This window comes from Bubalus kerabau, chromosome 7 (genome assembly GCF_029407905.1).
Source record: "Bubalus kerabau isolate K-KA32 ecotype Philippines breed swamp buffalo chromosome 7, PCC_UOA_SB_1v2, whole genome shotgun sequence".
Lineage (NCBI taxonomy): Eukaryota > Metazoa > Chordata > Mammalia > Artiodactyla > Bovidae > Bubalus > Bubalus kerabau.
The window spans coordinates 50,131,094-50,395,426 of record NC_073630.1 but is presented as its reverse complement, the minus strand read 5'-3'; the positions used below and the strand labels follow the sequence as shown (position 1 = coordinate 50,395,426).

General features: G+C 39.0%; 1 protein-coding gene and 2 long non-coding RNA genes across 5 annotated transcripts; 2 read left to right on the top strand and 1 right to left on the bottom strand.

The window, feature by feature from the left end:
- Positions 1 to 27,954: 27,954 nt before the first annotated feature.
- LOC129657732 (uncharacterized) lies at positions 27,955 to 41,456 on the top strand. Of its 2 annotated transcripts, none has more exons than XR_008717043.1 (3): positions 27,955 to 28,650; positions 29,643 to 29,734; positions 40,482 to 41,456. It is a non-coding gene; the product is annotated as an uncharacterized LOC129657732 (long non-coding RNA). The 2 variants fall into 2 exon arrangements; XR_008717044.1 differs by lacking the exon at positions 27,955 to 28,650 and adding an exon at positions 28,687 to 29,271.
- Positions 41,457 to 95,851: 54,395 nt separating this feature from the next.
- On the bottom strand, positions 95,852 to 244,910 carry TBC1D19 (TBC1 domain family member 19). Its single transcript, XM_055588202.1, has 21 exons — positions 244,661 to 244,910; positions 217,424 to 217,496; positions 216,424 to 216,469; positions 207,136 to 207,211; positions 189,009 to 189,083; positions 187,892 to 187,955; positions 186,706 to 186,752; positions 182,724 to 182,834; positions 172,544 to 172,616; positions 168,969 to 169,007; positions 167,174 to 167,286; positions 158,422 to 158,496; positions 155,189 to 155,251; positions 140,689 to 140,773; positions 136,898 to 136,942; positions 114,126 to 114,158; positions 112,095 to 112,204; positions 109,939 to 110,030; positions 102,504 to 102,619; positions 97,477 to 97,547; positions 95,852 to 96,469 (listed from the first exon to the last, which is right to left on the bottom strand). Exons 1-21 carry the CDS (start codon positions 244,757 to 244,759, stop codon positions 96,395 to 96,397), a joined length of 1,581 nt encoding a protein of 526 aa, XP_055444177.1. The 5' UTR covers positions 244,760 to 244,910; the 3' UTR covers positions 95,852 to 96,394.
- On the top strand, positions 185,566 to 207,124 carry LOC129657731 (uncharacterized). Of its 2 annotated transcripts, XR_008717040.1 has the most exons (4): positions 185,566 to 186,021; positions 187,888 to 187,964; positions 201,507 to 201,643; positions 206,664 to 207,124. It is a non-coding gene; the product is annotated as an uncharacterized LOC129657731 (long non-coding RNA). The 2 variants fall into 2 exon arrangements; XR_008717042.1 differs by lacking the exons at positions 201,507 to 201,643; positions 206,664 to 207,124 and adding an exon at positions 191,711 to 192,015.
- Positions 244,911 to 264,333: the final 19,423 nt, after the last annotated feature.

The following is a 264,333-nucleotide window of genomic DNA, read 5'->3' as shown; positions in this document are numbered from 1 at the left end:
ACTAAACACCTTAATCTCAGTTTCCTCTTTTGTTAAAAAAAAAAAAAAAAAGTCATAATGCTAGTACCTAGACAGAGCTGTTGAGAGATAAAAATGGTTGTAAAGGTGCCTGGTGCATAATTAGCTGTTATTATCTAGGCCAGTGGTCCCCAACTTTTTTGGCACCAGAGACCTGTTTTGAGGAAGACAGTTTTTCCTCAAACCAGGGTGGGAGGATGGTTGGGGATGACTCAAGCACATTACATTCATTGTGCTCCTCCAAGAATCCAATGCCACTGTTGATCTAAAAGGAGGAGCAGTTCAGGCAGGAATGAGAGTGATGGGGTGCAGCTGTAAATGCAGATGAAGCTTGCTCACTTGCTGCTACTTACCTCCTATTGTGCAGCCTGGTTCCTAACAAGCCACGGACCTCTACCAGTCAGTGATCTAAGCCCTTACGGGTGATCTAAGCCCTTACGGGTGTTAAGGATAAGAACTTGTTTTCACTTGAATTGTGCAAAAGAGGAACATGGAAAGAAAGAACACAAGAAACATACATGAGAGCACATACCGCAAAAGTAAACACATAAAGATCTTTACAAGGCCTATGCCTGAGGAGATGTTCAATGGTGATATTTGAATCCTGGTTGTCTAGAAAACAGAACCTGAGGTAAGGGCTTGTATAACAATTCCTTAGGGAGTGCAACCCCAGGAAAGCAAGAGTGAAGGGAAAGGGGAAATGAGGCAGGCAAGGAGGTTAAAAAAAAAAAAGAGAAAGATAACCAAGGTGATGAACTGAGATGGCCACAAAGAGGTCTGGCTGCTCAGTCTCATGTGATTTCTCCGTGGCAGACCTGGGAAACTACACTGTTTTGGAACAGAGGAAGAGAGAACAATGGAGCTCCCTTTGGGCACAGGTTACTGCAGGAGCTGTGGACTACCCCATATTTCTGAATCATGCCTCCTGCCTCCCCAGGCAGGTCTAGGGAAGTGAGACTCTGAACAGCAGTGGCATTATCCATGCATGAGCTGAGCCTGCAAGTGAATGAGAGCCAAGAGCACTCCCCAGCTGTCCACCCACAGCCTGCAGCTTCCAGCAGTGCCTACCACCACTGTAGCAACAGAGAAGTTCCAGGAAAAAAGGCTGGGTTTTCAAGGTATTAAGTAAAACGTTACTAAGTCATGTCCAAAAGCAACATGAGGAACCTGAGCAAGCAGAGCATCAGAGTATCTTGGCCACTATCACCAAGGCAGCCACAGATTTCAAAAAGCCTCCTTCCAAGGAAGACTGAAACATCCCTTTTGCAACCTAGAAGAGTGCTGTATAATGGAGTCATATTACTGGATGGTAAAGCATAGCATCAAACAGAAAACTTTAGCCAAGCAAACTCAAGGAGGCACATAACCTGTATTAGACATAATAGTAATGGCAGAGACATAGGAGGACCAGGGCTTAAAAGGCAATATGAACTAACAGAAGCCCTTCATGATTCATGCATCAAACACTGAATTTATTTTTGGGGTTAGATGATAAATTAGGTGATAGAATCAAAGATGAATAAAATAATCCTTAGGTCCAGGACTGAAGGAGCTCACAGCCACATAGCAGCAATAAAAAATAGATATTTCATTCACTTATTCATGCTTTGTTAACTGTTTAATAATATCTGCCATCATTAAATGCTGGTTCTACAATATTGGGTGTGGCTAAAACGTCCAAGAAAACAATTTGTTTTTAACGTTCTTCCCCAAAAAAATTAATATCAAGTGAGTTTATGAATGATCTCATACTTTACATAATACAACTGCCAGGAACTGGAAAATTAGGCATTTGTCTGAATGTTTTAATGTTTACACAAAGGTGTTCCAGAACGTGTTTGCAATCAGGTGAGTGGAATGATAAAAGCAGAGTTTGGGAACAAGCCGCCTGACATGGAAAAGAATGAAAACAGCCTGAGACGTGGAGGTTCAGATTATGAAGGAACACGTTCTCATAGCATTATTGCAAATCCAGAAGGAAGAAGATGAGAGTTCAGTGTTATCTCTCTAAACAGGACAAATTAGTGCTGTTTGTCCAAAATTTATTGAGTCCTTGAAATATAAGAGGAAAAGAAAAACACACCTTGTGGGAATTATGTTCTAGCTGGGGAAGCTAACAATATGTGAGATAAATAAGGACATGTCTAGTGTTAGATGCTAATAAGTAATAAAGATGGGGAAAAAAAGTGACAGATTTTTGAGTGAAATCTCAAACAAGGTGAAATAACCACACAGATATCTGGGGAGAGAGGATCCTGAAGCAGGACAGTTTGAGGGAAAATGATACGTGTGGCTTGTTCCAGGAATAACAAGGACATAACTGTGGTAGAGTGGGCTTCCCAGGTGGCTCAGTGGCAAAGGATCCACCTGCTAATGCAGGAGACACAGGAGACACAAATGCAATCCCTGTATTGGGAAGATCCTCAGAAGAAAGTGGCAACCCACTCCAGAATTCTTGCCTGGGAAATCCCATGGACAGATGAGTCTGGCAGGCTACAGTCCATAGAATTGAAAAGAGTTGGACATGACTGAGCATGCATGCATGCACACACAAGTGTGGTAGAGTAGACATAGGAAGAGAATAGTAGAAGATGTAAGAGAAGTAATAGGAGCCAGAAAATGCAGGGTCTCTCTGGTCATAGTAAGAATTTTAGCTTTTCCCTGTGAATGAGTTCAGAAATGAGTGGAAGGTTTTGAATAGCATGATAAGATCCAACATACATTTTTATAGGATCACGCCAGTTGCTTCATGGCAAGAGCAGGAACAATAGTTTGGAGTCTCCTCCAACAAGCCAGACAAGATGTGGTGGTAGTTTGGGCCAGGACAGAGGCAGACGTGGTGGTAAAAATGGTGAAATTATTGGTACATTTTGAAAGTAGAATCAGCTGGCATTATTGAACCAACTGAAAAAAATGTGTGACAACAAAGTCAAAGTTATCTTTGACATTGACATTGACGCCGACATTTCTGCCTTAAGCAATGAGAAGAGTAGAGTTGTCATCAACCAAGATGGCGAAGACTATTTGAAGATCAGGTGGTGTGTGTTGGAAAAGATAAGGAGCTCAGTTTTGGACCAGTTCAATTTGAGATGCTACTAGGTATCTCAATAGAAACACCAAAGAGTAGTTGGATATACAAACCTGGAGTTCAGAGACCTACCTTTAGTGGTCATCAGCACATAGGTTGACTATAAAACCGTGAGATTATCCACACACACTTGACCAAAATACATCCATCCTGTCTTTTTTGTGTATGTGCATTAAACAGGTACAAATCAAAGAAAAATTACTTATTGCAGCAAGGAACTCATTTATAGACTGTACTGCCCTTAGAAGCTGTATGAAATAAGTACTAAATAACTGCAAAGACTTTGTTAAATTAATGGCCAAATGGTCCAAAGTGAGCTTATTAAAGAAAATTCAGCAGATGAGGTTTATATTCTTGCACCACTCACCCAAAGTTTGAAATGCCAAGGAGTATATTTCACAATAAAAGAAAAAGTCTTTGAAACTACTCTGATTGTCATTGAGAAAATAAATACATTTCTGTTTTGTTTACTTGGGCTACTATAACAAAGTACCACACTGGCTTAAAAAACAGAAATATGAGTTCTGGGAAACAATTCTCAGAGTTCTAGAAGTCCAAAACCAAGGCGTCAGTAGGGCTGGTTCATTTTGAGGACTGTGAGAGAAAGATCTGGCCAGTCCTCTCTCCTTGATTGTGGAGGGACATTTTCTCTACATGTCTCTTCATGTTGCCTTCTGTCCGTGCATGTCTATCTCCAAATATCCCCCTTTTATAAGGACACCAGTTATACTGGATTAGAGCCCATCCAGTAACCTCACTTTAACCTGATGACCTCTGTAAAGACTTATCTCCAAATAACATCACATTCTGAGGTACCGGGCGTTAGGACTTCACCATATGGACTAGGAGGAGGACACAGTTCAACCCAGAGCAGTGACTGTGAAAATAATATATCTAGGTTTTGATACTATCTTGAAGTTTAAATAAGTCCAGTATCTGACACAGTAACTGGCATATAGTAGGCTATCAAATATTGTCGGGTGACAGAAAATACAGTTTGGCAAACAATACTGACTTAAGTACGATCCGTTAAACACACACACACATCCGTACTATTAACATAGTCCAGGTTTCCTTGGTGGCTCAGTGGCAAAGAAACCTTCTGCCAATGCAGGAGACACAGGTTCAATCCCTGGGTTGGGAAGATCCCCTGGAGTAGGAAATGGCAACCCACTCCAGTGTTTTTGCCTGGAGAATCCCATGGACAGAGGAAACTGGCAGGCTGCAGTCACGAGGTCGCAAAGATTCAGACACGACTAAACAACAGACAACAATTAGCATAGTAACAGACATAAGCTGGCTTTAAAAATAATGAAAATGTCACTCTCCTTCAGATCCAACCAATAGTTGCAGCTATAAGTGTGTTGCTGCTGCTGCTAAGTCACTTCAGTTGTGTCCGACTCTGTGTAACCCCTGAGACGGCAGCCCACCAGGCTTCCCCGTCCCTGGGATTCTCCAGGCAAGAACACTGGAGTGGGTTGCCATTTCCTTCTCCAATGCATGAAAGTGAAAAGTGAAAGTGAAGTCACTCAGTCATGTTCAACTCTTAGCGATCCCATGGACTGCAGTCTACCAGGCTCCTCCGTCCATGGGATTTTCCAGGCAAGAGTCCTGGAGTGGGGTGCCACTGCCTTCTCTGATAAGTGTGTTAGGTTACTGTAAAACTTGGATAATGATTTAGAAGCCCACCCAACAACAAGAGAACTTTAATTTTTCTGTGCAGTCATTAAGCTCTTTCATTTGCAAAGGGCCTTAATTTTGTCACCATATTTGTATTCACTAATTACTAAGGACAGTCACTATGATCCTAGCTGATTATCAGAGGTTAAAAAGAGACTGCCTGCTACAAAGAAACTTCCTATCTAATGATGGAGACATGTGAATAAAGATTTATAGTAAAAAGTGATAACAGGGATAACAATGTAGTAATAGGTGTAAGAAGAGAATGCTGTATAACCACAGTCCAATTAGGGCACTAAAAAAATACAACAGAGGGACAATTGTCCTAAAAGAGACAACAATTGAGATGATTTTGAAGGTCAAGAAGCTGTTACCGTACCATCTAAGGGTAACATGATGAAAAGGAAGGAGAAGACATTCCAAACGGAAGTACTAGCAGCTAAGTAAAAACTTCCTTATAGAAGAGTAAATATGCACTTTTTAGAGAACCATTTCACTCAACATTAGCATGTAAATAACTGAATAATAGATCTTGACATCATGATGCCTCAGATCCATGATGCGCGTGTGCACACACACACACATGCATATTTTAATACTGAGCAACTTGGGAAGTTCTTAGAATACCACATTTTAAATGGAAAGATCTAAACCTAAAAGCTTATTTCTGCCTAATAAGCAATGAAAACCACAGTCGTGTACACCCACTGGGGCAGAAATGACTGGGAGAAGATCTTTAGAAAAGTTAATGGCTTATTGCAAGGTAAAAGAAGTAACAATGGCAATAAGACTTATGAGAATTTGATGAGCAGTGTTATTCCTTGGCTGCCAGGAAGCTCAAAGCGAAATGTGCTGTGAAATTTCAATAATCATATAGAAACTTAAACCTATATAACAGCTTGCTGTTTCCTCTCAGTTTTTATTCCTCTGTTCTATGAAAATTGTGATTTTATACATATACAGAGTGCCTGGAGCTCAGTGTATAGAATGCTTCTCTAGCTATATTCATTCTTTAATAATTTCATCTAGTCTCATAGCTTTAAATGCCATCATATTTTAATGAATCCCAAATTTCTCCAGCTCAAAGCTGTCTTGTGAATTCCAGACTCATACTGACATCTCCACTTGGATCTCTACTTAGCATCTCCAGTCCACATGTTCAAAACCCATGCTCCTGACATTCTCCCCAGTCCTGCTTCTGTCTAGTCCCTAGCTCAGTCAGTAACTGAGATCCTTCCTCATACTCCCACATCTAAGCACTCAGTAAATCCTGTTGACCCTGCCAATTTCTCATCACCTCTACAGTTACCACTCTGGTCCAAGCAATCATCACCTCTCGCCTGGATTATTGCAACCAACTCTTAACTGGCTTCCTTGCTTTGCCAATGCTCTCCTAAAGTCTATTCTTGACACATCTGCCAGAGATCATGTTATTTCTCTCCTTAAAACTCTCAAACAGACAATTTTCCTTGGAGTAAAGACAATAAATGAATGACAGGTCCCAGCGTGATTTGGCCCCAATTGCATCTCTGCCCTCATGTTCTTTTGCCTTCCTCCTGATTCAATCTGCATAAGCCTTTCAGTTCCCTCACTCCTTCTGGAACAAACTAAGCACAACATGCTTCAGGCTTTTGCATTTGCTTTTCCTTCTGCCTGGAATGTTCTTCTAACAAATGTCCTCAATGGCTGTTCCCTCATCTGTCTCCTTCAGCTCCTTGCATATATGTCCCATTCTTAGCCAGGCCTTCCAGGACCACTCAGTTTAAAATTGCAACCCTCACATCCACCCATGGGCACTTTTGAACTTCCTTGCCTGCATCAGTTCTCTATAGCCCTTAAATACTGTATATTGTATGTACTTAGAATATTGTCAGTCTCTCCCTTATAAGTTCCATGAGAGTAGGCATTTTATCTCCTGAGCCTAAAAAAGTGCCTGGTAGAGTAAATGTTCAAGTAATATTTAGTGAATATTAAATGATCTAATAACTGAACTTACAGATCTGGGCAAGAGTTTCTGCCAAAGATTTTAAAAAATGGGGAGAGGGTATCATTGTCATATGGGTCCAAGGGGCTAATTACTCAGAGAGCATGTACAGCATGAGAAGAACAAATGATTGAAATCAATCTTAGGAACAGGTAGGCAAAAGGTGCAGGGAAAGAGCCTGAAAACCAACAGCAAGAATGTGGAAAAACCAGGAAAACAGTGAGCAGCAAATTGTAGACATAGTTTCAGAAAGAGTGATTAGCAGCCAATGCAGCAGAAAGATAAGTAAGAGTGGCCATAAAAAGTGTCTGCAAAAATTGCTTAGATCATCTTACATCATATATCCAACTCCAGATGGATAAAATGTTGAATGAAAAAAATCAGTGAAGAAATATGCTCTTGATGGGAAAGACTTCTTTAAGCTTAAAATAAATTATATAATTTACAAATGTACTAAATGATTAATTTGACTACAATAAAATAAAAAATATTTTCAATATCAAAAAGAAGCCTAAACAAAATGAAAAGGCTAAAATAAACTGAGAAAATATGTATAGTAAATTTGACACTGGGGAAATATTTTTAAGTGTAAAAAACTGTTCCAGTTAGAAAAATCTTAAGATTCTAGTATATATAAATATATGGGTGAAAAACATGAACAGACATTTCACAAAAGTGGAAATATAAACAATTGAAAATGTTCTACTTGACCAACAAATGGAGAAATATCAATTAAAACAATGCTAAGACATTTTTCTTCTATTAATTAACAAAGTTTTAAAATATTATGGCAACTAAGCTGTGAAAAAAATTACTTATATACTGTCAATGGACCTAACCAGATATAATTTATTTTAGAATGAAAGTTAAAAAGAAAATGAGATATACACAATAGCCAAAAGGTAGAAGCAATCCAAGTGTCCATCAACAGATGAAGGAATAAACAAAATATGGTGTATATACACAATGAAATATTATTTAGCTTTAAAAAGGAAATTTGATACTGCTATATTGTGAATTACTTTGCCAACAAAGGTCCATCTAGTCAAGGCTCTGGTTTTTCCAGTGGTCATGTATGGATGTGAGAGTTGGACTATAAAGAAAGCTGAGCACAGAAGAATTGATGCTTTTGAACTGTGGTGTTGGAGAAAACTCTTGAGAGTCCCTTGGACTGCAAGGAGATCCAACCAGTCAATTCTAAAGGCAATCAGTCCTGGGTGTTCATTGGAAGGACTAATGTTGAAGCTGAAACTCCAATACTTTGGCCACCTGATGTGAAGAGCTGACTCATTGGAAAAGACTCTGATGCTGGGAGGGATTGGGGGCAGGAGGAGAAGGGGACAACAGAGGAGGAGATGGTTGGATGGCATCACCGACTCAATGGACATGGGTTTGGGTGGACTCCGGGAGTTGGTGATGGACAGGGAGGCCTGGCGTGCTGCAATTCATGGGGTCGCAAAGAGTCAGACACGACTGAGCGACTCAACTGAACTGAACTGATATTGTGAATGAATTTTGAAAACATTATGCTAAGTGAAACAAGCCAGACATAAAAGGACAAATATTATATGATTCCACATATATGAAGTACCTAGAATAGTCAAATTCACAGAGACAGAAGGCAGAATGGTGCTTACCAGTGTCTGAGGAGAAAAGAGTAGGAGGTTATCATTTCATGAGTAGTTTCAGTTTGGGATGATGAAAAGTTCTGGAAATGGTTAGTGATGATGGTTGTACAACACTGTGCATGTATCTAATACCACTGAATTGTACATTTAGAAGTAGTTAACATGATGTCTAACATATGCATTTTACCACAGAAAGCTCAACACATATATACCAGACCCTGATAGGAAATGGTGTGATATAGTAAGTGAAAAAAAGCAGAGTAAAACTTGTATATACAATTTGATTTGGACTATGCAAAAACAAAGATTCTTGTTATGTGAGATAATGAATTCCCCTATTGTTTAAGTCAATCTGAGTTGGGGCTTTTTATGACACCTGAAAGCATTCCAGCGGATCTTTACACCCACACAAGAACTTTACTCATCTAGAATTCCTCATGCTTTCCCAGAGCTTATTAAAGAGTGATGTGGAAAGTAAAAAAAGTAATGGTACCATTAATAAAAGTTACCTACAGGCAAGGAAGAAAACTGAAAAAAAAATCTAAACAAAGCACAAAAAAGTAAATGTAATATCATAAAAACACAGTTGGCTGTAGAGTTTAGGGCAGGATCAGACAGTTTTATAGACTTCATAATTTTTAAGCTATTCTTATAATAATGGATATTTGTAATAATGATCCTGAGTCATCCATAACGCTGCCTAATGTGTATAATATATTCTGTTTGAGAAGATGGTGCATTATATAACACAGTTTAGAAGGATTTTCATTAAAATGTTTAAAACAGTGAAACTTTTGGGGGTAAACTGAAATTAAATTCTTTTGGGAAACTCAGCTGGAACTTCTCATTTCCCCAATATTGTTAAAGAGAAAAGAAAATTTATTTTATTTGACAATTTAAAATTCTTGTGTTTATGTTGGAAATTGGGTTTTCCTAAAATCTGGAGTGTCTAATCATCACTTGAGATGGTGGGGAGGGCTTGTTAAAAAGGCACTGTTCTCAGTCCTTCCTCCAAAGATTCTAATTTAGCAAGTCTAGGATGGGACTTAAGTACTGGCATTTCTAACAGACACTTAAGATGATGTGGTCTGGACATCCTGAAGCAGTGGAATCAAGCTGTGAAGACTTAGCTTAGGAATTACTAGTGAGTTCTCCACTTTATCAGACCTCCAGCTCAGAACATATCAATGCTTGCTGCTATACACAAGAAGAGGTAGAAAACGTCACTTGTTAGATTGAAGGAAAGTACTATGGTTTTTCCAGTGGTCATATATGGATGTGAGAGTTGGACTGTGAAGAAAGCTGAGCGCAGAAGAATTGATGCTTTTGAACTGTGGTGTTGGAGAAGACTCTTGAGAGTCCCTTGGACTGCAAAAAGATCCAACCAGTCCATCCTAAAGGAGATCAGTCCTGGGTGTTCATTGGAAGGACTGATGTTGAAGCTGAAACTCCAATACTTTGGCCACTTGATGTGAAGTGTTGACTCATTGGAAAAGACCCTGATGCTGGGAAAGATTGAGGGCAGGAGAAGGGGACAACAGAGGATGAGATGGTTGGATGGCATCACCAACTCAATGGACATGGGTTTGGCTGGACTCCGGGAGTTGGTGATGGACAGGGAGGCCTGGCGTGCTGGAATTCATGTGGGGTCACAAAGAGTCAGACACGACTGGGCGACTGAACTGAACTGAACTGAACCTACCCAGAATAACTGGCTGCATTTTTTAAGGCAGTTGAGGATCACATTTGCACTGCCTTTAATTAAGGTTTTATAATTCTGGGTTCTGCTAACTGAAGTACAGTTGATGTACAATACTGTATAAGTTACAGGTGTACAATATATTGATTCACAGTTTTAAAGATTATATTCCACTTATAGTTACTATAAAATATTGGCTATATTTCCTGTGTTGTATAATATTTTTATAGCTTATTTTATACACCATAGTTTGTACTTCTTAACCCCCTACCCCTATATTGCCTTTCCCCACTTCCTTCTTCCTACTGGGAACTATAAGTTTGTTCTCCATATCTGTGAATCTATTTCTTTTTTGCTTTATTCTCTAGTTTGTGATTTTTTTGTTTTTGATTCCACGTATAAGTGACATCAGGCTTCCCAGGTTGCTCAGTGGTAAAGAATGTGCCTGCCAACGCAGGAGACACAAGAGATGTGGGTTAGATCCCTGGGTCAGGAAGATACACTGAAGAAGAAAATGGCCACCCACTCCAGTATTCTTTTTTTTTTTTTTAAGTTTTAAAATTTATTTTTACATTATTTATTTGTTCTTATAAAATGTCAGTAAATGGGTAGATACAGTAATCAATAAATACAAAAGACAAATGACAGGAAAAGCAGATGAAATTTCTAGTACCTCTTCCATACCTAGTGTTAATAGTTGTAATATTAATATGAAATATTAATAATTTTTATTAATAAAACTTCAGAAGTGAATCTAGAGGACTAGATGCAGGGAGGTAGAATATGCACCATAGTCCTATGTCTCTAACACGCTGTGCATCTCCTTTTTATTTTTTTTTTAATTTTATTTTATTATTAAACCTGAAACACTGTATTAGTTTTGCCAAACATCAAAACGAATCCGCCACAGGTATACATACGCTCCCCATCCTGAACCCCCCTCCCTCCTCCCTCCCCACACCATCCCTCTGGGTCATCCCAGTGCACCAGCCCCAAGCATCCAGTATCGTGCATCGAACCTGGACTGGCAACTCGTTTCATACATGATATTACACATGTTTCAATGCCATTCTCCCAAATCTTCCCACCCTCTCCCTCTCCAACAGAGTCCATAAGACTGTTCTATACATCAGTGTCTCTTTTGCTGTCTCATACACAGGGTTATTGTTACCATCTTTCTAAATTCCATATGTATGCGTTAGTATACTGTATTGGTGTTTTTCTTTCTGGCTTACTTCACTCTGTATAATAGGCTCCAGTTTCATCCACCTCATTAGAACTGATTCAAATGTGTTCTTTTTAATGGCTGAGTAGTATTCCATTGTATATATGTACCACAGCTTTCTTATCCATTCATCTGCTGATGGACATCTAGGTTGCTTCCATGTCCTGGCTATTATAAACAGTGCTGCGATGAACATTGGGGTACACGTGTCTCTTTCCCTTCTGGTTTCCTCAGTGTGTTTGCCCAGCAGTGGGATTGCTGGATCAAAAGGCAGTTCTATTTTCAGTTTTTTAAGGAATCTCCACACTGTTCTCCATAGTGGCTGTACTAGTTTGCATCCCCACCAACAGTGTAAGAGGGTTCCTTTTTCTCCACACCCTGTCCAGCATTTATTGCTTGTAGACTTTTGGATCGCAGCCATTCTGACTGGTGTGAAATGGTACCTCATAGTGGTTTTGCCTGGAAAGTTCCATGGACAGAGGAGCCCGGTGGGCTACAGTACATGGGATCGCAGAATCAGACATGAATGAGCAACTGAGCAGGCATGCACACATAAGTGATTTCATACAGTACTTGTCTTTCTCTGACTTATTTCACTTAGCATAACACCCTCCAAGTCCATGCATGTTGCTGCAAATGGCAAAATGTCCTACTTTTTATGGTTAAGTAGTATTCCATTGTGTGTGTGTGTGTGTGAATATATATATATATATATATATATATATATATACACACACACCACATATTCTTTAGCCATTTATCAGTTGATGGACACTGAAGTTGCTTCCTATCTGGACAATTGTAAATAATGCTGTTGTGAGAACTGAGCGGCATGTATCTTTTCAAGTTAGTGTTTTGTTTTTTTCAGATATATATATGTATCCAGGAGTGGAATTGCTGGGTCAAATGGTGCTTTTGTTTTTAGTGTTTTCAGAAACTGCCATACTGTTTTCCATAGTGGCTTTACCAATTTACATTCCCACCAGCAGTGTACGAGGGTTCCCTTTTCTCTGCACCCATGCCAACAATTGTTATTTCTGTTTTTTGTTTCTTTTTTTGAGGATAGCCATTCTGACAGGGTACAGATGTATGCAAAGTACATCACGAGAAATGCCAGGGTGGATAAATCACAAGCTGCAATCAACATTGCTGGGAGAAATATCAATGACCTCAGATATGTAGATAATACCACTCTAATGGCCTAAAGCAAAGAGGAACTAAAGAGCCTCTTGATGAGGGTGAAAAGTAGAGCAAGCTTAAAGCTCAACATGCAAAATACTAAAATCATGGCATCTGGTCCCATCACTTCATGGCAAATAGATGGGGAAGACGGTAGAAACAGTGACAGATTTTATTTTCTTGGGCTCCAAAATCACTGTGAATGGTGACTGCAGCCATGAAATTAAAAGGTACTTGCTCTTGGAAGAAAAGCTATGACCAACCTAGACAGCATATTAAAAAGCAGCAACATCATTTTGTCAACAAAGGTCCGTATAGTCAAAGCTATGGTTTTTCCAGTAGTCATGTATGGATGTGAGAGTTGGACCATAAAGAAGGCTTAGCACCAAAAAATTGATTCTTCCAAATTGTGATGCTGGAAAAACTCTTGAGAGTCCCTTGGCAAGGAGATCATACCAGTCAATCCTTAAGGAAGTAAACCCTGAATATGCATTGGAAGGACTGATGCTGAAGCTGAAGCTCCAATATTTTGGCCATCTGATGCAAAGAACTGACTCATCTTGGGGGACCCTGATGCTGGGAAGGGTTGAGGGCAGGAGGGGTGGGGACGTTAGAGGATGGCATGGTTGTATGGCATCTCTGACTTGGTGAACATGAGTTTGAATAAACTCTGGGAGTTGGTGATGGACAGGAAGGCCTGGTGTGCGGCGGTCCATGAGATCATAGATATACAACTTAGTGACTGAATACCAACATTCTGGTAGGTGTGAAATGATATCTCATCGTGGTTTTTATTTGCATTTCCCAGGCGATTAGTAATATTGATCATATGATTTTCTTTTTAACTTTAAAAAACTCTCACTCTGCTATTACTAAAGTTTAAAGTTTGAGTTAACAACAGACCTTGTCCCAGAGTTCTTAGTTAATGTTGATGAAAATGTAACAGATGTTAGCAATGGTCCATGGTGTCAGTACAACATTTTATCATTCTGTTTTCACTGGAATGCTTTTGCACTGTATCACTTTTCCCTAATTCCTTAATTCTAACATCTGGATTTGTAAAACACTCAGTAAGACTACATACTGAGTATAGAGAAAAGCCTTGATCAAATGTATGCTATGACTAAAATGTCTGGGGAGACATGAATTTACTTGTACATGGCATTGATATTTTTCCCTTGTGTGGACTTTAAATAAGCATGAAGCTTTAAGTGTCACGATAGCAATTATGAGATAAATATAAAATAGTCAAACTCTTAGAAACAGAGAGTAGAATGAAGTTTGCCAGAGAAACAGGGAGGTATTAGCCAAAGGGTATAAAGTTTCAGTTATACAGATGAATCAGTCCTAGAGACCTCCTGTACAGCATAATACCTAGGGTTAACAATATTATACTGCATACTTCAAATTTTGCTGAGAAGGTAGGTCTTATATCTAGTGTTCTCATCACATAGTAATAGCAGTAACAATAGTAATAAATACTTTTCAAGGTAAGGGATGTGTTAATGCACAGATCATGGTGATGGTTTTATGGATATATGCATTCGTGCTCAGTCGCTTTAGTCATGTCCAACTCTTTGTGAACCTATGGATGGTAGCCCGCCAGGCTCCTCTGTCCATGGGATTCTCCAGGCAAGAATACTGGAGTGGGTTGCCGTGCTGTTCTCCATCACAGATATATACTTATCTCCAAACACATCAAGTTGTATACGTTAATTATGTACAGCGTTCTCTATATTAAATTTTTTTAAATGTCATATTAACATGATATGCTTTCCAAAAAATTTAATACAGGAATTATTTCATTACTCATTAATTTTCATTATATAATGCCCATCATGTCACAGCAAATAGATGGGGAAACAATGGAAACAGTGAGAGACTTTATTTTCTTGGGCTCCAAAATCACTGCAGATGGTGACTACAGCCATGAAATTAAAAGACACTTGTTCCTTGGAAGAAAAGCTATGACAAACTTAGACAACATATTAAAAAGCAGAAACTATTACTTAACCAACAAAGGTCCATCTAGTCAAAGCTATGGTTTTTCCAGTGGTCATGTATGGATGAGAGAGTTGGACCATAAAGAAAACTGAACACTGAACAATTGATGCTTTTGAACTGTGGTGTTGGAGAAGACTCTTGAGAGTCCCTTGGACTGCAAGGAGATCAAATCAGTCAATCCTAAAGGAAATCAGTCCTGAATATCCATTGGAAGGACTGATGCTGAAGCTGAAACTCCAATACTTTGGCCACCTAATGCAAAGAACTGACTCACTAGAAATAACTCTGATGCTGGGAAAGATTGAAGGCAGGAGAAGGGTGGCGACAGAGGATGAGATGATTGGATGGCATCACTGACTTGCCCAACAGGAGTTTGAGCAAGCTCAGGGAGTCAGTGTTGGCCAGGGAAGCTTGGCATGCTGCAGTCCATGGGGTCCCAAAAAGTCGGACATGACTGAATGACTGGACTGAACTGAACTGAACTGAACTGAATGCTTTTGCAAGTAACAAATTTTTTTCCTGCTTTTTTGCTTTTTCTTCTTCATGACAAGTCTGTGTTTGGAATGCAGATATGGGGTCTGCCTCCATCTTCTGTCCACCGAGGCCCAGGTATTCCTAGAGAATAGCTTTATTCTGTAAAGATTCTGCTTTTTCTGGCACCCATAAATTCTGTCATATTTTTCCTGCACTATATAATCATTCACTGAGAGTGTCCAATATACTATGCCAGACATAAAAAGTATGTGTGTGTGTGTGTGTATATGTGTGTGCTCAGTTGTGTCCAACTCTTTCTGATCCCATGGACTATAGCCCACCAGGCTCCTTTGTCCATGGAATTTTCCAGGCAAGAATACTGGACTCGGTCACCATTTTCTACTCCAGGTGATCTTCCCAACCCAGTGATAGAATCTAAGGCTCTTGCATATCCTACATTGGCAGGTAGATTCTTTATCACTAGCACCACTTGGGAATTTAGAGGTAAATAAATATATTCTGTCTTTGGCTTGCTCCCACTCCAGTAAGGGAGACAGGTATATATGCACAAATAATCATAATACAGCATAATAAAAGTAAAAGCAAGCTATAGGATTACAGAAAAAGGAATGACTGATTCTTCCTGGATGGTTATGAAAAGGCTTCTTGGAGAAGGTGATATATGATCTGGATTTTGAACCAGAATTAAACAGATATTGTGGGCAGCATGTACCCTATGGAGGCACAGAGACATGAGAGGGAATGGAATGTTTGGTCGAACTGATAGAACTTGATGACCAATGGGATATTGGAAACTGAGAGAAATGAGAGAATTGAAAATGCTTCTAAGATTTTATTCATTCATTTAACAATTTTAGGACTTCCTTGGTGGTGCAGTGGATAAGAATCCACATGCCAATCCCTGGTCTGGGAAGATTCCACATGCTGCAGAGCAACTAAGCCCATGCATCACACCTACCAAGCCCTTTTGCCTAGACCCTATGCTCCACTACAAGAGAAGCCACCAGAATGGGAAGCCTGCACACCCCAACAAAGAGTAGACCCTGCTCGCCACAACTAGAGTCCGTGCCCATAGAAATGAAGACCCAGCCCAGCCGAAATAAATAAATACATCAAAAAATTTTTATTATCTCCTCTGTTATAAGAGAATGAGTAGATGATATTTCATTAACAGAAAAAGGAAATGTAAGGGGAGAAGCAGTTTAAGGGAGTGAGATCAGATGAGAATATGTTGAATTTGAGTTGCCCGCAAACCCTCCAGGTGCAGTGACCAACTGTGCCCTCAGAAATGTGGTCTGAGAGGAGGAGGGATGCCCAGGCTGAAGACACAGGGTGGGAGCCATCAGCAAATGAAGGCCTGGACAGGACCAGATTTACGATTTGTGGGGCCTGGTGAAAATGAAAACGTGGGCCTCCTTGTTCACAAGGCAGGGAAAGGGTGCCATTAAAGGTATTAAATAAACTTGTACTTAGACTCTTGAGAGTCCCTTGGACTGCAAGGAGATCCAACCAGTCCATTCTAAAGGAGATCAGTCCTGGGGGTTCTTTGGAAAGAATGATGCTAAAGCTGAAACTCCAGTTCTTTGGCCACCTCATGCGAAGAGTTGACTCATTGGAAAAAGACTCTGATGCTGGGAGGGATTGGGGAAGGAGGAAAAGGGGACGACAGAGGATGAGATGTCTGGATGGCATCACCGACTCTATGGAGGTGAGTTTGAGTGAACTCCAGGAGTTGGTGATGGACAGAGAGGCCTGGCATGCTGCGATTCATGGGGTCGCAAAGAGTCGGACACGACTGAGCGACTGAACTGAACTGAAAACACAAAGCATTTTCTTTTTTCCAGTCTCTTAGCATGTCATGGTGGTTTTTATTTGCTATTTAATGTTCTTCTAAATAAATAAAAATTTTAAATCATTGGCATGAATTTTACCATTCATCTTTATATTGTGAAACACCAGTTCTAAATGTAGATATCAGAATGTTTAGCTTACATGGAATCACTGAAATTATGCAATTTATATTTCTGGCTGGACCCTGGAGGGTGCCTCAAGCTGCTCAGAAAAAAATAAATACTAGCCAGATTCAGGAAAGTTAAGAAGAAAAGGTTCCCCCAGCACAGTGTGGGCCCTAAGGATCTGGAAGTACTTGAAGGGTAAGTTCAGTGCCTCAAAGGTCCTGGGGATTCCGCCTTGGTACTGGAAAGTTCTGTGTCATGGCTACCATATTCCCCCTTCCACCAGTGGACCCTCCCATCCCCCTGCTTAAAGGCCATACCTCAATAGGGAGCTGGGAAATCAAGTCAGGCATCTCCCATTTCCACAGACCAAGCCACGGCAGAGAGACAACCCCAAGGGTACCACGGCCTTTGTGTTAGGATATGCTGGGTATTTGAATTACAGATAGCGAGAGGTTGGCTGTGGCCAATCACCCACTGAAGGAGCTGCAGGGTTGTCAACCTGAGGTGGGCAGAGCCACCAGCCAGGCTGAACCTCCAAGATGCCACTGGTTGTGACCCCAACCCTCTTACACCTGTGCTCAGATCCCTGCCAGGACGGAAGGCAGTAGCAGTTTGGGGAAAAGTGGAGGAAGAGGAGAGCAGGCAGGACCCAGGGTGCAAGGGTAGGGAGCCGGGGGCCAGGAACCCCTCCTAGGGAGGCAGAGGAGGAGAGAAGGCACCTAAACTGAGATGCCAAGCCTTCAGCACAAGCTCCCGTTGTCCCATCATATTCACTCCCAAACCCAAATTCAAAAACGGCGTAAGATTCTCAGAGTAGTATGAAACCCCAAGTGGGGGACTCTTTGATCAGATCAGTCGCTCAGTCGTGTCCAACTCTTTGCGACCCCATGAATCGCAGCACGCCAGGCCTCCCTGTCCATCACCAACTCCCGGAGTTCACTCAGACTCACGTCCATCGAGTCAGTGATGCCATCCCGCCATCTCATCCTCTGTGGTCCCCTTCTCTTGCCCCCAATCCCTCCCAGCATCAGAGTCTTTTCCAATGAGTCAACTCTTCGCATGAGGTGGCCAAAGTACTGGAGTTTCAGCTTTAGCATCATTCCTTCCAAAGAAATCCCAGGGCTGATCTCCTTTAGAATGGACTGGTTGGATCTCCTTGCAGTCCAAGGGACTGTACCATTAATAATTACAAAGCTGTAGAGCCAGCCCTAGGCCTGTGGTATCACCCAAGAGGATGAGAAAATAGAAGAGAGCCAAGAAGGAAGACTGGGGAGCCCTGACATGAGAGAGTAGATGAAAATCAGACACAGAAACGAAAGCGGAAACAAGGAAGAGATAAACAAGGAGAGAGAGGCAAGCGCAGATGCCAGGAGCAGCGGAGGACCATCTCCGCGGAGGCTTCTCCCGGGAGGTCTACTGATATGGTTGCTTGTCCCACACTCATTTTAAAATTTTGAGCCAATATTTAGAAATGGGAAGCATTCATAACAAACAAGTTTTTCTTTAACAAATTTAGAGCTTTAACAACACCGTGATTACACTCCACCATAGCCAAAATCAATCAACGATGAGCTGAACCACCCTCCGGTGACTTACTGGGCTCTAACCTGTGCAGCCTTGCCAGGACCCATTTCCCCCGACCAATCACCGTAGGCGCTGAGATTAGAACCTCGGCTCCCACAGCCTGTCAAATGTGCAGAAAGGTCAGGTAGGAGGGGGCCTAAAAATGGGTCACTGGATTCGGCAAGTAGGAAGCCGCTAGTGACATCTGCATCAGGGCAGTCTGAATGGGGCCACGGGATGGGAGCCAGATGGCGGTGGGTTGTGAAGTGAATGGGAGGTGATGAAGTTGAGTCAGCAAGGCTAAGGACTCATTTTTCAAGCACTTTTTTTTTTTTTTTTTGGTCATAAAGGAGGGTGATAGAAAAGTGGTTTGAACCCACCCAGCTCTCTATATCCCTCCCTCCTCCTCCTTCCCACACACTCTCTATATCTAAATAAAGAAGGAAAGCAACATGACATGAAGCAAGATCTCTGTTTGAAATTTTACACTTGGGGGGAAAAAAAATCACTTCAAGACCATAAGTGGAAATTAACTGAGATTTCACTGCTCAATGTTAAAATGTCATCCTCAAAGATACCAATTTATTGCTTCATATTGGCAGTTAGAAAAAATAAAGTTAGGCCATTCGAGAGGAAGGCAGAGGTTGTTGTTTTGTTTTTTTTTTAAGTTACTTTAAAATATTTTATCCTATGGCAACATGGTATTGTATGGAAAAACCTGATTTTCTTTTTAATATGGCAGGACAACACAGAGTCTAACATTTAGGCACTGCTTTAAAAAATCTAGAAAACTATTTGATAGTCCTGTATTAGAAATTTAAAAAACAACAAGTAAACTACTCAAATCTTAAGCTGTTATGTAGCATAAGCAACATTCTCCCTTTCAATTGTTGAATAAACTAATCTTAAAATAAATGATGACATCTGTTTCCACCTACTGCACCATTGTTGGGATATTTTGCAGGCTTGTTTTTCTATACAGAATGAGTCTTACAGGCTGATATTTTACCATGAACTAGTTAGGTTTGTATTTAGTGGGTTCTACATTTTATGAAAGGTCTAACTTGGGCAAGTATACTTTACCCCCAAAGCAGAACTTAACCAGAATCATGAGGGTTGAATACCTCTGGCTCAGTGTTACTGGAGACGCTCTGATTTGTTAATGGACTTGTACGAGGTGATTTACGTCAAGTTTTGGAATCCTTGCAAAGTAATCAGATTTTAACCTTGGCTTCCGCTAGTCTCAAAATACAGGAAGCCTGTTCACTCCCTCTGTGGCCTCCTCTCACCAAGTATTTAGAGTGTATTCTTCAGAGTTCAGCCGGGTCTTGTACACAGGCAGCTTTCAGCACTTAAAAGTGTGTATTGATGAGATTTTTGTGACTTTAAGTGGATGTCAAGTACATGAGACAAGCTACACTTAATTCAAAAAACAAAGAAAGGGAGGGGAGAGCTGCATAATTCTTCTGTTTGTTTTTAATGAAGTTGTAGAAGGCAACGAGCCTTTATTTGATAAACTATTAGTTATCTCTAGGAAAAACCCCTAAGCATAATTTTAAGCGTCATTAATCTTCAGCTTTGAGCACCATTCTTTGATGCTAATAAATAGCTTTGGTGGTGGTGATTTAGTCGCTAAGTTGTGTCCGACTCTTCCGACCCCATGGAGCCTGCTAGGCTCCTCTATCCATGGGATTCTCCAGACAAGGATACTGGAGTGGGTTGCCATTTCCTTCTCCAGGGGATCTTCCCGACCTGAGTCTCCTGCATTGCATGCAGATTCTTTACCAACTGAGCTATGAGGGAAGCCCAATAAATAGCTTTGGCCTCCACAATAAGCTGATACTATCTACATGAAGTCCAAAGTTGAAAGTCAGCGAGCTGGCTTTGTATGCATAATTCCTACAGTGGACCCATCCTAGACTTGGATGAAGATGGTGTGGGGAGCTGTGGGCAAGGGGCTGAGGTGTGAGAGAGACTGGTTTTGTGGTAGACAGAGAAAATGGATGCAGAAGGGGTCAGGAGGATGGTAAATACACATTCTCACTGTCTTACTTCCTCATTATTCAACCACTCTCTCCATTAGAAGTGGGCTTTCCCAGTGGCTCAGTGAAAAAGAATCCACCTGAAATGCAGGAATCGCAGGAGATGTGGTTTTGACCCCTGGGTTGGGAAGATCCGCTGGAGCAGGGCATGGCAACCCACTCCAGTATTCTTGCCTGGAGAATCCCACGGACAGAGAAGCTGGTGGGCTACAGTCCATGGGGTTGCAGAGAGTGGGACATGACTGAATCGACTTAGCACACACACAGCCATTAGAAACCTAGATTCTGTCCCTGCTACATCACTTAAACTGATATGTGCAAATCCCAAGGATTTTTCTTCAACCTTTATGCTTTTTAACACTTTGCAGGAGATGACAGTCTTGGCAAGTCCCATTTTTCATCAAGCCGTCTTCTTTCTTAACTTGCGTGGCACAGGACTGCCTTGGTCCTCCTGCCATCTACATGCCAACTACTTCTCTACCTCGCTTCTCTCACATCCAACACTTCATTCTCCTACCCACCTGCCCACAGACATCCTTGTGTGGCTGGCTTCTCCACTCTCATCTTTAGTGATCTCATCCAGCATTAGGTTTTTGATTCTCTCTTCTGTGCAAATGACTATCGAGTTGTGTCATGTAAACCCAATCTCTTTGTCAAGCTGTACACTAAGATCAACAAGCAGTATAATGGAAAAGCAGGAAACTGGAATTGAAACCAAATGCGATCACAGGTGAAAACTCAAACTGGTTTACAGATGCCACTTGTCATTTTCTGCCTTCTACAGCTTCCCAGTCACTTTAATTCTGTCTTCTTGATTCACCTAATACCTCTACTTTTCTCTTAATTAAATAGGGGGAAATTGTGGTGCCATTTGGTTTTTCCTCTCTTGTTCACCTCATCCGACAAAGCCTCTCAGCCTCTGCTGCTGCTGCTGCTGCTAAGTTGCTTCAGTCGTGTCCGACTCTGTATGACCCTATAGACGGCAGCCCATCAGGCTCCACCGTCCCTGGGATTCTCCAGGCAAGAACACTGGAGTGGGTTGCCATTTCCTTCTCCAATGCATGAAAGTGAAAAGTGAAAGTGAAGTCACTCAGTCGTGTCCGACTCCTAGCTACCCCATGGACTGCAGCCTACCAGGCTCCTCCGTCCATGGGATTTTCTAGGCAAGAGTACTGGAGTGGGGTGCCATTGCCTTCTCCGTCTCAGCCTCTAAATACTATTTAATAATACTAATACTAATAGTATTTAGAGGATGCCAGTTTTTGAATCCTTCCCTTCTTTCCAACTCATCCCACCCACCACTAAGCAGAACAGTTGTCTCATGCCCGTCTCCAATCAGAGCACTTGACTCAAAGCCTTAGTGAATCTCCTTGTTCACCAAACCCAGTGCAGACGTTTCTACCAGTATCTGAGTTCTTCCACACCATAGGCTTTGTATGCCTCTGTGGCTTTTCTCCTTGCCATTCTCCCATTTAATCACTATACCTCAGCCAAAAGAAGTGAAAGTCGCTCAGTCATGTCCGACTCTTTGTGATTCTATAGACTGTACAGTCCATGGAATTCTCTAGGCCAGAATACTGGAGTGGGGAGCCGTTCCCTTCTCCAGGGGATCTTCCCAACCCAGGGATCAAACCCAGGTCTCCCGCATTGCAGGCGGATTCTTTATTGGCTGAGCCACCAGGGAAGCCCCAAAATACTGGAGTGGGTAGCCTATCCTTTCTCTAGCAGATCTTCCCAACCCAGGAATCAAACCGGTGTCTCCTGCATTACAGGTGGATTCTTTACCAGCTGAGCTATACATCAGCCAAACTGGACTATTTTGTGTTCTCCAAAAGTTCCTCCAAACTCTTTCAACTCTGGACTTTTGCTCATGCCAATCTCTCGCAACAGAATACCTTTCTGTCTTTACCTTTATTTTGATTTTTCGACAATATTGGTCTGGATCCAGGAAGGAGAATGGAAACTAGGTATTTCAAACACAAGGAATTTTAATACAGGGAATTGGTTGCAAAAATGCTGAAAGTGGTGGAAGAGCAAAAGGTGAGGTGGGAGAAGCTGAAGGAATGAAAGAGAAGCCACAACTAGGAACCCTTGGTCTAAACCCCTCAATCCACACCTGCTACTGTGCTGCTTGTCAGCTCCGGGTTTGCCAAAGGGGTGCTGCCTGGACCAATCTGGAACTGCTGAAATGACGCTGCCTTTGTCTGGGCTGCCACAGTCTGGACCCCCATCCCTGCAGTGACCCCAGCAACCACCTCACTCTCAGATCCAGAGGAGGACTCCTCTCTCTCCTGCCTTTGATTCCCTTCTGGGCCCTGCTCACAAGAGAGTCTAGGAAATATAATTTTCAGGCACTCAAACTTACCTCTCTCGAGCAGAATGGGGCTGTGAGACCATGGGCAGTAACTTGACAAGAGCCCTGTGCAAACTCCATGCATTTCCTAAAGGAGTTTTTAATTCCTACCTCCCTGCCCCTTCACCATCCCTAGCTAAAAGAAACACTCCCTCTTCTGAATCTTATCTGCATTGTATTTGTCTCTTTGACTCAATTTAAAGTTTATCTATTGAGAAACCACTTTGTGCCAGGCACCATGCTAGGTGCTGAAGATACAGCTATGAGTAGGACAGCCTGCACTTCGGTTCCCCTGAAGCTCCATGGAATGTAATGTCTCACTGGGGAGACACACCATTAAATCTGCACTTATCATACAATGTGGGCTTTCCTGATAACTCAGTTGTCAAAGAATCCGCATGCAATGCAGGAAACCCCGGTTTGATTCCTGGGTCGGGAAGATCCCCTGGAGAAGGGAAAGGCTACCTAGTCCAGTATTCTGGCCTAGAGAATTTCATGGACTGTACAGTCCATGGGGTCGCAAAGAATCGGGCTCGACTGAGCGACTTTCACTTTCACTATCATACAGTGTAGCTTGATGAGCACTAAGATAGGGAAAGTTCAAGTGTGGGAGCCCACACAAGAATGGGGTTTAAAGCAAACTGGGAGGGTCAGGAGGTCCTTCTAGAGGAAGCCAAAGTCTGAAGCCAAAGAGATAGGGGTCAGGGGAAAAGGCACTTGATAGAAAGAAACTCACGTACAAAGGTCCAGAGGTGAGAAAGGGTGCACTGCGAGCGAAAGAACCAGTGTGTGGGCAGAGTGGAGAATGGGAAAGAGGAGAATGGGGAAAGACGGGGCTGGAGGAGGCAACAAATGTCATTCTCGAGGAAGGCCTGGTAAGCTACATTCTAGAATCTGGATTTTATCTTAAAAGACAATGGGAAACCATTATGGTGGTATTCATTTTAGGAAGTTTGTGTGGAAATAACATGCCTGCAGAAGTTCCGTTATCCATGGCAGATTTTATGGCACAGGCCACCTTTACCAACTGCCCCGTCTAAGATGCTTTATAGACATTTGATTTCTAAAACACTCCTCTTTGCTTGAGATTAAAATCTCACTTTTCCTGCTACCCACTGGATGTTTCCATTTATCTGATATTCTGGAAAAGGCAAAAACAGAGACCCCATATATATGTAGGGACACAAATCAAGTCAGTGTTTGGGAGGGGCTGGGACTTCCCAGAGGGGTTGACTATGAAGGGCACAAGAGAATATTTTATGGTGATGGAAATCGTGTTTCCTGATTGTATGCGTTTGTCAAAACTCACAGAATTGTATTCTCAAGAGGGTGGTTTAACTGCTTGTAAATCATGCTTTAATAAGCTTAACTTAAAAAAATCTTTCCTTCCTACTGACTCTTGCACCTGAATTGCACCCCTAATTTCTCTCTTGTACCCCCTCCTACTTTGGCATGTGTGAAGTCTGGCTACTCATTTCAGCTTAAATCTGTTATTGGGCAGTGTATTGTAAAAATCGGGCTTCCCTGGTGGCTCAAACAGTAAAGAATCCACCTGTAACGTGGGAGACCTGGGTTCAATCCCTGGGTTGGGAAGGTCCCTGGAGAAGGGAATGGCAACCCACTCCAGTATTCTGGCTTAGAGAATTCCCAAGGACAGAGGAGCCTGTCAGGCTACAGTCCATGGGGTCGAAAAGAGTCGGACACGGCCGAGAGACTAAGCACAGCACAGCACTGTAAAATCATCACTTGTTTGTCTCTGTGTGTTTGCAACTGCTGTTTGCTCCTGCAGACAGTGGGCAGAGCTTACATACATTGGGGCTGTTTTTCCTGTAGGTCAGTTAGCACTCACTCGTTCTGAGGGAGTCTGTTTTCCAGAGAGTGATTTCAGTTTTGTTGAGCTCTGTGATGGTCTTTGGATTGACTCGTCTCTGATTCATTTGGTGCCCATTCCGGCCCTTTCCCTTAACCTCTTAGCGCATTTGTTCAAACCTCACAATCTGATACTGTGCAGATATGAAATGTTCTAACCAGATAGCATGCAAAACTAAATATTAAACAGGAAGATAAAATGACTCATTATTTCGAATGCAGAAAGTAAAAAGAGGTCCAGGGTTTCTGTCATCTTGCTTTAGAAAAGAAAGAAACTGCAGACTTTGGGAGCATCACAAGGATTTCTTTTCTCCCCTGTTGGACAAGCAGCAGCCTGAAGCCTGGCAGGCGCTGCCTGCTTGCATTTGTGATGCCAAAAGCCTGTGATTCTAAAGGATATCAGGTTTCTAGAAAAAATGGAAGTCTACCTGTGGAGGATCAGGGAGAGATTTCCCACCTGGAGTGAGGCCTGAGGGTAAAAGGGTTATTTTCCTGTCATCATTTGCCAAAAATACAATTTCCTTGAGGTGCATGGAGACAAATCATGGTTTAAAGAATCCAGTTTTATTTTTGTCTTATGCCCTGGAAAAATCAGGCATGTCTAAATCTTTTGGTCTTTTTAAGCTATGTCTTTTATTTATCTTATTTTTTAATTGAAGTGTAATTGATGTACCATGTTATATTGGTTTCAGGTGTCCAATGTGATGGTTCAATATTTTTATAGATTCTACTTTATTTAAAGTTTTAATAAAATATTAGCTATATTCTCTGAGCCATATAATATATCCTTGTAGCTTCTTTATTTTATGTGCAGTAATTTGTACCTTTTAATCCCCTGCCGCTATCTTGTTCCTCCCCTCTTCCCACTCCTCCCCGGTAACCAGTAGTTTGTTTTCTATATTTGGAAGTCCGTTTCTATTCTGTTATATTCATTCATTTGTTTTGTGTTTTAGATTCCACACATAAGTGATATCATGTACACCAACATGTATGACTTCTTTCACTTAGCAAAATAATTTCCAAGTCCTTCTGCATTGTTGCAAATGGCAAAATTTCATTCTTTTTTCTGATTGTGTGTGTATGTATGTATATCTTCTTTATCCATTAATCTCTTACAGCTCCTTTTAGTTTTTTGAAGAACTTCCATACTGTTTTGCACAGAGGTTGCACCAATTTACATTCCTACACAAACAGTGAATGAGGGTTCCCTTTTCTCCACATCCTCATCAACATTTGTTATCTGAGCTCTTTTTGATAACAGCCATGAGGCATGTCATAAGGCATGAGGTGATATCTCATTGTGGTTTTGATATGCATTTCTCTGATAGTTAATGATGTTCAGCATCTTTTCATGTGCCTGGACTTCCCATGTGGGCTAGTGGTAAAGCCAGTGCAGGAGACGCAAGAGATACTAGTTTGATCCCTGGATCAGAAAGATCCCCTGGATAAGGAAATGGCAATCCACTCCAGTATTCATGCTTGGGAAATCCCATGGACTTAGGAGCTTGGTGGGCTACAGTCCACAGGGTCGCAAAGAGTCAGACACAACTGAAGTGACTTAGCATGTACGCATGCGTGAATTGTTTATATATTTTGGATATTAACCCCTTATTGATCATATCATTTGCAAATATTTCCCCCTACTCAGTAGGTTGTCTTTTCGTTTTGTTGATGGTGGCATGTGGAGTGATGGATTTTAATTGTCTGATGTTTAATGTAATGCATGGCTTGCCTGACTTGCAGAATAACTTGTGAAATTACTTTCATTCCAATGCAACAATCAATATAATAATATAATCAGACATTTCATTTTTTGCAAAAGAGCTTGACATTGGTATATATCATAAACCTGGCAAATATGTAAGTCTTATCATTTTTATTCAATCGCATCTTTAAATCTTTAAGATAGGGATCAGCAAACTGCTGCTCTGGACCAGCTCTGGTCCACCACTTGTTTTTGTAAGTAAAGTTTTATTGAAACATCACCACTTCCATTTGTTCACATGTTGTCTATGGCTGCTTTCCACAAAGCAGCACAATTGAGTAGCACAAAGCAGCAGAGACCACAAGGCCCCCAAAAAAGAATTTACTCCTGACTCTTTACAGAAATTTGACCACCTCTGTTCTTAGAAATAACATTGTCCAGAGTCAGGTTCAGAATCCTCCTTAGTCCTATACTCAGGCCTTACTTTTGAAGTGAAGAATGAAAAGGTCACATCTGTGTTGTGATCAGCTCTCCCAAGAATGCAGATATTTTGTTTTGAATAAAGAATGAGAGCAAAGCTAATAAAATCATTGTTTGTTTTTCTAGAAAATATCTTAGGCAAAGTTTCCAGTTGGCCTTCTTTATGACATATAAAATTTATGATTGTCTTTTCATTTATGTGTTTTCCAGAACATTCAATAGTAAATAACTTAAAACATCTTACCAGAAAAAGCCATCATTCTTAAACTTTTGGGGGGTTACTGATACTTTTGGGAACCAGCAAAGACCTAAAGTGCCTCTCTTCGGGGCTAAAAATGGGCAAATGCATACAGACTCTGTGTTTAACCTCAAGAACTTACAGAGGTCTGAAGTCTACCTGTACAGTCCAGGTAAATTATTCCTTTACTGATCAATGAGTCTCAACAGGCAGAACTCCAGGCATAAGCCAGTTTGAGGAGGGGTATGTGAAGGCTCTTGGGCAGTCCCAACATTAATGGAAAATCACACCTCATAGGCAGTCATTTTGTTTTATAAAACTAAAACCTTAAAGTGTTTTTAAGCTGCAGATACTAGAATCTGAATGCTTGTACTATGTGATCTGAGGTACAAACAAAAACCTTTGTGAGCCCCTGAATTGCAGAAGCTGCAGTTTGGTGGTTAGGGAATCCCCAGTAACAGAAGGCAACTGCAGAAGTCAGAGGTGAAAACATCCCAGAAATATGCAAACACTGCACAGTTCTGAGAGTTGCACATGGGCCCCATGCTTAACTGCAAAGACCTATCTCTCTCTTATCTCTTTCAGTTTTGTCTACCCATTAGCATACCGGGGAAGTCAGGTTGGCAGAAACATCTAAGCAGACGTAGGATGTCACATACACTTAAAGAAATCAGAATAACTGGATGATAACCCACCAAGTTAAAGATGGGAGACGGAAACCCTCCCGTGAAGTCTCCACTGACATGAGACCCACACTGCTCAGGAGACCTGGTCAAACACAGGGTGTTCACCATTTGCATATAGGCTTTGTTTATTCACAGAGGGAACAGAGCAGGTGATTTGCAAGTACCTGTAAAGTTGAGTAACTAGTTATGTGATCTTCCCCATTGAATATGTGAAATTGAGTGCTCTTATGATAGGGTCTACTTCTTACAGAAATCTCTTTTCTGGATGGTGGACACCTGAGGTTGGGAAGCTGTAACTTCCTTGAGATGGAACGACCCACATCTTTGAGTCCCTATTTCCTGAGTCCAGCTCCCAGATGGTTCCTGTAGGGTTTTATGAGTGTGGTAGGGGTGCAGAAGGAGCCTGGTTGGCTGCCGTCTGTGGGGTCGCACAGAGTCGGACACAACTGAAGTGACGCAGCCCCAGCAGCAGCAGCAGCAGCAGCAGTAGCTATAGCCATCCATAGAGACCTATTATACTGTGTCAGGTTACATTGTTCGCTAGAGTAATTCCGGGAGAGTGAAACCTCACCAACTGGGTAGCTAGCTACGCTGTTAGTCCACAGGCATCTCAAAATGCTCAGGTTTTAGTCCCAATGAAGAAAAAAATCAACAAACAAGAAACACACCTGCAGCCAATAAACTTGCTCCTTGAGTGCTTGTTGATCATTGCTTAGCCTCGACACATTTTCTGGTAAACCATAATTGTTTCTACAGGTATGTGATCAGTTTATCCTTTTTTTCTGTGTGAAAGGGAAGAACTTGGGGTGCTCCCCATCTGCAAGTTGCAACATCCTTTCCCCTCTACCACTCCCTCTTTCCTTCCTCTCCCCCTCTCTCCTGAACTAAGAATTAAAGAAAGTGGGGGTTGACTTGAGCTCCAAGGTTGGAGGTTGCTGAGTTGCCTCAGGCAAATCCTTTAACCCTGTTGGATTTGTTTCTTCAGCTATAAAAAGAGAGCTTAGGAGGAGATGGTTTCTAAATTCCCTCCTATTATAGCTCGGAAATGTGATTTTGTGATTGTTTTGGAATACCTTGGGACAGTCAAAGAAATCTTTGACTCCCATAGTGGGAACAAAGTCTCTCAGAAAGAACATGGCCTGTGTATTATTTAAACAACTGAATCGCAGTAAGGTTTTTCCCATTAAGGCATTTGGTGCAGGCAAGCATTTTATAATAAACTTCCCATGAGCTCATTTAAAGCTCCATTAAAAAGCAAACTTTTTTTTTTTTTAAGTGAGCTCCTTCTAATTACCTGTTATTAGAGCTTCATGTTTGCTTCCAATCTTGAATTCTGGGCATCTCTGGACGCCCAGGCAAACGTTGCTCTCAAGAAAGGTAATTAGTTTGATAAACATTGTAGATACAATGACTAAAGTGTATTAACTAAATGGATTTGTTCTAATCTCCCTTCCTGAGCTCTTCCCACTCTCCTGCATCACAGTCTCTATCATTTAAAACAGTAATATAAAAGCTAATATTTACTCAGTGCCTGCTAATTGCCAAACACTGTTCTAAGGGCTAACACTAAATACAGCAGTTACAATATTCTAAGTATTTTACATTTGTTAATTTAGCAAACTCTCCCTACAATCCTATGACGTGACAGTTGCTCAGTTTTATCTGACTCGTTGTGTCCCCATGGCCTATACAGTCCATGGAATGCTCTAGACCAGAATACTGGAGTAGGTAACCTTTTCCTTCTCCAGGGGATCTTCCCAACCCATGGATGGAACCCAGGTCTCCGCATTGCAGGTGGATTCTTTGCCAGTTGAGCCACAAGGGAAGCCCATCCTATGAGGTACATACTTTTATTATTCATATTTAACAATAAGGAAATTGAAGCACAGAGAGCTTCAGTAACTTGTCACACAGCTAATAAGCGGCAAAAGCCGAATTTGAAGGTGGTAGGACTCCAGAGCTCAGACTCTTAACTACTTTAGCACAGTGTATTGTACTTGGGCATGCATGAATTTGGGAAGCAATGCTTTATAATAGAAGTTTTAAAAATGTCATTTCATCTAGTATTTTATCATCCAAGCAAAGGCTAATCTAGAGATAATTTGGAATGACAAAGTGGTTCCTATTAAATCATCTTTCAGTATAAAAGCAACAACTCCAAGATTGTATGAAACAGGCAAAGATGTTTCAGTACTTTCTTTTTGTTTCTAATCCTACTGTGAATTTCTGAAAAAACAAAACAAAACAAAAATCTACCAGAAAGAGTCTACTTTCAACCGAGCTAGGGTTCACAGGTCAGGTTCCTTCCATTTAAGGCAGTTGAAGCTACAGTCTTGGAGGCCGAAGTTTATTTCCCCAGGTGATGAACATTATGTCTCCCCCAGAAGTAATAAAATAATAGGTATCCTTTGTGTTTACACATATAGCCCATGGATCCTTTGCTGAGCTCATTTTAGAGAGCAGGAAACAGAGGCTCAGGGACTTGGTATCTCTCCTGGGACCACACACAAATGAGTAAGATGTTGGGGAGTTTCCATCTTACCCTTTAAACTCACAGTCAGCAAAGCTTCTGCCATACTAGTTCTTGGAGGAGCCGATGCAAAGTTCTTTGTTTTACAAATCTTCAGATGTGGATTTGTCAGATGGCCTCTGTCCATCTCAAAGCCCAGTGAAGTGGTCCCTTCCTCAAAACACATTTGCTTGGATGTAGGGCTGGATAGGTGTGTGCCAGCCTAATGTTTTTGACGCAGATGATGGGTTTAGTGAATAAGATGAGAGATCATTTAAATAGTAATACATTTAAAGCTGAGTATTTTAATCAAGTAAAATGGAAAATAAACTGTGTTCGATTTTTGTATTTATCATGTATTATGATGGAATTTGTGATGAGGAGTAAAAGAAAGGTTATGCAACAGTAAGCCCCATTGGTTCACCACAGTGATCATGGAAAGGTCAAGCCATCCTGGTTAAAGTTAAAAATTAGTTACCTTTCCCCATGATACGACTGAATAAGCACATTAACAGTTTATAAAAGAGGTTGTGAAACTTCCTAAGGGGGAAAAAATATTATGTAATCGGTTTTGCAGAGAGACTTGCCTGACCCCACCTCTCAGTAGGGGGTTGAACTGACTGGGAGGTTCATTCCTATTTCAAAACTATTATTATTTTTCTGGAAGAGCTTATCTTTTATTGCTAATAACACTTCACTCTCAACTATTCTGCTCTCTCCCCTCAATCTACGTCACCAATCACACCCTGAACCAATATAAACATCTACCCAACATTGGAGCACTAATCTTTATTAAGTAAAAGCAGTGCCGTCTTTTCTGACTACCAACACGGTTATAAACTGAAATGTTATAAGGCCAAGCTTTCCTGGACTTTGTGGTTAGAGGACTTGAATATCTAGCTGAACCCAATCTGACAAAATGCACACAGATGTCAATTACAACAATGATTCCCAAACATATATTGAAAAGCCACAAGAAGTCTGTTAAGAATTTAAAACATGGAAGTAGGGGAGAGGAAGGTGGGACAAACTGAGAAAGAAGTATTGACATATATACACTACCATGTGTAAAACAGACAGCTAGTGGGAATCTGCTATAAAGCACAGGGAGCTCAGCTTTGTGCTCTGTGATGATCTAGAAGGGCTGGATGGGGGCGTGGGAGGCAGGATCAACGGGGAGGGGATATGTGTATACATATAGTTGATTCAATTTGTTGTACAGCAGAAACTTTCACAACGTTGTAAAGCAATTATACTCCAATATTTAAAAGTTTAAATTTTTTTAAAAAATTAGAAAGAATGTAAAACATCGTTAATAGTGTTTTCCATTCTTATATTTTTCTCTACAAAATGTTCACTATAACCAAATGATATATATATATATATATATATATATATATATTCATTTCAGTTCAGTTCAGTCGCTCAGTCGTGTCCAACTCTTTGCAACCCCATGAATCACAGCATGCCAGGCCTCCCTGTCCGTCACCAACTCCCGGAGTTCACCCAAACTCCTGTGCATCGAGTCGGTGATGCCATCCAGCCATCTCATCCTCTGTCATTCCCTTCTCCTCCTGCCCCCAATTCCTCCCAGGATCAGGGTCTTTTCCAATGAGTCAACTCTTCACATGAAGTGGCCAAAGTATAGGAGTTTCAGCCTCAGCATCAGTCCTTCCAATGAACACCCAGGACTGATCTCCTTTAGGATGGACTGGTTGGATCTCCTTGCAGTCCAAAGGACTTGCAAGAGTCTTCTCCAGCACCACAGTTCAAAAGCATAATTTCTTTGGCGCTCAGCTTTTTTCACAGTCCAACTCTCACATCCATACATGACCACTGGAAAAACCATAGCCTTGACTAGATGGACCTTTGTTGGTAAAGTAATGTCTCTGCTTTTCAATATGCTATCTAGGTTGGTCATAACTTTCCTTCCAAGGAGTAAGCATCTTTTACTTTCATGGCTGCAGTCACCATCTGCAGTGATTTGGGAGCCCAAAAAAATAAAGTCTGACACTGTTTCCACTGTTTCCCCATCTATTTGCCATGAAGGGATGGGACCAGATGCCATGATCTTGCTTTTTGGAATGTTGAGCTTTAGACCAACCTCTTCACTCTCCTTTTTCACTTTCATCAAGAGGCTTTTGAGTTCCTCTTCACTTTCTGCCATAAGGGTGGTGTCATCTGCATATCTGAGGTTATTGATATTTCTCGCTACAATCTTGGTTCCAGCTTGTGCTTCTTCCAGCCCAGCGTTTCTCATGATGTACTCTGCATAGAAGTTAAACAAGCAGGGTGACAATATACAGCCTTGACGTACTCCTTTTCCTATTTGGAACCAGTCTGTTGTTCCATGTCCAGTTCTAACTGTTGCTTCCTGACCTGCATACAGGTTTCTGAAGAGGCAGGTCAGGTGGTCTGGTATTTCCATCTCTTTCAGAATTTTCCACAGTTTATAATGATCCACACAGTCAAAGGCTTTGGCATAGTCAATAAAGCAGAAATAGATGTTTTTCTGGAACTCTCTTGCTTTTTTGATGACCCAGCGGATGTTTGCAATTTTGACCTCTGATTCCTCTGCCTTTTCTAAAACCAGCTTGAACATCTGGAAGTTCACGGTTCACATATTGCTGAAGCCTGGCTTGGAGAATTTTGAGCATTACTTTACTAGCATGTGAGATGAGTGCAACTGTGCGGTAGTTTGAGCACTCTTTGGCATTGACTTTCTTTGGGATTGGTATGAAAACTGACCTTTTCCAGTCCTGTGGCCACTGCTGAGTTTTCCAAATTTGCTAGCATATTGAGTGCAGCACTTTCACAGCATCATATTTCAGGATTTGAAATAGCTCAACCGGAATTCCATCACCTCCACTCGCTTTGTTCATAGTGATGCTTTCTAAGGCCCACTTGACTTCACATTCCAGGATGTCTGGCTCTAGGTGAGTGATATATATTATATATTGCTGCTGCTAAGTCACTTCAGTCGTGTCCGACTCTGCACGACCCCATAGACGGCAGCCCACCAGGCTCCCCTGTCCCTGGGATTCTCCAGGCAAGAACATGGAGTGGATTGCCATTTCCTTCTCCAATGCATGAAAGTGAAAAGCGAAAGTGAAGTCGTTCAGTCGTGTCCGACTCCCAGAGACCCCATGGACTGCAGCCCACCAGGCTCCTCCATCCATGGGATTCTCCAGGCAAGAGTACTGGAGTGGGGTGCCATTGCCTTCTCCTATATTATATAGTACATATATATATATATATATATATATATGTATTAGGTATATGTATATATATGTATTACAGCTTTATATATATAGCTATATATTATATATATATTAGCTTTAAACAGTTTAAAAATTTCCTGCCTTTTGTGATACTTGGCATCATTAAATATGTATTAGGTTGCTGGGTAAAAATGCTCTAATGCTAGATTTAAGTGATAGGAAGACAGAATGTGAAGTTTTACCTGCAAGTGGAAATTAAATTACACTTTTATGTAATTTAAAAGTACTGCTTTTCAAATTAAAAAAAAATTTAAATGTGAACCACCTGTCCTCTATATTCTCCCAGAGGTAATGTAGATGAATTTTAGTCCCAGTTCCACATGTTAATAAAGAGATTTTGGCTAAGTTAGTTAACCCCTCTGCACCTTAGTTCATTTATAAAATGAATATAACAAAAGAAATTGATTCAGAAAGTTGATGAAGATAAAGTTGGATGGTTTTTCTTTTGTATCACAGTAAACATTCAATATAGTTTAGCTATAATTATATTTCAGTACTAATGGTTAATACTTATTGAGGGCTTAACTTGTTTCAGGAGGTTTTGTTACAAGTACTTTACTCACTTTACCTTAATGATATAATAATCCTAAGAAGTAGGTACTATCATTCTTAAGATATGGGAAATGAGGCACAGAGATTTGGAACAATGTTTCCAATGTCACACAACTGCTGTCATAGGGCTGGGATTTGAATCCAGAAAGTCTGGCTCCAAATTCCTTTTACACAAGTAGTGTGCCTAGACGATAGTGCTTCTCAAGTCATTGTACTTAACTCATGGCAGGTCAGTAATGCAGAAAATTGTCAGAAAAAAATTGAAGCCATGGGCAATGGGTATTTCCAACCAAAATGCATCCATTAGAGCCTGGAGGGTTTTTTGTTTTGTTTTCACCTCCAGAAAAATAACTAAAATAACTGAATAATGAGGTATTCCCTTATCTATCCAGTTCCTCCTGAAAAAAAAAGTAAAGGAATTCCAAATTTTGTGTTTCAAAGAGGCACGTCAAGAAAAATCAGTACATGGACTTATTTACAAAACAGAAACAGACTCACAGACTTAGAGAATGAATTAATTGCTGCCAAGGGGGAAGAGTAAAGAGGGGGTTGGGAGGGATACTTAGGGAGTTTCGGATTGACATGTACACACTGCTGTATTTAAAATGGGTTATCAACAAGGACCTACTGTACAGCACAGGGAACCCTGCTCAATATCATGTAACAATATAAACGGGAAAAAGAATTTGAAAAACAATAGATACATGTATATGTTTAACTAACTGAATCACTTTGCTATATACCTGAAACTAACACAACATTGTTAATCAACTATACTCCAATAGAAAATAAAAAGTTAAGGAAATATCAATGCAATTAGCCAGCCAACTATGAAGAATATGTTCATCTTGATAGTAATGAGGTAATAGTAACATGCAGTGTGTGCAATCATGGGGAGGAGCCGCAGAGGAACAGGGTTAAGTAACCTTCCGCAGGGCGATTTGATCAAGACCTTCACCAAGCATGCCCTCTACCCGGTAATTCCACTTCTAGGAGTTAATTCTGTACAACTGTGTCTATTTAAGCATTATATATAATAAAAACTTGGGAGCAACCTCATGAGAAATTTATTATGCATACGGCAGTGGAATTTTTTCTAAGGAAATGGACATGGATGTGTGCAAAGATTTACCAACATAGATGTTTATGTTAGTAAATAGTAAATAACAGGAAAAAGAAAGAGAAAGAAGGAAAAGAAGAAAGAAAATTACTTCAGTTGTTAAAAAGGAAGAATTAAAGAAATTATACTGCACCTGCATAATTTGGAAATTATATTATAGAATTCCATAAATATGCATATGAAAAAGACTCAAAGAGCATATATGAAGAGGTTAGCAGACATTACAGAGTTGTAGTATGAAAAGTGCTTTATTTTCTGTGCTTTTTCTTTTCTTTTCCAGATTTTCTGCATTAATCATGTATTACTTTTGTACTAGGGGAAAAGAAGAATATTATAATAAATAAAAATATTTTAGTGTGAAAAAAAATCATGTCTATATAATCAATATTCTAAATTTGAGTGACAGAAAACCCAGATCAAACTGTTGTTAACAAGAAAGAAGTTCTTGCTGAACATGCCTCAGGCATGGTTGGACTAGGCCCCAGACAATAAATGTTAGGACTTGGTCCTTCTCTTACCATCTCTTTATATCTTTTTCTTCTTTTCTTTCTATTGCTTCATTTTCGGGAATATTCTCTCCATGTAGTGGCACACATGTCCCCTCCTCCCTCGGCATACCCAACAATTGCCTTTTTAATAAGACCTGAAACTCCTGGATCTTATTTTCATTGGCCATCCAGGAATAGCGCACCCATCTGTGATCCTATCAAATAGCCCTGTGAGCTGGAATGCCATTTTATGCCTGGGTCACAGGTTCTCTACGGGAGCCAGGATGTGGGGTTAGCCAGGATGGCTGGAGTGAGAGTTTGGGAAACAAGAAACTATGGGGTTCCATGTGAAAAAAGAGGAGTGGAGTATGTTGGTGAGGTAAAAGTCGCAAATGCAAAGAAACAAAGACGCAGTCACCACAAAATTGCAGTTTCTTCAGAGGCTGGCTGGGCATGGCTAGGAGTAGCTTTAGCAGCCTTGAACCATTTAGATTTCTTGTGGTTGCAAGTGACAGAGAATTCAATTAGATGTGGCTTATTGTTTTACACAACTGAAAAATCCAGAGCTAGGGCTGGTTTCACTGAGGCTAAGCCACCCAAGGATCTGGCTCTTTCAGTCTCTCCAGTGGTGACAGTTTCAGCTCCAGATCCCACACCAAAGCCACCTGCAGCTCTGGGCTCTCTCCCCAGGATTGAAATTTCTCATCCTCACACCAACCACACCAGGTGTGATCCCGGGACAGAGAAACTCTTTTAATATTCTACATAAGTCCTGTGATTGTCATCTGTCTCCCTGGCCCATATGGGAGGAGTCTGAGAAGGACTGGTATTAATTCTTTAAATATTTGGTAGAATTCAGCAACAAAGCCATCTGCTCCTGGACTTTTCTTGTTGGAGGTTTTTGACTATTGATTCAAACTCTTTACTAGTAATCAATCTGTTCAGATATTCTCTTTATTCAGGATTCAGCTTTGGTAGGTTGTATAGGGCTTCCCAAGTGTCTCAGTGGTAAAGAATTTTCCTGCCAATGCAGGAGATGCAAGAGACGTGAGTTTAATCCCTGGGTCCAGAAGATCTCCTGGATCTTCCTGGAGTAGGAAATGGCAACCCACTCCAGTATTTTTGCCTGGATAATCTCATAGACAGATGAGCCTGGCAGGCTATAGTCCATGGGGTAGCAAAGAGCTGGACACGACTAAGTGACTAAGCCTGCATGCACCCGTGCTTTTAGAAATTTATTCATTTCTTCTCAGTTGTCCAGTTTGTTGACGTGTGATTATTCCCAGTGATCTCTTATAATCCTTTGCATTTCTGTGGTATTACTCTTAATGTCTCCTCTTTCACTTCTAATTTTGCTTATTGAGCCCTCCCTCTTTTATTCTGGGTAACTCCAGTTAAAGTTTTGTCTATTTTATTTACCTTCTCAACAAAACAGCTCTTACGTTCACTAATATAGCCTATTGTCATTTTTTTCTACTAACTTGGACTTAGTTTGTTCTCATTTTTTATAGTTCCTTGAGGTATAAACTTAGGCTGCTTTTTTGAACTTTCTCTTTTCTTAATATCAGTGTTTATCGCCATGAATCATTGACCTAAATTGAATCATGAACTCATCCCTGACCAACCCATATGGCTTGAGGAGTAGGATACATTGATTGGTTTCAGCCAGTTATAGTTCATTCCTGGAGCCAGGGCTGGGGTCAATCCCAACTAGACCACCAGTGAAGGTGGAATATGTGTATCCTCAAAGAATATCAACATGGAGAAAGGAAGACTCCATGCTGGAGGGGTGAGTAGCAAATGTCCACAAAAATTCTTTAGGAGTCTGATGTGTTTAAACACTGTGTAGTTTTCTAGAGAGTGTTTCTGAATAGGAAATATTTGTTAACTGTATCTATCATATTTTAACACATATATATGGAACCTAGAAAAATAGTACTGATGAGTCTATTTGCAGGGCAGGAATAGAGACGAAGACATAGAGACCAGACTTGTGGATACAGGAGGAAAGAGAGGGTGGGACTAATTGAGAGAGAAGATTGACATATACATATATACACTACCATGTGTAAAGTAGCTAGCTGGTGGGAAGGGGCTGTATATCACAGGGAGCTCAGCCTGGTTCTCTGTGATGTGGGATGGAGGTGTGCGATGGAGGGGTGGAAGGAAGACTCAAGAGAGAGGGGATACGTGTATATGTATAGCTGATTCATGTTGTTGTGCAGCAGAAACTAACACAACATAGTAAAGCAACTATGTGTGCATTTGTGTGAAAGTTGCTCAGTTGTGTTCAACTCTTTGTGAGCCCATGGACTGCCGGAATTCTCCAGGCCAGAATACTGGAGTGAGTAGCTGTTCCCTTTTCCAAGGGATCTTCCCAACTCAGGGATCGAACCAATGTCATCCTCATTGCAAGTGGATTTACTGTCTGAGCCACCAGGGAAGCCCCAAAGCAACTATCAGTCAGTTCAGTTCAGTTGCTCAGTCATGTCCGACTCTTTGCGACCCCATGAATCACACCATGCCAGGCCTCCCTGTCCATCACCAACTCCCCGAGTTTACTCAGACTCACGTCCATCGAGTCAGTGATGCCATCCAGCCATCTCATCCTCTGTCGTCCCCTTCTCCTCCCGCCCCCAATCCCTCCCAGCATCAGAGTCTTTTCCAATGAGTCAACTCTTCGCATGAGGTGGTCAAAGTACTGGAGTTTCAGCTTTAGCATCATTCCTTCCAAAGAAATCCCAGGGCTGATCTTCAGAATGGACGGGTTGGATCTCCTTGCAGTCCAAGGGATTCTCAAGAGTCTTCTCCAACACCACAGTTCAAAAGCATCAATTCTTCAGCTCTCAGCTTTCTTCACAGTCCAACTCTCACATCTACGCATGACCACTTGAAAAACCATAGCCTTGACTAGACGGACCTTTACTCCAATTTAAAAAAATAAATTGGAAAAACTGTATCTTGCTTGCAACTTTGTTGCAGAATACTGCTTACCTACGTGTCTAAGTGAAAAAGCATACATGGATCTCAAGTCTTCAACCATATCTCCATTTTAAACCTTTTAAACATACCTGCTGTTTACCAAGAGAGGTAAACTACCTTCCACAGCCACAGGCAGTCAGCCTCTCTCCTCTTGGGTTGTAATAACCTAAAAAACATTGTATTATTTTTTAATACATATTTTCATGAAGCTTTGTTTAGGGAAACATATGGGAGGATGAGATGTTTAGATAGTATCACAGGCTCAATGGTCCTCTGAGCAAAACTAAGATCATGGCATCTGGTCCCATTACTTCATGGCAAATAGATGGGGAAACAGTGGAAACAGTGGCAGGCTTTATTTTGGGAGGTTCCAAAATCACTCCAGTCGGTGACCGCAGCCATGAAATTAAAAGATGCTTGCTCCTTGGAAGAAAAGTTATGACCAACCTAGACAGCATGTTAAAAAGCAGAGACATTACTTTGCCGACAAAGGTCTGACTAGTCAAAGCTATGGTTTTTCCAGTAGTCATGTATGAATGTGAGAGTTGGACTATAAAGAAAGCTGAGCACAGAAGAATTGATGCTTTTGAACTGTGGTATTGGAGAAGACTCTTGAGAGTCCTTTGGACTGCAATGAGATCCAACCAGTCCATCCTAAAGGAAATCAGTCCTGAATATTCACTGGAAGGACTGATGCTGAAGCTGAAACTCCAATACTTTGGCCACCTATGCGAAGAACTGACTCATTGGAAAAGACCCTGATGCTGGGAAAGATTGAAGGCAGGAGGAGAAGGGGACGACAGACGATGAGATGGTTGGATGGCATCACTAACTGAATGGACATGAGTTGAGTAAACTCCGGGAGTTGGTGATGGACAGGGAGGCCTGGCATGCTGCAGTCCATGGGGTTGCAGAGTTGGACACGGCTGAGCGACTGAACTGAACTGAACAGACTCAATGGACATGAATGTGAGCAAACTTCAGGTGATAGTGAAGGACAGGGAAGCCTGGCATGCTGAAGTCCATGGGGTCACAAAGAGTCAGACAAGACTGAGCAACTGAACAACAACATGGGGTTTTGAAATGTCAGCATTTTGGGAGGAAAGTAGGAAGTATAAAGAGTATTGTGCTCCTGTCTCTTTTATTTATGGAGTAAGTTTAAAGTCATGCAGCATTAGCAAGAAAAACAAACAAAATGGTCCACGCTTACTTTAGATGACATCTGTCCCCTAGGACAGTCACTAGTTTTGGGTTTGAGAAGGTTTTCAGTGGATGGCACAGGCTAGGAATAAGATGTTTTCTTTTCAGCTCCAGAAGGAAGTTTGCATGGATCCTTTCAGAGTCAGGCTCTTCTGTGATAAATAAATGTGCCTCTGCCAGAGAAGGCAACAGGAAAACCTCAACCACTGACAGCTTAACACTGGGCAAAAAATTCACCCAGACTAATGTCATTGCAGATGAGGGACAGTTTTGAAAGTTACATGATTAAAAATGCCCTGCACAGACAACAGCCCAGCTTGGCAGATGATCTGACTAACAGATCTGTTGCCCCAGGTGGCAACTGCTGCAGAAAAATCCCCATCTTGTTTCACATGAGTCAACAGAATTCTGCAGAAGTGTCATAAAATGTAAGTGAAAATATTTTCCTTTGCCAGAGCCCAGGAGGTGATGGAGACAAGGGTCAGGAGGGAAGTGGTCTGCCTGGCCACCAGAGGTCTGCCACACATCAAGAATGGGTGCCCAGCTTGTGCATAACAGCAGTCTGGGAGGAAGACTCCTAGCCCAACCACAACGAGCTCAGCCACGGCCACTGGCTCTTCACCATGCTCACAGAACGTCTCCCACCAGCCAAGGACTCACATTATCAGGCAATAAAGCGACACTTCAATTTTCGCCATGACTATTTTACCTGTTGGATTTTCTAGGTCCAAGACCTGGGTGCAATGAGATTCCAGGAGTATGTAAACCTGGCTGAGTCCCCAGTGAAAATGATTATCTGTTCTCATATTATAAAACCTGAATCCAAGGCTTACATAAACGCCCACATAGTATAGCATTATCCCCATCTCATTAACTGTTGAATTGATTATTCAGGAAAATTTCATGACATTTGGAGACCATTTGAAGGTTAGACTTGACTTCACTTCTAAAGAATTCCTAAGTGCATAACTGCTGAAAGTCAGAGCCAATTGTAAATTTACAGTGTCACTCGCTGCCAAATGATTTCAGAAGCAAAATTATAATAGTTCTTTTTAAAAAATTTGACCCAAAATTATGTTTAATGTGGAAGGTAGGTATCTAAGTAGATTTTCTAAGATGTAAGAATTTTCTAAGATGTGGGATCTTTAAGAGAAAGGGTAGCTAGGACTTGAAGACCTTTCAAACAGTCTGAAGCTTCTGAGTATTTAGTCACATGCATGCTTAAGTCCAAAGGTCCTCTATTCCATGCACCACATCGGGACCAATACATTCCTACATCAAATTCAATACAAGGGGCAGGACATGCAGAAACCTGAGTAGAGTGATTCTTGTCCATTTAGCAATCAGTCAACAGACACTTATGTGTCTACTGTATTCCAGGAGATGTTCTGGGCACTCAGAATACAGCCTTGAAAACAAATAAATCCATTTACTGATGGAGCTTTCAGTCCAAAGGGGTCAAAGATTATCACCAAATAAGTTAAATGTATAATGGCAGTATGTTAGGTGGTTGTAAGTTCTAAGAAGAAAAGTCAAGCACAGAAAGTGTGCTGAAGGCTGCAGTTCTAGACAGACATAGTGGCAAGAGAAGGCTTCACTAAGAAGGGTTATTTGAGCAAAGAGCTGAGTTTTAAGAGGAAGAAAGTCAGGCAGATATGTCAGCCCAGGAGAAGCATTCTGGGCTGAGGGAAGGGCAAGCTCAGATGTCCAGAGGCAAGAAATGTTTGGGTAGCTTGAGGAAGAGCAGGAGGTCAGCAGAGTTACAGAGAAGTAATCAAGGTGGGGACTAGTATTTGGTTAGTTTAGAGAGGCATCTGAGTACCAGACTGGGAAGGGTCTCATGAGCCATTGTAAGGAGTTTCAACTTTACTCTGAGTGAGATGGGAAGCCACTGGAGGTAACAGTGTGGCACGATCTGATGTATATAGTATTAACAAGATGACCACAGCTGCAGTGTTGAGAACAGACTGAAAGTGACAAGAGCAGAAGCAGGGCAATCATGGGTATTGCTGTTGCTACTGCCAAATGTATGGCCATCACAGTCATTTAGATGAGATACATGGGCAGCTGCATCCATGTGTGTGTGATGGAAATGATGAGAAATGATAAGATGCTGGGTCCATTTAGACTTTATATCTTTCTTTCTTCTCTGTGTATGTGGTTCCCTTCTCTCTCCATCATTCCCCACTCTGTTCAGGAAGCAAATCAGAGCAGGAATGGGTGACCCAAAAGCTCCAGCACCCCTTCCAGGCACTCCCAATGGCAGAGATTCTGACCCAGCCATCTCGATCTTCAGGTGCCGTCTCTGGTTCCTAGAACGTCCGCGGGCCGCCATCTTGGGCGAGGAAACAGATGCCCAAGTTTAGAGCAAGTTGCAAACACTAAATTAAAAAATCCAGTTATTCTTTTTTCTAGGAACAGTTAGTCGCTGGGGATTTCTTTTGTCCTTGCTTCCAGCAGCTGCCCTGGGAGGTCACAACCTGCTTTTGTTGTGCATTGGCCTCCCTGGCATCCATTTCTTTGGAGATGCCACAGCTGTGGCTTCCAGAAGTTCAGATGTGTTTTCTAAATGTACATTAGCCCCTGGGCTTACCTTAAGCCTGGTATCTGGAAAGATTCACTTTTACAGGATAGTCTCACAGCACTCTGGTTCCCCTGGGATCTGAGTCTCCACTGCCAGTAATGGGCTGGTCTTGAGTTCTGTAGCTGTCAAGTGGTTGTGGGGTGTGGTCAGAGGACTGGGATCCAGGCAGGGGTGAGAAATAGATTTTAAAAGTATAAAAGTGATATATGCTTGTTTAAAAAATATTTACACAATACAAATTTTTAAGTAAAAAGTAAAAATGCCTACTCTCCAGGTGAAAATATTAGAAATAGTTTGACAGCTTTTCAGATTCTAGGTGCTTGTTGGAAATGCAGATTTCATGGGTGCCCTCCTGGGCTACCAGGAGCAGAGAGTGATATTAATACACATTTTACTAATATCAAGTTCACCAGGTGATTCTTATGAACGCTAAAGTTTGAGAAGTCTTTTGTCATTTCTATTAACACAAAATGTGTGTATATGCATTAATATATAGCTTTATACACACAGTACTCATGTATGGATGTGAGAGTTGGACTATAAATAAAGCTGAGTGCCGAAGAATTGATGCTTTTGAACTGTGGTGTTGGACAATACTCTTGAGAGTCCCTTGGACTGCAAGGAGATCAAACCAGTCCATCCTAAAGGAAATCAGTCCTGAATGTTCATAGGAAGAACTGGTGCTGAAGCTGAAGTTCCAATACTTTGGCCACCTGATGCGAAGAACTGACTCATTAGAAAAGACCCTGATGCTGGGAAAGATGGAAGGCAGAAGAAGGGGATGACAGAGGGTGAGATGGTTGGATGGCATCACTGATTTGATGGACATGAGTTTTAGCAACCTCCGGGAGTTGGTGATGGACAGGAAAGCCTAACACACTGCAGTCTATGGGGTCGCAAAAAGTCGAACATGACTGAGTGACTGGACTGAACTGAACACACACACACACATACACATTCAGATTAAACATATACCTGCATGCACAAAGGGATTCACATAACACAAACTGAATGTAATTCGACTAACTAATTTAACTCAATAACACTAAACGCCACTTTCTATTCCCCTGTAGGGATTGACTCGGTAGGTGTTTAACTGCCCACCCCCACCCCCACCCCGTCCAGCCCCGCCATTAGGCATTTGTGTTGTCTTCTGCTTTTATACCTGGTTTTCATCCCTTTTTGTAGCTTGTGTTCCATTAATTAAGTATTTAACTCTTTCATGATATTTTCCTTTCATTTGTAGAAAGGTTTCTGACAGTCACTCCTGAGGTTGTTCCGAAGACCGAGAGAGTGTACCTGAAGAAAAGTCGGAGGGAACTGTGACTTTCAGTTATCTTCCAACTCCGCTCTAACTTGCATCTAAAAGCATGGCACCTAAGACAGGCTTCTGGTGTGTTGGCGAGGGTGCTGCAGGGCTTCCCTTCCCCTGAAGTCAAGGTGGCTGCTATTCACCATGGCTCCTACATTGGGCCACTGTATTTTCTGCATGAGTGCTCAGTCCTGTCTGACTTATTTATTACTATGACACCAAAAACACATTTGAATCTATCTATCTAGGAGGACATTTCTTCAAATTGCGCCTGCCATATGGGAGACCGAGGTCCGATCCCTGGGTCAGGAAAATCCTCTGGAGAAGGGAATGGCAACCCACTCCAATATTCTTGCCTGGAGAATTCCATGGACAGACGAGCCTGGCAGGCTACAGTCTATGAGGTCACATAGAGTTGGACACAACTGAGCAACAAATGCTGTTTATTTTCTTTCAACTTTTTAATTTTGTTATAATTTTAGACATACAGAAGTGGCAAGAATAGTACAAAGGTTCTTCACTCACATCCCCCAAATGTTAACATTTACCACATTTATTTTATGTATGTACATACACACAGACACATACACATAGACACACCCAGACACACACACATACGCATTTTTGTTCTGAATCGTTTTGAGAGTTCACTGCAACTGGGGTGACCAAATCCTCCCAGTTTGACTGGGCCTTTAAGGATTTTAGTATTAAAAATCCTGTATCTGGGTAGGGAGGGGGGCTTCCCTGGTGGCTCAGTGGTAAAGAATTCGCCTCCCAGTGCAGGAGACATGGGTTCGATTCCTGGTGGGGAAAGATCCCACATGCCTCAGAGCAACTAAACCCATGTGACACAACTGTTAAGCCTGTGTTCTAGAGCCAGGGAACTGCAGCTACTGAGCCCACACTCCACAACTACTGAAGCCTGCACGCCCTAGAGCCTGTGCTCTGCAACAAGAAAAGGCACTGCAATGAGAAACCAGGGCACCGCAACTAGAGAGTAGCCCCTGCTCGCTAGAGAAAAGCCCACGAAGCAATGAAGACCCAGCATGCTGCTGCTGCTGCCAAGTCGCTTCAGTCGTGTCCGACTCTGTGCGACCCCATAGACGGCAGCCCACCAGGCCCCCATCCCTGGGATTCTCCAGGCAAGAACACTGGAGTGGGTTGCCATTTCCTTCTCCAGAAGACCCAGCATAGCCAAAAATAAATAAAATTAATTTTTAGAAAAAGGCTTATATCTGGGTGCTCCTTCAGTCCCAGGCAAACTGAGACAGCGTCCTTGTTGCAGCTGTGCTGCCCTTTTACTTGTAAACACTTAAGTGCGTATTTACTAAAATCAAGAACATAACCACTGCACAATTATCAAAATCTGGAAGTCAACTTCAATGCGAAATATTATTCAATCTGCAGAAAATTTTCAGATTTTGTCAGTCTTCCCAATAAGAGGGATTTTTTTAAGGATTTTATTTCTTAATAAAAAGAAAACCCTGGATTATATGTCACCTTCACTGGTCATGTTTCTTTTCTCTTCTTCAGTCTGAACCAATTCCTCAGTCTTTGTCATTCATGGCACCGATATTTTGGCAGGGGGTGGGGCTGAGGAGTGGTGAAGCAGTAACAGATAGCTTTATTGCTTTGCCAAGCAAAGGGAGACACAATACACACCAGGCTTCTGCCTCGAAAAATTATGTGTCTCCTGAAGCAATGCTATTTAGAAGGATACAGTCCAAGTATTATGCAGAATGCCCCTCCGTATGGGTTTCTTTGATGTTTTTACACAACTGGACTCAGATTATTTCTTTTTGGAAGGAATCATACAAAAGTGAGACATATGCTGTTGATTTACCCCATGACCAGGTATTTTAACTTTGATCACTTGATTGAGGAGGTTTTTGTCAGATTTCTCCTTGGTAAAATAACTATTTTCCCTTTTGTAATTAATAAGTATGTTGTGGGGAGATATTTAGAGACTATGTAAATATCTTGTTTCTCATTAAACTTTCCCACTTGTTTTAGTATCCACTGATGACTCGCCTGAATCAATTTTTTAATGAAGGGTTGTCCAAAGATTGGACTTTATTTTTGAAAATGTTTAACAGGGGAGAATCTACATTAGAAGTATATAGGTTTATGGAGGAGAGAGACACATTTCAGATAATTACAGTACAACATAGCAATTGCTCTGAAATAAAGCAAGGGACGGCAAGCTAAAAGATTCCAGGTCAAATCTAGCCCAACATCTACTTTTGTAAATAAAGTTTTATTGAAACACAGCTATGCCCATTTACTTGCCTATCATTTCTGACTACTTTAACACTATAATGGCAGAATTGAGAAGATGCAGTGGAGACCACATGGCCCACAAAACCTAACATATTCACTACCTGGCCCTGATAAAAAAAAAGTCCGCTAATCCTTGATAAAAGGGCCTATGGGGACAGCTCTGCTGAATTGGACTTCTGTTTAACTTACAATAGGCAATATTCATTCATTCTGTGGCCCTTGACGGGTATAGCAAGTCTAGGAAGTGGGGGTACATACATTCCTGCCCTGGAACCCAGGCTGTAGGACTTCCCCATTTGGGTTACCACATACACTACAGAGGTATCAGGCAATGTCTTACCAAAAGAGAGATTAATTCTGGTCTTTTGTTTGTTTGTTTGTTTTTGGTATATAACTATAAATTATCAAGAAGGAAAAGTTTACTAAGTCACAGAAATTAAATATAATTATAATTAGCATGATCAAAATGTCTGCATATCAAAGTGTTTCCAAGTCCTGTAAGAATGTCCTTTTTATTTCTAGTAAATTTGGTAAAAGGAAACTCAGGGATCAAAAGAATTTGAACAACCCTCAAAGCCGTTTTGACACTAGATTTGGTAAAGATAAATAATAAGGGTTGTGAAAGTGATTCAGTCATGTCCGATTCTTTGTGACCCCATGGACTGTATGTAGCCTGCCAGGTTCCTTTGTCCATGGAATTCTCCAGGCCAGAATACAGGAGTGGGTTGCCTTTCCCTTCTCCAGGGGATTTTCCAACCCAGGGATCGAACCCAGGTCTCCCACATTGCAGGCAGACTCTTGACCAGCTGAGCCACAAGGGAAGCCCAAGAATACTGGAGTGGGTAGCCTATTCCTTCTCCAGCAGACCTTTCCAAACCAGGAATCAAACCAGGGTCTCCTGCATGGCAGGCAGATTCTTTACCAACTAAGCTATGAGTGAAGCCCCATATAATAATAAGGGTTATTGGGAGGTTAAAAGTATCAACTGGTCATCTATATGTGAAGTCACTTTTATTTCCAGAATGTATCCTGTTCACTAAAGTTCCAGGCAGAATTAGGCAAAACTGAATGTGCTGCTCAGGCTATGTTTTGTGATAGGAAGAGGAAGTTCTGGCAAACCAATTAAGAACTCAAAGTAACTTAATCTTGTTGATTGTTCCCTTTTATGGGAACACCCATGTAGTGCTGGAATGACCAACTCCAGGAAAAGAGCAGATTTTTAGGCCGAGCCTATATGACTGAAGTACAGAATAAAATCTTTCTGATTAATTTTGGCCACACACAAAAAAATTGATCTAGATTTTTCTAAAGCCAAAGCACAAATTCTTACTGATATAAAAAAAAAAAAAATCCACAGGAGATTCTTGTCTGAAATAGTTTTGGATTAAGGTGGTAAAGAGAATTTCAGTGAGTGATAGGGTTCTTTTTAAAAAAATATTTATTTATTTATGACTGCACTGGGCCTTCCTTGCTGTGCGTGCTTTCTCCAGTTGCAGAGACTGGGGGCTACGCTCTGGGTGTGGTGCCTGGGCTCATTGCAGTGCGCTTCTCTTGGTGCAGAGCACGGGCTCTAGGGTGCGGTCTTAGTGCTCATGGCGCACGGGTTTAGTTGCCCGGTGGCATGTGGGATCTTTCCTGACCAGGGACTGAACCCATGTCCCTGCATTACAAGGCAGATTCTTAACTACTGGACCACCAGCGGAGCCCAATAGAGTTCTTACTAAAGATTATTACTTTATACTCTAGGGGACACATGTGACTTTAAAACAGATAAAGAAGTCCATCAAACAGGACAAAATATTGAAGATCATAAAAATGAAACCCAAATAATTACAAAACAGCAAAAGATGGACAAGAAAAAATAGATTTATCCTTGTAAGGCCAAAGCACAGAAGCTTCTGCCTGAGACACTCACTGAAGCTGGTTGATAAAAATTAAGTTTAGGCAGCGAAGAAAGTGCACAATTGGGAAGAGCGAGGGCAGGCTGGGAACTTTCCTGTTTCATCACCTCAGTCTCAGCACAGGGCACAGGTAGACTTTGCTTTAACAAAGCGTCATGAACTTAATGTCTGTGTTCCACTCCCCCAAATTCATAGGTTGAAACCCTAACCCTAGTGGGATGGTAGTAGGTGTTAGGGCCTTGGAAGGTACTTAGAGTTAGGTGAGATCATGAGGATGGGGCTCCAATGGTGGATTAATGCCTTTATGAAAAGAAGAGAAGATATGAGACCTCTCTCTCCATCAGCTGAGGATATAAGGAGTAAATGACTATCAGCAAACCAGGAAGTGTCCCCTCACTAGACGCTAAATCTTCCAGAGACTTGATCTTGGACATCCCAAGATGTTTGCTGCTTAAGCCACCCATGCTGTTTTTGTTGTAGCGGTCTGAACTGACACAAAGCAGACATTCTTATCCAGAAGATCTGAGAGATTAGGCTATTTGGAATAACTGCATATTCTAGTTTCCTAAGCATTCTTGAATTCTTAGCATTTCTGTAGAGTTTCCTGAACACTTACATACACTGATCTGTCTCAGGACCAAGGAACGCTCTTAAATAAGCATTATCAGCCCCTTTGAAGATAGGAAAACGAAGGAGCAGAAAAGTGAAGTGACTTGCCCAAAGTCAGTCAGTCCTGAAACTTGAGCCTCTTGATCCCAGATCAGTGTATTTTACAGGGCATTGCAGGGACTCTCTGATTTGTCAGTATATTGGTTGGGGTACAGCAAGAAACAGCGTTCACTCCAGATAGTTCAAATGGAGAGACTCTAATAAACGGGCTGCTTATGAGATGTGGGCAGGGTACAGAGAAAAAACACGGAGGTGGATGCATTCACCTTCTGCAAGAGTAGGGAGCAAATACTGTCTCTAAGAGCTGAAGGAAGGAGCAAGGGGGGTGGATTTTAGTGGCTGGAGCAGTGACTGTGAATTGGGCCACCCAGCAGGACCTGACTTGGGGAGGCAAGCAGGTAGTGCCTGTGATCGACACTGAAGTGGGAGGAAGTGGGGAGAAGATACTCCAACCTCCTTTTCCTTTGGTTCTCCAGCCAGCCCCTGACACTGGCCATCCAGAGGCCATCAGAAATGAGGCTGTTTGCCTGGCTGGCCACCTATGACAAAGAGCAGGGTGGGAAAGTATGGGTCCAGCGGGGGACAGGAAAGTGGCGGGAATTTGAAGGGAATGCCATTATTTCCACTTCACAGAGTTGAAATAAATGTCTAACACTAACATAAACATGAATACAATTTATATGGGTTCAGGATCGTAATCCCTTATTTGAAACCCTGTAGGCCCAATGCATTCTGGAATTGAGAGTATGAACTCTCATGAACTACATGTTATATAACGCCTCCAGCAGGGTTGAGGGCAGCTCCCTATAACAAAATACATTCATATGTCTGCAGCAAAAGTCATGAATATTTACTCTGAGACAAATAAATATAAATAATTTATCATTAGTTCAAGTCAAGTTTTGCTACCAAATGGTTTTTTTGAACTGTCCATAAGAAATTATTAACTAGTAGTTAAATTTTTCCTGGTGACTCAGTAGTAAAGAATCTGCTACCAATGCAGGAAATGTGGGTTCCATCCCTGAGTTGGGAAGGTCCCCTGGAGGTGGAAATAGCAACCCATTCCAGTACTCTTGCCTGGGAAATCCCATGGATAGAGGAGCCTGGGGGTCTACAGTCCATGGGGTTGCAAAAGAGTTGGACATAACTGAGCAACTGAACAAGTTAAATTTTCAGAAGTCATCCTAGGAGTTGTAGTATTTTATTGTCATTATTATGAATGTTGATTGTTTTTTTTTGTAGTCTTTCTTTTACTACATAGTTTTATATACATACACACACATATATACATATATAGTGTGTGGATTCTAGAAAATGGAAATTTACCTTATATAGGCTTTTTTTCAAATTATTAATCAAAAAATAGAAAAGAATGGCAATTCACTTTACAAGAGTCTCTGTCCTGGAAATGATTCATAGCAGGATTCCTTTAAATAGCAAGCATCCTGGTCATTACAGTTTGGCTTTGGGCAAAAAGTGGAGGGCACAGGGCTCTTCCTTAGTGGCCTTGAATTCTCTGTCAAGGAGGGACCCCCACAGTGAGGAGAGCAGCTTAACCCCCTGCAAGGCTGGTGCTCCCTAGAGTGCCCGGGTTAGCAGAGTGAGGAATCGTATCTTGGAATTCTTGGGGATCTTCAGTGGTGATTTTGCTGGCAGGCATTCCTGGTCTCCGAAGCTATGAAAACCACAATTCTCAGAACGACTAACAGGAAACCTCACCCACTAACAGAGGAAGCTGAGGAAGGAAGGAAAGATGGCAGAGCCCGGGGAGGGTCAGTATATGAAACAATAAGTAAAGTCACACGTTTGGAGACAGTGTCTACATGGTCAGAGGAAGCACCCCCATCTGCACGTTCCTCACTGCCCCCACAAAAGCTCTCCTGAGTGCTGGCCTGGGATCTCAGGCCATTCGTGCTCAGGGCTCCCTCTGGAATGACTCCTCGCCCTTCTCCTCATCATCTCCAGTTCCACTGCCTGTTTATCACCATCCTTGATGACTTTCAAAGCCAAAGTTCAACTCTTTTACAAGAAAGTCATCACTGCCTTGTCTCTACGCTGCTGCTGCTGCTGCTAAGTCACTTCAGTCGTGTCTGACTCTGTGCGACCCCATAGAAGGCAGCCCATCAGGCTCCCCTGTCCCTGCTGGCTGCCCACAAAGTGGTTTAGATTTTCCTCATGATCTCACCATATCATACCTTGTATTAGAGGATTTGTCTTATTCCCTTGCCAAAATTAAAAACTTTGTTCATTTACTACTTTTTTCTGTATTAATTCATCAAGCATTTTTCAAAACCTATTCTGTCTAGGTATGATGCTCGACTTTGGGATTTGAAGATACATAAGATGAGTTCCTGCATGCCAGAAATTACAGTCTAGTGGGAGAAGACAGACAATATGACGATAGAGTGGTCTGGGAGCACAAAAGAGGACAGGTCACCCAGCTTGTGGGAGGTGGTCAGGGAAGCCTGCAACCTCTCACTCAGCCTAGTGAGAGGGAGACTAATGAATGGTGGGGACGGGTGTTCCTGGCAGAGAGACTAATATGGCACAGGGCCAAAGGGTTGAGGATTGGAATATTTTCCAAGAACCACACATAATTGAGCATAGCTGGTATGTGGGAGTCAGGCGGAAGGATGTAGTGGGGAAAGGATTGGGGAAAGGTGAAGCTGGACAAGATCTTGATAAGATCTTGGAGGACCTTATCCATCTTGCTATGGAATTTAGACAGTTCAGTCCATAGAGCCATCACCCACACAATGATGTTGGGATCAGGATCTGATTACTTGGAGTCCTAGGTTGAGTCCTCACAGAAGCAGATTCTGAGACAAGGGTTCAAGGGCCAGCAGGTTCACTGGGAGATGATCCCAAGAGGGACTGTTAGGGGGTGGGCAAAGTGGGCAGGGAGAGGGATGGCGGCCAACACAGGGAGCACCAACCAGCAGTTACCGCCCTGAGCACTTCAGCTCAGACCCCTGGACAGCTGAAAAACGTGCTTCAGAGTTATTCCACTCCAGGGGCGAGGACGTCAGGGGACTGTTCTCTGTCATTGCTGGAGAGCGGCTCCCAGGGGCTTTGATTTCCGACACTGTGGCTCCAAGTGAGTGGGAGTCACAGCAGAGCCTGCAGCCTGAGAAGCTGGCAGGCAGAGCCGCGAGTTCGCAAAGCTGCTGCTGTCAGAACTTTAGTGATGGAGGGCTGGGCAGGGGAGCGAGGATCTGAGCCCTCTGGTTATTAAGATAGAATGATCTGGAGAAACAAGGCGAGTTTAGTAGTCAGGCAGGGAAGAGAAAGCGCACCCAAGGGGTAAAATGCAGAGAACTGGATGAAGGGATGATCGGGCAGAGGTGTGGGCCGGTCAGGCTGGTGTCCCTGGGCAGCCAGTGAGCCCTCGCGTACCCGAAGCGAGACCCCAGCCTACTCACCGTTCCGCGGACGACTCTGAGGCTCGTGGACACTGTTTTCAAAGGTCTGAATCCAGTAGCTCAGCAGTGCTCCCTGCATCGCTGCCCTCCCTTTCCTGGCTCACCTCCCCGCTCACTTAAAAGTCCTTAACCCTAGAGCATTCTTTGGAGAGAAGAAGGGAGAGCTGGAGCCCAGAGAAAGTGGTTGTCTGAGGTCAGTGTGGTCTTACCTATAAAGCTGCAACCCCGCCAAGGGACAGCTTGTTAGACTGGGAGCTGAAGGCAGGAGCTCCCTCGTCCCTTCACTTGCCCAGTCCACCAGCCAGAGAGCCAGGAAGCCCCAGCAACCTGGTGGGTCCCAAAGGAAGGGTCCCCGGGGCACAGAGCAGGGAGGGAACAGGGAGGGTGAGACAAACAGAGGATGTCCAGAACACCTGTCTCCTACCAGGAAGTAGTCCGTAACTTTCACTGTTCAGATTGATGTCTGTGCTGGTGGAAACCTCATCATTTCATGACACAGCTTATCCAACAATGCCTGATACTTGTGAGCTCCTTACAGCCGCTGTACTTTATGTTGAACTCAGACTTCTTTGTCTCAAAATAACTGGGCCAGCTGGGCAGAGCAGATATCAATACCCATTCCCTACTGAGCCAAGAGCCTAGATCTATTCTGCTTCAACGTCCAGGGTTCACTCCAGTACACTATGTCTTCCCAGAAAGTAAGGTTATTGGTGCTCAGCAGTGACTACATTCAGAGTGTTTACCAAACACTTTTATAATTGTTTAGTTGGTGTTTAGAATCAGTAACCAAACTTCCTGATCCTTGGTTCCTGGAGGTCGCTTTTAGCTTCCAATATCAGTTTAATGGGCTTCCCTGGTGGCTCAGCTATAAAGAATCTGCCTGCAATGCAGGAGACACAGAGACTCGGGTTTGATCCCTGGGTCTGGAAGCTCTCCTGGAGGAGGAAATGGAACCCACTCCAGTATTCTTGCTGGGAAATCCCATGGACAGAGAAGCCTGGCAGGCTATAGTCCATACAGTCCAAAAGAGTCAAACATGACTAAGTGACTAAACAACAGCAGCAATGATCAGTTTAATAATAATCTCAAATTAGATGTGAGCTAAGGTAGTTTTATGGATGGGATGTTTGCACACGCCCCCAAATTAATGTGTTGAAATTTTAACCCCTAAGGAGATGGTATGAGGAGGTGGGGCTTCTGGGAGGTGATTAGGTCATAAGCACAAGCCCTCAGGGATGGGATTAGTGCCCTTAAAAGTGTCTGAAGAGACTGGAGTTCTCCCTTCTGTCCTGTGAAAATATACCAGGAAGCAGGCTTATGCCAGACACCCAACCTGCCAGCACCTTGATCATGAACTTCCCAGTCTCCAGAACTGTGAGAAACAAATTTCTGCTATTATTAAGCCACCTGGTTTGTGGAATTCTGTTATAGAGGCCAAAATGGATTAAGACAATGTGTATATCATGTCTCCTAAACTGTGGAATTTCATGTAAAATCTACTTAGGCAGAGTGAGCTGACGGAACTATAAGCTGAGTGCCTACCATGGGCCAGGCAGCTTGGAAATGCCATCACTTTACAGGTGGAGAAACTAGGGCCCAGAGAGACTAAGTAACCTGCTCAAGGCTCCATATCTAGTGAGGGCAGAGCCAGGAATGAAATCTATGTCTCACTGACTCCAAATTTGATATTCTTTTATGCTTCAATACAGGTTTCTAGTGGATTATCGCTGAGAAAGTTGATACTAGCTATTTTTAGAAACAGCAAACAAGGTAAGGCCTCTGAGGAATCATTTTTGGGTCCCCAGTGATAGCATGATATGCTTCTTCCAAAGATGAGTCCTTCAGCCCTGCTATCAGCAGTGGCTCTGGGGCCAGACCACCGTCAGCACACCCTAGCTTGTCACTTGCCCTTTATTTACTGTATAACTTTGGATAAGCTTTTCAACATCTCCGTGCTCCAGTTTTTCCATCCCCGAAGCAGGGTTCATAATAGTCCTTACCCCTATGGGGTGTAATAACAGTTAAATAGAGTGCATGGTGCCTGGGTATGATTAACTGTTATTATTTTTTATTAATCTCCATTGTTCTATCAACTTGATATAGTCTATAACCACGTCTCACCCTGTGACCTGGCCTAGAGAATGTAGGAGTTGACCTTAAAAGGCCAAGAATCTATGATCCAGAGAGAGAGAAAAACCCACTGGGCTGTGTGCTCTTGTGTCCTGTGTGAATTGATGATGTCCCACCATGGATAGGAGAAGGAATGGACTTACCCTGCAAATCGCACGTTGAGGGGTGGGTGGTTCTCATCAGAAACGTATTTTGGTCTGTGGTTTGTGCCGAGCCATTTTTATCTTTGCCAAATGACCCCCTTGGGAAAATGAGGCAGCTCAGTTTATATAAATAGCCAGGATTCAAGAGAGGAAGTGAGAGGTTTCCCAGGAGAGAGCAGAGCAGTGTTTGTGGGACCCCAGAGTCAGGCTCAGTACCTGGCACTCAGGGGTACTCAATCAATGTCACTGAACCAATGGATGGGTTTTAACCACTTTTGGTGTGGAAGACCTTTCTCCCGCCTTGGACAGGCCCCTGTCCAAGGCGGGAGAAAGGTGGCTCAGTTTATGCTGGGCTAACCTTGACTGAAGCAAGGCAGTTACTGGTCTTCCCACTCCAAGTCGAAAGTGGGAGGGACCCTGGGTCCCCAGCTGTATATCCCCAAAGGACTGCCAACACCCTGCAGAGCTTCCTGGTAATGTCACAGGGAAAAGGAGAAGGGTAGCCTTTGCCTTCTCCTGGGAGTCAGTGTACCAGGGGAATCTGAACAGTGTGTCTTTGAATTATTCTCTCTCTCTCTCTGTCAGCAGTTACCAGCAGTCGTAATCATTTCCTGGGACTGCCATGCTGCTGCTGCTAAGTCGCCTCAGTCATGTCTGACTCTGTGTGACCCCTTAGATGGCAGCCCACCAGGCTCCCCCATCCCTGGGATTCTCCAGGCAAGAACACTGGAGTGGGTTGCCATTTCCTTCTCCACTGCAGGAAAGTGAAAAGTGAAAGTGAAGTCGCTGCCATAACAAAGTACAATTTTAGGTGGCTTAAAGCAACAGATATTACTCTCACAATTCTAGAAGACAGAAGTCTGAAATCCAGCAGGAATAATCCTTCCGTGCCTTGTCCTAGTTCTGACATTTGCCAGCAATCTCTGGTGTTCCTCGGCTTCAAGTTGCATCAGTCCGGCTTTCTCCCTCTGTGTCAGTGCCTGTATGCATCTTCACATGGCCTCTTAGGAGGACACCAGTCATTGGCTTTAGGGCCCGCCCTAATCCAGTATGATCTCACCTAGTTGCATCTGCAAAGACTGTTTCCAAATAAGGTCACTTTCTGAGGTTCTGCATGAGCATGAATATTGGGGTATATTATTCAACCCAGTAGAGATGTCTTTATGACAGACACTCTGTCAGTTGGCCCAAGTATTAAGATGAGTAAGACCTCCTCATAATTTTATAGTCTGCAGAAGAAGTTGGCACATAAATAAATTATTGTAATTTAGTGAGACAAATATAAGCTCACATCTTACATTTATTGAGCAGTTACTAAGTGCCTGGCACTATTTCAAACAATATATAGTTTCCACTGAGGAGTGAATAAGGAAAATGTAAGATATGTAATCGCTTATTTCTATAAAACATTATAGAAAACATTACAGGGAACTAATTTATTTATATAAAATATATTATACACGTATATAGTATTGTGTGTGTGCTCAATATTATTGAGCCATAAAAAAGAAGGGAATCCTGTCATTTGTGACAACATGAATGGAGCTTAAGAGCATTGTGCTAAGTGAAATCAGTGAGAGAAAGACAAATATCATATGATCTCACTTATATGTGGAATCTAAGAAATAGTACACATGAACTTACTTACAAGACAGAAACAGACTCACATAGAAAATAAACTTATGGTTACCAAAGGGCAAGTGGGGAGAGGGATCAATAGGGAGTATGAGATTAACATTCAGTTCAGTTCAGTCAACTCAGTCATGTCTGACTCTTTGCAACCCCGTGGAAGGCAGCATGCTAGACTTCTCTGTCCATCACCAACTCCTGGAGCTTGCTCAGACTCATGTCCATTGAGTCGGTGAAGCCATCCAACCATCTCATCCTCTGTTATCCCCTTCTCCTCCTGCCTTCAATCTTTTCCCAGCATCAGGGTGTTTTCCAATGAGTCATTTCTTTGCATCAGGTGGCCAAAGTATAGGAGCTTCAGCTTCAGCATCAGTCCTTCCAATGAATATTCAGGACTAATTTCCTTTAGGGTAGACTGTTTGGATTGCCTTGCAGTCCAAGGGACTCTCAAGAGTCTTGTCCAACACCACAGTTCAAAAGCATCAATTCTTTGGCACTCAGCTTTCTCTATAGTCCAACCCTCACATCCATACATGACTACCACAAAAACCATAGCTTTGACTAGATGGACTTCCCCTGTGGCTCAGCTGGTAAAGAATCCACCTGCAATGCGGGAGGCCTGGTTTGATCCCTGGGTTGAGAAGATCCCTTGGAGAAGGGAAAGGCTACCCACTCCTGTATTCTGGCCTGGAGAATTCCACGGACTATACAGTCCATGGGGTCACAGTCAGACATGACTGAGCAACTTTCACTTCACTAACAGATGTTCACTACTATATATAAAATAAATAAATGAAGATTTATCTATTATATAAAGCACAAGGAACTATATTCAATATCTTGTAATAAACTACAATAGAAATGAAATTGTAAAAGAATATAGATATATACCTATATATGTATAATTGAATCACTTTACTGCACACCTGAAACTAACACAATATTGTAAATCGACTATACATTAATAAAAATAAATAAATACAGAAAACAGGTTGATGGTCACCAGCAGTGGGAGATGGGAAAGTGGAGGAAATGAGTGAAAGTGGTCAAAAGGAATGAAAGGCTAGCTATAAAATAAATAGGTTATGTGTAGGGATGACTAGAGTTGACAATGTGTGTGTGTGCTTAGTCTTGACCAACTCAAACTGGAGTCTCCTGTGTCTCCTTGCTTTGGCAGGCAGATTCTTTACCCCTGAGCCACCAGGGAAGCCCATAGTTAATGGGTATGTGTGAGTGAAAGCTGAATTGAAATGAGGACCCCTGGGTTAAGAATCCTGCTGGCATCCACTGAAGGCCTGGGGCCACTTCTGTGTGAGGTCATGAGACCCTGGGCTCCAAACCCGGTTACCTATAGAGCATATTCAAAATACAGATCCCTGGGCCTTTTCTCCATCAAACCGAATCTTCTTATAAGGGGGGGCCAGGAACCTATAGTTTCCTATGCCTCGTGTAGAGTGAAGTAATAATAGCTTACTTTTATTAAGCACTTCCTCTGAACCAGCACTTTGCATTCCTGTTTTTTTTTCATCTCACAGGAGTTCTATGATATAGGTAGTTTCCTCTCCAGCTGTAACAGGTGCAGACAGCAGGGTTACGAGCTCCTCAGTAATTCTCCCAGAGTCTCATGGCAAGTCCAGTGAAGCATCTGTGGGCTGCGGAGCTGGGCCACATGACCTCTGACTGTACCTTGATTTCTTTAATCTCCTGAATCTTCACGCCCTCTTTCTTTCTACCATCGGGGTTTCTCTGTGGCCTGTGGTTGACTGCAGAACAGCAGTCTTCGGCCTCTTGTCTTGAGTCTATGTTAGAATGCTTTAACTGTCCACAGATCTCCTCTCTGAGTAAATATTTAAATCAGGTTTAAATTTTTCCTCTTCAACCTTTCTAAATAAAAATAAATCTTGCCCTCTGGACTGTGTCTACTGCTTCCCGTTTATTTAAGAGCGTTTATCACACACAGCGTGAGCACTAGTGAAGCGGATGGCTGAGCTCAAGGAAGGGGAGAGCGGCCCCCAAACCTGAGCTGACCTCTGCTGCAGCTGCTCAGGCCACGCCGGTCTCCGTTGTGCCTGGTCGTCATGGTGATTAGAGACAGCACCCCTCTTAGTGGACCAAGGTTGGGAGGTGGCTTTCCTGCTCTTTCATGATGCTCTACTTTAGCTGAGGTCTACCAGCTCCCCCAAGAGAAAGGCTGGGAAGCAGTCAGGTCACATGTAGATTTTCAAATGCCAGGGTAAAAACCCATGATCTGCTGTCAGAGATTAATAGTTATTAACTTTTTAATAATGCAGAAAAATGCAGCTAGCTACTTGCTTCCCATGCCCCCCATCCCAAGTTAGATCTATGGGTCCTCCCAGACAAGTCCACTGAAAGAGAAATTGAGCCTGCCTATTGAATTCCATCTGAATTCATTAGAATCCATTGAATTCCAGAAAATTTCACATTTCCTAACTTAATTCCCCCCACCCTTTATTTATAATGTAGTTGCATTTTACCAAGGGCATGCAGGCAGAAAAATTATTGTTCAGAAGGCCTTGCAAAATCAAAAATGAGAGAGACATTTCCATCTCCTTTCCCCAGCCATCCTCTCTTCACTGTTCTGCCAGAAACCCCTCCAGTTTGCCAAGAGCCACCCAGGAACAGATTTCCTGTCTAATCTGTTGCATCTGTTCACCCACTCCCACTCCCTGTTAATCCCTCCAAATGCACCGTTTGCCACAAATGGGCCGGAGACAACTGGGAGTGGGACTGTGGGGCTGATTCACATGGCTCTCCAGCCACAATCACATTTGTTCTGTTTCTTTCGGAAACTCAGAGAGGCAGCCACCTTCACCTCCACCCCTGCCAAGGGACACTGGATAACTGTCTTAAGTCACGGGGCCAGATCCAAACTCCCAGGCTGTAAAGCCAAGCTTTTGTCATTTATATGTTTATGTTCATCGATTTCATGCTAATGACTTGGTTATATTTATCTGGGAATGGTTCCGATTCAAGTCATGGGAAAGTCGGGAGACTTGGGTGGTATTTATGGTTCAGTATTTGCCTTGCTGTGGGGCCCTGGCTCAGGAAATAATCCTCTCTGAGCCTGCATTTCTCCACATTGAAAACGGAGAAACCTTCCATGCCACAGCTGTTGGTCAGGTGCACTGAAATCTGCTGGTACAAGATAAATCTTTATTTTAACAGATAATTCCTGTGATTTATTTTCTTCTTTATCCGCCCTTCTCCTTTTTAGTTGTACTGTAGCATCCCCAATGCATCTTTGGTACCCTAGGCAACCTGTATAGACAACTTAGGACATACTTGTTATTTACCGTCTGTTGGTTAGTGCAGTCGCTCAGTCGTGTCAGCCTCTGAGACCCTATGAACTGCAGCACTCCAGGCCTCCCTGTCCATCACCAACTCCCAGAGTTCACTCAGACTCACGTCCATCGAGTCAGTGATGCCATCCAGCCATTTCATCCTCCGTCGTCCCCTTTTCCTCCTGCCCCCAATCCCTCCCAGCATCAGAGTCTTTTCCAGTGAGTCAACTCTTCGCATGAGGTGGCCAAAGTACCGGAGTTTCAGCTTTAGCATCATCCCTTCCAAAGAACACCCAGGGCTGATCTTTAGAATGGACTGGTTGGATCTCCTTGCAGTCCAAGGGACTCTCAAGAGTCTCCTCCAACACCACAGTTCAAAAGCATCAATTCTTTGGTGCTCAGCTTTCTTCACAGTCCAACTCTCGCATCCATACAGGACCACAGGAAGAACCATAGCCTTGACTAGACGAACCTTTGTTGGCAAAGTAATGTCTCTGCTTTTGAATATGCTGTCTAGATTGGTCATAACTTTCCTTCCAAGGAGTAAGCGTCTTCTAATTTCATGGCTGCAGTCACCATCTGCAGTGATTTGGGAGCCCAAAAAAATAAAGTCTGACACTTTTTCCACTGTTTCCCCATCTACTTCCCATGAAGTGATGGGACCAGATGCCATGATCTTAGTTTTCTGAATGTTGAGCTTTAAGCCAACTTTTTCACTCTCCTCTTTCACTTTCATCAAGAGGCTTTTGAGTTCCTCTTCACTTTCTTCCATAAGGGTGGTGTCATCTGCATATCTGAGGTTATTGATATTTCTCCCGGCTATCTTGATTCCAGCTTGTGCTTCCTCCAGCCTAGTGTTTCTCATGATGTACTCTGCATATAAGTTAAATAAGCAGGGTGACAATATACAGCCTTGACGTACTCTTTTTCCTATTTGGAACCAGTCTGTTGTTTCATGTCCAGTTCTAACTGTTGCTTCCTGACCTGCATATAGGTTTCTCAAGAGGCAGGTCAGGTGGGCTGGTATTCCCATCTCTTGAAGAATTTTCCACAGTTTATTGTGAGCCACACAGTCAAAGGCTTTGGCATAGTCAATAAAGCAGAAATAGATGTTTTTCTGGAACTCTCTTGCTTTTTCAATGATCCAGCAGATGTTGGCAATTTGGTCTCTGATTCCTCTGCCTTTTCTAAAACCAGCTTGAACATCTGGAAGCTCACGGTTCACATATTGCTGAAGCCTGGCTTGGAGAATTTTGAGCATTACTTTACCAGTATGTGAGACGAGTGCAATTGTGCGGTAGCCTGAGCATTCTTTGGCATTGCCTTTCTTTGGGATTGGAATGACAACTGACCTTTTCCAGTCCTTTGGCTACTGCTGAGTTCTCCAAATTTGCTGGCATATTGAGTGCAGCACTTTCACAGCATCATCTTTCAGGAATTGAAAGAGCTCAACTGGAATTCCATCACCTCCACTAGCTTTGTTCATAGTGATGCTTTCTAAGGCCCACTTGACTTCACGTTCCAGGATGTCTGGCTCTAGGTGAGTGATCATACCATCGTGATTATCTTGGTCGTGAAGATCTTTTTTGTACAGTTCTTCTGTGTATTCTTGCAACCTCTTCTTAATATCTTCTGCTCCTTTTAGGTCCAAACCATTTCTGACCTTTATCGAGCCCATCTTTGCATGAAATATTCCCTTGGCATCTTTAATTTTCTTGAAGAGATCTCTAGTCTTTCCCATTCTGTTGTTTTCCTCTATTTCTTTGCATTGATTGCTGAGGAAGGCTTTCTTATCTCTTCTTGCTATTCTTTGGAACTCTGCATTCAGATGCTTATATCTTTCCTTTTCTCCTTTGCTTTTCACTTCTCTTCTTTTCACAGCTATTTGTAAGGCCTCCCCAGACAGCCATTTTGCTTTTTTGAATTTCTTTTCCATGGGGATGTGTCCTTCCAATTCATGTATTGAAGTCCCAACTTTGAGTGTGCTGGCATTAGGAGGTGGAGTCTGGGAGGTAATTAGGGCTAAATAAGGGTACTTACCAGGAACTGAATCTCTTGATCTCTTGCTCTTGGACTTCAGCCTTTAGGACTGTGAGAAGTCAATGTCTGATGATTAAGCCACCCAATCTATGGCATTTTGTTATAGCAGCCCTAGCTGACTGAGATATTATCCTTTCACTATTGTATCCATGTTCATATAATCATCTGTAAATATCCATGTACACTAACACAGGGGCACGTTTGTTTACCATTGTCTTATTATTTTTATATTTTTCTGTATCTTACCTTTAAAAAAAATCTTCAAAACCTAATGGGATGGGATCTCTTTTAATTCACCTGCTTTATCTTCAATTTATTATTTTTAATGGCCATATACAATTTCATGGAGTGACAGAACTATAATTTATTCAACTATTCCCATATGGATGATATTCACTTTGTTTCCAGTTTTTGGTTTATTTTTTTACCAGTGTTTACAATGCAGTCCACTTTTGTGTAAATACATCCTTAGGTTTGGAAGCTTTCATTCCTAAGAGATAGATTTCTGGGAGTAGGATTTCTGAGTCAAAGATGTATGTATTTTTAATCATTAACAGATGTTGTCATAATGTTTTCTAAAAAAACATTAATACATATTTCCAACCAGAAATGTACAAAAGGCTCCACAGCCCCTTTAGCAATATGGATTGTTGATCTCTAATTTTTCCACCTGACCCGTGTAAATTGATGTCTCTTTGTGATTTGATTCACAAAGAGATCTTTGTGTTCTCTTTGCTTGCATGCGAGTTTGAGCCTCTTTCCACATATTTGTTTGGCCACCTGAAATTGCTTTTTTGTGAATTTCCTATTCATATCCTTGGCTTAATTTTCTGTTGTGGTGTTCATCCCTGCTTTATTTATTTGTTTTGTATGAGTTCTTTGTATATTATAGCATTTACCCTCGGATCTCTGGGTTGCCAGCCCTCCCCTGCTCCCCAATTTAGTGTTTATCTGTTGACTTAGTTCATGGTGTCTTTTCCGAATGTTTCTCATTTTCATTTTATCTAATATATGTATAAGTCCTTTAAGGCTTCTGTGTTTCCAGTCTTGATTAAAAATCCTTCACCCACCCTAGGTTTTACTTGTGATGGTCTAGTATTATTTATCATATTTAATTTTTTACCTTTAGGTCTTTAATCCACCCATAATTTATTTTTGCATATGGGTAAAAGAGGGGTTCATTTTTATTTTCTTCTGGCTGGAGAGTCAGTTGTTTTAGCATCCTTATTTAACACCTAATCTTTCCCTGCTGGATTGAAAAATAACTTTTAAAAACAGCTGTTTGAGGTATAATTTACACACCATAAAATTCACCCATCATTAAGTCACTTTTAGTATATTTAGTGTGTTTATAGTGTTTGGCAACAATCACCACAATCTAGTTTTAGAATATTTCCATCACCTCAACATGTTTTCTATGCCTGTTTACCCTCCAGCCTAGGCAACCACAGGTCTGCTTTTTGTGTTTATAAATTTGCCTTTTTGATTTGTAAAATCTCACTTTCGTCCTACCTGAAACTGTAAATATATGGTTAAATCCATTCAGGACCCTGTTTTATTCCATTGATTCATTTGTCTATCCTTCAAGCCAGTAGAAATATGAGCAAAGGATATGAAGAGTTTTGAAAAGAAAACACAACAGTCTTTTAAAAGATGCTCAATTCAGTTCAGTTTAGCTGCTCAGTCGTGTCCGACTCTTTGCGACCCCATGAATTGCAGCACGCCAGGCCTCCCTGTCCATCACCAACTCCCGGAGTTCACTCAAACTCACCTCCATAGAGTCGGTGATGCCATCCAGCCATCTCATCCTCTGTCGTCCCCTCTTCCTCCTGCCCCCAATCCCTCCCAACATCAGTCTTTTCCAACGAGTCAACTCTTCGCATGAGGTGGCCAAATATTGGAGTTTCAGCTTTAGCATCAGTCCTTCCAAAGAACACCCAGGACTCATCTCCTTTAGAATGGACTGGTTGGATCTCCTTGCAGTCCAAGGGACTCTCAAGAGTCTTCTCCAACACCACAGTTCAAAGGCATCAATTCTTCGGCGCTCAGCTTTCTTCACAGTCCAACTCTCATATCTTACTCAATAAGAAAAAAATACATACTGTGGCAAGATACTGTTTTCTACCTCTTAAGCTGGCAATAATTCAAAAGCTTGCTAACCCTCTGTGCTGGTGATGCTATAGGCAAACATATTCTTACTCATTTCTGGTTAAGAGCGTAACCCCTTTGTAAGGCAACTTGGCAATATGTCAAATGCATATTCCCAGCAGTTGTACTTTTGGGAAGTTATTCTACAGATACATTTTCTTTAAGGAGAAAAGATGTGCATATACACACACACAGACACACTTTGCAACACTGTTTTTAGTAACAAAATATTAGAAACAACCTCAACTTTTAATAGTAGCTGCTACTGCTGCTGCTAAGTCGCTTCAGTAATGTCCGACTCTGTGCGACCCCATAGTCGGCAGCCCACCAGGCTCCCCTGTCCCTGGGATTCTCCAGGCAAGAACACTGGAGTGGGTTGCCATTTCCTTCTCCAATGCATGAAAGTGAAAAGTGAAAGTGAAGTCGCTTAGTCGTGTCCGACCATCAGCGACCCCATGGACTGCAGCCTACCAGGCTCCTCCACCCATGGGATTTTCCAGGCAAGAGTACTGGAGTGGGGTGCCATTGAGGAATAGTTAAATAATTACGGTATATTCATACAGTAGAACATGAAGCAGCTATATAGTAAAGAATGTGCATGCATGTTTAGTTGTGTTTGACTCTTTGCAACCCCATGGACTGTAGCCCGCATGGCTCTTCTGTCCATGAGGTTTTCCCAGCAAGTACACTGGAGTGGGTTATCATTTCCTCCTCCAGGAGATCTTCCTGACCCAGGGATCAAACCTGAGTCTCCTGCATTGGCAGGCAGATTCTGTAGTACTGAACCACCTGGGAAGCTCATATAGTAAAGAATAGAAAAGCTCTTTTGATACTACAAATACCTTGGAGTCTTAGTAAACAAAAAAATATGATTCAGAATGAATAATATGCAACTCTTTATGTAAAAAATGTGGAAAAAAACAAGATTCTGTATTTGCTTCTGCTTATACATATACAACCTGGAGAAGGGAATAGCTACCCACTGCAGTATTCTGGCCTGGAGAATTCTATGGATTGTATAGTCCATGGGGTCACAAGGAGTCGGACATGATTGAGAGACTTTCGCTATACATATACAAAGAAATTCTGGAAGGATATGATGGGGGGTGAGGTGGACCTGGGCAGGTATGGGACAAGGATGGGAAAAAATTTTTCACTGTATTATTTTCCCCTTAATTTTAATTTAAAATTTTGCCTATTCAAAATTTTCTCTTAGCTATTCTAAGGCACGTATCTTTCTGTACAAATTTTAAGATAATTTTAGCCAATTCTCATCTTCCCAACACTGCTGGCATTTCGATTGTAATCACATTAGATTTATATCTTAATTTTGGGAGACTGGATTTCTAAATTATGTTGTCTTCTCAGCCAAGACTATGAAATATTTTTCTATTTGTTAAGATTTTGGTTTACATATTTTGATTTATGGTTGTGTCTTCTTATCAGATTTATTTCTATAAAAGCTTTGACTTTATTGTGAATGAAACATTTTTCCCCATTTTGCTTTTCAAGTGTTTATTGCTTGAAGAGAGAATACATTTGTTCTTTTATTAATTCCTGTAATATTTTATAAGATTATCTTGGGTCTTCTAGATATATAACCATATCATCACCAGAGATCATTTAGACTTTTTCAACATTTACATCAGTTATTTCATATTCTCGTCTCAATGCACTTGTTAGAACCCCACGACATTGTTAAATAATAATGACGATGGTTTTACTTGCAAATTCCTAGTTTTCTTTGTTCTTAATTAATTTATTTTAATTGGAGGATAATTTCTTTACAATATTGTGATGATTTTGCCATACATCAACGTGAATTTGCCTCAGGTATACATGTGTCCCCCCCATGCTGAACCCCCCTCCCGCCTCCTTCCTCACCCCTTCCCTCCAGGTTGTCTCAGAGCACTGGCTTTGGGTGCCCTGTTGCATGCGTCGAACTTGCACTGGTCATCTATTTTACATATGGTAATACACATGTTTCAACGCTATTCTCTCAAATCACCCCACCCTTGCCTTCTCCCACTGAGTCCGAACGTCTGTTCTTTACGTCAGGTTTCTAGTTTTAATGGAAATAGTTTCAGCACTTCACATTTAGGTTAATATTAGGTTGACTCATTCACAGTTTTTGTTTTATAGGTCTAAAAGAGTTAAAAATTAGTTATTTCACATGATTCAATATAAATATTTACTCTTGATTTCCATACTTCTTTTACCTAGCTTTTTTTTAAAATGGCTGCTAAATTTTATCAAATGTGCTTTGGCACTCTTGGTAGGGTCCTATGATTTTTCTGTTTTAATATTGTGATAGCCTGTTGCATTGGTAACCCCAAAGAATGCCCTTCCCAATATTCCCACCCTTGTGTAGTTCTGGATGTGACTATAGCCAACTGGACATTAGCAAGCATGCTGCAATTAGAGCTTGATAAGCACTTGCACAATGGAATCAGTCCTCTTGAGAACTCCCCTGTAGAAGCCAGGCACTACGCTATAATAAAGCTGAGACTAAACTACTGCTTGGGGAGAAGGCAATGGCACCCCACCCCAGTGCTCTTGCCTGGAGAATCCCATGGACGGAGGAGCCTGGAGGGCTGCAGTCCATGGGGTTGCTAGGAGTCGGACATGACTGAACGACTTCACTTTCACTTTTCACTTTCCTGCATTGGAGAAGGAAATGGCAACCCACTCCAGTGTTCTTGCCTGGAGAATCCCAGGGACGGGGGAGCCTGTGGGCTGCCATCTGTGGGGTCACACAGAGTCAGACACAACTGACGTGACTTAGCAGCAGCAGCAGCAAACTACTGCGTGATGAGTGTCCATGCTCCAGGCCCAGCTTAACTCCCAAAGACAATCACATGAGGGCCTCAACAGCTCCATGGGAAACAGAACCACCCCTCTGAGCCCAAACTACAGAATCACAAGCAACACTACATTGTTATTATTTAAGCCACAGGTTTTGAGGTTATTTGTTAAGTATTAATAGATAATTGGGAAAATATAGTAATGAATTATCTGATAGATTTTCTGATACTAAACTAGCCTTGAATTATTGGAATAAAACCTCAAGTCACGAGGCTGCTTTTCTTCTGATTCCCTGCTGGATTACATTGACTGATTCATTTTCAAGTTTTGCATTTAAGTTTAATTGATTAATTTTATCTTTTAATACTAAATTAGAGAATTTTTTACCTTTTTCTATGACTTAGAACTATTTAAGTAACATTTAATTATCCATTTGAGTCAGTTCTAATGAGTGGATGAACCTAGAGCCTATTATACAGAGTGAAGTAAGTCAAAAGAGAAACACAAATATTATATATTAACACATATATATATAGACTCTAGAAAGATGGTACTGATGAACCCCTTTGCAGGGCAGCAGTGGAGGTGCAGACACAGAGAACAGACTTGTGGACACAGTGGGGAAAGGTGGGGGTGGGACAAATTGAGAGAGTAGCATGGAAGCATGTACATTACAATATGCAAAATAGATAGCCAGTCGGAGTTTGTCTATGACTCAGGGAGCTCAAACCAGTGCTCTTTGTCAACCTAGATGGGTGGAATGAAATGGGAAATGGGAGGGAGGTGACACATAAATACCAATAGCTAATTCATGTTGATGTATGGCAGAAACCAATACATATTGTAAAGCAATTATCCTCCAATTAAAAATAAATAAAATTTTTAAAGGTTTAAATTTAATTGTGATGCCATCTGATGCTAATGTCTGTTTCAATGGTGGTTTTAAAATCACCTTTTCTATCTCCTCCCTGGTAGATGGCTCAGATGGTAAAGCATTGCCTGCAATGCGGGAGACCCAGGTTTGATCCCTGGGTCAGAAAGATCCCCTGGAGAAGGAAATGGCAACCCACTCCAGTACTCTTGCCTGGAAAATTCCATGGACAGAGGAGCCTGGTAGACTACAGTCCATGGGGTTGCAAAGAGTCGGACACGATTGAGCGACTTCACTTTCACTTTCACATGGTAATTAACATTTGACTTTTCTAGTTATTTTATGATTAATTTTTATATTTTTTATTTTGCTTAAAAAATCATATATTTCCTTCATATTTTTCATTGTACATCCATTTTATGACTTTTAATCTCTTCTATACATATTCTGTACATATCCTTTATATTTTCAAATATATATTTTCTCTTTTTCATGCTTAATAAAGCTCATAAAGTCTGATTATTAGTCTTTGCAAGTAATTCAATTTGGAATTTATTTATCCTTTCATTATTTTGTTTGATTTCTTTTTCTATAATATTAGATTTTGTCTCATTAATTTCATCTTCTTAGTTCAGTTGGCTTATTTTCTTATTAAAAAAATTAATTTTAAGCTCCAAAGCATTAACAAAGTAGTTTGGAAAATGTGAAGAGCTAAGCAACAATACCTAACTAAATTAGGAATTTTCCCTTCAAAAATAAATTGAAATTAGTAGTGTAGAATGGACGTCAATATTTACTTTCGCTCCTATAGTATGCATCCTTGTTCGTTTTGGTGACAGACCGTCAGTTTTCTTTTGAGGACAGCATGTCCTTTATCCTTAGGCAATGAGATCTCACTGCCAAGCACAAGGATGGAAGCACATCGCTCAGATCTAAGCTCATCAGAGCTCTGTACCTACAATCATGTGATTGGTCCAGGAAGGTGCACAGGACACAAGATGAGCCAATTAAATATCTTCCCAGCGCTTGCTAGTACTGTTGGGAAAGAGAGAGCCTGTCTTCCTGAGATTTCAGGTGCCATGAAGCAAGAGAGTCTGGAGCCGCTGGTGACTGTCTTTGTTGCCACTAGAAAGGGCCTGAGAATGAAGTCAACACAGAGGAACACAGAGACAAAAGCAACGGATTCTTAATGGCACATGTCATGTCTGAGCTGATTCAGCTCCTTTGAACATTCTAGTTAGGATAAGCGAGTAAATTTACACTTTTGTCTAGTGAGTCTGAATTGGACTTCTGACACACACCACACGAGGACTCCTGATAGACACAGTTTGTGTCGCCACTGCATGTCTCTTGGTAGAAAGGGGTCAAGTTGCCACTGGCAGAGATACCCCATATACTCTAGGCTTTCTGGGTCGCATCCCTCACTCTTCCTGCCTCCCTCTTTCTTGGCTCACTCCCTAGGCCTCCTCAGTGTGTAACTTCTACGTTGTTTTGGTTCTCCAAGTCTTCTGGTTGTCTGTTAAATGCTGGTATTTTTTAAGGGTAACAGAAAATAAACCCTTTTATTTAAAAGCTGGCTATAAGTTTAAATGTTTTCACTCAGGAGAAAGGCAGAATGGCTTACTTTTTTGGGTCACAGAACTACCTCCTTAATGGACCCATTTGCCTGGAAAGTGTGTGTTGGTGTGGAGAGAGAGGGAGGCCAGGAAAGGAGCTGTGCTCAGGGGGGATAGAGGGCCTGGAAAGCCAGGCTAAACAGCCAGACTTTGGTCTGAATTCAGCTTATCGTAATGGAGTATGTATATCTTTTGAGTACTTGAGTACTTGCAGGGCAAAAGGACAGATACAGAATTTTTTTTTTGGAGGTTCAATTTTACTCAAAGATTTTGAGAGGGTAAGTTGTTGTAAATTAAAACATATTCTTCAGAATAAAAGGGAAAGTTGATGTGAATCTTTAAGACTTCAAAGAAGTTTAATGCTTATGGCAGGCTGCTTCAGCCAATGTACTCCCAATTTGCTGGTGTCATACAATTAGGATGCAATTTCTCCCATGCTCAGGAAAGCCCTCTCCTGATCCCATACACTCCTCCAGCTCTAGCCCCTTTAATTGACTTCCTTAATAGCCAAACTCATTCAAAATGCTGTGTCTAAATTCATTGTCTCTCCTTCTCCTAATCCTAGTCTCTCTTGAAACCACCTCACCAGTGATTTGCTCCCACTTCATCTTGCTTAGCAGCTTCTGTGTTGCTAAAATCCAGCGGTCAATTATCTGCCCTCAGCTCCCGTGACCACTGCAGAGGTGAATGTAGTTTACCGGCCTCTCCTCCTGGAAGTACTATCTACAGTTGGTTCTCAGGACCCCACATTCCTTTGCCATCTCCTTTGCTGGTTCTTTTCATTTCCCACATCACCTTGCATGGAAGCATCAGGGGGCAAGGGGTGGAGCATTCCAGGTCTCAGTCCTTTGATGCCTGCTATATTCGCAAGCTTTGGTATGGTGATCTTAGTCAGTCTTATAGCTTTAAATGGGCCTCCCTGGTAGCTCAGATGGCAAAGAATCCTTCTGCAATGCAGGTGACATGAGTTTGATCCCTGGGTTCAGAAGATCCCCTGGAGAAGGAAATGGCAATCTATTCCCATAGTCTTGCCTGGAAAATCCCATGGACAGAGGAACCTGGTGGGCTACAGTCCATGGGGCTGTAGAAGAGTTGGACACAACTTAGACACTAAACAACAAGAACAACTGCTTTACATACCATCTACATGCTTTGGACAATCTTCATGTCCAAATTGCAGTCTTCAGCTTGGACTTTTCCCCTGAATTCCAAGTGCTTACTTAACATCTCTACTTGCATCTAATATACATCTCATATTTAATGTACCCAGAAAGGAAATTCCTAATCTTCCCACAATAAACCTGTTCTTCTCCCATCTCATTAAATGACAACTCTATCTTTGACATTTTTAGGCTTCAAACAATGGATTGATTCCTCTTTTACACGCCACATCCAATCAATCAGAGAATTGTCTCACCTCTATGTTCAGACTACACCCAGAATTTCCACTGGTGCCACCCTGGTCTAAGCTGCATCGATCCATCGTCTCTTGTTCATGCTCCCTTAGGCTTCTTACTGATCTCCTGGTTTCTGCCTTTGCTCAGTTTAGGCTATTTTTCACCTAGCAACCAGAGCTATCATTTCACTGTTAAGTCAGACCATGTGATTTATTGCTCTGTTTGGAACCCTCCAATGGCTTTCCAGTTCACTCAGGCGAAAAGCCAAACTTCATCTGATGGGTTTCATATCTTCACTTGAGCTACCGTCTTCTTTCTCCTCACTCATTCCATGCCAGTCCTGAGGGATTCCTTGTTGCTCCTCAAACAAACCAGGCCTGCTCTAGGCTCAAATTTCTTCCTTTTGGAATGCTTTTCTTCAGCTCTGTAATACCTTGCTCCCTCATCTTCTCAGATCTTGGCTTAAACATCACTTTTCAGAGAGTCCTTCCCTGATCACCTTATTTAAAATAGCAGCCTGCTACTTCTATACCTTGTACCTACTATTATTCATCTCTAACTTTTTTCCTTCTGCTCGTCACCATGTAATGTACCATGATTTATTTTATTCATTTATCCTCTATCCTCCTGCACTCCAATGTAAGCTCCCTCAGGGCAGAGGGTTTTGTTTTTTGTTTTTGTTTTTTGCCTTTTTTCCCCCTACTGTTGTATCCCCTGGTTAATAGGAGGTACTTAAAAGTGTTATTAGAATGAATTGACCCAGTGACTGAAGAATGGGTGACAGAGTTTCTTCACTTCTACCACTATGGCTATATGGCTCTTCTTTAGAACAATTTGAGATTCTCTATAGGAGGCAGGAGCCATGTAGGGTTAGAGCAGGAGAGAGAAGTGACAGACGAGCATTGGGAGTAGTCTCAGGGAAAGTGTGATGGATGGATGTGAGGGTGGGCAGGGTGGCATAGGGAGGAAACTGGGGGCAGATTGGCCAGAAGAATGTCATTTTTATAATCAAGAACTAATGATGATTTTGGGGTTTAAGCCTTTGTGACTGGGGCAGAAAGACAGCACTGCAAGGGAAATACCAACATTTGGAAAGGGAGCTATTTCTGAGGTATGCTCAGTTATGATGCTCCTTCCTTCTTATTTCAATAAGCAAATGATTTTAATAATTGAGCGGAAAAGTAAAAATATTATTTTTTCATAAATACCATATTTGGTTGAAAAAAAACCTAATTGTCTCATCCATGCTATATCTCTTTGAGAAAAGCAGTAGTCTTTTGTATTTCTTCAAGAAACATATGAATGTACTAATAAATGCCTCACTGTATTTTTCTACAATGCCATCTTTTGCCCCCAAATGCAAACTCTACAGCTGTATAGTAAAAATATATTTTTAACATTATCTTGGCAATAATATGAAAAATAAGATTCTGGCCTAAATGAAATAAGGCAAATAGAGAAAGACAAATACTGTGTGATCTCATATATTGCATCTACCAAAAAAAAAAAAAGACCAAAAAGCCCCCAACCAAACTTACAGAAAAAGAATCAGATTTGTGGTTAGCAGAGGGTGAGGAGGGGGAAGAGGAATTGGCGGCACCAGTGATAAAGAACCTGCCTGCCAATGCAAGAGACATGAGAGATGCGAGTTAATTCCCTGGATCAAGAAAATCCCTTGGAGAAAGAAACGGCAACCCACGCCAGTATTCTTGCCTAGAGACTCCCATGGACAGAGGGGCCTGGCGGGCCACGGGCCACAGGATCACAAAGAGTCAGACATGACTGAAGCAACTTAGCATGCACACGTAGTCAGCAGGTACAAGCTTCCAGTTATAAAATAAACAAGTTCCAGGGATATAATGCTCAACATAATGACTATCATGTTCAATACCGAAATCAGATTGATTATATTCTTCGCAGCCAAAGATGGAAAAGATCTATACAGTAAGCAAAAACAAGACTGGGAGCTGACTGTGGCCCAGACCATGAACTCCTTATTGCTAAATTCAGACTTAAATTGAAGAAAGCAGGGAAAACCACTAGACCACTCAGGTATGACCTAAATCAAAGCCCTTACGATTATACAGTGGAAGTGACCAATAGATTCAAGATAGACAAGAGTGCCTGAAGAACTATGGTGGAGGTTCTTGACATTGTACAGGAGGCAGTGACCAAGATCATCCCCAAGAAAAAGAAATGCAAAAAGGCAAAATGGTTGTCTGAGGAGGCCTTTCAAATAGCTGAGAAAAGAAGAGAAGTGAAAAGCAAAGGAGAAAAGGACAGATATATCCATTTGAATGCAGAGTTCAAGAGAATAGCAAGGAGAGATAAGAAAGCCTTCCTTACCAATCAATGCAAAGAAATAGAGGAAAACAACAGAATGGGAAAGACTAGGGATCCCTTCAAGAAAATTAGAGACACCAAGGGAACATTTCATGCTATTATGAGCACAATAAAGGACAGAAATGGTATGGACCTAACAGAAGCAGATGATATTAAGAAAAGGTTGCAAGAATACACAGAAGAATTGTACAAAAAAGATCTTCACAACCCAGATAACCACAATGGTGTGATCACTCACCTAGAGCCAGACATCCTGGAATGTGAAGTCAAGTGGGCCTTAGGAAGCATCACTACGAACAAAGCTAGTGGAGGTGATGGAATTCCAGTTGAGCTATTCCAAATCCTGAAAGATGATGCTGTGAAAGTGCTGCACTCAATATACCAGCAAATTTGGAGAACTCAGCAGTGGCCACAGGACTGGAAACGGTCAGTTTTCATTCCAATCCCAAAGAAAGGCAATGCCAAAGAATGTTTAAACTGCCACATAATTGCACTCATCTCACACATTAGCAAAGTAATGCTCAAAATTCTCCAAGCCAGGCTTCAACAGTATGTAAACCATGAATTTACAGATGTTCAAGCTGGATTTAGAAAGGCAGGGGAACCAGAGATCAAATTGCCAACATCCATTGGATCATAGAAAAAGCAAGAGAGTTCCAGAAAAACATCTACTTTTGCTTTATTGACTATGCCAAAGCCTTTGACTGTGTGGCTCACAACAAACTGTGGAAAATTCTTCAAGAGATGGAAATACCAGACTACCTGACCTGCCTCTTGAGAAATCTGTATGCAGGTCAAGAAGCAACAGGTAGAACTGGACATGGAACAACATACTGGTTCCAAATCAGGAAAGGAGTACGTCAAGGCTTTGTATTGTCACCCTGCTTATTTAACTTATCTGAAGAGTATATCATGTGAAATGCCGGGCTGGATGAAGCACAAGCTGGAATCAAGATTGTCAGGAGAAATATCAATAACCTCAGATATGCAGATGACACCACCCTTATGGCAGAAAGTGAAGAAGAACTAAAGTCTTTTGATGAAACTGAAAGAGGAGAGTGAAAATGTTGGTTAAAAACTCAACATTCAGAAAACTAAGATCATGGCATCTGGTCCCATCATTTCATGGGAAATAGATGGGGAAACAGTGGAAACAGTGAGAGACTTTATTTTGGGGGGCTCCAAAATCACTGCAGATGGTGACCACAGCCATGAAATTAAAAGATGCTTGCTCCTTGGAAGGAAAGTTATGACCCACCTAGACAGCATATTAAAAAGCAGAGACATTACCAACAAAGGTCCGTCTAGTCAAAGCTATGGTTTTTCCAGTAGTCATGTATGGATGTGAGAGTTGGACTATAAAGAAAGCTGAGTGCCAAAGAATTGATACTTTTGAACTGTGATGTTGGAGAAGACTCTTGAGAGTCCCTTGGACTGCTAGGAAATCCAAACCAGTCCATCCTCAAGGAAATCAGTCCTGAATATTCACTGGAAGGACTGCTGCTGAAGCTGAAACTCCAATACTTTGGCCACATGATGCGAAGAACTGACCCATTTGAAAAGACCCTGATGCTGGGAAAGATTGAAGGCAGGAGGAGAAGGGAACAACAGAGGATGAGATGGTTGGATGGCATCACTGACTCAGTGGACAGGAGTTTGAGTAAACTGCACGAGTTGGCGATGGACAGGGAGGCTGGTGTGCTACAGTCCATGGGATAGCAAAGAGTCGGACACGACTGAGTGACTGAACTGAACTGATGATGACTATATTTAACACTGATATGTGGGATATTTAAAAACTATTTAAAAAATAGACCCCAGGAATTCTCCTCAAAAGGAAAAAAGTTTTTCTGTTTCTTTTTTTGTATCGCTATGAGATGATGGATGTTAACTAAACTTATTGTGGAGATCATTTTACAATATATGTCAGGCAAATCATTATGCTGTACACCTTAAATTTATACAGTGCTGTGTATCAGTTATAGCTCAGCAAAACTGGGGGAAGCCTCTGGGGAAAGACTCTTTGCAACTCTTAGATATAATTCTCTGGCTCTTTCCCTCACTCTCAATCTCTAATTATCTATCCATCCATCCATCCATTCATCCACCTATCATGATAATAGCAATCATATATGTAGCTTATTTATATATATTCCAGGCACTGTGTTGAGCTCTGCATACGTTACTTCATTTATTACAACCACCTTACGAGGTAGGCTAACTGCTGTAGAAACCCATTCTAAATTCTCAGCTTCTTAACACAGCAAAAGTTTGTTTTTCACACAAGTAATAGTTCATGCAGGTGTTTGGCAGGCAGCCTCTACTCAGTGACTCAGGGGCCCAGGCTCCTTCCTCTTAGGTACTTTCAGCTAGTGGATGGGATAAGAGAGAATGTGGAGTATCACCCAGGAAGTTTCCCTGGCCCAGGCCTGGAATCAGAGCACATCACTCCCCTTACAATCCATTCACTGAAGGGTTCAGTCCCACAGCAGGCCTGCCAGGAGGGAGACTGGGCTGGGAACAACAGTCTGGCTGTGTGTGAACAGCGGGCACTGATCTTTGCCAAAGGCGGGCACGAGTGTATTGTTTTACATAGGAGAAGACCACAGTCTAGAAGGTTAAAACGTTTCCCAAGATTATATCAGTAAATAGTGATGGAGCCAGGATTCAAAGCCCAGCTGTCAGTCCCCAGAGTATATGCTCTTTATCACTACAGCTATAACGATGCTCCATGGAGGTTAGGGCAGAGTGACAACCAGCTATCCACATAAATGAAAAAAAAAAGCAACAATGACTCCTAGATCCCCAGAGTGCTCCCATGTTTCTGCTTACTCTCAATCTGCTGTTTTCTCTGAGTGTACAGTCAAGAGTGCCAGAAACCCAGCAAGGATCCCATCCCCACCCGCCCTCCCCTCCCCTCCCCGCCAGGTGCTTCATAGTCAGGGAGCCAGCCTCAGCAACCCTCCTGTAACAAATGCTTGTCACCAAGAGCTGTCCTCATAATTAGAAGCCAGCCTGACAGGTGGGTGGCCTGTGGGGAGAGGGCTTCGCCGGAAGGAGGAGAGGCCACATTTACTGTCACATTAAGACTTTCAAAGTAGTCCTTCTTGATATGCATAGTTTCCATCCAGGGGGCCCTGTGCAGAACATCACAGGCTGTCATCTTATTTTTGGCTCTCTCATGGGGCCAGGGAGGCCCTGGAGAAAGGGCCCTGGAGACCTCGCTTCCACCCTTTTTTTCTGCTGCCCACTGGTGGAGTAACTTTAGGAAGTCACTCATTCATGCTCTCTAGGCAAAGTGAGGAGTTGAGATGTGATCAAGACTTCCAGGGGGGACTTAGAACCAAAAATATCTAGCTAAAACTAGGGGTCCCCTCCCCACAAAATGCACATAGTCATCTAACTCTGCAGGAGCTGACAGACTTCCTGAAGGGTGTCCCTGAACCGCTCGTTAAGATCGGCTGACTCTGGGCACCTTGTAGCTTGCTGAAAGCAGTGTAGGACTGTTCTCCTTTGACTCTGGCACCTCCTATGGAAGGGAACCTCCCTGGTACCTTCCAGACTCGGGTTGGCCCCCAGGAGGTCTGCGTGGCCCTGTCCAGCGCAGCCCCTCCCCACAAGCCCAGGCCTCTGGTTGCCTGGCAGCAGGCCCACAGATCTGCTGGCAGACTTGTGTAAGAGTGAGTCACCGCAGGAGCTCTTCTGATTCACAGGGTGCATTTATTTGACAAAGGAGGTGTAAAGGGCCTTGTTTCTCTTTGTGGCAGCTAATCTTTAAAAATCATTTGCTTCTTCACTGTCAGGGGAGGGTTTGTGTGGTAAGCAGCCTGTCAGCTGCTCCCCTGGAGATGGGGAGGCCAGCTGCCACAGTCCTGAAGCTGTGCTGGGCACAGGAAGTCCAGGGGCTACTGGTAAAAAGTAAGGGGAACTATAAATACTGTAAAAAACGAGAGCCTCCAAGTTCAAAGGCAGTCCGGATGTTGTCAAGGTTGGGCTGAGGAAGAAAGGGGGCCCGGAGAGAGCCTTTCTGCTTCCTCTGAATATCCGGTATTCCCTGCCAACCTCCAGGGAGAAGCCGGAACTCCTTAGCATGGCAAATCCTCTGAGCTTGGGTCTCAGAGCACCTTTGCTATCTCAGGAAACTATGGCTCTAGCTGGCTTCCTTTAGTGATGCTGAACCTGCTCCAGCTTTCCGAGGTACACGCTCTCATCATGCGGTTCTTCTGTCAGAGGGTCATTTTCCTCCTGTCAATCCATCTTAATCCCATCCTTTCACCAGGCCTGCCTTTATTCCTTGTCCACCTGGAAACATATCTAGATCATTATGAGTACAAATGTCACTTTTTATCGTGCTAAGTCACTTTAGTCGTGTCTGACTCTGTGAGACCCTATGGACTGCAGCCTGCCAGGCTTCTCTGTCCATGGGATTCTCCAGGCAAGAATACTGGAGTGGGTTGCCACACCCTCCTCCAGGGCATCTTCCAAACTCAGGGTTGGAACCTGCATCTGTTACGCCTAACCTGCATTGGCAGGTGGGTTGTTTTTTTTTACCACTAGCACCATCTGGGAAGCTCACTCTTTATTGAGTGACTACCATATACAAGCTGCTTTACAAACCTTATCACATTTGATTCTCTCAACAATCTTGCAAGATAGGATTATCATCTTATTTTATAGGTGAAATAATTTGAAGCAGTTAATTAAATCTCCTAAGGTCATGTCACCAGTAAATGACAGACCAGCCACTCGGGCCCAGTTGGCTTTAAAGCCACTGTTATGCTGTGAAACCCATGCCTGTAGGCAGGCACCCATCTGTCTGCCCGCCCGTCCACCCTCCCATCCACCCATTCAGCTGGCCATCTACCATCCTTCTATTCCTTCCCCCGAACACCTATGTGAAGTAAGGCAGTTCTCTGCCACCTCCAGTTTCTGTGACACTCAGTAACTGCACCCGACCCCCTCTTCAACAGCTCAGCGTGATACCCATTCTTTCCTAGTGTAGACATTACCTTTCTCACCGCATTGGAATCACGATGGATAGGGCTCAGGTGTCCTTCATAAAGACTACCACAGCACTGTGGACATTTTGAATACTTACTAACAACTGGATAATGATTGAATATTTACCCTACCCTTTTATGGGCAGGCTGTGACGATAAAAGCCATGTTTACAGATGATCAGGAGCCAGGAGGCCAAGTCTTCAAGTGACCAGGGCCAGGGAAGGCCATTCAAGAAAGGTCAACAGAGAAGAGTCCAGAGCAGGAGTCTTCTGAAACTCAAAGAACCCTAGTTTTATATTCTTTCAAAAATCTTTTGATAGGTATACCCTGCTGTCACAAAAATCCCACAGTGAGCATGGAACTTTAGCCTTGAGACTAATCACAGGAAAGAGTGCTCTGTTTCCTAAGCAATGATAATTCTTTTTCTTACCATCCTGCGTGCCCCTTTATATAACAGTGAAAGCTCTAATGACTGGAATACACATCCAAACTACTCTTCAATAGCATCCTAAAGTGGCATTTTTTAAAGCTCCTGGAGATCCTGGCCTTATGTAGCACAAGGAAGAGGAAACGAATAAAGCAGCTGTTGTCTAAACCCAACTCTGTTCCTGTTTACACAGACAGATGGACAACCATGACAGCCACTCATGCACATCCACACCGCACAGCTGTGTGTTGACTGAATGGTGCGGTTCCCACCTGCAGCCCTGCCCCCAGTCTTGGTGGACTTCTCTCTTGAGTCCTGATCACCCTTCATGCATCTTCTCATTGCATTGTATCATGGCCGCCTGTGTACTAGAATGTTCCCTCCTAGACTGTGAATGTCACCATGTCATCATCACCTTCACGGTGATATGAACATCTTTCACTGCAAACTGTGCAGCAGACATTGTGTTAACTGCTGTGTGTGCATTATTGGAATTATTGACGATTGCATGGAATCTTGGGGGGAGTTTCCTGGAGATGCCAACCACCAGAAGGCATGCTCCGGGAACATTTCTGCCACTGCTGGTGAACCATCCCTCTTAGGGAAAGTATGAGGAACATCCATCTCTCCAAACTAACCCAACTGATTCACCCTGCATCTGTTCTGCTATCTTTTATCTCCCTCATTGAGCTATTGTTTTGACATTGTATTGCCAGTCTTTACACTTTAGTTCAGAAAGCATACCCACTTTATTTCTCGGGCTGACAATTTCTTTCGCATTAAAGGGGGAAAAATAGGATTGGCTGATGTTTCCACCATATAGTTTCTTTTTTAAAAAGTGTTTTTTTAAATCTTGGAATAAGATATTCCAATTTGTTCTGCTCTTTCTGATCTGTTCAAAATGTTTTTCAGTGGACCGTCGATCTGAAACCAATTTTTTTCCCTCACAGATTTCAATGGAAGGTGTTTCTCTAATGCACGGCAAGTCATCTTCCCTGATCAGCATCTAGAATCCATCACTCCTCATGTCCTTAATTAAATCTTCAAGTTGGGGCTTACGTACTGAGATTCTTTATTCAAAAATACCAAGGGGAACATAAGCAGGCTTCATTTCTTGTTGTAACAATGCCAGTTTTCCATAATCTGACCTTCACTGAACACCAGTGGACCAGAACCTTTCTTCAAAGCAGTGTATATATTTTTATAACCTAGATGCACAAGATGACGACAGAGGATTATCTTCGGTCATTAAAGATGCTGGAACATTCTTTATTACAGATGGAAAAAATAGCCCTGCGGTCAGTTTTGATTCCTGTTTGAAGCTGACTTGAGCTGTCTTTTGTTGTCACAAGGTGTGGACTCCAACTGTAGGATTATAAGTACCTATGGTCTTTAGGCCCAATATTTAAAAGCAGATTAGATATGTGACTCACACATTCAATGTGTGATCATAAAAATGCAAATATACCCACAAGCAAGAAAACTATTTGTATTCTCTTCCCTGAGCAAGCTGTATTCATTTTCAAGGAAAATTTATTAATGTCTTGTTTTCAGGATACATGCTATGCTTTATTCCTTCATGATTTTTTTGTTGTTTCAATTTGCATTTTATTTTTAATTTTTAATTAATTTTCATTGAAGTATAGTTGTGTTAGTTTCAGCTGTACAGCACAGCGATTCAGTTTTACGTATATGTATATTCTTCTTCAGATTCTTAACCCATATAGGTTATTACAAAATATTGAGTATAGTTCTTCCCTGTGCTGTATAAGTAGGTTCTTGTTGTTCATCTATTTTATATATAGTAGTGTGTATATGTAGTGTATATTTTACACTACATATTTATTTTATATATAGTAGTGTGTATATGTAGTGTATATGTGTATATTTTATATATAGTAGTGTGTATATTTAAAAAATTTGTTTTATAAGAAAAAAGTCAGTGTTGTTTTTTAACCTACAGATCCTTCTGGAATATGGATAAATAAACTATCAGTTACATGGAAAACTGGCATTGCCACAAGATACCAGTGTCAAGAGGAATTTGACAGTAAAGCTTTTTGTCTCCGTTAACTGTGTAACACACAATGCTGAATTTAAGACAGAGATACAAAACTGTGCAAGTGATGGAGTCTAACTCCAGTTTTGAGGTTTATCTGATGCCAACCTGCAAGTCCCTCTCATCTTTTCCTGATTGGCCCCAGGCTGAGCAAATGGAGTAATCCAGCCCAGGTGCAACCTCCTTTGGCACCAGAGGGAAGTTCAAACCATGCGAGGCCCCAGTCTCTATGCAGGAACCCTCACCCAGAGCCACCTTTCAACCATACAAAAAGCCCCCAAGCCAGTCTCATTTCCCAGCTCTTTCAAGCCATTTTTGGACCTTACTGGAAGCCTGCCTTGCGTTCCCCAGGAAACCTCATATGTGAGTAATAAACCTTTTCATATCCTTCCGGTGTGTTTGTGGCATCATCAGCTTTGACGTTGAAGCAAATTTTGAGAGGCAGGAGTCCCTCTTCCCTGTAGGGTGATCACAACAATACAGGATGATCCTATGAAAAAGTTTTTCTATATGTCCACTTATTAATAATTACACTTGAAAGCAGAAACCCAAACCTTGGAGAAATATACTGAAACCTTAACAGTGATTAAGTGGTGATCTCTAAGCAGTAGGATATGGGTGATTTTCTTTCTCTTTGTCTGTGTCTTCTAAAATTCTTGCTATAAAGATATGTAAGTAAAAAATAATGTGGCATGCAATCAAGAGTCAAAAGTATGGTGCCTTAAGTAGGAGAAAAGAAAAATGCTCAAATCAAATGCACAAATTAACTTTGCCTGATCCTGAATTACATATACAAAAAGCCCAAATCAAGCCTTACATGATCTGGCCTTCTCTCTCTTAAAATGAAGAAGAAGAAGAAAAAAAAATGAAGCGTCATTGCATAAAATTAAATTTCACTTTTTAGGAAAATTTTAATCTAAGCTTTGAAACTATTTTCATGAAAGTCAGCATGAGGAAATTTATTTCTCAAAAAAAAAAAAAAAAAAAAAAGCCTTTCCTCAGGATTCAAAGGCTGAACTGAACTTTTAAACCTAGAATCATTAAAAATGTTAATTAAACAGTATTATTAGTACCCTGTATTAGTACCAAGTATTCTTGCCTGGAGAATCCCATGGACAGAGGAGCCTGGTGGGCTACAGTCCACGGGGTCGCAAAGAGTCGGACATGACTGAGCGACTTCACTCACTTCACATTAGTACCCTGTACTATCTTACAGACTTTTACTCTAAGGACAGTAGTAGGTCTTGTTCTGTAAATTTCCTATCAGACATATAGGAGTAGGAAAGAGAAACTGCTGTGTGTTCATGATCTCTTGTGGAAGAGGTGTTATTTCCTCCATCTTAAGAGCCAAGAGACCCATTTGCAAGGTCACATGACTAGGAAGTGGCAGAGCTCATATTCAGACCTTGACTGGAGTGAGTTACCATTTCCTTCTCCAGGGGATCTTTCCAACCCAGGGATTGAACTCAGGTCTCCCACATTACAGGCAGACGCTTTAACCTCTGAGCCACCAGGGAAGCCCTCAGACCTTGACAACTTGACCCAACTCCCTTACCTCTGGATGGTCCTAAAGCAGCCTGCTTTCAAGGGGCTGAACTAATGATGAACAGTGGTCTTCAACCTGAGGCTGCACCAGAGTCACCTTGTTAAGTCAGGGATTACTGGATGCCGCTGCCAGCGATTCAGACTCAGCGGGTCTGGGACAGTGCCTGGGAATGCACATTTCTCACAAATTCCTCCTTAGCGACCGCACTGAGAGACAGTAAGCGCAAGTAGAACCTTAATTCTGGGACTTTCCAATGAAGAGGGTTCAAGGCCTGGGTCTTAGAGCCCTTAAGGAGATCCAATAATTTATTGGCTACTTAGGGCTTCCCTTGTGGCTCATCTGGTAAAGAATCCACCTGCAATGCGGGAGACCTGGGTTCAATCCCTGGGTTGGGAAGATCCTCTGGAGAAGGGAAAGGCTACCCATTCCAGGATTCTGGCCTGGAGAATTCCATGGATTGTATAGACCATGCAGTTGCAAAGTGTGGGACACGACTGAGTTACTTTCACTCACTAAGGCTGTCAGAGGGTCCCAGTGGCCAGGCTGAAACTTCCAGTCCCATAGAGGCCAGTCTTCACACACTGGACTGTTTCTCCATGATAAGGACTTACAGCTTCCTCCTCTATTCTCTGTTGGTTAATTAGCTACCCCTCAGGTGAGGTTTCACTAAGCCAATTACTCACCTACCAGCCAGGAAATTTCTTTTGTTTCCACCCTCCAATGCCCTATATTTCAACAGTGCCCCTGAGGGGGTATTGTTAGGCTTGGGGAAATGACAAGAAGTTGTGGGAGACCAGAGGCCCATCTGAGAGGCTGGCTCCAACCCGCAGGATATGAGGTGGGTATCTGGCCACTTAGTAGCTAGGGCAAGAGCCTAGGGAAGGCTGCTGAACCCCCTCCTCTGGGGAATGAAGCACTCCATTGGCTATCCTTCAAGGAACAATAAAGATTAATTATGCTGTCAGCAGAGAGGAGAAACCTGCTCCTCCTTTGAGCTACATTAACTCTTTTAGGTCCCAGAGTGGTTTTCTTTCAACTCTTAGAAACTGGCAGGAAATTAAAGAGAGTCTCAAGAATCTGGGGGTGGGGGTAAATGTTGCTGCAGAGGGTAAACAGGTTGTGTTCTGACCACGAGTTTTACATGGAACGTGGTAAAATGCCTTGTAAGTAGGGCTTAGAAAAAATGTCAGTGAACAAGCCCCAAATAAAAACCCCGGGATAATCCCAGTTAGAAAGAAAGAATTGCCTGCTTGGCTGCCTTGGCCCTAGACATCCTGAGGTCTCAGTATCCCCCTTCCCTTCCCGCGGTTCTTCCTGTCAACCCCGGAGAAATATGAACTAGTTTGCTCTATGTATAGGTTAATTTGAGGGCCACTGGAATTTGCAGTAAGCGTCCTGTCATCTTAGAAACAGGGCCAGTTAAGGTTGACAGGGCCTTTCTCAGCTGCAGCTTGTCCAGAGGGAAGCCCTTCCTCAACCTTCACCTCACAGCCATCCCAGCCCTGACTGCTGGAGGCCAGGAGATTTGAGTCAAAACTGGGCCACAGCTGAACCCAACACAGGCCCGCCTCACCCTCAGCTAGTCCCTTCCAACCTGCTGATGACAGTGCTTGGATCTTGCCAAGGGAGAAAAATATGTAAATTATAAGCTGGAGAAAACGCGGCGCATGTTAAGTCCTGCCAACTACAGTCATCAGACCAAATCTTGCCTGCCGTGCATGGAGCTAGGATGAACCGCAGTCAAGTTCCGTCATGCTGAGTCTCTCAGGGACCCGTCCCTGTGGCCCTTGTTTTGGCTGGAGTTCCTTGGTGTTACGGCCTGAGCTTTTGCAGCTTTGAATTGGTCTAAGGCCTGAGTAAACACACAGCAGGGAGAACAACGCCTCAGGGGCTGTGGTAAGCCTACACAGAGGCGCCTAGGGTAAAGGGAAAGCATAGGCAGGGGAAGACAAGGCAGACAGCCCATGAAGGCATGGACAACCAGAAAGAAGCGCGTGCTTGCAAGAACTCTGCCCTGAAGCCCAAGGGCCACAGCCCGATGCTGGCTAGCCCACTCAGCCTGGCTAAGTACAGTGGCCCTGCCCAGCCCAGCACCAGGTGTGAAGCAAATTGGAAGACCATGGAAGAGCCTGCGGCACCCCACTCCCCTTCTCCCAGAGTTCCTTGTTTTATCTCACTCAGTGATCAGCAGGCCAAGGGGGTGCCTTAGATAAGCTTGCCTTGATTCTGTGCTATTTGCATTTATTGGTATTATTGAAAGAAACCCCAGGTAGTTTCATTTTGCTCCAGGAACTTCTCGGACCAGTAGCACTTGCCATTTGGGAACTTATTAGAAATACAGAATCTCAGAACCCCCCACCCCAGATCCTCTGAATCAGCATCGGTTGTTTAAGATGCTTCCAGGTGACTCCTAGGAGCATTAAGGGCTAAAAAGCTCTACCATAAGCACTGGTTTCTAAACTTGGCTTTACTCTGGGGGAGTTTTAAAATAATATATACTGATGTGTGGGCTCTATTCCAAGAGATTCTGACTTGTTAGGATTGTGGCCTGGTTATCGGGATTTTTTTTTTTTATCGGGATTTTTAAATGTGTACAAGGAGGCTTCCCAGGTGGCTCAAGCGGTAAAGAATCCGCCCACCAATGCAGGAGAGGCAGGAGACACATGTTTGATTCCCTGGGTTGGGAAGATTCCCCTGGAGTAGGAAATGGCAAATCGCTCCAGTGTTCTAGCTTGGAAAATCCCATGGACAGAGGATCCTGATGGACTGCAGTCCATGGGGTCGCAGAAGAGTCGGACATGACTGAGTGACTGGACATACCTAAGATGATTCTAACATGCAGTAAAATTTGAGAACCACTGAATAAAGTGCCCTCTGATTTTTTTCCTAGAGCAGTGTTTCTCAAATTTCAGTGGCTCGGGAATCACCAGGGCATCTTGTAAAAATTCAGATTCTCAGCCAGTAGTCCTGAAGCAAGGGAGATTCTGCTGTTCTAATGAGTTTCCAGGTGATGCCAATGCTGCTGGTCCAAGGACCTCACTTTGAGAAGGAAGGTTTTGAGACACATGAGCGTGACCATGGGAAAAAAAGTCAGTGAAACAAACAGAGAGAAAGGCCAATTGTGTAACATCTGGACCCAAGCAGCAGGGTAGTGTAAAAGAAAGAGCTCAGGATTGAACGCTGAGCAGGCCAGAGGTCTAGTTCTCTTTCTACAAGCTGTGGAAACTTGAAATTGCAAAACCTTTCTGATCATCAGTTTCGTTAACTGAAAAGTGGAGATAAGATGGCCTGTCTGGTAGAACTACGTAAAGATACCAGGTGACCTACTTCTCCAGGGTTTCCTGTAGAAGAAAACCAAAATAAGGAAACAGAACAAATACTAAACACTGTATTTCAAGAAAATTTTCTTGAAATTAAAAACTTTTTTTGAAATTAGGTGTTGAAAGAATATAGCATGAACTTCAGATGAACACAGAACAAGCAACACCTACATCCTGATTTGTTTGCCTATTTTTCTGTAAATAATTGACAGAGGAGTGCTAAAATCTCTGTGATTTTAAACTTGTCTCTTTTCTTGCACTTCTGTCAGTTTTGCTTCCTATTTGTAGAAACTGTTTTGTGTATATATGTTCAGGACTGTTGTATCTTCTTGATGAATTCACCTTTTATCATTATACTAATATTCTTTTTTTGCAAATATGCCTTCAAAATAATGTCAGTTAATTGAAAGGTCTTCATTTTTATTAATAAATAAAACAGTTGTCTTATTAAAAAATAATGTTTTGTCTTTTTTTTTTAATTTTATTTTTAAACTTTACATAATTGTATTAGTTTTGCCAAATATCAAAATGAATCCGCCACAGGTATACATGTGTTCCCCATCCTGAACCCTCCTCCCTCCTCCCTCCCCATACTATCCCTCTGGGTCGTCCCAGTGCACCAGCCCCAAGCATCCAGTATCGTGCATCGAACCTGGACTGGCAGCTCGTTTCATACATGATATTTTACATGTTTCAATGCCATTCTCCCAAATCTTCTCACCCTCTCCCTCTCCCACAGAGTCCATAAGACTGTTCTATACATCAGTGTCTCTTTTGCTGTCTCGTACACAGGGTTATTGTTACCATCTTTATAAATTCCATATATATGCGTTAGTATACTGTATTGGTGTTTGTCTTTCTGGCTTACTTCACTCTGTATAAAAAATCTAATCTGACAATCTCTGCCTTTCGATTGAAATGTTTACATTTGCCATTGCAGCCTTTTCTTGGCTGTGCTGAGTCTTAGTTATGGCATGTAGGATCTAGGACCTCACCAGGGATTGAACCCAGGCCCCTGTGCGTTGGGAGCACAGAGTCTTAGCCATTGGACCACCAGAGAAGTCCCTGAATTATTGACATTTAAATCTTACATTTTAATGTGATTATCGATTTGGCTGAATATTTTGCTATTTTCTCCCTCTGTGTTTTGTATCTTTTCTACTCCTTTTCCTGGCTTCTTTTGAACTGCATATTTTTATGATTACACTTTATCTCCTTTGGCTTATTAATTATAACTTGGTGATTTATTTTAGTGGTTGCTTTAGGATTTATTGTATACCTCTTTAATTTATCATAGTATCCCCTCCAGTGATATTCACACCACTCACGTGGAGAACCTTAAACTGTATGTCCACATTTCTACCCTACTTGATGTTGTGCTATTGTCATATATTTTACTTCCATCTAACCTTGTAATTTCTTATTATTCTTGCTTGATATGATTTTAAAAAACAGATAAAAGAATAAGTTTTATATTAACCTAAATAATTATTAGCCATGAAATTAAAAGACGCTTGCTCCTTGAGAGAAAAGTTATGACCAACCTAGACAGCATATTCAAAAGCCGAGACATTACTTTGCCAACAAAGGTCCGTCTAGTCAAGGCTATGGTTTTTCCTGTGGTCATGTATGGATGTGAGAGTTGGACTGTGAAGAAGGCTGAGTGCTGAAGAATTGATGCTTTTGAACTGCGGTGTTGGAGAAGACTCTTGAGAGTCCCTTGGACTGCAAGGAGATCCAACCAGTCCATTCTGAAGGAGATCAGCCCTGGGATTTCTTTGGAAGAAATGATGCTAAAGCTGAAACTCCAGTACTTTGGCCACCTCATGCGAAGAGTTGACTCATTGGAAAAGACTCTGATGCTGGGAGGGATTGGGGGCAGGAGGAGAAGGGGACGACAGAGGATGAGATGGCTGGATGGCATCACTGACTCGATGGACCTGAGTCTGGGTGAACTCTGGGAGCTGGTGATGGACAGGGAGGCCTGGCGTGCTGCGATTCATGGGGTCGCAAAGAGTGGGACACAACCGAGCAACTGAACTGAACTAATTATTATTTCTAGTGCTGTCCATTACTTTGGGTAGATCCAGGTTTCCTTCTAATGTCATTTTTCTTCTGCTTGATTCTATTTATAACAAAAGGATCCTTTTGTCTGAGTAATTAAAACAATCTCTCCCCAAGCCATGAATAAGTTGAAACATGAACAGACAAAAGCCCACAGAGGGAGAAGAGAACCCAATTCTCTGGATAGGGGAAAAGATAGCTCCATCACCAAAGTAGAGCAGTGCTAATACGGAGACAACCACAAGCACTGCTGTCTGAAGAAGCAGCTGCCTATAATTAGACCATACCAAGCTCAGGCTGCCTGAGGAAGCAGCCACCCCACCACAGAAAACAGTCTGGTACAGAGTATCACCACTGAGTGGATTCCGTTTGTTCTACTCTCCATCAAAATAGGAAGCTTTCCCATCATCACGTACTCACCTAAACTGTCTTTCCTTATTCTGACCTAATTCCCACCTATCCTTCATTCCTCTCCCTCTTCTGTCTCTAAAGTTCCCAATGTCCTGTGAAATCAAGGAGCTCTTGTAATTTTTAACCTCCTCTCTGAAGAATGTATTCACCTCCTAACAAAAAGCAGGCTGTTTCCTGGAGACATGGGTTCTATGCTGCCCTCTCAAATGGATTATTTCTTTTATCTCAGACCCAAAGTACTTCCGCACCAGCCTTACTCCTCAAAGCTAGTTGAGTTTTACTCCCCCTTCCTTCTTGCAACCCCCTTCTGCTCCTCTGAGGCTCACGCCACTCTTCTTCCTCCACGGTTGAGTCACTAATTAGTAGCCCTTAGGTCTTTCTTCCTCATTCTCAGTAAAATGAACTTGCAGTTCAGTTTTCTTTTTATCTCTACCCATGTCATCTTTGTCAATTTCAACATGCAGGCTGATTGATCCATCCAGTATCACAGACTCCTGGTTTCTTGACTTCCTATATATTCAATGATGTGTTCTTTTACTCCACCTCAGATATCTACCACACCTTAGGTTTTGGTATCAATTAAATTGGCACAATCTCCAAAATTTCAAATGTAAATATCTCATTTGGCCACAAAGATTACCCTTCCAAGCTACTTGCTGAAGTACCCTTTCTTCAAAAGTGCTTTTACTTTTTGTTGTCACTTTCAGTCCATTCACCTCTCTTTATCCATACTTACTGTTAACCTCTCCTAACCTCTCACTCCTTTCCTAGTTTATATTCCATGACTCATTGTTATAGTTTCTGCCTTGCAAACCTTGACTTCTTTGCCCTATTGAATGAAGTTTGGAGGTTCAGTAAGCAGCACCCTTCTTCCTGCCTGAGTTCTGAGTAGTTAGATAAAATCTAGGCAATAAAAGCAGATGAAGATGATGCATCATCTTTCTTAATGATAAAGTTAATCCCGGGGAACGTGACTTAGTTTTGCCACAAGGATAGGTTTTTCAAAACTGTGTCTTGGACCTGTCTGCCCAGCAATGAACTGAACAACTGCAGATACTCCCCTTACCCCACTTCCTCCCATACCACTGGATCCAGAGTTTCTAACGTTAGGGCACAGAGGAACAGTAAAGAAGATATGTTTGCTCTGGGCTGCTGACTCCCCAAAGAAAGGTGAGAGAAAGGGGTTGGCTTTATTTACATGGCCACTCATTGATTCCCAACCTCATCAATAATACAATTCACTCCTCTCCACAGGAAGAGGGAGTGAGGGGTGTTACACCAGTGAGCTCCCTCTACAGGGAAACGTACGTTAGGATTTGGCAATGCATATCCCTTGAAACCTCTATTACACTTGCCTTATAAAAGTCCAACTTTGGGGAGTCTTTTCCCTGTCATCGCCAGAGTGGTAGAAGGTAGTCTTCAAAATACTTTACAAATTTTATCTTATTTGAATATTATAAAAATCACAAGAGGAATTGGACAAGTAGAATCATAGATCTTATAGGTAAGAGAATTCAAGCAATTGTGGACTTATTGTCATAGGTAACAGTCAATATGATAACTCCAATTCATCTGAGAGGAGGTGGACTAGGTTCTGTTGTTGCTGTAATAAATTACCACACACTTAGAGGCTTAAAATAACACAAATTGATTACTGTTCTGAGAGTCAGAAGTCCTAAAATCAAGGTGTCAACAGGTCTGAGTTCTTTCTAGAGGCTCTAGGGGTGAATCTATTTCCTTGCCTTATGCAGCTACTAGAGACCACTTGCATTCCTTGACTCGTGGCCCCTTCCTCCATTCTCAAAACCAATAGCAAAGCATCTTCAAACCCTTCTCTGACTCTGAGACTCTTGCCTGCCTTCCTCTTTCTCTTATAAGGACCCTTATTACACTGAGTTCACCAGATAATCCAGGATAACAGCTCATCTCAAATTCCTTAAGTTACTCACACAAGCCAAGTGCCTTTTGTCATATAAGGTAGCAGATTCACAGGATTCAAGGACTGCCACATGAAAATCTTTGCAGGACCATTATTCTTCATAGGAGGGATAGCACCATTACTTCAAAAAAGAGGTGTTAGTATTCTAATTCCATAAGAAGCAGTCTCTTACCACATTTATTACTGAAAAAGCAAACATACAAATACATATAAACATTGAGCACTCAGAATAGTCTCATGTTCTGAGTAAGCATTTAATGTTTATTGAATAAATATATGCATATCATATATCTAAGAAAAAAGTTTTAGGGATAAAAAATAGTTGAAATAACATGAAATAATTACCTAATTAACATAACAAAGACATTAATACCTGGGGCCAATTGCTTAATAATTTGAAGAAGCCATTTGGATCATCAGCAACATAAAATTTGAACAAAATTATTTTAACTTTGTATGTCTTCCCACCTCATTCTGAATCTATTTCATTCCTTTCCATTATTTTATCCCTTAATTGGTCAAGCTAGTAAATTGACATAAATTGAAAATATTTGTTGCATTTATTTAAGAAAGAAGTATATTTAATATAAAATTAGATGAGCTGCAGCACTTCGGTGTTCTATTGCAGGTTCTAGTCAGTGAACAAAGGAAGAAAAATAAATAAAAACATAGATTTGAAAAAAATGTAAAAGCATCTTTATTTATAGATGACATTTTATATGTAGAAAAGCCTAGGGCAGCTACAAAAAGAGGTACTGGAAGTGGTAAGTTTAGCAAGATCTCAGGATACAAGGTCAATATTTAAAAAGCAATTCTATTTATATATATTAACAAACCATTGGAAATTGAAATTAAAAATGTCATTTACAATAGCATAAAAAAGTAAAATAATTTTAACAAAATATGTGCAAGAACTCTACATGGAGAACTACAAAATACTGAGTGAAAATAAACAAGACCTAAAGAAAATGAAGACACAGTCCACGTTCATGGATTGGTAGACTCAATATTGTTAAGATATCAACTGTCCCCAAACCTATCTATAGATTTAATGCTATCTCAATATTAAAAAAAAAATTCCAGCAGCCTTTTTTGGATACAAATGGAAAAGCTGATTCCAAGAGTTATTTAGAAATCCAAATAACTTAAAATAGCCAAAATAGTTTTGACATAGGTGAGCAAAATTAGAGAACTTATACTACTTGATTTCAAGATTTACTCTAAAGCTACAAATCAAGACAGTGTGGTGTTGGAGTAAGTATAGACATAAATCCATGGAACAGAGTAGAGAGTACCTAAATAAGCCCATAGATAATACAGTCAATTGATTTTATACAGAGGTATGGATGTAAAGGGATAGTTTCTTTAGCAAATGGTGCTGGAAAAAATTGTGTATCCGTATCCAAAATGTGACCCTCAACGTTTAATTTGTACCATACAGGAAAGTTAATTAAAAAAAAAAAAAAAAGAATCAAAGGCCTAAATGTAAGAGCTTAAAACTATAAAGTTTCTAGAAACAAGTACAGGAAAAAAAATTTTGTGACCTTGAGTTCTACAAAGATTTTGTAGATGGGAGACAAAAAATATGAACCATAAAAAAATGGATAAACTGATTCAACAAAATTAAAACTTGCTGTTTAAAAGATGGTTAAAATAAAAAGACAAGCCACAGTCTGAGAGAAAATTTTACATAACAGAAGTATAAACAGAATAAACAGTTCTTACAAGTTCAGGTAACTGATTAAAAACTGGCAAAAGATTTAGACACACTGCGAAAGAGTATTAAAAATGGCACATGAGCATAAAAAGGTGCTCAACATCCTAAGTAACTAGAGAAATACAAATTAAAGCCACCTATTAGAATGACTAACATGATCATAGCTCTTATACACTATCAGGAATGTAAAATGGTAGAACCATGTCAGGAAAAATTTGGAGGTTTCTTACAAAGTTCAACTTATGCTTACCTATGACTCAGCAGTTCTACTGCCAGATATTTACCCAAAAGAAATGAAGATATTCCATGTAAAGGCTTGCACACAAATGTTTTTAGAAGCTGTATCCATAATACACCAACACATGAGAACAACATGGATATCACTAACCATGATGGGTAAACAAATCGTATGAAATCCTATCAAGTCATAAGAAGGAATGGAAAGCTAATCAAATAACATGGATGAATCTCAGAAAATCATGTTAAGCAAAAGCTGTCAGACACAAACGAGTACATATGCATGATTCCATTTACATGAAACTTAGAAAAGCCCATCCTAACATTTAGGAACAGAGCAGATCAATGGTTGTTTGCAGTGAATGTGCATATGGAAGATTGAATGGGAAGGAGCATAAAGAGAATTGTTCCAGGTGATGGAAACGTTCTGTAACTTGACTGCAGTGGTGGGGATTTGAGTATATACATTTGTCAAGTTTTACAGAATTGTGTAATTAAAGTGCATACATTTTATTGTACAAAATTATATCTTAATAAAGTTGATTTAAATGAAAAAACTTGAGTGAGCCCAAGCGTTTACATTTTTTCTCTCAAAATATTCCTTTTTGGATTTCCACAAGCAACTCCACAAATCAACTTAGGAGGTAAAATAGCTGAGTGACACTGGAACAAGCCTCATCAGTAAAATGAGTGAATTAGGTTAGATGATTTCATTTGTTCATTCAATAAGCATTTACTAAAGCCCACTGTGGGCAAGCACTAGGCCAGGTTCTAGAGATATAAAGCTGAAAAAGAAACCCCTTAAGGAAACAGAATGAGTCTAGTGGAAAAGAAAGACAAGCTAACATATGATTAGTATATTGCTTATGCATAATTAAGATATGAGGAGAATTCATATGAGAAGCAGTCTTCTCTGATGATGCAAAACCTGAGTTGGGTTTTGAGGTACAAGTAAGAATTAGGTAGAGACAAGAAGGCATTCCAAGCAAAGAGTGCTGAGTGGGCAAAGATCCAGAGGTGAGAGAGACATAGCATGTGTTTAAGGTACTGCAGGTAGCTTAGTAGGTCTGGAACACAGAATTCATCCTTGTAAGGTCATGGAGTGTCTTGACTGAAAAAAAGTTCTAAAAGATTCCTCTAGTTTAACCAGCATGCAGGTAGGAGTCCTGTACCAAATAGTGATACTCACGTTGTAGAGGATCTCCTAAAAGGCAAAATAACTACACCGTCAGTTAGGATCCTTTTTGCGGCAAAGATAATCTTTTGGCTCATGTAACAAAACAGTCCAAGGGTGGACTGGTGGAGTGTGACCTGGGAATTAACAAGGTCAACAGAGCAGCTTCGCACTCTGCATTCTTAGGCCACAGCAGCTCCGGATCTTATATCGTCTTTTTTTCATACCCAGTTTCCCTGAAAGATTAAACCAAAGCCTCATAATCAAGTTTCACTAATTTTGCACAACCTTAGCCTCTGCACTAGATCCCTGTAGCCAGAGGGATGATACATAATGATGGTTTGGCCAGGGCCCAGAGGCCCTGGAAGCGGGAGTCAGCCACATCTGAAGTGCATGGAGGAATAGGTAGATCGCCAGATAAAAATTAGAGTCTTTGTAGAAGAAGGGAGACTATATGTCCTGAGGAGGAACTACCAGATTCCAACAATTTTTAGAACAAGGCAGGGGGTACAAACACATGGTCAGATTTCTTCTTTCATCGTCCATTCCTAGGACTAATCAATGAAAACTGACTTCAGAATAAAATGATGTGAGACAACATATATGCAAAAAACTATCACTACTCTAAAACACTGTATTACTAAATGAGAAGTTTTATGAGAACAAAGAGAAGGATGTAATTAATTCCAGTTTATAGGCTCAAGGGTATCTTCACAATAGAGTAGAGTTTTTTTAGTGGGGCCTTGAAAAATGGAGGTCCACTGGCAAAGATAAATTACATGGCCATAGCTGGTTGAGGAGCAGCATGTAATCTGGTGAGGATGAAGCACAGGATACGCAGTGTGAGAACACAGGAATGGAAAGATCAAGCTGTGGCAAATTCTCCCCACCCTGCTACAGAGCCTGAACTTTATCCTTTAGGCAGTAGGGTCTTGTTTAATTTTTAAGCATGTAAGTGACACAATCGAACCTGTATTTAGAGAGCTGTAGGAACAGATTAGATACTTCCTGAGACTAGGAAGAAGGAGATAAGTATAGGGGAATAAAGCTAAGTTGTGAAGTGGAAGGCTGAGGGAGTTCAAGCTTAGTGTTCTCTGTTTTCTCTGTGAAATAGGTAGAGAGAGGATGTGCTAAATGTAAGGGGGTACTATGCAATTAAGACACTCTGGAAATTTCAATTAGCCAGAAAGTTGTATTGCCAAAGCATTCTGACCAGAAAGGTTATTCAATAAACTCTTCCATAATATAAGGTCACACATACTACATTAATGGGCGAATTGAAATCAAGAAGAGCCAAATATAATCTATTAGGCTATTTCACCCCAAGTGAGAATGCCACAGGTTAAATAACAATGTAATTATCACTGGTCACTCAGATCCTGTGATCACTGGCAAGAGCCTACGTGAGGCAGTGTCAGAGGTTGGTAGGAGATGGCCTGGGAGAATTCTGGAGGGAGGAGGCAAAGAGATGTAGCAAGAGCAGTGCAGCGAGAGATGCAGTGGGCAAGGCTACCTGTCTTCCATGCAGTATTTTAACAAGCAGCAGCACATGGCTGAGAGCATATGTGTGACAGCCTATCAGGTTTGGCTTTTGGATTCAGATTTAGAACTACTGGCTAGAGCCACCCCTTCTAAATGAAAGGATCTGCTATGCCATGGTTCATTAAATTTTTTTTTTCCTTATAGAGATAAGGTCTCACACTATCAAATGAAGTCACACAAATGCTAATGAAGTTGGGCACTCTTCACATACTATTTTCTACAACTTGACCTTAAAATGTCATATGTAAAATCAATTATTGACAACCTCTTATATTTGTCCAGTGCTTTGTAGTATTATATAATAATAAAAAAATAACTTTCAAATATATTTTCTCACTTGGTTTTACTCAACCCTGTCAGGCAAACAGAGCAAATATAGAACTTCCGGTTGCCTGTCCTGTCTCCCATTTCCCACAGCCAAATTACAGATATAAGAGATTAAATTATCTAGGGATTTAAAGCTAGGACAAGAACTCTCCAGTCGAATGTTTCTCCTACTAGATTACTACATTGCTATGTTTAAAACAGTTTATGAATATTCTCCTAAAGAAACAAACCAAAGGTAGGTGTATCTGTACACATTTGACCTTAATCATTCAGAACTCTCTCCCTAACAGTCACAGGTGTGTGCTTGTCCTTGTGATGAAAGTGCATCTGTGTACACAGAATGGCAAAGCATATGACCATAACCGTACTGCCTTCAAAAGCAATAAAGTGGAGCTTGCTGCTGCTGCTGCTGCTAAGTCGCTTCAGTCGTGTCCGACTCTGTGCGACCCCATAGACGGCAGCCTACCAGGCTCCCCCATCCCTGGGATTCTCGAGGCAAGAACACTGGAGTGGGTTGCCATTTCCTTCTCCAATGCATGAAAGTGAAAAGTGAAAGTGAAGTCGCTCAGTCAGGGCCAACCCTCAGCGACCCCATGGACTGCAGCCTTCCAGGCTCCTGCATCCATGGGATTTTCCAGGCAAGAGTACTGGAGTGGGGTGCCATTGCCTTCTCCAAAAGTGGAGCTTATTAAGGATCAATTACTGAATAAATGGTTGTTTGCTTCTTCTAGTCATTATTTAGTCCTCAAAGGTCAACAAGTACCTGATGAATAAAAGCATTATATAGAATTTCAAGTTAATAACTAGTATTTATATAAAATTCCACCACACTTGTGGTGTTGTGCTGAACCTCATACATTCCTAAAATATACTCTCTAAATGAAAGACTTGGGAAATAGATTTTGATAAAACTTTATACAATACTAGGCATTTAGTAAGACTATCAATATTCAGAATTTTATTGAAATGATTAGAATTTTGAATTTGAGTATAAAATTGAAAGACATTGATTTTTGGACTTCTTCCCCCCACAATCTATCATTCCATATTACAGAAATGCTAGGTTTTTAAGAAGTAATATAAAATAAGACGCTCCACTTATAATAGGACCAAAATAAGATTGATGCCGTGCACAAGGTCTTCAGTCTCTACTTCTGGTCTCTCTAAGCTGCTCTGCCCTAGAAGTAAATCTTGTTAAACCAAGCTTCAGCCAAAGCGCACATGGTTTTGATTTTTCATTCCCTTCGTTGAGTTCTTGGGTGTCCCCTTTGGATACTTCCAAAGTAAGAGAATTTGGCAACACACCTCAGCAGTGTCAAGTCTTCTAACCAAGAGATGGAAAGCCGAGAAATTTGAAGGGATCATTCCATAATTTTCTTTTTTCAGAAAGTGATGACTAAAACACTGTCAGGTGCAAACAATTGTATCTGACCTTCTCCAGGAGAGACCTTTAAGGGAGAGATAAAATGGAGAGAGATCTAGAAGATCTCTGATGAGAGACAAGTTGTTAAAAACACCAAAGTACATTTTCATTCCTACTAAAAAGCATTATCTTTGTCAAGTCTTCTCACATCTTACCCCACCCCTGCTCTGAGTGAAGAGCAATTTATAAGACAAAATGACTCATTATCTAGAGATAAATTTACAAACTGACATAAGAGAATTATCCCAGAGGCTACATTACCTATTCAAGTTTATTACAATATCTTTAGTTCTTATTGCATATATAGTTACATGCCTTTTACAAGTCAGGATTATCTATATAGTAGGCTTGATTTAGCAGAAGTTATGTCTATTGCTTCTCTCTTGAAAACCAACAGCATGCAGTGCAATACATGGTGTGCAGACTTATTGTTTCAAAAAGTGAAAAACTACTTAGGTTTAACTGAGAAGGGAACATGATCTTTATTGGCTTTATGCAAAGTTTAATTTTGGTTTTATGCAGAGTTTGCATAGTTCATGATTACTTTCTAATGAAAAACTAGACGTATTGTCAGTGACCTTGCAGAAGATCAGGTGACAGTAGCAAACAGAAAAATCTGAAGAAGAGGCATAACTTTTAAAGTAGAAAGGTCAGCAAGAACTGCCTGAAATAAAAAACGAAAGGAATGATTAGTATTGGCATTCTGATCAGCAAAGTGAAGCCTCTGAAACAAACACAGAAAAACCATTACAATGCACTTCTGACATCAACACACTCTAAGTATTTCAGATTGGTCCCAAATCTGAAGCTACAAGCTTCCTTCTCTTTTCTGAACATCTTAATGTTAGAACGTGTGCAAAATGCTCAAACGTTCAGTAGAAAATAACCTGGACTTTAGCCTTGAGCCTTCTTCAAATATACAAGGTAGCATGAGTTTATAAGAGGTCTGACATTTCAACTTGCTTCTATAAATAAACATACATTATGAATCCTAGTCTTGTTATACTAGTGTAAGGAGTAACTGACTTTAGGATATCATTTTAAGAAGGAATTAATGTTTATTCAGTTGCAAGATGCATAAACATCCTCTTCCCTTTAAACAAAGAATGTAGGCAGCTATTTTAAGGATAAAATTGCATTTCTATGAGAGATAACAAATAGAGTAATAGTGTAAGTCACTACTTAATTGAACCATGTTTCAGATATAAGTTATACTATTGAAAAGAAACCAGCTTTAATAATTAACTCACTGCTAAAAATAACCAAAACCCATGCATCTTTACTGTATCAACCAAATGTATGCTCTTTAATTCTTTCAACTAGTGTGTCTTTGTTCTATGAACATAACACATGGATGTGAACAATTATAAGAAAATGCAACACAAGCCTCAATAGTTTCTATCAAAATTACTAGGTATCTTGTTTCCCATAAAAATTATAATGGTTTCTCATAATAACCTTGTTTATGACCCCTTCACAAGAACACTGCTTTCAACTAATTAAGGAATTCTGAATATTTAATATTACTTAGCTTAAAACTTATAGGCATTACTCAAGATAAAAAATTAGGCTCTGAGTAATGTGTGTCCTATGCATTGGAGACTGATGTACCCAAGCCTGGCAATCTCTCAGAAACTATTTCCATCCCGTCTCAGCGAAACTTATCCTTACTTCAGCTGCAGCCAGTGATGTCACCTCCATCAGGTTCACTGCTCGGAAAGCAAACACAGCAGCTGCCAGGACTGGAAAAGAATGAACACTATTTTAACTGCTGGCCTACTCGTCAACCTGACAAATCTGCTGGTATACCCAAAACCCACAGTGAGAACTCAGACCTAGTGCTTAACACAACTGCATTCAGTTACGGTCTGGTGAGGAATGGAAATTTTCTTCTCTGGAGATCAGTATCTGAAGGCATTTAATTTTCTTTGGAAAAAATGAAAATTTTAGTGGTTTTTAAAAAGCCATTTTATAAATTGTTTCTTTCGTACCTACAGCTTCAATTATAACAGTTTTTAAATGGTAGATATAATGGCTGCCTTATGAAGATTTATTTTGATGCAGGTGTTTCTTATTGATGCAATGGAAAGGCTTCTGAAAAGTTAGAAGACTGAATTTTTAAATGTATCAGATAATATTTCATATGTATCAAGGTAGTATCTATATAAAAATGTGGCAACAAGTATGTCTTTCCTTAAAAATGTTGTTATACTATTTTGTTATTTATTGACTTTCCTAGAGTGTCATAACTGGGTATGTCTGTTGGGTGGGGCTACTGTGGGGATTGATCCTGAGATTTACATTAATGTTGGTTATAGGAAAAGATAAGTTGAAACTTTGAAAAAAAAAAAAATAAACCAAACCATTATAGAATATCTTGAAGTTCAATAATATATACGGAGTAGAAAACATCTAGATTTTTGTTCCCATTAGTCATATGCATATGAAAGACAGTAATGCTGATATGCATTATGTCTTATTATATAATCTACCATAAAACCTTACGAAAGGGAATGAGTCATCATGAACAATGGAAGGACTCATGTAAGAGCTTCTGGCAACTCTGATAAGGAAACGGTACTGCCCAGAGGTCACTTGACTTCTCCTATTTTTTCCATCACCATAGTGGTCGTGCATTCCCTACCCAACAGGTCCTTGAAGTTTAGGAAATGAATGGTAAGGAATCTTTAAAATTATTTGGAAGACTGGTTCCTAAGTATATTGTATAGATAATGCAAATAATTGTTAAAAATACATTTCTAGTATGGAAATAATAATCATAAGAACAGTTAATTCTCATATCAACTCTTTGTTTATTACTATTGTTAGCCCCATTTTACTAATGTAGAAACTGAGGCACTGTGAGTTTGGATGACATATTCAGGATCATACAGGTAGAAAATAATAGAGAGAAAACTCAACTCTGGTTCCAGAGCCCAAGCATTTAACCACTGTGTGATGAAATTTTTGAGACTGAAGGTAAGCAGTAATGACTCATCCCTGACATGGAAATCAGTGTGCTTTCCTAACTGTCTTCTCTTCTGACCCTCACAATGGTTTTCCCTTGGGATAAACCATAATGGAGAAGAGAATAAAAAAGAATGTATATCCATGTATATATCCACATCACTTCATTGTACAGTAGAAATTAACACAACACTGTAAATCAACAATACTTCAATTTTAAAAAATAATGGTTTGCCAGAGAAGGACTGAGGATGGTGCATGGTGATCCATGCTCTGGTGGATCAGGTGGCTAGGTGGCTATTCCTGGGGAGTAGATGGTGGTAGGTGGCTGTTCCTGGGGAGTAGATGTCAGGATCCAGGTTTCTTAATTTCCCCAGGTAGAGGCAGAGTGACTGGGAAGCACAGGTAATTTTTGAGGGGACAATAGATTTTGGAAAGCTTGTCAAAAAAGCATTAGAACCAGTTAGGAAAATTCTGGAGGAAAAAAGATGGTTGTGGTAAAGTGAATAAATGTATTTAAAAAATTAAGTCAGCTGGAATTATTTAATATATAAAGACGGATATAAAAGATCTGGAACAAAGAATTTACCCTTTAATTGCGAATGGTGAAAATTTAAGTACTTTAAAGTCCTTGAGCTTCCATTTTTATAAAATATCCAAGAAAACCATTTCTGTGGACAAGCAACTTCTTTATAGTTCTCTAATATCTAGAGTCATATTTGACAATGGAGACATTTTATATGCTAAGGGATGTGGTTACTATTTCCTTTTTTGTGTGTAATTTAATAGAGTTGGTGAAAGCTTGACAGGATGGTCAAATTTTTTGCTGTAGCAGGAAACAGTTTCCCATGCTGGGAAATAGTTTTTCCAAAGGTAGATAAGAGGGAGAATAAAAGAGTAGTTACTAATTAGCTTCAGCATCCAAAATGCTTATGTGCTCATAACCTTTATTTATCTTGGTGTCACATCACAGAAGTTCCTTTCTGTCTACTTCATGTTTGGTTTGCCCAGCCCTTCCACAGAGCAGGCTTATTTGCCAAGGAGAAAAGCTCTATACTTCGGGATATTTTCAACTGAATTCATGCTTTATACGAAATATAGAAACTCAAATACTTACTTTTGGTCTTTTAAATTGTTCGCATGAATTTTAAGCAACTCTATCATGAACATTAAGATACCCATGCTTTAAACTGTTCTTCAAAAGGCCTGAATAAGTTCACAGTTTAAACCAGTAATATTTACTAAAATATTTATAAAGATTATATAAACTCACTTGAGCAAAAAAGTTGGTCCCAAAATATTCTTTTCTAATATACTCCGATGAAAAAAATGTATAAAATGATCAAAACTAACTTATATACATGTGTGCATGCATGCTCAGTCATGTCTGACTCTTTGCAACCCCATGGAGTGCAGCCCACCAGGCTCCACTGTCCATGGAATTTTCCCGGCATCTACATGCAATTATTTGCCTTATGTCTCTTTATTTGAATTCCAAGGAAGGAACTCCCATCAGTCTCATTTCTAGATGTTCTACAATTCTTCCCTGTTGGTTTTTTAAAAGACACTCTGAGAAAGTGAATGGATGCAACAGTGTGGATTGTCGTTCTACCTATGTATCAGTAACTTTTTAATGTATTAAGTATGCAGCAGAGTACCTGGCTTAGAGCAAATGCAGCATTCAACATTCATTTCTCTTTTACTTCAGTTTGCTGAGGGCATGATAAGTCACAGAAAGGGAGAATTTAAATTGGAAGAATTTGAGGTCTTATAGTTTAACATTTGTTTCATGATAGAAAATCTTGTAACCCTTCAGATGACAGTTAAAAAGCCCCTTCTACTTTTGGAAGGTCCTAATTATTAGAAAGTACTTTGTAATACTTAGCCCATTTCTTTAGCATGCTCTAATATCTTTTTGAAATGATACAAAAAGTTACATATTAATACAATGCTCTTCAAAATTTATGAACACCCAGAAGAATTACTTGGTGGAAAATCTTAGAATCCTGTCACCTGGGAAATGTTAGCAAAAAATAAGACTACTTAGCCTGGAAAATAGAAGACTTTGGGGAAAGAAGGGGGTGAGAGTAGAAAAAACATGATGATGATCCCGATGCAACAGTAGTACCTTTTAACAAGTTATATTATCCAGAAGTGAAACAGGCCACTTAGTAAGACAGGGATTACCCAACACTGAATGTTCAAACACAGCATAAGTAGTACCTGCCAGAAATATTTAAAAGAAGCTATACTTGATGGTCCGGAGAAGGCAATGACACCCCACTCCAGTACTCTTGCCTGGAAAATCCCATGGATGGAGGAGCCTGGTAGGCTGCAGTCCGTGGGGTTGCTAGAGTTGGACACGACTGAGCGACTTCACTTTCACTTTTCACTTTAATGCATTGGAGAAGGAAATGGCAACCCACTCCAGTGTTCTTGCCTGGAGAATCCCAGGGACAGGGGAGCCTGGTGGGCTGCTGTCTATGGGGTCGCACAGAGTCGGACACGACTGAAGCAACTTAGCAGCAGCAGCAGCATACTTGATGGTCTCTAGGATTCCTTCCATCTCTAGATGGTATGTATCACAGCCATTCAGCCAAAAGAGGTGATGACAGACCTTTTTTTTTCCTAACTCATATTTGTATTGGCTTTAAAAACAATTGAGATGGAAGGATACTGGGAGTTATTAAAAACTTTGGTAAATGATAACTCTGATTACACCAGGGGCAACAGTTATCTTCATGGCACTTTATTATTATGCTACCTTTCCTTTAAAAAATACCACCTAATTACTCTAGACCTCTCAGCACTCAAAAATATGTTAATATGGTACCTAGAGAATCTTTTCCAGGAATAGGGTCTTCAATTAAGCATTATTTCCAAATGGCCAGAGAGGTGACTTTACAATGCTATCACTGGGTAAAGAAATAAAGGCTCTCACAGCTTAAATAATTTGCTCAGTATCACACAACTGGAGAAGGGAACCAGCACTCTGGCAACTTTTCAGCTCTCCACCCATATGAAAACCCTGCAATATTTATTTGAATTCCCTGATAATCCTGGTGATAGAAACAACTGAATCTATTTTACATGCAGAGAAGCAAAATAATGTAAGAAATCTGTGCCATATGTGTTATCATACAGTTGCCCTCTGTGTATATCTGTTGTAAGAACTGCTTAATTATTAAATGGAGATGAATTTGTGACTTTCTGAAAAAATGTTGAATTTTTTTGACTTAAGAGAATAAGTAAAAGGGGGAACCTTTATGTATTACTCACAGACAGAGATTTCAATTATGCAGGTAGGCTCAGTCTTGGTTTGGCTTTTAGGTAGTAGCTGAGAAGGGGCACAGAACAGAACTACAAGATAATCAGAGGAGTCAGGAGAAGAACGGAAGTAGACCTACACTCCACTGCATAAACCTCATAGGTGCTGAGACTGAACAAATGCCCTGGCTGGACTAGAAACAGGTGAGGGGAAACTGACATTCCTGGAAGTAATGAAGACACACTAGGAATAGACTGGTGATAGGCAGTTCCTCAGGCGTATTTAGATTGCAGAACATCAGTCCTTGTCTTCTAAGGCAGATAAATCGACTAAATGTTCATGAATTAGAAATGACAGACAACTGCAGATTCCAATTCCAATTATAGATGGTAAATGTTAGAAAGAAAAGAAAGGCTTTACTATAGACACAGCATGTGTTTTATAAACAAGCACTTACTCTTACCAGCAAGAATTTCCAGAGAGTTGTATCCTAGGATTCTGTCCCACAAAAGCAAGAGTTGATCTGTAGCTAAGTATCCAGAGAAAGCTCGAACCATCCATTTAAATGATATGCGAAGTCTATAAACAAAGAAAAACAAGATATTTTATCAGTGGAATTTTTTCTCATCAGAAAGCAATTATCAGAAGATCTCAATGAGTTACAATTACAGTAACTCCTTTGTGGGTTTTAAAAATCACAGTCATTTAAAACTCAAGTACTCTACACATATACAATGGAATACTACTCAGCCTTAAAAAAAGAAATAAAACAATGGCATTTGCAGCAACATTATTAGAGATTACTATACTAAGTGAATTAAGTCAGAAAGAGAAAGACAAATACCATATGATATCACTTATATGTGGAATCTAAAATGTGAATCTTAAATGAACTTATATACAAAACAGAAACAGTCTCATAGATACAGAGAATAGACTTGTAGTTGCCAAGGCCAACAGGAGAAGGATGGATTGGCGTTCAGGATTAGCAGATGCAAACTGTTATATACTGAATGCATAAACAACGAGGTCTTGCTGTATAGCAAAGGGAACTGTATTCAATATCCTGTGATAGACCATAATGGGAGAGAATATGAAAAAGAATATATATATGTATAACTCAATCACTTTGCCATACAGTAGAAATTACCACAACATTGTAAATTAACTATACTTTAATAAAATAAATTTCAAAAAACTCAAGTACTCTATTAACAGCTGTAAAAATTTAGCTGAGAAACCCTGAGTTCTCAAATTAGTGGTCTCAAAAGTATTAAGAGAAAGAATTATATTCCAGAGCCCTACTTTATGTTGTAGTTCATTCTTTAGAAAACTCACTTCTACATTTTGTTTTTCAGGGTATGTACTAATTAGCTATCAATGAGGTGATCTTATAGTCTCAACAGTTCCAGGCAAGCCAAGATTATTTGAATTTTTATTCAAGATACTTAAATAAATACTTATAGCTGCATATTTTTCCAATTCAATAAATTATATTCCTAGATTTCACTCAAATGGCTACTAAGGATACAAAAAAGACAAGGAAAAATAGTTTTAAAGCTATTATAAGGGGTTTCCCAGGTGCTAGTGGTAAAGAACTCACTTGCCAATGCAGGAGACATAAGAGATATGGGTTTGATCCCTGGGTTGGGAAGATGCCCTGGAGAAGGAAATGGCAACCCAGTGCAGTATTCTTTCCTGGAGAATCCCATGGACAGAGAAGCCTGGTAGGCTACAGTCCATGGGGTTGCAAAGAGTCAGACATGACTGAAGCAACTTAGCAAAATAAAAATAAAATAGAAAAGCTATAAGGGAACTTAGAAATAGATTTCTGATTTCAACCCTTTAGTTTTAAAAAGGAGGTCATCAGAATTCTGAAAGATCAACAAGAAAATTCAATTAAATTCTATTTTGTGAAAAAAAAAAAAAAATCCTAAGAAGTATGAGACCCTACTGTTTCATAACGAGGTTATGTTACAATAATATTTTATCTCTAGGATCAGGAAACAAACCCGGCTTTGGTGCCTGAAGAGATAAAATACTCTCTCATATTTCTCTACTATCTATTAGCAATTAAATATCAGTTGACTGCCCCTGAGAGGTTTTAGCCAAATTCTTTGTTAAAACTGTCATAATATTATATAAATACCAGTACTTTTTCTTAAAAGAGAAATGGGATCCAGAGATTGCCTTTGTTGATGTCATATTCATTTTCCTAAGATTGAAAAAGGACCCCCAAGTTTCAGAAATTCCTCAATATTATATAACTATTGCTCTAATATAACAAAGTACATGTAGGCAGTAGTATTATAAGTCTTGGTTGGTTTTAGAATATTAGTTTATAGATGCCAAAAAAACTTTTGGCCAGTGAATGTTTTAAATTTTAAAAGTTCACTAATTCCCTGGCGTGCCAGTAGGACCCCATGCTTCCACTAAAGGGGACCTACGTTCGATCCCTGGTCTGAGAACTAAGATCCCACAGGCATGCAGTGTGCCCAAAACAAAACAATTTCACTTTTAAGTCTAAATTATTAACTTCAACTAGTTTCATTTTATGGATCTCTCATAGTGTCTTATTAGACCAACAGTACCACATACCATGCCTCCCCGCTCCCTAGTATATCTAGCACAGAATCAGTTTCTTAGAAATAGAGCTTATTGATGCATAATTTATATACAGTGGAATTTGCTTTTATTACTGTACAATTCTGAGTTTTGTTAAAACCAAATAGAAATTTTAAAACTAAAAAAATACAAAAACGATAACAACAACAAAGCAACCCTCACTGGATGAATCCAACAGCAAAATGGAAATAAACAAGGAGAGAGCCAGTGAGTTTAAGTATAAGTCAATAGGAAGTGTCCAATCTGAACTACAGAATTTAAAAAATTGAAAATAAAATGAAAAGAGCTTTAGAAACCTGTGGGATAAGAACAAAAGTTTTAATATTTGTGTTCCAGAAGAAAAGATGAATGTGAGTGGTACAGAAAAAAAAACTGAAGAAATAATGGTTGAGGGAGAATGGACACATGTCTGTGTATGGCTGAGTCCCTTCACCGTTCACTGGAAACCACCATGACACTGTTAACTGGATACACCCTAAGATGAAACAAAAAGTTTAAAGTTTGGGGGAAAAAAAGATGAAACCTAAAAAAAGAAATAATGCTTGAAAACTTCCTAAATTTGACAAAAGAAATAACCCTCAAATTTAAGATGTTCAACAAACCCTGAACAGGATAAACCCAAGAAATCCATGTCCAGATATATCATAAACTGTTGAGAAACAAAGACAAAGACCTTGATAGCAGTCAGAGAAAAACAATAATTGGTATTATTTCTCCCTGAAATGTTTGGTTGAATTTGTCTGTGAAGCCCTCCAGGCCTGGAGTTTATTTGAAAATAGAATGTGATAGATTAAAGATGTATATTGTAAATCCTATTGTAAATCCTGCATAAAGTATTTTTTAATTAAGGCATGTACATTTTTTTAGTGATAATGCTATGGGATTTCCCAGGCAAGAATACTGGAGTGTGTTGCCATTTCCTTCTCCAGGGGATATTCCTGACCCAGGGGTCAAACCCATATCTCCTGCACTGCAGGCGAATTCTTTACCTGCTGAGCCATCACCGAAGCCAAGGCACTGTCATAGCTTGAATGCTTGTGTCCCCACCCCTACCTCAAATTCATTGAAACTACCTTCAATGTGATAGTATTAGGAAAGAGATGTGGCCCTTGGAAGTTAATTAGGATTAGATGGCAGAAAGTGAAGAGGAATTAAACAACCTCTTGATGAAAGTGAAAGAGGAGAGTGAAAAAGTTGGCTTAAAGCTCAACATTCAGAAAACGAAGATCATGGCATCTGGTCCCATCACTTCATGGCAAATAGATGGGGAAACGGTGGAAACAGTGACTGACTTTATTTTTGGGGGCTCCAAAATCACTGCAGATGGTGATTGCAGCCATGAAATTAAAAGACACTCCTTGGAAGGAAAGTTATGACCAACCTAGATAGCATATTCAAAAGCAGAGACATTACTTTGCCAGCAAAGGTCTGTCTAGTCCAGGCTATGGTTTTTCCAGTAGTCATGCATGGATGTGAGAGTTGGACTGTGAAGAAAGCTGAGCGCCAAAGAATTGATGCTTTTGAACTGTGGTGTTGGGGAAGACTCTTGAGAGTCCCTTGGACTGCAAGGAGATCCAACCAGTCCATCCTAAAGGAGATCAGTCCTGGGTGTTCATTGGAAGGACTGATGCTGAAGCTGAAACTCCAATACTTTGGCCACCTCATGTGAAGAGTTGACTCACTGGGAAAGACCCTGATGTTGGGAGGGATTGGGGGCAGGAGGAGAAGGGGACGACTGAGGATGAGATGGCTGGATGGCATCACTGACTCAATGGACGTGAGTCTGGGTGAACTCCAGGAGTCGGTGATGGACAGGGAGGCCTGGCATGCTGCGATTCATGGGGTCGCAAAGAGTCGGACACGACTGAGCGACTCAACTGAACTGAACTGAAGATGACGTAGGTTCTCATGATTGGGATTAGTGACTTCATAAAGTCATGTGACAGCTTGTTTTTCCTCTCTGCGCTCCATCACATGAGGATACAATGAGAAGTCAGCAGTCTGCAACCTATAAGAAGGTCCTCTCTGGAACTCGACCATACTATCAACTTGATCTTACACTTCCAGTCTCCAGAACTGTGAGAAATAAATTTCTGTTGTTTATAAGCCATACAGTTTATAGTAATATGTTGTACCAGACTGAACTAAGACAGACATTATCAAAAAATATTTTTTAAAAGGTATAAATAATAACTCAATACTGGAGATAAAAATGGAATAAAAAATATTCAAAAGTAGGCAGGAAAAGAGGAAAAAAAAGAATAAAGAGCACATGGAACAAACAAAAAAGTCTATCAAAATAGTAAATGGTATCAACTGTTATTATTTTAACCCAATATCAATTACATTAAATATAAATGGAATAAACACACCAATTAAAGATAAACTGCCACAATGAAAGACCTGAATATACTTTTGATAAGAAAGCCACCTGAAAAGTAGAGACATTGATAATCAATATACTAAAAGTAGGACAGAAAATAATACACAATACAAATTCTAATAAAAAGAAAGCTGGAATGGCTATATCAGACATAGTTCAGTTGTGTCCAACTCTTTGCTACCCCATGGACTGTAGTCCATGGAATTCTCCAGGCCATAGTACTGGAGTGGGTAGCCTTTCCCTTCTCCAGGGGATCTTCCTAACCCAGGGATCGAATCCAGGTCTCCCGCATTGCAGGCAGATTCTTTACCAGGTGAGCCACAAGGGAAGCCCAAGAAGTAAAGACATCAGTACACTAAAGATAATTGATACACTAAAAGTAGAAGGACAGAAAAGAATACACTATATAAATTTTAATAAAAAGAAAGCGGGAATGGCTGTATCAGACATAGATTTATTACTAGGAAAAGACATTACATAATGATAAACAGATCAATTCTCCTAAAAACAGTGTCAAATACATGAAATAAATATATATATATAGCAATGTAGAAACAAAAAGACAAATTCCCAGTTATAATTGGAGACTCTAACACTTCTTTCTCAATAATCAATAGAAATAGTAGACATAAAATTAACAGTGAGAAGTCTCGAACATTATAAAAAAAACTTGACTTTATTAACACTTATAGACATTCTGCTCAATGCTAGCAGGAAATGAATTCTTTTCAAGTATACATTAAAGATTCATCAAGGTAGCTCATATTCTGGGTCATAAAACAAACTACAACATTTAAAAGAACTAAAATCTTAAGAAGCACATTATCTAATTGTAATAGAATTAAAATAGAAATCAATAACAGAAAGATATCACATTTTTTTCAAATATTTGGAAATTAAACAATGTACTTTTATATAAACTATGGTCAAACAGGAAGTCACAAGAGAAATTAAGAAACATTTTGATTGAATGAAAGTAGAAACATAAAATATCAAAATTTGTTGAGTGGAGGTAAAGCAGTGCTTTGAGGGAAATTTATAACATTACTATTGCTTATGTTAGGAAAGAAATATCTGAAATAAATTCTCTAAATTTCACCTTAAGCAAGCAGAAAGATGAGCAAAACAAAGCAAAAACAAGCACCCAGAAGGAAAAAACAAATAAAAGAGGATAGATCAATGAAACTGAAAACAGAAAAACAGAAAATCAATGAAACCAAAACTGATTTTCTCAAAGAATAAAATAAATAAGCCTCTGACCAGAATAATCAAGAAACGCAAGACACAAACATCAATCTCAGGAATGAGACAGGCAGTGTCACTCTGATTTTAAAGATAGTAAAAAGCTAATTAAGAAAATTATGGAATATTATGAATAATTTATGTCCATACATATAACTTAGATAAAATGCACAAAGTACTCAAGTAGAAGGAGATATCCTGAAACGTCCTATATCTAGTACAAAAATTAAATTCTAATTAAAACTTTCCAATAGCATTAGTTTTAATTCATGAAAGTCTTTTAATAATTGATTTCTAGCCTGACAACTGAATTTTTACACTTTCCTTTCATTAGAATTTTGATGTTTACCATAATTTATTGAAATAAATTTGTTCCTTTTAATGATTAAAGTATATGAATAGACTAGGAAAATATCAGGATTTTAGTTATAACAATTAACTAAATGTCTACAGAAAAGCATAAATATATACAAATATTCATTTCACAATAATAAAAAATGAGGTCAGTTTACCACAAGAAAAAAATACATGTGTAATATATTTCTGCCACAATTTTGTTTTATAATAATAATTATTAACAGAATTCTATTTATAAAAGAAAGATTGTTAGGTATTATCAATAAATGATATGAGGTACACAAAGAGGAAGACAATAACAAAACACTGATAAATCATTTGGAAATTTCTGTTGCCATGGACATTGTTAATTGAAAAAGAGAAAAGAGAACCAATAATAATGAGGTCCACAGGTACCCAACCTATTCACTGATAACTCGTACCTGGATATTTACCGATAACTCATACTGAGATAAATAAACAAAAATTCAAGCTTTTGGAAGGAAAAATCACAGTGTACAACCATTAGTAGATAACCGATTTAGTTTTCACTTAGTGAAAGATGGCAAACTTTAACTGATCTGGCTTTCAAAGTTGTCTTCTGATAAATCTGGCCTGAATTGACAATTTTAGTATTATCATATTTCTCAGGTAGTATTTGTTTCCACAGATTTTTACCTCAGTTTGGTCACCATCTTTCACTATGAACTGGAATTAGTTGTCTGGTGATTCTTGTACCAAGCACAAAAATCCAAGCAAATAAGAATTTATCAGGATTTTGGTAAGTCTTCCAAGAATTTTTGGCACAATGTTGAGTTATAATTTACTACTTGATAATTATTGTTTTGGAGAAGGAAATGGCAACCCACTCCAGTATTCTTGCCTGGAGAATCCCAGGGACAGAAAGGCCTGCACATACAGGCTGCTTCTGTCAATTTCTCAGACTTTAAGACTGAACTTTTTAACTTGCATACCATTAGGTCACTCCTTTACCCTATGTATTAGATTCTAAAAGTTTGCCAGCACCTCATTGTGTTAAACCAACTACTCTGTACCTCTTTCTCGGAGAAGGCAATGGCACCCCACTCCAGTACTCTTGCCTGGAAAATTCCATGGACAGAGGAGCCTGGTAGGCTGCAGTCCATGGGGTCGCACAGAGTCGGGCATGACTGAAGCGACTTAGCAGCAGCAGCAATTATTGTTTTATTGGGGAAAATGTTAATTTCTCTGAAAAAAATCACTGCATCTTTGATGATTAAAAAGAGCCTTCTGATATCAATCTATTCTTCAATTAGGAGAGAAAAATACTCACGGTTGAGCCCCAATTTCTCGCAGATGATAAAAGAGTTGGGGGAGATAAGTTTGCAGAAGAGTTTCAAACAGCAGACAGAGTGACACAATACCCTGGATACAATAAGTCACAAGAGAAATGCATAGCTTAGTATTTAAAAATGAACTCTGCCACCAAATTACTCCAACAGAAATGAGAAAAAGATGATCAGTATCAGTATTGTTTAAGAGCCAAAGACAGGAAATGCACCAATGATCTCTAAAACATTAAAAATAAGTTTATCCCTCTTTATGGATACTCACTCTTATAAATATGCTAAGGAGCCTCCTTTTTAACAATGAGGCTCCCTGCATAAGCTGGCATATAGTAATGTTCAGAATTCAAGAAAAACATCATTTTCTAGAAAGCCTGCTACTCTGTAAGTCATACATTATCACTTAGGCTCAGCAAAATTAGTTTTTTCTGGATGCAGTCCAATTTCCAGGTATTTCTCTAGCGCTGTAGCCACACCCTTAACTTTCTTCCTCCATATGTTCCTTTCTTTCAGCTGCCTCACCCATCAGGGAAAATATTTCCTGCTTTTTTTATTCTTTCATCGAAAACCATCCCCAGGGAAAGATTGACTGCTTGAAATTTCTGTCAGGAAGTCATCAAACAAGAATGTTTGATTACTGAGTATAAGGATGGTTTTTAAAAAACTGAAATCTACTTTTTTTAAAAGGGCATTGTAGAGTACAAAGCAGATGGGTTTTCAAGTGCATTAATTACTTGACAACTCTGAATAAAGTCTTTCTTGCAGTTTAGCATTCCTCAGGTTGTTCTTTGTAAGAAAGTTCTAATCCTCTTTTTGAGTTTCTAAAGAAGTAAGGCTGTCGTGGTTCTAAACAGTTCAGTCTGGCTCCAAGCCAGAAAAGAAGATGACCGCCTGTAAGTCTTTATTTCACTCAATAAAGAAAGGGCAGAGGCAGGGCTGTCCCAATCAGTCAGCTGGAAGAGGACAGCTTAGGGTCAGCATGGAGGCACAGAAGGAATAGCCAGAGTTTAAAAAAAAATTTTTTTAATTAAAAAAATTTTTTTAAAAGTCTGAAGTGTGAAAATAAAACATGAGAGTAAGAAATCTGATGCTAAGTATGACTTGTTAGAAAAGAGAATTATTAATATATTTTTGGTTATTCTAGATTAAACATTATTGCAATATAGACACTAAATCGTTATCTCAGAGAGAAGAGACTCATGATAATTTGGTAGCACTTCATTTGCTCATCTGTGACATCCTGGATTTCCGTTACTTGCCAGCTGTCATCAGCAACGTTTGAGAGCAACACTAGAGACAGAGGAAGGTGGACTAGGAATACACAGGATTAAAATGGGGAGGAAGTATGATGAACTGCTATTTAGTTTAGTAGCAGTGTGACAATCAGGAAATTTGGTAGCCCTGACACATTCCAATTTTAATGTTTCTTTGGGAGTGTCAATCAAGTTACTCACAAGCAGACCAAAGCAGGCCCCAAAACAGAAAAAGTATAACTGAAATAAATACTTGTTTTTACTCAGGTTAAGGGGGGTAGGAGTGGGGAGGGAAGATACGATAAAGGATCCGCCAAAATAAAACAGATACGATATTCAACTCCCAATATGCTTCTCCTTGAATTTCTTGTTAAGGCCAAGGAGCCATCTACTGAATAAACACAAACAAAATATCTAGTTTGATAAAGGATAATTAGTCAAACATGATATTGAAAAAGAAGGGACAAATAAATGTTTAATTTTCATTAACAAAGATGATGATGATGATCATAATGACAATAAAAACAACTGCCACCTATTTACTGAACACCTGCCACATGAGCCAAGTACTACCCAAGTGCTTCATACTCTTCTTTACAGCACCACAGAAACTCAGCATTAACCTCATTTCAGAGATGAGGAAACCAGTGTTCAAAAACGTAGGCATCTTTGTCAAAGAAAACAATACAGACATTGCTATGCTTATTCTTTCAACATATAAAAGATAATTTAAATGCAAGTGATAAAGGACTTTTTCTTGTCATTATTATTTAAGTATCAATTTATTCTTTCATTTTTTCCATAGGAAAGCGATGCTTGACAATTTGTTTTTCTTAAGGTAAAAAAGAACAAATCAGAGTCTGGTTTGATCCAATTTTTTATGAACTTACAGAAGGATGAGAAGAGATGGAATGAAGCCTGAAGAAAAAACGCACATACATCTCACGGAATATCTGATACAGTTTGGAAGGTTCATGGTATAGAAAACAAAGTGGTGCAACTGAAAGAACAAGAAAAATTAATTGATAATATTGCAGAACTACTATAATCGAAAAATAAGTTCACAAACATAAAGGATAAATATTTTATAGTAATAATATTCATTCAAGTTTAAAATCATATATATTCTTTTTTCATGTTGAAAGGGAATATATGCACATGTAAAAACTGTCATTAAAAATTTTTTTTAATGGAGTAAATTATAAAATCCCAACAGTAGAATAACACAATGGAACCATATAAGGGTTTTAAAAATTCAAAGTAACTTTTTAAAATTACATAAAATCTCTCTCTTTTTAAATTGAAATAATAACAAAGTGACATCCAGGCAACTCATTTTTACTTTGTCCCACAAAGGATCTTTCAAAATTTTTAATTTTTGACATCAGGTAAGTAAAATATAAGATGATTTATGGCTAGCTTTTAGAAAGTTGGTCTTCAACTGATGGAATTTGAAAATTAAAATTCTGATTAACAGGCTATTGGTCAACATTGGCATATCCCAATATGTTTCTAGATAGTTTTCATAGGCTTTAAGTAAAACAACTCTAAGAATTTATTTCTCTAATGAATTTTTTGTGTGTGTTTGTGATAACAATCTCTAATTAATTTGAATTAAATTTTCTTTTGCACTGTTTGTTGCAATTAAGCACAGGTGGGTCAGCTCAACCAGATAGCCCACAGGTGAATGTCAGAAAGTCAGATTTTAAAATCAGATGCCAACCTGACAATATGATTCTTTCATCTGTGAACAGGCAGGAGCCAATGATGTATTTTGTACTCTGAGAATTGTTAGAAAATTTAAACTTCCTGACATCATTAACTGTTCTCTAAATTGCTCAAGTACACCTTTTAAAAACTATTTACTTGAAAAATGCTTGCAGTTGGATTATAAAAATAAAAGGATTAAAGGGCTTACATTTTATTATTAAAGGTAAAAATTTATATTCTTAACCTTGCTAGGTTTTCTATTTTAAATTCCTCACATATTTATAAAAGAGAAATATGCTGGAACCTCACTATAACAACATGTATTATGTTATGAAATTTTGATGGCTCAAGAGAATAAAGCCAAGCGAAGCATAATGCAAAATTCCTAGACACTCTGAATCCTCTTCGTTGTATGCTGGTTTTAAAACTTTTATATTATGTCATTCACCATGATGGTATGATGCTGAACACCCGAGGGTTTTTTTTTTTGTTTTTTTTTTTTTTTACAAAGAAAAGTGTTAATTTACTGCTGATTCTTTTTACAAAGGTAAACTTTATATTTCTGTTTAGTCTAAAGGTTGGGGAGGAGGAATAGTTGGGACAAGAATCTTCCACAAGTTCATATGTAAAGCAGATAAATGAAAAATTAAATGGCATTAAGGGAGAGAGCGTTCTCCTTCTTGCTTATCTTTGTGACGCTTCCTGCATGCCTCATTCAAAGACCTGTGAGGCAGAAAAGTGCTCGGGGCGCTCAAAGCTGCACACGCGTTTGCCACGTGTGCTTCAGGCTGCCCGCACACTTCAGTGTGACTGCTCTGCATACCAGCCAGTCTGAAGAAATCATGAGCTCACTCGGTGTTGTCCTTCCCTTTGCATTTTTTCTGATCTAGTATTTTTCAAAAAGACTTACGGGAATTAGTTTAGGAATTTTTACAGCTATTAAAACTAAATATCGGTGTGTATTTCTAATTTCTAGTGAATTTCTAGTGAATGGTAAACCACAGAACCATTTTCATGGTATGTTTAACTTCACAAGCAATCATCATCTCAGCAAAATTTTACTTGGACATATAAACAAATACCAAACCCAGTGTTTAACAGTTCACAATAACATTGCTGAATGTGTGGGTTATGCAATATAAAGTGTGAGGTTCATGTTTAAATTTTCTAAAGTGTTAACAAAACAGTGAGTATTTTAAAGCCTAACTTACCATACATTGAAAAGCCATGAAAAGGGATTACACCTAAAAAAAAAAAAAGTATTTCATTTCTATTAGTATACCCACGGAATTATTTTTTAGGTAAACTTTAGGGGATTAAAACCAAAAATAGAGAGCTTTGCTATTTTTGCTTCAACTTTGTTCATGAATGTCAGAAAGACTTAGTGATGGTAACCAACGAAATGATGTGCTTTTTAATAGTTTTAGAGAAGCAATCAAGAGGTTTTCAATACATATCCGGTTAACTTTCTATTGATAGAGCTGAAAATTAAGACTATGAGTATATGTGTTACAAAAACAGAACAAGGCAGATCACAGAACCAAGTTTAAGAACTAACTAATGGTCTCAGAAAGTCAATAGATTAAGTCCTTCTTGAAACAACTTCAACCTGTATATTAAATTTGTTAAAAGATAAGTGAGCATTTCAAGGTACCTCTTGTATAGATATATTCCCTTTAAACTTACCAAAAGTTACATCATAGGATGTGATTTGGAAAAAACATTGGTAGGAATATGGTATAAATTCAGTGTAATCTTTGGCAAGAATTATACAAAAGAACACATCCATTTAAAAGAAATACTTGAAGCCTGACTTGGTGTGCTAAACATCTTGTCACATTCTAAGTGAAAAATTAGAACTTGGACAGCTTAAGTTCAAAACAGAAGTTCTGTAATATATACACCACCATATATCTAACACAGTACTAGATCAGGCTGCAAACACAGAAGAAAAATGAGTTTAATATTTTGAAAAATAGTACGGGAATGCTTTATTCATCTGACATTTTCAGGGGCAAAACCATGGTGTCGGCAGAGACTTCAGAGGTCATCTAGAGTAAGTCCTAACAAAAGATTGTTCAGTCTCAGTCTAAAACTCATTCAGCAATAGGGGACACATTAATTCCCATTGAAACCAGTTAAAATTTTGAACAGGTTTAATTTAGGGGGAGTTATTTCTCATACAGAGTCAAACTCTGGCTCCTAGTAATCCCCACTTACTACTCCTAGTTCTGACCACAAAGGTCAGAACTAGCCTAACTTATCTTCTATGGAAACTTTCAGAAACATTGGAGGACACTGACTGTTCTTTCCCCTACTCTCAACAGCATCACCACCAAACTGGGTTTTCTGTGTGTGTGTGTGTGTGTGTGTGTGTGTGTGTTTTCTTGTTGTTGTTCTGAAAGTTTATGAGTTCCTTTAACAGTTCCCCAGGTGAAGTGGTCCTGAATAGTTTCTCTTTTCTATTCTCCTCTGGACAAACTATAGTTCACCACAGTCAAAGTGAGGTGACGGAAGCCTTCAAGCCTTTTTCTTCCCTACACAGCCTGGAGCTAAAGCACAGCATACTTGTGCAGTTGTTTCTGACCTAAATAAAGGGCTATATTCTTATATCTATTACATTTCCTCTTTGGTGAACTATTCCAATTTGAGACAATCCTGGATCCTCGTCCTGTTATCTAATGTATTCCCTCTTCTTCCTGGGTGTGCATTGCTGGAAAGTTTGATAAATGCACTACCTATGTCCTAATCTAGAGCATCAAAAAATGCTGAACAAGATAGAGGACAGGACTTGTCACTAGAGACCTCCTTCCACGCTGACAGTAATCCACTGATCAACACCCTACTGAGGGACACTAAGGGCACAGACCAGGTGTCAAGACAGACTTGGTGGGGTTCATATAGTTCTGTCATTTAAGAACATTGTGTGCCTTGTTTCTTAACTCCCCTAATTCTCAATTTCCTCATCTTGTATATCAGAGATAATACTAGAACTACATACATGACTAAATGAGAGATAATGACTACAGTCATTTGGGCTTCCCAGGTGGCTCAGTGGGTAAAGAATCCACCTGCAATGCAGGAGATACAGGAGATGAGGTTTCGATCCCCAGGTCGGAAAGATCCCCTGGAGAAGCGCATGGCAACCCACTCCAGTATTTTTGTCTGGAGAATTCCCATGGACAGAGGAGCCTGGTGGACTACAGCCCATGGGGTCACAAAGTGTCGGACATGACTGAAGCGATTGACTACACATGCAAATACAACTATAGATTAGCCATTCATAAATAACGGCAATTATTGATATTATTATTCACAAATTAACTCATATTTCTATGATGATTCTAGAAGTAATTTTATCAAAAGAGAGTATGAGGAAAACAAAATATTATTCTGAACTAGTATGCCAGGCCAACCACCTTTAAAATTTTGTGCAGCATCACTCAAACTTCATAAGATATAATTCTCAGGATCTACCTTTTCCCATTTTCCCCTTGTCTTCCAGAACACAACACAGATTCATGTTGTTCAACTCTGTCTGAATCCCACCATGTTTATCATTTTCCTTATTGATCTCGATGTAATTAGCTTCCCTGTTCTCTCAGAACTGTCCTACTCTTCAAGCGCTTCACACCCAACTGCAGAATTCATTCCCCCCCACGCTGAGGCTGATGCCACTGAAATAAATTCCCTTGCTTGTCTGTTCTTTACCTCAAAGGTTTTGCACTCCTTTCATCTTTTTTCTCATTTCCTTTTAGGGAGGTCATTAGAGGGAGACATCTCCTCTCCCTTTTTCAGAGCTACCATCTTCACCTTTGTTCTTAATCCTGTTTCCTTCACTTTTTCTCACAGAAGTTAAGATCAGATCTGTGGCTTGTCTATGTGTGGTCTCTGGGCTAAGAATGGATTTTACATTTTTCAAAGATTATTTTAGAAAACAATAAAGAGTATTAAGAAGTACAGTTTGTGGCCAACAAAATTTTAAATATTTACTATTTGGCCTTTTACAGGACAAGTTTGCAAACCTCTGCTTTGGAATCCTGTCCCACCGATTTTCCTCCCCCCTCTTTTATGTTCATCATTTAATAAATACGTACTGAGTTTCTACTATGTGCCTGCCACTGCTCTGAGATCTGGAGCTTACTTTTTATCAAGGACAGGGAAGTCATGATGAAATAAGAGCACGTATATCAGACAGTGACAAAGCCATGAAGAGGAATAATGGAGGCAAGTGGGGGCGGAGAAGACAAGGCCGGGGGAGGGAGGCGGTCTTAAGAGGTACTGAAGCTCTGGAGGTGAGAGTCACCTGGGAAGGGGTGACCTGGAGGCCCTGGGCTTCACGTGGTGACTGCCATGAACCGGGATGTTTCCTGAGGTGGATGGCCCAAAGGCAGAGAGTGGTGGCATTGGCTCTCACTCCTACTAGTGGAAGAGCAGAGGAAAGGGGTGGCTAGGTCTTATGGAAGTACTCCTCTCTCCAGTGTCTATTTTCACTGCAACCTTTCAGCCAAAGACATTATAAATACCTTCACTAATAACAAGAAGAAGAGGAGAAAGAGGACTTGTCCATTTTTTTTCCTGGACCTTACATTCCTGTCAAACAAATGTTTAATCTCTCTCCTCTTGAAGTCAAGCTTAATTCTAAAAACATGATCTGAATTAACTTCACTTCCTCATTATGTATCCCCAATTCCTTATAATCTGGTTTCTACTCCTCTCACCCCAACTCCTGATTGCTAACGTCTCCTCTGTGTGTGTGTCCTGCCCCGCAGCAACTGAAAGTCCCTTCTCTAGATTGAGCCCACCAGACCCCGTGCAGATCAGGCTCCCTGTCTCAGAAGCTTCTCAGTTTTTGGTTTTGTTTTGTTGTCTTTTGGGCTAGCTCTCTCTTCTACACACTTCTTAAATATGGCTACTTTGCAAAACTCTGTCATACTTGTTTTCTCTTTCCTTCCACTAGCATTCTCCTTATTAACCCATAATTCAAACAGTAAAAGCCCAGTTTCCTGCGCCTCCTTCTGGCCTGTCTAGTTCTGTAAACAACTCCTTGTCTCCCTAGGCTTCAAGGAAAAAAGCTTTGCTTTCTAGTCCTCCCTCAGCCCTTATACCTAAATGTGACTGTGTTCCTTTCTTGTCCCTTTACGATAAAGAAGGCTTAACTCTTCAGGATTCGGCCACTGTCTAACACAGCTTCATTTTTCTTCCCTACAAGCACAATTCTAATCCTGCCAAACTGACTGCCACCCTTTCAGCTTCTGGACCTTAGGAAAAGGGCTGTAAATGCTCCTCTACACTTGCAGCCACGTCCCAGCCTCACACCTAGGAGATTTTAAACAATACTCCTTCTAGAAAGATCCCCCTGACAGACTCCTACTTTCCATCCCCTATCACTCATTAGTCAGAACTCTTGTGTCAGCTGATTTCCCTGACTGATTGAGGTACCGCTTCTCCTCTGTGCGCCTAGATAACCCTGCACAATTCTGGCTCCACTTCTACCTGTGTATACTTAGGTTGCTTATTTCTCCTTTTTCCTTATCCAGTACTGTTCTTAGACCAAGGCAGGGGGACTTGGGAATAAGAGGCCTGTTATGGCCCTCCTCTGACTATACCCCTCACCCAGAATCCATGTCCCTCCTTTCAGACCACAACTCCAAGACTGATATCCCCAACCCAAAGGCCCTTAGCCAGAGTCCAGGGTCTGCACAGCCTCTTCAGTGGAGCCACTCTTCTGATGGATGCTGTCCTCAGGATGGAGAGGTGGTCAAAGGGTGGTCATTTGTGGAGTATGTGAACAGAGCTTGGACCTGTCTGTCCAGGTATGGGGTAGAGCCATGGTAAGAAGTGGGTGAGAGATGCCACAGGCTAGGAACTTCTGAGGAGTCTTAAGCATTCTGAATTTGAAACTCACCTCCCAAATTGCTATAAAGGTATATTTTTCAAGACAAGAAAACCAAGTAGAATTTACTTAGCAGTTTATTAGCTTGACTTACATAGACTTATAGTAGGTTGGCTTCCAATTGTACTGGGCTTCCCTGTTAGCTCAGTTGGTAAAGAATCCACCTGCAATGCAGGAGACCCTGGTTCAGTTCTTGGGTTGGGAAGATCTGCTGGAGAAGGGATAGGCTACCCACTCCAGTATTCTTGGGCTTCCCTGTGGCTCAGCTGGTAAAGAATCTGCCTGCAATGCAGGAAACCTGGGTTCCATCCCTGGGTTGGGAAGATCCCCTGGAGAAGGGAAAGGCTACCCATTCCAGTATTCGTGCCTGCAGAATTCCATGGACTGTACAGCCCCATGGGTCGCAGTCAGACAAAACTGAGTGACTTTCACTTTCACTTTTCAATTGTACACATGGCCTGAACCCTCCAAGTTAGGAATAGACTTTCCTTTATCTGCAAAATGAGGACAATACCAGTGAGGCTATAAAGATTAAATAAGAGGATGTATGTTATATGCCTAGCACAACACTTGATGCAAAGTCAGAACTTAACAAATGATGTTTTTGTTTTCTTATACTTTATTATAATTACTTCTGTTTTTCTCTCTTCCAATGTAATAAATCACTTGAGTACAAAAACTATTCCTTATTTATCTCTATCCCCAGAGGCAAGCTTAATGCCCAAAATATAAAAGGTATTCATTCAGTGTTTGTGGAATGAATATATGAAGTCCTAGAGAATCTACCTCTACCGTTTTTCAACTGTTCACTTCCTTCCGACTGCCAGGACTGAGTTCAGGCTCTGATGAACTCTTACCTATAGTCTGTAAGAGCCTCCAAAGTGGTAACCCTTCCCCAAAACTCTCTGCCTTCCAATGAACTATTGTAATGGTTCAGGTTATCTTCTAAAATGTTGGTGAGACCATGAAAAAGACCTCTATATCCATCGAGGATTTTCCCCTGACCATTCATCCACACACCAACTATTTGCTGAGTTTCTACTCACCCAATTAACCAATGTTTAAAAACCTACTCTGTAGCCTCTGGAGAAATTAAACTGAATATAACATTTTTTCTATTTATGGAATTCACATTCTAGCCTTATAATATAGGCTAAGTGTCTACAGAGTGAAATTCAAAACCTTTGATCTAGTCTTAACCATTCATGATGGCAATCTGAGCTATATCTACCTCTCCTTTGTCATCTTGATTCTGTACGTACTGTGGTACAGCCATGCTAGATTACTCATCATCAGAACACATCATGCATTTTCATACTTTGATAGCTTTGAACTTTGTAATTCTGTACAATGAATTGCTTTAATGTCTATCAAAACCTTGCTAAGGATAAGTATAATCTCAGAAAAACATACCACAATCTCTTAATCCTAATTAAATGCTGATTCTTCTGCAAAAATTCTTATGGCACTTTGTTCATATTTCCATCACTATAATTTCACTGTATTTTGTGTTATAATTAACTGTTAACAGATTGTTGGAGAGGGCAGTAAATATGTTTTATTCACCTTTTATGCATTTTATGGTGCCACAAACATGGTTAATAATGAATATACTTTTGCTGAATGTTGCTGCTGCTGCTAAGTTGCTCAGTCGTGTCCGACTCTGTGCGACCCCATAGACGGCAGCCCACCAGGCTCCTCTGTCCCTGGGATTCTCCAGGCAAGAACACTGGATTGGGCTGCCATTTCCTTCTCCAATGCATGCATGCATGCTACGTCGCTTCAGTCGTGTCTGACTATGCAACCCCATGGACAGCAGCCCACCAGGCTCCTCTGTCCATGGGATTCTCCAGGCAAGAATATTGGAGTGGGTTGCCATTTCCTTCTCTCTTGCTGAATGAGTGAAGGGTAGATGAATAAGTAAATGATGAATAGAGAAGGGGCAGGAAATTTATTGGTCTCTAGTTGGGAGATGAGGATTTCATTGTGGGCTTATCAAACTAGCTGGATAACTTTAGGAAAGCCATCAAATCTCATGAGCTTCAGTAATTGGTTGTCCTTAAAAGGGACTAATTGGAAGGCCTGATGTCACTGAAAAGACTGATGCTGAAGCTGAAGCTCCAAAACTTAGGCCACCTGATGCAAAGAGCCACCTCACTGGAAAATACCCTGATGCTGGGAAAGACTGAGGGCAGGAGGAGAAGGGACGACAGAAGATGAGATGGTTGGCTGGCATCACTGACTCCATGGACATGAGTTTGAGCAAGCTTTGGGGATAGTGGAAGGACAGGGAAGCCTGCTGTGCTGCAGTCCACAGAGTCACAAAGAGTCAAACCAGACTTAGTGACTGAACAACAAAAAAAGGGACTAAGACGGTCTCCAAAATACCATCAAACTCTAGAATTAACAATTATGTCTAGGGCAAATATAGAAAAATTTGTGAGATCTGAGGAAAACTGAATATATGAGGATTGTGTCATGAGAATGGTAACATTCTTTACCAACTTAAAGGTCTTTTAAGGACTTCCCTATAGCTCAGATGGTAAAAAAAAAATCTGCCTGCAATACAGAAGACCCAGATTCAGTCCCTGGGTCAGGAAGATCCTCTGGAGAAGGGAATGGCAATCCATTCCAGTATTCTTGCCTGGAGAATCCCATGGACAGAGGAGACTGGTGGGCTATAATCTGTGGGGTCGAAAAGAGTCGGATACAACTAAGCGAGTAACACTACTACTACTACTATTACTACTGCTAGTCTTTTGCTTTCTAAAAACAAAAAATTGAAAACCAGATTAGATACATGTTGAAGGTCAATATTCTTAATGACACTACAGCCACCAGCTTTAGTTCAAGGGAACACTTGCTGCTGCTGCTGCTGCTAAGTCGCTTCAGTCGTGTCCGACTCTGTGTGACCCCATAGACAGCACCCCACCAGGCTCCCCCATCCCTGGGATTCTCCAGGCAAGAACACTGGAGTGGGTTGCCATTTCCTTCTCCAATGCATGAAAGTGAAAAGTGAACGTGAAGTTGCTCAGTCATGTCCGACTCAGCGATCCCATGGACTGCAGCCCATCAGGCTCCTCCATCCATGGGAACACTTAGGAGGGCCCAAAGATGAGTTTTCTTCTTTAATCTCTCCCTCTGTTTATATCTTTGGTTAAGTCTCTTTTTTCTCTTGTGAACACCCATCTTTTTCTATCTTCCCTAAATGCAGCTTTGTTTTATTTTCTTTACTGACTATAAACTTTTAACAAATAATTTTAAAAGTTCATCTTTGTCTAATCATGTTAACATGTGAAAGAAAAACTAAGCAAGCAAGATAAGTTCATCAATAGAGGCATATCTTGATACCTTACAGAAATAGAAATATGTATTATATCCTTCTAAAAACTAAATATCATACAGTATACTAACACATATATGTGGAATTTAGAAAGATGGTAACGATAACCTGTATGCAAGACAGCAAAAGAGACACAGATGTATAGAACAGTCTTTTGGACTCTGTGGGAGAAGACGAGGGTGGGATGATTTGAGAGAATAGCATTGAAACATGTATATTATCATATGTGAAACAGATTGCCAGTCCAGGTTCAATGCATGAGACAGGCTGCTCACTGGTGGTGAGCACCAGGCTGGTGCACTGGGATGACCCAGAGGGATGGGATAGGGAGGGAGGTGGGAGGGGGGCTCAGGATGGGGAACACATGTACACGCATGGCTGATTCATGTCAATGTATGGCAAAAACCACCACAATATTGTAAAGTAATTAGCCTCCAATTAAAATAAATATAAAAAAATAAAAACTAAATATCAAAGCCGGCTGCTATTATACAAAACCCCTATATTCTCATTAAAAAATACTTTTTACTTCCTTTGTTCAGTACTGCAGAAACATTTGAGCAAGCAAATTAAGGTAGAAAACAATGAACATGTTACTATCATTATTTTTGTCTTCTACAGATAATAATTAAAGATGTCCTAAGTGTAGGAACACCTTAATCAGGACAGAGCACTTTTCATTATGAAGCATAGAGTGAATAAATTAGTCAACTGCCAAACAGCAAAAAGGAATGCTGTTTAAGATGACTCATGATTAATCACACTTTTACCACATTTCTCCCAAGTTCTGAAATCTATAGCTGGTGTATAAACAGCTAGGTTATAAGATATTTGAGGCAAGGGCCACAATTCATACTGTGTATTATCTTTAGCATCCAGCATACTGTCTTCTACAAGTGAGATGCTCAATATATGCTGTTAATGATGGGAATTTAAGCAATTATAATCATATACTTATATATGATATAAAAGTATAAGATATATATATTATATATGATATTAAATATATATCACATACATATGAACACATATGTATACATATATACATATCATACATGTGTACATATGATAAATATCATATACATATGATATTAAATTATATCATATGATATACTATACGATATGGCTTATATATGATATTAAAGTATAAGATTCATTTATCAGATCAGATCAGTCACTCAGTGGTGTCCGACTCTTTGCGACCCCATGAATCGCAGCACGCCAGGCCTCCCTGTTCATCACAAATTCCCAGAGTTCACTCAGACTCACGTCCATTGAGTCAGTGATGCCATCCAACCATCTCATCCTCTGTCGTCCCCTTCTCCTCCTGCCCCCATAACCTCCCAGCATCAGAGTCTTTTCCAATGAGTCAACTCTTCGCATGAGGTGGCCAAAGTACTGGAGTTTCAGCTTTAGCATCATTCCTTCCAAAGAAATCCCAGGGCTGATCTCCTTCAGAATGGACTGGTTGGATCTCCTTGCAGTCCAAGGGACTCTCAAGAGTCTTCTCCAACACCACAGTTCAAAAGCATCAATTCTTCGGCACTCAGCCTTCTTCACAGTCCAACTCTCACATCCATACATGACCACAGGAAAAACCATAGCCTTAACTAGACGGACCTTTGTTGGCAAAGTAATGTCTCGGCTTTTGAATATGTTATCTAGGTTGGTCATAACTTTCCTTCCAAGGAGTAAGCATCTTTTAATTTCATGGCTGCAGTCACCATCTGTAGTGATTTTGGAGCCCAGAAAAATAAAGTCTGACACTGTTTCCCCATCTATTTCCCATGAAGTGATGGGACCGGATGCCATGATCTTCGTTTTCTGAATGTTGAGTTTTAAGCCAACTTTTTCATTCCCCACTTTCACTTTCATCAAGAGGCTTTTTAGTTCCTCTTCACTTTCTGCCATAAGGGACATGGACATCACCAGATGGTCAACACCGAAATCAGACTGATTATATCCTTTGCAGCCAAAGATGGAGAAGCTCTATACAGTCAGCAAAAACAGACCAGGAGCTGACTGTGGCTCAGACCATGAACTCCTTATTGCCAAATTTAGACTTAAATTGAAGAAAGTAGGGAAAACCACTAGACCATTCAGGTATGACCTAAATCAAATCCCTTATGATTATACACTGGAAGTGAAAAAGAGATTTAAGGGCCTAGATCTAATAGATAGAGTGCCTGATGAGCTATGGAATGAGGTTCGTGACATTGTACAGGAGACAGGGATCAAGACCATCCCCATGGAAAAGAAATGCAAAAAAGCAAAATGGCTGTCTGGGGAGGCCTTACAAATAGCTGTGAAAAGAAGAGAAGCGAAAAGCAAAGGAGAAAAGGAAAGATATAAACATCTGAATGCAGAGTTCCAAAGAATAGCAAGAAGAGATAAGAAAGCCTTCTTCAGCCATCAATGCAAAGAAATAGAGGAAAACAACAGAATGGGAAAGACTAGGGATCTCTTCAAGAAAATCAGAGATACCAAAGGAACATTTCATGCAAAGATGGGCTCGATAAAGGACAGAAATGGTATGGACCTAACAGAAGCAGAAGATATTAAGACGAGATGGCAAGAATACACAGAAGAACTGTACAAAAAAGATCTTCACGACCCAGATAATCACAATGGTGTGATCACTGACCTAGAGCCACACATCCTGGAACATGAAGTCAACTGGGCCTTAGAAAGCATCACTACGAACAAAGCTAGTGGAGGTGATGGAATTCCAGTTGAGCTATTCCAAATCCTGAAAGATGATGCTGTGAAAGTGCTGCACTCAATATGCCAGCAAATTTGGAAAACTCAGCAGTGGCCACAGGACTGGAAAAGGTCAGTTTTCATTCCAATCCCAAAGAAAGGCAATACAAAGAATGCTCAAACTACCGCACAATTGCACTCATCTCACACGCTGTAAAGTAATGCTTAAAATTCTCCAAGCCAGGCTTCAGCAATATGTGAACCGTGAACTTCCTGATGTTCAAGCTGGTTTTAGAAAAGGAAGAGGAACCAGAGATCAAATTGCCAACATCTGCTGCATCATGGAAAAAGCAAGAGAGTTCCAGAAAAACATCTATTTCTGCTTTATTGACTATGCCAAAGCCTTTGACTGTGTGGATCACAATAAACTGTGGAAAATTCTGAAAGAGATGGGAATACCAGACCACCTGACCTGCCTCTTGAGAAATCTGTACGCAGGTCAGGAAGCAACAGTTAGAACTGGACATGGAACAACAGACTGGTTCCAAATAGGAAAAGGAGTTCATCAAGGCTGTATATTGTCACCCTGTTTATTTAACTTATATGCAGAGTACATCATGAGCAACGCTGGACTGGAGGAAACACAAGCTGGAATCAAGATTGCTGGGAGAAATATCAATAACCTCAGATTCATTTATGAATAAGCAATTAATATATAATATAAGAGGCTCTCAATAACTCCATGTTGAAATTACAAATGGCCCACAAAGTCATACAGACATGAATTTGGGTCTTGTGTGTCTCCAGGAAAGTTACTAACACTCTGAGTCTCTATTTTCATTTTTAAAAGTGAGGTTAAATAATACTACCTTCACTGGGCTATATAATACTAAAGCACCAATGAGTTAATGTATTCAAAGCACATCACAGTATAGTATTTAGTATACAGCCAGTGCTCACTAATTATAGTATATTTTGTACTATAAAGGGAGAGTACCACACTTGGGCATCAGCTTAAACCTAAGAAAATCTTTCTTTCATCAGTATTAAATAGAGGTTCACTTCTGCTTAATTAAGATTAACCTGGGCTTAAGATTCCAGAAAAGTGTACATAGACTGCTCTGTTGAAAAAGGATAAAGTCAGATTCTGACACACAAAAGTAGGAGGCATAAGAAGCAATGAATTCATTAACACTCTAGGGCACATACCACCTAAAACATTTCTTTGATCTCAAAGCCTGTCATGTTCTTGGCCAGTTTTTCAAAATCCTTTCCTTTGCCTCTCACCACTTCAGTGTTTCAACGGTCAAGTTTCATCCACCTGGCCTTCATCCAAGAGTGCACTTCAAACCGGCATCGGGATGCTTGGGACACCATCTCTAATCTGGCCTCAGAGTTCTGCAAGTCTGCTATGAATGGTTATTTTAAGATCCTAGCCTACCTTTATCTAACTGAAGAAAGCCTAAATTATTAACTGCCTACTCCATTCAACAGAAATAACTTTATAAAGTAATGATTCAATGGGCCTTTGACATAGCCCAGAGTGGTAAACATGATCAACAAAAATAAATCTTGAACTGGATGAGATATAAATAGTAAATATGACTCAGAAAATACCCCAACTTATGAACATGCTTTGCACTTACTAAATATTTTCCCTTAATTTTCTCATTGTCTCTATTAATATTTAGCATTTACAGTTGTACCATAATACTAACATCCGATTCACTTTAACACCACTTCAGTTGAAAGCAAATTTTTACTCTCTTTCATTTGGGATTACTCAGTACAGCTTACTTAATTCATTTGCTGAAATAATCATTTCCTTTGTTTATTTTCATCCCACATGTAGCCTACAGGTCAGTAAGTGTAAGCACTAGGACACTGGTCAAATTGTTTTCTACTATTTCTGCTATCTTTCTGAATTGGAATTTCCGAGTATGATTTTGTTACTTTATTTTGGTAGTTAAAAGTTCCCCAAACATCAGAGCATAATCATATTTAAATATACCTCTAGAAATCATATTTTAAACAATCAGTTTTTCAGATAATGTCCAAAGTTACACATGAAATTCGGTTATGAGATGTTAATTTAGATAACAAAGTATATTGCTATTTATCAACCTGACAAGATTTAAACTGATATATTTTTCTTATTTCTTCCAAGAATCTTTCCTGAGAAGGCTCTGAGTTTTTGTTTCTGCCTGACTTCTGGGCTCTATGCAAGCAGGAAGTGAAAGCTAAGGAAGAGCTGTAAATGGCCTAAGCCTTGGCAGACTTTCTACATGGTTTAATCAGCAAAGACTGGGAAATTTTTTTTTGGTTTGAGAAGGAAATCTCTGTCAAATTTCTAACTGGTCACTAAGCTAACAGAACAGAGACTTCACAGGGCACTCAATACAAAAAAAGATAACCTTTACAAAAGCAGTTCAGAAAAGGCATAAACAACAGCCCACAACAGCAACAAGTTCTGGGAGGGGAGAAAGTCTGATTTTCAGAGTTAGCACATTAAGAGTCCCTTGGACTGCAAGGAGATCCAACCAGTCCATTCTGAAGGAGATCAGCCCTGGGATTTCTTTGGAAGGAATGATGCTGAAGCTGAAACTCCAGTACTTTGGCCACCTCATGCGAAGAGTTGACTCATTGGAAAAGACTCTGATGCTGGGAGGGATTGGGGGCAGGAGGAGAAAGAGACAAGAGAGGACGAGATGGCTGGATGGCATCACTGACTCGATGGATGTGAGTCTGAGTTAACTCCAGGAGTTGGTGATGGACAGGGAGGCCTGGCATGCTGCGATTCATGGGGTCGCAAAGAGTTGGGCACGACTGAGCGACTGAACTGAACTGAATAGTCAAGATATCCGGTTATCAACAACAAAAAAATTATTATGCATGCAAATAAATAAGGAAACATAATCCATTCACAGGGAAACAATAAATTAATAGAAACTGCCCCTAAAGAAGCCCAGACATTGGACTTACTAGATAAAACTTTAGATTGACTGTCTCCCTACCTGACCTGGCCCCTGGCCCGTTTACCTCTCCTGCCTCATCTTGTGCCAACTTCTGTTTTGCTCACTGTCATCAGTCACAGTGACCATCTGTTATTCTTTAGATCATCGAGTATGCTCCTCTCAGGCCTTTAAAAATGCTGTGCATTCCCCATGGGGTGTGCTCTCCTCCTTCTTCGCATGGCTCCTCTGCATATTCTGGGCTCTGTTCACATTCTACCTCCCCAGAGGCATTTCTCCTGACGCCCTTCTCTATAACAGCTGTGCCCTCCCCACCTCCCTACCTCCTATCAATTTCTGTTCCCTTTAATTGTTCACGTCATCACTCTGAAATTATTTTCAGTTGTTTACGTTAGCTACTTGTTCCCTTATGGCAGAAAGTGAAGAGGAACTAAAGAGCCTCTTGATGAAGGTTAAAGAGGAGAGTGAAAAACCTGGCTTAAAACTCAACATTCAAAAGACTAAGATCATGGCATCTGGTCCCTCACTTCATGGCAAATAGATGGGGTAACAGTGGAAACAGTGACAGACTTTATTTTCTTAGGCCCCAAAATCACTGCAGATGGTGACTGTAGCCATGAAATTAAAAAACACTTACTCCTTGGAAGAAAAGCTATGACCAACCTAGACAGCGTATTAAAAAGCAGAGACATTACTTTGCCAACAAAGGTCCGTCTAGTCAAGGCTATGGTTTTTCCAGTAGTGATGTTTGGATGTGAGAGTTGGACCATAAAAAGAAGGCTGAACACTGAAGAATTGATGCTTTTGAACTGTGGTGTTGGAGAAGACTCTTGAGAGTCCCTTGGATAGCAAAAAGACCAAACCAGTCAATCGTAAAGGAAATCAACCCTGAGTATTCTTTAGAGGGACTGATACTGAAGCTGAAGCTCCAATACTTTGTCCACCTGATGCAAAGAGCTGACTCACTGGAAAAGATAGAAGACAGGAGGAGAAGGAGATGACAGAGGACAAGATGGTTGGGTGGCATCACCAATTCAATGGACATGAGTTTGAGCAAGCTCTGAGAGACGGTGAAGGACAGGGACGCCTGGCGTGCTGCAGTCCAGGGGGTCACAAAGAGTCGGACACAACTGAGCGACCAAACAACAACAGCAACACTTGTGTACTTGTTTTTAGGATGTTTATAGGATGTCTCCCTCCCAATGTCAAGGTCCTTGGCAGCAGGTACTTTATCTCTGCCCTTTACTGTGGTTCACCCACCTAGGAGAGGGAGCCAGAACAGGGCCAAATAAGTATTCATTAAATGAATAGGGACAAGTTACACATGTTGAAATAAAAATAAAAACAATAAAAGCTTAAAAATTTCCCATGATGAGTCTCCTCCAGCTCAGAAATTTTTGCTCACTGGTTGTCTAATGAACCTACTAGAGAAAGTCTTTCCACTGTAATGTCCAGTGCCACAGGGGCCTGTTATTTATTTCCATCCTAGGAAAGGAGACCTCAGGAGGGGAAGTGATTGAGCAAACCTCTGCCCCCTTTAAGCACCTGCCAGGTCAGGGATGGAGGGTGTGTCTGTGAGCTGCAGGCAAAGCTCTCTGGGTGAGGCCCTGTGACCATGAAGGCCAGGCCACTTTTGATGGTGGTGGGGCAGAGGTATCCTTGAGAGTTCAAGGTAATCCTGTCTTTGGCAGAGGTTGAAAATAGGGCAGGTAATATAAAAATGTTGCTTAGTATTGCCTTAAGAGTAAACGGACAGTGACTGACTGCTCCCTGTCTCTTTTTATCTGAAATTTCAGACTCAATCCTCAGAGAAGAGTCCTCTCTGATTCTGGTAAGGCTCTAAAACAACCTGAGAAAAGAAGTGATCCTTAAGTATTAAGTTTATGAACAGCTGTGGGTTTACTTCATTAAGCTATTTTTTTTCCTGGATGAGACTGTTTCTAGGACCTATTACGTACACTTACCTTTTTAATCTCAGTTCCCTGGTGGCTCAGACGGTAAAAGAGTTGGCCTGCAATGCAGAAGAGCAGGTTCGATCCCTGATGCTGACCCTGACGCTGAGAAAGACCCTGATCCTGGGAAAGATTGAAGGCAGAAGGAGATGGGGATGACAGAGGATGAGATGGTCAGATGGCATCACTGACTCAATGGACATAAGTTTGAGCAAACTCCGGGGGATGGTGAAGGACAGGGAAGCCTGGCGTGCTGCAGGCCATGGGGTCGCAAAGACTTGGACACGACTGAGAGACTGAACAACAACAACCTTTTCAATGGGGCTTCCCTGGTGGCTCACATGGTGAAGGTAAAGAATCTGCCTGCATGCAGGAGTCCTGGGTTTGATGTCTGGGTCTCAAAGATCCTTTGGAGAAGGGAATGGCAATCCACTTCAGTATTCTTGCCTAGAGAATTCCATGGACAGAGGAGTCTGACTGGCTACAGACAGTCCTTGGGGTCACAAAGAGTAGGACACATGACTAACACACACACCTTTTCAATACATAAACCCCTTAATTTTCTAAAAGATACTCAATGAATTCAGTAACATTTTTCTGAGGTAGTGGGACATGGTGATTAAGAATATTGCTTCTAGTGGCTCAGTGGAGAAGAATCTGCCTGCCAATGCAGGAGAACAGGGTTCAATCCCTGGGCTTGGAAGATCCCACATGCTGCAGAGCAACTAAGCCAGTGCGCCACAGTTACTGAGCCCATGTGCTCTAACTGCTGAAACACCTAGAGTCTGTGCTCTGCAACAAGAGAAGCCATTGCAAAGAGAAGCCTACACCCTGCAACTTGAGAGTAGCCCCCACTTGCGGCAACTAGCAAAAAAAAGCCCACACAGCAATGAAGACCCAGCACAGCCAAAAATAAATAAATAAATAAAATTAAAAAAAGAATATTGCTTCTGAAGTCAAAGAGCTTGCATTCAAAGCTGGGCTTTGCCACTGGGCAAGTTAACACTGTGCCTCAGCTCCTCTATCTGTAAGTAGGGATAATACTAGTAGTTGCCTGAGAAGGTTCTTGTAACCGATTAAATGAATTAATACATATAATGTATGTAGCACACTCCCTACTACATTTCTGCATGGAAAATGTTAGCTGATACTGATGACTACTATTACTATTGTTGCTATAACAATATTTTTTTCTTGGTGCCTTAAGCTCATTATAAAAGTCTCAGATTACTATATGTGTTACAACCTAATGATACTTTTTTAAAGGGAAGAAGGCTATTGGCTTTTACATAAAATGGTCCCAGACTGATTTGCAGGTGTGCTTTTATATGCTGTTTTATAGCTTTTCTATTTTTCTTTGCGAGGTCTGTGATTTTCACTTCTACTGTTGTTTGTCATTCTCCAGTCTATATCAACTTCTTTTCATTCTTTTTTTTTACAGAGGTATGCTGCTGCTGCTGCTGCTGCTAAGTCGCTTCAGTCGTGTCCGACTCTTTGCGACCCCATAGACAGCAGCCCACCAGGCTCCCCTGTCCCTGGGATTCTCCAGGCAAGAACACTGGAGTGGGTTCAGTTCAGTTCAGTTCAGTTGCTCAGTCGTGTCCAACTCTTTGCAACCCCATGAATCACAGTACGCCAGGCCTCCCTGTCCATCACAAACTGCTGGAGTTCACTCAGACTCAAGTCCATCGAGTCAGTGATGCCATCCAGCCATCTCATCCTCTGTCATCCCCTTCTCCTCCTACCCCCAATCCCTCCCAGCATCAGTCTTCCAATGAGTCAGCTCTTCGCATGAGATGGCCAAAGTACTGGAATTTCAGCTTCAGCATCATTCCCTCCAAAGAAATTCCAGGGCAGATCTCCTTCAGAATGGACTGGTTGGATCTCCTTGCAGTCCAAGGGACTCGAAAGAGCCTTTTCCAACACCACAGTTCAAAAGCATCAATTCTTCGGTGCTCAGCCTTCTTCACAGTCCAACTCTCACATCCGTACATGACCACAGGAAAAACCATAGCCTTGACTAGATGGACCTTTGTTGGCAAAGTAATGTCTCTGCTTTTGAATATGCTATCTAGGTTGGTCATAACTTTCCTTCCAAGGAGTAAGTGTCTTTTAATTTCATGGCTGCAGTCACCATCTGCAGTGATTTTGGAGCCCAGAAAAATAAAGTCTGACACTGTTTCCCCATCTATTTGCCATGAAGTGATGGGACCAGATGCCATGATCTTCATTTTCTGAATGTTGAGCTTAAAGCCAACTTTTTCACTCTCCACTTTCACTTTCATCAAGAGGCTTTTGAGTTCCTCTTCACTTTCTGCCATAAGGGTGGTGTCATCTGCATATCTGAGGTTATTGATATTTCTTCTGGCAATCTTGATTCCAGCTTGTGTTTCTTCCAGTCCAGCGTTTCTCGTGATGTACTCTGCATAGAAGTTAAATAAGCAGGGTGACAATATACAGCCTTGACGTACTCCTTTACGTATTTGGAACCAGTCTGTTGTTCCATGTCCAGTTCTAACTGTTGCTTCCTGACTTGCACACAGATTTCTCAAGAGGCAGGTCAGGTGGTCTGGTATTCCCATCTCTTTCAGAATTTTCCACAGTTTATTGTGATCCACACAGTCAAAGGCTTTGGCATAGTCAATAAAGCAGAAATAGATGTTTTTCTGGAACTCTCTTGCTTTTTCCATGATGCAGCAGATGTTGGTAATTTGATCTCTGGTTCCTCTGCCTTTTCAAAAACCCATAAACCAAGTTTATTAGGCATGTGTGTCAAATAAAAGCTAATATATGCTAAACTAAGTTGGAAAAGCTCTTCTATGAATAGAGGAAAGGAACTTGATTCCATGGACATCTCATTTGGCCCTTCAGAGATAATTATTTTTTATTTCTCAATCCTTATATAACTATAAAATTAAGTTTCTGGGGAGACAGATGTAACAAAGGTTACACATACATGTTAAAAGTAAAAAGCCTCTAATTTGGCTTTTTAAATACTCATTTAAGTCCCATCACTTCATGGCAAATAGATGGGGAGACAGTGGAAACAGTGTCAGACTTTATTTTTCTGGGCTCCAAAATCACTGCAGATGGTGATTGCAGCCATGAAATTAAAAGATGCTTACTCCTTGGAAGGAAAGTTATGACCAACCTAGATAGCATATTCAAAAGCAGAGACATTACTTTGCCAACAAAGGTCCGTCTAGTCAAGGCTATGGTTTTTCCAGTAGTCATGTATGGATGTGAGAGTTGGACTGTGAAGAAAGCTGAGTGCTGAAGAATTGATGCTTTTGAACTCTGGTGTTGGAGAAGGCTCTTTCGAGTCCCTTGGACTGCAAGGAGATCTAACCAGTCCATTCTGAAGGAGATCAGCCCTGGGATTTCTTTGGAAGGAATGATGCTAAAGCTGAAACTCCAGTATGGCCACCTCATGCGAAAAGTTGACTCATTGGAAAAGACTCTGATGCTGGGAGGTTATGGGGGCAGGAGGAGAAGGCAACAACAGAGGATGAGATGGCTGGATGGCATCACCAACTTGATGGATGTGAGTTTGAGTGAACTCCAGGAGTTGGTGATGGACAGGGAGGCCTGGCGTGCTGCAATTCATGGGGCCACAAAGAGTCGGACACGACTGAGTGACTGAACTGAACTGAAAGTCCTACTACAATGAGATCCTGGAGGAACAAAAATGAATGCTATAGTCCTGAACCTCACAAGGCCTGCAATGTAGAGGGGGTGATAAAGCATATACAACCAATGCCAAGAAAATATAATATGAGATAGCAAAGATTTTCACAGTGGGTACTATGAGAGTCTAGAAGAAGGGCCCTTAACCTCACCTGGGGATCCAGGGAAAGGTTCCTGAAGAGGATCATGCCTGAGCTGAACCTGGAGGGCAGCCAGGTGAAGAAAGGCTGAGTGGGCTATTGCAATCACAGGACCAGGAGAGGTAATGAGGCAGGAAGCAGCATACTGCTTCTGTGAGAGTATGCTTGTGCAAAGAGTTACTAATTTGATATTCTGTGATTTTTAAAAAAGTAAAATAGGAAATTGTGAGAAATGAAGCTAGGAGTTAGACTGAATAGGGGCCAGAGTCAAGAGGGACCTTCTTATGCTTCCTGAGAGGTTTGGATATTGCTTGTAAAGAAATGCAGAGCCATTAAGAAACTTTAGGGAGAAAAATGACAAATTTCAGATTTTCCTTTTAGATATATAACTCAGACAGCACTGCAAAAAACAGAACAAGGCCAGAAAAGCCTGGAGGAAGGGAAACCAGTTAGGTGTCTCAGTTCTGTTCAGTTCAGTCACTCAGTCGTGTCCGACTCTTTGCAACCCCATGAACTGCAGCACACCAGGCCTCCCTGTCCATCACCAACTCCTGGAGTCCACCCAAACCCATGTCCATTGAGTCGGTGATGCCATCCAACCATCTCATCCTCTGTCATCCCCTTCTCCTCCTGCCCTCAATCTTTCCCAGCATCAGGGTCTTTTCCAATGACTCAGCTCTTCGCATCAGGTGGCCAAAGGACTGGAGTTTCAGCTTCAACATTAGTCCTTCCAATGAACACCCAGGACTGATCTCCTTTAGGATGGACTGGTTGGATCTCCTTGCAGTCCAAGGGACTCTCAAGAGCCTTCTCCAACACCACAGTTCAGCAATTCTTCGGCGCTCAGCTTTCCTTTGTAGTCCAACTCTCACATCCATACATGACCACTGGAAAAATCATAGCTTTGACTATACAGACCTTTGCTGACAAAGTAATGTCTCTGCTTTTTAATATGCTGTCTAGGCAAAGAGTCGGACACGACTGAGCAACTGAACTGAACTGAACTGAACTGAGGCTGGCCATAACTTTCCTTCCAAGGAGTAAGCGTCTTTTAATTTCATGGCTGCAGTCACCATCTGCAGTGATTTTGGAGCCCAAAAAATAAAGTCAGCCACTGTTTCCACTGTTTTCCCATCTATTTGCCATGAAGTGATGGGACCGGATGCCATGATTTTAGTTTTCTGAATGTTGAGCTTTAAGCCAACTTTTTCACTCTCCTCTTTCACTTTCATCAAGAGGCTCTTTAGTTCTTCTTCAGTTCCTGCCATAAGGGTGGTGTCATCTGCATATCTGAGGTTATCGATATTTCTCCTGGCAATATTGATTCCAGCTTGTGCTTCCTCTAGCCCAGCGTTTCTCACGATGTACTCTGCGTCTGTTGCTGCTGCTAAGTCGCTTCAGTCGTGTCCGAGTCCCATAGACGGCAGCCCACCAGGCTCCCCCGTCCCTGAGATTCTCAAGGCAAGAACACTGGAGTGGGTTGCCATTTACTTCTCCAATGCATGAAAGTGAAAAGTGAAAGTGAAGTTGCTCAGCCGTGTCCAACTCTTAGCAACCCCAAGGACTGTAGCCCACCAGGCTCCTCCATCCATGGGATTTTCAAGGCAAGAGTACTGGAGTGGGGTGCCATTGTCTTCTCCGAGTCTGTATCTGCGGGTGTCTAAAGGCTGAATGAGGGCAAGGTAATAGTTATGATGATGCCACGAGGGTCCCAGATGGGTTTTGAAGATAAAATTGGAATATCCTCATGATTTGTTGGAGGAAGAGGATCCAAGACTGAAAAGAATCATGATGACTACCAGATGTTAGGCCTTGAATGACTGGCAGGCACATTTAAGTGAGAGAGAAACAGTTCAGTATTTGGGTTTTTGTTGTTGTTGTTGTTCTGTTTTTTTAAATTTAATCTTGCTTTTTTTTTTCTTTTATAAATATGAAAGTTAATTCACTTCAGCTTAAGACATGTTAAGTTTGAGTTAAATAATGTAGAAGTCAGAACTGAATTAACAAATAGAAGAGCAATTAACAAACAGAAGCAAGAGAGCAGATAAGAAGTCCTAGGAAAATGTGTGAAAAGAAGAGCTGTACAGGGGAAAAAAAGAAGAGCAGCAGAACGAGGGTGGGGTGGGCCGCTGGAACTCCAGTGCTCAAGGAGGGGCAGAGGAGGGTGGCCTGGGACAGAAGTGAGAGGTACAAGGAGACAGCCTTGTGCTCTCTTGGCACTGTCTGTGAGTTTCGTGTGGGCTGGTCAATAAAGAAGCTAAGCCCAGCTTGTAAGTCGCATCTGTTGAGCACTTACTACACATCCAGCACTGTGCTTAGGAGATACAGTGTATCTCCTTTAATCTGTTACCCATGTGCTATAGATGACCAATCAAGTCTGGTGAAATGCATAACTTACCCAAGGTCATAGGGTGAGCTGCAAGAACTGGGATCTGAACCCAGGTCTACAGGATTACAAAGGCCATGGTCTTAACTCTGCTGGAGTAAAATAACTTTTTCAGGATGCCACTTTATATTATCATAATAAGGACTGCTATATAGTGCTTTTCCAAGGAGCATATCTTTAAAACTAAGAATTTCAAAAGGAGTCATTAATCATTTGATCACTTTAATCAAAATACACATTTTTGGAGTTACATTTCTTGAAATATTTTTTATTTCATAAATACTACACTCGTCAAGAGGCTTCCCTCCTAGTTCAGTTGGTAAAGAATCTGCCTGCAATGCAGGAGACCTGGGTTTGATTCCTGGGTGGGGAAGATGCTCTGGAGAAGGAAATGGCAACCCACTCCAGTATTCTTACCTGCAAAATCCCATAGACAGAGGAGCCTGGCGGGCTACAGTCCATGGGGTCCCAAGAGTCACACAGGACCTAGCGACTAAACCACCACCGCCACCACCACACTTGTCAAACCATGAGAACAACAAAGTGCAACCCACGGCAACCCACTCACTGGGGCACTGCTCCAATAAGGCCACGGGAAGGCACTGGACAGATGAGTTAGTGTCCTTCAGAGGAAAGCCACATGCCCTGCACTTAGCACCTGAGTCTTCTTAGCTTGCTCACAAATACTATTACTGGTCTCAAGGGGAATCAGAAAGGACATGCACAGCTCAGCACAAACCTACCACAAATATGGAAAACTTCATTAGAATAGTTATTCTACAGAAGGTTTATTTTAGATGATAAATTATTGTTCATTTAAAGATAGAGAATAATAAAGTCACATTCCTATTATAAAAGTTGTAATTTTCCTATTTCCCACTAGAGGAAGCAATAACATTACTCTTACCATTTGGTGGATAAAAGACAGCATATTCTTCTAGTCCTAGTTTTCCTGTAAGAGAAAAAACACACAGAGTTCCAATATTGTTAAATAAAATAGAAAAAACTTTAAAAATTAACTAACTTTGTGAATATACTAATAATTAGTGGAATTTTAAAAACTACTATAGTACAATCTCCTTTCATTTCATAAGAAATTAATTTGAAAATATGCCAGCCAATCTTCTGGTATCAGCAAATCCTTTCATCAATGAAGGTTAACAATGAAAATTTAAGTACAAGGCAAGTGATGCAAATAATTTAAAAAACAAATGTTTTCAAGCGCCTTAAGCACTTAAGAGCAGCATCTATTTGTAAGCACAGAATTGTTGTATTAATTATAAGTAATTCAATTTTTGTCATTAAAGTAAGTCTAAGCTTTGTAATACCTCATTAGTTTACCATTTTTATGGAATGGGAGAAGAGTTTAAATTAAATATCTATCACTGAACAGTGGTCATATTTTCTGAGTCCTTAAACAATTAATATGATCTAAAGTGTGAAAGTTGCTTAGTCATATCTAACTCTTTGTGACTCTATGGACCATAGCCCACCAGGTTCCTCTGTCCATGGGATTCTCTAGGCAAGAATACTGGAGTGGGTTGCTATTCCCCTCTCTAGGGGATCTTCCTGACCCAGGGATCAAATCTGGGTCTCCTGCACTGCAGGCAGATTCTTTAGTCTGAGTCACAGAATAAATATTTGAAGTCAACATTGTCTCAGAAAATTAAAGTATATTCACCACAACTAAATGTTTAAAGGAGTTTAAAAATTTTTCTCCTCAAAACATTTAAAGGTCTGAGGTTTTTCCCACCTTCCACTGAAGTGTGAAAAAGTAGGTAACGTTTATTTCGATGGTTTTTCCAACGCTGTTGAGTCTACTGAAAAGACATATGCATTTTTGCATTTGACTTTAAGGCAAGATTTTAATTAAAACAATTTTTGTATTTCTTGTTGGGAATTGTGGCAGAGAAAAAATGGAGAACTGGATGAGCAGTTTAGGTTAAGGTGGAGACAACAAGGATTGATCTTGTGAGTAAGAAGAAAATGAAATGATAGACAGATGGTAGGTTGACAGGTATCCAGAGGGATGGATGACAGAGAATACCTGCTGAGTACTCAATACTGGGCTAGGTGCCAAGAGGCAAGCAGAGCAGATGTAAAATATGGGCCTTGAACCACAGGGCTCATAGTCCAGACTACAACAGGGAACATTAAGATATGTTTGCTGAATTTTCTGGCACAGGCTTTACGTGTTTTAGAGGTTTAGAGGAGAGGGAACTTGATGAGAGATTAGTGGACTTGGTGAGTAAGAGATAATAGAGAATGTATAATTGGTCTCTGCCCCGGTTGCTGGCACAGAGCTCCTGAAATCCTTGATATTTCCTAGGTTTGATAAGAGCACTAGGAGCATCTCTTATGCTAGTATTTGTCTTTGATGCTGTCCCTGATACAAAGCTTCTGAAACCCTTGTCAATTCCTAAATGAAATTAGCATTCCAGGTTCGATGTACGATACTGGATGCTTGGGGCTGGTGCACTGGGACGACCCAGAGGGATGGTATGGGGAGGGAGGGGGGAGGAGGGTTCAGGATGGGGAACACATGTATACCTGTGGCGGATTCATTTTGATGTTTGGCAAAACTAATACAATTATGTAAAGTTTAAAAATAAAAAAAAAATAAAAAAAAATAAAAAGAATATCTTTTGTTCTATTCGGGTGACCTGAGTGGGCTCCTGAATGGGGGCTTGTCACCAGAAAGAGCAAGCCATGATTAGAAGCTTGGAATTTTCAGCCTCACCCCCCCATACTCTGGAAGGACTGGAAATGGTATTTAATAATTGATTATGCCTATGTGGGCTTCCCTGGTGGCTCAGACAGTAAAGAATCCACCTGCAATGCGGGAGACCTGGGTTTGATCCCTGGGTTGGGAATATCTCCTGAAGAAGGGAATGGATACCCACTCCAGTATTCTTGCCTGGAAAATTTCATGGACAGAGGAGCCTGGCAGGCTACAGTCCATCAGGTCGCAAAGAGTCAGACATGACTAACCGACTTTCAAAAAATGTGAGGAAGACTTAAACCCCAACAGTAGGGGGTTTGAAGAGCTTTCAGGTGGGCAAAGAGGTCAACACTGGGATGGTAACACACCCCAATTCCACATGGACAGAAACTCCTGTGCTCATGACCCTCCCAGAGCTAGCTCTATGTATCTCTTCATCTGGCTGGTCATCTGTATTCTTTATCATATCCTTTAACAAGCTGGTAAATACAAGTACATGTTTCCCTGAGCTCTGTGGGCCACCCTAGAAAATTAATCAAACCCAAAGAGGGGTTTGTTGGAACCTCCGACCTATAGCCAGTTGGTCAGAAGCACAGGCGACAACCTGTGCTTGTGACTGGTGTCTGAACAGTGTGTGTGTGTGTGTGTGTATGTGTGTGTGTGTGTGTGTATGTGTGTTTAGGGGGGGCAGTATTGTGGGACTGAGTCCCTAACCTATGGGATCTGACACCATCTCTAGGTAGACAGTATTAGAATTGAGTTAAACCATAGGATACCCAGGTGATGCCAAGACTTGCTTGTTATTGTGGGGCAAAACTCCCACATACATGTAAACAAAAGTGTCAGAAGTGAAGTGTTTTGTGTGAGTAGTAAACACACTACTGGGAAATACAGTAGGAAAGAACTGGGTTTTTCCCTACATAGAAGGAAATAATCTCAGTTTTTCTGATACTGTGAGATACAGACTAGTTCTTCAAGAACCTATGATTTTGGGGGTGAAGGAAAAGGAGTCCTTCCATGTGTAGGGAATATATAGAGATTTAGAATGAATATGTGGTAATGTGGAATAAACAGGGAGCCAAAGTTAGGTAGGTTAAGACAGGGCCTTAAAATTCTGGCTGAATTTAGAGGTGAGTCCATTAGATTAAGTTCTACAATCAGTTTTTCAGCAGATGATGTTAAAGAAATAAACAAGCAAACCAAATGTTTCTATCAATTCAGTGTAGAAGCAATGTATCTGAGAGAGCCCCCAAGTTTGGGGGGAGCCTGATCCTAGCCCTGGGAATGTGGGCCTGTCTTAGGGCAGGGGTTGTGGTAATCAGGCAGACAGTGAGACTTAGGAGATGCAGGCAAACAGCTTCCTTCTTTATGGGAACAGCAGAAAAACCATACACAATAGGTTCACAAGCTTTCAGTGCTGGGAGTTCACTACTTGATAAAAATGAGAAATCAGGGGGAAGTCTTTTAGCTGATCACTGGCTCAGCTGTCAGGTGCCAGCAGCATACTGAAACAGCATTATCTTGCAGGCAGCTAGGGATAAAGATAAGAAAGCACTAAATAGAAATCAGAATGCTAATTGCATATAAATTATATCAAACTTTTAAGTGTGGTGTAACATTGAGAGAAGTAATAAAGAAGGCAAAAAAAAAAAAGTAGAAAAAGCAAATTCAAATGATAAAGTCACAGTGAGAAGGGGGAATAAAAGTCAACATATATGACACAAGCTGCAACAGAGGATAGAGCGAATAGGAAAAATAAAGAAGGTAACTTTAAACGCTGTTTTGAGGATCCACTTTCCTGTGATTTGTGATAAGTTGCTTGGGAGTAAAAGGATGGTTACAATAACTTGAGAGACATCTTTTTAAATAATTTACAATAAAAATTTTTGAAAATATAATATATGTTATAAAATGAACAGTCTTGATATGATTATATAGGTGGTAAAAAATACTTCTTTTAATTAAGAAAAGTTTACCTCTTATGTATGATTTCGGTGGTGAAGCACTGTTGTATGCAAAATGACTCAATACAGATGTATCTCTGGAAAAACAAAGTAACACCTGGGTACAACATTGGAAAAAAACAAACAATTAAGCACTGTTTTATAACAGGTAATTCATTGCTATGTCTGCTTATGAGTACTGAGGTAGATAACTTCCTCAAGTTCAGTACAGTACCTGCCAATGGGAAGAGTGCCCTCTACTGGTACACCTATGGTAGTGTTAAGATAATCAAGTGTGATGCCCAAGTTCAACCAAAGGTTTCTCACTGTTAAATCACCTAAACCTTGAACAACAGGAGAAAATGCTAGCTGCTACCTACCAGTTGATTCTGTATTACCCAGTTGATTAGTGTATTTTCTATCTGGAAAAAAGAACCAACTGAGAGAAATTTAATAAGATAAAGAATGTAGAGGGGGACCCTTGGTAACTATAGTGGCATACAGCAGTTTGGAAAGTGCAGGAAACTGGAACCAGGCTCATTGCTGGGATGCGGCAGCTGGCAGTGGGCATGTCAGAGGTGGGGGGAAGGCAACTCAAAGTATCCAGAAGAGATTAGCAGCAGTAGAACAAGTGGCGGTCCAACATATGTTAGAAGCTGGCTGTCCTGACCACTCTACCTGGAGGTGAAAACAGGCAGGACAGACAGTCAAAATCAAAGATGTCCAGTAAGAGGATCTGAACTGTTGATTTCAGCTTGGAATTTTGGCACAGGGGACCAATCCCCAGGAAGAGGATTAGTGATAGGAAATCTGGGTCCTGGTATTGAAAGATGTGGGATTCAAAAAATGTCACTGAGAAAGGAATTCAGGAATAACAGTAATGGCAGAGAAACCCAGTTAACAGAATACAGGCACAAAGTACGGCTGGACCAGCAGCAGGAGAGAATGGAGAGAGGAACCATGGTTTCAAGGCACGAGGAAGGGGCCCAGCTTTAGAAACAGGACAGATATGGAGACTGGGCATCAGTCAGGCCCAAAGGCAAGATGCACACTGACCACTGCCACTAATTATTCTTATTTTAAAAGACTACATGAGCAATACATGTTTATGACAAAAATCAGAAAAAATTAGAAATACAATCAAAGAAAAAACACCTACAATCCCACCAATGTTAATATTTTAATGTATATTGTTTCAGATTGTTCTTATACATACACACATACATTTTCAAACAAAATAGGATAATGCACACTATCCTATACTCTATTTCAATATTATAAGTATTTTCTACCCATATTTTTAACATTGCAGAATATTCCACTGTGCAGATGAATAATATATAACCTTTTATTGTTGAACATTTAATTATTTCCACTTTTCCCCAGCTATAAACAATGCTGCAGTGGACTTCTTTATAGCTAAATATTTATGTACACCTTTATTTAAATTTCTAAAACTGGACTAGCTGTCTGGTCAAAGTGATGGGCATTTTAAATCTAAAACTCTTCACACACATAGCAAAACTGCCTTTCAGAAAGATTTTGCTTTTGTTTTTAACACGGACAGCAATAAGACAGTACACATTTTCTCTTACTGTCATCAAAATGGTTTATTATCATCTTATAGGTAAAAAAAAAAAATGGCACCATGCTTTAGTTACTAATGAGGTTGACCACTTTTCCATTTGCATTTCTTTCATTATTTTCCAGTTCATCATCTTAGTCCATTTTAAAATTGATGTTTTTTAAATTATTGATTTGTTTAAATTTTTACATATTAAGGACACTAACCTATGGTCAAATTATATGTTATAAATGGCTCTGCTCAATGATTTGTTAATTATCTTTGACACAGTTATTTTTAATTTTTATATGCTCAAATCTACCAATACTTTCATGCTTGGAAAGTCCCCTCCCTCATTTATAATAGTCTACTATACATATTCCCCTAAACTATGAAGTAAATGGTGTTTATCATCAAATATTTCTGGTTCTTTCCCTTTGAGAACATATGTCAGCTTATATTTTTTGTCCACTTTGGTGTTAGGTGTGCCCATGAGATTTGCTCTTTACTCAATGAAATAGCTATGTGTCATTTGAAAGTTTCCAAATGGAAGCTCTAAGAACCAGAGTGGTTAAGCAGGGTCCCTCTTTCCCTCTGCACAGAAACCATCAGTGTCCCAGACAGTGGTTATGCCATTAACCTGGGTGCTGGAGTGAGGATGACAGAACTATGTCCCCATCCTATCTGGGGTTAATATGACCACGAGCAAGAAATAAACCTCTGCTGTTTTAAGTTGCTGAGATTTTTGGATTTACATGTTGCCACAGTATCCCAGGTGGCTCAGTGGTAAAGAATCTGCCTGCCAGTGTAGGAGACTTGGGTTCGATCCCTGGGTTGGGAAGATTCCCTGGAGAAGGAAATGGCAACTCACTCCAGTATTCTTGCCCAGGAAATCCCATGTACAGAGGAGACTGGTGAGTTAACAGTCCTTTGGGTCACAAAGAACCGGTCATGACTTTGTGACTAACCAAACAACAACCAACAGTATAATCTAGTGCCTCCTGACAAAATCAGGCAATTTTGTTTAGCAATTTGATAAAATCATTTGGTAATAAAATCATTAGCTCATCTGAAATTTATTTTGAAGCTAAATTGCTGGAGTCCAAAGTATAGCCCCACCACTTACTAGATGTGTGATATCAGGCAAGTTACTGGACTTCTTAGAGTCTCAGTTTCCTCTGTGTCATACATATACAATATTAATATCTACTTCAAAGTCTACTGTAGGACTTAATCAATACACATAAAGTGCTTAAAGCAGTGCCTAACACATGGTGAGTATTATTACAATGTTAGCTGCAGTCATTACTACTACTCCTACTACTTTAAATTTTACTCCATATTCTATAGTTTTCCCCCAGGGAGTATATTTAATTTGGGGTTTGTTTTTATTTCTATAGCTTAAGACCACCATGTTTCTTCACTGTGAAATTTTGTTTATGCTCATTTCTGGAAAATTATCAGCCATTATCTTTTTGAAAGATGCCTCTCTAGTTCTCTAGTCACTCCTACCTGACTCCTACAGATCGAAGGCTGACCAACACTTATCCAACCTGCCACAACTCTTAATCAGTTTCACCCCTCTGTGCTCTCGCGCTTGGGATATGACAAAGGAAACAGACAGATAAACAAAAAACCTCCCTTAAGGAGCCTGATTGGGGCGGGGGGAGATAAATAGCAAACCTTGTAAAGAATTACATTATATAACAGATTGGTTGGTGAGTGCTACAGGAACAAAGTAAAGGAGGAATAAGGAAGGAGAATTGCCATTTTAAAGAGAACAATCAGGGTGAACTTCATTGAGAAGATAACATCTGATGGAAGACCTGAAAGAACTTGAGGACATTAACATTTAGATATCAGGGGGAAGAGCATGCCAGGCAGAAAAGCCAATAATCACAGCGGTGCTAAGGCAGAAGTGTGCCTGATGTGCTGGAGAAAACCAAGTGTGGCTGGAGCAGATGAGTGGAAAGAGATATGTGAGAGAGGAAAAGAGGCCAAATTATGCCAGGCATCGTCAGGATCTCCGCTTTTATTGGGAGTGAAGTGCAGCTCCACTGCAAAGTTTTCAGCAGAATAGTGAAATGATCTAACTTACTTTATAAGGATTCCTTCAGTCACTATGAAGAGAACTGGGCATGGTGGGTGCAGGGTGGGGTGGGGGTGGGGGACAGCAAGGGCAGAAGCAGGGAAGCCCTGCAGATTATGACAAGGACGGGGACTAAGATGGTGGCAGTCTGCAGTCGCCACTGGGACACGCGGTCCAGACCCTCTTTAGGAATGAAGGACTTATGTTGCCTGGCTCTTTACTTTACATTATATATGCCAAATGATTATTTCTCATATTTAAAAGAATAAATTATTTCAATATTTTATTTGGTAAACTGGTATTTAACTGAATTATAATTCTAATGGTTTTCAGTTAATTCCTATATTTGATAATAATTTTGTATCCTTTCTGGCATCTATAACTTTATTTTTCTTATTCAAGGAAAGGTACTCTTTTTCAGAGCCTCTGGAAGAAACACAGACAGCCCTGACAACACCTTGATTTTAGCCCACTAAAGCCCATTTCAAAAAATTTCCAATCTTCAGACAGAACTGTAGGAGAATATATTTGTTTTGTTTTAAGCCACTAAATTTATGTTAATTTGCTATAGCAGCACCAATCAGCTAATACAACTAATATAACTAATAAAATTATACAATTAATGTAACAATAAATAACTACTAATAAACTAATACAAATAAAATAAATAAATACAAATAAAATAAATAATGCAAAAGAAAGTATACTTACAAATATCCTTTTATCACTGCCTAGAGGGAAGACAGTTCCTAAAGAAACATTTGTATTAACTTTCTCTTTGAAACTGGTGGGAACTTAGTAATGTTAGGAGAAGCTCTGTGCTTAAATATATACCCCTCAAATCCCTATCGCCTTAGAGAAGACAAGATATCTGAAACTGCTCTTGAGAGAACATCAGTGACTGTAGTGTGACTCTGATGATAAGCCAGAGATGGGATGTTACACAGTATGTACTGACGTGCAACCCCAGCATGCAAGCAGAGCGTTGCCAACTCCTATCTTAACCTGAGCTGTTTTAACTTCTGAGATCCAATTTTGTATCTGTAATGAAGTTACAGTTCAACTGTAAATTTGCTAGAAATGTTGTGACTGTATGAAGATGACAGTTTCAATCAAATTAACTAGAAAATTCAACTTTGATTACTCCCAAATTAAGTAAAAATTGAACTTTATGTGGATGAGATTACATATGTAATGATTTACTTTATTTAGAAAAGTTGGGAGTGTAAGTATAAGCTGGATGTGTAAGTCTGAACTACAGTTTTATAGGAGAATTACACCTAACAGTTCTATATACAGCTGCAGAAGATTTACATGGACTAAAGCTTCCTTTAGTTTTTGAAAAGATACTTATAATGAATGTTTCTGAGAAATAAGTTATTTATGTAATAAAAAGCATATAAGAAATGATGTATGTCTGTTGGAAAAATCAGTTTAACTTACAATTATTGCACAATTTTAAAATTTGCGGTGTGTCTTGTATTTCTATCCAAACTAATCTGGAGAATTTTCAAATGATAAAATTTCAAGAATCACTTTTTGAAACCCTCTGCCCTGATTTAAATTTTCATAAACCAAAGAGCAATTAGGCTTACAAGGCTTTGAAATGGAACAGACCTAGCCTGGGTCCTGGTAGCTATCAGGTATAGTTTGAGCTCTGAGCCTCTGCTTCTTCATCTATGAAACAGAAATAAAGCGACCTGTTGTAAGAACTGTACTGTAAGTACATAAAGCATCTAGAGCAGTTCTTGGCACCTAATAAGCACTCTCTAAGTAAATGATCAAGATAGCGCTGATAATTTCACTTCCAATCAGAGAATACTGGGAGAAAAATAAACAAAGACTTCTGGTTTAGTTTCATGCTTGGCTAAGGACTCTCATCTTCTTATCACATTCTTACAGAGAAAAATACACTTTAAAAATCCTTCTCTGACCTGTCCCCTTGATTTCCAACCTTATACATTCTCTCTGTGTTTCTGATCTTAACTTCCATGCATGCTAAGTCACTTTAGTTGTGTCCAACTCTTTGCGACCCTATGGACCATAGTCCATCAGGCTCCTCTGTCCATGGGATTCTCCAGACAAGAATACTGGAGTGGACTGCCATGCCCTCCTCCAGGGGATCTTCCTGACCCAGGGATCAAACCCACATCTCTTGAGTCTCCTGCACTGGCAGGAGAGTTCTTTACCACTAATGCCATCTTGGAAGCCCAATACTTATAACCATCCAAAGCCTGCAAACTCAGTCATTCTTGATTCTTCCTTCTTGCTCAACCTGCATATTTAGCCAGTCATCAAAATCCTCCTGATTCTACCTTTGACAGTTTCTTCCTTCTCGCCTCTCTCCCTCCCTTCCTTCTTTCCTTCCCCTTCTCTTCATCCCTCCATCCTTCCCTCCCTCCATCCCTTCCTTCCTTCCCTCCTACAAGTATTTACTTGAACATCTACTATGTGGCAGGCATGGTTCTAAAGACTGAGAATACAACCATGAATGAAAAAAAATCCCAAATCCATGTCCTTACAGTGTTTATGCTTTTGTGAAGGGAGATAGAGGGGAAAAAAGTAAAATATATTGTATGTTATTTGGTGGTACGTACTACAGAGGAAAATAACACAGACAAGAGGGATAATGCATGCTCACATGTATATATTAGTAAAAGTTTGATGTGTATTTTAATTAGGAACTTAAAAGTGGTCAGGAAATGGGTCTAGAGTAATAATAAGAGTTTGGGTAGAACAACAGCTCCCTGGGACTAGGTACACAAGCCTGGAGTTGAAGGGAGAGGTCCAGAAAGACCAAAAAGACAAGACAAACATAAATTTGGGAGGTGTCAGTGTACAGCTGGTATGGGGGAAAAAAGAGGTTCGATGGCTTATCTTGGGGTACTCCAGGGTAAGACAGGAAAATAAAGAGAAACCAGCAAAGGTGAATGAGCGTGCCAGCTAGTAAGATAGAAGGAAACCTGAAAGCATGATATCCTAGAAGCCAAGTGAAGAGAGAGAATCCAAGAGAGGGAGTGACTGAGTGACCAAACAGATAAAGTAAGGTGACAACTGGGAAATGATCACTGGATTCAGAAACATGAAATAAGTTTAGTGGGATAGGTTGGCAGAGAAAAAGACTCATTAAGGAAGGTTCAAGAGAGAACAGGAGGATAAGACTTAGAAACAATATCTACAGATTTAAAAAAAAGAACTTTCACCAACTCAGGGAATAGGGGAATGGCGCAGTAGCTGGATGCGATGAAGAATCACGGAAGATTTTTGTTTCACTTTATTTCGCTTTTTTTTTTCAGATGAGAGAAATAATAGCACATTCGTATAGTGAGAGGAGTGATCCAATAGAGACAGGAAAACTGACGATGGAAAAACTAACAATTTCATTGCTTTTGAGTACCAAGGAGAAATGAATTTCAGTGTCCAAATGCAGAGATTGGTTTTGTAATAAATAAAAGCATGGATAATTTATCCATAATAAGAGAAAGGAAGCTGAGTATATTGATGCAGATGCAGGTATGAGGAATACAGGTGGTGGTGGGAGTATGTGTGTGTGTGTCTTTGGGGGGTTGTTCTCAGAGCTTTTATTTTTTTTAGAAACAGGACTCAGAGTCATTAGCTGAGACAGAAGAGGTGGAGATTTGAAGAGAGGGGAGGTATGAGAAGTCTTCTAGGAGAATGGATGAAAATTGGATTAGGGAAATGAAGTAGAAATGCCAAAGAAAAATAAGGACTTTCTCGAGGTTCTTGGTCATGAATTTAAATAAAACCAGTTATCATGGTTGCATGTTTTTCTCCAGCCACTTTCAAACGCACACTGTAGCCACAGAATCGGTGGGTAGCTGTACTTAACCAGGATTAAGGTTTTGCCAGGTAATTACTACTAGAAAGCAGGAGAAGGGCAAGGGAGTTGAACATGCATTCAAGATGAAGTGATTATAATGATAAGTCATGGTACTGACATGTCTCACATTTGTTCTCTCTGTTCACACAGGCCTCGTTCTACCTCAAGCGCTCGTTAAGGCTAGCCTGAACTGCCAGAGCTGTTCACCCCCACGCGAAGCTAATCTCTCCTCATTAATCACATGTGCATATGGCTCATGCTTTTTTTTGCTTTTCCCATTCTCCTAATTCTTTGTCTTTTAAGAACCAGACATTTCCTCAGAGGAAAAAAAATACCAAATGATTTCATTTATATGTGGAACCTTAAAAAAAAAAACCCACACACGGACAAACAAAACAGCAATAGATTCATAGATACACAGCCAGAGGGGAGAGAGGTGGGGGGCTGAACAAAATAGGTGAAGAGGATTAAGAGGAACAAGATTCCAGTTATAAAAGAAATAAGTCATGAGGATGTAATGTATAGCACAGGGAATACAGTCAACAATAACTGGAATAACTTTGTATAGTGACAGTTACTAGACTTAGTATGGTGATCAATTTGTAATGTATATAAATGTCGAGTCACTATATAGTATATCTAAAAATAATATATCAACCACACTTCTATGAAAAGTTAAAAAAATTTTAAGATAAAGGAAAAAGAAGCAGACATTTCTTATAACATTTCTATTCTAGAGCCACCAATAAGCTGAACTACTCCCAACCAATAAGCTGAACTACTCCCAGAATTTATTTCCCCTTTAATTGTATTTGCATGGAACATTGCATAAACCTCTATCAGAACATTTATCAAATTATAACTGTGTATTTGCCTTTCCCTCATTTTTCACTAAAATGTGAGCTTAATAAACGTTTTCTTATGCAGTGCCTGTATCAGAACAGACACTCAATAATTTGACATGAATACATGAATAAAGGATATCTGATTGCACCTGGGCCTTTCTTAAACTCCATTCAATGGCATTAAAATATTTGTAACTATGGCATATTCTAGCTTCCCTGGTGGCTCGGTGGTAAAGAATCCACCTGCCAATGCAGGAGACGCAGGTTTGATTCTTGGATCAGGAAGACCCCCTGGAGAAGGAGATGGCAACCTACTCCAGCATTCTTGCCTGGGAAATCCCACAGACAGAGGATCCTGGTGGCCTACAGTCCAGGGGGTTGCAAAAGAGCTAGACATGACAGCGACTAAACAGCAACAACAACAAAATGGCATATTCTAATATGTCAGTATTTCTACTAAGCATATGCTAGATAAGCCAAGCACATGATAGAGAATTTGTCAGAAAACAGAAAGAGTAATTCCTATGTCTTCTCTTTACTATTTAAAAGTTCTCCCCTATAAGTCCTTTATATACTTTGGACAATAAGTTAACTTTTATAGGTTGTCATGATATCATTAAGTACTCAACTCTGAAACTAAATTGTCAAACGACCCAATTTACTTACATGGAATAAAGGGTTGTTTTCTGTTTGAATGCATTTTAAAACTCTGACATAATTTTAAATTTTCAGCACAACTAAGTATTTTTAAGAATTTCACGCAAAATAAATGCTAAACTTTGGAATACTAAAAAATTGACTTATTACTCAAAATGTTATTTCTATAATGTTCAATGTTGTTGCTGAAAAAAATTCAGGTAACTAACATGAGTCACTCAGAAGACAGAAGAGTACCTGTGTATCCGTGTAACACAGGCCCAGATCTTCCTTCAGGAGGAACTACTGGAGACTTTCTCATCTATATATGGACACAGCAATGCCACATGCTGTCAAATTTTGTAGTCTAGTCACAAAATCCAAACCATGGGTTATGACACAGAGCATGCTAGAAAATTAAGTTCATTCCATTAACATCAACAATTTTCCTATTGAGTAGTTATATTGCTAGGCAGCTGTGCCAAAGGAAAGCCAATAATTAGCGATAAGAAAAGGCTTTCTTCTTTCTTATCTCATACATACATACACATTTGAGGGCATGTGCATACATGTATAGGGATACAAATTTTTTTCAGAAAAAAATCACAACTCAATTTCTGATAATATTGTTTTCAATGCAAAAAATTACATATACTTTTATTACTTAAAATGAACTTCTCTATGACAAGTCAAACTAATTATAAAATTAACTATAAACAAGTATGATCATGAAAAGTGTTTTCTTGGTAACTATCCATATGAGGAAAATTTTGTTCTGCAAAATTCCCAAAGACAGAACTTAGGTGTTACAATTATCCATATATTTATGCTGTAAGGACAAAGATCCACATTAAACCTTTACAAAGTACAGAGAATAGCAGAGGATATGAGATCTATGACTGAAAAAATTATAGGAAATCTAAAAATAATATAATTTGGACTAAAATATTGATAAAAATGGAAAATAAAGGTTAAAGTATACTCCTATAGTACTTACTGTCTGTGATATTGATTAATTTAATACCTAATGCTTTACACACATACTTTAAAACAATTTCAAAACATTTTTGCCTCTTTAACTACAATGTAAGCCCATCAAAGGTGGTATCATTATATATAAGGGTCAATAAATATTTACTGATGACCATTCTGCTTTTTCTCAGAGAATGCATCCATTGTTTATCAATAATTATGTTTGTCAGACTCTGTCACTTACAAGTTTCCCAAGTTTATGTGGTACACAAAGATGAATATGTCTTCAAGGGTAATTCTGGCACTATGTGGAGAAACTGTAACAACTCTAATTTAAAATGTTATCCTTAAAGACCCTGTTCATCAAATGAGGTAGGTTTTTTTGTCTGGCAAGTCCCTTTCACCACCACCAAAAAGCCTTTGTAGCTGTGAATTTAAATTGACAATCCTCTTCTCTCCAGCCACCAAAGGGGCAGAAATTGTGACATTTCCACTTTCTCTACCCACACACTGAAGTAGAATAGTCAACACACTACAAACTATATGACTATTGGCCTTTGGCTGATATTATAATTTATGTATTCATGTTCAAATAGCTATCATAGGGAGGACCAAAAACTTTCCTTTGTTTCATATTTTTAATATTGTGCAACATTAACTAATTTGTTTCATTTAGAAGTCAGTTGATAAAAAGATCCTTCACATCTAGAACTAAACTCTTAACTGAAGAAAAGCTACAGCCCTCTACAATGACAATAAATGTGTAATCACACAAAACACAAGGCCATGACCCTATGTATATGTCCTGCTGAGAAGCAGAGTAGGTCAGGAAAGGTATTTGTGAATAAGTGATATTCTAGTTGAAAGCTGAAGGAAAAATAGGAATTTAGTAGAGGAAGAGGGGAGGACAACAGTCTTTTACATCAAAGGAACTGCAGGTCTGATGACCCTGAGGTAGAAAAAAAGCACAATGAACATGAGGAGTAAAAGACCAGAGTGGCTGGAACGCGTAGCGCCACAGTGGTAGTGCAGAGGCGAACCGTGAGGCTACAGACGTGAACCAGCACACCCAGGGTCATCAGGCCTTGGGAAGGATTTTGGTGTTTGGGATTTAATCTCACAAGTAACACGATCTGATTGGTGTTTTTACAAGACCACTTTGAGCAATCAGGCAAGAAAAAGAAAAAAAAGGCATCCAAGTAGGGATGGGTGTCCCTGGTGGCTCAGCTGGTAAAGAATCTGCTTGCAATGTGGAGACCTGGGTTCGATCCCTGGGTTGGGAAGATCCCCTGGAGAAGGGAACGGCTACCCACTGCAGTATTCTGGCCTGGAGAATTCCAAGGACTGTATGGTCCATGGGCTTGCAAAGAGTTGCACATGACTGAGCAACTTTCACTTTCAAGTAGGAAAGAAAGAAATATTCTCTACTTACAGATGATATGCTCTTATATATAGAAAATCCTAAAGGCGCCAACCAAAATCTGCTAGAATTAATCAATGAATTCAGTAAAACTGCAGGATACAAAATCAATATACAGAAAACAGTTGTTTCTATACACTAAGAACAAAAAAGCTGAAAAAGAAATAATTTCATTCACTATAGCATAAAAAAGACCAATAAAATATGAAGGAATAAAGTTAACCAAGGAGGTAAAAGATCTGTACACTTAAAACTACAAGACTTTGATGAAAGAAGCAGAAGAAGACACAAATGGAACAATATCTTATGTTCATGGATCAGAAGTTGCACTGTTAAAATGCCATACTACCCAAAGCCATCTACAGATTCAATGCAATTCCTACTAAAATTGCAATGGGCATTTTTCACAGAAATAGGAAAACGATCCTAAAATTTCTATAGAGCCACAAAAGAAACTGGGTAGACAAAGCAATCTCAAGAAAGAATAACAAAGCATCATACTTCCTGATTTCAAGCTATGCTACAAAGTTATAGTAATCAAAGCAGTAAAGCACTTGCATAAAAGTAGACATAGGAACCAATGGAACAGAATTGAGAGCCCAGAAATAAACCACACATACACAGTTAACTAATATTTAACAAGGGAGCCAAGAATACTCAGTGGAGAAAAGATAGTATCTTCAATAAATAGGGTTGGGAAAACCGGATAACCACATGCAGAAAAATGAAATTAGACTTGTACCTTATACCACTCACAAAAATGAACTTGAAATGGACTTAAGACTTTAAACATAAGACCTAAATTTCTAGACATAAAATTCCTTGAAGAAATCATAGAAAAAAAGCTCCTTGACTTAGGCCTTCATGGTAATTTCCTTTTATGATAGTAAAACACAAGCTAAAAAGCAAAAATAAATAAGTGAAACTATATCAAACTAAAAACCATTATAAAGCAAAAGAAACTAAAACCAAAATGAAAACGCAACCTACAGGAAGGGAGAAAATACTGGCAAATTTTATGTCTGATATGAGGCTAATATCCAAAATTTTTAAGAATTCTACAATTCAATAGCAAAAAACAAACAACCCAATTAAAACGTGGGCAAAGGAAATTAATAGAAGTTTTCCAAAAAAGACATACAAATGGCCAACAGGTACATGAAAAGGTATGCGACATTACTAATCATCAGGGGAATGCAAATCAAAACCAGAATGTTATCACCTCACACCTGTTAAAATGGCTACCATAAAAAAAAAAAAGACAAGTGTTGGTGAGGGTACAGAGAAAAACGAACCCTAGTGCACTGCTGGTAGGAAGGCAAGTTGGTACACTACAGAAAACAAGTCACAGAGGCTACTCAAACCTGCTCTTGGCAGAGGGCTACCCTCTGAGTGGAGGCAGGAAGCCCCTGACTTCTGAAATTTTGCATCTATAACACAGAGCTGAGGAGAATGAGAAATACTGGTTACCTGAACCTTTTATGGGCTTCCCTGGTGGCTCAGATGATAAAGAATCCACCCGCAACGCAGCAGACCTGGGTTTGAACTCTGGGTTGGGAAGCTCCCCTGAAGGAGGGCATGGCAACGCACTCCAGTATTCTTGCCTGGAGAATCCCCATGGACAGAGAAGCCAGTATAGTCCATGGGGTTGCAGAGAATCAGACAGGACTGAGCGACTAAGCACAGCACAGAGCCTTCTATAGAGATACTGTAGTCTTTGACTAGAAATTATTCGAAAAAAGGAACCCCATCTTCCTAGCCACACTCAGTTGAACTGAAGCCTCCATCATGATGATCTGGGGCTATGAGGAAGGACAGAGTGCATCATGGCTCAAGTGCTACAGACTGATTTGAGACTTAGTCACTTTTCCTGAGTAAATGTTTTTATTTGCTGACTTGACGTCTAATCTTAAGACAGTTTCCAGATACTTTAAATGTTTTTGTTTTTGTTTTTAACTTTTTAAATAATTTTCACTGGTTTTGATTTTTCTAATAGGGATGGTTCTGTGGACCTCTTTATGCTACAATACCAAAAGCGATCATTTCTACTCAGTATTTCAGTTCAGAAACAAAAATTACTATATAAATGAAGCTTTAACTTTATTGTACATTCAAAATTTGACTGAGTACCAAAAAATAGGTATCAGGCTACATATTTGCTATATACGTAAATAAACTTTAAGGTTTTTATATTGTCCAAATTTTAATTAATAAAAATATGTTAAAGAATGGGATTTTAAGTCTTAACCTTTTTAAAATTTTAAAAATTAATGGCATATTTGAAATCATGGAAATTTCCTTAAAATTCTTTCCAAGGTTATCTCAAATTTTAATTTTATAAATAAATTTTATAAAATCTTTTGGACTTTAGTTCTTGGAATATACGATTAGGTCGCACAGAGTCAGACATGACTGAAGCGACTTAGCAGCAGCAGCAGCAGTAGTAAACCTTCTACAGAGATTCTTATTTAACTCTTTTCTTAAACAGATACACAACTACAACCACTATTACCATCAGAGACCTGCTAATTCTACATCTGGGACTGATTTACATTTAGTCAAGCAGAAACTGCCATGTGGAATCTAGACTTTTTTCCATGATACATATTGACATTCACTCAAAATCATATATCTATCTATGTGTGTGTGATCTTTAAAAAAAGAATATCATTTAAGCAATTCTACATAAATCACATATTTCCTAATTGTGATGTTTCTATTTTGTTTCTCTTTTATCAGATATGAGAAAGACCTAAAATCCAAACATCCACAGTATCACCATATGATGTGATTAAAGAGTAATCAAAACTCTTCAAGCTGATTTCAAAGCATCTATTTACTCAAGACCTTCAATAGAAAAGTATCATGTAAAAATGCTTTCTCTAAACATCTTGGGACAGCTGAAATATGAAGTAGACACTCAATTTATGAATCTGTGCCTATACCTCTCCTGGTTGGAACAGAGATGAAGCTCTTATCCTCCCACCTAGTCCCTTGTAAGAACAAAAGTCAACCTGATCCCAAATTTGGAAAATTTAATTTGATAAAAAAGAAATATGGTGTGGATTTTTGGAGGATTCAGTTAACAACAGAGATATTTTCTAAAGTAGCCTGGTTAGAGAATTTAAAACAAGAATATTATATATATTTTAATTTTTCAACTTACCTGATATAAATAATCTTCAAATACAAAATAATAATCATCATTGCTTGCTGTCAATTTCACATCCTATAATTAAAAGTAGAGAGCACTGAAAAGAACTTAAATGAGTATGTTTATAGTACTGACATAAATGTAACATACAGAAATACTACTAAAATGATTTTATTACTTCACATATGATTATAAACTTCTCAATTAGATTTTATCACTGGGTTTATCAGAAATAAGTTTATAAAGTTACTTGACTGATATATGTGACACATTACTTGACTTCAAATTGTTTATACTTTTTTGGGTTCCATTAGTAATTTCTTATTATTTATTTCAATTTTATCTCCTTTGAATCTAATATTTAGGTATCTTAAAATTAGAAAAGCATTTGCAATCACAACGTCCAAAAGCAGCCGTAAAAATCTGGCCTCAAATTACTGTTCAATCTGGTCCTCCATTGTTCAAGCCCACATTCATGCCATTCCATCAAAATACCAAAAATCTTTGATGTTTTTGTAATTATTCATTTGCAAGTCATCACTTGTTAGCAAACAAGACAAAGTTTATCTTCAATCTCACCAGCAAGAAAACATACATGGTAGAAATATTGGAGAATGAGAAATACTGGTTATACGCCCCAAAGAAATATTACAGAAATCTATGCAAAGAAATATCACAGAAATCTATGAAAATATTGCCCAACCTGCAAAATTCAATTGGGCTACTGATCAAAACAGCAATTAGAGGAGGATAAAACGACTTGTGGATGACTCTGGAGATAGTGAATATGTGCCGAACCTAGAAAAACTTAAAGACACAGATTAAGAGAAAAGAAAGGAGTCAAAGTCACAACACGGGCAGAAGTAGAGATCACACAATCTCAAGGAGGATGATGTTGCCTCTAAGGGGGCTTCATTCCTGGGGTTCAAAATTTTAGAGAAAATTTTTTCTTTTATGAAGAAAAGGTTGAGAAACACTGATATGAACTGTCAGATCACAGTAAGCAGTAGAAAATTGTAGATGGTGTGGATTCAAGACAAGTTTGTGAGAAAAAAATACAATCCAGAGAGAATCATTAGATATTTTAGCTTAGGGAGGGTTTGATGATGTTCTGTGCTTAAGCATTGCCTTATTTCCTTCATTTCTTTAACCGCTAAAATAATTCTACTTTATTTTCTATTAAATTAAAAATGAACCTTTGCCAAAGGGAGTTGTAATGAAACTTCAAATGATTATTTTTTTAATGCTTATTCCCTTAAGGGCTGACTTTAATAATATTTGGAGTTGCTCCAGTAAGATCAGCAGAGTTTAACTAACATAAGTAAACACTCATGCTGTGGACCGTCAGGACTGATTCTGCCAAAACTTACATTCAGCTGTTCAGACACAAGCTGTTTACCTCTTTCTCATGACAGATTTGCTTTACTGATTCTAACTGAAATTCATGTTGGCAGCAAAGGGAACTCTCATGCTAGCACTCTTGGATTTTTTGAACTTCTCTTGTGAGTCTTCTCTCATTTGAACAGAGAGGAGATTAAAGTCTTAAAGCCCAAAAGATCTCTTAGGCTGTTGCTAAAATAATCCCCCATGTACAGTCATTTGACCTCAAAGACAATAGCAGTACCTGTGATCCAAATCTATGTAAAAACTTCAAGAGTTTTTCAAAAGAGTCAAGACTTTTCATCAAAAGACTGCATCCTCTTAATTCCCCTCATCCTCCTCCCTGTAGAGCATAGTGGTTAAAGGTATGGGTTATGAAATCAGATTACCTAGATTCAAATCTTGGCTTTACTACTTAATATATGAATTTAAACGGATTTCTTTACTCTTTGTTTACCTTAGTTCCCTCATCTGTAAGACAGTAAAGTAATAGTATTGTTTAATACTTCCTACTTTGCTATAATACATGTATCAATATGTGGCTGGTGAGTAAGGAAATGATGTCAGTACAACATGAGAATTGTGTTGGTTCAAATGCAATTTTCCTTTAAAAAGAGAAGTCAGAACAGCAGAAGTAGAATTATATCCTTCAGCAGGAAAGGGCAAAGCCTTCTGCAGGCATGAGCCCTTTGCCTGTTTCCAAGAGAATGGAAATTTCAAGAGAATGGAAAATGAATGATTGCATGGGGTCCCTGTCTCCAGAGAGGCACACCCCCAGCCTTGCATATCTCTTAACTGCCGTACTGCCTCTTGTGCCCACCTGAACAGCAGCCCCAGTGGCTCTGTGCAACTGAATTATTTTAGCACTTACACTTTGTATTTTTGTACATTTTTAATAATTCCTGTGGGAGCAGCCTGCCTGAGCTGTCCAGTTCATCTCCCAATGATTGTTTCTGTTAGCACTTTGGCTATAAAGTTGCAAAAGCTACCCCAACCCTATTTTTCCTATAAGCTCTATTATTTTTAATGCATGATCTTGTAGAATGCAACTTTTTTTTTAGGAAAAAAAAAAAAGAATTATCATTTTTAGCCCAAATACTCCCCTGGGGTAGCTGTCAGGATCAGCCAATCTATGTAAAGAGTCTGGAGCATTGTATGACACACAGTAAGCAATCATTAAACGCTAGCAGTCACTGTTATTATTAACTTCTGTTATGTTCTACCCAGACAAATCTTTGGTTTTTCTTTCCCCTGTTTCTGAGGTCTGGAATAATATGCCCTTTCTCCTCTATTTTACAAGTTCTAAATCTAAAATCCAAGTCTTTTAAACAACCCAATTATGAATCCAGAATCAGTCAAACCCTATACCATGCTTTTAGCATCTACATCTCAACTCTCAATAACAGATGCCTGGAAATAAAACTTGAGATGTGTTTAACTTTATGTCTAGAAATCAAAAGAAATTAAAAATAAGCTGTGACTTCAATATAATAAAATAAACAAGCAGGCCCTAAAGAATTGTGAGATAAATAAGATGAAGAAATCCATAATCTCATTTTTTTTCTTTTAGTAGATTTTCTGTATAGTTTGAGTGGAAAATTGGAATTTATAAGGACAAGAAATATCATTCACTTAATCAATAAATGGGAGGGTCAAGAAAGGATTGTGAAGACAGTTGCAAAGTGAAAGATAACACTGAATAGAAACTGCAGATTTTGAAGGTCAACCTTATCGTCCTAAGTATAATGATCACTTAAAATTATTTTTCAAGGTTAATATGTATCATAGATAGTGCAGTACCTACATGAAGACTCTTGATAATTGCTTAATGTTAACGAAATGGAAAAACTTACAGCTTCACTTACTTTATAAATTAGACTGTCCACCAAAAGGTCATGTTGTATCACATTTGTCTTAAGCTGCTCATAATATAAAATATCCTAGATTTAAAAGAAAAACAAAAACATTAAAAGTCAATCATTTATAAAGTCAGCCTCAAACTTTAAAAAATAATGATCAGTAATAGTATTATATACACTAAGAGAATAAGGGCTTTATTTTATTCATTCCTAGAGTCTCCAGGCCTGGCTAATAGCTGATGATCAATAAAGAGACTTAATCCCATCCCTTAAGATAAAATCTGGTACCTGGTAGGTATTTAATCAATGTTTGCTAAATTGATTTAACTGTAATTTAACTTTAATAGCAAATGTAGTATTTATTAATTATTAGGAACTGTTTTACCCAATATGCATGTTAATCTATTTAATCTCATATCAACAAAATAAACCTGTTCAATGATTATTATTCCCATTTACATTCGAGAAATTGAGGCCCAGAGAAAGAAGTAACTTTCTGTTCAAGGCCACAAAGGTATTAAGATTTGATTCCAGGAAACCCCCAGAACCTATATAAAAACCCAGACTGACTACTCTATACTGCCTTTCTAATATCTAAATTATTATAAAATAAAAAAATTTAAGCATACTAAATCATCCCTGATAATAAAAGCTATCATATAGCATATGAAAAAAAAATCAGGATTTTTTTTGAAAAAAATTTCTTTAATTATTCATTTTTAGTTCAAAATAAAATGGTTGTAACTATACAGAATGCTATATAGCTAACTTGTACATGATTTAAACATAGGTTGGAAAAGTATGTAAGTTTTTAAGAGATAATGTCAAACATTCTCATATCATCTGGCTAATGGACAATGATAAGGGTTCAGGACTTTTAATGACATTGGCCAATAGAATCAGTAGTGCACTTTAAATCTGAGTCAAGGCTTTTAAAAATTAAATAAAAATCAGCTAGAGCACCAGGAACTCTGCTCAATATTCTGTAATAATCTAAGTGGGAAAAGAATTTGAAAAAGAATAGATACATTATATGATGCATAACTGAATTACTTTATTGTACATCTGAAACTAACACAACATTGTTAATCAACAATACTGCAATATAAAATAAAATTTTTTTAATTGTAAAGAAATTAGTAAAATTTTAGTAAAAAAAAAATCAGTTAAAAAAAAACATTAGAAAATTGAATTAACTCTAAACAGTGATAAGATTAGGCTGAAAGTTAAGTGAAAGTGAAAGCTGCTCAGTCATGTCCCACTCTTTGCGACCCCATGGACTATGCAGTCCATGGAACTCTCCAGGCCAGAATACTGGAGTGGGTAGCCTTTACCTTCTCCAGGGGATCTTCCCAACCCAGGGATCGAACCCAGGTCTCCCGCATTGCAGGCAGATTCTTTACCAGCTGAGCCACAAGGGAAGCCATTTAATAGAGAATAAGAAATAAGAATAAGAGAGGAAGGACAGGAAAGAGAGAAAAGGGGGGAAGGAAAAAGAAGAAAAGACAGAAGAGAAAGTGGGAGGAAGGAGGTAAGATGTAATCCATTTAAGGGACAGGCTAATAGTTGGTCAGGTGTTCATAATAAAGATTGAGAAAGGTCAAGAGTAAGTGGGTAGTAGCTGTGTTAAAGAGAGATGGAAATATCATCTGACTACTACAAGCTGATCCCTGCGTTTCTCCGAATCCCTCCATCCATCTCTCGGGGACTCTAGCCCTGGTTTCCACCCCTATCCAAATACTGCTTGGCTCCCTCAGTACTGTGTGATTCTTTCTGAAGACAGTCCCTCAAACAAGTTGGGGGACAGGATCACCTGGGACAGAGAAGAATATCTGAGGTATGCAGCAGCCATGGCAGGGTGGTGTTCAAACCTATGTTTCCTGAAATACAATTTCTTTGTTTTAAAAAATGCTTGATACACAGTTCTCTAGTTTGAGTCAAATGCTCATCACATAAAGAAAATCTGGGAACTTGCTGGCTATTTTTAGTCATTTTAATTAAAATTTTAATTTTAATTAAAAAGCCTTATTTTGTTCTCATTCATGATGTTTTGATTTCTTACCTAAAGAAAAATTATTTTACTATTTTATTTACCTTCTATTATATTTATTAAATCTACCCCTTTAGCTAGAATAAAAGAACACTTTTAAAGGTAGGAACAGCACCCAACTCAAACACCAATCCTGACAGCTGGCAAAGGGCATAATATTATACTTTAATGTTTCCTAGTGAACGTAGCAGAAAAGCTGTTTAGAGTTATGTTGCTTTTTAAAAATAAAAAGTTTAAAATTACAAACTGATATATGACCATTAAAATAAGTGAAACAATCTAGAGCTGGATAAAGAAAATTAATACTCTTTTTTTCTTCCCTCCCACCACACTGAAGAAACTAATGTTATTTATATTTGTATTAATAACATTATTTGTAACTTATATCCTTCCATACTTTTCTCCATGCTTATATAAATATATAATCATACTTAAGGATTTTAGCTGTTGTTTGTTAACATAAAATGGAATCATACTATACTTATTTTTCAGTTTCTAGTGATGTATCACGGTCATCTCTCTCTGTCTTTTAAATAACTATCAACACATAAACTTTAATAGTTTTAAAACTGTACTACAGATATGTCATGATTTATTTAACCATTCCCCTATAGATGGCTACTCAGGTTGTTTCTAGTTGTTTGTTGCTACAAATACTACAATAAATATCCTCATGCACATATGCCTTTACTGAGCGACTTTCACCATTTTCACTTTTCCATGGGTAAAAATAATGGTTATCTTACTGTTGTATTAACTTAGACTTTCTCAAATACTAATAAAATTGACTTTCTTTCATATGCTTACTGGCCATTTGAACTTTCACTTCCATGGTTTACATATTTTTCTGTTAGATTACATTTATTTCATTAATCTGTCAGATTCTTTATACTGAGGATTAACATTTGTCATTTGTGTTACAAATACCTTTTCTTCATATTAATATGTTTTGTTTTTGTTTATGGTATACACTGACAAATTTTTCAAAATTCTTTATGGATTTGGGTTTTCTTGCTTGCCTTAGGCAAGGCTCTCCTACACCACATATTTATGTAAATATTTTCCTAATTTTTCCTAAAATTGATATTTTAAATTTACATGTTTATAACCTACCTGGAATTTATTTTAATATTTTGTAAGCCAAAGGTCTGATTGTTTTCTTTCAGAAGGATGGTTATCAGCATCATTTATAAAATAAACCATGCATTTCCAACTGAAATAAAACTTCAACATTTCTCTATCAGAAATAGATTCAGTAGGCAGAAAATCAGTAAGGTCCAAGTTGAACTCAACACCACCACCAATAAACTGGATATGATGGACACCTATACGCTACTTCATCCAACAACAGCAAAACACACATGATTCTCAAGCTCACATGGCACATTCACCAAGACAGACCACATTCTGGGTCATAAAACATGGCTTTAACAAATTTAAAAGAATAGAAATCCTACAATGTCTGCTCTCCGACCCACCGTGGAGTTAAACTAGAAACCAATAACGGAAAGATAACTGGAAAATACCCAAATACATGGAGATTAAACAACATACATATGGGTCAAAGAAGAAATTTCAAGAAAAATTTCAAAGTATTTTGAACTAAATGAAAAGGTAACATCAAAATTTGGGGGATGCAGTAAAAGCAATGCTTAGATGGAATTTATAGAATTAAATGCAGGCATATATTAGAAAACAAGAAAGACCTAAAATAAACAAACTAAGTTTCTACTTTAGGAAATTAGGAAAAGAAGAGCAAATTAAACTGAAAGTAAGCAGAGGAAGAGAAATGATAAGAATAGAGCATAAATAAATAAAATTGAAAACAGGAATCAATAGAGAAATATCATTGGAACCAAAAGTTGGTTCATTGAAAAGATCAAGAAACACTGATGAGCCTCTAGCTAGGCTAATTAAGAAAAAAAGAGAAAGGACACAAATTACCCAAATCAGAAGTGAAAGATCCTTTGAACATTAAAAGGATAATGGAGGAATACTAGGAATACTTCCCTGCCCACAGATTTGATAACCTAGATGAAATGGATCAATTACTTGAATAAGATTTTGCTGAAAATTTGCTGAAATTCACACAAGAAACACTGTGTATAGGCCTAGATTTGTTAAAGTAACTCATTTAATAATTAATAACCTTCCAAAACAGACAGTACAAAGCCCAGAGTGGTTCACTGGTGAATTCTACCAAACATTTAAGGGAGAGATTCTGCCAGTCTTCTACAATCTCCTTCATAGGACAGAAGCAGAGGGAATAGCTTTTAATTCATTCCATTACCCTAAAAGCAGACAAAGACATTATAAGAAAACAATTTATAAAATAAAACAATCACCAATAATAGAATATTTAAAGAGTACTTTGTATAAGCTCTGGCAAATAGACATTTAAGAGCAATAAATTATGATTATAAAAGCAATCTTTGAAAAGCAAAGTAGCCCAAATTTTTAGCATCAGAGAATAATTTTAGTATATGTATCTATTTGGTGTTTTATTCAGACTTAGACTATCCATTTAACTAAAGAGAAGAAGAAAATATATACTTAAAAAATCAAAGAACTCACAAAGAGTCCTAAAATTTTATACTTAATTGTTCAGTAAGCATTTAGATGAGCCTATCATTTTTAGATACTGTACAAGATACTGACATTAAGATGATGAAGAAGAAAACAATTCCTGTCCCCAGGTGCTCAATCTAGAAAGAATGTGAACTTGTTAGTTGCTCAGTCGTGTCTGACCCTTTGTGATGCCATGGACTGTAGCCTGCCAGGCTTCTCTGGTCATGGAAGTCTCCAAGCAAAAATACTGGAGTGGGTTGCCATTTCCTTCTCCAGGGGATCTTTCTGCGGAAGGACTGAACTTGGGTCTCCCACATTGCAGGAAGATTCTTTACCATCTGAGCCACCAAGGAAGCCCCAATCTAGAAAGGGAGGCAGACAAATAAAGTAAGAAGTATGGTATATGTTTCTTTGACTTGAGTCTTTGCTCCTGCCCTGGTTATGGCAGGAGGGAAAAGAAGGAAGTACCTAACAGTAGCAGTGCTGGAGTCAGGAGAAGGCAAGGTGGAGGAGAGGTGAGGAAGCTTTCTCAGGAAAGGTGATGGAATAAGCTGCACATGAAGGAAGAGCAGAGTATCCAACAAGAGAAAAGTCTGAGACTTTTTTTTTTCAGGGAGAGAACAGCATGGTAGAGAGACAATTCAACATTTCTTGGATGACCATAAGTGCACCGAGGTGAAGATTATGCCTTTTCTTTTAGACATCATGAGTCTGATATACTTTTGGAGCATGTGTTAAGAGTTCTGTAGGAAACTGGAAATAAAAGTTTTAGACTTAAGACAATGATTGATTGAAAACAGAGTTGAAGCCATTACAGAAAGAAATGATTGGTGAATCAATCTAAGGAAAATGTGCAGAATGAAAAGAAGATCAAAACTGAATTCTGAAAAACACAAGCACTTGAGGTTTGTACGGGAACCCAAATGCAGACTTGGAAAATAAAAAAAAAGAGGGAAATAACTAAAAAAAAGGATGAACTAAATTAAAGACCAAGAATATTTCAAGGACAGAGTAGATAATAGTATCAAATGCAGTAAAATGTAAAGACTAAAATGCGTCCACTGTTCTTGACATCTTTAGCTAGGACAGTTATCGTCATTTGGTAGAATGTACACCAGAATAAGGTAGATCGAGTGATTATGGGATTAAGAAAGTAGGAGCATTCAGCATAGAATTTTCTGTCACAAGATTTAGATATAAAAATAGAGGAGAAAAAAAAAAGTAGAGGAGGCAAGAACAGGTGCTGATACAATAAAGTTCACAGGTTTCATGGAAAGAATTTGGGTAAGTTCTTTCTGATGACTTATGTTTTCTCTGGTTAAGAGAAAGTGATATCTTTTGCTAAGATTGTGAAAAGAAGTGGTTGAGGAGAGTGAACGACAGAAACAGACACTGGGAAGACTAGATAAGTATGACCAGAAGGATCTAGAATGATCAGGCAGTGCTGGAGATCTTTAGGTCAGGCTGTGGAGAACCTTGTTGTGAAATCACTAAAGGAAATATTAAATGTTAATACTCATCTTGACTATTTTATTAGTAAGTAAGAACTTAGAGCGGAGAAGGCAATGGCACCCGACTCCAGTACTCTTGCCTGGAAAATCCCATGGATGGAGGAGCCTGGAAGGCTGCAGTCCATGGGGTCGCTGAGGTTCGGACACGACTAAGTGACTTCACTTTCACTTTTCACTTTCATGCATCGGAGAAGGAAATGGCAACCCACTCCAGTGTTCTTGCCTGGAGAATCCCAGGGACGGGGAAGCCTGGTGGGCTGCCGTCTATGGGGTCGCACAGAGTCAGACACAACTGAAGTGACTTAGCATAGCATAGCAAGAACTTAGAGCAAAGTAAAGGAAAATTTTCTATCTTCTTTTAATTAGCAAACTGAAATTAAGCAAAAATTTAAATAGGCATGTTTGCTAAATATGGATATTTAATCCAGAAATCTATAGAAAATATATAAAGACAATGCTTTTAAGCTTATCACATATTTTCTTAAAAAGAGGAAAAAAATCAAAGTTAAATAATGTTCTAATAAAAGTATTAAATAAACTAACTGCTAGGAACTCAGAGCATTAAATACCCAGTCTTGCTAAGAAGGTAAGATTTTTAAAACAGGTTTATGGGTGTGAAATTTGAAATATTCTGTTTATGTATCTCCTTAACTATGATACATTTGTATGTGTACCTTATTTTAAGTGACTGAAAAGTAATTGAACAAAACAGTCTGATAAAGAATTCTTTGTAAGAAGAAGTATTCTCCCTCCTCTAATGTACCACCTACAACATTTATTTTTGAGTTGCTATAGTGTGTGCAAGTCACACTTTTACAGTGAATATAAAAGTAAGGTATAGAAAGTGTTTTATTCAATAAAATCAAGATTGTCTTTCTGATATTAATTTCTATTTACAGATCTGTCATTTTGAGTACAGAAAATTAAGATCATTATTAACTCCAGAATGCAAGTGTAAAAACAGCCATTGAACATTATAACAATTATTATTTGGGATTACTACTTTTATTCTACAATGATACTTCTGGAAAAGTTCTAAATCTGTTTTTGAAATGGAAGTAGTTTCTCTGCAGAGACAGGACTTGTTAATTTAGGTGCTGGTCGATGAAGTTGGTAGGTGATCTAACTCTGATCTACACAGTTAGATCAAAACAAGAATTACTACCTCTTTTACAAGAGCTGATGCACTAAAAAAAGGCCCAAAGTACACTCTAAACTGTTTTGTCAACTGTTCAAGTGTCACTTCAAAAGATCAGCAGTATCATTTGGTTTAAAATTGCTCTAAAATAAAGCACAAAGCTTATTCTTTCACAAAGGAAGCAAGTGATTTTTGATAGTGCTGTTTACAGAGGGAGATTTAAAACACATATTCATGCATCCACATACACACACATAAGCATACACATAATTTGCAAAGGCCAGAGGTATGGCTTTTATAATACTTATGTTAGTGCTTTATTTTCTTAAAAAAAGCATTATTATAAATTATGATTAATCTATGATTAATCTATGATTAATTTATTAATAATTATTACTATTATAAATATATGTAATTTAATATATGTGTATAATTAGATATGCATATAATTATAATATGTGTGCATAAATTATTACATATTATAAATTATGATTAATTTACAGTTATATGCAATATATAATTATTACTGCTACCATCAGTGGTGGCCTGTTACATCAGGTACTGGGTTAATGAAAGACTCACATTTTATTTAATTCTCACAACCACTCTATAATATAAAAATTATTACCCATATTTAAGCATAGGTAACTTGAGGCTTGAAGAAATTTATCTCACTCAGAAACTTATTTCAAATAAGTTGGGGGAGCTAGGAGTTGAAACTAGGTCATGTGATTTCAAAGAAAACCCATGTTTTTAACCACTGTCTAGTGAACTATTAGTTTGCTGTAACTACTAGTTTGCTATTTATTAAAATATTTAAATCAATGATTTGTAGATCAATGGGCTTAAGCAAAAAAAAAAAATTCTCTAAAATATTTCAAAAAGAATGTGTTACATATTTTTTCTTTATTGAATCTATTACCTGTCTGTTGGTGATTTCTCTTCATTTTCATTTTATTTCCTAAAATAAAATGTTCTTATACTTAGAAAAATAACATTCCCACATAAAATGTCAATTTTTAGAGCTATAAAAATGGTGCATATTTTCAAAGTAACTGTAGGGACAAAGTACTCATTTACATATACTGAGTAGTCTATCTTTATTTCACCCTATTCTAATTCCCAATTCTACCACACATCTTCACTGACCTAAACTGGTGGACTCCACTTATTAAAATTTTATGGAATTGGCCAAAAAGTCATTGGATTTTTCTACAAGATCTTTACAGAAAAACCTTAATGAACTTTCTGGCCAACCCTACACTTATTGTTTATGTATAGGTTCACACTATCCAATTAATTATTAATAATAAAAACATATATATTAAATACATAGTGATTGTATGCGTTAGTCTTATCTTAGAACTCTAAACTACAGTGAATTTGAAAATTTAAAAAGGGGATACATATAAGACTAAGAAAAAATATTTCTGTTTTGAAACACAGGTCTTTGAAGAATAAATATCAAATTTGGCTCATCCTTCTTCTTACCTCAGGGTGACTGGAGATATTCAAAATGAGAGCCCATAGTTCAGCTCTCAGGGCTGTGGGACTTCCTTGTCTGATATACTGTTGAGCAGCAGCACTATCTTGTTCTGTTAGAACTGTTAAAAGTATATTAGAATTTCATTAGAAAATGTGTAATGTAAGAAATACATTGAAATCTTTATAATTTTTTTTAGGAAGCTAACATTTCAATTTTGTATCTTACATAATTAAAACATATTTTGCAATCTTCTTTTACTCTCTGATTTTTGATGTGGTCTATATGCAACTAATGATGCATATATATAATAAATTTTGGATTTGAAGATTACATCAAATCATATCTACAGAAACCTTAAATTTCTTAAGCATATTCTACTAAGTCATGAATGTTCTAGTATTTGGAAGTAATATGCTATCTGAAGTATTACCACTCAGAATTCTACAAATGTAGATATCCATTTTATTAGATGATCTTTTAACTATCTGCCAAAATCAACAGAAGAAGTGAAGAAGTGAAGTTGCTCAGTCGTGTCCGACTCTTTGTGACCCCACTGACTGTAGCCTACCAGGCTTCTCTGTCTATGGGATTTTCCAGGCAAGAGTACCAGAGTGGGTTGCCATTTCCTTCCCCAGGACAATGAACAGAAAAGAGGAATTTTTTAAGAACTGAAAACACAAAGAATCCAATAACATTTTAAGGCTCCAAATTATTCAGCAGTGGTCAAGTTCACAAAATTAATATATTATCCTTTTGTTTTAATTTTTATTTTAATGGAAATATTAACTATTAAATCTAGAAATTAAGCCCCCTTCCAAAACAAACAAAACCAAAATATAAAAAAGTAAAAACAAAAGAAGAAACACTAGACATCTGCTAATACTTGTCTAACAGTACTGTTTTCTTATATTCTTAAAAGAAAAAGGAAAAAACCTTACACTAAGTGAAAATGAGAAGACCAAAAGAAACAAAGGGACCCTTTGAAATAAAAAGATGAAACGTATCCTTTAACTTGCAATTGTGTTTAATGAAAATATCAAATCATATAAATACAGTCCTCGAGATTCTAAAAATTGAACTAGGGAGTTTAGACCATGATAATGTAACTGTCAGAAGGTTCATTCTGACACAAAGACTTATCTGCACTTCATATTTCAAAGACTAAACTGGATTTATATAAACAAGGAAAAGAATCTTCAAAAGATGGGAAAAATGTATTCTCCAGAATGCTGACAGCTGCTCGATTATTAAGCCCTAGCACTGTGAAGTCACCAGGAAGCGCGGCAGTCACCACTTTCTGATGCAGAAGCATATTCCCATTAACGTTAATGAGGAGGGTGTGGGCACATCAAAGAGAGAACCTGACTCTGATTTTAAAATGAAATTCTACTGTTGAATGGATTAAGCTAATATCCTTGAGAAATGTGTGGCTGTGTTTATCTTTTCCTTTTTAGTGAATCATCTGTATACTTCTTTATCTGCTGTTTATTGATAAAGCCAAAATGATGCATTTCCCCTCTTTATAAAGATTCCTATTGTTTTGTCTACATTGTTAATTATGATTCCTTTTTAGGTCTTTAGCTTTTCAGGGATTAAATTTCAGATGACGGCATATGATGCAGACATTTACTTAAAATTGTCTCATTTTCAGAAATTAAAATAAGTTTAATCAAAAGCTTATCTTTTCCTCAAGAGGGAGGAGATACATGTGTACTAAATAGCTGATTCATGTTATTGTACAGCAGAAACCAACACATTGTAAAGCAATTATCTTCCAATTAAAATTTTTAAAAAGCTTACCTTTTTGCCCAATACGTACATGCTCATTTTCAAAAAGCTCTAAAAATGATAAAATAACATTTTTAGACACAAATATAATCAGTCACATTTAGAATAATATTATGTATATTTTTCTAGATTTTTCTAGAATTGATACTTCTAATTATTTTCAAAGCGGAATAGCTCTACAGCTAAATGAACCAAACATTTGCAAAATAAAGCAGAAAGAAGCTGAAATTTGTTTTTAAAGTACCAATAAAGTACCAATCATAATAGAACAAAAAACCTCCTAAACTTGGTCATATTCAACCCAAGAAACTTCTGTTCATCAAAGACATCACTGAGAGTGAAAAGTGAGTCACAGAGTGGGAGAATATATTTGCAATATGTATCTATCCAGAGAAGGTCTTGTACTTAGAACACAAAAAGCACTCCCAGTAAGTCAACTTAAAAAAGACACATGTATACCTGTGGCGGATTCATTTTGATATTTGGCAAATCTAATACAGTTATGTAAAGTTTAAAAATAAAATAAAATTAAAAAAAAAAATGCAAAAAAAAAAAAAAAAAAAAAAAGACAACTATCCTATACAAATATGCAGAAGATGTGAACAGGTTCTTTACAAAAGAGGTAATCCAAAGGACCAATAAACATATGAGAAAATGCTCAACCATGTTAGTTATCAGAGAAATGAAATAAAACCATTATGAAATACACAACCACCACAATGGCTAAATGCAAAGGAAATGGAGCAAATAAGCTTCTCATACAAAGGTGGCAGGACTGTAAATCAGTCCAACCACCTTGGAAAACCATTTGGCAACATCTACAAACACTGAATGTATGCACACCCTACACCAGTTAGCAGCATTACTCTCACATATGAATCTTAATGTCTGCCTATATGCACCAGGAGACTTACACAAGAATCCTCACAGCAGCACTATTGTAATATAGTCAGCCCTCCAGATCTGCGGGTTCCACATCTGTGGATTCAACCAACCTCAGACTGAAATATTTTTTAAAAATTCTAGAAAATTCTAAAAAACAAATCTTGAATTTGCTGTGTGCTAAGTTCTAAAAAGCAAAACTTGAATTCATGTGAATGAACTGATGTTGGCATACCCTGCTGTAGTCTCCCACCATGTCATGGATTCATGCTGCTTGCCAAGGAAAGCTATAAGGTCAGTAAAAATGAACCAAACATTTGCACAATAAAGCAGAAAGAAGCTGAAATTTGTGGAAGTATTAGTGCTGCCCCTACAATTGCAAAAATAGTCTCTGATTCATGGTAAAATGCTTACAAAGGTATTAAGTGTGTGGCTGGAAGACATGTCACAGAAGCATATTCCTGTTGACAGCAAGATGAGGTGTGAAAAAGCACTTAGCCTCTGTGAGCACCACTATGAGGGGCTGAGGAGACTGGAGTCTGAAGCTCACAAGGGATGGCTGGCTAGCTTTGTGAGGTGCTGCAACCACAAGAACTTAGAGATCATGGGAGAATCAACATTGGCTGATGCAGAGACAGCTTCAGCATTCCCAGAAGAGCTCAAAAAACTTACAGAAGAGATAGGCTATCTTCCAGAGCAGATCTTCAATTGTAATGAAGTGGGCATGTTCTGGAAGGAGATGCCCAATAACACCTCTTTCCATAAGAATGTAAAGCAAGCCCCAGGGTTCAGGACCTGGAAAAATCACCTTATTCTGGTGCTGTGTGGTAATGCAGCAGGTCATGTGATCAAGCCAGGCTTCATCTACTGAGCAAGCAATCCCCAGGCCCACAAGAACAAAAACAAAAATTGCCGGCCCATGTTCTGGCAATACGAGAAGGTTTGGGTGAAGGCCATTTTGTTCTTGGAGAGGTTCCAGCAGTGCTTCACTCCTGATAGTAAAGGGATGAAGAGAAGGGGCTGCCATTTCAAGGTCCTCCTCTTAGCTGAGAATGCTCCTGGTCAACCCCAATCTCTCTGCTTCACCAACGAGAATGTGGAAGGCTGCTCCTGTTTCCTAACTCTCTGTCACCGCTGCTGCAGTGCATCCAGGTGACTTACATCCACCTCACTTGCAAAAGGTTCCCCGCTGCCCTTGATGCTAACCCTGCCTGCAGTAGCAGCAGCAGCAGCAGCCACCTCAGTAGTGATTTATGAAAGAGCTTCACAATTGCAGATGCAAGTTTGCCCACTGCAGAGGCTGTAGATGCCCTAAAGCCTGATGCATGCTGGAGGCCATTCTGGAATGAAGCAATCAGTGACTTGGGGACTTCCCCAATATTGATGTGGAAATCAAGAATATTTTGAATGTTTCAAGGAAGGTTTGGTAGGGGAGACTTCTCTGACATAACTAACTGATGACAAAATGTTGAGGACCACACAGAAGAGCATAGAGAAACCCTTACCAAAAAGGAACTTGAAGATATGCTGAAATCCTATAAACACACAAGGATGGTGATGATGATGATGATGATGATGTAGAAGATTTAGAGGCGGCAGAGTTGTCAATCTAGACACTTGAAAAATTTGCAGCAGTTTTTCAAATATGATTAGAGACAGAGAACATGTGTGTATGTGGAAGTGGGGATAGAGGTGGCAGAAGGGGGAAGGACAGAATGAGGAGGCAAGAGATGAGATTTGAATAGTAAAAACAGTGGTTATCTTTGACACAGGGGATCAAGATTGAAAGGGGGTAGGAAAGGACTTCATCTTATTGATCTGGGTGGTAATTTAATAAGAGTGTCCAATTATAAAAATTTATTGAGCCATTCTCTTAGGACACATGTACTTTCCTATATTCATTATACAGTAACAAAGGTTTTAAAATGATAATAATACATAGCTACATCTAGAGTTGTTTTATATATAAAACACATATAACACATAGTATATGCTCAATAACTGTTTATTATTATTATTATTATTATTAGCAACAATAATAAGTGGCCAACTTCCTTATCTTACAGTGGAAGAAACAAGTCCCGAAATACAAAGTGACTTTTCCAAGTCACACAACTAGCCAGTGGCAGAGGAAAAGACAAGAGCAGTCCCATGACTTCTGTCTATTATAATTAGTACAACAATATAGACCTTCCACATTTTAAGTCAATTTTTACTTCCTTTTTATTATGATTAAATATTAATCCAGTCTTTTATGAAAATATTGCATTTAGGCACAAGAAAAGAGATGTTGGGGAAATGTTCTAGATGAAAACACACCAAGTTTAAAACCTATGTTTGTTTATACAAGATAGAATGTCAGTGTTCATTTAACTTGGTGATATGAAAAATAATAAAGATAGTGACGGCAAATAAAGGGAACCATGAGTGCTGCCAATGAAAAATTTTATCAACAAAATGACTTATGTATGTCTTAGGAGTTTTCAAAATTGTTTTAAAGACCCTCAAATAAAAAGACAATATCTAATTGAAGGCTAATAAATATACAAGATTCTATACAATAATTAATAGTAACCAAGGACAGGCAAAAAGCATGTTAGTTGACAGATATCAAACAGTTACTAGATTAATTTGGAAGTGACAAGATAAACCTTAACCTAACTCTCATTTTCACTTATCATATGCCATATGGCAGAAATACCAACCAGGAGGCACTTGTGTAGAGTCATCTATACCCAGCTGTCCTGTAGTTAAGCCAAGTTCTACAAAGAATTCTTTCTGAAAAATAACACACAGAATCACCATACATCTCAGACTTTTCTACACGTTATTTAAAAAATAATCTTCACCTAGACATCAACTTAAATGAAATGTAAATAATGTAAAGCACAATGTAAAATAAATCTTTGCTTCATTCAAATATCTAAAAAAGAAAACGATATTATTGAACCTTTAAATAGTAATGCTTTAATCCAAAATTTTCCCTTTTTAGATAACAAACTAGTCAGTAAAAGTAAAGAATAATTGTTCTTTTGAGTAAAGAACTAATAACATTCAAATCTTTCCTTAAACATACATATACAAATAGCACATGCAGTACTTATAAATTTTATTTTCTAAATTCATTGTCTAAAATTACCAATATAATTCTGTATCTGTGCTTTGTATGGTACTGTACTTCATTCAGCTCTTAATCAAATAAACACTGCAAATATCCAAAACAACTTAAATTAATTTTTAAGTAAAATTAGACTATCAAGTGCTCTGCTAAAATAAGAATAAATTAGATTTATTCTCCAGACTTCCTCTACTTATCTACTAATGCCTAAGGAAAGTAACCCTGTTTGTCTGTTTTTTAAATACATAAGAACCTCATAGTATTCACATTATTTTTATTCCCTAAGTAATTAAATATTTCTATTAATACTTGCCTCAGTCTTTTGTTATTATTCTAATTGCTAAAACCAAACTTCCTTCTTCTTTAAAAATGGAATTAGTTTTAATCTTTCATAATTATCTATGATTATTTAAATTAGTGATTTGTGTCCCTCATAAAATAGTTATTCAGCATAACACATATATTTTATTTTTTTATAGATTTTAAATAAGTGTCATTATATTTCAATCTTTTTCTAAAAACTTGATTTTTATCTATATCTTAAAAAAGCACTGCAACTTACGTTACCAATTTTTGATAACTAAAGAGATAAAAATTTACTGCTTTGGACTATTTTTTATTCTATATCAGTAGTGTAAGTGTTAGTCACTCAGTCGTGTCTGACTCTGTGACCCCATGGACAACAGCCTGCCAGGCTCTTCTGTCCATGGAATTCTCCAGGCAAGAATACTGGAGTGGGTAACCATTCCCTTCTCCAGGGGATCTTTCTGACCCAGGGATTAAACCTGGGTCTCCTGCATTACAGGCAGATTCTTTACTGTCTGAGCCACCAGGGAAGCCCTAGGCCCTAATCTCAGATTTTCTTCTTTATGAACATGTATTACCTTTTCTGCAACCTCTATCAAAGCATATAATTACATCATATTGAAATTATCTTTTTACTGTCCATTTCCTCACTAGCCTGAAGCTCTTGGAAGACAGTCCTATCTCTTACACACATTTGCACCTCCAGTACTTAGCACAGTGCTTAGTGACATGTAACAAAGGGGAGTTAATAAATAGTGAACCACTCTACTGAGCTCTAGTTCCAACCTGCTGCCTGTACCTGACTGAACAGGAATTAGTGTGCAACTTCTCTTTAGAGTTAATACATTTTGGTTTCAAGAAATTCCCTTTTGGCAAGACAGAGGTACAGGATTAAGAGATACAAACTACTACATATAAAGTAAATAAGCTACAAGAATATATTGTACAACACAGGGAATATAGTCAATATTTTATAACTATAAATGAAGTATATCACCTTTAAAAATTGTGAATCAATATGTTGTACACCTGAAACTTATGTAATATTGTACATCAACTATACCTCAAAAAAAAATCCTTTTTAATATGCATGAGTCTGCATAACACTGTGAGCTAGGTTTGAGGGCCATCTATTATAGGATCATTTAAGACTCACTGAGTCTCGCTAAGTTCAGTACTCACAGAGACAGACCAGAGTTACAGATAAACCATGCACTCTGGAGGTAGAACCATTATCACCAGCCACATGATTCAGGAAATGGGGACAACTATCCCTAATGCCTGAAGACATTAAGTATGGTCACAGTTTTTTGAAAATCGGTCACAGGATTCTGATTCTCCAATAGCTAAGAATTTATCTACACCAGCTCCAGGTCCCCTCAGACAGACAGAAGGCATAATTAGCCCCACTTACAACATGTAAAGCTGAGCACCAAAGAATTGATGCTTTTGAACTGTGGTGTTGGAGAAGACTCTTGAGAGTCCCTTGGACTGCAAGGAGATCCAACCAGTCCATTCTGAAGGAGATCAGCCCTGGGATTTCTTTGGAAGGAATGATGCTAAAGCTGAAACTCCAGTACTTTGGCCACCTCATGCAAGAGTTGACTCAATGGAAAAGACTCTGATGCTGGGAGGGATTGGGGGCAGGAGGAGAAAGGGACGACAGAGGATGAGATGGCTGGATGGCATCACCGACTCGGTAGATGTTGAGTCTGAGTGAACTCCGGGAGTTGGTGATGGACAGGGAGGCCTGGCGTGCTGAGATTCATGGGGTCACAAAGAGTCAGACACGACTGAGCGAATGAACTGAACTGAAACCTTTTCATAAATCATCATTCCCTGCTTCTTTACCTAGCAAACGCCTTCAAACTATTTCAAATGTCAGTACCTCTGAGAAGACCTTCTACATTTCATGAGAAGAATCTGCCACTTCCTCTTCTATACAGCCATATCACTTTGTATAAACCTCTCCTAAGAGGACTTCTAACATCTTTTAAAATAATGTCTTAAAAATAGTTTTTTATGACAGTTATAGTACTAATGCTTAACATTTACCGCTTACTATGTTTCAAGGACTGCTTATATGCTTTATATTTATATATTAATTTCTTAAGGCTGCCATTTTAAAAAGTACCACTAATTGCTGCTGCTGCTGCTAAGTTGCTTCAGTCGTGTGCGACTCTGTGCGACCCCATAGACGGTAGCCCACCAGGCTCCCCCGTCCCTGGGATTCTCCAGGCAAGAACACTGGAATGGGTTGCCATTTCCTTCTCCAATGCATGAAAGTGAAAAGTGAAAGTGAAGTTGCTCAGTCATGTCCGACTCTTTGCGACCCCATGGACTGCAGCCCACCAGGCTCCTCCATCCATGGGATTTTCCAGGCAAGAGTACTGGAGTGGGGTGCCATTGCCTTGGCTAGCTTTAAAAAACAGAAGGGTGCTTCCCTGGTGGCTCACACAGTAAGCGTCTGCCTGCAATGCAGGAGACCCAGGTTAGATTCTTGGGTCAGGTAGATCCCCTGGAAAAGGAAATGGCAACCCATTCCAGTATTCTTGCCTGGAAAATCCCATGGACAGAGGAGCCTGGCAGGCTACAGTCCATGGGGTCACAAAGAGTTGGACACGACTGAGCAACTTCACTTTCACTTTAAACAACAGAAACTCCCAGTTTCTCACAGTTCTGGAGGCTATTAGTTCAAAATGTTAACAAGATCATGCTTTCCCTGAAGGGTCCAGGAGAGAATCTGTTCCATGTCTTTCTCTTAGCTTCTGGTGTTGCTGGCAATTGCTGGTGTTCCCTGGCTTATACATGCAACACTCCAATCTCTTCCTGTCATACTACATTCTCCTTGTGAGTCTCTCTTTTCCTTTTCTTTTAAGGACACCGGTCATATTGGATTTTGAGCTCACCCTACTCCAGTAAGACATCATCTTAATTTCATTGCGCCTGCAAGGGTCCTATTTTAAATGAGGTCACATTTACAGGTATTGGAGGTCAGGATTCAACATAGCTTTTGGGGGGCCACAAGTCAACCCATAACATATCTTAAGATATTGATCAATACTTTTATGAGATACTATTATCCATATATTGAACAAGAAAACTAAAGCTCAAGGTTAAGAAAACTTGTCCAAGGTCACACAATCAGTGAGTGGTACAGCAAGAGGTTAAACCAGGTTAGTTGGCTTCAGAATCTAATTATCTAACCACCATGCTATGCTATCTTTACATACATTAAACATAAGTCAAATCAGCTAAAAGACTTAACAACAACCATAACAAAACATTAGTTCATGTATGAAACGAGTCCCCAGTCCAGGTTCGATGCACGATACTGGATGCTTGGGGCTGGTACACTGGGACGACGCAGAGGGAGGGTATGGGGAGGGAGGAGGGAGGAGGGTTCAGGATCGGGAGCACGGGTATACCTGTGGCGGATTCATTTCGATGTTTGGCAAAACTAATACAATATTGTAAAGTTTAAAAATAAAATAAAATTAAAAAAAAAAAGAACAAAAAAAAAACCTTAGTTCCCTATTTATGCACTCCTCTTCAACACACAAATACACACAATCACAATTATTCCACTACGCAGGAACAACCACTTTCAGCATTTTTCCTGGTATTCATATCCATATTTTGGAAATCCTCTGGTGGTCCAAGGATTAGGAATCCACCCTCTCACTGCCAAGGGCCTGGGTTCAATCCCTGGCTGGGCAACTAAGAGCCCATAAACCATGCAGCATGGCCAAAAAGCAAACAAACAAACACACACATATCCATATTTCAAGTAACAGGTACATTCTGCTATTTTAAATTTAGCAGTTTCAAATAACTATTAAATCTGTTAGTGATAAATGTGGATTTTTAGCTCGGTACATTGCCGGGAGCTGGCATATTGCATATTGAGTGCATATTGCATGTTGAGTGCAGCACTTTCCACAGCATCATCTTTCAGGATCTGGAATAGCTCAACTGGAAGTTTAGCACTGCCAGGAGCCAGCGTGAGGAACTCCTCCCGTGGCAAAGGTCATGAGGAAGGAGGCTCGGCATACGCAAAGGCGGGATCGAGCCTCAGGAGTCCCCCTGGAAATTCTCGAGCATCTACCCCCAAAACCAGAGTCTGCCTACTTTCTGCTTTCACCTACACCTCTGACTTTACGGGGGCTGTCCCCCACTACCTCTCTCTGAAAAAAGAATTAGCTTACAGCTCCAGTTAACAATTCCTGGGTGTGACAGTGTTTCAACCTACAAACTCCTTTGGAAATCCTCTAGCCTGCCTGAATAGGGTTTTTCCGGCCACATGTGATTGCTCAGAGCCTCCCAACTGTGAGAGGCATGAGATGTTCTAAACTGTCTAAACACAGATTCCTTTGAGCAGTTAAAAGATTGATTAGAAATTGTATTGGTGAAGGGATTTTCACTTGTTGGGCCAATGTTTGCTGCTAAGTCTCCATATCCCTTACCTGCTGTGTCCCTGGCAGTGTATTGATTAATATAATTGGTGTAAGTAGTAGCTTTAATGTTTGTAACCTGGGACCCTTGAGTTAACTCTTTTTCTTGTTATAGCCCACCACACCTTTGCTCTGTAGGAATGCAACTTTATCTAATGCTTTTGGAGGGTGGCTCCTGACCAATCACCTTTAGAGAAAAGTAAGTTTTCTGAAGAAAGGGTCTTAAAATGTTAACAGGCCTCTGGGCCAGAAGATGATGCAAATCACCTAAGCTTTTGCATATGATAAGTTTGCAGGAAGAAAGCCTGGCTTGCTGCATGACTCTACCCCTTCCCCCATTATCCTCTATGCATAACTTAAGGTATAAAAACTACTTTGGAAAATAAAGTGCGGGCCTCGTTCACCAAAACTTGGTCTCCCCATGTCGTTCTTTCTCTCACCTTCTGGCTGAATTATTCAGCCTCTTTTCTCCACTGAATTTCCTCACTGAGCTATCCTTATTTCAGCCTCTTTTCTCCACTGAATTTCCTAACTGAGCTATCCTTATTCTATTACTCTTTATATCCTTAATTAAAGTTTAATTAAGTAGTTGTTTCCTGATCCTCGCCGACGCCGTCCCCGCTTCGAATTCCCTGGATCCACCGGGGCTGGACCCCGGCAGTACATTCTCTTTTCCTCCCTCTATCATTCCAATATAAGTATATATCAATGCTTAATTACATCTATATTAAGAGTTTGTTGTTATTATTATTATTTAAATATTACTCACTGCTGAGGAATGTAGTATGCTATAAATATGTTTCCTTTCTTGTACTTTTTTCCATACAGTTCATAATTAAACCACTTTTTCACTTATGCATTTTCTCTACTTACCTCTCCCTCCTCCCTTCTGCATGTGGTTAGCACGTCATCAGGTCATCTACATTTTCGGGGTTTTCTTGCAAGTTCTCATCATGGAACCCTACAACCTCCTGCTCCAATATGGATTGCTCTACTCTGGTCCTGTTGCACAGACAGGCCTGGAAATTCTCTTCACTGGCATTCTGGAACTTATTCTACTCTTAGGTTGGAAATCCCATTTCCTAGATCCTCTATTTCACTCTTTTTGTTTATGATCTTGTTTTAGAGCATTTCTACCAACAGCTCCATGAATTAGAATATTTTAGGTCATGTACATCTGAAAACAAATACTTCAACTTCACATTTGATTGACTGGTGGTTATATACAGAATTCTAGGCTTGAACTCATTTAGATTTTTAAAGGCTTTACTTAAAAATCCTCTGGCTTCCAGTCTTCCTGCTGAGAAGTCAGATGCCACTCTGATGCCTGAAACATTATATATACTCTGTTCTTCCATAAAAAGTTTTTAGTCTTCTCCTTTTCAGGTGCCTTGCTACGGGTCTTCTTTCATTCATAGAACTGGGTACTGGATAGGTCTTTTAATAATGAAGATTCCTGTCTTTCAGTTCTTGAATTTTTTTAACTCCTTGGCTTCTGTATTCTCTTTCTGGAACTCCTACTGGCTAGGTGTCAGCCCATCTGGACTGACCATCTAATTAAAAAAATCTTTTCCCATTTATTTTTCATCTCATTGGCTTTTTGCTTTTACACTGTCTTCTGATAGAGATTTCCTGGGCTTTCTACTGATTTTTTTTGTACACCATATTTTTTATTTCCCTAACTCTCTACCCATTTTTTTTTGCACATCATATTTTTGATTCCTAAAAGCTCTTTTTCACTTTCTAGCGTCTTGTTTTGTTATTCTAATGAAATTCTGTTCCTGTTTCATGAGTAATATCTTCTCTCTGAGAATATTAATGTTTCCTTTAAGTCTTCTATTGGGAAGATACAGTTAACAAAAGGTTAACCTCTTTGTCCACGTGAAGATTACTTTGTATTTACCTTCTCTCAGCACTGTTGCCCTGAAAATGTACTGGATTATGAAAAAAAAAAATGGTGGAGAGGAAAGCCAGCTACATAACCAGCAATATAATTTACAAAAAAAAATACGACACTTGACTATTAAATTTCATCTGAAATGAAGGACTGTAAGTGGACTAAAGAAACCTATTGGAAAACACAGGCCTTCGCTACCTGGTGTGCCTCTTGAGAGGACTTGGAAACTATGCTCATGTGCATTACAAGAAACGGTTCCTATTGCGCATGAGATTTTCCTATGCTGTACCTATGTAACCTAGTTACTTCCATTTGCAAGCATTCCTCGTAGGGGCTAGGAAGTAGCAGCTGGTAGGCTGTAAGGACTTCCAATGAAGATCTACATGATATATTGACATGCCATGTTTTCTGTTTTGTATCTCTCTACAAATCTAATTGAGCCTTATACCAGGTTTTGGCCTATTGTATCCTGCAAGTGTAGACGTAAATTCAAACCTGAAGTAACTATATTGGTGGTCATAATAATTACTCATTTCCTAAATTGGCTATTTCTTCTTCCTTATTTTTCTCTGCAGAGTCTGTTTTAGTTTTGAGCTGTGCTTTTCAAATTGTAAAATTTCAAATATCTGGAGAGCCTAGGCTGGTCAGTCATATTTTGGATTGAGGCAATGAACAATTGACCAGAATCTCTGTCTTTGAGGCCTGGGCAGAGTATGATGGGCTTTAGTCTGAAAAATTTATTTATAGACAGCCAGCTTTCGCTTTCTTTATTTGGATCAACCTTCACTTAATTCTTCTGTTTTCAATACAATGCTTCATTCCTATTCAGCTCTACATTTGAGGTCTCTGAGTTCATGGCCTTTCTGCAATGATTATATACACCTCTGGTCTCCTGTGGGGGAGGAGGAGTCACCAGAAAATGAAGGATGGGACAAGTCTGGGGGTCTAAACCCTTTTATACAATCTCTATGTCTCCGCAATGCCTTCTATCACATGTGGTAGCTCCAATTCCTCATTCTTTGCAAAGTTCCAGGGAGAAAATCATCTGGTTTCTTGTATCAGTTAGAGTCCAGTCAAGAAATAGAAACCATATCAGAAGTGTGAACAGGGAAAAACAGAATTAACAAGTGCAGAAAGCAACTATGGCTTCTAGGCTGAAGAAGAGTGAACCAAGGAAGGAAGAACTCAGGAAAGGTCCCCCATGTCCTCAAGACTGAGATTCAGACTTTTAAGGAGAGGGTATGCCTGCCCCAGGAACATGCAGACCAGAGGTGAAGAACAATCTTGCCAGTGAGTACAGGCTGGAGCTGGTTGACTAAGGGCTGCCAAGTTGAATACTACTGGGTCTTCTGTTTGCTGATCTGCTGGCTTCTGTACATGGAAAGTCCCTTTATCCTACTATGGTCTTGCAATGTCTCTCCAGAATCCGCTATTGACAAAGCCTAATGTCAAGCTAGTTGGCAAAAAGGAAATGTTTACAAGGTCCAGCTCCAGTATAATAAAACAGGATTTAAAAAAAAAAAAAGGTAGGTTTGCAAACCACAAATAGTCAGAATGGTCATCATCAAAAAGTCTATAAATAATAAATGCTGGAGAGGGTGTGGAGAAAAGGGAACTCTGCTACACTGTTGGTAGGAATGTAATTTGGTGCAGCCACTATGGAAAACAGTATGGAAGTGCCTTAAAAAACTAAAAATAGACTCATGATATGATCTAGCAATCCCACTCCTGTGCATATATCAAGAAAAGACAAAAACTCTAAATCAAATCATAGCAGCACAATTTATAACAACCAAGACATGGAAGCAACCTAAGTGTGCTCAACAGATGAATGTATAAAGAAGATGTGGTATATAGATACACAAAGGAATATTACTTGGCCATGAAAAAGAACAAAATATTGCCATTTACAGCAACATGGATGGATCTAGAGATTATCATACTAAGTGAAATAAGTCAGACAGACAAATACTATATCACTTATATGTAGAATCTCAAAAAATAAAACAAATGAACTTCCTTACAAAACAGAAATAGACTCACAGACATGGAAAACAAACTTACAGTTACAAAAGGGAGAAAGAGAGAGGTAGGGATAAATTAGGAGTATGAGATTAACATATATGCACTACTATATATAAAATAGATAAATAACAGGATTTACTATATAGTACTGGGAACTATATTCAATATCTTGTAATAACCTATAATGGAAAAGAATCTGAAAAACAGTATGTGTGTGTATCTGTGTGTATGTAACTAAATCACTTTGCTGTACACCTAAAACTAATACAATATTGTAAAGCAACCATAGTTCAATTTTTTTAAAAGGTAGATTTGGAGCTGAAAGGTAATAAATTGATTACCATCACACTTCTCATCCATACCTCCCACCTTTCAGAAGCAATAAGGCTTGACCGTCTTCTTCACGTCTGAGTCATTCCTCATTCTCCCATTAGTTCTCTATGTTAATACTTTAAAATTTAGTTGTTTCTTAGTTTCACCAAAGACAATATTTACATTTCTATGCTCCTTACTATTTTAGGGTAATTAACAAAAGAAAGACTGATGGTAATTTCTTAACTTCTTTGTAAGGAAATCTCGCCACTTTACTACAATTATTCTGTTTTAAAACTAATTTCCTTACCAAAATGTGACAATCTGCAGAGCAAAGATAGTCTTTAACTCATCTTATGTTCTTTTATCTCCCTCAGTGTCTTCCATATTAGGAGCTTAAAAAAAGGTTGGTTGAAATAAATGAATGTATATTCCTTAAAATTTTTAAATAAAATTCACAATTTGTTTCAATCAGTTTTATAGCTATATATCAGGCACTGAAATCCCAATAAGAGGTCTTATAAGTCTATGCTGTTTATTAAAATAAGAATTAAGCAAAAGCATTTATAGGTCAATGAAAACTCACCTTTAATCCTACTAGCAAAGCAACTCTCTCTATAGAACATATTTACAATAAAAAAGAAAATTTTCACTTTATTCATTTATTTAATGAGCAGATTGTCCTACTACTTTAAATATATGTTGAACTAAAATAGTTTTCCAATGGTTACCCTCTAAAATATATTAATTTATTTTGAACTACCTATACTTACCAATTCAGGGATGTCTTTTACTTTGAGAGGAACTTGGATTAAACCCAAATGAGTCCTGAAACTAAGAGAATCACCACTTTCATAATTTGGGTTGCGAAGATTAATTAATACCTTTAAAAACAAATCCAACGAAATCGGTTAGTTTCCTTATACAAAATTTACACTTATAAAATTGGCAGTGATATTCTTAGTATATCACAAAATTAAAAATTATTTGGGTTATGCATATACTTTAATCACATTCTGAACACTATAAAATTGAGTTAAAATGTTGAAATACCATAAACATGTTTTTAATTTAATATTCCAACAGATGACCTATCAAATAAAATACTAAACAGTTAAAACTTCAGTTATAAAGAAAAACTTTTTGATGTTAAGAAAAAATAAAAATTGTTTGAATATAATATTTTACAAGGAAAAATGACAGAAAAATTTAAACTGCTTGATTTCAGTATTTGCCAGGGAAAAACTTCAGAACCAACTCTAACACTTTTAAAAATAGATGCTGAAAAGTTTCTAGAACGACAGTGGAATAACATCATATGGTATTGCTTCTAAATCAAATCCAAAGGTAAAAAAACTTTTTCAGAAGCCAAACTAACAAGAAATATTTTTCAAAATTAAAAATCTTGGATATTTGCATATCCTTTAATCTAGGAATCTCACTCCTGTGAGTATGATTATGGAAATAATTAAAACTGCTTGCAAAGATAGTGCAAAAAAAAGGTAAAGGAAGTGTTGTTTATAACAGAAAGATATTATGCATTTAATATTTTAAGACATTCAATATTAGACATTTAAGATGTTTAAGACTACTTAAACATTCTGGTAGAGGAAATTACCTATATAAATTATGTTTTATGTATATAAAATACAGTTTAATATGCCACGATTAATAAATACCACAATATGTTTATTAAATTAAAAATTACAGTAGTGTTTATTGCTATATGATGATATTATAAGTAATTTTTGTTTTAAATTTTCTTCTTATATATGTTTTCTTATTTTTCTAACAACATGGATTTTAGGGAGAAAGTAATAATAATTTCCAAAAATATTTTTAAACTGCAACTCTGAAGGGAAAGAAACCAAGAATTCAGTGAAGAAGATTATAATGACAGAAACACCAGCATATCTGAAGTAGGCATTAATAACCTGATAACTAATGGCTGACAAAATGAAATATATCACAAGTGCAAAAGAGTTTCCTAAAATTTCAAACACTAAATCGAAGCTAAAAATATCAAAGGAATTTATTTTAAAAAAATGTTTTAGCAAAGAACCAACAGTGTTAAATATAGACTAATATAGCACAATATAATTTTAGTCTAATTATGCAAATAAGGAATCACAGTGCCCATTGGAAAACTTAAAAACATAGAATTGAAAAGAAAAACTATGAATACATGGGCAATAGAAAAGAAAAAATATTAGAAAAGCAGAAACGATAAGGAAGTGATTATAGAAAACTTTTCTTGAGCTAAAGAAGAATCTCAGTATGACTAATAAAAGAATCAATTCAGCAATAGTCCTTAAGGAAACAGAGTGCTATGATTATTAAGGAGAAAACATAAAGTTAATTATATAAAAATTATATGAAATTTAAGTGCTAGGAAAGGGATGAGTTTGAGAGAAACCTTTAATAATCTAAGAGAAATAACACTAGCAGTATAAAGGCAGTTTCAAACCAAAGTAACTTCTCTTTTAAGTTAAAAGGAGACTGTTTATAATTCTAAAAGGCCCGAAATGATTTCTAACAATGCTGGCAAACTTGTATCTGAGAAAACAGGTTCAGAAAAAAAAATAAAATGCAAAAGATTAAATCATTCATTTACTCATTCACTCAACACTTATTTACTGAGCAACTATGTGGTAAGCACTGTTACACCTGTTTGAGAGAGAGCAGTTAAGGATAGGATCAACTTGCAGCTGGTTTGTGGTAGCTCCTATCTTAGCTTCAGGGACATCTAGCAGTGACCCTTGGCCAAAATGGGATGAAATGCACTAACTAGTCATTTATAATGTGCTACTTAATGTCCCCTGGAGGCATTCCATATCAATTTATTTACTGTTTATTGAAAATGTATAGATTGATAGTTTGCACCTGAATTACCAGTAGGGTATAAAAGACTCATCAGAAAGCTTGTGCTGTAACTTGTATCTTGCATGTACCTTGGTGATTCATAACCCAAAGGCAAAGTGCATCCTGTGTAACTGAGAAAGGGCTGCAAAGTGCATCCTGTGTTACTGAGAAAGGAGCTGGGACTGGAAATTTCTATTTCTCTGTATTTGCATGTGCTTTCTTTCTCTTGCTGAAAGAAAGCTTTATGTGGGTGTATCCTTGTGGCTGAAATCTTGTATGTCTTCTCAGTTATCTGATTTGGCTCTGTGTGACTGTTGCAGCAGGGAACAAAGCTTCCATGTTACAGAATAAAGGCGGCAATAGGCAAAATAGAAAATCAGTATGTTATATGATGCTAAAGGTTATGGAGAAAAACAAAGCAGAAAAGGGTTATAAGGAGTTCCAAGAGGTGAGCCAGGGAAGGATTTGGTGAGAAGGTAACATTTTTTTGTGTGGGTATATGTTTAAATTTTTCCCATGAATGTTCTTTTTTAAACTGAAATACAGTCGACATACAATATTGTGTGAGTTTCAGACTGTACTAAAAGTGATTTGACATTTGCATACATTATGAAATTATCACCACAATAAGTCTGTATCCCTCCAAAGTTATTACAATACTATTGACCATATTGTTTATGCTGAGAATATGACATTTAAGCAAAGACATAAGGGAATGTGAGGGAAAGGACACACAAGTATCTCGAGGAAAAGCAATGCAGGCAGAGAAAACAAGGAGCAAGGACCCTCAAATGGGAGAAAGCCAGGGGAAAGTAAGCAAGCTAAAGCAGCTGGAGTAGAAAAATCAGGAGGAAAAGTAACAGGAGATGAACTCAGAGAGGTGATGGGTATCAGATCAAATAGGGTGTTTTAGGCCACTGTCATGACTTTGGGTTTTAAGTAGAATGAGATAAGAAGCCACTGGATACCAGAAGAGTGGCTTCTTCAGAATAGTATTTACAAGGCTTCCTCTAGAAACTCTGCTAAAAACAAATTCTAGGTGAGGAAGTGTAGAAGCAGTAAGAGCAATTAAGAGGCTACTGAAATAGTCCAGACAAGAGATGGCAGCTTGGATCACCAACTTAGGAATGGCGGTGACGAGAAGTGAATGGATTCTGGACATATTTCAAACATAAAGCTGAAAGGATTTCCTGGTGGATTACATATAAGGTACAAGAGAAAAAAATGGAATCAAAGATGAATGAATTAAAATAATTAGTGAGTTCTAACTGCCTACTAAAGAGCTCCTCTTCAATGTCAATATGCCTCTCAAACTTAATTAAGTGCATCATCTTCACTAATGGACCTGTGTCTCTTTCTGTATTCTGTATCTTAAGTTAACTCTGCCCAGTTATCCAATCTAGACACTTAAAGGTCATCTTTATCTTTTCTTTTTCTCATACTCCCTAGATCTAATAAATTCCCAAATCTTTTAAAAAATCTGTTAAATTCACATCTTGTTAAATTCAAGTCTGTTGATGTCTTTCCATTTTGAATGCTGTTCTCTTAGTTCAAACCTTTATCATGCCTTGTCTGAACTGCTACAACAGTGAGAAAAAGAAAAAAGAAGAAGATTCACTGAGCACCTATTGTGCTAGCCAGCAGGCTACATGATTTACAGTCACTAATTTTTAATCAAATCTTCTTGATTTACTTCCCTCTAATCTTTCCACACTACCATGTATTTTCCCAGAGCAATTTCCAAACACAAATCTGATAAGGTTATTCCATTGCTTTCATGGCTCTGGGGCTTCTTATATGGTGATTCTTCTGCCTGGAGATGTTTTTTAATATCATCATTTCTTTTGCATTTTTACCTCATTAATATACATATATTTAACCAATAGAACCTACCTCAAGAAAATCCTTAGGTGCATAAACAGGTCTGAAAAGGCTTAAATCTAGAATTAATAAGACAGATTAAAGTAGAATTTCGGTTACAATATACAAATCCTTAATAATAATAAATTATAACAGTTCTTTCATATTGTTATGCAGCTAGGTTAATTCAAACATTTGCAGAATATCAATTATTTGTCATACACTGTGTTAAGCACTGTACTAACAAAAACAGAAAGTCCCTTCACTTGATAGTTTAGATAGCATATTCTAGAAGAAATTGAAGAGTCCTCTCTTCCATAAATTTGTAATGGAGCATTTGTAATTGAATTGAAAAACAATGTCAATATAATATGAAAGTTCTACATGAGAATTCTCAAAGTACTTAGAATACAAACAAATTCTCAGTGAATCTTGTAGTTGTACTGAACTGCTCTCCCTTTTGAACTTTCTATAATACACTGCTTCCTTTGTGCATGCATGCTTAAATGTGTCTCCCCACTCAGGGATCGAACCTGCATCTCCTACATTGCAGGAGAATTCTTTACCACTGAACCACTGCGGAAGCCTCAGGTTATATTGAACTATTCTCCCTTCTGAATTTCTGTAACACACTGCTTCCTTTATGATGGCTCAAAATTTCTTGCAACCTACCCAGGCCCCTTTTTAAGAAGGAGTGGTGAAGAATTATGTACATGTCTACCTAAACAATTATTTTATATATATCAATAATTAATTTATACATATATTTATCACTCATTAAATGTTTTTAAAATTGATAGACTCAATTTTAAACATTAAAATGAACCAAAATAAATTCTTAAAAACATTTTAAAACATTTTAAAGGTCTCAATGTAATTAAAGCTTGAGATTTATCTTAATTATGAGCCTAAGAAATCCACTGAATGATTCTAATTTGTCCTTTCATAAAAATGTTCTCAAATGCTGATTAAAAAAATAACTGATTTAAATATTCTCAAAATAACAGAGAACAGTGACTAAAGCTGGGAATTTTTAAACTGCAAAGTAGAAGTTTAAGCAAAAAAAAAAAAAAAAAAAAAAGATAATAAATCAGTGAGAAGGGAAGTTGCTATCTTTCAAAAAAGAACTTGTTAATAATGTTATTTTGGATCCACAATTAAAAGGACAATTTTTTTTTTTCCCACTACCACATTTTGAAAATATTTTTTTCATAGGTACCTGGTTCATCGGTTCCCATTTCATTCCATTTATTGAGAAGTTCTTTCTGTTCTCCAACTGGCCTCTAAAAAAGGTAATTTTAAAATTGGTTTCGTTTTGTGAAGTTAAGTAATGCAGCTGAAAAATAAGAATCAATACCTTATCTAAAAGCTTATATAAGCTACCATAACACAAGAAAAAATAATTTCATTACATATGATTAGCTTTTCTGGGAATTACACTTGATATTATTTAACTATTACATTGTATGTAGTCTTAATGGCTCGGTTAGAATATGGTGCTAATGAGTCTAAAATAGAAGGCAAATGATATGTACTGGCCAGTAAAATTTCACAAAGAAAGACTGCTCCTCAGCCACATACTACATCTCTTACCCCATCCAGCAATCTCAGAAATGCATCACAAGGGGGCTGGCCAAGAGAGTGTGACTGTGAGTCAGGAGCATCATCTTCCTATATGAAAGACAGTATATTACACAATACTACATATTTAGACAGTTTTTCATATAAATTTATCCTTTTTTACACCATCCTTCTGGTGCCTTCAGTGACTTGTGCTTGGATATTATCCAATGTACATTCACTATATCTTGTCCAACAGTAGGGAATAAATAGGTGTAGGGAGGATGAAGTGAAGAGAAACTTGTTCTCTCCTACTCTTGAACAGCTATAAAAGACCCAGAACATTCCTCACGTGGCTTTTCTCTCCTTTTCATCTCTCCCCTATCGAAGCCCAGAACTACAGATAAATGTTGAGTATTAGATCTAAATAGTTCTGGAGAGATGATAAATCATTCGGGTAAGGAGACTAAAGGTAATTAAAATCTTTAAAGTGCATTTATAACCTTTACAGACAAATCTCCAAATAACCTGTACTGTACAGCCTATATTTATTCTCAAGATACAGGTTTTTTGTTTTTTTTTTTTACAAAATGCATTATAGCATATGTAATAGAAAACTATATAAACTACATCCATATAATTTACCTTTTATAGACTTTAGTTTCAAAAAGCTGTATACCAGTAACAAAGAAAAAGATAAATCTGCCTAACAGTTATAATTTCATGATACCTCCTAGTACATGATTCACAATAAAATACTTAAGTGTTAAAAGTACCTTTCGTGCCAATGGTATACTTAGTTCAGTGCACATACTATTTAAACTCTTCAAAATTCTTTTTTCCCAACTTCCCTGAAACATAAGGAACAGTCTATTATTATTTTTGGTTAACAGTGCCAAAAGTGATTTTTAAAAAATTAAAGACATTATGAGTTATATAGAAATGGTGAAGTTGCTTGAGATTGGTTATCTTATTCACTAGCTTACTCAACAAATATTGATTACTGCCTACTATGTGCCAGATACTATCCTTAGTGCTGTGAATAACAAAACGTCTCCATCCTCATGGAACTGACATTCTAGTGGAGGATAGGAATGAAGATAGATTAAAAAAATAAATCAACAAGTCAGATGTGGAAATAGCAGATTTTAAAAAAAAGGTAAGCTATATTTAAGTACTTTATAAATCTTTCATACTTGAGACTCCCATTAATGACCTAGTAAAATAAAATTTTATAGAAATTATTATATTGTAATTTTTCCAAACATCTTTCACCCTAAATACTTCACTATGAATTTTTTAAGAATAAGAACCTAGCTGTGGTACATATACACAATGGAGTATTACTCAGCCATTAAAAAGAATACATTTGAATCAGTTCTAATGAGGTGGATGAAACTGGAGCCTATTATACAGAGTGAAGTAAGCCAGAAAGAAAAACACCAATACAGTATACTAACGCATATATATGGAATTTAGAAAGATGGTAACAATAACCCTGTATACGAGACAGCAAAAGAGACACTGATGTATAGAACAGTCTTTTGGACTCTGTGGGAGAGGGAGAGGGTGGGAAGATTTGGGAGAATGGCATTGAAATATGTATAATATCATATATGAAACAAGTCACCAGTCTAGGTTTGATGCACGATACTGGATGCTTGGGGCTGGTGCACTGGGACGACCCAGAGGGATGGTATGGGGAGGGAGGAGGGAGGAGGGTTCAGGATGGGGAACACATGTATACCTGTGGTAGATTCATTTTGATATATGGCAAAACCAATATAATATTGTAAAGTTAAATAAAATTAAATTTAAAAAAATAAAGTAGGATAATGAAATAGCAAGGAATTTATAGCATCAAGTAATATAATAAAATTACTGTCCAGGTTTCAAAAAAAAAAAGAATAAGAACCTTCTCTTACATAACAATACCACTATGACACCTGAGAAAACTAAAAATAATATTTCATATCATCTTAGCCCATATTCAAAAATTTCCAATTATCCCCCAAAATGTCTTTATATCTTTTTAAATCCTGGATCCATTAAAAATTAATGCATTACATTTGATTGTTATGTCTCTTTCGGTATAGCTTAATCTAGTGCGCTTTCCTCCTTTTCTTTTTCATACTGGCTTTTTTGAGCAGTCCAAGGCAGATGTCTTTTGGCATGTGTCACAATCTAGATTGGTCTTACTGTTTTCTCACCATATCGATTACATTCTTCTCTGTCCCTGGTATTTCTCATAAACTTGAAATAATAAGTTAACTTTAATGGTCAGTCATAAATTGATCATCCATATACATCATACTTCAGTAAATTATTCTTTTTAATGCCAAGTTAAAACACCATAATTTTTTGGTCTTTTAGCACCAGCCACTTCTGACTCACAAAAAACAGAATAATACCAAAGCTCCAAAATTTAGACCAAATGAGGAGAAATGGAGATAACTATATATTATATTATCTATAAAAGACAGCTAAAATCAGTCAATAAAACTAGAATAATAATACCTCCTTTATGTGATTGCTATAAAAATTAAAGATGTAAAGTACTTTGAATGGTGACACAATGATAATAATCATTCAATAACTGATAGTTTTTACTACAGCTATCATTATTCAGAGTTTCTTCATTAACATACATATCTAGATATATTACTCTCTATCTGGAATAAACTCTCCATGCTCTACTCTTATCCCAACATACTTATTCCTATGTTATCTGAATAAATTATATTCACCATTCAGGTCTTCACCTCTATTAAGCCTGCTCTTACCTGGCACCCACTCAGATAATATTAGTGCCTTTGCCTACAGATTCTCACAATATCTCTTCCTTCACCTATCATAGCACATACCACACTTTATCAAGCACATAGTAAGTTTTCAATAATTGAACAGATTTCTACTCTTAGTTATGCTGCAAGTATTTAGAAAAATTTTGGTACAACTGCCAAAGTAATGAATGAACAGGAAAAAAATCATCTTTAAGAGAAATACAAAGCTATGTGAAATGCATAAGACTTAGTTTACTAAATATATAGAAATAGGTTTTCAAGAATAAAAGAATACTCAATAAATTTCATAAAATACAGTCCAAACTAATTCTGTTTACTAGTTTGTTTTCAATTTTTTTCTCTCTCTGTTTTTTCCTATAAAGAGTTCTCTTAGATGCAGGACTTCAAATATATTTGGGTATATTATTCATGACCAAACTTTAGTTAGTGCAATACAACCCACTTCCACCCTCAACATTCTTATCCCAAATTTATCTGGAAAAATCTAACTCAACTTCATATCTCGGCTTAAAAGTAATTTCCTTTAATAAGCTTTCTGCCACTTGCTCCCTCAAATCCAGATTGTGGGGGTCGGGGGAGCAAGTATTAGAACCTTAACAACACAAGAGAAGACTCTACACATGGACATCACCAGATGGTCAACACTGAAATCAGATTGATTATATTCTTTGCAGACAAAGATGGAGAAGCTCTATACAGTCAGCAAAAACAAGACCAGGAGCTGACTGTGGCTCAGATCATGAACTCCTTATTGCCAAATTCAGACTTAAATTGAAGAAAGTGGGGAAAACACTAGACCACTCAGGTATGACCTAAATCAAATCCCTTACAATTATACAGTAGAGGTGACAAATAGATTAAAGGGATTAGATCTGATAGAGTGCCTGAAGAACTATGGACGGAGGTTCATGACATTGTACAGGAGGCAGGGATCAAGACCATCCCCAAGAAAAGAAACACAAAAAGGCAAAATGGTTGTCTGAGGAGGCCTTACAAATAGCTGAGAAAAGAAGAGAAGCTAAAGGCAAAGGAGAAAAGGAAAGATATACCCATTTGAATGCAGATTTCCAGAGAATAGCAAGGAGAGATAAGGAAGCCTTCCTCAGTGATCAATGCAAAGAAATAGAGGAAAACAATAGAATGGAAAAGACTAGAGATCTCTTCAAGAAAATTAGAGACCCCAAGGGAACATTTCATGCCAAGATGGGCACAATAAAGGACAGAAATGGTATGGACCTAACAGAAACAGAAGATATTAAGAAGAGGTGGCAAGAATACACAGAGGAATAGACAAAAAAGATCTTCATGACCCAGATAACCACGATGGTGTGATCACTCACCTAGAGCCAGACATCCTGGAATGCGAAGTCAAGTCGGCCTTAGGAAGCATCACTACAAACAAAGCTAGTGGAGGTGATAGAATTCCAGTTGAGCTATTTCAAATCCTAGAATATGGTGTTGTGAAAGTGTTGCACTCAATATGCCAGCAAATCTGGAAAACTCAGCAGTGGCCACAGGACTGAAAAAGGTCCGTTTCATTCCAGTCCCAAAGAAGGGCAATGACAAGGAATGCTCAAACTACCATACAATTGTACTCATCTCACACACTAGCAAAGTAATGCTCAAAATTCTCCGAGCCAGGCTTCAACAGTACAGGAACCGTGAACTTCCAGATGTTCAAGCTGGATTTAGAAAAGGTAGAACAAGAGATCAAATTGCCAACATCTGCTAGATCATAGAAAAAGCAAGAGAGTTCCAGAAAAACATTTACTTTTGCTTTATTGACTGTGCCAAAGCCTTTGACTGTGTGGATCACAAGAAACTGTGGAAAATTCTGAAAGAGATGGGAATACCAGACCACTTGAACTGCCTCTTGAGAAACCTGTATGCAGGTCAAGAAGCAACAGTTAGAACTAGACATGGAACAAACAGACTGGTTCCAAATTGGGAAAGGAGTACATCAAGGCTGTATATTGTCACCCCGCTTATTTAAATGTATATGCAGAGTCCATCATGTAAAACGCTGGGCTGGATGAAGCACAAGCTGGAATCAAGATTGCCGGGAGAAATATCAATAATTTCAGATATGCAGACGACACCACCCTTATGGCAGAAAGCAAAGGAGAACTAAACAGCCTCTTGATGAAAGTGAAAGAGGAGAGTGAAAAAGTTGGCTTAAAACTCACCATTCAGAAAACATGGCATCTGGTCCCATCACTTTATGGCAAATAGATGAGGAAACAGTGGAAACAGTGTCAGACTTTATTGTTTTGGGCTCCAAAATCACCAGACATTGACTGCAGCCATGAAATTAAAAGACACTTGCTCCTTGGAAGAAAACCTATGACCAACCTAGACAGCATATTTAAAAGCAGAGACATTACTTTATCAACAGAGGTCCATCTAGTCAAGGCTATGGTTTTCCCAGTAGTTCTGTACAGATATGAGAGTTAGACTATAAAGAAAGTGAGCACCGAAGAACTGATGCTTTTGAACTGTGGTGTTGGAAAACTCTTGAGAGTTCCTTGGATTGCAAAGAGATCCAACCAGTCCATCCTAAAGGAGATCAGTCCTGAATATTCATTGGAAGGACTGATGCTGAAGCTGAACCTCCAATACTTTGGCCACCTGATGTGAAGAACTGACTCATTTGAAAAGATCCTCATGCTAGGAAAGACTGAAGGTGGGAGGCAAAGGGGATGACAGAGGATGAGATGGTTGAATGGCATCACCGACGTGATGGACATGAGTTTGAGTAGGCTCTGGGAGCTGGTGATGGACAGAGAAGTCTGGTGTGCTGCAGTCCATGGGGTCGCAATGAGTCGGACATGACTGAGTGACTGAATTGAACTGAATTTTAATTCAGTCATTACTATAAAAATAAAACTTGCATAAAGATTAAAAATCCAATCCCTGATTTTTTATGTATCCTATTATATAAAAGAGCTAAATTTCTAGCTATTGAATTATGATTACAAAAATTATCATTTTCAATCACTAATAAGAGGACTCTTGAGTTGATAAAAAGAAAATAACTCTCAGATATAAAAATAAAAGTTACAACAGACATCAATGTGTGGCTCATAATATATACCATACATATTTGTAAGACTGCAATACATAATTTTAATACAGCATAAAACCTACTGAAAACACAGACATAAAGTCCATTTAAAATAGAATACTTTCTATAATTATATGTTAATAAGATATTCTGAAGCATATTTAACTTATTCTTTAGAAAATCACTCTGACAAAAACATCTCTTCAGGAGTTTTGACAAAGTAAAATTTTAAGTGATAAATCACAGTTCTCCTAAATGACTATCCCACTTACCAAGTATTTCAACTTACCAAATTTAATGTTAGATGTAATATACAGAGAAACTACTTAAGAAAAAAATTTCACAGAAAAGAAATTAGAGAAAACAAACTTATGGTTACCAGGGAATAAGTGAGGGGAGGGATAAATTGGGAGATTGAGATAGACATATACAAACTACTACATATAAAATAGACCTGATCCAAAGAGCCAACTAATTGGAAAAGACCCTGATGCTGGGAAAGATTCAAGGCAAAAGGAGAAGAGGGCAGCAGAGGATGAGATGGTTAGATACCATCACTGACTCAATGGACATGAATTGGAGCAAACTCCAGGAGACAGTGAAGGACAGGGAAGCCTGGCATGCTGCAGTCCATGTGGTTGCAAAGAGTCGGACATGACTTAGTGACTAAACAACAACAATAAACTAATAAGGACCTACTGTATGGCACAGGGAACTCTTCTTGATACTCTATAATTCTCTATATGGGAAAAAAATCTAAAAAACAGTGGATATATGTATATGTATGGAACTGATTCACCTTGCTGAAGAGCAGAAGCTAACACAACATTGTAAATCAACTATACTCCAATAAAATCTTTTAAAAAAGAAATTAGATATTAGAAGCAAGCATTCTGAATGAAAAAAATAGAGCTAAGTGACTTACAAGTGTTTACAATATGTTATTTTATTAATCCTGTGAGTAATGTATCATTACCCTCATTTTTACAAATGGGAAAACTTTTTAAAACAACACCTGAGAGTAGAATGGAAAAGAATATTAAGAACTAAAGCAATGCTGAACAAAGCTTTATTCATCATTTTTTACTGTGTTCCACAACTAAAGCAAAAACGTGGAAATGATCCAGAAGAGAAGAAAGAACAAGACGAAAAACTGAGAGAAAGAGGAAAAGGATGTTCAACTCAGAAAATTCAAAATTTTAAGGCTAGAACAGGTGGACATGAGGTTAATAGCTGAGTTTTCAAATAATGAAAATATATTGATTCAACAAATACTTACTGGGCTCTTATTAAACATATGCCATTAAAAGATGAATAAAACAGCTATCCTTGTAGTGAGGGTGAGAAGGATAAGACAGAAACAAATAATATGGATAAGTTGCAAAAAGTTCATTAGGGCTATACCAATCTATACATAAAAAACCATAAAAATGTAAAACAATAGGCACGCAATAGGAAGCTAGGTATATCAAAACTTCTAGCTGTCCACAGAACACATCACATCCTGATATAATGAAAGAAGAGTGACCCCAGTGGTTGGCCTTGTCTTCCCTATTCCCTGTTCCATATCTATGAAAGGTTGTCAGGATTTTTCCAAGGTACTCTTTGCAAGAACTTCAGTCAGATGGTCAGAAGTCATTTCATAAAAGTCTTAGTCAACAAAATCATTTCCACAGACATTAGAAACAGTAACAGAATTTCCTGACAATGAGGGGAAATCCAAGATGAAGCAAGCAGCTGTTTTTAAGTGGGGTCATCCTTTAGGTTCCCTAAAGAACTCTAATCTTGATTAAGTGGTATTTATTCATTTCTTTGTCTCACTGATTATCATGTATTCAATGCTTTATATCTACAAAGCACAAAGCTCAGACCAGTGAGTAAATTTTATAAGTAGCTTATAACCATTTAACGAAACTTTCCAACAATTAAAGGACTTAATCAAAATGGGTTAAAATTGTGAATTTCTTGTTTCCAGTTCTCCATCAAAAGGAGATGAGCTCCAGAGGTTAGACTGGATAAATGTGAAGGTCCACTCTAGCTCCAGCTCCAGTTCTATAGGTACATAATTTTTCTCTACCTGTGGAAATGAATAAATAAGCCCTACGTCTCAAAGATAAATGCTAAAAACTCATAGTTATTCCTATGCTATTATTTAAATAAAAATTTCAGTGTGTACCTAGCACCCAACAAAAAGTTGAAGTAGCAAATAAGTTATTGAAAAATGATAGTGCACCAATATAAAATAAGAAGAAAGTAAAAGTTTCTATCCCAAAGACTTACAAAATAAAGATTTTTTAAAATGTTATTTAAAAGGAAAATGGATGGTCTTTTACATTTAAAATGTTTAAACAGGAAGACATTACCTTTTACTTAAACCCATATCCTCTCTAAATGAAATTATTGTTGCTTTCTAATCAGTTTCCCTAATAATTGAAAACTATGGTAGTAACTCAAAGGATTTCAAGAATTTTATAAATAAGGTAGTTTCTAAGCCATGAGAGGTAAAAGATTCACCAAAGAATTGCAATTCTACTGAAATCTTTAAATGGGTATTATTATCATCTTGCTTCTTTTTCACAGTAATGAAAATAAATAAGAAGTCATTAAAAACAATGTAACAAATACACAGCATGCAAAACTTATGAAATTATAAAATTTTTTCATAAGTTTAAATTACTTTCTTCACACTGAAATGAATAAAGTAAAACAAAATAATAATAACCCAGCTTTCTAATGGAAAAAGGCCTTAGTAATTCTATGATAATAAAAAGTATACATTTATTCAAGACAATATGAAAAACCATACAATATGTAAAGAATAAAATAATAAATAAGCACTCATAAATTTCCACCAGTCAAAAATAACCACTGTTACCATTTTATTCTCTTCATTTTTTCTATGCATGTATGTGTACAACTGAGATGTATATGTGTGTATATATGCACTTGGATATATATACACTTAATTAAAGTAGAATTATATTGTTTTATAGCTTGCTTTTTTGAATGGAGATTATATCATATGCAATTTCACCTCATTATACTTCTCTGAAAATGCCATTTTTTATGCCTGTGTAAAACTGTCTTTTGGAGATTCGCTGTTACATTTAAGCAGGCCCTATTGCTTTCTTTAGATGCCTTTAAATTTTTTACTATTATCTCTGATTTTTTTCTTTAGAGAAGGCTCAAGAAGTGAAATTACTCAAAATAAGGGTATAAATATTTTCCTAAAGGGAACATTTCCACTTTTCATTATGTAATTCATTCATCATTAAAAAAAAAAAAAAATCTATTGAGTGTCTACCATGGGCCGGGCACCATGCCAGAGGCTGCAGATACAATGCGGGAAGAGAGACACTGGTTCTGCTCTACAGAATCTAGTGATCATACAGACAACCCAAGTATTGTGATAGGAAGGTCAGGGTGCCTCTCATGTGAAGGACTGGAGATACAGGAAAAGTATCTGAGTATCTGAGAGCGAGGGGTCAGAAAGCCTTCCTAAAGAAACCATCATCTAACCCAATACCTGAAGAATGTGTAGACGTTAGCCAGAAACACGTGGGGTTCAAGGGGAGGCAGTCTGGGGTAGGAGTGACTGTATGAGCACAGGTTCTCCTGCTGGAGGACACCAAGGAGATGAAGAGAGAGAGAAGGTACATGTGCGTGGAAATGGAGTGGCAGGAAGGGGAGGGACAGTAAGAGGAGGCAAGAGATGAGACCTGAACAGTAAAATGGGGCAAGATAATGCATAGATTTTTAAGCAAAAGTAAGGAACTGAAGCTCTATCCTAAAAGTCTTGGAAGTTTTAAGAAATGGAGTGACAATACAGAAGGCAGAAGGACCAGTTAGGAAGGAGATGAGAATTGAAGTAATATGAAACTAGCAAAATTCTCAACTTTACTAAGGTTACTGGATTGACAGAAAACAGGATAAATTCAACCACATAGCTCATCCTGAGTTTGAGCATTTCTGGACTGGATACAGAAAGGCTGAAAAGAATCAGGTAGTGCAGATTCTGGAGTGGCTGTCCAAGTTCAAATTCCAAGTCTTCCACTTAGTAGTTTTGTGAAGCTGGCACTCTCTGAGACCATAAATGTAACTCATCTCATAGAGTTGACATAAATATTAAATGAGTGAATACTTGAATGGTACCTGGCACATAATTAGAGCTCTATGTGCTTACTACTATTATTTCACATGTAAACTTGTGAATTTAGATTTATCACACTGCATATAAATTTCTTCAAATACTGCTTTCTGTGAAAGGCGTAGCAAAGTAGTTCCCAAAGCACTTTACATGGAAATATGTCACATACGTCTGAACAGCACTAGGTTAAATAAAAATTAAACTGTTTCTCTACTGAAGAGCCTCTCTGAGCCATTAACACACCAAAAGAAATTGTAAGCAAAATTAAGGAGCATTAGATTAAAAACCAAAGTATATAATAAATATTCATGAGTCTATATTGATACAAATAAATGATTGAATAAGTAAATAAATGGGGGCGAGAAGACAACTCTCCGATGCAGAAGAATTCTAAATACTTTTTGTAGATACTCCCCTGCTCAGGGAGGTAGAACATAATTTCTCTTCCTTAAGTATGAACTGTGACTTCCTTCAAGATGGTTTTAGAAAAGGCAGAGGAACCAGAGATCAAATTGCCAACATCTGGTGGATCATGGAAAAAGCAAGAGAGTTCCAGAAAAACATCTATTTCTGCTTTATTGACTATGCCAAAGCCTTTGACTGTGTGGATCACAATAAACTGTGGAAAATTCTGAAAGAGATGGGAATACCAGACCACCTGATCTGCCTCTTGAGAAATTTGTATGCAGGTCAGGAAGCAACAGTTAGAACTGGATATGAAACAACAGACTGGTTCAAAGAGGAAAAGGAGTACGTCAAGGCTGTATATTGTCACCCTGCTTATTTAACTTATATGTAGAGTACATCATGAGAAATGCTGGACTGGAATAAGCACAAGCTGGAATCAAGATTGCCGGGAGAAATATCAATAACCTCAGATATGCAGATGACACCACCCTTATGGCAGAAAGGGAAGAGGAACTCAAAAGCCTCTTGATGAAAGTGAAAGTGGAGAGTGAAAAAGTTGGTTTAAAGCTCAACATTCAGAAAACGAAGATCATGGCATCTGGTCCCATCACTTCATGGGAAATAGATGGGGAAACAGTGGAAACAGTGTCAGACTTTATTTTTTGGGGCTCCAAAATCACTGCAGATGGTGACTGCAGCCATGAAATTAAAAGACGCTTACTCCTTGGAAGGAAAGTTATGACCAACCTAGATAGCGTATTGAAAAGCAGAGACATTACTTTGCCAACAAAGGTTCTAGTCAAGGCTATGGTTTTTCCTCTGGTCATGTATGGATGTGAGAGTTGGACTGTGAAGAAAGCTGAGCGCCGAAGAATTGATGCTTTTGAACTGTGGTGTTGGAGAAGACTCTTGAGAGTCCCTTGGACTGCAAGGAGATCCAACCATTCCATTCTGAAGATCAGCCCTGGGATTTCTTTGGAAGGAATGATGCTAAAGCTGAAACTCCAGTACTTTGGCCATCTCATGCGAAGAGTTGACTCATTGGAAAAGTCTCTGATGCTGGGAGGGATTGGGGGCAGGAGGAGAAGGGGACGACAGAGTATGAGATGGCTGGATGGCATCACTGACTTGATGGAGGTGAGTCTGGGTGAACTCCGGGAGTTGGTGATGGACAGGGAGGCCTGGTGTGCTGCGATTCATGGGGTCGCAAAGAGTCAGACACGAGTGAGCGACTGAACTGAACTGAACTGAAGGTGGGAGAGGGGCAGTAACTTTACAGTGGAAAAAACCTCACAATTAGTATCTCAATCAGGCAATAAAGGTCAACATCAATGGTGATATATCATGTTGATAGTATGAACGATGATACAATTTATTTTTTTTAATTTTATTTTATTTTTAAACTTTACATAATTGTATTAGTTTTGCCAACGATAATACAATTTAATCAATATAAATGGCACTTTATGTCTGTGATCTTCCTACAAAAAACTCACAACCCCAGTCTAATCATGAGAAAAACATCTGACGAATTCCAAGAGAGGGATATTCTACAAAATACCTGACCGGTACTTCTCAAAACTGTCAAGGTCATCAAAAACAAGGGAAGTCTGAGAAAATGTCATAGCCAAGAGGAGCCTAAGGAGACATGACAATCAAATGCAATGTGGTGTGCTGGATGGATTCCTAAAACAGAAAAAGGACATGAGGTTAAAACTAAGGGAATCTATTGAATAAAGTATGAACTTTAGCTATGGTATTAATATCAGTTCACTAAGTGTAATGAATGTACATAGTAATGTAAGAAGTTAATAAGGCAAACTGGGTATCAGATCCTTGGGAATTCTGCATAGTATCTTCTCAATTTTTCTATACACCTAAAACTCTTGTAAAAAAAATCAAGTCTACTAAAAAAAATAAATAAATAAATTGTGATTCAATAAAAGGAAGGCAATGTGTGCTTCCATTTGCAAATTTACTTGTCCCTGGAACCCCCTTTTGTGGAGCATCTCTCAGGGTGAGGATTCAGCATAAACACTCGGGAAAAGGCTGACGCAGTAAAAGAAGTCTCTTCCCCTTATCAGTCCAGATTTCCTGGCCACCTTCCCTTTGGCAGGCAGCACTTTCTACCTTGTGTTACAGATACATGTGTCCAAGTCTTATTTCAATGATCAAATCATGTAGTTTCCTGAAGGCAGAATCTCTAATTTATTTCTGCATCTCCACAGCACACAGCAGAGTGTCTTTTACTCACAGGCATTCAGTAAACATCTGTTAAATAAATACTGTAAGAAAAGATGGGAAATGCCTTTTCTTACTGATTCATTATAAACTTACTAAGTCTGCTACATAAAAGTCTGGGTTGTCATGCCCTCCTCCAGGGATAGTGTGCTACCAGAGTTCAAAAGAGGGAGAAATCCTTTCAACAGGAGTAATAAAAACCTCAGTGAAGAGATGCCATCTAAGCTGACACAAAATTTACATAATACAGAACAAGCAGAGGGCTTTCCATGACAGCAAAACCAAAAGTGTTAAAGATGCAATAGGAAAGGCAAGATGCTTCACTTGGATGGGCACAAAGGGCAGTTATAAGACAGCAGAGACTGATGGAGTGGAATCGTCTATGCTGGGGACAGACAGTAACTACCCTTCACGGTGGGCTTTGGAGTAGGAACATCATTTACTAGGCAACTGGCAGTCATTGAAGGTTTCCTAGAAGGCAGTGAGAAATATTATAAGGGTAAATCCTAGAGAAAGAAATGGCAACCCCAAAACATAGGCCCCCCCCCCAAATAAAGTCTCACTGTTTCCAAAAATAAAGTCTCCACTGTTTATCTTTTTTTTTTTTTAGTAGACTTGATTTTTCACTAGAGTTTTAGATGTATAGAAAAATCAAGAAGATACTATGGAGAATTCCCAAGGATCTGATACCCAGTTTCCCTCTATTTGCCATGAAGTGATGGGACCAGATGACATGTTTTCTGAATGGTGAGTTTTAAGCCAACTTTTTCACTCTCCTCTTTCACTTTCATCAAGAGGCTCTTTAGTTCTCCTTCACTCTTCTGCCATAAGGGTGGTGTCATTTGCATATCTGGCAATCTTGATTCCAGCTTGTGCTTCATCCAGCCTGGCATTTCACATGATGTACCCTGCATATAAGTTTAAATAAGCAGGGTGACAATATTCAGCCTTGACGTACTCCTTTCCAATTTGGAACCAGTCTGTTGTTCCATGCCCAGTTCTAACTGTTGCTTCTTGACCTGCATACAGATTTCTCAGGAGGCAGGTCAGGGGTCTGGTATTCCCATCTCTTTCAGAATTTTCCACAGTTTGTTGTGATCCACACAGTCAAAGGCTTCGGCATAGTCAATAAAGCAAAAGTCGGTGTTTTTCTGGAACTCTCTTGCTTTTTCTAGGATCCAGCAGATGTTGGCAATTTGATCTCTGGTTCCTCTGCCTTTTCTAAATCCAGCTTGAACATCTGGAAGTTCACGGTTCCTGTACTGTTGAAGCCTGGCTTGGAGAATTTTGAGCATTACTTTGCTAGTGTGTGAGATGAGTACAATTGTGCGGTAGTTTGACCATTCCTTGGCATTGCCCTCTTTGGGACTAGAATGAAAACAGACCTTTTCTAGTCCTGTGGCTGCTGCTGAGTTTTCTAGATTTGCTGGCATATTTTCCAGTCCTGTGGCTGCTGCTGAGTTTTCCAAATTTGCTGGCATATTGAGTGCAACACTTTCACAGCATCATCTTTTAGTATTTGAAATAGCTCAACTGGAATTCCATCATCTCCACTAGCTTTGTTTGTAGTGATGCTTCCTAAGGCCCACTTGACATCACATTGCAGGACATCTGGCTCTAGGTGAGTGATCACACCATCGTGGTTATCTGGGTCATGAAGATCTTTTTTGTCTATTCCTCTGTGTATTCTTGCCACCTCTTCTTAATATCTTCTACTTCTGTTAGGCCCATACCATTTCTGTCCTTTATTGTGCCAATCTTGGCATGAAATGTTCCCTTGGGGTCTCTAATTTTCTTGAAGAGATCTCTAGTCTTTTCCATTCTATTGTTTTCCTCTATTTCTTTGCATTGATCACTGAGGAAGGCTTCCTTATCTCTCCTTGCTATTCTCTGGAAATCTGCATTCAAATGGGTATATCTTTCCTTTTCTCCTTTGCCTTTAGCTTCTCTTCTTTTCTCAGCTATTTGTAAGGCCTCCTCAGACAACCATTTTGCCTTTTTGCATTTCTTTTTCTTGGGGATGGTCTTATCACTGCCTCCTGTATAATGAACCTCCATCCATAGTTCTTCAGGCACTCTGTCTATCTGATCTAATCCCTTGACTCTGTTTGTCACTTCCACTGTATAACTGTAAAGCAATTTGATGTCGGCCAAACCTGAGTGGTCTAGCGGTTTTTCCTACTTTGTTCAATTTTAAGTCTGAATTTGGCAATAAGGAGTTCATGATGTGAGCCACAGTCAGCTCCTAGTCTTGTTTTTGCTGACTGCATAGAGCTTCTCCATCTTTGGCTGCAAAGAATATAATCAATCTGATTTTGGTACTGACCATCAAAAGCAGATAATTAATAATAAAAGGATTGAGATGCAGCAAAATGAACCCACTGAAAGATAAATGGATTTAGACTAAACTAATGGTAAACATATAAGTTAAATAAGCAGGGTGACAATATACAGCCTTGACGTACTCCTTTTCCTATTTGGAACCAGTCTGTTGTTCCATGTCCAGTTCTAACTGTTGCTTCCTGACCTGCATACAGGTTTCTCAAGAGGTAGGTCAGGTGGTCTGGTATTCCCATCTCTTTCAGAATTTTCCACAGTTTATTGTGATCCACACAGTCAAAGGCTTTAGCACAGTCAATAAAGCAGAAGTAGATGTTTTTCTGGAACTCTCTTGCTTTTTCCATGATGCAGCAGATGTTGGCAATTTGATCTCTGGTTCCTCTGCCTTTTCTAAAACCAGCTTGAACATTAGGAAGTTCACGGTTCACATATTGCTCAAGCCTGGCTTGGAGAATTTTAAGCATTACTTTACTAGCATGTGAGATGAGTGCAATTGTGCGGTAGTTTGAGCATTCCTTGGCATTGCCTTTCTTTGGGATTGGAATTAAAACTGACCTTTTCCAGTCCTTTGGCCACTGCTGAGTTTTCCAAATTTGCTGGCATATTGAGTGCAGCACTTTCACAGCATCATCTTCCAGAATTTGAAATAGCTCAACTGGAATTCCATCACCTCCACTAGCTTTGTTCATAGTGATGCTTTCTAAGGCCCACTTGACTTCACATTCCAGGATGTCTGGTTCTAGGTCAGTTATCACACCATCGTGATTATCTAGGTCATGAAGATCTTTTTTGTACAGTTCTGTGTATTCTTGCCACCTCTTCTTAATATCTTTTGCTTCTGTTAGGTCCATACCATTTCTGTCCTTTATCGAGCCCATCTTTGCATGAAATGTTCCTTTGGTATCTCTAATTTTCTTGAAGAGATCCCTAGTCTTTCCCATTATGTTGTTTTCCGCTATTTCTTTGCATTGATCACTGAGGAAGGCTTTCTTATCTCTTCTTGCTATTCTTTGGAACTCTGCATTCAGATGCTTATATCTTTCCTTTTCGCCTTTGCTTTTCGCTTCTCTTCTTTTCACAGCTATTTGTAAGGCCTCCCCAGACAGCCATTTTGCTTTTTTGCATTTCTTTTCCATGGGGATGGTCTTGATCCCTGTCTCCTGTACAATGTCACGAACCTCCGTCCATAGTTCATCAGGCACTCTATCTATTAGATCTAGGCCCTTAAATCTATTTCTCACTTTCACTGTATAATCATAAGGGATTTGATTTAGGTCATACCTGAATGGTCTAGTGGTTTTCCCTACTGTCTTCAATTTAAGTCTGAATTTGCCAATATAAGGAGTTCATGATCTGAGCCATAGTCAGCTCCTGGTCTTGTTTTTGTTGACTGTATAGAGCTTCTCCATCTTTGGCTGCAAAGAACATAATCAATCTGATTTTGGTGTTGACCATCTGGTGATGTCCATGTGTAGAGTCTTCTCTTGTGTTGTTGAAGAGGGTGTTTGCTATGACCAGTACATTTTCTTGGCAAAACTGTATTAGTCTTTGCCCTGCTTCATTCCGTATTCCAAGGCCAAATTTGCCTGTTACTCCAGGTGTTTCTTGACTTCCTACTTTTGCATTCCAGTCCCCTATAATGAAAAGGACATCTTTTTTGGGTGTTATTTCTAAAAGGTCTTGTAGGTCTTCATAGAACCGTTCAACTTCAGCTTCTTCAGCATTACTGGTTGGGGCATAGACTTGGATTACTGTGATATTGAATGGGTTGCCTTAGAAACGAACAGAGATCATTTTGTCGTTTTTGAGATTGCATCCAAGTACTGCATTATGGACTCTTCTGTTGATCATGATGGCTACTCCATTTCTTCTGAGGGATTCCTGTCCGCAGTAGTAGATATAATGGTCATCTGAGTTAAATTCACCCATTCCAGTTCATTTGAGTTCGCTGATTCCTAGAATGTCGACATTCACTCTTGGCATCTCTTGTTTGACCACTTCCAAAGCAGCCATAAACAACATGTAAATAAAGGAGCATGACTATTTTCTAATAAATATATTTTATTAATTCCTATAATTTTCATGGGTCTCAAGACAGTATTCTTTTGATTTTTCAACCAGTTGAAAATGTAAAAAAAAAAAAACAAATCCTAGCTTGCCCACGATACAAAAACAGGTAGCAGGGCAGATCTGGCCCATGGGCTGTAGCATGCCAACTCTTGATCTAGTGGGTAAACCTAGAAAGAAGAGAGAAGACTACCATCCATATACATATACTTACCATTCATACACAGTCTCAGCAACTAGCAGTAGACTTTAAGAATAGACCTATTATTCACCTCTTCAGTCTTAATAAGAAACCGACTTCTGTTTTTTACATGTTAAAACTGATACTTTCTCTAAAATGTTCAAAAATTTTCCAATTTTGCCAAAAAAAACAATCTTAGAACTAGATATTTAGCTTTATTTTCTTGAGTTCAGACCTTTATAATAAAAGACCAAACAATTCTTTCATACAAGCATCATTTCAACATTATGCTTTATGACACACTGATAGTAAATACCATCTGATTGCTGGACCTAAAGTATTAATACTACATAGAGATACAAATATCAGAGAAGGCAATGGCACCCCACTCCAATACTCTTGCCTGGAAAATCCCATGGGTGGAGGAGCCTGGTAGGCTGCAGTCCATGGGGTCACTGAGGGTCGGACATGACTGAGCAACTTCACTTTCACTTTTCACTTTCATGCATTGGAGAAGGAAATGGCAACCCACTCCAGTGTTCTTGCCTGGAGAACCCCAGGGACGGGGGAGCCTGGTGGGCTGCCGTCTATGGGGTCGCACAGAGTTAGACATGACTGAAGTGACTTAGCAGCAGCAGAGATAGAAATATACTACACATTAATATTTCCTCAAATATCTCCATGTTTTTTGTTTATATTGCTTCCTTTCACCCTCCAATTTTAAGGGTTTTTTAAGATGAAAATGAAAGCAGAAAACTAAAAATCTGCCTAACATCCAGCACATGAAACATAGTAACTCAAAGCAGCAGAACACTTCTCAGGAGCAGCAGAACCACTGTGTAATTGCTGAAGCTGGGTGATGGGTTCATGGGAGTTCTCCAGGGTGTATTTCAAATTTTTCATAATAGTTTCCAAGACTACGATGGAGAAAGAAGGTCAGCTTATGATGTCCATTAAAGCCTCAGGAGCGGCAGTTAGAGGGTCCCCAGCACTGTGAGGAAGGCTCATGAACAGTCCTACCTCACAGGCAGGTAGACCAGGCTGGGCAAAGGCAAAGGCCAGCTAAAGAATTAGGGACATTTAGACAGCTTATTGTGTCTATTTTAACAGCTTTTTATAGTCTTTCTATTTAAATTGTTTTATTTTATTCTTTTAAAGTGACTTTTCGTTGTTTTTCAGTTCATCTTAGATTACAGGAGTCATTTGGATTCTGCAACTGAATACAACTAGTATGTAACAACCTGTTATGAAAACAAATATATTTCAAATACACTATTAGTAACACTGGTGTCAAAAGCCAAAATTTTAGGGGACGAGTGAGTCAATTCATTCCCTATTCTTTCCTTTAATATCACAGAACTTGAGGAACAAATCAGTATATAAAACTTTTATCATATTTTAAATCTTAGGCCAGTATGGTACATGATTTTTTTCCCTTCTACTCATTATTTTCAGAATTACTATAGAAATTAAGTAAGTGTAATCCTTGGTTACCGAATATAAACAGCATACAAATACTATTTGCATCACTTTAGTAGTCCTTATCCAGTCTTTCATATAATAAATATAGTCCTAATGTTAATAAGGATCTTTCATTCTGCATTATATAACTTGGTATGGAATAATAAAATTAAAATGAACAATAGCCAACCTGTGCTTTCCGCATGTATACCAAAGGTTCTTTAAGATGTTCAGGAGGTGCAGCAGGATGACTAGGTAAAGGAAACCTGAGGACAGAAAGAGGGAGCTAAATATTATATACCACTCTTGATAATTAATCAGTTTGTTTGGTTAGAAATTACTTACCTCTATAGTCCATGATATATGAAACAGAACATTTGCTAGCAGTTCTATGTACTTATACAAGGTACAACAACCTAACAAAACTTTAATTCTTATCCTACTAGCATTGTAACTTTAAATTAGCAATTTAATGACATTAAAAGTTAAAGTGGAATTCATAGATTGAGGTAACTTTTAAATTATTTAGCTCTGTAAGTGCTCATATGAAATTTTCACAACTGCTAATTTTAGTATATAAATATTATAACAGAAATTTTTAAAATCTGAAATCTAAACAAGTCCATTAACTTACTAAAATATCAACTTTTCTCAATTCTCCCAATTTTCTTTTCCACAGAATTGAAATGATAGTATAAATACTCTTTTGTAATAGCCATATTTTAGCATGCAATATATTACATACTATATTAATTCACAGACTTAATAAAATTTTTTAAATTTAATGTCAAATTCTGTTTTCTGTGTAACATGACATTTTATATTCAAAATATATTGTTTTTATTAAGAAAACAGATTCATTTATTCAACATATTTGAGCCATTCTAGGTATATGGTGAGATTATAAGACAGTGTCTCCTATTCTCATGTACCTAATATTCTAGTGAAGAAAGACAGTCAATATTCATTAAAAAAACAAACAAATAAATAGAATAACATAAAAGAGTAGTAAACGCCATGAGAAAATGAGAGCAGGATAAAGTCTAAATGATTTGGAAGGGCAGGGAAGGTGTCTAGGAAACCTAATGTTTGAATCAAGACATGAGTGAAAAGGAGCCAACCAACATTCCAAGCAAAAGGATAGCAAGCACAAAACTCTGAGGTGGGAAACTGTGGAATGTTTAAATCAGAAAAAGCTGGGATGGCTGAAATGTAATGACTGAGGCAGAGAGCGATATAAAATCATAGAGAAGCCAATAGGAAAACACGACAATTAACATTTCCTTAGAGGTTTCAATCTCTTTCACAACTGATATCTCTAATTAAAATTAGTCATAGAAATTATACCCATGTAAAACAACCATAGTCTAACAATCAAGAACCATGCACTGAGTTCTCAAGAAATTCCTCATCCAAACAGGGACATCTAAAGGGGAACTTTAGACAGTTTTACTAACTGATTGTTTCTAATTGTTTTTTCTGCTAACATCTGCATTCCATGTACCTAAACAAATCACCTTTCCCCACTCACCAAAAAAAAAAAACCCACTGGTAATTTCTAGATACCTGAGTATTTCAAATTGTATATTTTATACTGCTCACTATATTACTTGTAAAGATACATATGTTTTATAATGAAATGTAATTCTAAAATCCTTCCATTTTAACAGTAATTATTTCTAAATTTAATAAAACTTGGAAATTTAGAAACTTGAGAGCATTTACTCATGATCTTAAAGGTTATTTAGAAAAGATCCTGGTGGCTCAGATGGTAAACAACCTGCCTGCAAAGCAGGAGACCCAGGTACAAACCCTGGTTCGGGAAGATCCCCTGGAGAAGGGCATTGCAACATACCCCAGTATTCTTGCCTAGAGAATTCTATGGCAGAGGAGCCTGGCAGGCTGTAGTCCATGGGGTCACAAAGGGTCGGACACGACTGAGTGACTAACGATTTCTTACTTTAAGGGTTATTTCAGACTTTATTTTTCTGGGCTCCAAAATCACTACAGATGGTGACTGCAGCCATGAAATTAAAAGACGCTTACTCCTTGGAAGGAAAGTTATGACCAACCTAGATAGCATATTCAAAAGCAGAGACATTACTTTGCCAACAAAGGTTCGTCTAGTCAAGGCTATGGTTTTTCCTCTGGTCATGTATGGATGTGAGAGTTGGACTGTGAAGAATGCTGAGCGCCGAAGAATGGATGCTTTTGAACTGTGGTGTTGGAGAAGACTCTTGAGAGTCCCTTGGACTGCAAGGAGATCAGCCCTGGGATTTCTTTGGAAGGAATGATGCTAAAGCTGAAACTCCAGTACTTTGGCCACCTCATCCGAAGAGTTGACTCATTGAAAAAGACTCTGATGCTGGGAGGGATTGGGGGCAGGAGGAGAAGGGGACGCCAGAGGATGAGATGGCTGGATGGCATCACTGACTCGATGGACGTGAGTCTGGGTGAACTCCGGGAGTTGGTGATGGACAGGGAGGCCTGGTGTGCTGCGATTCATGGGGTCGCAAAGAGTCGGACACGACTGAGCAACTGATCTGATCTGATCTGAAGCTCAATGAAATTTATCCAGAAAAAAAGGTAAGAAGTGGTCACCCCAAAATTATTCATATTAAAACGAAAATAAAGCTATTTATTCAGTTATAAATATTTAATGAGAATCTACCAAGTGTTCAAGGTTATAGAAATACAGCAGAAAATAAAACATTAAAATCTCTGTCTTCATGGTCAACACCGGAATCAGGTTGATTATATTCTTTGCAGCCAAAGATGGAGAAGCTCTATACAGAACAAAAACAAGACCAGGAGCTGACTGTGGCTCAGACCATGAACTCCTTATTGCCAAATTCAGACTTAAATTGAAGAAAGTAGGGAAAACCACTAGACCATTCAGGTATGACCTAAATCAAATCCCTTATGATTATACAGTGGAAGTAAGAAATAGATTTAAGGGCCTAGATCTGATAGAGTGCCTGATGAACTATGGACGGAGGTTCGTGACATTGTACAGGAGACAGGGATCAAGACCATCCCCGTGGAAAAGAAATGCAAAAAAGCAAAATGTCTGTCTGAGGAGGCCGTACAAATAGCTGTGAAAAGAAGAGAAGCGAAAAGCAAAGGCGAAAAGGAAAGATATAAGCATCTGAATGCAGAGTTCCAAAGAATAGCAAGAAGAGATAAGAAAGACTTCCTCAGTGATCAATGCAAAAAAATAGAGGAAAACAACAGAATGGGAAAGACTAGAGATCTCTTCAAGAAAATTAGAGATACCAAGGGAAGATTTCAGGCAAAGATGGGCTCGATAAAGGACAGAAATGGTATGGACCTAACAGAAGCAGAAGATATTAAGAAGAGGTGGCAAGAATACACATAAGAACTGTACAAAAAAGATCTTCATGACCTAGATAATCACGATGGTGTGATCACTCACCTAGAGCCAGACATCTTGGAATGTGAAGTCAAGTGGGCCTTAGAAAGCATCACTATGAACAAAGCTAGTGGAGGTGATGGAATTCCAGTTGAGCTATTTCAAATTCTGGAAGATGATGCTGTGAAAGTGCTGCACTCAATATGCCAGCAAATTTGGAAAACTCAGCAGTGGCCAAAGGACTGGAAAAGGTCAGTTTTCATTCCAATCCCAAAGAAAGGCAATGCCAAAGAATGCTCAAACTACCACACAATTGCACTCATCTCACACGCTAGGAAAGTAATGCTCAAAATTCTCCAAGCCAGACTTCAGCAATATGTGAACCGTGAACTTCCTAATGTTCAAGCTGGTTTTAGAAAAGGCAGAGGAACCAGAGATCAAATTGCCAACATCTGGTGGATCATGGAAAAAGCAAGAGAGTTCCAGAAAAACATCTACTTCTGCTTTACTGACTACGCCAAAGCCTTTGACTATGTGGATCACAATAAACTGTGGAAAATTCTGAAAGAGATGGGAATACCAGACCACCTGACCTGCCTCTTGAGAAACCTGTATGCAGGTCAGGAAGCAACACTTAGAACTGGACATGGAACAACAGACTGGTTCAAATAGGAAAAGGAGTACGTCAAGGCTGTATATTGTCACCCTGCTTATTTAACTTATATGCAGAGTACATCATGAGAAATGCTGGACTGGAATAAGCACAAGCTGGAATCAAGATTGCCATGAGAAATATCAATAACCTCAGATATGCAGATGACACCACCCTTATGGCAGAAAGGGAAGAGGAACTCAAAAGCCTCTTGATGAAAGTGAAAGTGGAGAGTGAAAAAGTTGGCTTAAAGCTCAACATTCAGAAAACGAAGATCATGGCATCCGGTCCCATCACTTCATGGGAAATAGATGGGGAAACAGTGGAAACAGTGTCAGACTTTATTTTTTGGGGCTCCAAAATCACTGCAGATGGTGACTGCAGCCATGAAATTAAAAGACGCTTACTCCTTGGAAGGAAAGTTTATGACCAACCTAGATAGCATATTCAAAAGCAGAGACATTACTTTGCCAACAAATGTCCGTCTAGTCAAGGCTATGGTTTTTCCTCTGGTCATGTATGGATGTGAGAGTTGGACTGTGAAGAAAGCTGAGCGCCGAAGAATGGATGCTTTTGAACTGTGGTGTTGAAGAAGACTCTTGAGAGTCCCTTGGACTGCAAGAAGATCCAACCAGTCCATTCTGAAGGAGATCAGCCCTGGGATTTCTTTGGAAGGAATGATGCTAAAGCTGAAACTCCAGTACTTTGGCCACCTCATGCGAAGAGTTGACTCATTGGAAAAGTCTCTGATGCTGGGAGGGATTGGGGGCAAGAGGAGAAAGGAACAACAGAGGACGAGATGGCTGGATGGCATCACTGACTCGATGGATGTGAGTCTGAGTGAACTCCAGGAGTTGGTGATGGACAGGGAGGCCTGGCGTGCTGCGATTCATGGGGTCGCAAAGAGTCGGACACGACTGAGCGACTGAACTGAACTGAACTGAATACAAAGAAATGAGGATCAGCAGATAGGAACAATACAGAAACTGGATGTCACTCTTTACTCCTCCCTCTTCCTGTCTCTCCAAATCCCTCTAAATACCACCCATCTTTTACTACCTCACTGACACTGATTTAGGCAATGACAATACTTGCTTGCATTCATCTGACATATTCATAAGCAGTCTCCCCTGCATCTACACTGTCTTCAACCTATTTGTCAATCTGCCTGGCTGTTAGTCAGGAGTAGTGTGTTCTTTATTCACCAGTGATTGTATTTCCAGTGTCTAGCATAAGACCTGGCACATACTAGATACCGAGTACATTATTGAATGGGCTTCCCAGGTGGCTCAGATGGTAAAGAATCTGCCAACAATGCAGGAGATGTGGGTTCAGTCCCTGGGTCAGGAAGATCTCCTGGAGAAGGAAATGGCAATGTACTCCAGTATTCTTGCCTTGAGAATCCCTTGGATAGAGGAGCCAGGCAGGCTACAGTCCATGGGGTCACAAAGAGTCAGACACAACTGAGCATGTACATATGCACATTTCTAAATAACTAAAATGCAAATGTGATCATATCACTACTAAATCCTAAAATGGTACCCAAATGCTTTTAGGATCTAGTCTACAAATCCTTGAGTAACAGGCACAAGCCTGCCTACAGATCCAGCTTCATTCTTTCCTATGGCCCTTTGCCCTCTACCATCCAGCCATACAATTTTTATTCTTCCAATATATAACATTCTTTTCCACCTCTAAACGTCTGTGGGCTTCCCAGGTGGCGCCAGTGTAAAGAATCCACCTGCCAGTACAGGAGATGCAAGAGATCTGGGTTTAATCCCTGGGCTGGGAAGATCCCCTGGAGGAGGAAATGGCAACCCACTCCAATATTCTCACCTGGGAAATCCCAAGCACAGAGGGGCCTGGAAGGCTACAGTCCTCGGGATTACAAAAGAGTTGGACATGACTAAACACATATGCATGTGTGAAACATCTGTACCTGTTGTTCCCTTGTGCCCAAAGCATTTTTCTTCTCTATTCCTTCCCCTAACTGTAGCTTTGCTTTCTGATCTCAGTCTGAATATTATTTCCTGTGACAAGTCATCATGACACCTCCAGTCTGAGTTACGCACCTGCCCTATGTACTGCTTGCACTTACCCTATTATAGCACTTACTATATTCTACTATATTCTTACTATATTCTACTGTAATTGCGTCTGTAAAGTCTCTGTGCCCCACTGGGATGTAAGCTCCATAAAAAGCAAACACTATCTACTTACTTGTGCATTATGCCAGCACCTAGCTCTGAACATAACAATTGTTATGTGTAACATTTATGACTAAGAGGGCAAGAAGAACTATGATTAGGAGATTTTAGAGATGCCCAGGTCTACTACCTGAGGACTCTCTTAGAGAACACTGTGCATGTCTATAAAAGACTGACCTAGTCTGGTGATCTAGTGTAAGGTACTCATTAATCTAAAAATCTGTCTGTTTTGAGGCCCACTATCATTAAACATTTATATCTCTCCAAAATATGGTAGACACTTGCATATATATACTATAACAGCAAATTGTGGTATCTGTTTTTATAACATATACGTATATGAAAGGTTAAAAAGGTTTATATATTCTTTTAATTTGTATTCCATAAGGAAAATAATATATCTTCTAATTCTTTATATGCATGCTCAGTCTCTTCAGTCATGTCCAACTCTTTGCAACCTCATGGACTATAGGCCCCCCCGGCTCCTCTGGTCCATGAGATTCTCCAGGCTAGAATACTAGAGTGGGTTGCCATTTCCTTCTCCAAACTACTCTACATAAAATACAATAAAGACTAGGAGACAAAGAAATGGGTACATTTTCAAAGTAAAGACTTTCTTAAATATTTATAGTAAATATTTAGGATTAATAGTTTCACTAAGTTTTCTCAATTCAAAAAGATATTTATGGTGTGCTAGCCCTAGAGGTGGCTCAGTGACTACTTGCTGACTCGATGTCATTTATTTGATGCTATAGGAGATACTCAAAGAAATGTAAGACATAATTCTTGTTTTAGAACATTTTTAATCTAGGTAAAAAACAAGATGCAAGTACATGTGAGAAGTAGTAAAATGTATGGCTTTAGAATATGTTTCACTAGAGGTGAAATCCCAGCACTGCCATTTACTAGCTACATGATTTTCAGCAAGTTACTTAAGTGATCTTAGACTCAGTTTTCTCTTCCGTAAAATAATTAGAATAATAAAATCTAATTTGTAGGGTGTTATAAAGACTACCTAATATAGACAATGCCTATAAAGTGCTTATTACCACAGTGCTGGACATAAACATTCAATCAATGTAAATTATCACTGATATAATATTAAATAGTTTTTAGCACAATAATAGATAAGGTATGCAATTTTGAAGTGGAAAGAGCTAACCTGGGCTAGTGTTATGTTTCATGTAATAAAAGACTGTAGAAATTTTTCTGCTATACTTGTTAAATAAAAATCTGACTAAAATCTTTGGAATGATTACTAAAATAAGTATGACATGAGCAAATTCCAGGTATGATGTATACAGCTCACATGGCCACAGTTCTATTAGGAATGAGAGTATGTGCATTTTTTTTTTCAGTTCCAATCATTTATATTAATAGATATTTCTATCTTAGTTTTGCTTTATTTACCTATGCATCTAATGGTTTCTGCCAATGAAAAATGGACCAGAATACGCTAAGTCCACTTACTTTTCTGATTTGCATGAGGAAACACTTTTTCCCCGACTCCAGATGTGCCCTTTCATATGAAACGAACTGCCTCCCTGTAACATACTTGACCTCTTTCCAGGGCTTTACTCACTATACCCCAGAAGAGAAGAAATGCCCTCTCCAACTTTTAAATTTTGGAAGAATAAACTGAATATGCTCACAATGTTATTTAAGTAGAAGGTTAAGTCTGAGTCTGGAGTTCAGCTAGAGAGTTTATTTTGCTCTTGCACTAAGCTATGTCCTCCTACCCAATCTTTATCACAAGTAAAAGTATAGTTTTGATTTCCCATTTGCCTTTATATTTTATTTTCTTTATTTGTTCAGAACCCAAGTGAGGAAAACAGGCAGTTTTACTGAACTCCTTCAAATATCCCAACAAGTTATTCAATATTTATAAAATACTTATTTAATGTCTATTATGTAGGATATCAATGAATGAAATATTGTCCATGCCATCAAGTAAAAAGGCACTCTATCTCACAGAACAATTTTCAGGAATGCATTTATGCCACAAAAATAGCAATCATCAGTAGTATCTACTGAGATGAGAATCTAATATCTGGAATTATACACAACAGATGCTATTATTCTGCCAGTATCAGAAACAAAGACACTGAAGTTACAAGCTTAATAGACAGGCAAATCACCATGTCCATATTAGTTTAATCAACCCATGGTATCTCTATACCTGTGGTGGATTCATTTTGATACTTGGCAAAACTAATACAATTTTGTAAAGTTTAAAAATAAAATAAAATTAAAAACAAACAAAACAAAACAAAACAAAAAAACCTTACTTGTCATGATAAATAACTTTTCCTTTAGTGACTAGAACCAAAGGTATAATCACAATCAGCTTTACTTAATAGATGGCACTTTATTTATGAGTTTAAGAGCTCAAAAACCAACTCAAAAGATAGCAATAAGCAAAGAAGCAAATAACTAATTTTAAAAACGTGTGTCTAAGCACAAATCCACAAGCATTCATCTCTTTGTTTTAGAAACAATTCTGGTAAACCAGGTTATTTCCTTTTCCAAGTAACAGCAGATTAGAAGGAGCAAATTGGAAACAGGAGTGTGAGAAACTAGAGAGGTTACGGATACAGATACACTGATAGCAGGGAAAAAAAGACTTAAGAACTCAGTTAGATCATAAACCTCATAAGGGCAGAAACTCTTCACTGTTCTATGCTATATCCCTAGTGCCCACTATAGTGCTAGCAATAAATAATTGATGAATAATGGAATATTAAGTAAACTACAAAGGTTAACACTTGGGATCCATATGTCTTGTAATGAAAAATAGTTCTACACTTCAGCAAACTCGGAGAACAAATTCAGATAAATAAAAATAGTAATATTCTTAATAATGAATATTTCAAAAAAGAGTTAGTTGTGTTTAAAATGGTCAGTATATAAAGACAGAAAAAGGATAATGTCCAATATGGCAACAATAAAGAGAACACTGGTAAGCTTAAATTATCTGGAATACTACCTTTTAAGAAATATTATATTCCCTAATTACACTGGATTAATGAATTGTTAATATAAAAATTTGGTTGGTAAAAACCCCCATGTATTAATTCTCAGGAAGACTACAATTGAAATTGTAAGTGAAACTCACTTGAAATGCTATATAAATGCTCATAAGAAATAATAACAATGAGTACACATAGTAAAACTATATTCATTACTTACAAAGCAAATATAGCTAAATGTAATAAGAGTATCTCAAAATAGGGAGGAAAAACTCACACACTCAGTTCACTATACACAGCATTCTGAAGTTTTTTCTCCCAACCTGTTTTAAAAAAAGGAAAACATATATAAACATATTAGTTTTTTAAGTAAACATACATTAAAATTAAATTTATTTCACAAAAACTGTAACATCATATTTACTGTGAAAGAACTTTATCAACTGCCAATTGCTAATGTAAAGTGTTATTTAAAGAATTATTTCTTATATATTTACCAATATTCCCTTGGCTAATACTGAATACAAAGTTGTCAACATGATTTATTACTTTGTAAGTAAAACTATGGTGTCATTTTCTTAAGATGAGAAGAATATTTCCTTCTTCCATTGTTAAGGAACTCAACAAATGCCAAAATCTTTGGCAGTTGTACTGTCAGTGCTATGAGGAACATGCCAACGGAAGGGCGAGAAACAGCCAGGCACTTGACAAAGATCACAAGTAATTCATGACAATTACCTAGTCAGTAAATTCCTAAACAAGAGAAGCAGACTATTATGAGGCACCACCAGTCAGATCAGTTCACTTGGCTACTAACTATTATTTCTAATCAACTTATTTGGATAAGTAAACCACTTAATATCTCAGTTCCCAAGTGCAAAAGCTTAACAGCTTGCTCTAAAAGCTGAGGTCTTCTTCTGTTTTCTTTGAAGGGTAGAAAAGAGAGAAAAGAAGCAGAGAAAGAAAAAAGTCACATATGAAAGGTAAAAGACAAGATATTTAACCAAGGAGATTTTAATACATTCAGGATGTATTTTGACCAGGAAGGTAAACACTACTTAAAACTGATCAATGTAAAGCAGTTATTACCAGTGTTCCTGAATTTCTGCAGAAATGTCTGAAAGCTCTAATTCACTGCAGATAAAAACCTATCCTACCACTCTTCCACAATTTTAAACAAGTAACTGACTGCAGACACTATATCCCCTCAAAATAAAGTCTTTCCTTATTTTGCTTTAAAGAATTAGAGAAAGAAAAATAAAAAGCAACTTACAAACCTGATATTTTAAAGAATTCCTTAATATCTTCTTTTAGTGATTCAAGTTTAATCTCAGGTCTCTGAAGACTGGCCTGATTTTAGAAAGAAGAAACAAAAAGACAGGTCAAAAGTAGTCATTTGGGGTGATACTTAATGCTAACGAGATGTTTAAAAAGGAATGTCCAAATGTGTGTGTGTGTGTGTGTGTGTGTGTGTGTGTGTGTTAGTTGCTCAGTTGTGTCCAACTCTTTGAGACCCCATGGACTGTAGCTCACCAGGCTCCATAGGATTCTCCAAGCAAGAATACTGGAGTGGGTTGCTATTTCCTTCTCCAGGGGATCTTCCCAAACCAGGGATCAAACCTGAGTCTCCCATATTACAGACAGATTCTTACCATCTAAGCCACCAGGGGAGCCATATATGCATACTACCATTTAAAACACCCACTTTGAGATCAGAGCTCCTGAGCATCTGGAAGAGCTCGTAAGACAGAATACTCATATACTTTTAAAACAGAAGATCTGTGATAGGACACTAGAATCTACTGAAAATATTAAATCTTGTAGCTAATGAACAGTTAACATCTTCATCTAAGACTTTCATTTTTATGAATATTTAACATCTATTTTTATAATAGGAAAAATACTTTATAAATTCATTCTCTTTATACTTAATATATATGGTATCTACATGCACCTAATAGCCAAAAACCCTGATGCATCCATATAACTGGAGCTTTGAAGAGTGTCATCGCCTTTGGATTGCTGCTCTGTAAACCTGCATTTGTTCTACATATTTATGGAAAATACATAAAACTACCCACTCAAGATTGCCGGGAGAAATATCAATAACCTCAGATATGCAGATGACACCACCCTTATGGCAGAAAGGGAAGAGGAACTCAAAAGCCTCTTGATGAAAGTGAAAGTGGAGAGTGAAAAAGTTGGCTTAAAGCTCAACATTCAGAAAACGAAGATCATGGCATCCGGTCCCACCACTTCGTGGGAAATAGATGGGGAAACAGTGGAAACAGTGTCAGACTTTATTTTTTGGGGCTCCAAAATCACTGCAGATGGTGACTGCAGCCATGAAATTAAAAGACGCTTACTCCTTGGAAGGAAAGTTATGACCAACCTAGATAGCATATTCAAAAGCAGAGACATTACTTTGCCAACAAAGATCCATCTAGTCAAGGCTATGGTTTTTCCTCTGGTCATGTATGGATGTGAGAGTTGGACTGTGAAGAAGGCTGAGCGCTGAAGAATGGATGCTGTTGAACTGTGGTGTTGGAGAAGACTCTTGAGAGTCCCTTGGACTGCAAGGAGATCAGCCCTGGGATTTCTTTGGAAGGAATGATGCTAAAGCTGAAACTCCAGTACTTTGGCCACCTCATGTGAAAAGTTGACTCATTGGAAAAGACTCTGATGCTGGGAGGGATTGGAGGCAGGAGGAGAAGGGGACGCCAGAGGATGAGATGGCTGGATGGCATCACTGACTGGATGGACGTGAGTCTCAGCGAACTCCGGGAGTTGGTGATGGACAGGGAGGCCTGGTGTGCTGCGATTCATGGGGTCGCAAAGAGTCGGACACGACTGAGCGACTGAACTGATCTGATCTGATCTGACCCACTCACAAATGCTTTTTAGTGTCTCTTTCATCTTCAGTTGAATGCTTTCTATTCTACTGGTTTTTCACACTGTAATTTTTACCAAAATAATAATTTCTCCAACTTATAATGGCCTCAATTACCTTTGAAGTGTTGATCTTTCATCACCTAGCTCTATCTATCAAATTCTAGAGACATATGTCTTAAGAAGGGCTCCCCTTGTGGCTCAGCTGGTAAAGAATCCACCTGCAATACAGGAGACCTGGGTTTGATCCCTGGGTTGGGAAGATCCCCTGGAGAAGGGAAAGGCTACCCACTCCAGTGTTCTGGCCTGGAGAAGCCCACGGACTGTATGGGATCACAAAGAGTCGGACACGACTGACTTTCACTTTCACTCACTTTATGTCTTGAGAAAGCATTTCTCTTAGGGTATCTCACAAACATTTCTAATTAAGAAATCAAAAACTGATCTTATATTCCATTCACTACCTTTCTCCTTCTCTCCTATTTTTAATACTCATCCATGAAAATTACCATTAACCAAGTCAGAAATTTCAGTTATTCTCAATTCTACTCTAATTCTTCCAGGATTTTAACATCTCTCTGGGAAGATGACATTGGTAGTAGGGAGACTTTTTTGTTTTAATCTCCATGATCTCCACATTGAAACCAAGCAACTAGACAACAAAACCAAAATCCCATGGAAAACACTTACAACCAAACTTGGTAATAACATATTCCCCACAAACCTAAAATACAAGCAGTTGGGGACAAACCAACAACCACAAGACTTGTATGGTGTTAGCAACTATAAAAGGAAAGAGCAGAGGGGTTGTTGATGAATATGAAAAGACGAAGACCCCAAAATTGCCAGCAAGTATTCACTGGAACATATGAAGAGCTAATTTGAGAACAGGAGCTGACACTGGGAGGGTTGTTCTCTAATCCAAGATAGCAGACGAGGTCTAAAGACACTGGAGCAGCCTCACACCTATCAATACTTGAAACTGACCAGACAAGTCTGTTCTCCCTTTCTAAGAAGAAAAACTTGATAGAGTAATGAAAATTGAAGATAACAAGGAACCAACCTACTACCTTGAAAACTGATTAATAAATGAAAAGGCATCTATCTAGCCTGACTTTCCTACAGGAACTATTGTTTAGTCACTAAGTCGTATCCGACTCTTTTGCGACCCCATGAACTGTAGCCCGCCAGGCTCCTCTGTTCATGGAACTTCCCAGGCAAGAATACTGGAGTAGATTGCCATTTCCTTCTCCAGAGGATCTTCCCACCCAGGGATCAAACTCGTGACTCCTGCATGGCAGGGGAATTCTTTACCACTGAGCCACCAGGGAAGCCCTACAGAAACTATATCATTTGGTAACCAAATAATAGATATGGAGAAATGTCTCTTTATAAAAATATTCCAGCTAAAATAACTAAAACAGGTATGATATAATTAGAATACCATCATTTTGCAACGCCTAATCAATTCTAGGCATTGAGGAGAAATAGCTATAACTTTGCAAAAAAACAACCAGCCATTATGTGCTTCTCAATGAAAGAGGACTCCAGTGCCAATAGCTGTCGTCACTGAGATGGCACCTGAGTCTGATCAAAACCCCTGAATCCAACTGTCAACTTACAAGTCATATAAACGACAGAGGAACATGTTAATCTGAATCATGAAACTTCAGCATCAGAAGGGATTATAGAGTTCTTCTAGGCCAACTAACCATTTAAGGACAGATTCACTTCTCCTCTCCAAGGAGCTTTTTTAGCTTAGAAACTCTATGTTTGAAACTCTATGCTAGCTTTCCCTACTTTTAGTCAATTCTACCTTGGAACTATTCTGTTAGAAAATCCTTATTATGAACTAAAATAGATTCCCCTTAACATCTGCTACTATCATGTCTTCCCCTCTGCTCCACCTTACTCCAAGTTCACAGAAAATATGCCAAATCCCTTTTCTGTGAGAGATCTTCAAATACTCAAAGTTAACTATTGTATCTTCCCAGAAAGTTCTCAAGGTCACATACATTTTCAGGTTCTCCAAGTTCTCTTCATTTGACATATTCTCCTTACCACTCTGGTCATTTTCTCTAAACAAAGTCTAGTCCAACTTGTCTTCTACTGTAGTAACTTCCTAACTTACCTCTCTATTTCACTCATTCCACTACACCACTTATTCTCAAACTTTTAAGTCTCAGGACCCTCATTCTTAAAAATCATTGAAGACTCAAGAGTACTTCTGTTTATGTGGATTATATCTACTGATATTTAGAGTACTAGAAATTAATTCCTCAAAAAATAAAAAATTGAATTTCTGTATGGCCCAGCAATTCCAATTCTACATACATACTCAAAAGAACTGAAAACAGGGACTTTAACAGCTACTTGTACACTCATGCTCATCGCAGCATTATTTATAATAGTTAATATATGGATGCAACCCAAGGGTCAAAGATAAATGAATGGATAAAGAAAATGTTGTATGTACATACAATGGAATACTATTCAGCCTTAAAAAAGAAGACAATTCTGGCACATCTACAACATGGACAAACCTTGAGGACATTAGGCTAAGCAAAATAAGCCAGTCACAAAAAGACAAATGCTGTATGATGCCACTTATATGAGGTACTAGTCAAGGAGAAGGCAATGGCACCCCACTCCAATACTCCTGCCTGGAAAATCCCATGGACAGAGGAGCCTGGTGGGCTACAGTCCATGGAATCGCTGAGGGTCGGACACGACTCAGTGACTTCACTTTCACTTTTCACTTTCATGCATTGGAGAAGGAAATGGCAACCCACTCCAGTGTTCTTGCCTGGATAATCCCAGGGACATGGGAGCCTGGTGGGCTGCCATCTATGGGGTCACACAGAGTCGGACACGACTGAAGTGACTTAGCAGCAGCAGCAGAATAGTCAAATTCATAGAGACAGAAAGTAGAATGCTAATAGCCAGGGACTGTGAAGAAGGAGCAATGGGAAGTTAGTGTTTAATGAGTATTGAGTTTCAGTATGGGATGATGAAAAAGTTCTGGAGATGGATGGTGATAATGGTTGCAAAAAATGTGAATGTGAATTCACAAAAAATGTGAATGTACTTAATGTCACTGAACTGTACACTAATACAATTATGTAAAGTTTAAAAATAAAATAAAATTTTTTAAAAAATGGTTAAAATGGCAAATTTTATGTTTATCATAATAAAAATATTTGTCAATTCATTTTAAAGTAATAAATATAAATCTATTATATATTAACCAAAATATTTTTATTTAAAAGAACTATATTTTCAGAAACAAAAATTAGTGAGAAAAAGAGGCACTGTTTTACAGTGCAAATGCAAATGTCTTTGATGTTTGGATTCGTAGAAGACAATTGGATTCTTCAAACCGCTGTGATATTCCATCTGTGGCACTGTGTTGTTTTGACTAACATATATGAAAATCAGTGTCAAACAGGCAACTGGAAAATGATATTTTAATATCCTTTTCAGATATCGTGGATATTCTCCTTTGATAGTATACTAAATTTGACAACTAGTAGTTTCCTAAAGATTAGCTGAAATGTGGAATTTGAACATCAATGAACTTATACTTTCACACTTTATTGGAAAAACATGTATCGATCTGCCTTGCACTTTGAATCAATCTTCTACTTATACATGATTTTGCAACATTACGTATCAATCATTTCAAACATATTAACAAGTGATGTGGTAGACATATTTCATTAAACAATATCAGAAAGTAACATTTGTTAATATCACCATCAATATCATCAGAAAAGTATTTAAGTATTAGGAAGCCATCAAATTCACTGATGAAAACAAGTTTTCCAGAATCCAATTTTTATTTAAAGCCTGAATTTTATAATTGGCAATATATAACAGTTTTCCTTGAAGTGATAGGCTCACTTTGCTCATTTTAGAGAAAATATCTGCCAAATATTCAAGTGTGAATAACAGTTTGTCAACAGTTTACGCTTACAAGTAAAGATGTTCCATTTTTTTAAAAAAAGCAATTCAGTTTATAATTTAGTTAATCACTGGAGTGGTCTTCCTCTAGATAATCATCTTATTCCAATAGACAGCAGTAGTGTCTTACTCATAATTTCCATTTCAGCAAACAGATTATTTAAAAATTAGTATTCAAGAAATGAGATTTAATAAAATTTATACTTGTTTACTGTTGATCAAGAACACTTAAACACTTAGATTATGTTTTAAAACTGTGTGTTGGTGAAAAATACAGTGACTACTAGTAGAGTTTGGTACTAGTTCCCCGATTTAAACTCATCGCCATTGCTTTTGTAGCGTCAGTGTAAATGTCAGCACAATGAATATTTTTTTAAAAGGCCTTTGTATCATACAAAATAGTTTTGACCTGAAGGGGTCTTAGGGCCCACCGGGGGTCCACAGATTATACTTTGAGAACCACTGCACTAGGCTTCTAGAGCATATGTCTTTCATCTCTGAGCCAGCATAATGCTTATCACATAGAAGTATTTCATAAATGTGTTTTCAGTGAACACACTGCACTAAAGATTACTTAGGCCTACACCTACAAAACCCCATGGGAACGGAATTCCCTGATGGTCCAGTGGTTAGGACTCGGCACTTTCACTGTTGTGGCCTGGGGAACTAATATCCCATAAGCTATGTGGTGCAGCCAAAGACAAAACAAAAAACACAAAACACAAACACAAATGGGAGGGGTGGGGGAGAATGGCTACAAATAAAAATGCATTAAAGCAAAAAACATAAAAAGATGGCCAATTTAAAAAAAAAGTTAACTCCACTATGTTACGACAGAGGCATCATCCACAGAACAATTAATTCTAATTTTAGAAACTAGAAAAGAGGAGAAAAGGCATATAGGCTGAGTGGATGAACTGAACAGAGGTATGGAAAAGTTCTGGTGCACTATCAGTTTGTAGAAGGGTGGAAGCTCCAGGAGAATACAGAAAGGAATAAAGTGGAGGATGAAAGTAGAACACTTCCCATTTCTATCTAACCTGCTCACCAGTGCCTGACTAGTGCTCCCCAAAACCATCTCAATGTCTTCACCCTCAAAACACCTCAACGACCCTTTCACTGCCTATGAAATAAAGACAAACTCATTCTGGCATTTCAATCCCAATTTATAAAATCTTATCTCTCTAGAAGCGCCCTACAACAAAAAGCTACTTAGCCTTGTCACCATTCCTATATCAGGAATTCACTCCCATCTTCTCCCCTTTAAGTGCCATCCAAGCCTTCTCCAAGTCCAGGGGTCTCCTTTCAATATAGTATATACACCTATTCATTTGCATTCTTCCTTCAATAATTAACTGAACACTTCCTACAAGCTAGTTGCTCAGTATAAGGGGAAAACCATCACAAAGTCATCCCTCTCCCTTATAGAACTCAAAATGTATTTAGTGAGGTTAAAAAAAAAAAGCTAAGGGAGAAGTATGATTTTAAAAATAACCTATATATAACCCCCTCCCCATATCAAATGCAAACATTTTCATCACTAACATAATTGCTTTGGACTTAATCTAGTTTTTCTAAAGAGCCCATCACCACCACAGAAAAGAGTAGCACAGAAACATATACGTTACCATATGTAAAACAGCTAGCCAGTGGGAATTTGCTGTGTGATGCAGGGAGCTCAACACAACACTCTGTGACAACCTAGAGGAGTGGGGTGGGGTGCGAGGGAGGTTCGAGAGAGAGGTGAATACATATACCTATGGCTGATTCATGTTGATGTGTGGCAGAAACCAATACAACATTGTACAACAATTTTCCTCCAATTAAATAAAATTTTAAAAACAGATGCTCTGGGGTTCTAGGGGACTTCCTTGGTGGTCCAGTGGTTAAGACTCTGTGCTTCCAATGCAGGGGTGTGAGTTTGATCCCTGGTCAGAGAACTAAGATCCCACATGCCATGCAGTGTGGTCAAATTTTAAAAACAACAACAACAACAAAAAATGATGCTCTGAGGTTCTAGTCTCATGACAACATCCTATCAGTTATATTATTTCTTCTCTCTCCAAAGCCTATCTCCTTCCAGGTTCCTTCCTTTACAACTCTTACAACTCTATTATTCATAATAACAATTTGAGCAACAAGACTTATTAAGCACTTAATGGAATGGAAATAGCATTTGAGGTTTTATACAACATCCATTTTAAACACAAATAACACATGATACAAAATAATGATGACCTGGTGTGAGACATCAAATTTGGAATCAGGCTATCACTCTACCATCTAGAGGATGAATGAGCAAATTCAACTTTAAGATGTAGGTTGATTTCATAATTTAAGAAAACACAGAAATCAAAAACCATATGCTTTTTCTAGAAACACAAAGTTCCATGTTATTACACCAAGATTTTTAAATAAGTAAACTTTAGTATAAGAAAGGATACATTAAAATACTACAAGAAATGACTAATGACAAGGGGGAAGTCTGAAAATCATTTATATTTGGCTTTGAAATAGTCTGTGTGATTTTAATTTTTCTAATTAAGTTGGGCCAACACTGCTTTAGCACTTTCTAAATATAATACAGACAAAATGAAGGCAGCACAGAATATGGTCGTGGCAGGAAAATGCCCTCTTGACTAAATTTGTAAAGACCTGTTACAAACAGCCAGTTGTTTAACCATACATTATCAAAGCTGATTGTAAAGCTGTCTTTTAAGAGTTAGCTGACATTTCTAGCAAACATCTGAGCTATTGGACATAAACTAAGGCAAAGTTATCACATATATTTTCAAGTCCAAGACTACATTACATTACTTTAAAAGGATCTATAATTATATTCTTTTAAAGTAGGAATCTATAATATCATAGATTTCCTATTTTATCTTAAGAATCAGGCAAATACATGTTTTTGAATTTCCTGTGAACCATCTCCTTATACTCCTTTATCAGTTTTGCTTCCTCTACTTTTTATTACCTCAAGGCAATTAATTCCCTGATGTTATATGTATAGATACATAACCCTTTATTTGAAATCCTACAACCTAAAAAGCTTGGAAAATTAAAGCTGTTTTTTTTTTTTTAACTGAATTGATGGCAAAATCTGTCCTGACTTAAACTCATTTGGTAGAAAAATCGACTGAAAATTCATACATTTTGCTGCATAAATACTAATGTGTAATTACAAGGTGCAATAAAACAATAAATAGTAAGGATTTAAATAACGTACAGAATATGCAGGAATTACCTTTCTAAAATTTGAAAAATGCTACTTCCAAAACATACCTGCCCCTAGGTTTTGAATAAGGGATTGTGGACCTGTATTTATGTGCAGGTTGGTACAAGGGTAATTGCAGTTTTGGACCATGAATTTTAAATCATTATAACTAGGCTCAAACACATCTTTATTAATCAAAATAGGAACGATTACAATCAACACATTTTTGCCAATGAGAAATAAGTTTACTTCTGTAGCCCAAAAAATCCGCGCTTCAGGATTCAGTGAACTCTTGGAAAGCACTTTATGCCTCCTGCTGGTTGTGGAAGGGTTTTCCCTACAAAAGGTCATCAAGATGCTTGAAGAAGTGGTAATCCATTGGTGAGAGGCCAGGTGAATATGGCAGATGAGGCATAAATTCATAGTCCAATTTGTTCAACTTCTGAAGTGTTGGTTGTGTGACATGCAGTCGGGCATAGTCATGGAGAAGAACTGGGCCCTTTCTGTTAACCAGTAACTGTTGCATGCACTGCAGTTTTCCATGCATCTCACTGATTTGCTGAGCATACTTCTCAGATGTAATGGTTTCACCAGGATTCAGAAAGCTGTAGCGGATCAGATCGGCAGCAGGCCACCAAACAGTGACCATGATAATTTTTTGGTACAAGTTTGGCTTTGGGAAGTGCTTTGGAGTTTCTTCTCTGTCCAACCATTGAGCTGGTCATCTCCAACTGTTGTATAAAATCCACTTTTTATGGCACGTCACAATCTGATAGAAAAATGGTTCTTTGTTGTTGCATAGAATAAGAGAAGACAACACTTCAAATCAACATTTTTTTTCAGTTAGCTCATGAGGCACCCACTTATTCCACTCATTGAGCTTTTTTGCCTTTCCAACTTGTTTCAAATGCCAAACAACCATAGAATGGTCGACGCTGAGTTCTTAAGCAACTTCTCATGTAGTTGTAAGAGGATCGACTTCAACGACTGCTCTCAATTGGTCAAGTCAACTTGTGGGCTTTCCCAGTGGCTTAGACAGTAAAGAATCTGCCTGTAATGCAGGAGACCTGGGCACGATCCCTGGGTCAGGAAGATCCCTGAAGAAGGAAATGGCAACCCACTCCATTATTCTTGCCTGGAAAATCCCATGGACAGAGGAGCCTAGTGGGCTACAGTCCATGGGGTCACAAAGAGTCGGACATGACTGAGCAACTAACACACACACAAATTCTGATGGCTGGCCACTACGTTCCTCATCTTCAAGGCTTTGCAAAACTTCTTGAGCCATCACTGTACATTCGTTAGCAGTTCCTGGGCCAAATGCATTGTTGATGTTGTGAGTTGTCTCTGCTGCTTTACGACCCGTTTTGAACTGGAATAAAAAAATCGCTCAAATTTGCTTTTTGTCTAACATAATTTCTTTAGTTTAAAATAAATATAAAATAATCAGCAAGTAATAAGACATTAGCAAAAAAACATAAATTGAGAAATGCACATTCAAATGATGTATAACATAACCACATTTACTTGAGAACATATTCCAGTATCAAATGGCAAAGTTCAACAATGCAAAACAGCAATTACTTTTGCACCAACCTAATACTATCATCTCACTATGAGAGCAAAACTTTATCTTATTCATTGGTTTATTCCCTGGGCCTTGAACTGTGTCTTACACATAGTAAATAATAGATACTTGTTCAATAATAAAAATAAATAATAACAGTGAATTAATAGATGTTGAGTTCAAAATAGAAAGGAACAAAAATATTCCTTCAAGGCAGTAACTTCCAAATGAAGTTAAATTATACAGATCATTAATCTCTTATTTGCAATTCTGAAATAGAAAAGGCTTTGGAAAAAGTTTTGTCATTACTGCTTATATTCTGAAGCTTCAGGCTTTTTTATAAAATTGAGAAACAACTATTAACTTATTAGATCCCAAATTACAATAAAAAGAAATACTTACAGAAAAAGTATTTTTAAAGAAAAGCAGACTGCCACAGCAGACTTTGAATTCCTTAAGTAAGGATGCTTTTCATAATCTTTTACCACTAAGTATTTGATACATAGTAGGTACTCAGATATGCAGATGACACCACCCTTATGGCAGAAAGTGAAGAAGAACTAAAGAGCCTCTTGATGAAAGTGAAAGAGGAGAGTGAAAAAGTTGGCTTAAAGCTCAACAGTCAGAAAACTAAGAACATGGCATCCGGTCCCATCAATTCATGGGAAATAGATGGGGAAATAGTGGAAACAGTGGCTGACTTTATTTTTCTGGGCTCCAAAATCACTGCAGATACTGACTGCAGCCATGAAATTAAAAGACGCTTACTCCTTGGAAGGAAAGTTATGACCAACCTAGACAGCATATTGCCCACTCCAGTGTTCTTGCCTGGAGAATCCCAGGGACGGCGGAGCCTGGTGGGTTGCCGTCTATGGGGTCGCACAGAGTCGGACACGACTGAGGCGACTTAGCAGCAGACAGCATATTAAAAAGCAGAGACATTACTTTTCCAACAAAGGTCCGTCTAGTCAAGGCTATGGTTTTTCCAGTGGTCATGTATGGATGTGAGAGTTGGACTATAAAGAAAGCTGAGTACTGAAGAATTGATGCTTTTGAACTGTGGTGTTGGAGAAGACTCTTGAGAGTCCCTTGGACTGCAAGGAGATCCAACCTGTCCATCCTAAAGGAGATCAGTCCTGGGTATTCATTGGAAGGACTGATGTTGAAGCTGAGACTCCAATACTTTGGGCATCTGATGCGAAGAGCTGACTCATTTGAAAAGACCCTGATGCTGGGAAAGATTGAGAGCAGGAGGAGAAAGGGAAGACAGAGGATGAGATGGTTGAATGGCATCACCGACTCAATGGACATGGGTTTGGGTGGACTCTGGGAGTTGGTAATGGACAGGGAGGCCTGGCGTACTGTGGTTCATGGGTTGCAAAGAGTCGGACACGACTGAGCGACTGAACTGAACTAAAGGTACTCAATATATATTGTCAGAATGGACACTAAGAAGAACTGGGATTTGTTTCATTTAATAAAGACATGTTGAGTACCTTTCTCATAGTAGTCATTATGCTAGGTATATAAGACAGCAAAACGAGAGACACAGAGTCTTTCCCTGTCTTTATGAAGCAGACTTCAGTGGGGAAGGATGATGCTTAAATACTACAAAAAATAAAGTTCCAGGTACTATGAATCCCAAAAAGAAAGGAGTAGATAAACTAAACTAGAAGGTTACGGAAATTCTGTAAAACTTAGACAGTCATGGCTGAAGAGCAGAGACTGAAGAAGAGTGCTACCAAGCTTTGTAGGCCTAATCAAGGACTTCGTTCATTTTCCTAAGGGCAATGAGAAGTACTGAGGGATTTCAAACAAAGGGAGTGATATTTCATTTGGACTTTAATTCAGACTTCTACTTTCTGAGCACTTACTATGTTCCAGGCATATTATCTTGTTCAATCCTCACAAAATTGGCCTTGTATTTCCAAGTTGTATGGAGAAGGTGGTGGCTGATCAGCATCCCTATGTACAACCAGAAGAGCCAAACAAACAGAAATCCAACTATATATAGACAGAAGAGGGTTGTTAAGAGAACAAGAACTAGAGTAACAGAAAGGGGAAAATCTTGAGAGACATACTGGCTGCTGTAGCCACATTTTCCCTTGGATCATTATTCTGAGCATGAACTGAAGGCTGACAATCGGGACAAACCCAGTACCATCCCTGGTGGAGGGCTACCAAGGGAGGACAGAGAAATAAGCATAGCTTTGGCATAGACTTGGGAGATCTTAAGCACATGGCCAGTTTTCTCAAGAAATTTTTGAATATTAAAACTGTGTGGGGTAGAAGGCTACAAACCTAAGCACAAGACTTGTGGAAAAGTTCTTTAGCAGTCTGACCAGAAAAAGGTTAGAGTCTGGGACCCAAGGAGGAAAGCACCCTTAGAATATATCAAATTCATAGCTGAAAACTTGTGAGAGCCAGGGAAGAAACAAAGGAAAGAAAATTAAGCCTGAAAGTAAAACTCAGTCTCAACCCAGCACACTCCCTAATTGGATAAAGGGAATCAGTCCCAAGATTATCGGCCCAGCGGGTGGTAGCGTTGTGGTGATCAGTCCCCCAGTCATATCTGACTCTTTGGGACCCCATGGACTGTAGCCCACCAGGTTCCTCTGACCATGGGATTTCCCAGGCAAGAATACTGGAGTGGGTTGTCATTTCCTCCTTCAGAGGATCTTCCCGACTCATGTATTGAACCCACGTCTCTTGCATTTCCTGCACTGGTAGGCAGATTCTTTATCACTGTGCCACTGGGGAAGCCCAGCAGAGGAGAGAGTGAATCCTTAAAAAAGGGAAGATATCAGGAGGCATTACAATTTTTTGGACACAATATCTGGCATAAAATAAAAATTACTAGGCATGCCAACAGACAAAATTAGATCAACAAAAGATAAGGAAAAATAACACCATAGACAGATCCACATGTGATCCAGATATTGGTGTTAACTGACAAAGACTTTAGAACAATTATGAGTTATATTTTGTTTAAAGAGAAAGAACTGGACAGAGTAGATGAAAAACAGATAATTTTACCTAATAATTGGAATCAATAAAAGAGAACCATTTGGAAACTTTAGAACTGAAAAATAACACTAAATGTAAATAAGAACTCATTCGATAGATTTACCAAGAGATATAAAAATAGCATAAAACAGGATTCATGAATTGAAAGAAGGTCAAAAGAAAATGTCCAAACTAAAGCACAGAGGAAAAAAATGTAAAATAAAGGAAAAGAGTAGTAGAGATAAGTAGGACTCAGTGAAAAATCTACTATATACAAATTGGAATCTCAGAAAGAAAGAAGGAGAAAAACATGGCAGAACAAATATTCAGACAGTAAATGATCAAGAATTTTTCAAAACTGGAGAAAGATACTAACATGAGATTTAAGAAGCTCTATAAATTCAAACCAGAATAAATTTAATAATAATATAATGCAAAGAACAATAACAGCACACCAAGGTTATTTTCAACAAAGATTAAAATGAAAAAGATAATATTAAAATGTTAAAATAGCCAGGTGAGAGGGTGGGGAACATATATTCAGTGGAGTTCAAAAAGACTGATGGCTGACTTCACAACAGAAAACAAAGAGGCCAGAAGAAAAAGAAATGTCTCAACATGCTGAGAAAAAAAATTAATGACAACTTTGAAATTTAAACACAGATAAAAAATCCTTCAGAAATAAAGATGAAATAAAGACATTATCGGCACTTCCCTCATAGCTCAGCTGTATAAGGGCTACGCAGGTAGCACTAATGGTAAAGAACCTGCCTGCCAGTGCAGGAGACCCCAGTTCGATTCCTGGATTGGGAAGATCCCCCGGAGAAGGGATAAGCTACCCACTCCAGTATTCTTGGGATTCCCCGGTGGCTCACATGGTAAAGAATCCGCCTGCAATGTGGGAGACCTGGGTTCAACCCATGGGTTGGGAAGATCCCCTGGAGAAAGGAAAGGCTACCCACTACAGTATTCTTGCACTGGATAATCCCATGGACAAAGGAACCTTGCAGGCTACATTCCATGGGGTCGCAGAGTCGGACACAACTGAGAAACTTTCACTTTCACTAAAGACATCATCAAACAAATAAAACTGAGGAGACTGTCACCAGAAAATCTGAACTAACAGAAATACTAAGAAGAGTTTTATAGTAGAAGAAAAATAATCCCAGGGTAAATAAAGATATATAGAAGGGAATTTTGAGAAACAAGAATAAAAACTGGTTAAGATGAGTAAATATTGACTAAATGCTTATGTTACAAAACAGTGATAGCAATGTCCTATGGAATTTAAAATAAAATGCACAACAAAAATAACACAAAAGGAAAGAGGTGTAATAACTAAAGTTTCTAAGTTCTAGCATTACATTACAGGGAAATAGTAAAAAATAAAAAATAAAATAGTTTATTCAAGAGTATAATTAATCAAGAATAAATGTTGTAACCTCTAGGGCAGCTATATAAAGAACAGTAAAACAATGTGTATCTACCACATTAATGGAGAAGAAAAAAATAAAAACAATAAAAATATTTGAATGATATTTGATAACCCAAAAGAATATAAAAAAGAGAGAAAACAGAATATGAAGCACAATTAAAAAACCAAATATTAAGACCAATAATGTAAAAACAAATATATCAGTAAAATCATTAAATGTAAATATACTAACTAATAAAATTAAAAGATTTGTCAGCCTGAATTTAAAAGACAACTATATGATGATTTTGATGCAGAAAGGGTGAAAATAAAAGTGTGAAACAAGTCACACCATGCAATCACTAATCAAAAAAAGCTGCTGTGGCCCTATTAACATCAGACAAAACAGACTTTAAGGCAAGAACCTTACTAGAAATAAAGGACATTTCATAATGATTAAGGGATTAATCCATCAGGAAGTTAGCACAATATAGATCTATGTATAACCAATGAAATAGCCTTAAAATTTAAAAATTGAGAGAAATAAAAGAAATAGATAAATATACAGTCATGATAGGAGATTTAAACATATTTCTTTGAATAGTTGGTAACAAACAGAAAAAAATTCAGTAAGATTATAGAAAAGCTGAACAGTATAATTGACACCTGGATTTCAGTGATGACATATATACAGATAACCTGACCCAACAATGACAGTACACACATTCTTTCATTTTTTACAAGTACACATGGGATACACAGCAAAACTGACTATACGCTAGGTTGCAAAGCAAGCCTCAACAACTTTTAAAAGATGTAACCAGTCAGAGGATGTCTCTGACAACACTGATATTAAGTCGGAAATCAATAACAATGACATGGTATTATACATAAAAAATGCTAAAGATGCCATCAGAAAACTATTATAGAAGAGCTTCTTCAAGAATAAAGTTGAAGAATACAAAGCTAATATACAGAAATATTACATTTCTATACATTAATAATCAACAATAAAGAAATTAAGGAAACAATCCCATTTACCATCTCATCAAAACCAATAAAATACCTCAGAATTAACCTACTTAAGAAAACAAAAATCCTATACCCAGAAAACTGGTAGACACTGATGAAAGAAACTGAAGATGACACAAACAGAAAGATATACTGTGTTCTTGTTTTGGAAGAATCAATACTGCCATTTACAGCAACATGGATGCATTACGCTCAGTTAAATAAATCAGAGAAAGACAAAATGCTATGTGATATCACTTCTATGTGAAATCTAAAAAAAAATTTTAAACTAGTGAATAAACAAAAAAGAAAAAGACTTACTGATACAGAGAACAAACTAGTAGTTACCAGTGGGAACAGGGAAAAAGAGAGGGAGGATACAAACTAGCTACAGTTTGTAACTAAAAGCTACTTTGTAACTAAAAGCTACACGGATATATTGTACAAACAGTGAACATAGCCAATATTTCATAATAACTATAAGTGGAGTATATGTGTGCTCAGTCGCTGGGTCACGTCTGACTCTTTGTGACCCCATGGACTGTAGCCCACCAGGCTCCTCTGTCCATGGGATTTTTCAGGCAAGAGTACTGGAGTGAGTTGCCATTTCCTTCTTTAAGGGATTTTCTTGATCCAGGGATGGAACCCGCATCTCCTGTGTCTCCTGCACTGGCAGGTGGATTCTTTATCACTGAGCCACCTGAAAGTACAGCCCTTAAAAACTGTGAATCACAATACTGTACACCTATAACTTATATAAATATTGTACATCAACTAAACTTCAAAAAAAAAAAATCCCAATAAAAAATCCAAAAAAAAGAAAATTTCAATAGCTTGGAAATTAGGTAATATACTTGAGGATAACCCTTGGATCAAATCTTTAAAGTGATAAAAAATATTAGAGAATGTTTTATACAAAAGAATATTAAAAAATATGACTCATTAAAGCTGGAATATAGTTAAAGTAGTGCTTAAGGGGAAATTATAGTTTTAAATGGATATTTTAGAAAGGAAAAAATGTCTTGAAACTTATGTTCTAAGTTTCCATCTCAAGAAACTATAAAAGGGTAGCAAATCAAGCTCATAGAAAGTAGGAGAAATTAATAATAAAGATATGATCCAAAATTAAGAGAAAAACAGTAAAGCCAAAATTGGTTCTTTGATTAGTAAAATTAATAAACACCTAGCAAAACTGTTCAAAACACATATACACACAAATTTTCATTATAGGAAACTGATAGATTTTCCAGACATTAAAAAGATATAAAAGTTTGTTTTAGACAACTAGACACCAATGATTTATATCATTTATTTTTAAAATATTTAACTGCAGAATAATTACTTTACAAAATTGTGATGGTTTTTGTCATACATCAAGATGAATCAGCCACAGGTATACAACTAAATGGGCTTCTCTGGTGGCTCAGACAGTGGAGATTTCGCCCAATGCAGGAGACCTGGGTTCGATCCCTGGGTTGGGAAGATGCCCCGCAGGAGAGCATGACAACCCACTCCAGTATTCTTGCCTGGAGGATCCCATGGATGGAGGAGCCTGGCAGGCTGCAATCCATGGGGTCACAGAGAGTCGGACATCACTGAGCGACTAAGCATGCAGGCACATACATTTAAATAAACAAACTCTTTGAAAAACACAACTTATCAAAACTGACAATAGAAGGAATAGAAAATCTGAATACTTCTATATCTATTAAAAATGAGTCTGTTCTTTAAACTCTTGCCAATACTAAAACATAACAAAGTTGCAGGACTGACAACTTCAGCTTATTATCAAGCTACCGAAATCAAGAAAATGTGGTAACGTTAAAAACACCGACAGTAGATCCCTGTGCTATATATAGTAGGTCCTTATTAGTTATCTATTTTAAATGTTTCTACATATATGTGTATACGTTGATCCCAATCTCTTATTTATCCCTCTTCTCTATCCCGCCTACCCCCACTGCCCCAGTAACCATAAAATTGTTTTCTACATCTATAACTCTACCTCTCTTTTATAAATTAGTTCATTTGTACAATTTTTCTGTTGTTGCTGTTGTTCATTGTTCAGTTGCTAAGTTCCTTTGCAACTCCAAGGACTGCAGCATGCCAGGCTTCCCTGTCTTTCACTATCTCCTGGAGTTTGCTTAACTCATGTCCATTGAGGCAGTGATGCCATTCAACCATCTCATTCTCTGTTATACCCTCAATCTTTCCCAGTATCAGGGTCTTTTCCAATGAGTCAGTTCTTCGCATCAGGTGGCTAAAGTATTGGTGCTTCAGCTTCAGCAGCGGTCATTCCAATAAATATTCAGGACTGATTTCCTTACGGATTGACTAGTTTGGTCTCCTTGCAGTCCAAGCGACTCTCAAGAGTCTTCTCGGACACCACAGTTCAAAAGCATCAATTCTTTGGTGTTCAGCCTTCTTTATGGCCAGCTCTCACATTCATACATGACTACTGGAAAAACCCTAGCTTTGACTATACAGACCATTGTCAACAAAGTGATATCAGTGATGTCTAGGGTTTGTCATAGCTTTTCTTCCAAAGAATAAGCATCTTTTAATGTCATGGCTGCAGTCACCATCTGCAGTGATTTGGGCCTGGGAAATAAAATCTGTCACTGTTTCCACTTTTTCTCCATCTATTTGCCATGAAGTGATGGGACCAGATACCATGATCTTAGTTTTTTAAATGTTCTAATGTTTCTAATGAAAGTGAAGATACCATTAGAATGATATCATTAGAGTGGTATCATCTGTATATCTGAGGTTGCTATTTCTCCTGGCAATCTTGATTCCATCTTGTGATTCATCCAGCCTGGCATTTCACATGATGTACTCTGCATATAAGCTAAATAAGCAGGGTGGCAATATACATCCTTGACATAACTCCCTTCCCAATTTGGAAGCAGTCTGTTGTTCCATGTCTGGTTTTAACTGTTGTTTCTTGACCTGAATACACTTTCACAGAAGCCAGATAAGGTAGTTCGGTATTCTTATCTCTTGAAGAATTTTCCAGTTTGTTGTGATCCACACAGTCAAAGGCTTCAGTGTAGTTAATAAAACAGAAGTAGATGTTTGTCTGGAATTCCATAGCTTTTACTATCATCCAGTGGAGGTTGACAATTTGATCTCTGGTTCCTCTGTCTTTTCTAAATCCAGCTTGTACATCTGGAAGTTCTCAGTTCATATATTGTTAAAGCCTAGCTTGAGGGATTTTGAGTTTTACTTTTCAAGCATGTGAAATGAGTGCAACTGTAGACTAGTATGAACATTCTTTTTATTGCCTTTCTTTGGGATTGGAATGAAAACTGACCTTTTCCAGTCCTGTGGCCACTGCTGAGTTTCCCAAATTTGTTGGCATATTGAGTGCAGCACCTTAACAGTATCATCTTTTAGGATTTTAAATAGCTCCACTAGAATTCTATCACCTCCACTAACTTTACAGTAATGCTTCCTAAGGTCACTTGACTTCACACTCCAGGATGTCTGGCTCTAGGTGAGTGATCACACCATCGTGGTCATCTGGGTCATTAAGACCTTGTTTATACAGTTCTTCTGTGTATTCTTGCCACCTTTTCTTAATATCTTCTGCTTCTGTTAGATCCTTGCCATTTCTGTCCTTTATCGAGCCCATCTTTGCATGAAATGTTCCTTGGTATCTCCACTTTTCTTGAAGAGATCTCTAGTCTTTCCCATTCTATTGTTTTCCTCTGTTTCTTTGCATTGTTCACTTAAGAAGGCTTTCTTATCTCTCCTTGGTATTCTCTGGAACTCTGCATTCAGTTGAGTACATTTTTCCTTTTCTCCTTTGCCTTTCACTTCTTTTCTTTGTCAGCGATTTGTAAGGCCTCCTCAGACAACCACTTTGCCTTCTTGCATTTCTTTTTCTTGGGGATGTTTGGTTGCTGCGTCTCATACAATGTTATGAACCTCTGTCCATAGTTCTTCAGGCACTCTGTATACCAAATCTAATGCTATTTGTCACCTCTACTGTATAATCATAAGGGATTTGATTTTGGTTATATTTGAATGATCCAGTGGTTTTCCCTATTTTGTTCAATTTAAGTCTGAATTTTGCAATAAGGAGTTCATGAACTGAGCTGACAAAACAGTCGGCTCCAGGTCTTGTTTTTGCTGACCACAAAACTCCATCTTTGGCTGCAAAGAATATAATACAGATTGGTATATAATACAGATTAGTATACAACTTTTTTTAGATTCCACCTGTAAGTGACATCATGTGACATTTGTCCTTCTCTGACTTACTTTACTCAGTATGACAATCTCTAGGTCCATCCATGTTACTGCAAATGGTATCATTTCGTTCTTTTTTATGTCTGAGTAATATTTCTTTCTATACATCTACCACATCTTCTTTATCCATTCCTCTGTCAATGGACATATAGGTTGCTTCCATGTCTTGCTACTGTAAACAGTGCAGCAGTGAATATTAGGATGTATGTATCTTTTCAAATTATGGTTTTCTCTGGGTATATGCCCAGGAATGGGATTGCTGGATCATATGGTAACTCTATTTTTAGTTTTTTAAGGAACCTCCACACTGTTCTCTACAGTGGCTGTACCAATTTATATTCCCACCAACAGTGTAGGAGGGTTCCCTTTTATCTACACCCTCTCCATCATTTATTATTTATAATCAATTTATCTTTGACAAAAGAGCAAAAGCAATTCAATGGAGCAAAGACAGTCCTTTTAACAAACTATACTAGAACAACTGGACATCCGCATGCCAAATATACATATATGTGTGTGTGTGTATAATATATATATTTTAATGGATCATAAATGTAAACCCCAGAACTATAAGACTTCTAAAAGATAACATGGGTGAAAATCTAAGTGACCTTGGTTTTGGAGATTAACTCTTAGACATACTACCAAAAACATGATCCATAAAAGAAAAAAACTGGTAAGCTGGAATTCATTAAAATTAAAAATTTCTCTGGAAAGTTACTGCTAAGAGAATGAAAAGACTGGCTACAGATTGGGAGAAGATATTTGCAAAGCACATATCTGATAAAGGGCTTGTACCCTAAACATACTCTTAAAACTCTTAAAACTCAACAATAAGAACACCCAAATAAAAATGGGAAAACACCTGAACAGACATCGCACCAAAGAAAACATACAGATAGCATATAAACATATGAGAAGATATTCCTTATCATATGTCACTGCTGCTGCTAAGTCACTTCAGTCGTGTCCAACTCTGTGCGACTCCACAGACGGCAGCCCACCAGGCTCCCCCGTCCCTGGGATTCTCCAGGCAAGAACACTGGACTGGGTTGCCATTTCCTTCTCCAAATGTCACTAGGGAACTGTAAATTAAAACAACAGTGAGATATCACAACACACCTATTAGAACGGCTAAAATCTAAGCCACTGGTAAAACCAAATTCTGGCAAGAACATGGAGCAACAGGAACGGTCATTCAAGGCTGGTGGGAATGCAGAATGGTACAACCACAACAGAAGACAAGCTGTCAGTTTCCACCAAAGTCTTACAAACCAGAAATTATGCTTCTTGGTATTTAGCCAAATCAGCTGAAAACTTATGTCAAAACAAAAATCTACCCAGGAATGTTTATACCATTTTTACTCATAACTGCCAAACTTGAAAGCAACCAAGATGTCCTTCAAAAGATAGTGAATGCACAAACGAACTGATATACCCTCACAATATAATATTATTCAGGAAAAAAAAAGCTGTCAAGGCACAAAAAGATATACAGTAACATAAGGCACATTGCCAAGTAAAAGAAGTTAATCTGAAAAGCTACATACTGTATAATTACAACAGTGAGACATTCTTAAGGGCAAAACTACAGAGACAGTAAAGGCCAAGTGGTTGCTGGGGGCTTGAAAGGAGGGAGGAATGAATAGGCAGAGCACAGAGGGTTTTTAGGACAGTGAAGCGTGACCAACCTAGACAACATATTAAAAAGCAGAGACATTACTTTGCCAACAAAAGTCCATCTAGTCAAAGCTATGGTTTCCCCAGTAGTCATGTATGGATGTGCGAGTTGGACTATAAAGAAAGCTGAGCGCTGAAGAATTGATGCTTTTGAACCGTAGTGTTGGAGAAGACTCTTGAGCATCCCTTGGACTTCAAGGAGATCCAACCAGTCCACCTAAAGGAAATCAGTCCTGAATATTCATTGGAAGGACTGATGCTGAAGCTGAAACTCCAATACTTTGGCCACCTGATGCAAAGAACTGACTCATTTGAAAAGGCCCTCATTTGAAAAGGCTCTGATGAAAATTGAAGGCGGGAGGAGAAGGGGATGACAGAGGATGAGATGGTTGGATGGCATCACCGACTCAATGGACATGAGTTTGAGTAAACTCCAGGAGTTGGTGATGGACAGGGAGGTCCATGGGGTCGCAAAGAACTGGACACGACTGAGCAACTGAATGAACTGAACTGAAGTTATTCTGTAAGATACTGGAATAGTAGATACATGGTATCTACTACTACCCATAGACCTATTGAAACCCATACAATACAAAGAGTGAGCCATGATGTAAAATGTGGACTTTAACAGTAATGTATCAGTATCAACTGGTTCACCAATAGTAACAAATGTAGCACACTAATGCAAGATGCTAATAAGGGAAATCGTGTGTAAGGAGAGGAGATGTATGAGAACTCTGTATTTCTGCCCAATTTTTCGGCAAGCCTAAAACCATCCTAAAAAATAAAGCTTTACTAATTAAAAAAAAAAAAAAAACCTTCTCAAAAGAAAATCTGAGTGACACAGGCTTCAAAGGAGACTTCTTCTAGACATTTAATAAAGAAATAACAAACACTGTCTTGTAACACTCTTGCATCAAATAGAAAAGAAAAAAGGAGGGGAACACTTCTGTACCATTTTATCAGGCCAGCATAACCTTGATACAAACTTTTCAAAGACATTACAAGAAAGGAAAATTACAGACCAACCTTTCTCACTGACATAGGTTCAATCCTTCAACACTTTTTATTGGATTTCTGCTAATGTATAGGATGTGGAAAGTCAGAACAAGAAAATATTACTCCCACCCTAACAATGAGAAAGAGTGGTATAATCTACAAAATTTTAACTTTCTAACTCAACAGAAAAATGAAGTTTTAAGACAATTAAGTGAATTAAATTCCGAACAGTAACAAGCCCCTCTAAAGACAGATGGAACTACAAACTATTTAATATTTGACAAAGCACAGGAGGAAAAGGAGGCTACCGTACAATCAAGAAAGAAAAATGCAGCTAAAATTAACTGTTATAGATTAGATGTGGGCTAGAATGTCAGTTCAGAGAAGGCAATGGCACCCTACTCCAGTAGTCTTGCCTGGAATATCCCATGGACGGAGGAGCCTGGTAGGCTGCAGTCCATGGGGTCGCTAAGAGTCGGACACGACTGAGCGACTTCACTTTCACTTTTCACTTTCATGCATTGGAGAAGGAAATGGCAACCCACTCCAGTGTTCTTGCCTAGAGAATCCCAGGGATGGGGGAGTCTGGTGTGCTGCCATCTCTGGGGTCGCACAGAGTAGGACATGACTGAAGCGACTTAGCAGCAGCAGCAGTATGTTAGTTTAGAAACACTGGGAGCTCAAAACACAGGGGAATTCACACTTGCGTGCTCTTTTGCCAAGGTCTCCATCAGGGCTGAGGGTAGAGCAGGGAACTGCAAAAGGTCCCTTTCTGTGGCACAGGTGTGCAAGAAAGGATAGGCCACCACTACAAAAACAGCATACAACCATGCCACATTGCCCAAACTCCCCTCTCATTTGAGGAAGAGGCCTTAAACCTCTGGAAAAGGCAGAGGTTCTGGGTGTATGCCAGTGTACTCAGTCATGACTGACTCTTTGTGACCCCATGGACTGGAGCCCACCAGGCTCCTCTGTCCACGGGATTTACCCAGCAAGAATACTGGAGTGGGTTGCCATGCCCTCCTCCAGGGGATCTTCTTGACCCAGGGATCAAACCCACGTTTCCTGAACCAGCAGGCAGGTTCTTTACCACTTAGGCACAGAGGAAGCCTCTGGGGATTATGATGGATGAAAAACTACCTTCCTCATGGAAACATAAGAAAACTCTTGCAGGCCCCAAATCCTATACCAGTACAAAGCAGAGGAAAGTCAGCACTAGAGAGAAGGAGGAATCTCTCACCCGTTATGTGCCACAAGACAAACTTCAGCTGCCAAAAGCAAAAGAGAAAGGAGCACTGTCAAAAAGCAACTGTACTCCAATAAAAATTAAAAATTAATTTAAAAAATAAAAAGCAAAGCATTGGATGACAGGTTGGCTGTTCCCTATAAACTATTCTTACATATAATCCAGCAATTACAATCCTTGGTATTTACCCAAATGAGTTGGAAATGTCTCCACCCGAAAACCTGCACATGAATGTTTGCAGCAGCTTTATTCATAATTGCCAAAAGTTGAAAGCAGCCGATAGCTTTCAGTAAATGGGCAAGCAGTCGTACATCCAGGCAATGGAATATTCAGTTCAGTTCAGTTCAGTCGCTCAGTCATGTCTGACTCTGCAACCCCATGAATTGCAGCACGCCAGGCCTCCCTGTCCATCACCAACTCCTGGAGTTCACTCAAACTCATGTCCATCGAGTCGGTGATGCCATCCAGCCATCTCATCCTCTGCCGTCCCCTTCTCCTCCTGCCCCCAACCCCTCCCAGCATCAGGGTCTTTTCCAATGAGTCAGCTCTTCGCATGAGGTGGCCAAAGTATTGGAGTTTCAGCTTCAGCATCAGTCCTTCCAATGAACACCCAGGACTGATCTCCTTTAGGATGGACTGGTTGGATCTCCTTGCAGTCCAAGGGACTCTCAAGAGTCTTCTCCAACACCACAGTTCAAAAGCATCAATTCTTTGGCACTCAGCTTTCTTCACAGTCCAACTCTCACATCCATACATGACCACTGGAAAAACCATAGCCTTGACTAGACAGACCTTTGTTGGCAAAGTAATATCTCTGCTTTTCAATATGCTATCTAGGTTGGTCATAACTTTCCAAGGAGTAAGTGTCTTTTAATTTCATGGCTGCAATCACCATCTGCAGTCAGCCTGCTTATTTAACTTATATGCAGAGTACATCATGAGAAACGCTGAGCTGGAAGAAGCACAAGCTGGAATCAAGATTGCTGGGAGAAATATCAACAACCTCAGATATGCAGATGACACCACCCTTATGGCAGAAAGTGAAGAGGAACTAAAAAGCCTCTTGATGAAAGTGAAAGAGGAGAGTGAAAAAGTTGGCTTAAAGCTCAACATTCAGAAAACTAAGATCATGGTGGCATCTGGTCCCATCACTTCATGGGAAAATGATGGGGAAATAGTGGAATGGAATATTACTCAGCACTAAAAAAAAAATAAGCTTATAGCTTGATAAGCTATAAACAGATGGTGGAAACTTAAATACATATACTAAGTGAAAGAAGCCAATCTGAAAAGGCTACATATTGTATAACTTCAACTACATATATGACATCCTGAAACAAGCAAAACTATGGAGACAGTAAAAAGATAAGTGGCTGCCTGAGGTTCAGGGGGAGGAAGGGATGAGTAAGAGAAGCACAATATTTTTACAATATCAAAACCATGCTGTACAATGTTAGATACATGTAATTATTTATTTGTTAAAATACAGAGTCCACAACAATAGTAAACTATAAACTATGAAATCTGAGAAAAAAACTTAACATCAATTAATAATAAAATTCTCAGAAAACAAGGACTAGAAGAGTGCTTCTTCAACTTAACACAAAGCATCTAGACAACATCACACTGGAATCACTAGCCAGTGTAACAAGGCAAGAAAAATAATTAAAAGGCACACTGATTGGAAAGGAAGAAGTAAAACATCTTTATTCACAAACACCTGACTTGGAAAATCCTAAGTCATCTACAAAAAAAGGTATTATAACAAATACATAAGTTTAGTAAGGCCCCAGGATACATGGTAAATATACAAGTATCAATTATATTTCTGTATACTAAGAACAAACGAAAAAAGAACAAATAATTGGAAACTGAAATAAGAAAAAAAATCAGCATTTTAATAGTATCAAAAAACATGAAATACTTGGGGAAATTTTTAATAGAATGTATACAATAATCATATGTTGTTTAGTCACCAAGTTGTACCCCATGGACTGTAGACCACCAGGCTCCTCTGTCCATGGGATTTCCCAGGCAAAAATACTGGAGCAAGTATTTCCTTCTCCAGGGGATCTTCCTGACCCAGGAATTGAACCCACATCTCCTACATTAGCAGGCAGATTCTTTACCACTAAGCCACCAGGGAAGCCCGATAAGGGACTTATGTCATACATAAAGAATCCGTACAATTCACCAGTATGAGAACAAACACCATTTGTTTTAAAGGCAAAAGATTTTAACAAACACCATTTTTTTTAAAAGGCAAAAGATTTAAAGGAGTATAATTACAAATAAAAATTAATTAATTAAAAACTAACACCAAGCACTAGCAAGGATGCAGAGCAATCCTCATAATTGCTGTGGAAATGCAAAATAATACAGCCACTTTGGAAAAGTTTGGTAGGTTCTTATAGACATACACTTACCATACAACTCAGCAATTCCACTTCAGAGTATTTATTCAAGAGAAAAGAAAATTTTTAAAGAAAAAAAAAATTATACCAGAAAGCATATATCAGTTTTACTCATAATGTTTATAAATGGAAACAAACGATAACTCTGTAACTGAAAGTGCCCAGCAACCAAGGAATGGATAAACAAATCGTAGTACATTCAAACAATGAAATATTACTCAACAATAAAAAGAAACGTAACTACTGAAATAGCAATTACATGAATGAATCTCAAATTATGCAAAATGACAGAAACCAAGCACAAAAATTCGCATACCGTATGATTCCATTTGTCATATTCACAAAAAAAGGCAAAGGTCTCCTGATCAATCTCTGCATCCAAAGAACCTAGCACATTAGAAAATAATGAATGCCTGGTGGGCCGTTGGAGGGGGAATCATTGCACGGAGGGTGGACAGCAAGGTCATAGAAGCCAAAGTCAAAAGGAACCTGGGGGCGCAAACACACCTGCAGGATGGAAACAGCGAAGGAAGGTATACTTCAACCTACCTCCAACGATTTCAGCAGCTTAAACAATTAGATTCTGTAAAACTCTACATTATGAATGAATAGCCTCAGCGGTTCTCTGGCCTAAAAGAAAGGCATGATGTGCCCCACCCTAATTTAAAAATGAACCCGACGCCCAAGACTGAGCAAGTGGAGCTTACAAGGAGCAGGGAGGATTTTCCGTGCCCAGGAGCGGAGCAGAAGAGGGCCGAGGCGGGCTCGGGCTTAGGTCTGCCGGAGGCCGAAAGAGCCCGGGCATCGCCGCGGCCCCGCGGGTCTCCACCCCTTCCCACATCCTCACTTACCCAGGCCTGCCGTTCCAACTGAGCGTACAAATTGGAGCCTTTGAGCTTTTGGACTATCTGGGCAATAATGAGAGACAGATCCGACTCCTCCTGCAACATTTCCCCTGTCCTACCCCGCCAAGTAGCGGGGGCCGCTAGCGCGGAGAGCACTGGCCACGTTCGGGGTCCCACTCTAGACCAGTGACACTTCTCGGGGACCTTATTACGCTGGGACTCCTCCAGCGGGCGTTACTAGGCAACTGCCAGGCCGTGAGTCCGTTCCTCTCTGGTCCCCCCTCAAGCCTGAAGGCCCAGCACCTGCGTTCCGCTGGCAGAAAACGATCTTCGGAGTGGGGGGAGGGGAGAGTAGCTTTTCAATTCCATTGTTCCCGCTCAGTCTGTGGTGGAAAGGCAAGAATAGGTTCTCTTTCCTCCAGATCTACAGAGCCTCTGATGCATCAGGGGAAATCAGAAAGTTGTGTATTTTTGTGTTTTATTATGAAGGATCATTCCTTTTCCACTTTCCAGTCTCTGCAGAAAACAGGGCAGTGCACACAATGAAATGGCAAATGACTTCCAAAACTTACGAGGCTCTGACCCTAACTGCGCGAACTTGGGCGAGGTGCTTAAAGTTAAGAACTCGGTTTCAGTCTCAGCAAAATAATACCCATCTGACGAGATGCTGTGATGATTAGCTGAGATAACAATCGTGAGGGTGCCTAGCACTGTACTTAGCGCTCCACTTTATTTCCTTTTCTGTTTCTATTCTCTGGGGTCTTATGCCAGGAATAAATATACAACGTCTTCTCACCTAACAGCTACAATAATAAGCATTTTATTGATAGGTTTTCTGAAGCATTGGCATTTCAGTGGTAGCTAAGACATTGTCCGAGTCTTAAGGAATGTGCCATCTAAATAGATTTCCTCTTCCATGCACTCACTCATTCAATCAAAACTCAATTCAAAATTCATTCAGCTTTCAACTTACTGAGCTTTTACATACAAGAAATCGTGTAGGCACAAAGGTAAATAAAACATGGTTCTTGACATCAATGTAACACAGCAAAAACTTTAAAGAGAACTAGAAGTATCTAATTAATTGACATTCCAAAAGGCAGCTAATTTTGAAAGGTGTATGGAATAATACATGTATTAGAATAACCTCACCAAAATAATCAAGAACTAAATTCAAATATGTGCATGCATATATTTTAAGCAAAGAAAATGTAGGATTCCAAGAAAAGAGACCAAGATTACTGGCAAAAACTACACTAGTATAACTGTATTAAACTCTAATGTGCTTAGGCGCATTAAACTTAGCACATTAAACTCTAATGTGCTTAGGCACAACAGATCTTCTGATTCAATAGGCCTCTGGTAGGACCTGCTAATAGCACTGTTAGCAAGTTTCCAAGAGATGGTGACCCTGGTGGCCTAAGGCCTATATTCTAAATAGCAAAAGGCTAGAACAGGTAAACAATAGAAATTCAAAGGGACCAGACTTCTGGCATCTATGGGCAGTACCCTGGCCTTCAGAATATTATGATGATAAATACAGATCCCAAATAACCCCTTTGGTCAGGTTTGTTTCTTTGGAGTACGGCAGGCAAGGGGGAAAGTGTGTTAGTTGCTCAGTCGTGTCTGATTCTTTGCGACTCCGTGGACTGTAACCTGCCAGGCTTCTCTGTCCATGGGGATTCTCCAGGCAAGAATCATAGAGTGGGTTGCCATGCCCTCCTCCAGGGGATCTTCTCAACCCAAGGATCAAACCTGGTGTTTAAGGCAATTTACATACTCTACAAAACATGTAGCTTCTCTACAAAACATTCTCCCACAACTCAGAATTTCTCACACTTGTATATGAGTTCATCTCCTCAACTCTCTGCAGTCTGTTTATCCCAACATCCCACCCATTCAAGAATCTCTGCATGAATGTCACTATGAACAACAACAAAAAAATGTGGAGACAGTGTTTTTAAGATTGAAAAGGGTGACGTGATTAATAACTGAATAAATAGGGATGCTTAGGTTAAGAAGGGTCATAAAGTATAGAAGGGAAAGAAATGAAACCTGGAGCTGAAGAAAAACCATGGTGCCTTGAGTCAGAAAAGTCTGGGTTCCCCTTCTGCTCTGCTCCATTGGAGCTGCTCAAGTCCTCCATCATCAGAGTTTCCACTTTCTCTTCTGTAACAAGAGGATAAAAGACCCACCTGAGGGGATAGTGTACCTAGTATTAAAATATCAGCAAATAATGATAAATTAAATATTAAAATTTGATAATTTGACCAAACAGTCCCCTGTTCAATTGACAAGGGAATAGAAAGTACCTGAAGAAATGAAGCAAGACATATGAAAGTACCCAGCACAACTCTTTGCACACATAGGGGCTTTAAATTTTTTTCTTTTAAGGAGAAAATAATTTTCAGTCTTAAAGCAGCAATTAAAAAGTTCAAATTTTATTTTGATGGCATACTCAAGCAAAAATAAAATTTAATCTTAACATTAAAAAAGTGTTTCTCACATCCATAGAAGCAGATGTGTTTGGAATATAATTCAATCCTAGCGTGCCCTCTGTTCTTTTTTCAATTCAATTTAGCCACACTTTTCAGAACACTTCTCTGTGCTAGCAATGGCAAGGAATACAAATATGAGTAAGCAATGGTCCCTTCTCTCAAGGGATTCTCAGTCCCAGAGGGATGGTGATCCCAGTACACAAAGGGTTAAAATGGTAGACAGGCGCCTTTCACCTGTGTATCTGGAAATTTTATTACTTTAAAGTAATTGTCTCATAAGAAACGGAAGGTACTGCTTCCTATCTCTGTCCCTCAAGGTAGAACTTTGCATTGGAAATTCTTATTTTACCTAACAGGGTCGAGGATTGGGAAAATACACTATTTCTGACATTTTCGAGTGAACCATGACCCAGACTAACAGATGAATAGTCAAAGGGGTCCAAATAATCTGAATAATTAAAACTGCATAAACAGAGACAACAGCAAAATAGATGCAGGGTGAAGTCTCCTCAAAATTGCCTCAAACTCAGAGGAGAGGTGCTCTGGGCCAACATGTGTAAGGCCCTGTGCCCAGTCATGACTGACTTCCTCAGAGCTGCTCTACTTTGATCTGTTTTACATACAATGTCATGTCAGATTTCACTGTGGGTGAGGGGATGCATTTGAAAATCACTGACCAGCGGCCTCGCAGAGGCAAGGATGTGGACCACATCAAAAACACCCTGCCAGTCTAACGCAAAATTAAGGCACTCTTTAGGGTATACCAGAACATGTCCTTATTTTATTCACATGAGTATGGCTTGCATAAGCTCTACAATTTGCAATGAAAATTATTTTCAGCTGTTATTTTTGAAAGAGATACTGGGCTTCCCAGGTAGCTCAGACAGTAAAGAATCTGCCTGCAATGCAGGAGACCTGGGTTTAATCCCTGGGTCAAGAAGATCCCCTGGAGAAGGGAATGTCAACCTGCCCCAATATTCTTGCCTGGAGAATTCCATGGACAGAGGAGGCTGGAGGGCTATAGTCCATGGGGCCGCAAAGAGGCAGACGTGACTGAGCGGCTAGGCACACACGCACTGCTTTTAGCATACCGTGTCTGCAGAATGGCTTGAATTGTATGTTGTCAGGAATTTACTTTAATAAAAATTATTATGTGTGTCGTGTGGATCACGAATGTCAACAGATCTCACTGTCTTTGGGAACAAATGAGCTCGTAGTGGCATTGACTACCTGTCACTGGGTAGGTGCCCCCATGTGCTAGCACAAGACCTCAGGCTCCTCTTAGAAGTCTCTTCCTGTTACTCCTGAGAATTGTTAGGAAATGACACAGGTGTGCATAAGAAAATTTCTCCTCATGATCTTCTCTGCCTGCTCTGGTGATATCCAGAGCCCCCAAGCCACTGTCTGGGGTGCTGCTTCTTAATGCTCCTAAAGCTGCAAAATACCAGAAGTATTTAAATCCCAAGGCTCAGCAAAGCCCCCATGAAAAAACCTCTTTGATTCTTCTTGCCACCTCTCTTTACAAGGTGGCTATACCTCATTTCTGAGTCCAGGGTAAATACCAGACTGTGCCAGTCTCCACTCCCCATCTTTTCTTCCTCTGGTTCCAGATGACTGCGTGTGAATGGGGAAGACTTGGCTACTGGCTCTGCGAACAAACTCGAAACTGTGTTGACTCCTTGTAAATTCTAAAGCTCTCAGGAGAGAAATCCAAATAACAAATAACAGTGGTTTAAATTATTGTTAGCAACAAATTTGGAAGAGCATCCCAATTTTGGTTCAGTGCCTCAAAAAAACATCAAGAATCTGACCTCTTCTTTTCTTTTCCGTTGCACCATCTTAGCATGCCAGCTTTCACCACCTAGCTTATTGCTTCAGTCTCAAGACGGCTGCTGTAGATACAAGTGACATGTTCTCCTACTGCTGCCTACAACCGCAGGGAGGGAGAAAAATAAGAGTTCTCAATGACTGTGTGTGTCTCTGTTTTGAGGAAAGACTATTTTTTTAAGAAGCCCCAGAAAGAATGCTACATGAAAGTCCGGCAAGAAATAATCTAGTATTTTATTCTCAAACCTGGGAGAAGGATGGAGAATTGCTTGCTGATGCTGCCATATTGTCCAAAATGCCTTCAGTATAAAATTTTGCTATGGTATGAACACTTGTAAATGAACTTCTCTGATTGATATTTGGGCCAGTCAGACTAAAAATCAATGAAAATCCTTCGAGTTAGGCAATATTCAGATCGCTTGCTATTCATAAAGAGTTGATTGTGTGCAGTTTAAGACCCAGAATCTAAATGATAATACTTCTAGATGTGGCAATTTCTCAGCATCATGATATGATATTTTAAAAGCTAAACACAAATAAGGTTGACACAGTCTCTGAATAAATGATTATGTGGCAAGAGCAAAACATTTGCAACTGTTATTTTTTCCTAAAAAAGACAAAAATTGGTGACATGTGAAGAAAATGGCTTGTGCATAAATGACTTTTGATGAAGGGCTCTCTGTATCTAGAAACCAGTCTATTGAAATTCTAGGTTATTCTCTCTGGTTGTACAAGCGGAACTGAATATTAGAAGCAATCTATTTTTCAACACCATCTGTGCTGCTTGGGGAGAAAGAGATTTACTGCTGCCAAGGGATGTCCTATTGATAGTTCCTCCAGCACTTCCACCACATTCCATGTAACAGAGTAGAGCAGGATCTACCTGGCTCATTTTCTCCCTGTGTCTGTGATTGCAACTCTGCTTTCTCACCTCCTCCGCCAAACTGCACATGCACGCACACACACACACACATTTCCATTCCAGGATATTTCCTTTCATATTGTTCTTTTTCATCTTACATGGCCTGTTTTCTGTTACCTCCTGGGAGACCAGCGTACCATTTGCCAGCTGTCATTGTTCCAGTTTCCTTGAAGGCATAGTGGCACGTACAAGGCAATCATTAGTATATATATATATATATATATATATATATATATATATATACACATATATATATATATGAAAAAGACAGCTACAATATTAAGTCCTTAAGATCAAGTCAAAGACTGCAATGGGGCCTGACTATACAGGTTATCCCTATGGATGCAGATGGGGAATTAGGATCGAGTTATAGAGCTAGAAAGAATACCAAGCACCATATGTCAGAGACCCGGTCATCTGAGAGCAGAGCCAGTGAGGGGAGGAGCATGGCCCTCTAGAGCAGAACCAGCAGGCCCCCTGGTTAACAGGAGCAGGTTCTAGGGAAGTGGCTGACAGGTCTATTATCAGGACTTAAGCCGGAGAGAAATTCTATGCAGGGGCTTCCCTGGTAGCTCAGCGATAAAGAACTCACCTGCCAATGCAGGAGACTTGGGTTCGATCTCTGGGTCAGGAAGATTCCCTGGAGGAGGAAATAGCAACTCACTCCAGTATTCTTGCCTGGGAAATCCCATGAACAGAAAAGGCCTGGTGGGCTACAGTCCCTGGGTTTGCAAGGAGTCTTTGTTCAGACCCTAAACAACAACACAGTGACAAGCTCTATGCAGTGGAAGGAGCAAGGCCATGAGCCCTGGGACAAAGTGGTTGTAACAGCAAGGAGAAGCTTTCAAATGGGAAATTGAATGACCAGGTTTGATAAAGAGGGAAAAAAAGACAAAGACTGCACTAAAAGACTGGTTCTTAAATACCTCAAAATATCTTTCCGTTTCCAAGCTTTTCCTCAAAAATTTACAAGACTATGTGGGTATTCCAAAATATGCCTGTGTTTATTTTAATATAAAACATATTTTAATAATGAAACATCTAGAAAATTAATGCACCATTTGTACTCTTGGTATTCAGCCCATTTCCTGGTGCACAGCTGTATGCCCTTAGAGCACACAGTTTCCCAGAAGTCTCAGTGGCATCGAACCTTAGCCTGCAGCTCTACCCTATTTATTAACATACCCTGCTTTATTTTCCTTTCCTGTCTCACTTCCCTACTCTCCCACCAGTATTTGCTTGAGTCACCCCAACACACTATTTACACTCAAATTCTTATTTCAGAGTCTGCTTTCAGGAGATCCCAACCTAAATAACCAACACCAAATAAGATACCTGGAAAATAGCAGGCACTTCTTAAGTCAAAGGAAACAATAACCATTTCCAATTTTCTCCAGGTGGAGAGGGGAAAAGACAAAGACTGCCCTAAAAGAATGGTTCTCAAGTAGCTCATAATATCCTTGAGCTTTGCTGGGGTTTTGCAGCTTTAAACCCAATCTTCCAGCTCAGGAGAGTTTTCCAAACTTTACATACTCACATTACAGAAGAAGGGCAACAGAGATTTTATCAGTCAGGATTCTCCAGAGGAAGAGAAGCAATAGAGATAGAGATAGAAATACATGGATACAGTTGTAGATATAGATAGATTGATTTTAAGAAATCGACTCACCTGACTATGAGGCTTGGAAGGCCTGAATTCTGTAGAGCAAGTCAGCAGGCTGGAAATTCAGGTAAGAGTTGAGATTGTGATCTTGAGTCCAAAATCCATAGGGCAACAGGCTGGAAACAAGCAGAATTTCTAGGATATAGACTTGAAGCAGAATCCCTCTTCTTCAGAAAACCTCAGTTTTTGCTCTTAAGGTCAACAACTCTTTGAATGAGGCCACCCACATTATCAAGGGCAACCTGCTTTACTTAAAGTTAAGAGACTATAGGTGCTAAACATACCTAAAGACATTCACTGCAACTTCTAGATTAATGTTGGCCCAAAGAAATGAACAACATGTCTAGCCAGGGTGACACATAAAATTAACCGATACAAGACATGTCCATGTCCTTAGCATAGGTCTTTAACAGTATTTTTTGTACACACTTGCCTCCACCAAGTCCCATTCTATTTTGACCCCTCAATATCTCCCTAACTTCATGAGTCTCCCTATAGAATTTCCATTCTGATTTTCTCTTTTGTGGGACTCTTTGGTGCTTTACTGTTCATGCTTTTACCTTCATGCTTTTTCTGTTCTTGGTGTGTCCCTGCTGAGTTGGATTCCACTTTGGGGGACTGACCTCTTGATCTGGGGCCACAGTCCTTTCAGGACGGGGCATCTGGGTTCAGTGTCCATTGTATTGGGTCCCAAGTAAGGTGTGAGAGTCTGTACAGATTCCCCAAACAGAACAAAATTTAATTCATGGAGCTAAACATAAAAATGTATGTAATATAGCACTTTTGTTAAAAGAAAGGAAAGTAACAAAATCAAACTGGAGTCCCTAAGGGGAAGGGAACAGTGGTGGTGCTTTAGCGCTAGTACTTTAGCCAGCCCATGCACATGTGTGTGTGATGTGACTTAATGTCAAAACATACTGCAAACACTTGAAACCAGCATCACTGACACGTTATTCCAGAAAAAGAAATGTTTCCTTATCAACTGACTCATCTGCTGAACTGCTTCACTTGACCGTACAAATAAAGACAGGAAGTGTGGATGGTTAAAAGGCGCATTTTAAGGTTCTCAGGATATGAGTAAAGGTGAACATTTTAAAAAAAATTTTAAGAATTACTTTTTATATTTCTGCAGCCTGGATTGTTCGAATTAAAACAAACTTGGGAAGTCAAACATTTCATTTCCTCAAGGGTGAAATTTTGCTCTTTCCAAGAGTAAAATTAAGAATATTGCTTCAAGTCACAGACGAAGATGGAGACAGAGCTCCAAATTTACACCCAAGTTTTCTGACAATTTATCTCCTGCATTCCCTTGATGCCAGAGTTTTTATTTTGATGTGTGTAGTTTGTCGTGCGATTATCCTTTTGTTTTCTTTTTCTTTCCTCCCTCCTTCTCTCTTGTCCTTCCTTCCTTCTTTTGCTTCATAGCTGCAGAAATTTAACATGGATGGACAAACACTAGTATTATCTCACTTAACCCTTGTAACACCTCATAAAGCCTCATGAAACTTTTCCCTAAGTTTTACAAAAACTAAAACTTGAAACTTAGGTTACTTGTCAAGAGTCACAGTAAAGTCCATAATAACAGAGCTGGGATACAAACCCGGCTTGTGTAGCCTCACATTTCCTCTCCGGGAAAAATGAGGGTAATTTTTGCCTCAAAAATGTTAAGGTCCCACTTTTGTCTTACAAGCCCAACTAGTGATAGGCATGAAAACTCTCAGAAGTTTTCAGAAGTCCTCCCTTTTAATAATGATAAAATTTAAACGTGAGCACTTCTATTGACGGAACAGGTTATGAAGTATGTGAGGGGAGAATATTTCCCTTTATTCATTGTACAATTTTGCATATCTCTGCAAGAAGTTCTTCTGAACATCTATGAAAATCATTTTCTACATTATTAATTTCTAGGAAATAGAAAAATAATATGATTTTATTAAATCTTAGAGATGCAATCTTGAGAACGTAAGGAACATGATTAGTAAGGAAAATGGAGTGTGAGACCTGCAGCTAAATAATACTCTATTGATCTATTCTTCTTGAAAATGTGTAAATGTTTTCTCTAATGGATGGACCTAAGGGTCAGTTTTGTTATTCTTCACTTCAAAGATAATAATAAAATTCAGAGAAGTATTAGTTTTGTATCTGAGAGCAATTATTCCTTCAAGCTATTCCTTGATTCAAATAGGTTTTATTAGACTTTCAAACCTGTTGACATTTACCCAAGAGACTGTGGTTTCATTGGAAAGATTTTTTCTTAGCTCAGTATTTTTCTTTAGCAACTGAAGGACCAGATCAGAGGGAATGAGACATTGTTAAGTTTTTTAAAAATTATGTGCAGGAATCTGATTTAAATGTAAATGAGATTTATCTTTAGACTCTGCATAGAGAGATCTTCCGGGCAAAAGAAGATAGCGGTCGTAAGCGTGGGGCTCATGGTCTAAGCTCCTTGGTTCTTGGGGTTAGATACTATGATCTATATTTACTTGCTGTGTGACTTTGGGTACTTTCCTAAGGCTCTATATGCCTCAGTTTTCACATCTGTAAAATAGGGATAATACTACTTCCCACTTCATAAAGTTTTTATAAAAATTTGAGTCACCAAATATCAAATGCTTAGAAGTATGCCCTGGTCCCTTAGAAGAGGCCACAGAGAATGTTTCAATCAGAGCTTCTCAGACTTTGGTGAGTATTAGAATCTCCAAGGAACTTCACACAAATACAAAGCTGAAGTCCCTATTCTACCTCAGTAAGCCCGGACCTTCGTGTTCTTTCTGAGCCTTCCAGGTGACAATGATACACATCAAAGGTTAATAAACATTAGTTTAGATAACTCTTGTTCATCTTTCACATGTGCCAGGTATTATGTTCAGGTCAAAGATACAGAGAAGTATGCATCAGCCTGGATTCAGTCTCAAAGAACAGAAACCGCCTTAGCTTTCTTAAGGAAAAAGAGATTTTATCCAGACAGCAAAATAGTTATGAAATAGGAAAGCCTTGAGGAGCAAGTTCTAGACCAGGGCTCCAGAAACAACTCTCAAGAACAATACTGTCAAGGGGACCCACAGATACAATCGGGGAGGGAGAATCAGACCACCTTCAGGAACTGCTGAGTTTGAGGATACATTGCCTTAGCCACTGTCTAGCCATCAAGACGGCTACCTCGACCACTGCAACTGCTGTCTCCCAGTGCTCTCAAAACTAGGTTCTGGATACTAGGATGTGGCAGGGAAAACTCAGCATCTTCATGACTGTGCTTGTCCTAGCAACACTCACAACAGCTGAAGGACGGCCCCTGCCTCACTTCCACCTTCTGAATACTCCATAAAGGGCAGCTAATTGAGGAAACATTGACATTCAAGACTGAGAGAGACATTCAACACTGAGTTCTCGTCTTCTGTGGCACAGGAGACACACGGGAGGGACATTGGAAGGGACGCTGATGCCAGTCTACAATTTCCATCCTAGATGGAGGGATTAGTCAGCCAAGGTTGCCATAATAAAAGGCCAGACTGGATGGCTTAAGCAACAGGAACCTATTTCTCACAGTTCTGGGAGCAGAAATTTGAAGATCAAGATGGCAGGTTTGATTTCTCCTGAGACCTCTCTCTTTGGCTCTATGTGGCTGCTTCTCGCTGTGTCCTCAAATGGCCTTTCATCTGGGTTCATGTCCACCCTTGGGGACCCTTCTTCTTCTTATAAGGAAACCAGTCCTATTGGATTAGGGTTTCACTCTTACGAGCTCATTTAACCTTAATTACCTATCTGAAGTTCAATCTCCAAATACGTCACACAGGGAATTAGGGCTTCAATGTGAATTTGGGGACAGGGGGACATAATTCAGTCCATAACAATGAGTAAGACACACTTCTGTTCTGGAGGGATTTGCCCTAGGAGAAAAGATTATAAACACAGCTGCAGGTGCTAAGTTCTGTAACAGAAGAGGGGAGAGATTATGGAGAAAATACAGTAAGGAATGTAGGGGAGCCTTTCAGGATGAGTTACATGTGTCTGTGTAGTACTTAATAAGTGGAATCTTTCTTATGAATTTGTCTTTTCCATTCCAGATATCAAGTTCTTGAGAAACTCAAGTACCCAATAGTGAGGAAAAGGGATAGTACAAAATGTCACTTGGAAGAGGATGCTGATATTCTCAACAAATCTCTACTCCTTTGACTTCAGGAGCAACCTGGTGGCTGATGCAATGCAGGCAGGGAGGTCCAGCAGCTCTGCTCACCACGCCCTATTTACTGACTTTAAAAGAAACCATAAGAACTGACAGTTTTGAACATTCACTAAGAAGCAGGATTAGTGCTAAGATCTATATAGGTTTATCTCATTCAAGCCTCATCTCAGAATTATCTACACTTTTCAGGATTTGAATCCAGGCTGCTTCTAATGTCTAGGCTCTTACTGATGGTGCCAGGAAGATCCAGACCCTCTTTCCTTCTGGTCCATTTAGGATTCAAATTCCCAAGGATCGCTGCAGGGAGCATGCTAAGCCTACAGTTCAAACCTTCCACCCAATATGTTGTCTTTTTTTTTTTTTTTTTTTTTGCCAAATTAACTTCTATTTTTTAACCTTTTTACTATCTTTTACATTTTTACCCATAAAATCACTTAAATAAATTATTTCCTAACCATTTAATAATAATTAATAATCAATGAATTTTATTAATTTTTCAAATAATCTGGCTCTGCTTCTTTTATTCAGTCTTGTTTCTAGGTATTGCTAACTTTTTTCCAATCTCTCAGTTTGTCTTAGAGGATTTTCTCCCTTACATGGCATCTTGAAACTTGGTTTTCATTCCAAAGGAAAGAGGTCTAATTAAGGCCATGCACCCTAGGCTTCCAGATATTTATTTAATAGGCATTTATTGGGTGTCTTTCATGTGCCATGTTTGGTGCTAGATATTAGATACTCAGCAATGACCTGCACCATCCAGGACCCTGATCTTACAGTCCTCTTCACTGGAGAAAATGGACTGTAAACACATACCAAAATTTTCAAAGACAATTTTAGATAAACCTGGTTGTTTTGAATAAAATAAAACCTTGTGATGGGTAGAGGTGTCTGATATGTATATTAGGTGGTCACAGAAGGCATCTCTGAAGCAGTGACATTCAACGTCTGACCCATGATACTTAGTCATTGACATCAAATTGTATTCATCAGCCAAATAATTAACACAAACGTAAAGGTATTAAGCTCGGATGAACAAATGGAAAAACAAAAGAAACAAAGCTGTAGCTGCTAGGGCTTAGAAGTTTGGTAGCTATTCATCTGACGTCTGATGAATAGAAGTGGGTCAGAACGGACCTGCCTCGTGAAGTACAATTTACTGTTTTTGTGTGCTTTTTTCTCTCCTGTTTTCTAGGCACCAGGGATTTCTTGGCTGAACTCTCAGACAGATGAGTGTGAATCCTTGACCTGCATGTTATGTGTGGATGTTCCGTCCTGTTAGTAATCAGTAGAACTCAGGGCTTAGCGTTCCAGAGACCCTGCCATTATACCAAAACTTCAAATGATTATGTTTAGTTTAAAATATATCTCGTTATGCCAACAATATGCTGGCTCTGATGATAAGTTGCAGCTGGATTGCTTTAATCCTTTCTCTTCTGTGATTTTTGATTCTATGAGTTGTGATGTTTCATATTCAGCTATGTTCATTCATTAAGCTAGTAATCACCAAAATCTGTGCTTTAAATTTCCAACTATATGCCAGGTAGAAACAAATTGTTCCCTGATGGTAATGCAGGTTTGAACTCAACAGTGTGCATGACTGTGAATCTGGATGATAAAAAGTTCAGGCAGTCATATGCAAAACTTGAAGAAAAGCTATTTAATATATGTTTGTCATTATGTAGCCAAAATACCTAGGCAGTTAACTTTTGGGGGTTTTTTATTTGTTTTTTTTCCCAATTTTTCTCCAGATAATCCAGTGTAGCCAAGGAAATCTTTGAATGGTAAGTTCTCAATTTTCACAGCAAATCTATAAACTTCTACAACCAGCACGAGACCTCAGGCTTTTCTCGGAAAGAACAGCTCCTCCAAGGACCAGGATCTTGGTAGTTCAGTCTATTTTGTTAAGACTTCTTTGACATTAATCTTGAATGTAACCTTTGCTCTTTAAGATGAGCTTCTGAATTTTAAGCACAAATGGAAATACGGAATGAGGAAAATATAAAACGGCCAATTTAGATGTTATTGGCTTAATCACTCAGTTAAGTGCTTTTCTTCCTTGTTAGGCCAAACAAAACAAAAAGGAGCTGAAGGGAAAAAAATCAAACTCTTAGAGACGAACAAATCATCTGAGAACATTCCCAGTCAGCTCATAAAGCCTGGGAAAAGAATAACTTAGTCTCCTCTCCTCTTCCAGAATTGGGTCTACTCCAAAGAAATCATGCCAGTCAACAGTCTCTAGGTTTGAAGAATATGGGATAAGTGTCTTTCTGGAGCCACCAGATGCCTCTGGGCTTGTAAAATGGTGCCACGTGGTACAGTAGACAGAGACCAGGACTCAGATATGGGGCATCCAGGCTCTCAGTTCTGGTTCTTTTATAAATTAGGTGTGTGGCTCTTTGGGTCTCAGTTCTCATCTGTTTAGCCATATGATATCTAAATAAGATGATCTTTAAAGATCTTTCCTCACAAATCTAATGATGGCATAAAGCTAGCAAGGAGTGCAGCAGTTCAAACAGCACTGTAGTTTAAGGAGGGGCATCTTTGTTAAAGTGATAAAAAAAACCTCAATATTAAAGAGAATCTGTTGACTTTTCTAGAATCCTTCTATATATTAAATTTCATACGTATATAGAGAATAGTAAAACGATCAACGTAAGTAATAATGATTACTCTAGAGACAGAAAGTAATAACACATTGCTAGAACCAGAATCAGGATATCCACTGCTTAGAGGTAGTTCAGTTGGTGTTATGGAACTACCACCATCACCACAAGAACCAAACACAGAACACCTGGCATGTGTCTAAATGACAATACATTTCCAGAGATTTTATTGATGGATTTGACATTTAGTCTTTACATTAGCAACTTCCTTGATTTTTAAAGCATTTGGATCTTATGGCTCTAATCAGATTTGGACTTCCTTGCTCTCAATTTCTTATCTACAAAATAAGGGGCTTGTTCAAAATAGCTCTAAGACTTCTAAACCTCTAAAATTCTTAGTCTGTATTTTGGATGCCAAAATGAAATGTACACCATCAGCGTTGCAGAGCTGTAGAGAGAAATACTTTGCCAGAGGGCAAAATGGCTTCCTAAATAGTTTCATTTTAGAGATACTAAAAAGGAAACTTTAAATCCTCCCTCCCCCAGAAAGTCTCTTTGCTGCCTGACCTATAGAATTACAGATTCATCTGTTTAACTTAAGACCTTATCTTCAGGTTAAAATACAAATGCTTCTGCAAAGGTCACATATTAAACATTATTAGTCATTTTTACCTTTGTTTGAATGAATTTTTTCTCAATATGACCCTGTCTTGTTTCATAAAGGATTTGAAGCTGCTTACTGGGGATGAGTCGAGCAATTGCATTTCTGAGTTCAGCTCTGGAGAGCACCCGGGGGACCAGGGGGAAACATGAGGAGGAGGGTGCCACCAGTAAGAAAAGCTCTATGTAAATTGCAAAGTGCTGGAAAAATATTAGAGATGGTCATTAATAAAAGGAAGATGCTGGACGGGCCAAAGTTAAACCTTCCTCATTTCCCAATAATTTTCAGAGTCTATTATGCCAACCGGTCAAATTATTCTTCATTCTTCTTATGGAGCTTAATGTTCCTTGTCTAATTCTTCAGATACTTTGTTAGGAAAAGAAATTCATCCATAATTTGCTCTTTACCTTGCTCATGTTGCTTCCCTATTTCCTGAATGGCATAAAATTCTGTTAGCCACCGTGCTGTCTGCGGCCACTATGGGGCCATTATGACAGTCTCATAATTGTCCCTATTTTCTGAAAATACAAAGATTCATTCTCTCTCTTTGCATAAATAGGTGTCTATTAAGCCCAGGAAGGAAAAATGACTAATTTTTAAATGGTTTTTTTGACTTTGTCAGAGCTGATTGTGGCAAAACTCTGCCATAAACAGCAAAGTCACAGCCCATTTTTAAAGGTACAAATTGTAGCCAAAGACAAAAAATTCAAGAAACTTCTAAATTGTACTAAATTGTACAGGTTATTTTGCTTAGGTCACAAAAATAATATAATCTTGAAAAAGAAAGAAAAAGAAGCTTTTAAATCCTGAAAAAGACTTGAAATATCTCTCATTGCTGGAAGATGCCGATTCAAGAAGGAGATCTACTATATGATCCAGCAATTCTACCTCTGGGTTGTAAGCAGGGTCTTGAAGAGATATTTGTACATCCATGTTCACGGCAGAATTGATCACAATAGCTAACCAATGGAAGCAACCCAAGCACCCACTGACAGATGAGATAATAAACAAAATGTGGTATATACATACAATGGGATCTTATTCAGCCTTAAAAAGGACAGGATTTCTGACATCAGCGACCATATGTTGTTGCTGTTGTTTAGCCTCTAAGTCATGTCTGACTCTTTGCGACCCCACGGACACGACTGAGCAACTTCACTTTCACTTTTCACTTTCATGCATTGAAGAAGGAAATGGCAACCCACTCCAGTGTTCTTGCCTGGAGAATCCCAGGGACAGGGGAGCCTGGTGGGCTGTCGTCTATGGGGTCGCACAGAGTCGGACATGACTGAAGCGACTTAGCAGCAGCAGCAGCAAGACTATAGCCTGCCAAATTCTCTGTCCATGGGATTTCCCAGGCAAGTATACCAGAGTGGGTTGCCATTTTCTTCTCCAGGGGCTCCTCTCAACCCAGGGATGGAACCTGCATCTCCTGCTTTGGCAGGCAGATTCTTTACCACTGAGACACCAGGGAAGCCATACAACTGTGTGGATGAACCTTAAAGACATTATGCTGTGTTAAATAAGCTAGGCACCAAAAAAAGCGAATGCTGTATGACTTTACTTAAATGAGGTTCTTTCAGTTCAATTCAGTTGCTCAGTCATGCCCAACTCTTTCAACCCCTTGGACTGCAGCACGCCAGGCTTCCCTGTCCATCGCCAACTCCCGGAGCTTGCTCAAACTCATGTCCATTGAGTTGGTGATGCCATCCAACCATCTCATCCTCTATCGTCCCTTTCTCCTCCAACCTTCAATCTTTCCCAGCATCAGGGGCTTTTCCAATGAGCTAGTTCTTCACATCAGGTGGCCAAAGTATTGGAGCTTCAGCATCAGTCCTTCCAATGAATATTCAGGACTGACTTCCTTCAGGATTGACTGGTTTGATCTCCTTGCAGTCCAAGGGACTCTCAAGAGTCTTCTCCAACACCACAGTTCAAAAGCATCAGTTCTTCAGGGTTCAGCTTTCTTTATAGTCCAACTCTCACATCCATACATGCCTACTGGAAAAACCATAGCTTTGACTAGATAGACCTTTGTTGACAAAGTAATGTCTCTGCTTCTTAATATGCTGTCCAGATTTGTCATAGCTTTTCTTCTTGAGGTACTTTAGAGCAATCAAAATCATAAAGACACAGTAGAATGGTGGTTACCAGGAGCTGGTGGGAGAGGGATAGGCAGTTATTGATTAATGAATATAGTTTCACTTTGCAAGACAGAAAGAGTTCTGGAGACTGGTGGTAGTGATAGTTTCACAAAAATATGAATGTTTATTAATACCACTGAATTGTACATTTAAAAATGGCTGGGATGGTAAATTTTGTTATGCATACTTCACCACAATAAAAAGACTGCTTATTCATTCTTTTTAAGGTAGTAATAACAAATCATTATATATTAACCTACATATTTTTATTTAAAAGAAATGTATTTTCAGAAGCAAAAATTGGTGAGAAAAGACGCATTGTTTTAGATTTCTGCACAGTTCTTTGATGTCTGACAATAAAAGCAGCTGGATTCTTCAATCTGCTATGGTATTCAATTTGTGGTGCTATTTTTTTTTTTTTGGTTGATGAAAAAAATTCAGTGTCACAGAGATATGTAACTGGAAAAGGGAGGAGTGTTTTCATATCATTTTCAGATATTGTGGATATTCTCCTTTGATAGTACATCAAATCACATTAAAAAAATCAAACAGACAAAACATGAAAGACCCTTACTACTTTTCAGCAATAGTTAAAATCATGTTATATCAATCTATTACTTTATGACATTTTGTTAAATTGAATGATAAATATTTAGAAGGTTTGTATGAAGTGCTTTTATACTGAAACCCAACAAGCTATATACCGTACATGGAATCACTTGTTCTTCCTATGGTGGTGACATGGCTGAAACAATATGTTGAAAACAATAGAGTTACAAACAATACACGTTCATCTCTCAGAAAATATTGTTAGAAGATGTATCAAAGAAACTACCTCAAGATTGAATAAATTAGTATTAGTACAAGTTAAGCAGTATGCAAGGTTTTCCACTCTGTCAAAGGAAAATACAGTCATGCCTTTCCCTTGACAGTTTTAGGGGTTCTGCTTTGGTAAGGAACAGAGTAAACACTGACTACTGTTGTGTGTGGGAGAGAGAACCTCTACGGAAAGGCATTCAGTAGAGAACCCAACAGTGTGTTCAACGGGAAATATCTTCAGGGAGGGATAAAATAGAAGTTCGGAATTAACAATACACACTACCATATATAAAATAGATAGCCAACAAGGACTTACTGTCTAGTACAGAGAATTATATTCAATATCTTATAATAACTAAATAAATAGTGGAGGACAGAGGAGGCTGGCATGCTACAAGTCCACGTGGTTGCCAAGAGTCACACGTGACTTAGCAACTGAACAACAACTAAACCACGTTGCTGAAACTAACACAAGATTGTAAATCACCTACACTTCAATAAAAAGCTGTTTTGAAAAATTGGAAATTCTTTCCATTAAAAAGGCAAGAAAGAAAAGTTTTAATTAAAGCTACTAATAGTGCAAACTACTGATGAGGCCAAAGCATAGGAATGAATAAATACATTCCAGGGAAAGATTACAAAGATAGCACTGCCTATGGAGGCGTTTTGTATAATATGTTTTAGAGAGATGAGAAGTGACCACAAAAATCTTGGGAACCTGTGGTGAACTGAATGACTGATCTCAATTCTTCATTCTCTTGTTGGAAAATTTAAACTTCAGTAGTTTTGACATAGAGCTTTCCTGGTGGCTCAGTGGTAAAGAATCTGCCTGCCAATGCAGGACATGCAGTTTAGATCCCTGGGTCTGGGAAGATCCCCTGGAGAAGGAAACGACAATCCACTCCAGTATTCTTGCCTGGAGAATCCCATGGACAGAGGAGCCTGACGGGCTACAGTCCACGGGGTTGCAAAAGAGTCAGACACGACTTAGCAACTAAACAACAGACTTGACATAGACTCCTAGAGGACAGAGGACTCTTTTCACTCTTGACTTTGGGTTAAATGTGTGACTCCTTTTAGCCAATAAGTTGTTCGAGGGAGAGGATTAAGATGCAAGCCTTGGTCCCTTCCGTAGCCATGAAGAATATGCTCTGAATTGCTGCTGCCTCTCAGTCTGGGTTCTGGAGTGAGACACATGAAGCCGCTCAGAACCAAGCTCAGCCATCCGCAACCAGGACCAGGGTCTCCCCAGACCTGTGAGCAAGAGATAATGCTTATGCCTTTGACCACTGAGGTCCTGTGGTTGTTTGTGATGCAGGACAGTAGACTAACCTGGTATCCCACATACAAAGCAGTTATCTCAAGCTAAAATCTTCATCAAACTAAAAGACAATATTTATTTTTCTCTTACAAAAAAAACAAATATTAGAAATCTACTGACCTTTTCTGTGATGACAAGTAAATGTCACTAGAATGCTAACTAGCAAATATTTTTGAAACAAATAAATATGACCCTTCTTGGTGAGGGTGATTTTTAATGCTGAGGGGAAAAAAAAGTCATTTTTTAAAAAATGTATTTATGCTGTGTGTAGAGGGTTCAGTTTTGGAAGCTGGTATCAGGAGTTTCCCACAATTATTTCATACTGTTGCTCCGAACAATTTATGTTTATTACTGTAAAGGCAGCCATATCTCCACACTTGAAAAACTTGAAAACTGAGTTTTCTACTGCTTAATAATCCTCTATTGAGTTTAAGATCAGTGAATTTTACCATGTGTTCTATTACCCAATAAAAAAAATTTTTTTTCTAAACAAAGAATTTCAATGGGTTTTGAATCCATTTGTTAAAAATACAGAGACAGAATGCCTTACAATTAGTTTACAAGAACAAATGATTGACATCAGGGAAGATAGAAATTTCTTAGCTCAATGTCAACAACAAACCCTGCATAATTGATGGGTGGGAATAAAAAATGAGTATAATGAATTGATAAGCAAAGCAAATATACACTTCCAGTCAGATCTATGTATCTTTGTGCGATATCTTTTTCAGCTGTGATAGACATAAAATCAAGTATCAAAATAAGCTGAAATTAGAATCAGACCTTTGGATTACATAATACAAAATGTTAAACCAAGATTTTCAAAAATAGTGAAGCTTATTTGATTACTCTTTTGTAACTAAAAATATTATTACTATTAACAATACTTAGTCTTGGATATAAGCAACATTTTGAAAACAAAAGATTTATGTACCATAAATAATTAAAACCTTTTAAAATACTTTATGTCATCACTTTAAAATACCCATTTGCACAATTTTAATAACATATAATAATGCCACATAAGCAATTCATAAG

What these genes read in the sequence shown, in the direction of transcription:
- TBC1D19 (XM_055588202.1), bottom strand. Translation starts at nt 244,759, where the DNA reads ATGTTGCAGGAGGAGTCGGATCTGTCTCTCATTATTGCCCAGATAGTC. An exon ending in GGAATTCTTTAAAATATCAG is followed by an intron (nt 216,470 to 217,423) that starts GTTTGTAAGTTG and finishes TTTTTAAAACAG; the next exon opens with GTTGGGAGAAAAAACTTCAG. An exon ending in TTGAAGATTATTTATATCAG is followed by an intron (nt 140,774 to 155,188) that starts GTAAGTTGAAAA and finishes TGTTGTACCCAG; the next exon opens with GTGTTACTTTGTTTTTCCAG.